Here is a 243,793-nt window from a genome sequence, read left to right as displayed (position 1 = left end):
TTGAGCCTTATATATGTACTACATCTTGCAAGTGAAGAAAATTCCGTCTAAAACAAGTAAAGAAACTTAAACGCAGTTTCAAATCAAACGTAAATAACTCCTGAGAAGGCTTAATTGAAATGTGATTTCTGAAGTTATAAAATACCCAATTATTACTTTTGCTCGCAACGAGTACGTTTGTTTGGTGTTGGAAATTTTCTTTACATTTTTCATATTACGATAATTATTTTTAGAATATTGAATATAACTTACGTTGCTTTTATTTGAGAGAGTTATTAAAAAGATATTTATTTATTATTCTACAATTGAGATTTGATTATTTTATATAATTTTTTCATTTATAAATATCTATATTTAAAAATGACAGTGCAAAAGAATTGTCTCAACGAACCATTTGATTGTTAATAAAACGGTTGATTAGTTAGCATCGACGACTTAAGACGATTGTTGTTAATAGTAAAATAGTCTGTATTTCATAATTAAAATTTTCCTGAATGTACGATTCAAATAAGATTATTATTTAATGTCGATTGTGTTTAGATTAGAATTTAAGTGATTGAAGTGGCGGATTTATCAGCAGGCTTTTTTTTTTTTTTTATAGAATAGGAAGGTGGATGAGCATATGGGCCACCTGATGGTAAGTGGTCACCAACGCTCTTAGACATTGGCATTGTAAGAAATGTCAACCATCGCTTACATATCCAATGCGCCACCAACCTTGGGAACTAAGATTTTATGTCCCTTGTGCCTGTAATTACACTGGCTCACTCACCCTTCAAACCGGAACACAACAATATCAAGTATAGCTGTTTTGCGGTAGAATATCTGATGAGTGGGTGGTACCTACCCAGACGAGCTTGCACAAAGCCCTACCACCAGTGAATAGGCTGGGTAGGCTTCAGCCTAGGGCAGCAAATTTGGCGACTCAAAGAAATTAAAAAGATTTCTTCTTGACGGTTTTCTGATGTTTTACAGATAGAAGTCGGCAAAACATTTTGTCGATGACTTATTATTGTACATTTAAGGGCGCAGCAAAATTCTACATTCTAGAGTAAAACAGCCAGTTCGCCGCCCCCTAACGGTGAGCCCCGCATATCCTCATACTCATGTGGTGGAAATGCGTAAACGCGTTTTTCCAGCGAGGAAATAAACGCCTCCAACCAGTAGTAGTAAAAATATGTCAGTTGTACAGGCAAGCGCGGCAAAAACTTTTCAGCCTATTTTATAAAATTTGTAAATCCGCCACTGAGTAATTGTTTTGTTAGACATTTGTAAGTATCATCGTCCCCAAATGCATGCACAGTTACTACTAATCTGGACTATTTTTTATTTTATTTTATATAAATTTCTACGTAGATAGGATTCACTATTTATTTGAATTTATTCATAAAACGAGTCAGCTTTATTAAATTAATTTTAAACCGATTCACACATCAAAAATGAGAAATGCTTTAAGTATTATAAACAGTTCAGTAAAAAATAACATTTGTATATAATCACGTTTTGTATATAATCAATGTTTTAAATATGTACGCGTTTATTAAACGCATTTCTCGCTAACATATAAATAAAATTAAAACTTCAATTTAATGGAACTGTGATTAAAATGCATGAAATGCTTACCTTTTCCCGGATGCGTTCGGCCTGACCTTCCCAATCGTCATTACCAACTTAGCTGGATGAAAAAACACATTTTTGTACTTTATGTTCATCCGAATAAGGGTTTATAAAACAGCAAAGTTTTGTGTTTCAGTAGGCACCAAAAATGCACATGCGTCGGAACAGCGAGCCTACGCTGTAGAGGCTCTACGCTCAGACGGCGCGCGACCGCCACACTAGACACGCGTAGACCCGCTACGACCTAGCGCGATACAACTTCGGAACTTTTAATACTTTTCTAACTATCGAGTTATTTTATGTGCTGTGTAAAATTATTTGCAAGCGTTTGATGTGATTAGGAGGTAGTTTAGAATGACTTAATGAGTTTAGAGTGACAATGGCTCCTTTAAGAGTATTGAGTGATTTTTCTGACGATTTTCAAAACTTTTCAACTCAACATCCAGAGGAGCGACATCACTTGAGGCATAGAAACCACTCGCGGGACCACGCAAGGAATCATTTCGTTGATGTCATATCTAACTCTATAATGGAGGTGATAAATACGAGGTTCGTTCCAGAGAACAGCGTGCTTCCTGATATGGAGCCGCTTTCCACCCACATGGATGAAAGGCACCCGTTAAGGATGAATATCACGATGAATAGGTCTGATTTTGGCGCGATTGACAATGAATTTATGTATAGACACAGTGGTGCAATGACTGCGGTGTACTGTGTGGCATACCTTCTAGTGTTCATCGTCGGCCTGGTCGGGAACTGCTTCGTTATCGCTGTGGTGTACCGCTCCCCTCGGATGAGAACTGTGACCAATTTTTTCATAGTGAATCTGGCTGTTGCTGATATATTAGTGATCGTTTTCTGCCTACCCGCCACTCTTATGTCCAACATTTTTGTCCGTGAGTACTTTTTATATATTTTAAAGTAATGATAAGGTTCTAATATAACACTTATAAACTTCATTAGCGTTACATTGGAACCTTATCATATCTTGCATAATCAGTTTGATTTATATATACGATAAAATATAGATATTTTTTTAATGGTATATTAGCAGACTACGGTGAAAGGTAAGTACTAAATATTAATAATACTAAGGAATTAAAAAGGAAGGATCATGTATTGTTAGATTAATAGTATATTAAAATAAAATAAAAGTCCCTTTTTAATATGAAAACTTGCATAAGACTAATTAGGGTTTTTTTCTAATATGTTTCTCATTCAACTACGCATTTTTTAAATTTTAAGGATTTATTAAAACCTCTTAAAATTATATTGATATTAAATTACTCTTTAAGGAAACATGATTACGAAGACGAATAAATTAATATCAACACTATAACATATAAAATGTATACTTTCTTAAAAAATCATCATATATAATGTTGATGTTAACGTTATATAAAAAAAAAACGTGAAAAATAAGAAAAGAAGGAAGAAAACAGATTATCGGAAAAGATATCAATAAATCAGCCAGTTTAGGGAGGTTATCAGCTTCACTAGACTACATACGGAAACTGAACATTTAGATTTATCCGGTTTACTTTACCGTTTATTACTATTTACTGTTTGAGTGACAAATTGTTTTTGAATATAATTGATTTAATTATAAAATATAATTGATATTATAAATATAATGGACTAATCAGATTTAACTATTTGTTCTTATATTTATTAGGTTAACATTACTGTTGGTAGGGCTTTGTGCAAGCTCGTTTAGGTACCACCAAAACATCAGATATTCTACCGCAAAACAGCAGTACTTGGTGTTGTTGTGTTCAGGTTTCGAGAGTGAGTGAGCCAGTGTAATTACAGGCACAAGGGACGTAACATCTTAGTTCCCAAGGCTGGAGGCGCATTGGCGATGTAAACGATGGTTAACATTTCTTATAATGCTAATGTCTATGGGCGTCGGTGACCACTTACCATTAAATGGCCTATATGCTTGTTCGCCTACCTATTCAATAAAAAAAGGATTATACTTATGTTATCCCTAATAATATTATTTTAACCAAAAATTGGTGAGCGAAAAAAATTTAATTTAAATGAATTTAATTCTCTAGTGGTTCTTAATCTGAGATATTTTGTTGCAAAACGGTGGTAGATTTATGACAGTCAATAAACAAGTGCATCTTTTGATTTAATAAAAATATATTTTTTGTTAATAAGAATCATTAGGCAATAGACGAAGGTGCGGGTTCAAATTAAACATATATAAGTTCAATAAGTACTTATTAAAAAAAAAACAGATTTACGTTCAAAAAAAGCCGAGCTGGCTCTGTGGTAAACACGTGTGAATCTTAACCCATGATCGTGGGTTCAAACCCGGGCAAGCACCACTGAATTTTCATGTGCTTAATTTGTGATTATAATTCATCTCGTGCTTTACGGTGAAGGAAAACATCGTGAGGAAACCTGCATGTGTCCCAATTTCACTGAAATTCTGCCACATGTGTATTCCACCAAAACGCATTGGAGCAGCGTGGTGGAATAAGCTCCAAACCTTCTCCTCAAAGAGGAGAGGAGGTCTTTAGCCCAGCAGTGGGACATTCACAGGCTGTTACGGATAACTGTAATTGTAAGTTAATATAACTTAGTAGGTGTTATGGCTTTCTTAATAATGATTGGTCAAATACACAATTAGTATTGTCGGTCTTATTAATGTGCTTTAAAATTCAATCTACAGTAATGTGAAGTTGTGCAAAAAATCTGTTTGAACGCGCTAAACCCAAGTATAATGTGAATTGTTTTTTTTTGTGATAGTTCGTTTATTGAGAAAGGCTTTAACATCGCGCTACAAAATTAATGAACGGAGCAGTAACCATAAACGTTAACCAATCTGGCAAATTGTCGGCAAGTAGTGATCATGTGACTTTATATGTTTGTACATATGTTACAAATATACCTTACTATCCGTTATTCGTAGCGGTCTTTTTTTTTTTTCGAGGAGGAAAGGCATTTACGCCTTCCGTCCGGACACGACCGGGACGGGTATGTGGGACTCACGGGGCAGAAGGCCATCGTTCTACCCACTAAAACCTCCTCGTTTCCGTCTCACCGCATGGTGGCGGGATTACAGGAACGCGTTAGCACACTACCGCGACCCCGCCTGCGGCCGTCGCTTTGGGTGAGCGACCCACCGGTTTTTTTTTATTGAGGTTTTCTCCTCTTGGCCCGGCCGGTGAAGACAAGGCCCTCGGTCCCACCACAGGCTGGCGCCTGGATGGGGAAACGAGTTTGAGAAGGCGGTGACCGAAGTTTGTCCACCCAGCATCGACACCGAAACTGGGCGAACCCGCCTCTCCCTCCTCCTTCTACTTCTCCTCCTGTCTCCGGCAGCCCGAAAGAACCCCGGAGACCAACTCCTCTTATCTCTCTCCGGCGGCCCATAAGGACCCCAGAATCCTCCTACTTGCCACGAAGCCGCTCGCTAGTCCACTCTGCGCAACAGAGAAGTACCAGGAGCGGCCCGCGACACTTCCGCCGCGTCAGTCTCAGCCACGATCGACAAGCAATCCGGAAAAAACATCGGATTGCTGGTCGACCCCTTTGCCCAGGGTGCACCACGTGGAGGTGACTGACATGCACCCCATTCGTAGCCGTCTTGAGTAATTTCTGAATCACGAATGTACTTTATTTGGTAGGGCTTTGCGCAAGCCCTTCAACTCACTCATCAGCGCTAAATAGCAATACTTAGTATTGTTATGTTTCGGTTGAAAGGGTGAGTAAACATGGGACGTAACATGAATGGTTAACATTCCTTATGACACCAAAGTCTAGCGGTGGTGGTGACCACTTACCATTAGGTGTCCTATCTGCCCGTCCACTTACCTATATAGTAAAAAAAAATCTACTACCCGCAAGGGAAACGAATCGATACCTGAATATAATGTTTTCATTAGGTAAGTTCCAATTTACGTCAGAGATTGTAATACAGGGGACAATTCTATTCTACTAACAAACTGTCACTTTATTGCAATCGAATCGAAGTGTGATCGTTGCCGTTTATCTGTTTTCCTATTACTTAATTATCGACTATAATGGCATAAAAGTTAAATAATTAAATAAGGTTTATACATGTATATGTAAACAAGTAATGACAATTTATATATATATATATATATATATATATATATATATATATATATATATATATTTGTATATATATTATATAGATTAGGTAGGTGGGCCAGCATATAGGTCACGTGATGGTAAGTGGTGACCAACGCCCATAGACATTGGCATTGTAAGAAATGCTAACCATCGCTTGGGATCTAAGATGTTATGTCCCTTGCGGGTAAACCGAAATACAAAGATACCAAGTACTTCTGTTATGCGTTAGAATATCTGATAAGTGGGTGGTACCTACCCAGACGAGCTTGCACAAAGCCCTACCACCAGTAAAACATGGTTTTGACATAACAGTATATGTTAACAATATTTTGATCCGACTTTATATAGAATAGTCAAAGTTGGATTGGAATTGAATAGCGAAAGTATCGTAATCGTAAAAATAATTATAGATTAGTAGAATTGCCCGTGAAACGCGCCCACGCACGTTATACACGTACTGGGGGGTACGTGTATAACGTGCGTGGGCGCTTGAAAGCGGACTGTAATTTAATACCCAGAGTTGCTATATATATGACTGTTTGGGCTAATCCATCCTTGTTAGCTTTAATTCATATTAATAGAACCTTCTTTATGTATGTTCGTATGTTGTTAACGAACGTGTTATAAGAATATGTCATTAAAATGAATAATTGTACGTGTCAAAATTATCGTCATCAATGTATTGCTTTTTGAAATTGATATTTATTTTTGTAAAATTTTATGATAGATAGAAGTTGTATAGTAAATATGTTTCATTTCGTTGCTTTGGTGATATTTATTCTCGTTAATTTTACCGAACAAATTATGACTTCAAAAATTTGTACCAGTGAAAATAAAATAGGATTCTTAGAGTTATACTGAGTACAACGCAAAAAGTATAAAGAAAATCGTTTCATAAATTAAAGAACGCGCATACTTAAATAAAAGGTGATAAATTGAAAACCTCCTCTATAAATAAATTATCAACAGCCTATGCAACTTTTACAAGTTCGCCCAAGCGTAATTTTTTTTTTCATAAACAAAAGGCCATAATAAATAATACAAAATAAGAATATATACACGAAAAAGGAGAAAACTATAAATGATAATTTAAAAGGATAGTTAAATAATTAGTTTGAATCTCTGAAATCTTTTCATGCGTCTTTTATCTTTACGTTTGTATAAGTCTTGCTTTTTCAGTAAAAAGCAATTCAAAGAACAATGTCCTCATTATATGTAATACTTTATTTCTTTTATATAGGTGTACAAGCTATGAGTTGAGAGCCATTGAGAATTAGGGTTGTCACGTCTTAGTAACCAACTACATCTGGATAGTTTTTTTTACATTGGCATTACACGTAATTTTTTTTAGTATATTTTATTTACCGACGTTGTTCCTATTATCCTCGATCGTTCATGGACGATTTATATTTTCTTATGTTCTCAGTATACTGGTTATATTTTAAACAAAGTTTTAATGAAAAGTGTCCGGGGATTTTTTCGTTGCAAATAATGAAAAATATGAAAATAAGTAGTGTAGTATGTAGAGACGGAGTGGGGGGCATTCGGTGTTCGACTGGCGTGGCGTGCGAACAGCCGTCATTGCTTTGTGTGTGGTGGTGATAGTGGTGATAGTGGTTAGTGTTATCAAGCATTTTACAAGTAGGTAATTTTATACATCTGTATCTATGATAAAAATTCTGTATTTCTGTATTATTCTGTTATTTCTCAAATGCATTGGTGTACGTCTAGTTCTTAGAAAGGAAAATAAAGCGATTCCTTGACGAGCCAGTCATCCATCGATCCAGTGGTCCATGCTCCAGTGTTCCACGCTCCATCTTACTACACCTCATACTCCTCCCCGATAGTCTCGTACAAAACTGGCGACTCCGCTATAACTCATCAAAGCTCAACTGTGCACGAAACTGTACCGGTTGTTAACACGTTACCGCTGTACTCTTCATACCATTGATATTGTTTTATAAATAAATTGTTCTGTTTTTAAATAATATTTTTCGTTTACCTCCATATACTATTTTACAGAAAAAAATGATATATAAAATATTTTTTTTATAACTATAATATAATGAATTTTAAATTAGCTATTTAATAACCATCAAAAAAATTATTACATAAAAGATTTAAGATGACGGAACCAAGGTCATTAAGATTAATATTGAAAAAAGAAAACAACTTAACACCTTTATTCTTAATCTATTCAAGAATATTTTTAGAACAATAATAATTATAATAATAATAATTATAAAATTCAACTGTTTTTTTCTGCGTTAAGCGGTATCACTCAGTCCCCGTGAGTATGTTTGTGTCCTTAATATATATATTCCTTAATATATATATAAAAGGTTATTATAAGTCAAAAATAACCTTTCTTAATAAAGGGGATAAATAACGCCAGTAGTTGTTTTTAAATCGGATTTTTATATTCTAATAATTTTGACGAGCCGGTTGGCGTGATTGGTGGATGCTTGCCTTTCACGCCGAAGGTTGTGGGTTCTATTCCCACCCAGGACAGACATTTGTGTGCATGAACATGTCTGTTTGTCCCGAGTCTGAGTGTAATTATCTATATAAGTATGAATTTACAAAAGAAAAGTAGTATATGTAGTATATCAGTTGTCTGGTTTCCATAGTACAAGCTCTGTACAAGCTTAATTTGGGATCAGATGGCCGTGTGTGAAAAATGTCCCAGGATATAAATAAAAAAATAAATAAATAAAGCGATTCTTTAACACATGAGTATCAAAAAAGCCGGATTTCTATCTACATATTCCATAGGATTTGTAAGAGCCCAACAGTATTAAATGGTTCAGCTAAATTTGTGAACTTAGTGTTCGTTATTCAGTAACATAGTAATTTTCTTTCGATACTCAAAATTGAATTATAAATAATTTAATTTGTCTACTATAATTTATAAAATAAATAAATTAGGTGTATTTATTTTTTTATATAAATTATAGTGTTTGTAATTCAGTAATTTTCATTTGATAGTCAAAATTGTATTATAAATATTATTATATAATATTTACTGGTGGTAGGGCTTTGTGCAAGCTCGTCTGGGTAGGTACCACCCACTCATCAGATATTCTACCGCAAAACAGCAATACTTGATATTGTTGTATTCCGGTTTGAAGGGTGAGTGAGCCAGTGTAATTACAGGCACAAGGAACATAAAATCTTAGTTTCCAAAGTTGGTGGCGCATTGGTTATAAGCGACGGTTGACATTTCTTACAATGCCAATGTCTAAGGGCGTTTGGTGACCACTTACTATCAGGTGGCCCATATGCTCGTCCACCTTCCTATTCTATAAAAAAAAAAATTAATTAGTCTATTATAATTTATATAAAAAATAAATACATCAAAATATAATTGAAATAAATCGGTTGGTAGTTGCATTAAATAATTGATAATATTTGTGTCAACCCTATAAGCGTTTTGGCAGCGTACTTGTTATAATTTATAACAAGGAAAATTATTTGTTACTACAACTTTGCTTGCGATATAGTTTCAGGGACAGAATTCAATAGTAATAAAGTAGAAGCGTGTCACATTTACATACATTACATTACAAGTGAATTTTATCTATAGCCAAACTGATATATAAAAAATATCTCTGTACTTATTTATTATTTGTCTACCCGTTTAAATTTATAACTTGTCTACCCGTTGTTTTCAATAAAAAAAATGATTTAGCTCTCTCAGCTCAAAAAAAATAAATTTAAAAATATTAAAAAAATTGTAGTACAAGACAATAAAATAACAAAATAAACTAATGACAGTTAAATGACAGCGGTGAGCACCTGTCAGTCTTTTTGTCCATAATAAAATTTGCTAACATCATGCTCGTCTTAACGCCTTAAATAGATTTTTTTCAAAGTTTTTACATCGTAAATTTGTCGCATAATATTTGACCTATATACAAGAAAGTCTTACTCGCCAAGGGACCCGAATATCTTTATTAAAAGTTTTGAAATTGCGACGAGAAATTTCCATTAATGATATCGTACTGTATCAAATTAATATCACGAGTTTGAAATAAAATCTAAATATGGAACAAATATATTATTGCCGAGAGGACGTAGTGAGTGGAATACGCGAATATTTTAAACGAAGATCACAAGTTTATTTTAAGGGTTACATAATTTTGACGTATTTCATTTGTACTTTTAATCAAGTTCGTTCGTAGTAGAAGGACATTCTTCGGACTGGAATACCTTTATATGTTAGCTTACGTACAAATATATGTTGTGCTATAATGAGCTCCGAACTTTCTCCTTATTATGAGAGGCTTTTGTCTGGTAGGAACTATTACTTTTCGTATATAGCGGTTGCAAGGTTGGGTAAGGGTCCTCGCTGTTAAATACCAACTGTTATTGCAACTCCAAACAGAATTTTCTATATAATATCTACTTACAGTAGATAGAAATTAAGCCTTCACAGACTCTTCAATATTTTTAATTAATTATCTAAATCGATACTATTTCGACTGAAAATTACTACACTAAAATTAAATCAGTTTAAAGGGTTAGTGAGCTAGTGTTAGTACAGGCACAAGGGACAGAACATTTTAGGTCCCAAGGTGCATTAATTATGTAAGGGATAGTTAATATTTCTTATAGTGCTAATCTCTTACTCTCATATGGTTTATTTTGCCAGTATTTACCTATTTTATATATTATTTTATATATTTCACATTGTACGGATAAGTGTCCTTCGCGGTTATTAAAAATAGGTGACATTTAAAAACAGTTAAAATAATTCAACCTTACGAAATACTCAACGTTAGTTAGACGACTGTAATTACCGGGGCCTCAATCTAACTAAAACCACTTGGAATAGTTTGCTATAGTTTAGTTTAGTCTTGTCGGTCTGGGAACTTCGCGTTTGTTGACAAATTCGATTTCACGAATGTTTAACTAGCGATCGCGACTATTTCCTGAAAACACACCAGTAATTGATAGTAACGAAAATGAAACGATTTCTACGTACGTTTAAAAATGACGTTTAAAATTGACAATTTGTTCTCAGCTACATTTGGGCAGAGGCTTCATTTTTTTTAGGAGGCTTGCTCCTTTCGTCGTTAAATATTAAATAATAAAGCAGTTACAATTCAGTAAGCGGTAACATATATATTGTTATATATTGAAATACTTTGATATTTTATAAGCGGCAAACGTGAAAAGAATACTTGGACCGAGATCTTTTTAAAGTATTACTTAATTTATCAGTCTGGCGCAGTATAATCATAGCAAGTACATACATGCAGTAACTTATCTTCTGTCACGTTTTATAAGAAATATGGGAAGGATACATTGCTTAACATTTACATGAACGCCTTATAATATTTACTTAGTAAATTAATGAAACAATACAATTATTTTCACCAGTGTAATAATTTAGATTTAATAAAGATGTTTATTTCGTGATTATTTTATGATAATTAAGTATATTATAAATCTAATATATATTTAGATTAAGCACACCTCGGGAATAATGCGATTGACTTCAGGCCGTTTCGAATATAAATAAATACATTGTAAACAAGTGGTCACTACCGCCCATAGACATTGGCCCTTTTTAAAATCGACCTGGAAAACTAAGACGATTTGTCCCTTGTACCCGTAAGTACACTGATTTATTCACCCTTCAAGCCCGAGCACAACAGTACTATATATTATTTGCCGGTAGAATATGTAATGGCGCAGACGGGTTATCAAAGCCCTATCGCCAAGTGAATATCTTTGTTACAATGCAGCTTGCACACACTACATAATATTATCTATTGAATGGCGTGTTCTTTTAGTCTTTTCGTTATCATTTTGTCTATCTCAGCAAATCTATTGCAGTTTTGCTATTAAATACTACAAAACTTAAGTTTGATTTTATTTTAGTATACGTTTGCAGTTCGGAAGGAAATATAAGGGTAGTGACCGCTGGATCTGATAATAATCGTTGTCTACGCAATGAAAATCTCTATGAAAGCAGTAAATTATCTCGTGTGCTAATTCTTTTCGACGAATGTTTGGAAAATTCAATTTTATATTATCTTTGCCAAGTCAATGCATTAAGATAAGTATCGTTTTCATTTCTGTTATGCATTAATGTAGAAAAGTAAAAATTAATAATCACAATTATTTAAAGGATTGTAATCGTATTTATATACCTTATGGTAATTACAATGAAAGACAATTTTGTTTTTTTTTTGTTGACACATATTATGTTACCAATTTCACTAGAGGCTGGCTCTGGCTAGAAATGAGTATTTTACGACATTGTATCGGCAAGTCTTTAAAGATCTGCATTATATATTTTTTAATATAAAATATGTAGCAAATGTCAGATGTACCAAGCAGACCATCCGATAATGTCCCATATTTCTTTCTAAGCAAAGGAATAACAAGTAACCTAGACCGAAATTGACGTCTAGATTCTACATATTAAAATGTCCTCATAAGTGCGGTTCACACTTGACTAAAGATGCGAACTAAAACATCCATCGTGTTGCTGGTAAAATGATTTTTACGAGCGATATCGTCTAGCCAACCACATCGTCAATTTGACGGCAACACGCGGATTTATCAAATAAACCTTTAATTAAAATGTTTTGCGTTATTCTGGACACATCTAGAGTTAATCTTTTCTATAAATTAATAGAAAGCAATAAGATTAAATCGTAAATAGCTTGTTAAAATTATTGCGATGTTTTGATAAATTTATTATAAGCTATCTAATTTTATGTGGTGATTATACCACTATATAAAATTAGATACCACCCACTCATCAGATATTCTACCGCAAAACAGCAGTACTTGGTATTGTTGTGTTCCGGTTTGAAGGGCGAGTGAGCCAGTGTTATTACAGGCAAAAAGAATATAAAATCTTAGGTCCCAAGGTTGGTGGCGCATTGGAGATGTAAGCGATGATTAACATTTCTTACAGCGTCATTGTCTAAGAGTGTTGGTGACCACATACCATCAGGTAGCCCATATGATAGTCCGCCTTCCCATTGTATATAAAAAAAAAACCATGATTGTTAATATTCTGGAAAAATCATCATTCTTTTGTTTAATAGAAGTCACAAAACTAAATCTATCTCGCTTCTTCAATTGTGTGGATTTTATTTGCACATATTTGTTCATTGCATACATTATAAACACTTCAGTGATTAGATTATTGCATTAGCTAATTCAACTATCATGTCTTGCATGCTTTACAAATAAAGTACGGGTTTTCCGTTATTAAAGATAAATATTTCTATATAGTTTACAATTCTACCGATGATAATAAATTATATTGGTATGGTTTTTCGGTGGTAGAGTTTAGGGCCCACTCACTATTTATTACACCAGCAGACAGGTTATATTGGTGGTTAATACATAACATCTCAGTCTTCGTTATTGTCAGTGTATTGACAATACAAAATAAATAATAATGAATAGCTTTGTGCCAGTGTTTATGAGCGAAGGTCCAATCATCATAAGAAGTACCGTTTATTTATTTACTTATTTATTTGTAATAGCATACTTACAACATACATATAAACAGTACAGTAACAGCATGTTAATGTCCTACTGCTGGGCTAAGGCCTCCTCTCCCTTTTGAGGAGAAGGTTTGGAGCTTATTCCACCACGCTGCTCCAATGCGGGTTGGTAGAATACACATGTGGCATAATTTCAATGAAATTAGACACATGCAGGTTTCCTCACGATGTTTTCCTTCACCGCCAAGCACTAGATGAATTATAAACACAAATTAGGCACATGAAAATTCAGTGGTGCCTGCCCGGGTTTGAACCCACGATCATTGGTTAAGATTTACGCGTTCTAACCACTAGGCCATCTCGGCTATACATATAAAGCATTGAAAAAAATTATTTATAAAACAATAATAGTATATCTGTTGCATATATGTGCATGTCAATTATAAGTGTACATAGCACTTCCAGATTCAATCTTATCAAATTAAAAGTAACAAAAAATCATCAATAATTTTTAAAAATATTATAATTAAATAATAAAAATTGTCATTGTTATAACAAAAATCAATCGGCGAAATCATAATTAAAAATTATTAAAAGTATTAATTAAAACTAATCATGCATTTTATAATAATTAAATTAAAAAACTGTTTGCTCGCTTGCTAATATATATTCCAAAATAAATTATGTATCGATTTAGTGAAGCAGTAGAATTACAGACATGTATATTATATTATGTTATATCTATTTATATATATAGGACATTGGAAGTGTAAGTATCTTCAGTTAAAGTTTACATATCATGATATCACAATTGGTCGTTTACCTTTTGAAAAACATTAAAAAAAATCGAAAACAAAAAATTTATTTGTTCATCGACTTTTCATCATAATACTAAAGTCATAACTTTAATCTGGTATAAAGTAATTACTAATTAATGCTCGTTTTTAAGTTCATTGCGATGAGATTAGCCAGATATAAAAATTTAATTATAGAATCTGTTAACAATTTTTAGTTATTTCTACTACACGATTAAATTATATTATTAGAATATTTTCTACCGAGGTTTCATTTGATCAATTTCAGTACGGAACCCATTACATGCACAGTGTTACATCAAGTCGTTGACCTTATATTCAGTTGATGTATACTTACACTTGACTGTAAATCTGTTAATGAACGAACTTTACTGATAATGAATTAAAACGACAAAAGTGTCAATAACCTCAGGTGTGTGAGATCTTAGAATGGGAAAAGGAGCTCTATATTATTGTAATAAAAACAAAAATAGAACATTATTGTCTACAGTCTTAAGAATTTATAGAACTGTTAAAGAAATAATTGAGTTAGGACTGTCTAAAACTTATTTATAGAGCGATGTCCTGCGGTTTATTGAAAACATACAGCGTTATCAATTTAAGTTTCCTAAAGATGGTAAAAAAAACTTGCTTCGAATGAAATTGATGATTTATTATTGCTACCAGTTTTTAAGCGGACTTTCTAGGCTTTCCAAGCTTTAGGACACGCCTTAATGTTATGTTTGGGAGAAATTATTTTTACTAATTTTTATTTTGCTTGTAATGTTTCTTTATCAGTTTTAAAGTCAAATTTTGCAATCTGATTTAGAACATCTTCCTCCATCCTACGGCGTCGAAATTTTACATGTTGGTTCAGTTCCGATGACAATACATTCTTGGTAACAATAATGTCCTCAAGGCCGATTTTGGCGACGGTGGCCAATCTCAAGGAAGATTAGCGCAGGACATATTATAGTACACAGGTGTGTGCGCACACATGTGCACTCTCTATTCACTAACACTCATCGTCCGATGGGACGACAATCCGATAAGACCGGAAGAGTTCAGGCGCAGGACCAATGGCTTTACGTGCTTATGGCTTTTTGGTAAGCATGACATTAATCTATACCCAGGACCAATCCTGATGAAGGAACTCCTCAATGGTCAACAGCATAGCTATTAAATTTTGTATACATATAAAAGTTTGTCTTATACCTGTACTTTTAATTTGTTGCTTAGCAAGTATTTACGTAGCAGTAGTTACGTCACTTCTATATCAAGTAACATACATTTATTTATTAAATATGATATATCTTTTATGATATTATATAATTAGTTTTTTATTAGTAGGTGAAGCTTATAAGTAAATTTAATAAAATATTTGACGCGGTAGCTTTGAAAAATGACGGTAAGTATGATGACTACGTAAAAGTCTACATGATTACTTTAGTTTCGGTGAAGGCAGTTTTCTACGATTATCTAGGTATGACAGGTTTGATTTAGGTAAAGTTTTTATACAGTCTACCTTTTATCAGACGAACCAAAAATATTTATCTTAAATATTTATATTTCAAATTTTAAAGTTAAATTTTTATATCACGCTGGATCAGTCTTGCTATAAATAGCTCAAACTATGTAGTATAAGAAATTATAAGGATTATATTGAAATTTCGTTTTGATAAGAACCCAAAATTATTAAGTTATTTCTTCAATGACTTTGTCTTTATAATTTTATACTAAAATATCATTAATATAATAGAATTATATCTTGAAACATATTTTTGTGTATTCAAAAGGTGTTTGAACTTATCATTTTATAAACTTGGAAATCGTATACTTTCATGTGTTATTTTTGTGTTATTGATACTTAATTTTTACATAAAATAATCATTATAGATAATAATAAAACTAATTAAGTGCTTAGGAAATTAAACAGAGAGTGCTTAAATGATTCCGCAATATTTCTTTCTTATTTTTCTTGTTCTATTTGTTTGACTATTGTGACCTGTTTATTTATTTATTTTTGATTCTCAATTTCTCGTTAAATAGGAAATTTGATATTGCGTTTGTTTTACCATATTTTGTATGTACGTACGATATTATACCTTGATGGCTTCTTTCAGAGTTTATTTGAGCGTGGAATATTTTATGGACTTATATAATATTATAAAGTGATTTTAAGTTAATAGAACTGAATAACATACAATTGGATTTAAGTTAGATCAAGATCGAATTTTTGAAACTGAAGTGAGTCTGGGAACATACCAGGCAATCATCATTTAGGCCACTGCTAATGTCATTGTTTGTTGTTGTTTAGTTTGTACAACTTCAATATTTATACGAACTGGCGTTACTATTTAAGATGGAGGTCATTATAAGCCGTTATATATACTATTATTTATTATCTGTGGTATAACTACCATTAAAAACTTTATTCAATGCAGAAGCATTTCTTTGCTTATTGATTGTTAAAAACCTACCACCGGTACAGAAATTAAATTGAACTCAGAACTGAGATGATCCAATGAAATAATTATTATTTTATAATTAAATAACAAGGAGGTAAACGCAAATGAACCTTGATGGAGAATAGCCATCGTTGTAGAGTTATTTTTAGTAATACCAATGTACAGAAATAGGGAGTTCTTTTTTATATTCACAGTTTTGGAACTATAATATCGCTTGCACTATGCTATGAGTTTTGTCACCGTGCCCGAAATCTGAGGGCATTATTATCATAGAGGGCTCATAAATATCATCGGATCGATCTGATTAGCATACAGATAGTTTAGGGTCTGAAGTGATAAAGGCACCTTTTTATTCCAAAATATTGAGGCTAAACATTGAACTCGTTAAAAGTAGAAGCTAATAAAATTTCAAAATTCGAACACCATAATTTCTTCAGCTAGAATGATTGTGAAATATTTGAAAATTGCTATTTCAAAAGTGATGAAATTATTATTTTATTATTATATTTATTTTTATTTTTACTTGTAATCGCAGTGTTACAGAAATGGTTGTACAGTTATTACTCATTACTAAAGTAAGGCCACATAGGATTACAATTTTATAATACGAAGCTTGAGAAAAATTAAAAGTAAAGACTTATTATAGGTATTATTTTTTACAATAAAAAATAAATAAATTCTTTTAAGATTAATTGAATTAAATTTTGAAGAACAAGTTAATAAAATTAATTCAATTGTACAAAAGAAACAATGTGCAATTATTTCCTTCTACTTAAGTATTCTCTGATTAATCAGAACAATTTGTCTTCTTGCTATCCTAACAACAAATTGATTCAGAAAACTGAGAGAGAAAAATAAAACAAAGGGCGACTGCGAATTATCAACGCGGAGCGATCTTGGATACTTAATCCGTTGAATATAATCTCCAATTAGATTGTTAAATTAAGCACAATATCTACTATATAATGGTGCGTTTCCGTTTAAATAATCTGCGTTTACATTTAATTGCAGTTCCTCATAAAGTTAACAGTAAGCATCAATAGCTTAATTTTTTTTTTTTATATGCCCCGGGATGGCAAATGACTCTACTCCACCTGATGGTAAGTGGTAGTAGAGTCCAAACGCGACAACGGCCAGTAAAGACGGGAAAACATTCTGCAATAGCCGCCTTCGCCTTGCCGGCCCGCAAGATGCCTCTTCACGCCTCGTTTGAAGGAACCCGGGTTGTAAGAGGAGGGGAACACGTGAGCCGGTAAGGAATTCCATTTTTTGGAAGTGCGACGAAGAAAGGAGTTGCCAAATTTCTTTGTTCGCGATGGAATTGATGTCACAGTTAGGCGGTGACATCGAGAACCAGCTCGCGTGGACTTAAGAAGGAAGGGGGAAGCAGGAATTAGAGAGAATAATTCCTCAGAGCACTCGCCGTGATACAGTCGATAGAAAGCGCTCAGTGCTGCTATCTCACGACACAATTGTAAAGGTTCAAGGGTGTTTGTGATCTTTACGTCGCAAATAATGCGTACGGCACGTCGCTGCAACCGGTCCAAGGCCTCCAGTAGGTACTTAGCGGAGCCATCCCAAAGGTGCGAGCAATATTCCACGCAAGACCATACCTGTGTTTTGTACAGCAGGCACAGTTGTTGTGGCGTGAAAAAACGCCGCACCTTGTTCAGAACTCCAAGTTTCCGTGAAGCTGTTTTTATAACAGCCTCGATGTAATCCCTTGGACTAAGGTCGCAGCGAACGTCAATCCCCAGTATGGCGATTTTGCTTTGTATCATCAGTGGAGTACCACAGAGGGAGGGAAGAGGGGAAAATGCTGACTTTTTCGCTGTGAGAGCGCATACCTGTGTTTTCTTGGCATTAAACCCAACAAGATTATCAGAGCCCCATTTGACGATGAGCTCTAATGTCCAATCGAGTTCAATGACAAGATCCTTCCGCCTCTCCTCAATTTCCGCCCAAATTAAATAAACAATTCCTTGTTTTTAATACAAGTGATGAATGGATATTGATAAAGGAGATTGTTGGAACGCAAGACAACGTTTTATACTCAAATCGAATCGTTTCCAAGAAATAACACGTGTTATTCCGTTTTTATAGTTTCATTGAATGAAAATTTCTTAGACGATAACGTATTTGTAAGGAAATGGTATTTTTTTAGATACAATGAAAAATAATATATATTATTTTCTTGAGTATTTATTTGTAAATTTGTTCCGGGGCACAGAAGTTAACACAAAGTTCACGGCTAAACTCAAGTCTGTTGAGAATTTTGAATAACTTATATTTGCATGGCACAGAATTTCAATTTCAGTTATTGGTATATAAAGTTTTAAGTTAGTCACTAGGCGAAGCATTCAAAATAATATTATAAAGATAAATAAATAAATAAATAAATATTCTGGGACATTATTCATACACGGCCATCTGATCCCAAACTAAGCAGAGCTTATACTATGGAAACCAGACAACTGATATACTACATATACTAATTTTCTTTTGGAAATACATACTTATATAGATAATTACACCCAGACTCAGAACAAATAGACATGTTCATGCAAACAGATGTCTGACCTGGGTGGGAATCGAACCCACAACCTCCGGCATGAAAGGCAAGTATCTACCAACCACGCCAACCGGCCTGTAATATAAAAAATATTTATTAAAAGTTTCAGCTGAAGGATATTTTCCTATTAAAAATGAAATGAACATTCCAATTAGTTATCCCCATAACACAATCTTCTTATAATTAAAACCTCGTAAATAACTGCTGGGCCTGGATAATATGAACATCTCTCACCTAGCATAAAACAAAATACGCACATGGAAAAATCACATGACCCGAATTTGAAGTCGCAACATTCTTCAATATGCAGGTTCTATCAACTGAGTCATCTCAGTAAAGCTTCTTATATACAGTGGCAATAATCAGAAAAAGCGTCGTAAAGATAACGCGGTCGGTAGCCATCCGACGCATGCAATCACAACGTGGAAGCCCTTTTAACGTTTCGACTGAATATTTAAATAAATTGAAATTGAAAAACTTTGTATACTTTGCGTTTTATTATTTAATTTATAAATGAAAAGGGTGTTTTGTATTTTTTATATTGATATTTAAAGTCGTGGTAAAATGTAAAAAAGGGATCTCTTTTTTACATTTTACCTTATAATGTAAAATGCTACCCATTAGTTACCCATCCCAAATTCACAAGAGTAAAATTAAGGTTTCACCTCATGATATTTGTTAAATTATATATAAATAAATACCATAATACGATACTTATCGAGTCAAGTTATCTTAACGAAAACATCTCACCGGGTCGAGCCTTTTATGCCCTCAAAAGTTAATTCAAATATCTTTAAAATTAAATAAATTAAATTGCGAAATGTATGTTAATTAAGTGCCATTTTAAGTGGCTTACATTTTATTTGTTATGATCGATCGGGATTAGGACACACGTGTCAGTAAATGTATTTTAGGCAAAGACCTCCTCCTCTTCAGGACCTTCTCTTGTAGATTAGGTCTTATTCTACCACGGCACTTCATTCGGGTTGGTGAAAACATATAGCTGTTTCATTCAACACACAATAACAAAAACAATAATATTGTAAGGAAGCATTTCCTTACAATATTATTGTTTTTTGAAACATAAATGTGTTTAGAATCTAATCTCAATGGTGCAGTGAGGTTAAGATCCATCTCTATTCCATCACAGTAAATTGGCCACTGACAAATAACTAAAGTTGTCGGTAATTTTTCCGTGTAAAATTCACTACAAAGTTTTCGTTATACCGACAATTTATCTGAGTGCATGTTGACGTAATAAGCTATAACTAAAGAATACGCAACATAATATAATCATGTTTATAAATAAATTAACATAGGTCATTAACATCATAGTCCTTCTCATTATTAGTGTGGCTTATCACAAAGCTATTGTCTCTTATAAATCGAAATATAAATTCGAATTGACTCAATGTATTCTGTCATTTAATGATTCATTTATTTCTCCATACGAGCTAAACATAATATAATATACAAACTGCATAAATACATAACATCTCTTTGGCTGCAACATAATCGGATAAAAATAATACAAGAGCGATCCTTGGCTATTTGTTATCGACGCGTCATAATCAGAACGGTTTGCAGCGCTTGAGGATATTTAAATCAGCTATTTATCTTAAATGCGAATATATCTAAAACAGCGATCGTCTGCACTTTATGGAGGAGCTAAAAACGTGGAATTGATAATTTTGGAAAGAAAATTAATTTATCGTACGTGCTGGACTAAGAAGTTTTTCTTATCTCTGCGCTGTTCTATCTTCTGTACTATTTTCAAGTGGAAGCTGTTGTTGGTTAACGTTCTAGAATTAATTGATTTATTTAATGTAATACTAAACTGTTAATAGAACTTCTTCGTATGAAGATAAATTTGCGTGATGGTTTCCTAGGAGTAATTTAAGTTCATTGTTGTATCTAAGTGGCTCAGCAAAACACATAGACATTATATCAGTGCCCCACACACGGGACAGATTGTTTGCACGAGATATCACGAGATATATTGTAGTGTATTTAGGTACCGTAACCGTAACAGCCTGTGAATGTCCCACTGCTGGGCTAAAGGCCTCCTCTCCTCTTTTTGAGGAGAAGGTTTGGAGCTTATTCCACCACGCTGCTCCAATGCGGGTTGGTAGAATTCACATGTGGCAGAATTTCAGTGAAATTAGACACACGCAGGTTTCCTCACGATGTTTTCCTTCACCGTAAAGCACGAGATGAATTATAATCACAAATTAAGCACATGAAAATTCAGTGGTGCTTGCCCGGGTTTGAACCCACGATCATCGGTTAAGATTCACGCGTTCTTACCACAGGGCCATCTCGGCTATTCGTATTAGGTAATTATTATTTAATACACGAATCAAATACAAACACAGGATAAGCCACGCTGTTGTATTAAAATAAATCACTGGGTAAGGTTTCGTGCAAGCCCGTCTGGGTAGTTACTACCCAATCATTAGATATTCTGCTGCGAAATATCACTACTTAATGTTGTTGCGTTCCGGTTTGAAGGGTGAGTAATCTATGCTATGGGTGGTTGCCATTTTTTTTTTTTTTTTATAAACATATTTTTTATAATTTTCATTGGTTAAAAAATACACGGGATAAAATCCTTATTTTACCGGTAAGTCGGAACGGGCAGCTAGTAAGATATGAAAAAAAAAAATGAAAAAATAGTTTATTCTTTATCAAGTTGTACATAGCAAATAAAGGTTGGGACCCTCTAGTGAGTATAATATAATACTCGTGACAGAAGGACCCGCTCTTCCATAACATACAATTCTGTCCATGTTCTTAAAAAGAATAAACAATATCTTACTATATACTAAAACTCACAATTAGTAGGTAAACTAACATTATATCAAAATGAATTTTACTTGTGTGTTTGTGTGTGTGTGTGTGCGTGTGCCATTTGATTGTGTAGAAATATAAAAGTTCAACTAGAATCATACTGAGTATATTAAAAATTATTTTTTAAAGTTTACAAAGGTCACTTCTATAAATAAAGGTATAGACTATTATTGCTTTCTAATCTAGTTCGACATTTATACATCGACCCTTTGTATTTACAAGATTTATAAATGGCACTACAAAAATTCTCATTTGTTATATTCTTTGTAAGAGAAAAATTTAATATTAGTCAAATTCACTGTTTTTACTTAAATCATATCTAACATTTTCCCCCTCAAGGGACAGAACTTTGATAATTGACACAGTTCCTAAGACACTAGATTGTGTTAACACCTCTTTTGTGGTTTGTCGATACTTGAGAAATGGAACCAAGACACTTTGATACCCTTTCTATAATATAATTCCTTTGATCGATCACACAATTATTATTCACAAGAAATGTATCAAGTTTTTAGTAGTATTTTTCTAAGTATATAATATGAGTCATATAATTTTTTTTTCTTTTCTAATATTAGGTGTGAACATTTCAAATCTCAATTCACAGTGCCTTGTGTTTGATATAAATATATAAGTACAACCGTACAACCGTACAACCGTAACAGCCTGTGAATGTCCCACTGCTGGGCTAAAGGCCTCCTCTCCTCTTTTTGAGGAGAAGGTTTGGAGCTTATTCCACCACGCTGCTCCAATGCGGGTTGGTAGAATTCACATGTGGCAGAACTTCACTGAAATTAGACACATGCAGGTTTCCTCACGATGTTTTCCTTCACCGTAAAGCACGAGATGAATTATAATCACAAATTAAGCACATGAAAATTCAGTGGTGCTTGCCCGGGTTTGAACCCACGATCATCGCTTAAGATTCACGCGTTCTTACCACAGGGCCATTTCGGCTTTTTTATATATAAGTACTTATATTATATAGTTTGTTATCTCTGTGTAAACATATTTTTATTTAATTAGTGCTTAGGCCTGATGCCTCCCTGATGGGAGGGATAAAAATATAATAAATTAAACAAAAGAGAACCTGTTCACCGTCCATACATAGAACATAATGAATTTCATCAAATAAACATTACAGGCGTAATAGTATAGTAAAAGCCTGTGGATGTCACACTGCTGGGCTAAGGCCTCCTTTTTTGAGGGGAAGGTTTGGAGCTTATTCCACCACGCTGTTCCAATGCGGGTTGGTGGAATACACTTGTGTTAGAATATCGGTGAAATTAGACAGGCAGGTTTCCTCAAGATTTTTACCTTCACTGTCAAGTACGAGATGAATTAAAAACACAAATTAAGCACATGAAAGTAATCAGTGGTGCTTGCCCAGTTTTGAATCCACAATCATCGGTTACTTCATTCAGCATTCTAACAATAGGGCCATCTGGGCTAAACAAACTTGGTCTGGTATCAACAATGTTGTAACATACGCTGTTAAAAATTACAAACAAAATGAATCGTTTGAAGCGCGCTCCATACCTCGAGAGATCCAACCGACACCATATATCTATTCCATTGCAGGCATCATACGACCATGGCAAACATAAGAATGTCAACTTAACGAACACGAATAACAATGCCAAATTTAAAAAAAAACATCTATAATTGATTTTTGGTATTATTGGTAGACCATTGTCGTTTTGGCCAGAAACCCGGCTGTTGAAATTTTTGAAAAAACTGACGTAACCTAGTCGGCAAAACGCACACACGAAGCATACTAATGAATAATAATTAGTACTATTAACCGTAAAGAAGACCTTAAATCACAATTTGTGTCTTATCTAGCCCAAGGTATAATTCGCTATCGATAAAATATATTTCATTACATTATTTCGTGTTTCATAAGTGACCCGTATGGGGTTTCCAGGACGTTATTTTAGGTTACCTTAATAACTTAGTAGCACAAGTTTGATGGGCATTTGATGCGAAAATATTAATAGTTTTTCGCTAACAAGTCGAGGGTGTTGTGACCTAGAAGTGAAAATATTAAGTATCTTTTGTGGTGAATGACCTCACCAATAAGGTTTTGTGTATTTACCAAGAAACCAAGGAACGTATAATATTTGTAATCGTTGTCATATATTGTTGCGTTTTATATCCATTTTATTTATTCATAAAAGTTCACTACCATCATATACTTGGTTCCATACACAAGCATACATAAATGTGGTACAATATTAAGTGCTATTCCAATTACAGATGAACACAACTCACTAAACATAATATTAATTTCACTATTACAATTGATATTTGGAGATCATCTATCAATAAGAAGAAGGAGATGCTTAGCTATTTACTTTTAAAACAATCATTATTTACATAATAAATACGTGTATACATAAATATACAAATAAATCAATTAGTTTAAGTAGTAATATAAATATGATAAACAAGAAAGTCTTTTGTTTATTAAATAAAGTAATATTTTTTCCAGTAAAATATAGCAAAAAAAGAATGAGCCTCGTAGTTACAAAGGATGTAACAATTGAGATTCTTAGAGAAGAAAATATGGTGCCATATTAACATTCTAATTAATAGTGGACATAACCACTTAATGGCCTACCTGGTCTAGCAGCTCATATTTATTACTACAGATTACGAGGTCGCAATGATGGTTCAAATCTTAGGTCGAGCCCATAAAAGTTTACGAAGATTATCTGTCAAGAAATGTTTAGGAGCAGTGAAGTCAGGAGCTGGAGGTATTATGTGCCTGTTTCTCGAGATTAGCAAATGGACTACTTGATGGGACGTGGTCACTAGTGCTCATAGACATTTGTAAGTAATATTAACTTCTCACATCGCGAATGCGCCACCAACCTTGTGAGTTATGTTCCTACACTAAGATGTTATGTTCCTTGTGTCTGTAGTTAAGCTGGCTCCTTGACCGGATAATAAATGAACCGAGCAAATATAAGCGAGTACCACTGCACTGTTCCTTACACAGTCGTTACGACAGCCAGCGGAAACTATTTTTACTGGTGGTAGAGCTTTGTTTAAACTCGTCTGGATAGGTACTACCCACTCATCAGATATTCTACCGCAAAACAGCAGTACTTGGTATTGTTGTTTTCCGGTTTGAAGGGTGAAAGAGCCAGTGGAATTATAGGCACAATGACATAAAATCTTAGGTCCCAAGGTTGGTGGCGCATTGGCAATGTAAGTGATGGTCAACATTTCTTACAGTATGTCTATGTGCGTTAGTGACCACTTACGATCAGGTGGCCCATATGCTCGTCCACCTTCCTATTCTATATAAAAAAAAACTAAGATATAACGTATGATAGGTTATATTATGTAGATCTACATATATGTATTTTAATATACGCCAAGCGAAATTGACATGCAACAGCTAGTATGTTATAATGTCTCATAAATAGGACTACAAATATTATATATTACCTTAAATTATGTGTGCAATATTTAACCCCCCGCCACAGCAAGCACACAATTAATCAATATAATCGAGTAAATGGATCTTATCAGTCGTGGATCCTTTAATAATTACATTACGTAACAAGTCCCAAAGCTACGGGATTATGTAATACGATGTATTATTATATACTTGTCCTGTCATTGTAACTTTGATACGGAAATGTAGACTTAAGAATAATAGAGAGACAATTGATATTAAACTAGATACAATTTATTGAAGATCTTTTACAAGGTATTGAAGATTTAATGCTAATAAAAAACAAATGAAAATTAAAAAAATACATATATTATGTTTGAAGTGTCATTTGGATGATGAGAAGGACCCTGGCAGATTATGACCACTGTTTGTCTGCGCAGGAAATTATAAACAGATTTTTATACTCATTTCACATACTAAATTAATGTTAAATCAGACACGACCGTAAAACGTTTGATGCTTTGAGAATGACAGACAAAAAAGCTCTTCTCTTGAAATAAGGGTTGGATTAAAATTCACGATGCTTTTCCACTGAAATTTGAGTTACATGAAGGGTAAAGTTTCATTCGGCTCATGCAGGCTTCGTCGCAATTTCCTTCCAAGCACGTTTTTTTTTTTTTTATATTCGTCGGGAGGGCAAATGACTCTACTCCACCTGATGGTAAGTGGTAGTAGAGTCCAAACGCGACGACGGCCAGTACAGACGGGAAAAACGTTCTGCACTAGCCGCCATCGCCCTGCCGGCCCGCAAGATGCCTCTTCACGCCTCGTTTGAAGGAACCCGGGTTGTAAGAGGAGGGGAACACGTGAGCTGGTAAGGAATTCCATTTTTTGGAAGTGCGACAAAGAAAGGAGTTGCCAAATTTCTTTGTTCGCGATGGAATTGATGTCACAGTAAGGCGGTGATATCGAGAACCAGCTCGCGTGGACTTAAGAAGGAAGGGGGAAGCAGGAATTAGAGAGAAAAATTCCTCAGAGCACTCGCCGTGATACAGTCGATAGAAAGCGCTCAGTGCTGCTATCTCACGACGCAATTGTAAAGGTTCAAGGGTGTTTGTGACCTTTACGTCGCCAATAATGCGTACGGCACGTCGCTGCAACCGGTCCAAGGCCTCAAGTAGGTACTTAGCAGAGCCATCCCAAAGGTGCGAGCAATATTCCACGCAAGACCGTACCTGTGTTTTGTACAGCAGGCACAGTTGTTGTGGCGTGAAAAAGCGCCGCACCTTGTTCAGAACTCCGAGTTTCCGTGAAGCTGTTTTTATAACAGCCTCGATGTAATCCCTTGGACTAAGGTCGCAGCGAACGTCAATCCCCAGCATGGCGATTTTGCTTTGCATCACCAGCGGAGTACCACAGAGGGAGGGAAGAGGGGAAAATGTTGACTTTTTCGCCGTGAGAGCATACCTGTGTTTTCTTGGCATTAAACTCAACAAGATTATCGTGTATATGTATTATATTAATATTATACGTGTTGTTATAACACTGATATTAAGCGATCTTTGGTTAAAATTACTTGTTCTGTCTGCTGGGCCATCGCGTCTTGACTTAGTGTAATTCTAACTATTAATGAAAATTTAAGTTATGAAATTATTACAGCGACAGTCTGGAATCTACGCTGCCTGTAATTGTTATACTAAATCATCTTAGGAAAGATGAGATAAATAATTAAACCGGATGGCTATACTCGTGCTACACGAGAAATTAGTTTTTAGGGTTTCTATTATCAGAACGAACCCAAAACTATTATAATTTCGTCCTTTCGTTTTGAGGCATTCTACCTTGAACTAAATTATCACGGGAAGAACTACCAAGTTTATCCGTGCGAAGCCGGGACAGATAAATAGTTATTTATAGATCCGTAATCCGTAACAGCCTGTGAATGTCCCACTGCTGGGCTAAAGGCCTCCTCTCCTCTTTTTGAGGAGAAGGTTTGGAGCTTATTCCACCACGCTGCTCCAATGCGGGTTGGTAGAATTCACATGTGGCAGAATTTCAGTGAAATTAGACACACGCAGGTTTCCTCACGATGTTTTCCTTCACCGTAAAGCACGAGATGAATCATAATTTTAATTAAGCACATGAAAATTCAGTGGTGCTTGCCCGGGTTTGAACCCACGATCATCGGTTAAGATTCACGCGTTCTTACCACAGGGCCATCTCGGCTTTATTTATGTAAAAATACATACTATTTATAGATAATAATTAATGTAATAATAACATTTATATTATATATCAACTAAACAAGTACTAACTAGAGTATTATTGTCTTATTTGTTAACCTTTTCTGTACGGATTCCCAAAAGAAAAATTATATTTGACGTACAAATACAAAAGAAAAGTTGATGTCTTTTATTGTTTTTATATGGTACCTTTTTAATTTTGCCCGTATTATAGATATATCTCACCGTTGTAAAGCAAAAATAAATCTTATCTTGTAGAATAAATAATCTTAAATGTATATAACCAGTGTTTGCTTTTAAGGAAACATAAACGAAAATATATTAAATGTATTTTTTTCATCCTTACCACCTGTTTTTGAAGTTTAGGTCAACTTCATATTTACTGGTGATAGGGCTTTGTGCAAGCTCGTCTGGGAAGGTACCACACATTCATCAGATATTCTACCGAAAAACAGCAGTACTTGGTTGGTTGGTTGTTGTGTTCCGGTTTGAAGGGTGAATGAGCCAGTGTAATTACAGACACAAGGAATACAACATCTTAGTTTCCAAGGTTGGTGGCGCATTGGCGATGTAAGCGATGGTTGAAATTTCTTACAACGTCTATGGGCGTTGGTGACCACTTACCATATGGGCCACCCATATGCTGGTCCACCTACCTATACTGTAATAAAAAAGGCAGTAATATAAAGAATAAATCTTAGATCAATATAAATTATTTACTTATTTACATCTACGAAATAAACTAGTTAAGTTTAGTCAAACATCTGTTTTTATCTGTAAGATCAATAACCATTTATATATTTACTTTATTTAGACAACATTTATAATATATTTGAGAACTTTTAATAATACTTTATAATTTAATAAAAAAAAAAAAAACAAACTTATTGTCATCACAAAATGCATTTTGAATAAAGAACAATATTTAGATAACGAATAAAGTACAGTTAGCCTCAAATATTTTGTTTATTGAATAAACTTGGCAAAGTTTTCAGATTTTGTTTCAAAATAACTATTGTAATAAAACCGAAACATTGAATAGAATACAATACAATACAATATAATGGAATCTAAATATGAATGTCTTTTGAAAATATGCTTAATTTATGTTTATACATCATCTGGCGTTCGGTTAAAGAAAACATTGCGAAAAACATTTTTTGAACTTATATGACTTTGTAAATGTCCATAGGCGGTGGTAGTCACTTTCCATCAGGTGAGCCAACTGGCCGTTTGCGTAAAAATGAATGTTTGTATGTCTGTCTTCTATGCGTCCATAAACTATTCCGACAATTGTGACGAAACTATAACGAGTTTTGTGAATTTTATTTGTCATAAAACGTTGTTTTGCATACCAATGTGAAGCTACAACGGTAAGCTAGATATCGTATATATATTTGAGTCTTCCTGTACCAGTATATCTATATAATTGAGTTCACTAGTCTCGAGATTATAAAAGCCAGACTTAAAAAGAGTTCGAATCACAACAACAACACAGTTTCGTATTCCCGTTCAAGTGGACGAGGCTATCTCGAACTCTGAAACAGGATTCATTTAATCTCTTTTGAATCCTTTTGAATAAGCTTTATTGAAAATTCGCTTTTGCCGCCGAGTTCTTTCAGAGAACAATATTGATTTTATTGTTATGTCTAAGTGAAAGGATCGAGTGTGATACTAGTTTTTCTTGTAACTTTACTCGCTTAGTTGCTTTACGAATTTAGACCTTTTAGTAATAAATTATATTAATAATCTTAATTATGTCTACAGTAAATATTTACTTGAGAAAATTAATATAAATGTCCTTCTCAAGGTTGGAATAAATCAAGATATTAAATATCTCTTCAAAAATATATAAAGCCTTTCTTTTAATACCTTCAAGAAGAAATGTTACGCTATTTATACGAATAAACAATGTCTATTGTTTCTTATTATTATTATTTCATAATTATTATCATTATTATTAGAGATTGTTCCTCATTGTTAATGTGATAATTAATTTAGTTTTATTAATTAATTATAATTAATGTAATGCATTTTGTGTATTGTCTACGCTCGTGTTTTTAGATTGTTATTATGTACTTCTGTTGGAAGATCTTTATTAACAAGTAAATAATGTACATAACCATAGTATTGAGATACTAGGTACACGAGACGAATGGGTGAAACATTTTGTCTAACTATAGACGCAAACATTCACTAACACATACATACAGACACAAACACATATACATATTTTATGCGTGTTAGTAACGCCTAGTATACTTGTCAGAACATTGTACGAAAGTTTAAATTTAATCTTTCATGCGACATATTACAAGCATTTTTTCCCGTACCAGCGCTGCAGCACTTGACATGTCATACGAACGTGGGTGCGAATTGTTATTAAGTTTTAATTCGTTTCAAAATTCAATTCAGCCTTCCGTTGTAGACTAAAAGCCTTTGCGGGCATCGCTTTGAATTTTATGTAGTTTTGTTGATTGAAGTTGAATGTCATTCTTTATTATTTAAAAGATCATTGTTATAACAAAATAATGCGTATAACATAATCGTTATGTAGAATTTAATTACTATAATTTATAATTTATTTATAAGGTTGCCTGTCTGTCGGTATTCTACAGGATATGTTTCGTAGTGTGCTCAGGAACTATTTAATTTGGTTCCCCCGTCAACTTTTTTTACCATAGAACTGTGAACCCATTTCATCCTTCATCTCACCTACATCCTCATTTTCCCCACCACCTAAAATATAGGTACCTTCAAGTCTAGAGTGAATAGGCATCTTCTAGGTAAACGCGCTCCACCTTAGACTGTATTATCACTTTCCATCACGTGTGATAACAGCCAAGCGCTTATATATTTAATATATATATACATATATATACAACGTCATGGAAATGACCTCCTCTGCAGAAAGGATAACTCACTACGCTGCTAAATACAGTTTGGTGTAGTAGAGTTTTGTACGACAGACAGGCTTCCTCGCGATATTAGCTTCGCGAATCAAAGCTCATTAGTTAATATCCAGGGGATCTTGTCGTTATAAAGAACCGATCTTGACATGTCATGACTCTTGATCTTCCATCTTATAATACTAATTTATTTATTTGTCTTTCTTTGCTTACTATTTTTTTATATATTTAACGTTATAACTATCTTTAAGGTATTCTGATAAAGGCATTGAGCACGAACAACAATTTAAATGCTTTATATAAAGTCTAGGATAACATTAATTTTCCTTTTCAATATAGCGTTTAAATATTTTCACGTAGTGATTTAGCGTTTGAAAATAAATCAGAATGCTTTACTATATTTTGAGTCTACACGAAGTTGCGTAACACTCACAATGATAAAAAGAAACATAAGATCGTGTTGTTCTCATCTAGAAATGAATTAGCTGGTTGACATTAAGTCGAACTGACAGTTTCGTCGTTATGTCGTACTATTAGCGTTGCTATACGGCCAGCTAATATAGATTCCATGTTTCAAGCGTATAAAAGTTATGGGGTTACCTGACAAAAAATCTCTGTACAACCTTGATTTAAAAAGCTTCTGTCACACTTCTGTATTTCGGAAAGTGATATAAAGCCCTTGGTTTGCGTCTGATCTCACCGGTCACGAGAGTGAAAATGTATTATCTTCTTATATTATTGTCAATCTCCTGTGCCGTTGGCTGGTCTTCTATAATGATACTGGTCAGGAAGACATTATTATTATCTCGTGTCGAAACGTTCATCACCTGCCAACAGGCTAGTCATAAAGTAATTGGTGGGCATGTTTTTAGTATCCGAACTGATATTTAAATCAAATACGCCCGGTGTATATGTCGCGATCAAATTGAATAACACTTATATGAATAGTACCGTATTATACTTTTGCCAAGATAAATACATAACATTTGTTGCAATGACAAATGTGTCGTTCCAACTTGTAAACTAGCTCTAAGCCAAAATATAAACATGATATTCAAAAGCCAAAGAAAAAACAAAACTTAGATAAATAAAGTTATAATGAAATAAAATTTAATATTGAATCACGATAAGCACAGCAAACTTAAAAAAAAGAAAATTATTTTGCTTATCATTAAAAAGTTAAGAATCAATTTTCGTAATATTGCAAAAATATTAATTCCAGAATTTAATAATGAAAATGTAATGCGGTGTTGGTATCTCCAGATTAATCTGCAAGTTCTCAATGCCAAGTATTATTTTTTTCTCGTTTCACTATTTTCTTTGTTGTGGCGATTTCTAGACAGCAATTCGTAAGCAAGATGCTGGCTAGCTTGGACGATTGTTTGTTTTTAGCGTACAATAACTCTGGAAGTTCTTGTTTAAAGGTCATGATCACAGTAAAGCGTTTTATGGTTCTACCCTCAAATCAATGATGGATGATTTGAATTTTGTTTTTACGCGACTGCTTAAAAAGGAGTATTTTCAGAGTTCATGTATGTATGTATTTTTTATAATGTAGGCCGACGGGATAATGGACTACCTAATAGCAAGTGATTGACACGACCCATAGACATTGGCGCCGTAAGATATATTTACAATTCCTTACATCGTCAATGCGGCAAATATCTTGGAAACTACGATACCTAAAATTTCATTGGCTCATTCAGCTGAATGTTCAGGGTCTCATGATGAAGCCTAGATGTGGCCATGGATACTCGCTATCTACACAAAATTCTTTGTATTAGCTCTGTTCTTCATTTTGTTAAGCGATGTTCATATTTTGGCAATATAAGTATGTCGGCGGCAGCGACGGCTGAGCGATAGAGCTGTCTTTGTCTATGTTCGGTGGTACGGGGTCCATCACGATTGAAACAGAAGGTGAGCCAGGATAGCGAAAGAAGTGTTGTGTTGTTATAAACAATATTCATTAAAGAGGCAGAGTAACCACCCTGTTCAAGTACAACAATAATTATGATCGTTCATTGTAAATCCATCGCTTTTTATACAAAAGTTAAATCATTATAATTTCGGTAGTTGTAAAAATCATATCACGAAGTTAAATAACATTAAAACAAAATTTATAATCAAATTAACTTCAATAAATATTAGGTTATTCTAAATTATATACGCGTTGGTCGTGGCGTTGAGTTTAACACGATATTGTATCGAAATAAACTCGATGTAGGTGTAACCAAAGATTTATTAATGCAAATCACAATCCACTATAATTAGGAATAGGTACTAGGTAGGTAAACCGACAGTTTCACCTTGGAGGTGTGGACTGGTCGGTTTCTCAAACGCAAGTGTTTGTTACACAGTCCCCCCACTTTCCAATACGACTCTGTCCACGTGACTTTAACAACAAATGACGTCACCGCGTTTACCCGTTACTACTATAATCAAGTCAGCGACTTTATTAAAATTATTGTTTTTCCACGACAAGTATATAATTTATGTTTTACACTGAAAGTGAAATGAAGGTTGATTAAGAAAACGTGCAGATGACTATAAGCTTCAAATTCCAACGACAGATGCAAGTCTCTTCCTTAACCTTTCAACCACGTACAAAATAATGTAATCTCTTTTCAGTATCCGACTTGATTTACCGATAACAAGCTAATTTTACGCATTCCGCATGCCAGTCTGTTAGTATTAAATAACTTAATAGACAATCTAGCATCCAATCTATTGGGAGAGGAAACGTAAATAATACATATGCCGTAATTTTAATATTACCCACCTCGTTGTTCCAGTGGCAGTGATGTAAGGCCGCAGACCCGAAACTCCTGGGTTCAATTCCCAGGTCGGGCCAATGAAAAGTTATTGGGTTTTTCTGTCAGAAAATTCTCAGTAGCAGCGTGAAGTCTGAAAGTTGGAAGTGTGTACACTCCCGTGCCTCAGAAAGCACGTAAAGCTGTTGGTCCTGCGCCTGAACTCTTTCCGGTCGTGTCGGATTGCCGTCCCATCGGATTATGAGAGTTAGGGAATAAAGAGTGCACCTGTGTTTTCGCACACACTTGTGCACTGTAATATCTCCTGCATAGTTGGCTAATCTCTCTTGAGATTGGCCGCCGTGGCTGAATCGGTCTGGAGGACATTATTATTATTGTTATTATTCATAAGATATAAATGATTATAATATAAAATACATATTCCTCATTTAAGATATTAAGCGCTTTTAGAGTATAAATTTGTGACGGTTAGGATAAAAACTTTTAAGGACATTTGGATCAGTATTGCCTAGATGCCAGTAATTCTAACAAACCACAATCCTTTGGATTCTTATTTTGCTTTGCAGTGAGTAGAAACACAGTACATATAAACATGGAAAATTACGGTTTTGATTGAAAACACAAACAAGCGATGCGAACAAAACCAAAAAAATCAGTGGATAAAAATATAACACAAGAAATTATCACAAATTCACACACGCGTAACAATTCCGAAAGAACTCGATTCATTCAGTGTAATGTAGGGATAACATGAAGGGAAATTTAAATTCTATTCAAGTTGATAAAACGAAATATAGCTCGTGTAGTACAAGTATTAGAGTAGTAAGAAACGCGGCCGTTAAGAGCCACGCCGTCTGCTGAGTTAGGAAGATATAGAAACATTTAGACAGGGCAACGAAATTAATTAAATATTTTGTAATAATTTATTAATACGCGTTTACTAGCTTGACCGGAATTTAATTTTATTATATATATTTATGATATTATTTATTATATAATAGAAACAGCCTGTTAATGTCCCACTGCTGGGCTAAGGCCTCCTCTCCCTTTTGAGGAGAAGGTTTGGAGCTTATTCCAGCTTTATATAGTTATTATTATATTTATTATATATAAAATCAGTATTATTCGATGATGAGGTTTTCAAGATAGAATATTAGTTACCGCATCAACCACTCATTCAAAATATACTATTATACTTATTCTACTACTCTTATCGAGTTAATGTTGTCATTCCACAAGATAATATTAAATCTAAAGCTACGATAGTATCCACTGAATATTGTAAGAGCTGACTGAGAGTCAGTTCGATGACCGGCAATGAAAGACTGCAGAATCATTTTTCGTGCCGATATCGCTAGAGTAAGAAATTATAATACAATCTCGTGTTATAAGTAAAAGCTGAGTAAAGTAGTTAAGCAAAAACTATTAAAATATTTTATTTAAACGCAATAAATATATTTATTGCGAATCTACTCTTCGCATAACTCTTTATCGATAGGCCACTCTGTATTCAGGGGCGCGGTAGACGCCGCGTCGCTTTGACGCAGAGTTTTTTTTTCACCTTTTCAAACCTGCGCTTTTGATTCACAGAGAGTATTTCATAGCGGGAGGTAGTTTTAACAAATATGCCAACCAAGGCCGTCGGTTTAAGGTCGAGTTTACACTTCAGACTTTCAATGAAAATGTGCTATTTTTCATTTTAATAAGTCTAGATGCGGTGACATAACCCAGTAGATAGAAAACGTGGAATATGATGATAGGTTGTAGGTTCTCATCTTGAATGCCTGTTTGTTTAATAATTAGAAAATATTTTGTCCGTTTGACAAACGTTCTACTTGGTGGTAAGTGGTCACCACCGCCTAGGCGCTGTAAGTATTGTGTTTAGCGGTAGAATATGATGTGATGAGTGGGTGGTACCTATTAAAACGTGCTTGCACAAAGATCTTACACCAAGGCACAAAGATCGTAGCATCTTAGGATCTGTAATCAGTAGAAAGTTTGGCTTACATTTCTATCAGCGCCAATGCCTATGGACTACACATAGCTATTAAATTTAAATAAGTACAGAGGCTAGTTATATAAACCTGGCGGCTTAAGAGAACTTTTACTAGTGGTAGAGCTTGATGCAAGCTCGTCTGGGTAGGTACTACCCACTCATCAGATATTTTACCGCAAAACGCAATGACGGCCAGTACAGACGGGAAAAACGTTCTGCACTAGCCGCCTTCGCCTTGCCGGCCCGCAAGATGCCTCTTCACGCCTCGTTTGAAGGAACCCGGGTTGTAAGAGGAGGGGAACACGTGAGCTGGTAAGGAATTCCATTTTTTGGAAGTGCGACAAAGAAAGGAGTTGCCAAATTTCTTTGTTCGCGATGGAATTGATGTCACAGTTAGGCGGTGACATCGAGAACCAGCTCGCGTGGACTTAAGAAGGAAGGGGGAAGCAGGAATTAGAGAGAATAATTCCTCAGAGCACTCGCTGTGATACAGTCGATAGAAAGCGCTCAGTGCTGCTATCTCACGACGCAATTGTAAAGGTTCAAAGGTGTTTGTGACCTTTACGTCGCCAATAATGCGTACTGCACGTCGCTGCAACCGGTCCAAGGCCTCCAGTAGATACTTAGCGGAGCCATCCCAAAGGTGCGAGCAATATTTCACGCAAGACCGTACCTGTGTTTTGTACAGCAGGCACAGTTGTTGTGGCGTGAAAAAAAGTCGCACCTTGTTCAGAACTCCGAGTTTCCGTGAAGCTGTTTTTATAACAGCCTCGATGTAATTCTTTGGACTAAGGTCGCAGCGAACGTCAATCCCTAGCATGGCGATTTTGCTTTGTATCACCAGCGGAGTACCACAGAGGGAGGGAAGAGGGGAAAATGCTGACTTTTTCGCTGTGAGAGCGCATACCTGTGTTTTCTTGTCATTAAACTCAACAAGATTATCAGAGCCCCATTTGGCGATGAGCTCTAATGTCCTATCGAGTTCAATGACAAGATCCTTCCGCCTCTCCTCAATTTCCGCCCGCCCAGCCACTGCGCGTCCGTGGTATCCACCAAGCACTGTACTATCGTCTGCATAGCAATGTATGTTCCCAAGAGAGAGCACATCATTGATATGCAAAAGAAAGAGTGTGGGAGATAGCACACAGGAGGGATCCCTGGGGGACCCCAGCATTCACTACATAGAATTGTGAAGCGCAACCATCAACTAAAACACGAAGGCTACGCTAATAAGGCGGGCGAGCTGACGCTCGCCCGCCTTACTATTCCATATACAACAAAAGACAAATGTTTTTTTTTTTTTTTTTAACAATACGTAAATACGTAGCGTACCATAAAATTAAGCTTTTTACATTACAACGAAACTGTTAACCTATAAATTTAAGCGATAGTAATATAATGTAGAAGGTATTGATGCTGCTAGATACCATTAAACGATTTTGATGAAACTTGACAATATTTTATCTTATATATATTTATCCTGTCAATCAACATCCAGTTTACGAAGACAGATACTGACTTTTAAAAAATAAAATCAATTTGAAGTTAATAGACTCGATCATCGAAAGCTTAATTAAAAACTATTGAATAACACACACATTGCTTTGTGAAATGCATAATGTTCTTTAAACGAAAAAATGCAATCACCTTCATAACCGGCTATTCAATATCGTTGACTTATTGAGAACAAGGACTTCCATTTAGCTTTTATCAAAGGGTTGCTTATTGGATTTGTTTTCTAATAATTTAACAACAAATGTACTCTCTCTCTCGTTTACTACGAGAGAGACAATTGAAAATATTTTAACTTATATTATAATATACTTTTAATTTTTTTTTTATATTTAATTAATTGTGTTTGGGAATGGTGTGTTCTCCTGTAATCGATTTGTATAGTTAGTTTTAAGTTAATGCAAAAAATGTTTTGAATGTGTGTTATGTACAACTGTTGGAGATCCCAAAAAAAAACTTTGAACTGAAACCCAGTAGAGAATTCGTAGTCTTTAACAAAAGATTGTGTAAAGTATTGACTAGTAGTCATCAGGAATTATGTTTAATGTAGGAAAAATCCGCCAGTATATTCACCAAGCCACATTAGTGCAGCGTGTTGGGATAAACTCAAAGTGATGGTCTTACAGGAAAGAAGGCATCTTTCAATAAAACATTATAATGCAGTGTTCCCTAATCTTAATCAAAAATATTGTTAGCTAATTTCCAAGCAAATTTAAAGTTTGATTGTTTTTTTCATTCCCTATTTTTTAATGCAAACACAATAATAATTCAAAATCGTTACCACGAATAAATCCCTGATGGCAAAAACAAAACAATACACCCAATCAAAGTTGTGATCGAACATATGTTGGCAATAGTTTGCTTCCAGCTAACCAACATTGGTGGCCCCAACTGCATAGCTGGGTCGGGTGAATGACCCCGTGCCCTACTTATAGTAATATCGATCGTTGCAGTTGCAAATAAAATCGATTTAACGAGATATAATTTTGATGATTCGAATGTTGTTGACTCGTTGCATGGCGACACATTGATTTAATATTATTAGGTCAAATTATTTGTATTCGAGGCTTTGGTTGATCGATGACCTATATTATTCGATTTTATTAACGTCCCCGAGACAGTATTAGTTAGACGTATTCCATTTTGAAGTATTGACATTCTTAAATTCGTTACAATTTGGCCTGTTAAAATATTTGGTTTTTGGTTTCCTTGGTTGAGTAATACTGTCGTATTCGAGCATAGAGACATACTAAGTGAAAATCTTTTATTTTGGGGCAATAAAAGGAAAATTTAAAGGTTAGATTGGTATGTAAAATTGTACCATTTCTAAACGCACTCTATTTTGTACGTATAATAACTTTATTAAAGTGTATAGCATAATTTTAATACAGAATGGTAAAATTTATACAAGAAATTTACGATATAATAAAATGGAAAAATATTTTTTGACAGCTTGATTATTTTAGGGAGTAAATTCAAAAAACTTAAAGTCAATACTCGTCATGAAGAGAAAACGTTTTCTGTGTAACAAATGTTTTTAGAACCCTTCTCCAGTGGTTTAATCCAAATGGATTTAAAGTAGCTTACTTCATCCGTCTACCAAAAAATAAACTCAGGCAAAAATATATTTGTATTAAATTTATGGATAACACTTTGTTCCTCTTTGGTAAACTCAAGTTTTAGACGATCATAATATTAATAATGATGATCAAAATATTAATGGAATGTTTAAGCAACCCAGTTACTTACACCTTAATTAGAATAGGTTATTACACATCATCATGTTCCAATTTTATTATATGTTTTATGGTAATTTAGTAAATCTTATTTGTTTATTTTATCGTAAAGTTCTAGGAACGGTCTGAATAATTGAACCATAATTTTGACGTTGAAATTTTATTTAAGTTATATTATTTTTAGAAGGAAATAAAATAATATTGCTTTCATTTATTATCTATGGAAATGTGTTGATTTTCTGTTCGAGATATTCTTGTTATTTTTAATTGATATGACTATTTCATTGCGTTGAATAGCAATATTATAATTTTATATTTTATTCAAATCGGAATGGCGGGTTAGAATATTTGTACCTTAACAGAATTTTGTGGTTCTGAAATAGGCAAGCATCACTGAGTTTTCAAGTACTAATTTCAAGTCTTAAAAGGTTTTTTTTTTACGAAATCTGTCATAATATCTATGACTTGGAAACGACATCGGAATAAAGCTTAAAACGTTATTCTAATTTGATGTAACTTATTAATTTATTTTTAGGGATATAATGAGATAACACTTATAGCATAATAATATATAATAATACATACATCAGCTAAGTTTCCATCGTTAATAATTAGGCAATCACTAAAATTTTACAAATACAAAACATATATATAATCACAGACTTACAAACATTATAAAATTAAGTAACATCAATAAAGGCGTGTGTCTAAATTTGTAATGTGTATTTTGTTTTTTGTTTTTTTTTTTTAATTATATGTATTATAAAAATGACTGTACATATTTTAAATTAAATGAATAAGAATCTATTTGTTACAAAGGAAAAATTCAAAGGTGTAGTAAATATTTATTTATTTAATCTAAGGAAGACAAACAGTTACGACATATTATACAAAAAATTTTGTCACATTAAAAAAAAAACAATATATACCAATCAAGCCTCCACAAATAATAATTAAATCAAAAAACATAGCAGAATAATAACAAATAAAAATTAAAATGAAAGATTAATTAAAATTTTACGGAGTATGACCAAATTAATAAATAATTTTGTATATATTTTTTTAACCATATAAAATTAATTACTAAATGAAATCAGGATACATTGACATACTTAATGTTAGCAAGTAAGAATATGTGTACGTATATAGTATATGTATATAGTATATAGTGACGAATTTATAACAAACTAAAAGATTAAATATTAAGATAGATTGGTACATCTATATATAAATTTACGTACTTATGTAATATATATATTTTTTTTATAGAATAGGAAGGCGGACAAGCATATGGGCCACCTGATGGTAAGTGGTCACCAACGCTCTTAGACATAGGCATTGTAAGAAATGTCAACCATCGCTTACATATCCAATGCGCCACCAACCTTGGGAACTAAGATTTTATGTCCCTTGTGCCTGTAAAATATGATATGTAATTATGTAATATAATATGGTATGTTACATTATATTTATCTTTATACCTATTTATGATAAATACATATTTTTTATAATAAGACGAGCCGGTTGGCGTGGTTGGTAGTTACTTGCCCTTTCACGCCGAGGGTTGTGGGTTCGATTCCCACCCAGGACATTTGTGTGCGTGAACATGTCTGTTTGTCCTGAGTGTGTGTTATTATCTATATAAGTATGTATTTATAAAAGAAAAGTAGCATATGTGGTATATCAGTTCTCTGGTTTTCATAGTACAAGTTCTGCTTAGTTTGGGATCAGATGGCCATGTGTGAAAAACGTCCCAGGATATTATTTATTTATTATTAATTTATTTAATAATTGTGGATAAAATGTATGCAACAATCTATATTCTTGTGCTGTCACTGGTGACAGACGGGTAGATTTTACGCTCAATGGATTGGAATGCGCAGCAAGGAAATGCTGCCAGCATTCTTGCTACCATTCTACGCGATCGAGATAATAACGAATATTTTGATTTTGAAAAAATTCATAGTATAATTTATTAAACCTTAGCACAATAAATATAATTTTCAAATTATGTATTTTTGTTTTTTCATAATTATCTCTGGCGGAAGTGCTAAGTTGTATGATATATAGCGTCGAATTCATTTCCGTATAAAAATTTGCATCAAGCTGATCTCAAGATGCTACCCATAACCCGGTCATTCTCGTAGATAAGAATCATCGGTCAGCGGGTTAAGAGGATCTTATATTATCGTTGCTAAGGGGAGATGACGATGAGATGAAGTGTTGGAGGCAGTATTTTATTTCGATCGATAGATCCAACATGAGATATAAGGTCGTGTGGTATTTATTAAAGTTCTATGTACAATCATTGTATATTTTATTTTAGACTAGAAAAACACGAATAGAAGGCAATTATGCATTTAAAATATTTAGATGATTAGGTAGCTGTATAGGTCTACAAAAAGGGATTGTTTTGGTTTTAGTAACTCACAAGTATCCATATGATCGAAATCACAGATAAACGCTCCAATTTAATTTATTTGTACAAATAAAACAATTACAACTTTTGCTTTATATTATTCTAGCAAAGCCGGTGGAAGCTATTCAGATATTTTATGTAATAAATGATTGTATGAAAGTTCCGATATAAATGTATGTAGCAGTATGGACATTGGCCAATAAAAATATCTCCGCCATAACGCTACGTCCTCAGTTTCGTCTTTTTTTGTGTAATGGATGTTTTATGATATTTTTCAATTTTGCTTTTATTGAACAAAAGATCAATGATCTTTAGGCAACAACAATTGAGATTGAATTATTTTACTTGAGTTTTGATTTAATTTAACTTTTAAGTTTTCATTTAAAATTATAAAAAAACATTTATTTAAGTACATTCAATGAGTTAGATTGTAATTTTGATTAATATAAATTTATTTTACTAATAAATATATATGAGTTGTGATCATTAGAAGTAGAAAAAAAATAGTTGAAAGATAATTGCAATAGTTTTTTTTACTAAAAAAATATTAATACAATATAGTCGCGACGGCCCAGTGAATAGAACGCTTGAATCATCGATCGTCAAACCTAGACAAGCACCATTGAATTTTCATTTTCTTATGTGTTTATAATTCATCTCATGCTCGGTGCATGTGTCTAATTTCGCTCAAATTTCATATGTGTACCCTTTAATACACATTGAAATCAGCGTGTAATAAGCTCCAATCTTTCCCCTGAAAGGGAAAGGAGACCTTAGCCAAGCAGCGGAACATTTAAAGATTACTTTATTTTGCTTTTTAATATTCATTTATTTGAATTAATGTAAGCATGATGTGTTTTTAACCATCCATTCCATCAGCATCCCGGAGTTTGAAAGTAGATAGTATTTACTCTTTTGCCTCGGAAAGCACGTAAAGCCGTTGATTCTGCGCCTGAACTCTTTCCGATTGAGAGAATTACGAATGCATCTGTGTTTGCACTCACACTCGTATTTTTAACACGCCTTTTTCAAAACATTACAAGATATTATTATTGAAGCACAGGTCATACAGTCATATCAAAATATTTGTTTTATCACACATTCACTCATATGTCCCGGGCAGTTGGCTAATCTCTCTTGAGATTGGTCAGGAGGACATCACATGTTATTGTTTAACTTTTATGTTATATTAGAAAGATGCACAGATACAGTTTTAAAATATAATAATCTATTATTAAAACATTTTTTCATAACCAATCATTTAAAAAATTTCATGCTAGACTCCGTTTCATGTTTAAAATGTATAGAAATTCATTCTATTGATTTCAGCTTTCACAAAATACCTGTTCGCGTTTCATTCATCAAACGTTTGTTATTCTACTTTCCATATATAAACGGCAGCTGTAGATTTATCTTTTCATCAAATATGGCGTCACTTTGTAAGATTTTTATCATAAAATAAATCAATAAGAATTATTCATGACTCGTAACTTCGAAAATGTAGAATTACAAAATTGTGTGACATAAAAATTAAGCCTAATATAAATAGGGAATCGTATTTTACATTAATTTATATACATTATGTGTACACATATATATAAAAAAAGTAATTAAGGAATTATGTACCGGGAATTTGCTTGTAAGCCTTCTTAAATAAAGTATATTTTGAGTTTTGACCTTTGATATACTTAAGTATTTATTTTCTCTCATTATGATGAATTGTAATAATTAGAAAAATTAAACAAATATTTTGATATGACTGTAATAATATTTTGTTAATTATCTTGTATTATTTTGAAAGAGCCGTGTTAAAAATACGAGTATGAAATCATTTGAAAATGAAATCTTTTTTTAACGTAATTACAATATTTGTAAATCATATCTATAGAAAAATGTCCACGTGTGTGAAATCACAGGACACAGTTAGTGTGTCCTGTGATGTACTACTAATGTACACTAGTAAATTATGTCCGCTCTCATTTTAATCATATATATTATCAGATAATATATATATAACTAGATACCTATATGTACAATTTAATATTGGAGAGTATGAAACTATAGTCTGTACAAAAAGTAAGGGTTAAAAAGGTTTTGATAATGAGTCTAACTCACGTCCAGTGCTTATATACTAAAGAATGACGTAAGTATGTATTACAGCTGATCCCCGTGAATGATTTGGGACCTTGGGATTTTTTGAAAACACACGCGTTAAAATTCGGCCGTTGATGCTCCATATCAGTATTATATTGATTTTAGCTTTGTTGTAAACTTTTTTGAACGGAAATTGTTAGTAGACGTAATTCTAAAGTTTGTAAGTTCAAATCCGGACGTATTACTGAATTTTCATGTACTTAACTTGTATTTATAATTCATCTCGTGTTCGGCTCTGAAGCAAAACATCGTGAGGACACCTTCACGGGTCAGATTAAGATTTACTATAGGTATATTCACCAATCATCATCAAACCTGTCAGTTCTGCATCTGGCCTTTTGCTATGTTGGATTGCTGTTCCATGGGCTTTGAGAGCGCAGCGGTGAGCTGTGTTTGTACACGCACATGAATAATAAGACATTTCATCCGAAGTACGCTACTCCTTGAGATATGACGCCACAGTTAAAATTCCGTCACTTCATTCAGCAATTATATATATAATTTCGCAATAGAAATTCAAGGATATTAAGAACGGGTTTATTATTTTCATTTAATATCTGAAACGATGATACGAGTTATTAACATTATACTGTACCGTGTGTTTTCAAATTATCTATGGTTCACAGGACGCACCTATGTCGCGCGGTTAGGCCCCGGACATTAAGTATAATCTAGGTATAATCAGGGCCTCTAGATAGATCTACACTTAGATGTATTATTACTGCCTGTAAGTCTAAATGAAGCGACCTTGCTATATCTCCAGAAATACAAATAAATATACTGTGTATTCATTTGTGTGTGTGTGTGTACCTATTAAGCTATGCTATAAGAGAGTGAAAATGAGAAGGAGGAAGAGAGAGAGGTGGGGGGTATAAATACTCTATGTATTTAATTATCAAACTTCACTTAGAATTTCTGCTTTCAGATACAGACGAGTACAGCTGGTATAGACAAATTAATTTGATCTTTGATCAACTGACTGTTTGTTGTGTTGTTTTATATCTCCTCAACCACTACACTCGCTCTTCTTCACATAAGACATAAATAATAATTAATCATTCATAAAAAGTCACGATATTTTAAATTATTTTTTAATTTAAATTCCTGATGATCATCAAGGCGTTAGATGAGTGGAGTTACAAGCATGATATTTCATAGGTATCCTTACAATGAACACAAACTTCAATCAGAATATTAAAGTAACAGCCTGTAAATGTCCCACTGCTGGGCTAAGGCCTCTTCTTCCTTTTTGAGGAGAAGGTTTGGAGCTTATTCCACCACGCTGCTTCCAATGCGGGTTAGTGAAATACATATGTGGCAGAATTTTGATGAAATTAGACACATGCAGGTTTCCTCACGATGTTTTCCTTCATCGAAAAGCACGACATGAATTATAAACACAAATTAAGCACATGAAATTTCAGAGGTGCTTGCCCGGCCGTGGGCGATTCACGCGTTCTAACCACTTACCTAGGCATCAAATAAATTATTCCAGTTAAGAAACCGGGTTATGTAAATCAAATATATATAAACTATATATCCGTAAATATCTCAGTCCACACCTTAAATCTGACCTATATCAATTCGTCTAGATAAATGTTATGTCTTCTTAAAACTTAAGTGCCATTTTACTGTCGGTCAAATGGGAAGTGCGTGTTTCTTTTACAGATTTTCTTTCTTATATTGTTTTGTTCAGCTAAGAAATACCTTATTCGTTTTAAGTGTAAAAAATCGGAACTGGACATATTTTTTTACACACAGCGTAATGCCTAACCTCCTAAATTTAATATCATATACGTAATTCTATAGGAAGGTTTTATTATGAGCTGTCTGACCTACGCTTTCTGGCTTCGAGATCTTTCGAGAAATTTTTTGTTAATACGATATCAAGTAAATGGGTAAAATAATATTTCAATCATAAGTAAAACCTAAAGCTACGTATTTAAACTAATCAATGATAATTGTCTGGGCTGGAGCTTGTAATGTTTTTTCAACATTCACGTATTCTATCTACGAAACCATCTCAGTTCTCTAAATACTATAGCATAAATAGTAATTATAACAGAGTGCACTTACAATCCTGGATTACGAAATAATAGATTATTTACATTAAAGTCTTAAATAAATATAAATAAAAATTAAAAACTGTTACTATACAAATCGTGACCGCGTGGAATAGTGGCAATTGGATTACATGCATTTATGTGTGTGTATGTGTGTGTGTGTGTATTTGTGGGTGTTGTGTTGTGTTGTCCCTGTTAATACACCTTTCATGTAAACTAAGGATCCCTGTAATAATTTTCACGGGATTTTTTCTGCTCCCTTCTCTCTTAATACATTTCTCATTACGAGGGATTGTGTGCTAAATTACTTTTTCCCTGAAAATTATAGGAATTAGATTATTTCCACTGTCATTATTATATCGAATGAATAATATTTCTACAGTAAGTAAATATATATTATGAAAATAATAAATACTTACCTTTTTTAATTAATCAGTTATACATAAATATATGTATAATAATGATACTATAATATTTAATGAAACAGGACTTCTCATAACTAGAAAGAAATTACTTCAATAAAATATTTTTAAGTTCAAAGTATGTAGCTTATAAAAAAATCACACGTATATACGGAAAATAGATGACTTTCAATTTCCGTCGGTTAATAATAATAATTAAGCTTAATTAGCCATAATAAAAAAATAAAATGAATACCGTATTTAATACAATTGTCAAAATAATTATTGAAAAATTGATTGATGTTTGAGATATACATTCGATAATAACAATTTCTGAAATATAGCTGAGTTCGCGTCGCTGGCAATAAATTAGAGAGCCCTCACAAAATTATAGTGATTGCTCAATTTCATTCACTGGAGATCTACTCAATCATATGATTCAGAAACGGTCAAACTCGTTACCCAGACGATTTATAAAGACGTCATTATTGAGTATAATATATTGAAACACTTATTAAATTCTCGACTGCATAGAGTCAGTAACTCTTTTGTGGAGCAATGTATACGGTTCTTCAACAGGATCCCAGAAAGCGTTAAAAAGGCTTAGTTGCTAAAATAAAAAAAAATGTACATTATATTAATAAATAGAGAATAATGTTATTAAAATTAATTTAATTTCATATTTAAGACATAAAGCCTTATCGGATTATATTTGTTTTATTGTATCGTAGTTACGTTTTCTGCAGACGTCGTAAAAAATTTTTAATGTCGAACTTACGTTGTTATAATATGATTTTCTTCGTCTCTATACGTGTAATTTGACTTATATTGCATTTTTATGCAAATATTTATTAGGAATTGTGAGTACTTATGGTAGTCATCAAGATATCGATATCTAAAACTTTAACGGGTAAAATTATTGCAAGTTATTTTTTTTATTTTTTTTTATAGAACAGGATGGCCGACGAGCATATGGGCTACCTGATAGTAAGTGGTTACCAACGCCCATTAGCATTGTAAGAAATGTTCACCATCGCTTACATCGTGTACAATAACACGTGTTATTTCATGGAAACGATTCGATTTGAGTATAAAAAGCTGTCTTGCGTTCCAACAATCTCCTTTATCAATATCTTGTTTATTTAAATACTCATTACAAATTTAAATGAAATAAAAAAAAATTGAAATATTCTCTTAATTCCAGATAAAAATAATATATATATATATATATATATATATATATTTATAGAATAGGAAGGCGGACGAGCATATGGGCCACCTGATGATAAGTGGTCACCAACGCCCATAGGCATTGTAAGAAATGTTAACTATCGCTTACATCACCAATGTGCCACCAACCTTGGGAACTAAGATGTTATGTCCCTTGTGCCTATAATTACACTGGCACACTCACCCTTTAAACTGGAACACAACAATACCAAGTACTGCTGTTTTGCGGTAGAATATATGATGAGTGGGTGTTACCTACCCAGACGAGCTTGCACAAAGCCCTACCACCAGTAAAAAAGTAAAGTACATAAAACCATTTTATAAAAGTAAAGTACCGTAACAGCCTGCAATTGTCTTAGCCCTTCAGTGCTAAGGCCTCTTCTCCGTTTTGAGGATAAGGTTTGGAGCTTTCCACCACGCAGAATGTTTTCCTTCACGGCCAATCTCGAGATGCAGTATAAAAACAAAATCAACACATAAAAATAGCGATACTTGCCTGCGTTTAAAAACTTTCGCGGTTAAAAAATATTAATTATTTTATAATAGTAACTAATTCAATTTGTACTTTTCCTAAGATATTTTCACAGTTGTGACATCTCGATTTATTGTTCAATATCAAATCTTGGAACATCGTTCACGATAGAGGTATCTTTACGAAATTCTTACAATGTGAAGTCATTGTTTGACGTTATATAAATAGAGATTGTGTTTGACAGGGCTTGATTCAATGTATTGTGTCCACAAATTGTGGGGAAATCATAAAGTAATATTACACAATCGTTTGTATTTATAAGCTATTGTGTAACAAAAGTGGAACAGTTGTTATTAATGAAAGGAAATAATTTCGTTCAAAATCAAAACAAAATCAAAATAAAGGTACTTCATTCAAGTAGGCGAGCATTCTGAATTGTAGTTTTACAAGATTGTATTAAATTAAAAGACGCCATCAGTTCGGAATGTAAATTCTAGAACATGCGATTTTAATCGGAGGTAGCAGATTTGAAGCTTCATATGCTGGATTTGTTTTTATAATTCATCTTGTGGATCGCATATCCACTGGAGTAGAGTGGTAGGATATATAAACAGTCTTATAGAAGAAAAATCCTAGCTGTGGAATAATAATGATATATATATAAATAGAAAGGTATATATATATATATAAATAGAATAGGAAGGCGGACGAGCATATGGGCCTATAATCTTATAAAAATCCGGTTTGAAAGGTGAGTGAGCCAGTGTAATTACAGGCACAAGGGACATAAAATCTTAGTTTCCAAGGTTGGTGGCGCATTGGCTATGTAAGCGATGGTTGACATTTCTTACAATGCCAATGTCTAAGGGCGTTTGGTGACCACTTACCATCAGGTGGCCCATACGCTCGTCCGCCTTCCTATTATATATAAAAAAAAAACAATGACGCTGCGTAAATACCATCTTCGCAACGTCAAGTCTCAAAAGCGTGTTTGATTTAAAAGTCTGAAACCTAAAAAATATGAAACGTCAGACCGACGTCAATATAAATCTTGGACGTAAAGAATTTGAAACCGAGGCAATAACTCTCGGAGCACTCACATTGAAATCTCGTCGTAAAAACTGTTTTGTAAACAATAAAACGAAATAAGGGGCTCATAACTATAGAAAATACTTTATTAAGATCTTTCTGAATCTGCCCCTTATAATAAGAGATGCAGTATTACCTCGTCATAAATGTATTTTCAATGAAGCTTAGCTGATATTGGATCGGTTATAAATTATATTGTTTTTCTGATAAAAAACGGAGATCAATAGACTGATGAACGTCTGGGCTAGGCTATATTAATAATTGTTAGAAGTTTTAATCAGGATTCATTTATTTTTGTAATATAGATAAATACCAAGATAAGACTTATAAGATACACGACAGGACAAACATCAATGTATTTGCATGTGTTTTATTTGAGTTTGTGTCGTCTCTAATAGTGTCGGATTGCATCCCATCGGATTATGAGAGTGCACCTTTGTTTGCGCTGGTCTAAGTTAATAATGGACGTCATGAAAATACCGTTCAGGATCATCATCACCATAATGACATTCTAATTTTAAGCCCACCAATGAAATTGCTTCAAAGAATTTGTAACAGTTTATGCGAAGGGATTGGTGAATGACGAACGTGTGAAAGATATAGACGAACAAAACTCAAGAGAAAATTACGTACAAATAATTATACGGAACTATTATACAAGTACAATATCTCTCTTCAAATCTAAGCTTGAAGGAAACGTTATTTATTATAAACATAAAAACCCTTTGGATAGTAAACAGGATGTCCATAAAGACACATATTTTATTGGGACGATGTACGTAAAGAAGCATATTGTCTATATATATCCATGTTTCGGGCTATTTCGGGATCTGGAACGATTTAGTGAGATAATATGAAACGTTAGAAAAATAAAAGAAATATATAGCTACTATGTTGTTGGCAATACACTCTTTGGTTAATGAGGTGATTATGGAATGAAAAGGAATAAATAAAGCAGTGTGATCTTGTAGGATACATTTCCATTATTCTATAGTCTATAGAAATATAGTCATAGAAATATGGTATATAGATTTTCAGATCCTTTTATTAATAAGAGCAATATTTATTTAGTATATTCTATTGTGGATAGGAAGAAATTTTTGGAAATATATTTAAAAAGGAATATGGTTGTTATATTTATACAGAAGGTCATATCTCAGTAAACTGCAATTTCCAAGAATTTTTAAATGAGTTCGAGTTTAGAAAAATGTAAAATGATTTTTAACCTTCGAAGGTTTTCATTTTATAATGTTGATAGAAATTCTATGTCGGTATTTTTAACGATATATATTACTTATTTCTATATTCTTTATTGTGGACTCGATATATTCTCTATTATAAGGAAATTCTTAACATGAAAAAAAAAACAAAAACAAAATAACTAAATAAACGATAAAAAAGGTGTGTTGTCCAACGAGCGGACTTATTATGGCTTATTATGAACGAATTTGCAGAATGTATTCTGGGTAGGTGGTGCAGGCATAAACATAAGCATATAGCATAATATTTTATTACGATAAATAAAAAAGGATGTCTTGTAGATACTTCAATTACTTATATTCGTCATCATCATCACATCAGCTATTTATTAATTAAGAAATTTTAATATCAGATTCACAATCACTGATTGTGACCAGCTGTTCTTAATAAGTGTAATTACTTACTTGAAATCTGTGCGTTTTAATTTGCCTTACAATCGTATGCAAATGCAAGTTATTTCCAAGTCATTAGGAGAGAAATCGAGCAGATTGAACCTCAAAAGGAAATTCCTGGAATAATACGAGATCTGGATTCCAATCACAGCACACGACCTTCACAACGCATTAATTGAAGCGAAATAGAAAGCCGAGCGCATTTGATAGAAACCAATTATTTTCTATATATTTAATAACTGGATATAGAATTAAGCCTAATATATGGATAGGTAGTTTTTTTTTTGTAGATCAAGCAGTAATTCACTATTCTCATTTTGCTTGTTCTTTGTAAAAATCCATCTCGGCTTAGTTGATAGAGCACGTGAATATTAACCGGGTTCAAAGTCGGATTAGCACCACTGATTTTTCTCTCATCCAAAATAAACTGTACCTTTTTATAATATGGATTTTTTTATTTTTCATTATATGTTCTATCCAGCATTTCGTATATCACATTAGCAATAGTCGAAAAAAGTTACGTACGGAAATTATATTAGACAATTAAAGACACAATTGTAAAACTTATATCGGCCACGATTACAAACCTATGCGGATATAATTAATCTAATATCCTCCATAAAATGAAGCTGAATCCCTTCAAAGGTTTATTATCATAGGACGGCACGCAACCTTCAAAATACTTAATGGTCCCTTCCATGCGGAAGGGTCTACCCAACATATTTCCTATCAAGGACACTATGTAATTTATCATAAGCCTTCAAGGATTCGCATTTAATTGGTGCATATTGGATGACCTTGGTTATTGCTGGACCATTCTGGTTATTGAAAGTTAATCGAGTGAATATCATATGTTGAAATTTCTTCTAAGCTAGAAGGTCATGCGTCGACAACATACTATGGCTATGATATGTGAATAGTAACAGAAGGTAAAGGAATCAAATCTAAGCAACTTGAATTTTAACGTATTTAAAAGTAGAGGAGACTTTTGATTTTTTTTGTGGGACTTTTACTGACTAGTGCTTTATCTTATTAGTTTGCTTTTCGTGGGATTAGGGATTATTTTATGAAAATACGTAGAATTACTATTTTTCTATTTTCATAAAGAACTTATTATTACAAATCTAAAATTATATCTAATTACTTTATGTTAATTCGTTTAAAAGATTCTCTACTGAGTTCCTTTACAGTTCGTCTTGGTATAATCTGCATACCAAACGAGTGATCATTACGTTTAATAATTCTCATAGATTATTCAAAAGTGTTTTTAAGAGCCTATTTATATAAATAATATTTTTGTTATTTATAATTAAATAGGCAAAGATAAAACAGTAATGTTTGAAGTAATTTTGTTTCTTTTTTTGTGTGAGTGAGCTTTAGAATTATCAATAACAAAAATTGAAAATCATATGTTTTACTTAATTTTGATTATGATTTTGGTCAAAATTCGACAATATCTGTGACAAAGTTTTTATTTCTTTTCCCCAAGTTTAATACAAAAATACAAATAACTTTTAAATTTAATATTAGATTCACTTGAATTATTTGATCATAGAAATGAAAAAAAAGTTTATGTAATTCACTATTTGTGTTTCCAACATGTTACGAACAAAATATATAAATATGATTTGTTACCTCAACACATAATTACTTATTGTACAAATCTATTTTGTCTGTCTGGAGAACTTAATCCATTAGCGCAGAATCGCTCAACAAGTTTCCTAGATAAAATAAATGACGATCTAAATGCAGAATTCCCTTAGTCAGCCATGATACATCTGAACTTTGTAAAGATTCATTGGAGATTACGAAGTCTTCTTAAGACCAAAATAATTAATCCTGTCTAAATGAGGCTCTCGCGGGACTTAGTTACATTAATTTTGACAATCGTTGATAGAAAAAGTTTTCGAGCTTATTATCTTGATAAAATTTTCGTTTTAAAAACGAAAAGTGAAATTTAATTATTTCGAATAATTTTAAATGCAGAATATTTTAATTTAATTTATCTCAACTCACTTAAGTTTAATAAAAAATGTTTAAAAATTTTCATTTTATTAATTTTTTTTTATATCGGAAAATTGTATCATAAATTTAATCTTTTTTCTGTATCTAATGAATATTGAAACATTTACTTTTTGTATTATATATATCATATATATATAACAGTATGTTTTTAAATACCAATTTATTAAATTATTTTCGTTATTTAATAACCAAATACTGTGAGATTAATTTTATTGATTTACAGTTTTTTTAAATATTTAATAGATATAGTTAATGCTTACAATATATATTACAATCATCGTTATTTATTTAAATAACTGGTGGGCACTAAAATATATTTATATTTGGCAATGACATTAATTAAACAACATTCAAAACTTCGACTATTTTCAAGTCTAATAACAAGCTTTACGTTTAGTTTAAGGAAATATTAACATTGTTAAAAAATATAATTTTTTTTTAATTTACATTCTACCTCCTCATGTCAAACATTTGAAGCATAAAGATAATTAATAACATTTTATAGATTCAAGCAATACAGGTACTATTCGATACAAGAAAGTAATTGCGATTAAAAATCAACTTTGAACTCTGGGTTTTAAGTTCATTTTTGTTTACACGAACATCTGTGGTACCAAAACAATGAAATTTATATTTGATCCCGTCTACTGAATTTCTTTCTAGTTATGATTTTGAAACTTTGTGTTACATAGATAGTTCTTTGCATGTTCGAACTAAATTATTTTTTTATGTATATTATATTAAGAAAAAAATGATTATTATTTTGATAACGCAAATATAGTATATCAAGCTATCAAGCAAGAGGGCACGAAACCATTCACTTGAATATTAGTTGTGAAGATTAAACTTGTATTGAAGAGGTGAATACTTAGACTTTATTTGTAATGCTCCAAACGTACGCGTATCACGTTCGTCCTAAAGGCGCCTCTAGTTTGGCGGACCTTTGATTTAGGACACCGTTAACAAGTCAGAAATTCCTTGTCTAAGATTTGTGACATCTGGATTTTCTTTATGGATGACGTTTTTGTCATTTTTAGACGCCTATGAGTTCAGATTTATGAGTGAAATAACCAACTGCCTATAAATACTTCACTGCAAGACAAAATGACTTCTGTTGAAGAGCGGGCTTGGCATTTATTTCACCACGCGGCTTTTATCACAAATTATAAATTATTTATGTACATGTTACGTAATATCTTGCGCTAATTGTGAAACGGTTTGATGATTTATCAATTCTTGCATTGGATGACGTCGACTCCAAGAAAATGACATTGTATTCTCTTTACAAACTTATGATTTAAACTTAAGTATATACAGTAAAAGTTAATTGTTTTTTGTTCATGATCACTGATATTTATTTAATTTTAGAACGCAATGATGGATTCAGTTTTATTTGTCTCAATTTATTTTACAACTGTTCATATTTGAGAGCTGACTTCGCCTTATTCTACACTCGTAATAACTTGAAATTTCTTTATATTAAAATCTTCATTCGTCCTGGGCGTGTCTATCCGTTCAGACTGCTTTATCGGCTTCGACAACCGTCTGCAAAGTTGTACGTATTTTAAACTTTGTCGAGTGTAAATTATTTTATTGCTGGCAATCTGTTACAAGAATTTCGTCTTGTTATTTAACTGATGCTCTGTAAGTGTTTTAATGTTTGATGGAAGATGAGTATTTAAACTAATAAAGTAGTAACAGCCTGTATATGTGCCGACGCTAGTCAAAGGCCCCGCTCCTTGTGGGGAGAAGACTTTATGCTCATTCCACCCGCTCCAATATTATGCGACACATGAAGGTTTCCTCGTGATTTCCTTCATCAGTGTAATATTTCTTACAGTGGCGACAAAGACCACTTACCGTCAGACAAACCCAGTCAGCCTTTATATATATATATATATATTGTTACTTGACTATAATTCCATCTTCCTGTTAATAAATGATGTCTACGTGATAAGCAAGAGTATCCCTTAATGTGACATAACAGAATCTGGTTACTGTCCTGATTATCATAAACGCATAACTTATGATGTCGGATAAGTCAAAATTTGATGGATCGTTGATATCTTGTAGGGTGAGGCGAGTGTATAATAAATATTGACTTTTTTAAGTTTATCTATCTTTCTCAAAATTAAGGTATCTATTTAACTTAAATAGATAGTCCTGCGTCCTATATCTCTCTGGTTATGTCAATAAGAATAGAAATTTCACCAACTCATACGTTAAGCAATCAAATTGATCAGAAATTTAATAAACGGTGTGGATATACAATTCTACAATATAAAATTTATAATAATAATAATATCCCGGGATATTATTCACATACGGCCAGCTGATACCAAATAATGCAGAGCTTGTGCTATGGAAACCAGACAATTGATATACTACATATATTACTTTTCTTTTGTAAATACATACTTATATAGATAATTACAACTTAACTTATATAAAAACTTCTATAAAGAATTGTGTGCTATATTACAAAAGTTATATAAAACGGTAGAAGTTATTCATCGAATGTATACATAACCTCTTTCATATGTTGAATATAAAAGAGGCAAAACAATGTTACCAATATTACGTTCGACTTCTCACATTTAATCGCTGTCACTAAGAACGCACAACAATTTTTCCGTTGACCTTGTACATAGGGAATCCTTGCAGTGACTGACAAGCTTGCATTGTTACGGAACGAGAACATATTGGATTTTTCGGTCCATTTCCTGACGGGAATGAGGTCTGCTTTGTATATTCTTTTATTACATTTTATCTCAAAATTTGTGCGAATTTATTTTATTTATTGTATTCTATTTTTAAACAGTTGATTTGTTTAATAGTGGTGAGTGAATTAATAATGATCTAGTAACACAATCTTGATGGCGTGCTTTGGAGTGAAAAGGACAACTGAGTCTTAAGACTAGATATCTATGACTAATGCTTATCAAACCTTTGTGTTGACCGATCTGGGTACCATTAAAAGTTATTCTACCGTTAAACAGTGACACAAAGTCTTAGTAATATATGTGTGTATCGAATAAGTGATACGAGATGCCCTGTGGAGGGTACGAGATGGCCCTGTGGTAAGAACGCGTGAATCTTAACCGATGATTGTGGGTTCAAACCCGGGCAAGCACCACTGAATTTTCATGTGCTTAATTTGTGATTATAATTCATATCGTGTGCTTGACGGTGAAGAAAAACATCGTGAGGAAACCTGCATGTGTCTAATTTCACAAAAATCTGCCGCATGTGTATTTCACGAACCCGCAAACCGTCTCCTCAAAAAGGGAGAGGAGGCCTTAGCCCAGCAGTGGGACATTCACAGGCTGTTAGCTGAATAAGTGATAAGATTACAAGACATTAGAGTTTCTCAGTTGAACACATCTAGTAAAATACCTTTAGCAATATTCAACATTAATGTTTTCAATTTTATATTTTATATCTGTGAGATTTAGCAAAAAAAAAAAAAAAAACAAAAAAATTAGGAAACCGGGTTATAAAAAAAAGGATTTTCGAAGTAGGTCAACATTTATTTATAGGTTAATATTTTGAATAGAGCAATCCGTCTCATTCGAAGACAGATGCTGGTCATTCAAAGAATATGCTTAACATAGTGACGTAGCGATTATTTATATTAAATTTGTGATATGTGTGTCAGTATATTCTTGTTGAATTTATGAGATATAGACAAGACGTTATTATGACTTCAAGGACACATAAAATTTATTGTATTCTGTCAGTCAAATCACATAAAATATTTACACCGAAAAAAATAATGCAAGAGATCTATAAAAATCTTTTTTTATATAGAATACTTAATAAATATTTAGATTTACAAAAAAATAAATAAAGTTTGGAAGATTATTGTTAACAACGAAACAAACTTAAAACAGTTATCCACTGAAATCATGTTTAATGGAAACATTGATGTCAAAGTAACAATTCCGTAACTTTATGAGCAATTTCGATAACATCAAAGGTACGTTATAACTATTTGAAAGGCTTTGTAACTTTATCAACCTATTATCGCTAAGGTAACGATCATCTAACACCTGATAATAATTTCTGATATGGTACTGAAACAAATATTCCATATTACTATTTTTTTTTTGTTTATTTACAATTAATAAGCAGACTGACCACCTGTTGGCTAATCACTCAGATTTTATCTCCCAATTAAATTCCCTAAAAATTTTCACAAGACAAAAAACTCGATTGGTTTCTTTTGCCGGTTCTTCTCAGTTCTGGATATATTCTTTTCCTAATCAGAGGTCGTTTTTAATTTTACAATCAATAATTATGTAATAGATAAATTTATATTTCATTTCATCATTTACAATATATTTTTATAATATCATAGTAATATTATAAATACGTAAGTTTTCCGTTTCTTTTTCTGGTTTTAAGTAAAAGTTAATATGTTGCTAAAATGCTGATGTAGCCGGAGATCCATTTCATCCATTTCAATCAAGACGCTTTTGAAACGAACGCTGGCGAGACTATAACATATACAATAAAAATGTATCAAAGATTTGTAGGTCTCCAAAATAACAACATAAAAGTCAAAAACATCATATATATATATATATATTATATATAACTCAAGTACTAATCTCATTATGTTTAAAATAACTAATCTCACCTTTAATTATTATTGTATGTCGTTACATTCATATACAGATATATAATTTAATAACCTAGTCATGTATTACGAATGTTTAAAACACAGCAAGTACACCGTAACAATCTGTCTTGTATAAACAGCGCTGCCCTAATTCGTCTGACCCACTTTACTCCACCTGGACCAGGCAGGACTCCTATCTAGATCATAATACAACTTGTTTCCAAAACTATAACTATATTTATGCTTTATCATATTGAATAACAGCGGAGTATATTGTTCAACAGATAAACTGATGTCGTTTAATTAACGGATAATATTGTTATTTGAATTAAATAATTGTTGTATTATAACTCTCAGTACGATTAAGCTGTCTTAGTAGGTAACTTAGTTTTTCTTTGAAGGTTGGTACTTAACAGCAATGACCGAAATAGTATTGATGGTGAGTGGTCACTTTGCTAGTTGTAATTGGTCTTTTATATGTTTATATATCATCGCCAATAACTTGAAAATGGCAATGTTTATATATTGTTTGCTTTATTTTAATTTATAATATGGGTATACTTTTAGTTTGTAAAACAGGATGTTTATTATAATATTAATATTTATCGATGTATGTTAATCGTCTCTTTAGATTTTTTTGTTATATATATTTAATTTTCTAATATGAAGAAAGCCATCCAGCAATTATTTCACTGTTATTAAGACAATAAACCGATAAAGAAAATGAAAAAACAGAGATACATAACCAAGTTCGAAAGCGCAATCTTCGCTTAAGATTCACGCATTGTGTCATGCATATGTCAGCCATCGATTTTTATCATTGACAGTAAATTTCACCAACATTTCAGAAACTGGCGGAAAATACATATATTCAATAATATTTAAAAAAAGTGATACATTATTATTACGTTAGAATTCTACGTTATTTATATAGGACAGAGAAACTTACTTTTCCTTATCATGAGTATTTTCATATTTATTCAGTAATAATAATATTAAAATGTTCTACCGGAAGAATAAGGAAATCAAATATCAAACAAGAATTTCATTAATACCGATAGCTGGGAACGTCTTAAAAAATGTAAAGTACTTTCGGAGGGTTCTTTCATGGCGTCCTTGGATTTTTTCCCATGACTTTAGCAGGTGGATGCTTTATTAAAATTCACCCTAAAAACCCGGATATCCAAGCTTGGGATCATTTATACTGGTAAAGGGACGAGACATACAATTTGAGTTTTTTTGATAAAACTGCAAACACATGACATGATATCGTAAAGAAATCAAAGTCTACACAAGATGGTGATAGTAAAACTGTGCCATTCATCTGTATGTTTATGATACAGCCTTTAACAGTTGAAAGATTTATAAAATAAATATGGACCTATTGGTACAAATTATAATAACAGTTAAATAATGTTAATAATTAAGCTGTACACTGATATATGATAATAATAATAATATCCTGGGACATTATTCACACACGGCCATCTGATCCCAAACTAAGCACAGCTTGTACTATGGAAACCAGACAACTGATATACTACATATACTACTTTTGTAAATACATACTTATATAGATTGCACCCAGGCTAAGGACAAACAGATATGTTCATGCACACAAATGTCTGCCCAGCGTGCTATTAAAAAAAAATTTGGGCTAGTTCGACCCTATTCAAATAAAATATATTTGAAGTATGATTTTTAAAATCAAGTATCTTGTTATAGTATTAACATAATCCTAGTATTATCCTATTTTGAATTAAGCACACTTGGAAAGCTACGTAGCTTAATAATTTAACTGGACAAACTTGTATTCGCATAGTATGTTCTGTATACATTTGTTAGTAAATATTAATTATTTAAAACTACCCTCAGACCGTACGATGTACCCATTTTAATGTTTTACATTCTTAACCAAATATTTGAAGGAAATCTTTTATAAATTGTTAATTGTTTTAGTTAGGGCGAAAGATAATTAAAAAAAAACTATATCTTTATGGATAACAAATGTTAATTATCGTTGCAATTTTAATTCCATTTGGTATGGTAGCTGTTTTATATTTACCTATTTTAGCATAATGACAGTCCCCAGGGTTAATAATAAAATTATCTTCGCGTTCAAAACTAGACAGGCTATACATGTACACATTTTAATTATTCAAAATTTTCACTAAACAATAAATAAATATAATAAAAATTCTATCCCAAAAACAGACAATGGATTTGGAAGGCATTTGCGAAATATTTTCTAATTCATAATTCAAATTCATTTCCATGCACCTTAGCATAATCGTGAGCGGGTCAAGGACTGATAATGTGGGTTATGAAGAAACCGAGTCAAAAACAGAGTTCATTAATGTAAAATCAGTTCCTTCCTAAACGTCTAAATCGATACACTAAGCCGATGCAACTCTTCCTCGACCCGCACCAAGCAATACGAGACTCTAACCCAAGACGCTAAAATTCATTTTTAATTGGACATAGCGCTGTCATTTCCGTCTTTCGTATTGTAATGCGTTTTATACCAGGACAAGGTTAGGCGGGAACGAGATGGAGCTATAAAAATTCGTATCGGTGTGAAAGAGAGCGAGATGTAGGAATGCAAGGCTGAAGGCTCGCAGGTACAGTGACCTGACCTAGTTCGAGGTGCAGGGCATGGTGTAAATATTGATTCAGCGGTACAACCTGTTGCTAAGGTGGAGTCTTTGGGATCTTTTTGGTGCTGCAGGGTTGACTTTACACTTCATTTGATACGAGCTTGGAATAATAAAGTATATTTATAAAACAACATTTGATGAATATTTGACATATATGTAATTGAATTAAAGTAACTGACTTCGGATCGTAATTTTCAAATCTTTAAAATATTGAATCTAAAAGATGAAATACATTGATTGTAAGATGGTAATTATTTTCCTTTTTTTAATTAAGTAGGAAGATACTGTAATCTAATCATGAAATCATGTTTATATTTAAAAAGTTTTAACTTCGTTCAACTCAGCTTACCCTCACGGTCGTAATATTTAATTAGTCGAACTTCTGTATTACAGATACAAATTAATTACAATATTTCTTGCATACAATCTACTATACCATAGCTTTCTTCGTCTTTTCTTTATTTCTTTTTTTAGCAGAGGATGAACAATGGGATATGGGCTTTTGTTTCTCATAAATAATACAAAAATTCACTGAAAATGATAAATTACAATTATATACATTAATATAGTTTGACAAGGTGAAGAGGAAAATAAATAGAAATTTAAAACACAAAAATATTTTTCATTGCTAGACTTTGCATATATTGTAAGCTCATCAAAATTTGGGATTGATTTATATTTAGGTGCAAAAATCATGTATTTATTTATATGTATTTTGTTTCTTTATATACTAATTATTTTTATACTTTTAATCCACGACGTTATTAAAGAGCTTTGAAGGTTGTCTTGTTTTTAGTGAAAGCCTTTCTTGTACCTTTCTGTTCTAAGTTATTTCTGCAATATCTTATTTATCGTCCGTCCCATCTTTGACCATGTCTCCCATTTTTCTTTTCTTTTTTCTGTCAGGACCTTAAGTTACGTATCTTTTTTATTTAAGTAATGATCTGCAAATTTATGTTTAAGTTTTTTAAGCCATTCCTTGAAATAAGTAAATATATCCTTTTTCGTTTGTACGTAGAATCGTATCCATTCTAAGATGTGCAATTATATCTCTAATATTATAATATATTTATTTGTACCGTATGTAATATACTTCATACGTAGAATGAAAATTAAATTTATAAGATTAAAATAAATAGTAAAAAAATACTTATATATATTCCTATTCGCTATCGTCCATTTGGTTTATGCGTAGATTTAATGCGTTAATATTTTTTCAATTGTACGCGACCGTGGTGCCACATAATATACAAAAGATAGACATTTTGTGTGAAATTATATGTATAAGGAACATAGAACATCATCTTAGATTTCATGAATGTGAGGGTATACGGTGTTTTTCACATGTTTTGTATTGTCAATGTTTAACGACTTCAGTAATTATCAGCCCAGGTCTTGTATTGTACTTAAACGAATTGTATTATTAATATTTTTGAATAATTAAATGTTTACATTGTAGCTAACATAGCGGATTAATATATGTGTAAATGATATTATGTTTTTAATTTTCTTTGTTGTTGTTATATTTGTATGTATGTATATTTCTTATTATCAATTGCTGCCTTCACGCATTTCTGCTCAGCCTAAAGGTTGACTGGTAGAGAATGCCTTTAGGCATTAAGTCCGCCCTTTGTCCTACTACACAATGTATGGTGGTCAAAAAAGTATTCAAATAAATAAATAATATATTCGTATTTATTTACAGCTTGGGTTCTCGGTTGGCTGATGTGCAAGACTGTGCCCTACGTGCAAGGACTGTCCGTGGCGGCCTCCGTATATAGTTTAGTCGCAGTATCACTTGACAGGTGAGTCTAGTTACTAAGAAATTTGTTTAAGCTCATTTATTTGTATGACACAAAATAAAGTGAAATAATTTATCGTTATATATAAATACTGCAGCAATACTGCTAGCATTCTACCTAATATTCTGCAATTATTATGATACATAAGTTATTAAATATATCCTAGAAAAGATATAACATGTCCAATATCTAACGCGTTAGAGGTGACTTTAGTAGCAGATTGAAATAATTTAGAATTTAATTGATAAGTAAAGATAATTGTAGAAGTTACGGCGTCATTAAAGTTATAATCTAAATATAACTTGAGATAAACGTGATCGTATAAAGATCACCCTTTACTAAATATAATATATAGCGTCAAGTTTCTGGTTGGCTTACAAATTATATATTATAAAAGGTTAAAAAAAACAACTACTACTGAAAATCATACTGTTGTGATTTTGTAGTCACTGTGTCAAGGATAAAGTTCTTTCCTATCTGGGCCACTGATGGACTACTGGTGGTAGGGCTTTGTGCAAGCTCGTCTGGGTAGGTACCACCCACTCATCAGATATTCTACCGCAAAACAGCAATACTTGATATTGTTGTGTTCCAGTTTGAAGGGTGAGTGAGCCAGTGTAATTACAGGCACAAGGGACATAAAATCTTAGTTCCCAAGTTTGGTGGCGCATTGGCTATAAGCGATGGTTGACATTTCTTACAATGCCAATGTCTAAGGGCGTTTGGTGACCACTTACCATCAGGTGGCCCATATGCTCGTCCACCTTCCTATTCTATAAAAAAAAAAAAAAAAGACCTGAGTAGTTCGGAGGTTTTCCACAACTCTGCTTTATTATGTGTAGGTCATGACTTCTTGATCTTTGAAGCTTAGCATTATAATAACTCATGCACGTGATCTATGTTCTATCCACTAATACGTCAAGTCTCATTTGTATACAACAGTTTTAATAACAAAGTACTACAATACAGTATTTCTGTATTATCGTTGTTAGCACATTCTTTATTGCATCAAACTTGTTAATTGGCCAAAAGGTAACCAGCCGACCAACGTTAAGACCAACCTATAGGGCACCAACCGTAACTTAACATTTTAGTCCCTAACCGCTTGAGCTTGACCTACATATATTATATGAAGGAGCACGGTTATATAATGAATTAACTAATAGCATTAAGGATGCTCATCCGCCTTCCTATTCTATAAAATAAAAAAAAAATACTATCAACGACTAATATTCTAAATTTTAATTTGATTATTGTATTTTTTTTACAAATTTTAATTTCATAATTAGCTAAAGACAATAATATCAATTGCTATCTAATTGCTATAACACAGACGATACGTAATATCACATCTTGGGTTTGTCATACCCACATTATTTTAAGTGAAAAGTTTAATTTGTTGTTCTTTGTTTTTGTGTACCGCCATTGTGTTGTATATACATAAAATTTAAGTATGTTAATCTTGTTTAAATATTTATAGTGAGTTGTATTCTTTTACAAATTGTGAAATAAATTCTTAAACCGTATATTTACAGAAATCCAGTAATTTCTGGCAAGAGACTCCAACGTTCATTCGGGACATTTTAATTGGAGTGGTACTTTATTTATAAGAATAGGCGTCGGTTGAAAAACTTCTAAAATTCGTTATTTTGCTTAAAATGATAACGTGTAAAATAATACTACTATTAAAAATAAGAAGCCGGATTAATTTATAAAGAAAGGATTATTACCAATAACCTAAAACTAATTTAATTTTACAAAATTAAAATTTACCATAAAATTATCCATTCTTGTCTGTGGGTTCAATAGTTTTATTTACTTTTCTTAATACTCGCAGTAATTTTTTCTTCCAATATTCGATACTTATAGTTTTTATGTCACTATACTATACTAAATAGGCTGTTGCTATATCATAATAAATACATATTCGACTATGAACAATTATAACGATTATAAACTCCACGCTTATTGTTAATCATTACATTTTTATAATAATTATAATTCAATATTTTTGGATATTTAAGCTATTAATTTATATTCATTGATGTATAAAGTATGAGCTGTCATCGTGCTCATTCTTACCTGTACGTCGTCAAGGCTGTCCTGTTTCATCCTGCCTTGACCGGTGAGATGGGACCCCATTATACTAAAAACCCCATAATGCGATCGAGCCTCCCCGAAGGTCTTGCGTGCCAGAAATTTATCAATTGTGTTCTGAGAATGTTGAAAAATTGCTACGGTGGATCGTAATTTAAAAAATTAGGGGTAACTAGTAATTTTTTGGAACTTATTATGTTGTTGATAATTATATACGTTCTCATTGTTATTAAAAGTTTGTAGCTTTAATTAAAAGATACTAGTTTTTTTAAATATAATATAAGCGGCGGACGGGCTTATAAATATTGGCTCCGTAACAATTATTAACCGTTCCTTACATCGCTAATGCGCCACCGATCTTGGGAACTAACATGATTTGTCACTTGTGCTTATTGTTAAACTGTTTTATTTTATATAGAATAGGTAGGCGGATGAGCATATGGGCCACTTGATGGTTGGTCTTCAATGGCCATAGAAATTGGCATTGTAAGAAACTTTAACCATCACTTACATCGCCAATGCGCCACCAACCTTGGGAACTAAGTTGTTATGTCTCTTGTGCCTGAAATTGCACTGTCTCACTCACCCTTCAAACCGGAACACAACAATACCAAGTACTGCTGTTTTGCGGTAGAATATCTGATGAGTGGGTGGTACCTACCCAGACGAGCTTGTATAAAGACTAATTAAATAAGTTTGCTTAAATCGCAAGGACTATTGGTTGATCTTAATGAATATGGCGTAATAAAGGATTCATTTATTAAATAGTAAATAAATCGGAGTAGTTTAAGTGTTTCAAATTTATCTTAAAGTATCGTTAAAGTTAAGAGATACAAAGACCTTTTAGAAAGCTTGTGTTTCAATCACGTCGGTGACACCAATTTGATTCTAGCGAGACATAATTAATTTAGCATTAAATATTCACAAAATGCTTATTCACTCTCACATGAGTTGTTAGCGAGTCCTAATAACGACTATTATCATGTAAAAGGTAATTGGTTATATACATTGCAATATAAATGTAAATTTCTTACACTCCGAAATATAATTACTCTTTGAAGAACTATATAGGCATATAGAACCGGAGTCTAGTTTGTTTGAATGCTCTAATCATAAAACTACAGGACCGATAAAAAAAAACTTCAAGTGCAATTGTCCATATACTGAGAATGATTATTAACTATTATATAATATATCACTCAATAAAGCTTAACGCGAACGTATGACACCGCAAAAGCCAGTTAGTATAATACATTTTTATTGAACAAAAATGTATGTTTGACTAGCCGGTTGGCGTGGTTGGTGGATGTTTGCCATTCACGCCGAAGATTGTGGGTTCGGTTCCCACCCAGGACAGATATTTGTGAGCATGAACATGTGTGTTTGTCCTGAGTCTGGGTGTAATTATCTATAAAAGTATGTACTTACAAAAGAAAAGTAGTATATGTAGTATATCAGTTGTCTGGTTTCCATAGTACAGCTCTGTACAAGCTTAATTTGGGATCAGATGGCTGTGTGTGAAGAATGTCCCAGGATATTATTATTATTATTAATGCTATAAATAAAACAGGCACAGCTGGAGACTTAGACCCAACCTAAGACAGAATGTCTTGGCACTTTAAAACTAGAGCTGACGCCAAATAAAGGGATATAGCCAGGAAGAAGAAGAAATTATGTATCAAGGATAACCGATTTTGTACATCAAGAATAATCAGCAAAAACAATCATTGTTATTTTTCGTGTTTAATATATTGCTCTAAGCAATTTATTTTATTAACTCGAATAATATTCCTTTCTAAAACAGTCGGAAATCTATTTCAATTGATAATTAATAGGTATAAAACCTTTCTGTGTACAGTAAGTCAAACTAAATTAAAAATGTAAAAACAATATAAGTTAGTATATATATATAATGTTTATTCCACGTCTCTGATAAGTTCAATACTTAGTTACGAAAAAAATGTGTAAAATTATTTCGCCCATAAAACAAGGGAGTGAAAGTAATGAAAATCTGTCTACGTGACGTGAATTAATTTCGAACTCCGTACTTCAATCTTGCAGAGTGCATTAAGGTTTATGTTAATATCATATTTTTCTAGACTAGACTGCAAGTGTAATAATCTGTTGCAATCGTGTTTTTTTTTAAACTCACTGCTTTATTTAATTATTTACTAGCCATAACCTGCGGAATCATTTCGCTGGGGGGAAGAAGGTAGCATATTTTTTTATATATTTTGGGAACTAAGATGTTATGTCCCTTGTGCCTGTAATTACACTGACTCATTCTCCCTTCAAACTGGAATGCAACAATACTAAGTATTGCTGCTTAGCGGCAGAATATCTGATGAGTGCGTGGTACCCACCCAGACGGGCCTGTACAAAGCCCTATTACCAAGAAGCATTATAACCTCAAACCTGACAATAACTAGTGAAGGAAACTCATCGGGACTTTTCTTTACAAACGCCATTTAAAATAAGATATTTTTATACTATGCCGTGTTAGGTATTAAATGAAGAGCACAATTGAATCGGCACAGTATGAACAGACATGTAATAGACAGCTTTGCATGCTGTGTTATTTACATCAACACGATAATTGTATATAGTTTATCAAATGTACTTTTTTAACTTTAAATAAATATACTAGTCATCCAATAATCTATGTAATCGTATTAATTAATTCTCTTTGACAAACAGTATTATTTAGAATTCAAAGCACACTGTAATCAGTTATTTATCCAAAGTAAATATTCAACTTCAATTCACGCCACGTATGCGATTAAATCGTTTTCTCCAAATTATTTGGCTATTTACTTTTCAATATACCAAAACTATTGTGTGTCTGATATTGCTCAGTCTTAGTTTTTATTGCTAATAGTTTTGCTAATAATGAATTTAGTCTGAAAGTCATGGTTAGGTCATAAAGAATGAGAATTTGTAAATAAATATAATTAAAAATGTTTCCTTCAGTAAGTTTGAGTGTTATGAAAATATGGACTATTGAGTTTGATGTTAGAGGTCAAAATCTACTGACAAATTATCACTTTATCGCAGTCGAATCGAAACGTTATCGTTGCCGTTTACAGTAAGTAACAGCCTGTGAATATCCTACTGCTGGGCTAAGGCCTCCTCTCTCTTTTTGAGGAGAAGGCTTGGAGCTTATTCCACCACGCTGCTCCAATGCGGCTTTATGGAAAACACATGTGGCAGAATTTTTAGCAAGCTTATTTTTAAACTTATGTTATTAAGTCTGTGACAAATACTCGTAAATTATTGTTTGTATTCTCTCTCTCTTCATTATCTCGTCGCGCCGCATTAAATAATGTTAATATGTTATCTGCGACCACAATACCACCACCACACCACTGATCGCATACCATGGACAGCGCAACCGGTCGCCGCTATCCGTGGTATGATTACATTACATTTTGATAGGTTTGCTTCAGTCGCAAGATGCATCGACGTTCGCGCCATGCGGATATTCGCATTCGGACTTCTTTTAGCCAGGCCGTTATAAGCGAGGTGTTTTATTTCTGAGCCGGTAGTTGGTCACTCAATAAGCAAAAGTTATGCTTCTATATTAAATATAGATATTAGCGTTGACTATTAAAAAATAAATGTATACTTTAAAACTTAACATTAAATTTCAATTATGTTACGATTTTCCGAAATTTTAAATTGTGGGTCTGAAAAAGCATTACCTATTTATTCATCTATTCCATTTCATTACATATTATAATAAAATCTAAACATTTATGATAAACAGACATTGTTTATTCTCAGTTATTACTGTGTTAGCACATGTTTACATCAGATATTTTCATATTAACGTCGGTATTTTGATACAAATTCTCGGCGTTGTTTTGATCAAAATTCCTTAGTGAGCGAGTAATTATATGCATAGATGGATTCTTGTTGTATTCACTCGATAACTATATATATTCGTGACGGAATATTTTAAAAATTATTCATGTTAACAACATTTTTTTAAATACTGTTTTACATCATTATACCTTTGTTGTACATCTGTCTGTTTCGCTTTCGCAAGCAATTGAACCAATTTGGATGAAATTTGGTATGAAACAAGCATTACCTAAAGGGCTAGTATTTTATATTTGTTAAAATATACGTTTACTTAAATTACCTTTAATATGATAATCAATAGACGTGTAACCTATTTTATTGTCTATCATTTATATTTTCTTCCTTTCATAGGATTTTTTTGTTTCGAGCAAAACAAAAACCATTCGAATTCCTAGCAACCGTACTTATATAACTTTAAATCGCTTGTAAGTAAAAACAAGATATCCATTTCCAATTTTATCAAAATCGTCTGACCTAAATATATTCCGAATCGCTATCCAATTTACATAAGCAGACACTTTGCTACTATTGCTAATGGTAGCGTTTGTGGGAAGTATTTCTTCCCAGTGTTTCTATTCCATGGCCTTGAGTTACTCGATATTACAGACGTCACATAAAAAGAATACCTAAACCGAAATCGCTCAGCAGAAACCTGCATGTATTACATGAAAATATCCCAAATTTATATCAACCCCTGTTGGAATGATGTGCTAGAATAAGCTTCCGCCTAAAAAGGGTAGAAGGTCTTAGTCCGGCACTGGAACATTTACAGGCTTTTACTTACTTAAAAAAAAAAATATTGTTAAAAATTTATTGTTATTATTTATTGCATATAATATTTTTCACCGTTCATAACAGTGGATCGTAATGGAGAAATGGTGCCTAAAGTTTTAAAAAGTGCCACAACAACGCTGCTCACATGCGCTTTGCGACATGGAATGTCCGAACGATGAGGACAGGCTTCCCGAACACCTACGGAAGCTCCGATTGCGCCCAAAAACTGCGCAAAACTTACAGTATCGACGTGGAGCTTAAAAGGCTCAATATCGATATCGTAGCCTTACAAGAGACCAGAACTGAAGACGAAGGGTCTTTGCGTGAAGCTAACTACACTTTTTACTGGAAGGGCAAGAGTTCCTTGAAAACACGAGAGCATGGTGTAGGTTTCGCGGTTCGAAACCATCTCATCAACGCCATAGAGACACCTGTAGGCGTTTCCGAGCGGATCATGGTCTTGCGTCTAAACACAAAAAGCGGCTTTGTCACGCTAATTTCCGCTTACGCACCGACGCTTAGTTCAAAACCTGAGACCAAGGATCAATTCTACGGCCAGCTCGATGAGACAGTGCGCAGGGTGAATCCAACTGACAGACTGCATATTTTGGGTGACTTTAATGCCCGCGTCGGTCAGGGTACATCAGCCTGGCCTGAATGCCTCGGTGCACACGGCATAGGCAAGCTTAACGACAACGGACAACGACTGTTGGAGTTTTGCTCAAGGCACCAGCTGTGTGTTACCAACACCTTTTTTAAAGGCAAAATGATGCGGAAAGTCTCGTGGATGCACCCTCGATCTAAACACTGGCACCAATTAGACCTTGCTCTAACAAGAAGGAGGGATCTACGGGAAACGCTCCACACGCGGGCGTTTCACAGTGCCGATTGCGACACCGATCACAGCCTCGTCGCTACTAAAGTCCGACTTGTCCCTAGAAGAGTCCATTCTTCCAAGCCACTCGGTCGAAAAAAGATAAATCTTTTCAAGACTCGTGACATGGAAGTAGTGGAGTCATTTGGGGAACTCGTCCGCGAAGAAGTTGCAACTTGGGATAGTACGGCATCAGCGCGAGTCGAATGGGAAAAAGTCAAGTCTCTTCTCACTGACACTGCAGGCAAGATTTTTGGCTATCAAAAGGCAAAATCTTACGACTGGTTTCAAGAAAACGAGAAGCACTTACTTCCCTTGATTGACTCGAAACGCCAAGCCGCTTTAAATTTTCGCCTTAACCCTTGCGATGCGACGCGTAAAGATCTCACGAAGGCAAAAGCCTCACTCCAGCGTAGCACGCGCTTCTTTGTAAATGCGTATTGGACAGAGCTTTGCCAAAGCATCCAAGCGTGCGCAAACGCGGGGGATATTGGCGGGGTGTACGCGGGCATCAAAAGAGCTCTTGGACCTACTCCAAAAAAGACGGCACCTCTCAAGGAAACCGACGGTTCTGTTATAACAGACAGCACCCGCCAGATGGCAAGATGGGTAGAATACTACAAGGGGCTCTACTCGTGCCCAGTGGATATTCAGCCAGAAGCAATGGAGCTTGTCCCGAATCTGGCAACTTGGCACGAGCTAGACGTTGCACCCACAGTAGAGGAACTTTATCTGGCCGTCAAGAAGCTCAAATGTGGAAAGAGCCCCGGAAAAGACGATGTTGTCACCGAAGTCGTCAAGCTTGAGTGCCTCTTGCCCATCCTTCATAACCACCTGGCTAAGTGCTGGGAAGAAAACTACGTCCCTCAGGATATGCGAGATGCTAACATCGTCACTCTTTATAAAGGCAAAGGCGATCGTGGCGACTGCAACTGTTACCGCGGAATATCTCTTCTTAGCATCGTCGGTAAAGCCTTTGCCAGGGCCATTTTAGGCAAACTACAAAGGCTCGCCGACCGCGTATACCCTGAGGCACAATGTGGTTTTAGGTCCCAACGGTCAACTGTCGACATGATATTTTCACTCAGACAGCTACAAGAAAAGTGTAGGGAGCAACATACCCCCCTAGTCATTGCATTTGTAGACCTAAATAAGGCTTTTGACTCCGTGAGCAGAGAGGAGTTGTACTCGGTTCTTGTCAGAATTGGATGCCCCCCAAAACTCCTAAGGATAGTGCAATCGTTCCACGAAGGTATGGAAGTTACCGTCCTGCACAATGGCAATGCATCCACGCCATTCGACGTACGCCGTGGTGTTCGTCAAGGTTGTGCACTGGCCCCCACCTTGTTCGGAATATTCTTCTCAGTGCTTCTGAAGGTTGCTTTTGGAGATGAACAGCAAGGCGTCCACTTACACACGCGAACCGATGGTAGGCTGTACAACATCTCAATGCTCAAGTCCAAACGCTACAGGGAGGACCTATTTGTAGATAGTCTCCTCTTCGCTGACGACGCTGCCTTCGTTGCTCATGACCAAGCTCAACTCCAGAGTCTAATGGACAAATTTGCCAGAGCGTGCGACCTCTTTTCAATGTCCATAAACTGCAAGAAGACCGTTATTTTAGCGCAAGGATGTTTAGAGCAACCAGTCATCTTGCTTAACGGCGCACCTTTACAGGTGGTTAACAAATTTTGCTACCTTGGGTCGCATTTGTCGAGCAATCTCTCGCTTGATGCAGAGATCGACTTCCGCATCGGCAAAGCAGCCTCTACGTTCGGGAGGCTCTGTTCAAGGGCTTGGGATAACAGACACCTTACGGTAAAAACGAAAATGCTTGTTTACCAATCATGTGTCCTAAGCACACTCTTGTATGGAGCAGAAACGTGGACAACGTACGCAAAACAAGAACGCCGACTAAACACATTTCACTTGCGCTGTCTTCGGAGCATTCTGGGCATCACATGGCAGGATCGCGTGACAAACGAGTCTGTTCTAGGCAAGGCACAGCTGCCTAGCATCATGGCCATTCTCAAAAAAAAACGGTTACGGTGGCTGGGACACGTGCATCGAATGGAGCAGACCCGTCTTCCAAGGCAAATACTACTGGGAGAGGTTGTGGATGCAAAGAGGTCTGTTGGGCGGCCTATGCTCCGTTACAAAGATTGCGCTAAGCGTGATATGGTTGCGTTTAACATCCCTAGCAATCGATGGGAGGAACTGGCAGAGGACCGTGCCAAGTGGCGACGCCTTATTCACGAAGGTCAATCAAAGCATGACAATGACTGGTTTAAACTACTAAAAGAAAAACGCACTAGGCGTCATGAGCGGGCTTCAAACCCCCGCCCATCTGGGGGCGCATACACTTGTCGGAAGTGCGGCCGGAGGATCCTCTCTCGCATTGGTCTATTCAGTCATGAACGCAAGTGCCTTCGCGATGCTGCTTAAATCATCTGTCAAAGATGCAGAGGCCTATTTTAATATTTTTCACCGTTCATAACAGTGGATCGTAATGGAGAAATGGTGCCTAAAGTTTTATCGGCTGAATGTGATCTCACAAACAGCTTTGTGACTTTGACAAATAACAAGAACTTGTAATATAATTTAGCATTTTTTTACAAAGCAATTTATTACCATAAATAATAATGAACAAAGATTTTTTTTGTTAATATATGACAAAGAAATTCGAGCAATGATTTTAATCTTTTAGTATTAAAATATAATTCAAATGCAATTTATGTAATATTGTTTCATTGTTAAAAACTTAAATCTACATAGAGTAAGATAAAATGAAGAACCTAAAAATTACCGCTTTCCCTGACTTTCCAGGTAATATGCTTCTAATCCAGACTCCATAAGAAAAAACAAATGGATAATATTTTTGGTTCTGTTTTTTTGGCTTGGGACATGCGTCCCAATGCGTTATTTAGGTTAAATCGTAGATATTCGCCGCATATATGAATCATCTAGGTACTAATTACACGATTCATGTCATGGATAAGTTTAAAAAAGTCGAGTTAAAACAGATTTTTGCGTAATTCTCTCACCCAGACAGACATTTATAAAAAATGTAAGACTTTTTTAAAGAGAATGCCTTTTAATCTCAATACAACTACAATCTCTGATGGTGAAAGACAATTAATATTTTTAATATATAAAATATATTTTAAAGCGCCTGTTACTTTTTTGGCTCTAAATTGCGTAATTCAATTATTGCTCTTTAAAATTATAGGATAAATTTCATATTAGTAATGGTTTTTATTATCAATTACTCCAAACACTTTTCTAACCAAAACTATATAATATTTTAGCTCATAATAAAACTTTTTTTTTGGTATTCATTTGACAACCATATTATATATTATTGTACGATTCATATGAAACTAACAAATTAAAGTTAATTATAAGTTATGATAGAAATAGGCTGAACAGGATGTTAATAGGTTGTAACTTCTTAAAGCCTTATTTACACATCGACTTTTTCATGATAAAGATGGGACTAATACTTTTGTTTTTATATATAATTGCATATAATCATTATTGTATCCAATTGGTACAATCAGTCGTACATAGAGCTATCATTTACTCATTGGTCTATTAAATTCCTTCTGAGAGCATCATAATAGTATATAAAGTATCAGAGAGATTAGGATTTTTGCAATGTCCAATTTCAACATGCCCCAAATTTGAATTATGGATATTCAAGTACAAGATAAATAATTACACGTGAGTCATGAATTTATATGTTTGAGGGCTATTTTTATGACACGTGTACTTGATATCAGAACTTTTTGTTGGTACATCGACCAAAGTATGTGTCTATGAATAGCCCTCTGACATAAAAGAAGTGTTGCAAAATTTTCAATATTTCTATCGTAATTACAACTTGAAATTTGTAATTGGAAGTACATAAAATAAAAGTCAAAGAAAGGAAATATAAAGAAACAATTTTGGCAAGATCTTCAAGCAACTGTTATGTTATGTATTGATTAGGAGAAATAGGTTTCATTGGGTACCACTCAGGTGTCTCTACCACAAAGAATCAATCAAAATCTACCTTACTAAAGAGTCTCTTGATTTAAACTTTATGGACTAACTGGGTAATGTTGCCGATGCTTTTTAAATAAAAAGAAGTGAAAGCTTTTCTTTATATATGTTAGAATATTGCTTGAGAATATTGAGACAAAGAATATATTACATTCAGTTTTAAATCATCATTTTATTTGTAATTTGGTAAATCAAAACTAAATTTGAAACAGCATGTTAATACCTGCGAAAAGAACTGGTAAGGAAATTAGTATTTATTTCAGCATATAATAATCATACTTTGTTTGCTTTCGGATGAAATAATTAGTGAATCAATGTAATTACAGGCACAATAAATGAATAACAAAATCTTTAACAAATATATTTTCAGTGAAAATTGTAAATAAATAACATTACAAAGAAAATAATAATAAAAAGTGTAATAGTAGTTAAACCCAACGGTTTATATATTGATCTACATTTGCAAGAATTTATCGGCGGAGCTTATGTTAATTGATTTATTTATTTGTGCCAAACGTGTTTACTTTGTCGAATTCAAGGTTTCTAAGACTGAATTCATTTGGGTATTGTACTTACCTCCCATTATCCTTGGAGATAGCTTTTATTACATCCTACCTCAAGACCTTGGAACGAGGAGGTCAGTATTATTTGTCTGATTTGGTTACTATTGAAAGTCAATTGTCTGGGAGGGGTAAGCTAATTGAATAATTTCATGTAAATCCACCCAAAAATCCTGATAAAGAGTAAAAACAAATATTTCACATATTGAAAAGTGTTTTATAAAAAAATTATCAAACACTTTTTGTCGCTAAATCTTCAATTATATATAATGTATATAATTATAACTCGAATACAAATCTTATTATATATTAATGTATATATGAATCAGCATTCACCATGAAGTCAGTATTTGCTGACAAGAAAAGATGCTAAAGAGTATTCTGGCGTTAGTTCCTTTTTTTTATAAAGGAATATTATTAGCGGTCATAAATATTTATATGAAATAGTTATATGAAAAATGTACCTAGCTTGCTTTTAGCTCTAAATAAAAAGCCTTCTGGCAGCTAAACGGAGTAGTCTATAATATTTATAATTCAGTTCCATTTTATGACTAAAGAATCTTTAAAGAACTTAGACTAAACATATTACAAGGATAATATTATATAGTAATAATTTTCTCATATAAATCAAAGCGATGTCATTGACATCGCTCAGCTGTGCCCGGAATATGAAATGGGGCAGAATGCAAGCGAGATAAATCTCGTCTAATGTGACTTGTGATGTATTGCCAGAAATATTTAATTCCTATTCCTTGTAACATGTCGTGGTGTTTCTTAATATGTTCTATAGTTCATTTTTTACGTATGTGTGATGTATATGTATATGTGTGATATATATGATCACTGGTGGTAGGGCTTTGTGCAAGCTCGTCTGGGTAGGTACCACCCACTCATCAGATATTCTACCGCAAAACAGCAATACTTGATATTGTTGTGTTCCGGTTTGAAGGGTGAGTGAGCCAGTGTAATTACAGGCACAAGGGACATAAAATCTTAGTTCCCAAGGTTGGTGGCGCATTGGATATGTAAGCGATGGTTGACATTTCTTACAATGCCAATGTCTAAGAGCGTTGGTGACCACTTACCATCAGGTGGCCCATATGCTCGTCCGCCTTCCTTTTCTATAAAAAAAAATAAATTGTGTTGTATTTATGGGTATATAGTTGTAACAAGTACAGAATGAATAGTATAATTTGAAGCTGTCACTGGCTTGGATTGTTTTCTTAGAAATACTTACAGTATTATCAATATGAATAGTTATTAAGTTTTTTAAGTTCGAGTTTTTCAATTAAGGATCAAAATATACGAGCCATTATCTTTATACAAACTTCTTTGTGAAATAAATCGTATTAGACAATATTTTTATATTTAATAAATTGTTATATGAGACGTATGTTTGGTCTTATAATATATAGCATTTTTTTTTATCTAACGTAGTAATTGTTTGAAGTAAAAAACAAATTGTAAGGACCTTGAACGGTTCGGTGGTTAAGAAAATTGAGGAGTGTGTCGAATGGAATTCGAAATTTGTACCAAGCTTATTTTATCAACACGCATTGGAGCGGTAGTGGAATTAGGTCCAAATCTATTGAAAGACAGAAACCCTTAGCCCACTAATGGGACATTTAAAGCCTTAGGTTTTTTTAATATACCATAGAAATAATGACACTATGAACGAGTTGAATTGATGATGGTTAAGGTTGAGAAGGTGCATCGCCCTATTTCAAATGGCAAATCGCAAAATGTCTTCACAGTGCAACACTGTGACATTACGAAATGAGGCTATCCTCCAAATTTCAAATTTTTATATTTTAGGTGATAGCCAGTACCTTAGGGTACTTCTAACTCTTATTTAAGACTCTATATATATAGATAACATTAATTAAGAGAATAATATTAAAAGTCTAAAATTAAAAATAAATCACATTTATTTATCGATCAACAAACATACGTCTTGCACACATTGCACATATAATTTAATGATGATGAACCCCAATTAGGGGCGCATGTTTCACAACGGGCACTATCGGTGCGGCGTGCACGATGGGCGCAGCGTGCACGATGGGCGCAGCGTGCACGATGGGTGCGTGATGCACGATGGGTGTGTGGTGTACGATGGGTGCATGGTGCACGACTGCGGAGTGGGATACCGCGGCTACGGGGTGAGCGACAACCGGATGAGCGATTGGCACAATTGGCGCGATCACGCCAGCGTATGCGACCGCTATGGTTACGAGGAAGATTGTCTATAAAAAAAAAATAATCATTAGTTATACAATATATACTTTATATATACAGTACCTTCTACTTATTAATAAAGTTATAAAACAAACAACAAAGCTTAGCCTATAATATCAGAATATGTATCTAAATTTGCAATCGCTGATTCTCCCACAATAAATTAAGTGTTTGAGTTGAAAAAGTTCAATGTGGATTTCCTTGGCATAATTCCTTATAAGAAAGAAAGTATTTTTGAATAAAAACTTTATTCACTTTGTAAGTACAATTGTTTGTGAAATTAATTGCATAACGATGACAATTTTATATTATCTGTTTTTATTATTATTATTTATTATCATTTCTTTAAAAAATATATTTATAACATAAAATAATTGAGACACATAATATAACATATAAAAAAATCTATTGAAATATCTGCATTAGATATAGCTTGAAATATTTCTAATTAATTACCTTAAAAGCTCGTAACATGCCATTGAACTGATTATTATTTTATATATAAATAAAAAATCACAATTATAATTATAATAGTCGTAATAAAATATCGCCGATCAACTTACCAGTTTAAGCATTTTGTATTGTTATCGAACGCAAGTGTACCGCTGAAGTGAGTCGACTGTGTGTATGGATCGCTTAGGTTTTAGCCCTTTTATAGGTCCTAGGCTGTAGTCTCTAGGCTAAATACCTACTTGTAATAAATCCTTACACCGTTGTTAAGCAACTTGCAACCTGAGTGTGGGACTGAAAACACTTTATACAGACTGATTCTAAAAGATATATTTTAAATGTTTATTACATTTAATAAGCTAATTTTATTTTATATATTTACAGATTGTTTATGTTTATTCTATTTGTATGTAGTATATATTAAACGCATTAATAGATAGTTAATATTTCATTTTGCAACCGACATAACATAATATGTTCCATATTATGTTATGTCCCTTGTGTTACACTGGCTCAAGCAATCTTCCAAGATGGCCTAGTGATTATAACGCATGAATCTTAACCGGTGATCGTGGGTTCAAACCCGGGCAAGCACCACAAAATTTTCATGTGCTTAATTTGTGTTTATAATTCATCTCATGCTTGACGGTGAAGGAATAACATCGTGAGGAAACCTTCATGTGTCTAATCTCATTGAAATTCTGCCACATGTGTATTCTAACCCGTATTTGGAGCAGTGTGGAATAAGCTCGAAAAACCTTCTCCTCAAAAGGGAGAGGAGGCCTTAGCCCAGCAGTGGGACATTAACAGGCTGTCACTACTATATGTAAAAAGTAATAACCAAAGTTAATTCAACCGAGCTTAGCGAATATCTCGGCATTGATTGACAGATGTTTTCAAGTGTAGGGTAATATTCAATAGCAAAATATGTCAAGATGTCATTTAAGATTATTTATATCTATTTTTTAACATTTTTACACTATAAATAATGAATGTACAACTTCTTGGCTTAATGAAACAATATCGAAATCATTTTATAATTAAAAACAATCATTCGATTCGATTGATAAAATGCAATTTAGATTTATTAAGCGGCTGCAAGCCGCCTCAAAAAGAGAAGAGGAGGCCTTTAGCCCAGCAGTGGGACATTCACAGGCTTTACCGTAAACGGCTGATTTAGAATAAATGCTTCACGTGATTTAGTCTTCCTTTGTTAATAGATTAGAGTATTGAAAAAAAACATTAGACACTATGGAACCAAGTGTACTCAAGTTGATCCTCGTGCCTTCTACACTGACTCACTCAACCAAACCGTATATAAAAAAAACATTCGTATTTGTAGTTGGAATAATTGATGAGTACGTACTTCTAAGACGGGCGCATCAAATACACCGCGAGCTTTACGTAACGTAATCAAGCTGTGACTATTCAGCTGTGCAGGCATGCAAAGCTGGGACGGGTCGATAGTGTATACATGAATATCGTATTTTGTGCAAAGGTTCATTCGCCCGGTTAAATGTTCTTATCGTAAATACGTTTTAGTCTGACGATGTATCGGTGCGTCAAATGCGATCGAAAAAAATCGGACGTTATAATGCCTTTGAGAAAAAATCAATGTTGTTATTTATTTAACGTGAATATATTAATAACTATAGTAATAACTCTAGTATTTATTTTATTTTATTATATTTAGGAAACAAACAGTACAACGTGACACATTTATACAAAGAAATACAAAGACAAAACATCGACCAACACAGTTTCCGAAAGTACATAATTCATAATAATGCGAGCAAATGAAAAATAAGAAGATTAAATTACAAGACTGAAGAAGAATTAAATGTTGTTTCAACATTTAACAAAATGAGTGACAATATAAACAGCTACTAAAATAATAAATAAATAAATTTCATAGAATGAAATAAAAAAAATACACAAAACCACAAAATATTTCATTTATTTATATTTTATGTTTATTTCACAAACATGTTTGAATATGATATAGTTGATCTTGGACGATATTAGGGTCACTGTAAAATGCCATCGAGTACTGGCTATTGGCCTATATAAAGATTTCTTAGTAATTAAAAACAAATAAATTATAATAAATAATAATGTAATCACACTATATATATATATATATATATATATATATATATATATATATATATATACATATAGACAAGAGACGATTCGGTCCGAGATCGAATCGCAATGTTTTGAAAGTTGATTGTTTTTATATTTCGTGTTCAATTAAATAAAATTATTGTCGAAGTATTTTTATAATTATGCGCATAAAATTACATATACTTACACTAATTTTGAAAGTAAAATTTTCACGAAGATTTTTATTAGAAGCACCTTACTAGAATCAACATTGCACGATTAACTTAACAACGAACATATTATTAAAATGAATATATTTTATCATGAACTGCCTGTATAAGCTTCTTTAAAAGAATAAGTCAATTCCGAGATCAGATCGTCGCAGAAATAAATTGTAACCGATAGACATTACCGTCGCCTTATTCGAGGCTAAATCCAATCTAAGTCTCATTGTTCATGATACTATAGCTATAGTTCCTTTCAATCTAATTTGTATCAAAATGCAGGCAAACTGCCTCTTCTCTTAAAGATAGTTATTCAAGTATAATCATTTGCTTGGTTTGTCCCAGTTTTTGGGGTTGGTTGTATGTCTGACTGCCTCGTTGGTCTAGTGGCTTGATGTAAGGCCGCAGACCCGGAGGCCCTGGGTTTAATTCCCAAGTCGGGCCATTTAAAAGTTATTGGGTTTTTCTCTCAGAAAATTCTCAGTAGCAGCCCGGAGTCTGGTAATTGGAAGTGTGTACACTCCCGTGCCTCGGAAAGCACGTAAAGCCGTTGGTCCTACGCCTGAAATCTTTCCGATTGTGTCGGATAGCCGTCCCATCGGATTGTGTCAGTTAGGGAATAGAGAGTGCACCTGCGTTTGCGCACACACTTGTGCACTATAATATCTCCTGAGCAGTTGCCTAATCTCTTTTGAGATTGGTCGCCGTGGCCGAAATCAGTCTGAAGGACATTTATTATTAATAGTGTGTTTTACTGAATGAAAAAATATTTAACATAATCTTATTTCTCGAGCATGTCTGGTGGATTAATATTACTGGTGGTCGAATTGGATAAACAAAGATTGGCAAGAACCATTGATCTCCAAAGAACGATATATACCAGCACCACTTGGTTTTCATGTGTATTATACATACAGATCTCTGGAAATGAAAAATCGTAAAGAAATTGCACGCGATAGACCAAAATTCCACATGAGTAACAACCAACTCGCTCTAGAGCAGTAGAAGTGTTAACCTATAACAAATAACAAGTCTCCATAAGAAGAGAGCAGGCCAAGCTGACATGATGAGATGTTACTTAATTATACGTAGGTAGTTGAGGCGTTTCATTTTTTATTTGTAACAGGTAGGCAGACTCGCAAATGGACCACAGAGATATTGACACTAAAGAAACATTAACCATACCTTACATCGCCAATGGTCCACCAACCTTTGGAACTAAGATTTTACGTCCTTTGTGCCTGTTCTTACACTCATTCTTCAAACATGAACACAATAATACCAAGCATTGCTATATGGTAGGATTTATGATGAATACCTTCCCAAATGGGCTTGCACAAATACTCTTAAAAAACGGGTTATATTAAATGATTATATAAGTTTACTCTGTGGAAACGGTTGCTCGTGGTAGTCTGCTAGCATTTGTTTCATGAAAAGTCATGAAAGTCATTTTGCACCAGGTGGTGTCTTATCGCCTGTTCCGTTTCTACATGTAAAAATAAATTAGATACGAAGATCCGACTAAAATTCCTACACAAGGCTGTATAATATTACAGGTTAGCAGTAATTATCTCTTATAAGACTTTAAGCCTTCACCTTGCATAGTTCGTATAATTAAGATCAAGGCGGGAAGTCCGGAAATCAGGAATTGACTGTGACGCAACGTAAATGGTCGTTGTGATTTTATTGTTTTGATATATTTTTCATTAAACGACATTGGTCGATATTTTTTATGTATTTTAGGAAGGTGAAGGGTGAAGGGCTAACTTGTGATAAAAAGTTATCTGTGATCATAGACAAAGGTAATGCGAGATGTGTATACCACCGCTTACAGTGATAATGTGCAGCCTACATATCTATTGGATATATATAAGATGTACCTGTACACAGTACTAATTTTTAACTAAACTTATATAAAGATTGCGATTTCCAATCATATAAACTCAACAACACTTGATTCGAGAATATCGAAAATCCTCATAATGCAGGTGGAAGAGAGAACGAACGAAAATATCTAATGTTTATTAAAATATCCTTAAATACATAAACAACGAACACTCGCTAAAAATGTTTGATTTACCAGAATATGTTACGCAGTAAAATCCATTCCTTACTTCCTATAAAATAGTATAATATTCTTCAAAGAATATTCATCAGATTAAGAAAGATCAACGCTAATGCTGTTGGAATATAATTAATTTACGATGGTTTTATAAAATTATATCTAACTTAGATTATTATCGTATTTTTTAGTAACAATTAAGTAAAAAAAATTAAAACGCTGTATGATTAAAGAAATGATAAGGTTCTAAGTGTCTTATAATTATTTTACCTCAGATTAATAATAGATTTAATAAATAGTTTTGACTAAAACATTAACAGTCTTATTTATAACCGTTAGCGAGTGATTAATCAAATAATGCTGTTTTCTTCTTTCGAATGTCAAATCAATAATGACAGAAAGAGATAAATAATTGTTTAACTAAACATCCGCTAAGGACGTTAATGAAAAAATATATTTCATGGCTAATTAACGGCTAAAAAACTTGTGTTAGATATTGTACGTAATAATATTGCAGACCTTGTGTTAAATCTAGTTATGATTGAAATCACAAAAATGATATAAGACTATGATTCCACTTTGAGTATATTTATTACAACATAGAAATTTAAATTATGTATTATATAAACATTCATACGGATATCAATTTGCTTTGAGATAAGAGTGCGATTAAAAATATGGATATAAACCGTAACAGCCCATGAATGTCCCACTGCTGGGCTAAAGGCCTCCTCTCCTCTTTTTGAGGAGAAGGTTTGGAGCTTATTCCACCACGCTGCTCCAATGCGGGTTGGTAGAATACACATGTGGCAGAATTTCAGTGAAATTAGACACATGCAGGTTTCCTCACGATGTTTTCCTTCACCGTAAAGCACGAGATGAATTATAAACACAAATTAAGCACATGATAATTCAGTGGTGCTTGCCCGGGTTTGAACCCACAATCATCGGTTAAGATTCACGCGTTCTTACCACAGGGCCATCTCGGCTTTTTGGAATGGGGTCTGGTCTCCTCGGTAAGTCGTAAATACGTGTAAAAACGTAAGTACGACATGAGATGAATTCCACTTTGACTAAAACATGGATATAAAAGAAGGATCATATTTGAGGGATGATATGAGATAGTCCCAGTTTGGGCTTCTCTTTTCTTGTGGAGAAGGTTTTGGCTGTTCCGATACTCACGGAATACATTCAAAATATCTGCTTACATAATTAATTTCACACGATTTTTTCATTCATTGTTAAGATTAACATATTCTTATCAATGGATAGTTACAATTGCTGCTCCAAATAGTTACTGAGGATATGTTTGAGGTGGTAGGTCTTTGTGCAAGCCCGTCTGGTAGGTTGGTAGGTTACCTACTCATTAGATATTCTATCTCCAAAAAGCAATACTAAGTAATGTTGCGTTCCGGTTTGAAGGATGAGTGAGCCAGTGGTACTATATGACAAGGGATATAACATCGTCGATCCCAAGGTTGGTGGTGCATTGGAGATGTAAGGAATGGTTGATATTTCTAACATTGCCAATGTCTATGGACGGTGATGACCATTTAACATCAGGTGGCCCATTCGCCCGTCCTACCTATAGCATAAAAATATGCCTCGAGATAGTGACGAACGGCACAGTAAAACCACCGATCCCAACTAAATTATCATAATTAGCAAATTTTCTTAATGTTCGATTTTGATTGATTTTGATTATGTTTATCCATAATTTAGATAATAATTCAGTTACTAGAAATATACATATCGTTCTGTTTATTGTAAACTTGTAAAGTATCAAACTTTAAAAGCAACAGTTAAGTAAACCGCTTTACAGAAGTGGTAAATCTCAAAATTTGATTTGAAAGGATTCCATTATACGGCTTGTACTTGCCTAATTGTTTGAGGTGATCGAACTTTTGCGTCTAACGATCTAAATGCGTTTCAGATGATGACAGGGGACCCTAGGGTATGTTCACACTAAAATATTATTCATGTACTTCACGAATATATTTGCATTTGTTGCAAATTTTGCAATCAGTTTCTCTATATTATATATTTATTATAATTTTTCAAGGCTCCATAAATTACTACTTATTTATTTATTTAGTTAAAGAAAAAAAAAGTACATTCGAAAAAACATGACAAGCAGTGCAACAGTGTTTTAAGAATAATAGCAAAATACATATTATAAAGGAATTAGTTGATTGTAATTATAAACAAAAAGTTATTTAGTATAAACCACTTAGAACGACTTAGGCCTCTGCCTCGAATTTTGCGGGCAGCGGGGCGGCGGCGGCGGCGGCGCGGCAGCGGGGCGGGCAACGCATACCTGTTCTCCAAACCAGCGGGCAGATCGCGCGGCACTATAGCGGTGTAGTGTTGTGTTCATGGTTGTGTTGTCGAGATATTTGTTTTTATTCGCGAACGAAATGTCTGAAAAACGGCGACATCTTTTTGATTCAAATTTATTCCTAACGCTCGATTTATTGTGGGCAAAAGAAGAAGTGGATCCCTACTATAGGGCAAGGAAAATAAATGGCGAGTTTTATCGAAATTATGAAGAACAGAGACAAAATCCCGACAAATTCTACGACTAATAATTGGTTAATTATTCTTCTATTTTTATGGTTCACATCTTTGCTGTTCCATATGGGTGTCCTCTCAAAGATTGCCGAAATAATTAGCTCTTGCACGTCCGAAGACATTTTGATACGTCACAAAAAAAATGTACAACACTGTACCTACAATGCAGACGCGCAACGCGGGCGGTCACCGCTTGACTGGAGTGCACCGCTCGTTGCCCGCCCCCGCGCCGCTCCTGCACCGCTGTATTCGAGGGCCGGTCCATTTGATTATACGCGTAAGATCCTGCCGCTCCCGCGCCGCCGCCGCTGCCGCCCCGCTGCCCGCGAGATTCGAGGCAGAGGCCTTAGAACGAGTCGCGGGAAGCCGTTGGATGCGGGCAGCGCAAGATCGGCCAACGTGGAAAACCTTGGGGGAGGCCTTTGTCCAGCAGTGGACGTCTTTCGGCTGATATGATGATGATGATATGATGAAGCAACGGAAATTATACATACATATTATAACCACATTCAATATTCGGAGAATGTGCTCAGGAATTACACGAACTGATTCCTCTCGCCTCTTCAACGGCCTTTTTACTATCGAACGGCCAGGCAAAAGCGACCAAAGCGCCATAGGTACACAGTGGTAGTGTACACAGTACTGGTGGTAGAGCTTTGTGCAAGCTCGTCTGGGTAGGTACCACCCACTCATCAGATATTCTACCGCAAAACAGCAATACTTGATATTGTTGTGTTCCGGTTTGAAGGGTGAGTGAGCCAGTGTAATTACAGGCACAAGGGACATAAAATCTTAGTTCCCAAGGTTGGTGGCGCATTGGATATGTAAGCGATGGTTGACATTTCTTACAATGCCAATGTCTAAGAGCGTTGGTGACCACTTACCATCAGGTGGCCCATATGCTCGTCCGCCTTCCTATTCTATAAAAAAAAAAAAAAAAAAAGTGGAAATTCTCCGCCTACGTACGAAGCGCTTTAAATCTACATTCATCATTCGCACTGCGAAACTATGGAATGCTTTGCCTGAGTCCGTATTTCCTGACAGGTACAATATTGGTGTCTTCAAATCCAGAGTAAACAGGTTTCTTATAGGCAAGCGTGCTACATCTTAGAGGGTGTCGATGCTTAAGGCCTCTGCCTCGAATCTCGCGGGCAGCGGGGCGGCGGCGGCGGCGGCGCGGGAGCGGCAGGATCTTACGCGTATAATCAAATGGACCGGCCCTCGAATACAGCGGTGCAGGAGCGGCGCGGGGGCGGGCAACGAGCGGTGCACTCCAGTCAAGCGGTGACCGCCCGCGTTGCGCGTCTGCATTGTAGGTACAGTGTTGTACATTTTTTTTGTGACGTATCAAAATGTCTTCGGACGTGCAAGAGCTAATTATTTCGGCAATCTTTGAGAGGACACCCATATGGAACAGCAAAGATGTGAACCATAAAAATAGAAGAATAATTAACCAATTATTAGTCGTAGAATTTGTCGGGATTTTGTCTCTGTTCTTCATAATTTCGATAAAACTCGCCATTTATTTTCCTTGCCCTATAGTAGGGATCCACTTCTTCTTTTGCCCACAATAAATCGAGCGTTAGGAATAAATTTGAATCAAAAAGATGTCGCCGTTTTTCAGACATTTCGTTCGCGAATAAAAACAAATATCTCGACAACACAACCATGAACACAACACTACACCGCTATAGTGCCGCGCGATCTGCCCGCTGGTTTGGAGAACAGGTATGCGTTGCCCGCCCCGCTGCCGCGCCGCCGCCGCCGCCGCCCCGCTGCCCGCAAAATTCGAGGCAGAGGCCTAACATTAGGTAAGTCAACGGTCAAACGCTGGCCTATTAATTGTAAAAAAAAAATCAATATATATTTGTTATTAAAATTTTGTAAATAAATATATTGCTACATTATTTGTCGGATGTGAATCAAGCCTTATTGTATTTAAACGAATCCTTTCCCGAATGCAACTTCACTGTTAACAATCTCCGAATGTTGGTTAGGCACAAATAGTAGCTATATAGTATATATTAAACATGGAAATGTTTAATCATATAAATCTTATAAACAAATAATGTAAACTACAAATATAATTATTACATTTAGACTTACAAAATATAGGCTTATATAAAACTTCTATTTATATTGAACCACATATAGACAATGCTTAAGTATTAAAAATTAATCATAACCATCATTATCATCATGGTTATCATCAACATTTTCATCCTTATCATTTTTTTTTATTGTTTAAGTAGGCGGACGAGCATATGGGCCACCTGATGGTAAGTGGTCAGCAACGCCCATAGTCATTGGCTTTGTAAGAAATGTTTGCCAATGCGCCACCAACCTTGGGAACTAAGATCTTATGTCCCTTGTGTCTGTAATTACATCATCATGATCATTACAATCATTGTCATCACCAAGATCATCATTATTTGCATATTCATCATACCTATTATACCATTTATTTAGTACACAGTATAGTGTGTCCGCTGATATGATGTATTATGGAAATACATTTGTAAATTTAAATAAATAGGAACTTAAGATTTTTTCCTTTATACTTTTTAATAGAATCATTTTTCCGAATTGGTACATACTCGTATGTACGAAATAATGAGAGTTCACATATTTGTTTTACACATATATAAACATGCATATATCACATACATAATATGTATAATATAGCCAATATATAAGTAGATATTCATAATTTAAAAAATACATAAAATACTGTAAGATATTTTAATACGATGAAAATATTTCTCTTATATTAAATGGGAAACCTAATTTGAAGTGCACGTTGTTTTAATGTTGAGAAATTTAATAACATTTTGAACTGGAATTAGTTACTTATTTGCTCTGAAATTTACTCGTTCGGATGAATGAAACGATTCGAAGTGAATTTGTAAATAGAATAATTGCGGAAATGTGAACTAATTTAACTTTTATCCTTTCACAATTTTAAGTGAGTAATTATTTACATAGGATTTAGGGGACGGTAGCAAAGCCATCGATCACGAGGTCTTAATGCGCCACATAAGTACTAAAATTATTTTAGATTTAGAAATAATTCCTACAAAATTCCGGCACTGTTTATGAAACTTTACAATGCCAAAAATCTTGTTTTCAAATCATATACAAAAAGGCCACCATTTTACAAAAATTACTTATATAAAAATAATTTATCAAATCTGACTGGTAGATTCAGTCTAACGCATTCAAACAAATGAACTAACACGCAATTTTTTTATCTCTATTATATAAAACACAGATAAAAATGAAAGATACACAGATAGGTTACTAGTTTCCAGCGGTTTCGCCCGCGTGTAAGGGGAGATGTTGGGTACGTTACGCCCTTTTCTATACACCTGACAATTTGTATGGAAAATGAGCGGCTGTGTAGTTAAGACATGAAAGCGTAGCAAACAAATAAACAGACATACTCACTTTTGGATTTATAATATACTATTAAGGATATATAATATCCTGGGACATTATTCACACAAGGCCATCTGAACCCAAACTAAGCAGAGCTTGTACCATGGAAACCAGACAACTGATATACTACATGTATTACTTTTTTTTTGAAAATACATAAATACTTTTGTATTACATAGATAATTATATCCAGACTTAGGACAACAGACATGTTCATGCACATAAATGTCAGTCCTGGGTGGGAATCGAACCCTCAAACTTCGGCGTGAAAGGCAAGTATCTACCAACCACGCCAACCGGCCCGTCAATATCCTATTTTTGTTTTTATTACGAAGATAGTTATAAAATTATATTTTACATTTATTATTTTTAACTGATTTTGTAGTATTCGTTATAATTAAAGTTTAAAAAAAAACTCATAATAATTAATAAATATATTTATTAGCCATGAACATGATAAAGAGATTTTACTTTATAATGTACCACAGGGCTGTGTACGATCGGCACTGTATGTACACGGTGGTATGTGTGTACTGGAACGCTGTGCACTATTGGGACTGGATGCACATACGGATGGTGGATCACTGGGCTGTGTACAAGTGGTGCTGAGTGCACTGAGAAGTGAACTCCTGGTGATGGTGCTGCCAATGCCAAGGCAATAGTGACGAGAATCTGTAAATAACATATTAATATATAGTAATTAGTAAAAATTAAGTCTGTTAGCAAATAAAGACTCAGTACTTACCCGCTTACCCACTCAGGCTTAGAGCCCAAAATCTTAGGATATATACGTCTTTACAGCTCAATGGGTAACTGACTCACCTATCTTGGCTCTTAATGAAATTGTATGATTTGAATTAAAAAAAACTATCTCACAAGACTTAATGATACACGAGTGCATACGATTGATGACTAAGCAATGAGAAGCCTTCACTTACTTAATTCTTTTAAAAAAAGCATTGAATTTTATTTGGATTAATGAACACCGTATTGGACTTGTTCTATAAAAGTTTAATTAGAAAATACATTTGTCGAAAATTGCATAAAAAAAAATTAATTTTAATAATTGTGTTTTTTTTTTTAAGTTAATTTTTGTTGTTAAATACACAACAGTAAGGTATTTTAAGTAAATTTTATGTGTATAATGTTTTTGTCTGCTTGTTAAATAAGTTTAAGGACAAAGGTTTTAATTTAAAGCAGGTTCGTTTTTATAATTAATTGTCTCATGTTCTTTAAGCGTTAAAATATATTTAATTTAGATAATACTGACTACATAATACATCTTGACCAATTTTTCGCCGACGGTGGCCAAACTCAGTCTAGACATTAGCCCTGGAGATATTATAATACAAGTGTGTGCGAAAACACAGATTTCAATTCGATGGCGGCGATCCGATACAGGGTGAAATCAAGTGAAGGATTATCGACTCTACGTGCTTTCCGAGACACGGGCGTCTATCTCTTCTAACTTTCGTACTCATGGTTGTCATTTTAAGTTCTATAGATAAAAACTTTAATTTCACTGGCAAGACCAGGGATTTGAATCTAAGGCTCAGCATCAGCCTTAGCCCTAGTCACTAGACATATGAGACAGTTAAATTATACTTTCAGAGTAAATGTAATTGTAATAAAGTATCCATTATTAAAAGAAAAATTAATTAAATTCCTTCCTATTTATATTATCTTTTTTAATTATTTAGACAAACTTATGTAATATTATAAATTTTAGTAACGTGAATATAAAGTGAAATCTTTAACTTACTATCAAAAGATGTCGCGACATCTTGAAGGGTGAGCGTCGTTTAAGCGTACTAGCTGTAAACGAGCTATATATACTGCCCTTATTTTTTTAAACATAGAGTTACGAAAACGAGATGTATTTTATGTTAACCACAGACTTACAAATCAAAAGATACGGATTTTATAATAATAATTCGTATATATTTAAATACATGTTCGTATAACTATTATACATTCACTAGATAATTTCGTCTGTCCCAAATTCTTGTTTTCACTGTAACTCTTTTGTCTTAAAATAATAGCTTTTGAATATCCCACTGCTGGGCTTAGGCCTCCTCTTCCTTTGATAAGAAGGCTTGGAGCTAATTTCACAACGCTGCTGCAATGCGAATTGTTGGATACATATGTGGCGGAATTTAAGAGTAATCAGTTACATATAGGTTTCATCGCGTTTTTTTTCTTTACTGTCGAGTACGTGATGAATTATAAACCCAAAGCACATAAGCACATGAAAATTCAGTGGTTGCTTGGGTTTGAACCCGCAATTACCGAACAAGATTCATGCGTTCTAACTATTTGTATTTTCTTATTGTGCAATGAAGTGTGTTATTATTATCATTATTTATTAGCTGATTATTTCTAAAACTTTGTCAGTATGAAAACTATATCGACATGGTCTGAAAACCACGAATGGGATATATGTTAAAAGTCTACTTTTATATATTCACACAGTCATGTAATGATAATTATATGTAAAGAAACGAAAAAGCTGCTTAAAACTTTGTGCTTTATTTAAATATGTTAATTAAATTAAATACCACAACATATCTCCGTATAAAAGAAATGATATGAACGGATAGTTTCATAATTTATTTAAACTATTTATATACAAAATACCGACTTACGAATGTTATATGTACGTAAGCCGAAAATAAAAAACAATATGTGCAGCACACAAGGTTAACTTATCGCTTACAAGTGATTTCTTAGAGACCATTGTATTCGAAAATTGAAATAAAAATTGTTTATGAACCCACTCACTGGCGTCATTAACTATTACAGGTAAATATGGATATCATAACAATTGACAATTATTATTTATGTAAAAGGATAAATAGTTCATTACACAATTTATCAAAGGTTATATTACACAATTTATCAAATGCTTAATACCTCGCACTATTAAGTTTCATAACCGCAAATGATTTTAATTGATTATATATTAAGCGTTCTACCAGAGTACTAATCCTGAAAACAACACACTCCTTTTCTGATCTGTCGTGTTATAAGATAACAATCATTAATTGTTTAATGCTTTGAAGCCGTATATGACCCAACGGTATACGGGCCGAATAGTAAGAAGTGACATGTTTTTTTTTTTTATAGAATAGGAAGGTGGACGAGCATATGGGCCACCTGATGGTAAGTGGTCACCAAACGCCCTTAGACATTGGCATTGTAAGAAATGTCAACCATCGCTTATAGCCAATGCGCCACCAACCTTGTGAACTAAGATTTTATGTCCCTTGTGCCTGTAATTACACTGGCTCACTCACCCTTCAAACCGGAACACAACAATATCAAGTATTGCTGTTTTGCGGTAGAATATCTGATGAGTGGGTGGTACCTACCCAGACGAGCTTGCACAAAGCCCTACCATCAGTGTTTGATTCTGATCGGGCTATTGACTTAATTAATTCGCAGGGGAAATGCAAATAACTAAAAATTCGAATGTTGCAGTGATATCCTGAACTCTTTCCATTACTCACCCCTGATATATTGACAACTGACTTATGTGATATACTATTCATGAAATGTTTAATTTCTGTTGGCAGGGCTTTATGCAAGCGTCTAGGTAGGTACAACCCACTCATCAGATATTCCACCGCAAAACAGTAGTAGTTGGTATTGTTGTGTTCCGATTCGAAGGGTGAGTGAGCCGGTGTAATTACAGACACAAGGGACATAACATCTTAGGTCCCAAGGTTGATGACGTATTTGCGGTGTAAGCGATGGTTAACATTTCTTAAAATGCCAATGCCTATGGGCGTTGGTGATCACTTACCATTAGGTAACACATATACTCGTCCGCCTACCTATACTATAAAAAAATGTATATTAAATTATATATTTACAATGGTCTATGTCATATATCACCTTCTGAAATTTCACGACTGTTTTCTGCGGTGAGTTTCGAGTTTGTTCTAATATAATAATCGCTCTACTGTATGATATTGAACTGTGATGTTTTTTTTTTCTTTTTTTAAGTGTACTTTACCTTAAATGTGAAGCATTAATCATTATTAATATAATATAATAATTCGGCAATAGGATTAATATTTGATCTCCGTATTACTTTATCCTTATAATGTAATTAAATGCTTATATATCTGACTGTGTCTACGCTGAAGCGACCTTATTAGACCTAAGTCCCTTCATCTGCTAGGTGCTATTGTTATTATAGCTCTTAATATGATCTTTCTTTGCACACTTAATAAGAAATTGCCTTGTTGCAAAATATCTAAACGATTTTCAGGGTCGTAAGCAGCATACACCTCTTTCGGTTTATTTTTTCTATTATTGCGTTCCAGTTTTATCTTTATTCGGTTATTTTTTATTCGATGGCTTTGTGGATGTAACGCGTGCATCTTAAATGAAGGTCGTGGTTTTACATCCAAGAGAGCACCACTGTTTCAAATTTAATTGATTTCGTGCTCAATGTTGAAGGAAAATATCGTAAGAAAATCGGAGTTTATTTAAAATAATTCCATCTCATAATATGAATCCGTAACTCGTCGACCCAATCCGCTTTTGAGCAGCGTGGTGAGAGAAACTTCAAAACATCGTCTCCATAAAGATAGAACAAGAATAGGACATAAATGATTATAAATACTTTAATTTATTTCTATTTAGCAAACATATAAATAAGTATATTGTCCAGAGGGTGGATCTACCAGTTATCTGTCCGATAGCTGGTTGGAATCACTACGGGTACGCGACCCCGGACTGCTCTAGCTACTAGTGTCACATTCCTGTATCTTCCGTGATCACAGTATCCTCCCCCCTCTCCTTGATACGTTGTTTTCCAAAATTATCCCAGCGTCACGCCAAAGAAGAAGGAAAACTAATATTAAACCCGGAGCGGTGCCTCCGTTTAGGCGTAAGCCGTAAGTACGTATTGACTCGTCATTCCTGCGGATCCTGCTGGGGAGGAGGAGAGGGTGGCATGGGTACTGGGCAAGCCCGTGTTGCCATAAATTCGCCTGGCCCAGGCGTAGCAGCATCCACGAAGAGGACACTTCGCTCACCTGTCTTGCAGGTGGAAAACAACACGGAGAGTGGCAGTCACCGGTATGCTTAAATCATCTGTCAAAGATGCAGAGGCCTATATATAAATAAGTATAAAGAACCTAGAATTATATACATATGTTAAAAACATCTTCGCAAATTTTAAATTTGGATTATATTGACATTTGTGACATTGAAGCTAGGACATGAGTATTAAGTCAATTCGTTTACGTTTTTATTCGGTAGGCAATAGTTAAACATGTGATCCTACAGGTCGCCCGTCAGATGTGGAAACAACGAAATTGAGGGTTATTAATATAATTTATAATTGAAGAAAACCATATAAATATGGAGTAAAATTAATTTAAATATTTTTCTTATTATACTTATATATATAGATATATGTATACATTATATTGAGTCATATGTTTCGGTCTTACCCTCGAAGCGCGTTAACAGATGTTAGTTATTATGAAAAAAAACTATCAAAGTAAAAAATCATACCTTTCATCCTTATATGTTCGTATATATAACGTAAATTCAAAGTAGTTTATATTTAATTAATTAACTTTAAGAGATTATAGTAACGATCTAAGACAAGATAGAGTTATGGTGTCATACGCTAAAGTCAATGTCAGATAAGGTTACCGACAATGCGGTCATGATCGCGTTTATTTAATTGGCATTTCATTTTATAACTGGCAATATTGATTAAACTAATGCATAGATATGACATGTATGTAAAGTACAGTTTTTTTATTGATAAATGATTTGGTAAGTGCACTTTTAATTGCTACGTTTTATAACATGAAAATGGAAACGGTAAAATTGTTGTGTAATATTTTTGTAAGTGTATACTTGTATTTCTTGTACATGTAAAAGATCATCTAGAGTATGAGACATCAAATACTTGGGAATAATTATAGATTAAACACTTAGTTGGAATAAACACATAGCATCAATTTCCAAAAGAATAAGAAAATTAATATCCATTTTTAAAACGCTCAGGCATATTGCGGATATTCCCCTCTTAATAAGAACGTATAAGCTCTAGCAGAATGTATACTTACGTATTGTATTTGTTCATGGGGTGCCGCTGCCAAAACCTATATGTTAATGGCTGAGCGTGCCCAGCGAGCACTATTTAAAGTAATTATGTATTTACCATTCCGATATTCAACAAAAAAGCTTACGAGAAGGAGGATGTTTTATCTGTGAGAAAACTTTTTGTACATCTATGTATACAAAAATACCATAAATCAGTTGTCCCACTCTTACCCAGAACTAATTTCAATAGAAGAGATCGATTTCCTTACAATACATTTAAAAGTAAATTTGCACAGCAACAATATAACAGTCTTGCACCTAGATTTTATAAAAAAATTCAAGAATAAAGGACATTAATAACTACCAATTAAAAGGCAAAACTAAGACATGGTTAAAACAACTTATTATGAAGACGTTGAGAAACTATTAACTATTTGATAACACACACACACACACACACACACACACACACACACACATTTACACACTCACGCACACACGGCTTGGATTAACTTACAATAATTAGTAATAAGATCCTTTGTAATACTTTTTAAAAATTTTATGGGACGGAACTGACTTCTGACGCACGGGTAACACCAGTTCAGGAGTCAGGGCTAGTTTTTATAATATGTATGTAATGGATAACAATAAAGTATTATTATTATTATTATTATTTATATAGTTAAAATGTAGTTACTAAAATCATGTATATAAGAGTTTCATATGTATATGTGCACTATATTAATACTATATACGGTGTAGTTGGTAAGGCCAGGAACAGTTATTTGGTTTTTATGTTAAGATACAGTCGTGATCTGAACTTTGAAATTTCGCAGTATGAACACTCTCGTGCCTTAGAAAGGACGCCGTTGTTAAAGCCGTTGGTCCTAAGTTATGAAATTGAGAGAATGAAGTACACCAGTGCTGGTGACATACTCTAGAACTATAATGTGCTGTAACCCAAATTGGTCACAATGACATAATTAGCATTATAATTCAAACAACATTCGAAATGCTTAATGTCTTCATTGACAGTTCTTTTTTTCGCCATTACTCTATACTGTTACAAGGCGTTTACGCGTATCTATATATGATCAATACTATTTATATCGTTAATAATGTCAAAGACAAGGTTCGTTTCATTTATGGTAATCAATACTACAGTCATGTACCATACCATACTTGGTTAAATTAAGCCTGATAGTTTGTATATACATTTATGTGTATTAAGTTATTTGCTCTGTTTTTATATCAGGCGCTTAATACAAGTTTACGTATTTAAGCCCCTTTTATATTACGTTGTTTTCAAATAAAGTGACGATACGTTAATTTTAATTGCAATTACAAAATAATTAGGAGTAATTGAATATAGGATTATTGCTCGATAAAAGAATAAGTTAATAAATAATTTTGATTTACAATGAATATTAGCTGCATGTTTTCTATATAATAAGGAAAAATAATAATTTAATTATATATTTACTTAAGAGACATAATTATGTAATTTAATTAGTGGAAAAGAGAAACTATTGTTTTTTTGTCGGTTTTTCTCAGTGAAATTTACATTCCGAACCGATGGTTACTTTAAATTTAAATGAATTTAGAAAAATATTTGATTTATAATTGTTGATTTTTTTTTAGATAAGAATTTAAATTAGACACAATATTGTAAAATATATTATAGCGCAAAGTTTTTTAAAATAATTAAAACCTCCGGGATACTTAATATATAGGTCAGGAATATTTTACATACTCAAGGGAATCTCTAATCAGGCTCGGTTAGTTTGCCCAATAACCTAAATTCTACAGGATTAGATTTCTAGGTCAGATGAAATCTAGACTAACAGAAAAACAGATAAAGACAGAACCACATTTTAAAATGAAAATATTTTTTTATTCATTAATGTATTTACAAATACTACAACACATACACGGTACGGTTACAACAACTATATTTATTACAATATTTTCTTGAATATTGGTAAATGATAGCACAAAATAAAAAAGACATGACGGCATAATCTTACTCACAAAGTCTTCTAATATATCTTCCACTGAAATAGAATTAGTAAGACAAGTAAGCTGTAAATGTAACAATGATTCTTTAACATTATAAAATTAAAGATATACAGAGTAATGAAAATATAAATAATGCTTTATTAACTTGCAGTATATGCAAAAATAATGCTTTTCAATGAGGCCAGTTTTAATCAGATACAGCTAACGTAAGAGTTAGTCACATATTAAATTGTCCTCAATATATGTTCGTTTGTATCTTGTACATGTAGTTGACTCACTCACAAATTTTACCATATTATGATATTTGTCAGTAGAATACGGTGACGTATTTACATAAACCTAGGGAATTTAATTGTAATTGTACCTTCTTTTGTTTGTTAATCTGTCCAAGCCCGAAATGATACAATTAACTTAAACTCCTTTGTTACTTTTTAAACAGTAATGGCGTATGTAGAAGATAAGAAGGATGATACACGCCAACGTGCGATACGGCCAAAGGGGTGTGGTGCAATATTGGCGCTGGATGGATAATCGGTGTGTGATGTATGATCGGTGTGTGGATCTTGAAGAGTGGCGCGTGTGTGTACCACACTCCATAGTGTGCGTAGTGTACAGGAGCGGCACTCGCTGCTGACAAAAGTGTTAAAATAGCCACCTGAAAGAACATATTGGAAATTAATAATATTTTATGTACAATTGATGATGACCTCCTGACCGATTGAGACCATGGCGGTCAATCTCAAGACAGGTTAACCAACTGCGCAGGAGATATTATAAAGCAAAAGTGTATGCTTAATCCGATGGGACGCAATCTGACACGACCGGAAAGTCTAGACGCAGGACTGACGACTTCACATGCTTAGAAGCAGCCACATACTTTTCATCGGCTCGACACGGGGCTTGAACCCAGGACCTCGGAACTACGGTCTTATATCTAGCCACTAGATCAATCAGGTAGTGAAAAATACAATTTGCATATCATTATCGTTGGCTTGTCTTTATCTTATTTATTCATGTCATTAGAATACTAAATGAAACAGGATTTGGGAAATTTGTTCGGTCTGCCTAACGCCAACTTTTGGAATTAATTTTGCTAATGGTTTCCCTTCACTATAGTATTTGCGGTTGATAGTCTAGATAAATGATCTTCAAACCTTCTTAAAAAGAGAGTAGACTTTTCCCAGTGGTACATTAATAGTATAGTAACAACTTTTTTTTTTGAACATTGTTCACACAGGGCCATCTGATCCCAAACCAAGCAAAGCTTGTACGATGGAAACCAGACAACTGATATACTACTTTTCTTTTATAAATACATACTTATAGAGATAATTACACCCAGACTCAGGACAAACAGATATGTTTATGCACACAAATGTCTGTTCTGGGTGGAAATCGAACCCACAACCTTCAGCGTGAAAGGCAAGTATCTACCAACCAGACGGCCCGTCAAACTTTGTCACGTCTTTGACAGAAATATAAAGTAATATTTATCCAAAGAATAGTATTAATATTCCCTTGAATTAAAGACTTGATTAATGTAGGCGAGAGCACTTTGTTTAATTATAAACTAACACGTTGCCGTTTACTTTCTCTGCGAATATAATTATATATTCGTTTGTAAAACTTTACACAGCTTTAAGCAAAACTTAACGCAACTTTCAAACTTACGTTAAGGTTTAAGACAAGTCCCATCAATTTACAATAGATGGCGTGCAAGTATTATTATATTACGTAACTATTTTAAAAACAAGATAAATCGTCGGACATAAGTTACAATTTAATGTAAACATTAACAACCTTACATAAAAACGTCTGTCTGTCATGATTGATTTGAAATTCGAATGAAGAAGACAGCGTACCTTTCACATTACGTGTTTTCCCCACGGGGAACAGCGGGGAAGTTTGTGGGGCTCGCCGGTGTCCAAGGCGCTGAGTGCGCCCCGAACATCGGAATACCTACTAAAAAACCGGTACCCTTTTTGTCTTAACGAGCAGCGCCGCGGGATTGCTTGCGCATGCTACCGTGACGCTCTGACGAAGGCAGCGCACCTTAACTAACCCTTATACAATATTTATAAATGAGCCTTTACTGTGAAATTTGAAACATAAAATATCACTTACCCTTTTAAAGTATAAATTTAAAGATAATCTTTAGAAATATCTGTAACGTCTGTTTTTATATAAATAGATAGATTTACTTACCAAGCGATACATTTTGAATGTGTTAATACGTTAAAACGTTTCGAATGATGAATTCAACGGTTTTTCGTCCAATTTATATTCGCGCTTGAACGTTCGTAAATTTTATCTCTACATCCCAAATGGTAAGGTATGGCTTTTGAATTCACGCGGACTGTGTCACGTCGAGCATTTCGTTTCGAATTTAAGGCTCTTTTCAAACTAGCGTCTTGACAGAGTAATAGTGTACGTATTTGACGTACAAAATAATTGATAAAATTCGATTTGAGAAAACGAAGTAAAAATTTGAAAAAAATTAAGCCATTGTCACTTAGAACGATGTAAGAAATATAACGATACCCCATACATCAAAATCTGTTCAGACATTTAAAAGTCATGGTGGAATAAACTGACATACAGTGAACCCTGAAAATATTACACTTCTTTTTAGGAGGTCGTGTAAAAAGCATATAAAATGCAGAAATAAATCGATCACTCACTAAATTATAATATATAATTACTAACTACTGCCTATGATACTGTATATAATAAAGTTAACGAGAGAGATGAAAATACATATAACTTACTTTTAATATAATATATTTTATGTGGACTTTAAACGCGACCTGAATCCACGACTGCGCCCGCATAGGTTTCAGTGTGACACGAAAACCGTTCAAAATCTGCCGTCATACAATTTAAACGTTTATTATTATTTTCTAATAAATCATTCTCATGTTTAACAGTTTCACAATTGACATTTATAATATTAGTAAGATAGTATGAATAATTAACATAATTTGATAACCAACGTCGGTTTCCAGGATAAAAAGTATTGTATGTGGTAAGGCAGGTTATACTCGAAGTTATATTAAAATATGAAATCAAAATGTACTTTCCTCAAGAAGGCTTTTGTCTGAAATTTAATTCAAAGCCGTTTTTGTAATAATAATATATATTTTAATATTGTTTGTTTCGGGATTCTATGATAAAAAAACTTTGTAGGTTATAATAAATCTACTACGAATTCCATCAACGCCAAGAATTTGCGATTTGCGTCTGTAGCCAGCGTTTTTTATAATAACAGTCGTACAGTGTGAAACGAGCTTTATTTTTCCATGTATCACACCACAATCCAATAAAGGAATGATGTATACTTTTCTTAATTAAAATGCGACGGAAAAATTTATAGAAATGGCGTTTTCACCTAGATTCATTTGATGTTACATTTTATGTATAAATATAATTATTAATCATCTATGTACATGAACATTTTTATATCTAATTTTACATAATTAAAAGTAACAAAAAATGTCCCACAACTGAGCTAAGGCCTTATTTTTGAGAAGTTTTGGAGCTTATACATCATCCAGCATCATCGGGTTGATGGAATACACATGTGGCATAGTTTTAGTGAAATTAGAAACATGCGGTTTTCCTCACGATGTTTTCCGTCATCGTAAAGCACGAGATGATATGTACACAGTTAATAAAAACATCGAATAAGCACAAGTGTAATTAATTATTTATGTCTTAAGAGGTAAAAAGGTTTAACATACTTATTTTGATTTTACAACTAAGCATTGTCATCTTTCTATTTTTTTAAAATGTATCCTGTAAGATAATATATTTTACCTTACATACCAATGCACCACCAACTAGGCCCTTGCCATGCCCTGGTATGGCTTTGCCTTTAGTTAATCGAGCTCACTTAGCCTTAAAATCAGAATACAACAAAATTAAGTATTGCTGTTTGGTCGTAGAATATCTGAGGAATGGATGACACTGTACAGACGGGATTGCACAAGCCTTACCACCAAGTACATCAATTTAAGAATGTAATTGAGCTTAAATAAAAAACGTTTAAAATAATAAATTATTGTATTTTGTATTGCATATGTGTTTGTTCATTTAATCTTGATAAATAATAATTGTTTTATTGAAAGGTTTTTTTCAAATTGCACAAGTTTAGGCCGAGAGTTGCCAGTAATTTAAATTAAAATCAATTATGAATTGAAACATTTCCTTATTAATGTCTCATTAAAAAAACCATAATATTATAAAATATTTGTAGTCTAATTAAACGTATTATTTGTATAATTGTCTGAGTAATGTCTTTACGCCGAACCGACTACAAAGATTCCCATTCAAATTCGACTTCTTTGAAGTGTAATTAAGGAATTAATTATTCAGAATTCCCGGTTAAAAGGTATACTTGTAGATAGGTATATACTGACAATAATATTCATTTAATTGAGGATATTGTTTTGTTGTTATTGTAAGGTAAGCTGTTATTGTGAAGAATGAAAAAAATAAATCGGAGGTATTCAGTTTATTCTAAGGCATCTTTTAAAATATTATCACATTCAATGGAGAGCTACAACTGGGATAGCCTTGATGGCAGAATGATGGACGACGGAGCTGCTGTGAGCGACCGCGGAAGGAGCGGTCTTGACAACAACAGGGGCGACGGAGTGGACGACTGGGGCAGCGTGCACGATTGGGGCAGCATGTACAACTGGAGCGTGGACTATGGGGGTGGCGTGAACAACAGCGGTCTTCACAACGGGAACAGCAGCGACCACTGGGGTGTGGACGGCGTGGACAGCGTGAACGACGGGAGAGCCATGGTTGACGAGCTGGCTGCTCTTAGTAATGGTAGTCTTGGAGCCGACGACTGGCACTGCGGCGTGGACTACTGGAGTGGCGTGGACCACGGGGGCAGCGTGGACCGCAGCGACTACTGGGGTCGCATGAGACAACAGAAGGCCGGGAGCGGGTGCGGCAGCAGCGCAGGCGAGGAAAGCAACGAAAACTACCTGCGAAATAAATAAAGATAATATAGTTAATCTGAATAAAATACATCGTATAATAGCTTTGTGAACTACATTTGTATGAAAACAAGAAATACGATTAGAAATATGACAATACTTTCTTGAATTCAGAAAGAACACAAAACTTTGAAGTATTCGTGAGAGTTGAATTGAATCGTTTTAAACATTTATTTGATATTGAAAACTGCAAAAGACCGATCACTTTCTTCGAATTTTAAGTTCGGAATAATTTTTCATTTTGCTGAAATTAGTTTGACTATAAACATTATATTATATATTTTATAAGCTTAAAAGTAAGCGATTTACAATTTAAGGTCATATTTATTCTACCTTGAACATATTTTCTTGATTTAGGTTACGATAAACCTGTGTTGTTGCGACATTGAAATATTCTTATTTTAAATACATAAAATATTAACATAATTTAACAAATTTAACTGACAATTGTATTAGATATAATAGTCAAATAAATAAAATTTGATTACCACAAATTATAAGCAAATTACACTTTTCCGAAAAAAACAATATATGGCAACACTTTCAAAGCACTATTAAATGTTCTATTAGAAATGTTTGAAAACAGTTTTTGTTTCAATAGCCAAAGTGTTGATCCTACCCCTATAGTCAAAATTTAACTTACGAATCTCTGCATGTTGGTGAAATGGGGTTTTGTTGTTTGGTAGATTGGTGTGTTCAAGTCAAGCTTGCCGAATTATCTAACAACTGTACCGCTGGACGCCGTATTTATACCGCCGAAATTCTACAATACTTGCAGGCCGCGTACTTGAAATTAAATTGCCTGAGGTGATACAGTGCGAGCTTTAATGGATAAGGCTAGTAAGGTTCTTGGTACAGGTTTAATAAGTAGCATAAGAAAGTATATTTTGAAAAAAATAACGACTACTTATATATTCATTTAAAAATATACAATCATCCCAATGGTCTGATTAATAAATATATTATAAGTAGGTATTCCGCGTGGTTTTATCTACGTCAAACGTTACTTCCCCTCTCTTCATTTTCAATAAACAACACAAAATGAAGTCCTGAGATCAGCGTATTCAACTTACTTTTACAAGAAAATCAACTTCAAGCTTGACTTGAGAGTTTAGATTATTGCTAAATTTTAAGCGAGTGAAACTGCAAAATACTCAAAGCTTCGTGTAAGTTTGTCAGTTAGGAAATACAAAAACGTCTCCTCATTTTTATTATAGATCTATTTATATTAGTAAAGATTTTTTGCCGCATCCACATTGTCTTTCTTATTTATGCATTCGTCGCCTTAAAGTGTTACACGCCGGGAGTTACGCATATATAAATGTAAACATAACATGATTTTCGTTCAAGTAGGCTGATGCCAAGTTCACTCTGTCAAGTTGACGTTACGTAACTTTAAGCAAGTCGAAATGCTTACGACTTGTAATATTATCATTGTGTTTATATATCCTGTAATTAAATATATAATATAATAATAATATAATACCCTGGGATATTATTCACACACGGCCATCTGATCCCAAACTAAGCAGAGCTTGTACTATAGAAACCAGACAGCTGATATACTACATATACTACTTTTCTTTTGTAAATACATACGTAATTATCTATGTAGATATTACATCCAGACTCAGGACAAACAGACATGTTCATGCACACAAATGTTTGTCCTGGGTGGGTATCGAACCCACAACCTTGCGCCTAAAAGGCAAGTATCTACCAATCACGCCAACCGGTCCGTCAAATAATTCGTTAATATTATCTGTGGTGCTTATTTATAAGCAAAATCTATTTTTGATTGTATTTGAAAGTAGCAAATGACCACTGTCATACTTATTGTCGTAATTCCTCTAAAATATCTTAATTTTTATTTCTATTCGCTATTTTTATTTTAGTATGCAAGCGAGTTTGTTAGCGTGTTGATTTTTTATCACTTTACTTATTTTCCTAATAATACTCGTATTGGAAAGTTATTTTTTTTAAAAATAACGTTTAAAAGTTAGTTTTTTACTCAATTACGCAAAAACGGTTGAACGGATTTGAATGGAATTTAGAATAGAAATATCTTATACCCTGACCTAACACATAGGTTGCCTGACACCTCCCATTACCTGAAATGATTTTTTATAAATGTATAAATTAATTAAATGAAATAATCGGATAGTTGGTAGCACATTGACAATGATTTGTACTTCTTACATGGGATGTCTATGGGCAATGGTAACCTTACCAATGAGGCGTTGCTCATCAACTTTTTAAAAAAAATAAAAAAAATCAAGCAACCTTGTGTATCCAATAAATACGACTGTACTCTAAGATAAGAAGGCTGAAACGTTCGAGCGTTGATTGAATCACCATACATTTTTTTACTATTGATATCTTGATATCAATAGTTTCACCACGAAAATCATTCAGCCGCTGGATTTACTAATAGAACCTTGGACACGATATTCGAGGACCTACTCAGCTCCTGCTGTGTCGTAACTTTTAATACTTTTAATTTACAGTTTTAAATAATTATACAGCATGTTTTTCGTTTTAATACGGATTTTTTTTATTATTTTTTTCAAATCTGTGGTAGTCAGATTAGTATCATGATCATCAGTCCTTGTTAGTCCACTGCTGGACATCGGCCTCTCTAATGGCACTTCATTCAGCCCAATTTTTGTATAAATCCATTTAAACTTAAGTTATCTTCAACTATTGACAATGCCGCTACAAGGTATATAAACTACTCCATATACCAACTAAGCATCGCGAACTCGAGACTTTAAGATATTATATCATTTTGCCTGTAATAACACTGGTTAATTTACTATTCAATTTAATAAACGTAAAAATGTTAGACTACGCCTTGGGAATCCTGACTAATATTATAAATGCTAAAGTGAGTTTGCTTATTTGATTGCTTGTAACGCTTTCTCGTCTTAGCTACTCAACGGATTTACATAAAATTTTACACATACAAAGTACAGAAAAAGACAAGTACTCTAACACATCGCCCCCCTCTCACGTATACGTAGCCGCAGGTTGCAACTAGTTAATAATAAATAAGATGTTCCATATGTATTATTTAAATTTGTTTGCTGATAATCATAAGGAGGATTGCTGCCACGGGAACAGCTACCGTAACAGCCTGTGAATGTCCCACTGCTGGGCTAAAGGCCTACTCTACCTTTTTTTGAGAAGAAGGTTTGGAGCTTATTCCACCACGCTGCTCCAGTGCGGGTGAGTTGAATACACATGTGGCAGACTTTCAGTGAAATTAGGCACATGCAGGTTTCCTGAGGATGTTTTCCTTCACCGTAAAGCACGAGATCAATTATAATCACAAATTAAGCACACGAACATTCTGTGGTGCTTGCCCGGGTTTGAACCCACGATCATCGGTTAAGATTCGCACATTCATACCACTGGGCCATCTCGGTTATATACAACAGCTAACTGCGCAGAAAATATAATAACGTATAAGATTGTACGAAAGTACAAATGCACAAGAAAAAGCCTCTTACTTTCATAATCTAATGGAACGGCACATCCAAAACGACCGGATAAAGCTTAGGTGCAGAACCAACGACTTTATCCGCTGTCTGAGAATTGATAGTATGAACACTGCCAGTGCCAGAACCATCAAGCTCTTTTTGAAAATGTATTTACAGTAAAAACTAAAAACACTGCTCGAGCCGATCAATCTATCTTTATATCATAGTCTGGTAGAGAGAGAGAGAGAGAGAGAGAGAGAGTAACAGAAGCAATTCAAAATCAAAATTATATATTTTTATTTTCTGTGTATAAAAATAAATATCTGGCTGTTTCTACTTTACTCAAAGATAGTGCCACTATTGAAGATATTATCCTCGTCCTACATCGTAAATCAAATTAAATCAAATAATTATTTGTTAGTAGGCTTATAAGGGCTCTTTTAAATCGTTATGTTACAGTATTGAATTAGTTAAGTGTAAGCTTCCACCAGAATGTAGATTTTACGTAGAAGAATTATGATACAAATGGTATGAAATGAATGAAAATCATCCCCCTTCATAATATGTTAGTTTATTTTGTTTTGTTATTATTTTTTTTTTATATTTCTTGTTTAATTTATTTGTATACGTATAGTTTTGCTTATGCGTTATTTTTATCATTTATATAATCCTGTTGAGTAATATGTCTTATATATTAAGGTTTTTTTGTAATGAGATTTAACATTAATAATAGGCAGAATTAAAAATAACTGTGAAATCTTATTATAGTAATGAATACCGTGCCCTAGGAAGGATTTATTGAATTTGCTAAGTCGTAAATGAAGTGTTACAAGCTTATCCTTACTTCTTCTGTTTTTACAATTAATGTCTCTATTTATTTCAAAATGCTCTTTAATTATTACAAATAGATCGTCCAGATCTTGTGTCGCCAATATGTGTGAATAAATAGTACCCATCCAGATGGGCTTACACGAAGCCTACTAGTGGTTATACTTGTCCATTCGTTACAGTATACTACCGACCATTACAAACAATAGCATATATTTGACGGGCCGGTTGTCGTGGTAGATACTTGCCTTTCACGCCGAAGGTTGTGGGTTCGATACCCAACCAGGACAGACATTTTTGTGCATGAATATGTCCGTTTGTCTTGATCTGGGTGTAATTATCTATATACGTATGTATTTACAAAAGAAAAGTAGATATGTAGTATATCAGTTGTCTGGTTTCCATAGTACAAGCTCTGCTTAGTTTGGGATCAGATGGCCGTGTGTGAATAATGTCCCAGGATATTGTTATATTCATTGTATGGATTTCTATTTAACGGTTTTCATCGTTTCAATAGATAAAATACAATAATATTACTGACTTTGTGCAAGCTCGTCTGGGTAGGTACCACCAACTCATCAGATATTTTATCGCAAAACAGCAGTACTTGGTATTGTTTTGTTCCGGTTTGATGGGTGAGTGATCCAGTATAATTACAGGCACAAGGTACATAATATCTTAGTTGCCAAGGCTGGTGGCGCATTGGCGGTGTAAGCGATGGTTAACATTACATCTTACTATGCGTTCGGTGACCACTTACCATCAGATGACCCATATGTTCGTCCGCCTACCTATTCAATAAAAATATTTATATTATATAAATAAAAACCCTGGTCTCATTAGTTAAATTTATAATTATATTTATATTTATAATTATATTAAAATATACCCGAAGCTATTACGCTAAGACGTCAGCAACATATTTTTACCTCTATACAAGTAGAAGTAGGTTGTATATTGAAATAAGAGGACTTTTGAGTAGCGAGGCGAATTTCAACATGATTGCAAGTTCGCATGTTATCAGAAATTGCGTTTTTTTAAGTTCTTATGTGAAATACCGTTGAAATTTAAACTTTTATATTTACTTTGAAGACAAGCTCGCTCGTTATATTTGCCCCTGAATTTGGTACAGATAAACAATAGTTCCAAAAATTATCTTTTTATCTATATTGAAGTGATTATCATCTTTTTGATCATGTTTCTGGAACGATTTAATTAACTAATTACATTTTTTATTTAAGTTAAACTTTTGAGTTTTATGGGGGTTAATTTTCAAAATTGCATTTAAATTGGATGTTTTGATGGTATCACCACCACCAACATCATCATAATCATTGCCATCAACAACGTTATTCTTACCATTATCCTAATTGACAGAGGTATGGTAGGAATTCCGCCTGATTCGAATACTTTTTGAAATTGATTTGCCAACAAGTTTCCGCCAGCATAAGGGTGGTGAGGTACTGATTTATTATATTAGTTATCGATCCTCTCTTGTTACACCTACCAGATGAGATGGTGTCGCTTTAAAACTAACTCCGTAAAGTAATCTCTTGATATAAGTAATGTTTCAATACGTATGTAGATAGAAACGTTTCAAACGTTTCACTTCTGTCACGTGCTCGGAGTAGTACGAGCTTTTTATGTATGTTATTTTTAATTAGCAAAATCAATTGAATAAAATATCCATTTCAATTTGCGTCACTTTTTTTATCTATATCAATAATCACATTTTTTTTATCTGCTTTAATTTTACATGTAATTAAATATTTTATCAATGATTTAATAGTTTTGTTGAAACATACACTTAAAGGTTTTTTTTTTAAATAATGTAGACTATCTTGTGGATCTACTGGCTAGCTTATACGATTTAAGATTTAGAGGATTCAAATCCCGGTTTGTCCGTGAGGAAATTCTTAGCCGCAGCTCAAATTGGGCAGTATTAATACTCTTGAGCCTCGGAAAGTCTCTCTTCGGTCTTTCTCCAGATTACCATCAGATTAGAGAGTGAGAGAATAGAGAATCATTCGTGTTTGTGCAAACACTTTAGCACTATAATATGAACAAGGAAAATGAACAACACAAAAAAAATTTTGCAATCCAAAAATTTTGTTTGTGATACTGTCTGGAAATAAGAACATGCAAACACATCAAACCACCAAAGTCTTAACTGATAGACAGAAACACCAAATTATAATAATTATAAAGCTAGATGCTAGAATAGCTAATACAGTCGTGGTTGGTTTATTGGTTGTCTTGGACTACTGTGTCTGTGTGTACTGTGTAATGTGGATGTTATAAGAAATTGGAACACATTTGAGACCAAACCTTTGCTTTCAGATGAGTTCTTAATATTTAATTTAGTTGACCCTAGAATAATCCTGTAATAATTCAGACTATAATTTTGTTTCAAAACCAGTGAGTTCGATTAACATCTAGGTAATCGGTTCTTTATAAATTTGATCTCGATACCTCTTTGAGACATTTCATAAATTATTTCTTTATATAATGTTTATAATACAAATTATAATAAATGTTTATCTTATAAATTCTTATTAGAAATTGCTTGAAACATCTAATAAATTACGATGTTATTATTAAGTAACTATTAAAACTTTCATGTCATTCCTTCTTCTAGTAGTTGAACTAATTTATTGATTATATACAGAAAAATAGAAAATAAGTATTTGAAATTGGTGTCGAAATATATATCTATAATATGTTTATTATCTCATCTTATTAGAATATTTCCTTTCCTCGTCTTATTGCCTCTACCGGTAACAGGAGGGCTGGTTAATTTTTCGCCCAGTAGATTGGAATTGCGATTCAAAAAGGGAAATGCTGCTTGCATTCTTGCTACCATTTTACGCGGTCACGATTTGCACAGTAGCTATTTTTAATATTAATTTGTGTATATTTATGGTTTCAACATAAAATTCTTATATTAAAATATTTATTGTAATACATATAAAAAACTAACTTATGACTCCTTCCCCGTTCGTCATTGTTAAACCTACATGCTCGTATTTAATTAATTAATCAAAACGACGCATCAATTGTACTCATAAGAACTATTTCAAATATAGGTTTCACTCTAGACATATGCTGATCCTTAAGTTCTTAAAGAAAATAAGAAAGTATAATAATTAAGGCTAAAATTTATCAATAAATAAAAAATAAGCGCTCTTAACACATATGACTGATGTGAAGCCTTGTTTTGTACAAAGCGTTTCACTGAAAAGAATCTGCTTGGATGTAGAATATAATTATGGCGATATGTGTAACTGTTTTATTTTATATACAGTCATGTAAATGTATATTTTACATAACTTGTAACTCCATATAATACCGCTTGCTCGTGTATCTGAAATGTATACAATTAAAATATCAATAAAATAAATGAGAACGTACCGCATGCCATTAAATAACTCTTAATTAAATAACGATTATTTTCTCACCACGAAATTATCTTATTAAGATGTGTAACGAACAATTTGTTTTTAAGATTTCGATAACGAGTTGAGATCAGAGATAAGCGGCCGGTAATTTAATTCGATTACGATCGAAGTGTATTTTTATTAATATCCTTTCGCTTTCGTCCGTCATCAGGGATATCTATAGAAAAGGTTTTAATAGTGACTACATTATAATTTTTTATCTGTGCGTATTTTGCAATAGTTTAATGTGCAATAGTTATAACTTATTAAAGGCTGTTCCTCGCGGTTTTTATTTTGTATTATTGGTAACAGCCTGTGAATGTCCCACTGCTGGGCTAAAGGCCTCCGCACCTCTTTTTGAGGAGAATGTTTGGAGCTTATTCCACCACGCTGCTCCAATGCGGGTTGGTGGAATACACACGTGGCAGAATTTTAGTGAAATTAGACACATGCAGGTTTCCTCACGATGTTTTCCTTCACCGTCAAGCACGAGATGAATTATAATCACAAATTAACCACATGAAAATTCAGTGGTGCTTGCCCGGGTTTGAACCCACGATCATCGGTTAAGATTCACGCGTTCTTACCACTAGGCCATCTCGGCTTTTTGTATTATAATATGATATAATTAAAAAAACATATTGACGATTAAAAAGTGCTTGGAAGAGTCTACTTAAATAAAGTATATTTTGATTTTGACTTTGACACCTAAAACTAAAGAATATTCGGTATCTAATACATGCTTTTTTCTTAAACAGGAATTAATTAAGTTGATTGAATATTGAAATTTATACAAATGTAAATTTAAGTTGTTATAAATTTTGATACTCAAAAGATTCTGATGAAATAACTAAACGGTCCCCTTGAATGTTGCGAATGATGCTTTGTTGATAAAAGGAGTGAAATAAAATGTTTTATGAGATGAAAATGATCATGGGTTCAAATCCGGGCAAGCACCACAGAATTTTCATGTGCTTAATTTGTGATTATACGCTGTCTCATTATAAATATATTAGCGCCAATCCAGTTTATGGGTTGACTGGTTCATTGACGCAGTCTGTAACCTTGCTTGCCGCTCCCGGTTTGCGTATTGTGTATACAAATATGTACAATACGTATTATTGTACATATTTGTATACACAATACGCGTATATATCAAATTTAAATTATATAAATGTAAATATGTATATCACTTTTACCTACAGGTATATAACGCAGATTATATAACTTACCTTAGGAACAGACGATCGTCTACGTAAAAAAAAGTTATTAACAAAATATCTATCAAAAAAAGGTTTTATTTCGAGGGATCATAGACAAAGATTCTGGGTTTTTAAGAATTCTTAAAGGAATGTTAATTATAACCAATCAAAGGCAACAGAGCACAGCCGAGTCAATTTTGTTCTAATGAAGTTTGTGTAAAAATATCGAGTCTAAAAATATATCTTATTCAAGTAGTCTGATACGAGTCTACCCATTTTACAAGAATAATTTAAAGTTATCAGTTCATAAAGTAGATTTAAAAAGATAAAGTAGATAAAGAAGAGAACGTCGAGACAAAATTGCATACACAGCTACGTTCATTGACATATTTAAAAATCTAATGATACTTGTAGACATTAGATTGTTTCTCTAAACCGATGTGACCTTAAATAAGTAAATATAATAATTATTTTGATTAATGGTGTATATTTAGTTCCGATACTGATTAGCATAAATTTATTAGTTATAATATATTCATTATTGTATAACTGTAACAGAGCCGAATTATAGATTTTTTTGTTTCTTTTATCTGTATCTCCACTGACGTGTTAGCGTTCATTTGGCTGAAAGAGACAGTGTAACCTCAGGCTCGAGAGATATAACATCGTAGTTCCCAAGGTTGGTGGCGCATTGCCGATGTAAGGAGTGGTGCATTTCCTACAGTTATAATGTCTGTAAAGGGTGACTTCTTACCATCAGACAATAAAAAAAATCTATAAAAAAAATCAATAAAAATAATATTTGGCGAAAGATTCCCGTCATTAGAAAAGGTGATTATTTCTGACAGTTGACTTTAATTGACTACAGCCACTTATTATCAGCTGGACGGAAAAGGACAGTGTAATGACTTAAAATTCTTATTCAAAATTAAAGCGAACAAAGTCACGGACACAAAATGGAATCGTATGTGATTATTCTCATTACCGCAGCAGATGTCGGCAATAAATATTATTCATCCACGCAACATCTCACTTATCAAGCATCGCCTTCTTGTCTCACAAGATAATTTAACGTTTCGTAACGTGGTAACGCAGGCGAGTGTAATTATTCTTTTGTTATGAAATGAAATATTCGACAGTCTGTTTGTTGGACATCTGCTGCTTTGACATGAATTGCGAAATCATTATCAGATGTTGGTTCTTGTTGCTTTGAGTTAGATTTTCAAGCTATTATTATAAAGCTTCGAAGGACGTTTTTAGAGACTTTTTGATCTTTTTTATTTGACCTATTTTATTTTTTTAATATAAGAACGAAGACATGTAAATATCAGACATGTATATAGACAATTAAGTGTCAATCGCGCAATGGTGTACGTGCCGAGTATCGATGTAAAAGACGCACGTTTGATCCCGACTCCTCGGGCTACGAGTATTATTGTTTCCACTCCTAACTTAAGGAGTATTAGTAATTCTTTTAAAAATGGCATTGCCATATTTCTTTAAAAAAAGTGCTATATGATAGTAAGTGAATGTTACCGCTCATAAATATTGACATTGTAGGTAAACATTATTGATGCATAAATTAATTATCAATGCGTGGCCATTTATAGGATCTTAAGTTTAATGTTTGGCTCGTTCACCCTTTAAACAAAATACTTAATAATTGATGAATGAATGGTACTTAAACAGATGTGTATGTAAAAATACTATACTCATCAATATTTCTTAATAATAAAAACGAATATCTAAACAATTTAACATTAGATCCAAAAAGCTGAACACTTTTTCAAATTGGAAAGTTAGTTATAATATAAGTTTTAGGTAAGTTTTTCTCCTTATTCTCCCTTCAAATTCTTGAAATACATTCGATGTTTAAACATTTTGTATTTAAAAAATACTACTTGGTATTTTGTAATATTTTAGTAATAATGTTTTATTATATTTATCAGTTTCATTCTAAAATAAGTCTTTCTCGAAACATGCATATTATACAAATTGTTTTAAATATAAAGGAAAAAATAATTAAATGAGTCATTCAGTAACAGAACAGTTTATTCATAAAATAAATCAATGGTATGAAGCGTACAGTGGTAACGAGTTAACAACCGGTACAGTTTCGTGTACAGTTGAGCTTTGATGAGTTATAGCAGAGTCGCCAGTTTTGTAAGAGACAATCGGGGAGGAGTATGAGGTGTAGTAAGATGCAGCATGGACTACCGGGGCATGGACTACTGGCGCGTGGACCACTGGGGTGTGAACTACTGGAGTGTGAACCACTGCGGTGCTGCCATGGTTTACAACTTGGTTGCTATTTGTGACGGTTGTCTTTCCTAACGGCACGTGGTATTCAACTTCATGCGTCGCCAACACAGGCGTGTGTAAGACGTGGGTGCTTCCGTGGTCGATAGATTGGCTGCTTGTTGTGAGGGTCGATTTTCCAAGAGGGACATAGGCGTTGTAACCTAGGTAGCCTGGAGCGGCGAGGGCGACTGCCAAAATGGCGCTGAAGATGATCTGAAAATTTTAAACATTCTTTAAAAATACTATTTAAAGTTTGAATTATCCTAATTTTTTTTTTGTAACTTTATAATGTATAATTTAAAATAAATAAAACTTTTATCACTGCGTAAAACTTCAATAAAAATAACTCACGGTGTGTTGCATTTTTGCTCGTAACGTCTGGTGCTCAACTGATGGGTCGTAGGCCCAACTTGATCTTTTTATATGCAGTTTTAAAATATATGCCCCAATTTATAACCGGTGTGTACTTGAAAATTTATTCTTATAAAAAATCGCCTTCATTTTTATTACATCACATCCGAATCTATCTATACGTTTAAAATTTAGAGGTCGTTTCTGTGGACATCTGAAAATTTTTAATATTTTAAGTTCTTTTGATAGAAATTAATTAATTAGATTCCGAAATAAAAATGTATAAAATAAATTATTTTTGTTATTCATTGGTGATATTTTGATTTTTCTGAAAAATATTAACTTTGTTTTTTTTATAGTGTAGCAATTTTTTTGTGCAATAATTTACATTTGCTTGAATAATTTTCGTCGATGGATATAGTTAAAATTGTAACACTTCTAATGTTATTACATAATGTAGCATTTATTTATATATACGTTGCCAAATTATTTTTTTTATTTTCCATTGACGAATCTATTTCGAAGACAGATTATAAATATTCCAAATCAACAAAATTGTTCATGGACATCTACAAGTTATCTTTAATGTGAAAAACGTGAAATATAAATCATATTATTCACATATATTTTTCATAATTTAAGTGCAACAAACAAAACTGCAAGTAATAACTAGTATTTATTATTGATAAGCTAAAGGATTTTGTTTCACGTATTGCTAACAGGCTAATTTGCATAATCGTTTCGATATTGTAAAGTCAAAACAAACAAAATTATGTAGCGATATAATTCGTATAGACGATTGGTACTTAATTGTCATTTCAACACATACAATTATTGTTTAGAAGTCTGTAATAATAGCTGGTTAGTACATAAGTATTAAGATAATTATCTTGCTTAGATTTGAATTCGATAATTGTGATTTGATAATGATAGGTTTATTATTATTTTGATTTTATTCTAATTTTTAAAATTTAATGTTTCTATTTTGCTTTGTCAAGATCAACAATCTTTCGAATTGTTTTGACAGCGACCGTTCTATCATTTGGTAATAGATCAGGAGATGATGTAAGAAAAACATGATGATGTACTGGTGATAGAGCTTTGTGCAAGCTCGTCTGGGTAGGTACCACCCACTCATCAGATATTCTACAGCAAAACAGCAGTACTTGGTATTGTTATGTTCCGGTTTGTGGGTGAGTGAGCCTGTGTAATTACAGGCACAAGGAACATAACATTTTAGTTCCCAAGGTTGGGAAAGAGGTTCCCATTCTTACAATGCCAATGTCTATGGGTGTTTGTGACTACTTAACATCACGTGGCCCATATACTCGTCCGCCTTCCTATTATTTAAAAAAAAAACTAAGTTATTTGTTAATGTGATAACAATTTTTTTTGTCTTGTTTATATGTTTTATTCTTTTATATAATTTAAGAATTTGAAACACAATAGTGTTATTTACGTAACATTGGTACTGGATGGTTTGGATATGGGAATTAATTTGAAATTTAAAGTTGCATTGGTGGTAAATTAACACAAAATAATTATTAAATATTTATCTACAATTGAATATTTCTTCAATGTATATTAAGAACAATCAGTTACAAAATAAAGTATAAACAAGAGAGTAAAATTACTATTATATTTATCAAGTATCTCTTACAAACGAACAGATTGATTAATCAGTTGTGGGACGTCACTTATGAGTTAAATAAGTGACGTCACACAGATAATATATAATAAGCCTCAATCCTTCTCCCCAAGGAGACCTTAGCCTACAAGTAGGACATTTACAGGCTGGTAAAAATAATAAAAAAGATACATACACTTTAGAGATTAGAACGACTTCAAAACGATTTCATCGTGTTTAACTGAAAAATATAAATATAAATAATTTTAGTTGTAAGTTACGTACATAATTGGAATGATAACATATAATAAAGACTTGATTGATTAAAATTTTAGTTAAAACTTTTTTTTTAATTTTAACCATAGTCAGATTCATTTTTGTTATTTTTTATTATTTCGAATGCACCATACGTGGTTTAAAATAGCAAACATTTATTTACATATATATGCGTGCGTGTCGTTTATCGTAATACATAAATAATTGAATGTAACAATAAATTAAACTTCTACAATCATAAAAGGTTATCCTTCCGGGAAAGTAACGTGGAATCATTTGATTATATATTATGGTGATGGCTATGTACAAGCCGGTCTGGGTAGGTACCACCCACTCACCATATAATCTACCGCCACACTTAGTATTGTAGTATTTCGATTTCAAAGATGAGTGATTCAATGTAATTACAGGCAAATATTACCCCCAAAGTGTGCATTGACATTGTAATGGACAGATAATATTTCTTACATTGCCAATTTCTATAGACCACTTACATGGCGTGGCTGGCTGATGCAGTCTGCTTACTTCTTTAAAATAAAATAAAAGCTGTAGTACACCATAATATCTGTTTTTAAATAAATTACTAAGTAAGTAATATTAATAATAAGTTATATCAATGCATAAAATTGATTATATCGATACATATTTACGAAAGTAACTCGATATATAATTTATATTTTTTCCTTATTTCATAATTGCAAGTTGTAATTAGGTACAAACTGAATTTATCAATCGATTTTTTACTCTTTTTAAATAGCTTAACCTTAAAAACAAGATCGCTTTATAAGTAACCGTTTCATTAATTATTATTTTATACAGTTTAGTAAACATAATTATTGCGATTTAATTTTTCTTAAGCTTAGGTGATTTTTACCGTATAAAGTAATTAAAAGAATGTAAGTCGATGATTTTTGTAGGGAATTCAATATTAAATAAATTGACAGTCAAGTTTATAAGTGTATCCTTTTACACGAACTGAAATATAACTTATATAATAAATGTAAGTTTCTTTGTTTGTTACAATATCACGTAATAACCACTTAATCGATCATTATGAAATTTTGCTTACGCGTTGTCAGTGGAACAGAAAAGGACATAACATATAATGACTCCCCCCTCACACGCGTAGAAGCCGCGTGCGGAAACTAGTACATGTATTGAATTTCTATTGTCAGATACGAAATAAATAAATAAATTGTAAATAAGACGGAGTGTTATTTTGCGTAGTTTTTTTTTTGTACTAATTCTCCAAAGTCCAATTATTTCAGATTCTATCGTTACAAATAAAATTTTAAAACGTTATGAATATAATGAGATTGGGAGCACAATAGTTGCTGAAGCTTGTTAAAGAAGCTTTTTTAGGTAGTATAATCATTCCTAATGATATATCTGAAAAATATTCTTAAGAAGGAGGTGGTTGTCAGTCTATCAAATGCTTTTTCTTAGTATCGTTTTATATTTAATAACTTATTAAACCCACTGCCCTAACGTCAAATTCGTTGGTAAACGCAAGCTAATAAGGAAATGGGCACTACGTTTGGAAGTCCTATTTGAAAATAATATTTGCATTAAATTAAATTTATTCTTATGTAATTTGAGTAGTAAAGTAATGAATATTCGAAAAAAAAATATTTTCTGAGAAAAGTTGTTTTATAAAGAAGCAAGTTTAGAAGCAAAATAATTTATTCATAATAATTATATAGTCAATGGTATGAAGCGTACAGTGGTAACGAGTTAACAACCGGTACAGTTTCATGTACAGTTGAGCTTTGATGAGATATAGCAGAGTCGCCAGTTTTGTAGTAGTAAGATGGAGCATGGAACACTGGGGCATGGACCACTGGAGCATGCACTACTGGAGCGTGGACTACTGGGGCATGGACCACTGGGGTGTGGATCACTGCGGTGCTGCCATGGTTCACAACTTGGTTGCTCTTTGTGACAGTTGTCTTTCCTAAGGGCACGTGGTATTCAACTTCGTGAGTCGCCAACACAGGCGTGTGTAAGACGTGGGTGCTTCCGTGGTCGATAGATTGGCTGCTTGCTGTGATGGTCGACTTGCCAAGAGGTACATAGGCGTTGTATCCTAGGTAGCCTGGTGCGGCGAGGGTCACTGCCAAAATGGCGCTGAAGATGATCTGAAAATGAACGAATATTATAAATATTAAAAGTATCTAAAACTTTTAATAAATTTGAAATTCTATGTTTTAAAATAATTGATTAGTAAACAAATTCATTATTTTCTTTTATTTCGTTGGTAATATTTAATAAAATTTCAAATTAAATATTTTTTATTCAAGTAGTCTCGTATATATAAGAAGTCATAAATCGCGGTGTTACACGATGAAGAATATAAATCTACTACCGTTTTTTAATGTAGGTAGATTCTACAGAGAATAAAAACCAATCTAGAATGTCGGTAATTTGTAAAATAACTTACGATTTGTTGCATTTTAGCTTGTGACGTGTTGTGCTCAACTGATAGTTTGTAGGCTCAGCTTGTTGTTTTTATATGCCGCGTAAAAATATACGCGCAGTAGCAAGTTAGCGTGATCTTGACAATTTCTTCTAGCAAAAATATTACCTTCATTTATATTGCAACACATCCGTAACTATATATAATTATTAAATTTATTGATTTTTCATTATTCAGGTCAAGTTGCTCTAAATATATAGGCAATTCCATGGACGCAATGCTTACTAAAATATACTTAAGTATTTCGTATGTGGCAGATAGTTAAGGAAGAAGTCTTCCTTAACTATCCTTCCTTAACTATATATATATATATATATATATACTATATATACTATATATATATATATATACTTAATAATGTATTTTGGAATATAAATACATAGTAAATTGTATATAAAACAGGTCACTGGTGGTAGAGCTTTGTGCGTTTGTGATCACTTACCATCGGGTGGCCCATATGCTCGTCCGTCTTCCTATTCTATAAAAAAAAAGGTTTAGTCAGTAATTTTCTACTAGCCGATCTCAGTAACCTAGGCAGCGCCGTAAAGAACAGTAATTAGCAGTACAAAGAAAAAATTAATTATTTAAAACAGTTTACTGATATACAAATACATAAATACAAATATATAATATGATATATATTTAAATGTAATACAATACATTGTATACAGGATAATAATTATTACTTAGCTACTCTGTTACTTACATCATTACCATTGCAATGTATTATTTTTACGTTCCAAAAATTAATTCCTACTATTAACCAACAGTGACGAATGCTCGTAAAATTATATTTTAAAAATTAGTAAAATGACATATTTTATAATCTCACCTCAAGATTAAACTGATTTCTAATCATTCATAAGTAGGGGTTCTCAGTACTTACAGTAAAATTTAAATATAAATGATTCATTTCTATCATACTATATCGGAGATATTTTTATCTTTTATCATCATCAAAATCATCATCAATTTATTCTCGTTCACTGCAGGATATAAGTATCTGTAATGGCGCTGCCACTGATATCGACTTTCAGCTCTAAACTGCCAGCCAATTTGCGGATATCGTCAGTCCACCAAACAGGAGAGCGTCCTATGCTATAGACAAGACTATTACATGATACAAGAATATATTTATGATAAAATGGAGTGGAGTTCGTATTATTTGTTTTTCATACAAGACAATTCACTATAGATAGACTTGACCAAAGATGGTCAAGTGATTAGAACGCATGAATCTTAAGCAGTGATCGCAGGTACAAACCTAGGCAAGCAACACTTGTCATGTGCTTAATTTGTGTTTTTAATTCAGCCCGTACTCCGCAGTGGACGTCACGGAAAACATTAAAAACAAGCGTGTGTCTAATTTAACTGAAATTCTGCCCCATGCGTAACCACTTATCGGCATTGGAGCAGCATGGTGGTATAAGCTCCAAGTCTTCACCTCATGACAACATCTGCCAAACGAATGATAAAACGTAAAATTTACTTTATTTAGGCATATGTAATACTTTTCCAAATAAAATACTCAGTCATGTTTTAAGCATTTTATGTTTTTAATTTGTACTTTTATTAGTATTAGGTGAAAAATCTTAATCAGCAGTCTTATACATTGCTACTGGACTAACGAGACTATCAATAGTTATTCAAATAATACTTTACTGATTAAATTGTATTTTAGTAGTTACTTGTGAGCCATATTTTTTTTAGCCAGTGAAGTCTAAAGTTAAAAAAAATTGACAATATTATTAATGATTAATTTTTTTTCTAAAATAAACTGTCAAGAAAGGAAACAATGGGTGAAAAAAGGTTCTATATAATATTATTAATAGCCGATTATTTATAAAATTATAAGCATCATAAACATATTTTAATTTCTTATTGCCTTGATTTCAAGCAGATGTTGTAGTTTTTATCTTATGTTCAAAACGAGATAATCTACCTGTCTAATCGAGACAAAAAAGAACAGGAACTTTGCTTTAAAGATAAAATTCCATTTTCAAACATTCTATACATTTTTTTAAATATTTTAAATTAAAAAGTGGATAGAATAAGTTAATTAATATTTCAAAATTTTTTTGAATAAAATATTATAATGAAGCAAACTAGGTAATCATCTAAGCAGTTTATTTAATATATCAATGTATTAATTAAAAATAGCAATTTCTAGTTTAGCTTAATCGGTTTGGTTAAAAATGAATAGTTGAAGTCACAGGGAGTTTAATTGTAAGTATGCCAAAAGAAACAGCACACCGCATAAAAAGTAGTTATGGAGTGAATAAAAAATCTTAATAATTTATAAGCATAACAATTTATTTAAAAAATAAAATCAATGATATGAAGCGTACAGCGGTAACGAGTTAACAACCGGTACAGTTTCGTGCACAGTTGAGCTTTGATGAGTAATAGCAGAGTCGCCAGTTTTGTACGAGACCAGCGGAGAGGAGTATGAGGTGTAGTAAGATGGAGCATGGAACACTGGGGCATGGACCACTGGAGCATGCACTACTGGAGCGTGGACTACTGGGGCATGGACCATTGGGTTGTGGATCACTGCGGTGCTGCCATGGTTCACAACTTGGTTGCTCTTTGTGACAGTTGTCTTTCCTAAGGGCACGTGGTATTCAACTTCGTGAGTCGCCAACACAGGCGTGTGTAAGACGTGGGTGCTTCCATGGTCGATAGATTGGCTGCTTGCTGTGATGGTCGACTTGCCGAGAGGAAAATAGGCGTTGTATCCTAGATAGCCTGGTGCGGCAAGGGTGACTGCCAAAATGGCGCTGAAGACGATCTAAAAAAAAGAGCAAGTTTTTCATCATTGAATATCTACTGTAAAAATAATATAATTAATATAAGCTAAAAAATATTTCAAAAGTTAACTTACAAATTGTTGCATTTTTGCTTGTAATGTCTGGTACTACTGATGGCTTGTATAGCCAGATCGATCTTTTTATATGCTGTTTAAAAATATAAGCCCCCGTTTGTAACTAGATCGACCTTGAAGATTTCTCGTGATAAGGAATAGCCTTCGCTTATATTTCGTCACATCCGAATCATTATATTAACTTTTGAGGTCAAATCTATGATTTAATTTTGAAAAAGAAAGGTTTAACCTTTATTATATTATACAGTAAATATATTTTCATATGCACATCGAGTTATTTTGATTAATGATCTTATGTAATTGTTACAATTGCTTTTCTTACTTTGCACAAATTGACATAGATTTATTATTTTTTCTTGGAACAATTACAAAAACATTTTATTCTTAATACGTAACTTCAACTATCGCGGTCATTCAACAGTTCATCAATTATTTTATCGACAAACACTCATATTATGTATTTCAAATTAAAGAGCCAGTGTAATTACAGACTTAAGGGAGTAATATACAGTATAATTTATGGTACCTAAGCCTAAGGCTAAGGCCTCCTCTCCCTTCTTTTTTTGAGGCGAAGGTTTGGAGCTTATTCCACCACGCTGCTCCAATGCGGGTTGGTAGAATACACATGTGGCAGAATTTCAACGAAAATACATGCAGGTTTCCTCACGATGTTTTCCTTCACCGTCAAGCAACTGATGAATTATAAACACAAATTAAGCACATGAAAATTCAGTAGTGCTTACCCAGGTTCGAACCCACGATCATCGGTTAAGATTCACGCGTTCTAATTACTAGGCCATCTCGACTTTTTCTTTAAAAATGAACGATATTTTTAAAGATAGTTTAAATTTCAGGTTGAAATTTATTATGTATTTCAGATGAGAGTAAAACAATTTGGAATCATCAAGCTGATTTATTGATAAATCTCAGAGATAGTAAAACTCTTTAATAGCTAAGATAAAGGCTATCCACTTTGGGCTCATTTTTGACAATGTCAATACACGTACTTTTTAATTTGTTTGTAAAGTTTAATTTATATTATAAACTTTTTCAACTACAGACAAAGCTAATACAGTTAATGTAGAATATGTATGTTTGTGAAAATTAGACGACCTTGTTTCACGTGTCTCAGATAGGCCTATTTGCATAATCATTTTAATATTACACTCTAAACAAACGACTTTGGTAGGACACATTTGGCACATACTTGATTAATAAAGTACAGTTTTGCGTCATACATTTAGAAAAAAACTAATTATTATCTGTTATTATAATACGGTTAGTGACAAGAGCTGGGACTATTTTCTAGTGTGTGGGATAATTATTTTTTGATTACACATAGCAATCAATATAAAATACTATAAAAATAGCCAAAAAAACCAAATATACTTATCGGGTAAAACAAATGTCAGTTACATGTCTCAATTTTTGAACTGCTGAGGAGTTATCTGTAAGCGATGATAATACATTTAACTTTGATTTGTATCTCAAAGGACACATATACAAAATACTATAGTAAAATGTATAATTATATTTTGAGGATTTTTTTTATATGTTATTTGTTTAAGCACATTAAAAAAACATAACACGTTTAGTCTTTTTAGAATTTAAAACCAAATAAATTTTTGTAAAAAATATATATAGTGTACTGTTCGATTTTATCCTACTTTTAACATTTTCAGGTTCCACATAATGAATACCAAAAAGGAGATTATAGAATACATACGAATACAATTATCATTCTGTGATTCATATGCATCATATTTTAGTATAATATTTGCGGTAACATCAGTCAGACATTTTAAACCGTGTGGGTTTATTTAAAAATAGCATTTAAATAAAAGTGAACAATAGATTTTATATAATTATGGACATATTTTATTAAGCGACGGGAGTATAGAAATAAGTTTATTACTAGATATTACCAACAGTAGAACGTTTTAACTAAGCGATCATCAAAAGTATAGAATACGAACAAACATGTATTACTTTTGGTGTATAAGATAAAACCACTTATAACATCAAAATATTTTAACTTAGCGATATAAAATATATATATGTTCGAAATATGTTTTTGACGAAAACTTATTCAAATTAATATTAAAAAAATATTTCGAACATTTTTTTTTCTTATCGTATAAACTGTTAATTTGTTTTAAAATTAATTAGTTACTAGCTTTTGTTTGATATAACAAAATATACAAATAAAAAAAATAGAAAAGAAATATTAAAAAAAATAACAAAAACAGAAACAAAAGCTACAGTACAGTACAATAATAGTAACAGCCTGTAAAAGTCTCCCTTTTTTTTTTGAGGAGAAGGTTTGGAGCTTATTCCACCACGCTGCTCCAATGCGGGTTAGTGTAATACATATGTGACAGAATTTCATTGAAATTAGATATATGCATGTTTACTTACAATGTTATCCTTCACAATCAAAATGTATGAAAATTTAGTGGTGTTTGCCCCGGTTTAAGCCCATGATCGTCGATTAAAATTCACGCGTTCTAACCACAGAGCCATGGCGTCTTAAATATATGTTATATAAGTGATATATATTTATACTACTTATAGTACATACATAAATAGTCATAACATATATGCAAAATTATACGATATATATGTATCACTCATATTTAAGACATACAATATTTCGAATTTTAAATTTAATAGCCGAATATTATTGATTGATACACCAAAAGTAAAACGTTTATATATAAAGCTAATGTATTGGTTTTAAAATATATTTTAAAATACATAATTTATGATTTAAATGTCAAAAAAAAATAATTATCTACAACATATGAAAGAAATGAAACAAATAAGGAATAATTTAATAACGGAACAATTTATTTAAAAACAAAATCAATGGTATGAAGCGTACAGTGGTAATGAGTTAACAACCGGTACAGTTTCGTGTACAGTTGAGCTTTGATGAGTTATAGCAGAATCACCAGTTTTGTACGAGACTATCGGGGAGGAGTATGAGGTGTAGTAAGATGGATCATGAAACACTGGGGCATGGACCACTGGAGCGTGGACCACTGGGGAATGGACCACTGGGGCGTGGACCACTGGAGCGTGGACCACTGGGGCATGGACCACTGGCGTGTGGACCACTGCGGTACTTCCATGGTTCACAACTTGGTTGCTCTTTGTGACGGTTGTCTTTCCCAAGGGCACGTGGTATTCGACTTCATGCGTCGCCAACACCGGCGTGTGTAAGACGTGGGTACTTCCGTGGTCGATAGATTGGCTGCTTGTTGTGATGGTCGACTTGCCAAGAGGTACATAGGCGTTGTAACCTAGGTAGCCTGGTGCGGCGAGGGTGACTGCCAAAATGGCGCTGAAGATGATCTGAAAAGATTACTAAAATAAATAATCTAATCTCAAAACAAAAATTCAATCAATCATATCATATCAATCATTCAATCAATCTAATAACAAAAATTTTTGTTGACTAAAAGTTAGCTTTTTAATTTCCAATAAAATTAAGTAGTTTTTTATGTTTATATTTAAATTTAAGAAACATATATTATGCTGTTCTTTTTAGAAAAATATTATAACATCAACATATTTGAAAAAAACTAACGATTTGTTGCATTTTTCTTTGTAACGTCTGGCGCTCAACTGATGGATTGTCGGTTCAGCAAGCTCGTTTTATATGCAATATCAAAATAGCCGCCCCAGCCCCCAATCCACAATTCGTACTTGACAATTATTTCGGTAAGAAATCGCCCTCATTTCGTCATCTCCGAACATAGATTGAAATTGTAAAGGACATATCAAAGTAATGCAATGAACGATAAAATTTTATATTGCTGATTCTTATTAGTTGTCTTCGAAGAATCTATATTTCAAGTAGTAGTTTTATTCAATCTCTAGTATTTCTATAGTATTTTATTTATTTATATATGTATTTTTATTATTAGTATTTCTAGTATATTTATAGAATTTCAGTGAAATTAGGTGCACATACATGCAGGTTTCCTCACGATGTTTTCCTTCGTCAAGCACGAAATGAATAATAAACACAAATTAAGCACATTAAAACGTTTTATGACATCTATTATTATATGTTTATACTTATATATAATATAGCTCTGTATACATTTTGTAGTATATTATATGTGTGTGTATGTATTTTTTGTACTGTTGAATATATAAGTTACTAATTAGCGCCTTCACGGATTTCTGCTTAGCCTAAAGGTTGATTGGCAGAGAATGCTTTCAGACATTAAGTCCGCCTTTTGTTTCAACTACATATTGTTGTGATTAATAAATAAATAAGAGGCAATAAAGATAATACTTATATTCATATTTTCCATTGGCATTAAGCGTTAGGTGTGTTTTGAGAGTGGGCAAGAGGTCTCCGTATAGAACATTAGACTTTTTTTTTACTAGTACATTTACTAGCTGTCCTGTACTGTATATAGTTGAATCATTAAAGTATAAATGAGGTACTTTATTGATTTATTAGAGACGAGATGGACAAGTGGCTAGAACTTGTGAATATTAACAGAAGATTAGGAGTTCAATTCCGGACAAGTACCACTTAAGTTTTCATGTGCTTAATATTTTTTATTACTTATTACTTCGTGCAATGAAAAAGTCGTGAGCGAACTATTAGATATTCTACCGCAAAACAGCAGTACTTGGTATTATTGTGTTCCGGTGTGAAGGGTAAGTGAGCCAGTGTAATTACAGGCACAAGGGACATAAAATCTTAGGTCCCAAGGTTGGTGGCGCATTGGCTCTGTAAGCGATGGTTGACATTTCTTTCAATGTCAATGTCTAAGGGCTGTGATGACCACTTACAATCAAGTGGCCCATGTGCTCATCAGCCTTCCTATTCTATAAAAAAAACATGTCTGTAAAATGGAATGTTCTAAAGTCTCCTCTAACTATGAGAAGGTTCGAAGCTTCCACCGTGCTGATACAATGCGGTTTGGCGGGATATAAATGTGGCAGAATTTCAGTGAAATTTGACATATTGACTTCACCGCCAAGCACGAGATAATTTTTAAGCACATATTAAGCATATGAAAATTCAGTGTTGCGTGTCCGAGTTTGTCCATGTTTTAAGAACTGGCTCATCTTGAATGTTTTGCTACACCAACTAGCATGTAAGAGTTGAAAATCTTCTACATGGTTACCCATCAACCCAATTTGAAGCAGCTTGATGTAATAAGCTCTAAACCTTCTCTTCAAAAAGAGAGGACTGCTTAGTCCAGTAGTGAAAAATTTAAAGGCAGTTTCTTTTTAATTGTACTTTATTGATTTATTTACTATTAATCCTTTTTAGTTTTATTATATGCGATCACGCATTGCTTCTGCGATATGGTTAAGTGCTTGCGGGAATGTTACAATATTAGCACCATTATCCACCGTAGCGCACAAATCTTGAGAGCGTACCGTAGTGCGAGAAACTTTACTGCGTAATGATTTTTGTTGATATTTTGATGATGTTTTAAAAATAGAAGAATGAATCCATGACGGCTATTACTATTAAAATATAACTGTCTCATATATTTCTCTTAAAATGTTTAAGTATTTCGGGCACTTTTCTAATGAAAATAATTAAAGAAATCGTCGAGAAGGAGAAAGCTTAGAGGATCGCAGTATTTAGAACGTAATACCTGATTTAAATTAATTATAATATTATAGATATATGAAAATAATAATAATCAACTGTTTTTTTAAATAAATCACACCTTGTGTCTATAATAATGTAAAAGGATAAGTAAAAAAAATTAAGCAGAATAATTTATTTATATAACAAAATCAATGGTACGAAGCCTTTGCTAATTTCGTCACATCCGATTAAGTATTATTTTAGAGGTCATATCCGTTTATATTTAATTTGAAATAATATTTTTCTGTATTAGATTTATTTTCAGAGATTTTTTTTTCAAATAATCTTTAATTTTTTTTTTCTTGTATTTACTATATTTATTAAAAGAAAGTTATTGCTTTGATCGTGATTAGGTATTGTACATATTTATCTAACAATATTTTATTACTTACATTTTTTTTCATTATTCATACTAATATTACAAGTGCGGAATTTAAATAAAATTTATATAAAAGCAAGCTTGAACCCCCAGGTAGGATACCTAATACCTAACACTCCCCTTTCTCAAAACATGGGAGCGAAGCCGCGGGCAAAAACTAGTTTTTTATATAACATATAAAAGTTTTTCAATTTAAGCGTTCGTTTTATGAAAACATATTTCCAGAATTTAATTAAAAAATATGACCTCTAAAATTTGAATCAATTTTCTTTCGTTCGGATATGATGAAACTCAAACGAAGGTTATTTGTTATCAGAAGAAATTGTTATGTACACACCGGTTAGACTGGGGTGAATGCTTAATACTGTATATAAAAAGATCGAGCTGGACATACAGTTTATCAGTTAAGCACCAAGCTACAAGCATAATGCAACAAGTTGTAAGTATATTTGCAAATTAATTAAAAATTACAAGATATTCTATTATAACTGCTGGTAGTAGTTTTGTGCAGGGCCGTCTAGGTGGGTATCACCCACTCATCAGATAATACTTAGTATTGATGCCTTACGGTTTGTAGGGTGAGTAAGCCAGTGTAACTACAACCACAAGGGATATAACATTTGAGTTTCCAAGGCTGGTGGCGCATTGGCGAGTTAAGTAAAGGTTATTATTTCTTACCTCTCCAATGCTTAAGTAATGGGCGGTGGTGACCATTTACCATCAGGTGACCCATTTGCAAAAAAAAGACTTTGTCAATTTATACTTTATAACAAACAATAGAAATAATAATAATATTTACTTTTGATCGCTGCTAATTAATCGTTATATAATTTTAGTAATATAAATTTTAGAATAATACCTAATACCAATATGGTGAAAAAAAAATTAAGATATAAATTGTTAAATTCTAACTTTGAGTTCTTGTTTAGATCGTCTTCAGCGCCATTTTGGCAGTGACCCTAGCCGCCCCAGGCTATCTAGGATACAACGCCTATGTACCTCTTGGCAAGTCGACCATCACAACAAGCAGCCAATCTATCGACCACGGAAGCACTCACGTGTTACACACGCCTGTGTTGGCGACGCATGAAGTTGAATACCACGTGCCCTTGGGAAAAACAACTGTCACAAAGAGCAACCAAGTTGTGAACCATGGCAGCACCGCAGTGATCCATGCCCCAGTGGTCCACGCTCCAGTGGTCCACGCTCCAGTGGTCCACGCTCCAGTGGTCCACGCTCCATCTTACTACACCTCATACTCCTCCCCGATAGTTTCGTACAAAACTGGCGACTCCGCTATAACTCATCAAAGCTCAACTGTGCACGAAACTGTACCGGTTGTTAACTCGTTACCGCTGTACTCTTCATACCATTGATATTGTTTTATAAATAAATTGTTCTGTTTTTAAATAATATTTTTCAATTACCTCCATATACTATTTTACAGAAAAAAATGATATGTAAAATATTTTTTATATAACTATATTATAATGAATTTTAAATTAGCTATTTAATGAACATCAAAAAAATTGTTACATAAAAGATTTTAGATGACGGAACCAAGGTCATTAAGTTATTATTGTAAAAAAAAGAAAACAACTTAACACTTTTATTCTTAATGTATACAAGAATTTTGACATAAGGCCGTTTGCAATGTTTGGCGCTTGGCGCTGTATGGGTTGGTTAATATTTATTACATGGCCAATATCTATGAGCGTTGGTGACTACTTAACATCAGAGGGCCCATTTGCCATCCAATGTTTTATAATAATATTGGTTTATGGTAACTGTTATTTATTCAAGTAGATATTTTATGATTTAATTTAATGTAAATAAGCTTACGAGTAACTATCAAGAACGTCAGTAGTTAATCTATACTAAAATATATGCAATTTTTTTGACTGCCTCATTGGTCTAGTGGCTTGATATAAGGCCGCAGACCCGGAGGTCCTGGGTTCAATTCCCAGGTCGGGCCAATAAAAAGTTATTGGGATTTGCTGTCAGAAAAATTCTCAGTAGCAGCCCGGAGTCTAGAAGTTGGAAGTGTGTACACTCCCCGTGCTTCGAAAGGCACGTAAAGCCGTTGGTACTGCGCCTGAACTCTTTCCGGTCGTGTCGGATTACCGCCCCATCGGATTATGAGAGTTAGGGAATAGAGAGTGTACCTGTGTTTGCGCACACACTTGTGCACTATAATATCTCCTGCGTAGTTGGCTAATCTTTCTTGAGATTGGCCGCCGTGGCCGAAATCGGTCTGGAGGACATTATTATTATACAAGAATATTTTTAGAACAATAATAATTTAAAATTCAACTGTTTTTTTTCTGCATTAAGCGGTATCACTCAGTCCCCGTGAGTATGTTTGTGTCCTTAAAATATAGCCAATAATAACCTTTCTTAATAAAGGGGATAAATAACGCCAGAAGTTGTTTTTAAATCGGATTTTTATATTCTAATAATTTTGACGAGCCGGTTGGCGTGATTGGATGCTTGCCTTTCACGCCGAAGGTTGTGGGTTCTATTCCCATACAGGACAGACATTTGTGTGCATGAACATGTCTGTTTATCCTGAGTCTGGGTGTAATTATCTATATAAGTATGAATTTACAAAAGAAAAGTAGTATATGTATTATATCAGTTGTCTGGTTTCCATAGCACAAGCTTTGTACAAGCTTACTTTGGGATCACATGGCCGTGTGTGTAAAATGTCCCAGGATATTATTATTATTATTATTATTATTATATCTATCTATTTTATTCTTATTATCTATTTTATTATTATTATTATTATAATCTTACTGCGCTCAAAACAAAAAAATAAAACGCTTTATTGTTACAATAAAGTACTATAGATTATGAGATGAATATGTTTATAAGTATGACGTTACTGAAATAGTAAAACGCTAATGTTCTATTATGGACATTTTATTGTTATGACAAATTCAGAATTTGTCTACGTGTTGGAATAAACATTTCGTAAGAGTTTATGTGTTTTCCTATTGATTTTTATATTGAGGTATCATTCTTTTATATATATTCAGAGCCGAGATGGCCTAATGGTTACAACGCGTGGATCTTAACCGATGATCGTGGATTCAAACCCGAGCAAGCACATCTAATTTTTTGTGGTTAATCTGTTTATAACTTATGTCGTGCTTGACGGTGAAGGAAAAGAGTTCACTGAAATTCTGCCACATGTGTATTCCACCAACCCGCATTGGAGGAGCGTGGTGGAATAAGCTCCAGGAATCCTCCTCAAAAATAGGGAGAAGAGGCCTTAGCCCAGCAGTGAGACATTCACAGGCTGTTACTTATCATTTTATTATTATATATATTATTATTATTAATAACATTTTTATTAGTAAATTAACAAACTGTTATCATATCGTCTATATAAAAATATCGTAACACATCAAAAATAAGATATAATTTTATATTTGTTCGATTTTTGTCTTTTTATTTATTTGTATGTCAATTCAAAACGAATTTAGCAATTGATTTTAAAGTAACCTCCCAGTAAGCTACAGTCTGACTTATAAGTGTTTGTTTGGCGGGTGATTAGTTAAACAGTGCTGTCTTCTTCTTTCAAATGTCAAATCAATAATGACAGAAAGAGCGAAATCAGTGTTAAACTAACAGTCGCTAAGCAACGTTTATAAGTTAGGTCGCAGCTAGTTACTAGCTATTACTTTGTCCTATGTAATCGGTACAGATGTGTTCTCTGTGTAAAAGGTTAGTTTTTAAATAAAGCACATCAAAATTAAGTGCTACTTGCCCGGGTTTGAACTTTGAGTCATCGGTTAGGATTGACGTCTCCTGACTACTGGGCCATCACTGGGCCACTGGCGCCTGGTTTGTATTTTTATAATTGTATTTCAATGTACGTAGTGTACTGAAACACACACAATAAAGAGTATTTGAATTGCATTGATGACCATTAAATTAAGAAGTACTTGCTTGCTACTAACTTATATATTTTCGGAATTATTGAAGAAGGTATTTAGATTTTATTATTTTCTTATTTATTTTTACAGAAAAATATTTAGTGTTATTGTATATATCAAAATTAATGCATGATTAATCATCGTGTTGAATTTTTTCGCGTTGTAGTGTTGGTAAGGGTGCTGGTGTAATTATTATTAACATAGGACCATTAACGTGCAATGAATAACGATAGATGAATAGTAGTACGTATTATAAGTGTACTTTAGAAATTAAGCCCAATTCAATTATAAAAAACGGTAATATCAGCCGTTTTTTATAATTGACTTAAATTTACGGCTGAATATAGTTTTCTTTTTTTCACAATAATAATATTAATGACTGATCTTTTCATGTAGCAAATATTATGTATTTTTTATAAGATGATTAAATACCATATTTAAAATAAATATATTATAGTTTTTTTGAATTTTCAAATTTTTCACTACTGAATTTTCATGTGCTTAATTTGTGTTTATAATTCATCTTGTGCTTGACGGTGAAGGAAAACATCGTGAGGAAACCTGCATGTGTCTAATTTCATTGAATTTCTGCCACATATGTATTCTACCAACCCGCATTGGAGCAGCGTGGTGGAATAAGCTCCAAACGTTCTCCTCAAAAAGGGAGAGGAGGCCTTAGCCCAGCAGTGGGACATTAACAGGCTGTTACTACTACTACTACTATATTATAGTTATATAAAAATGATTTTTTACTGTATTTTTCTTTCTGAATAACAGTTTTAGAGGTAAATGTAATTAATTTAGAGGTAATTGAAAAACAAAATAATTTATTTATAAAACAATATCAGTGGTATGAAGCGTACAGCGGTAATGAGTTAACAACCGGTACAGTTTCGTGCACAGTTGAGCTTTGATGACTTATAGCGGAGTCACCAGTTTTGTACGAGACTATCGGGGAGGAATATGAGGTGTAGTAAGATGGAGCATGGAACAATGGGGCATGGACCACTGGAGCATGGACCACTGGGGCATGGACCACTGGGGTGTGGACCACTGCGGTACTTCCATGGTTTACAACTTGGTTGCTCTTTGTGACAGTTGTCTTTCCCAAGGGCACGTGGTATTCAACTTCGTGCGTCGCCAACACAGGCGTGTGTAAGACGTGGGTGCTTCCGTGGTCGATAGATTGGCTGCTTGCTGTGATGGTCGACTTGCCAAGAGGTACATAGGCGTTGTATCCTAGGTAGCCTGGCGCGGCGAGGGTGACTGCCAAAATGGCGCTGAATATAATCTGGAAACGAAACCACAATGTAGCCATAAACTAACCTTATAGATTGGTGGATATATATAAAGTATTTTTAAATATCATGGTTTTTGGTGATTTTAAACATCTTGACGAATGTTTTCGCTATGGTAATCGAAATATTAAAAAGTTAATGTTTTATAAAAAATAATTATTTTATTTATTTTAAGATGTATATTATTTTTTAAACAAAACTTACGATTTGTTGCATTTTGCTTGTAACGTCTGGTGTTCAACTGCTACTTTGTAAGTCCAGCTTGATCGTTTTATATGCTCCTTTAAAATAATCGCCCCAGTCTATAACCGGTGTGTACATGATAATTTCTTCTGATAACAAATCGCCTTCGTATTTATGACATCACAGCCGAATCTATTTTAATTGATATTTTAGAGGTCATGTCTGTTTATTTATTTTGTTGTTTTGTGTATTATTTTGTACCAATTAATTTAGTTTTTGCTAAAGTTAAAGCTGACGAATGAAACGATTCAGGCTTTTTCGAAGAAAAATATAATTTAATTGTCTTTATTGTAAGATATTATTGTTAATATATAATTATATTTTTAAATTTATTAATATATATTTGAGGCAATAAAAACCATCCAGATGATTTTCTTTTACACATTGTTCTCGGGTCTGGGGCATTTCTTTTCGAGCTGGTGTTATTTTTTTTGACAATCAAATAAAAATAAAATCAAAATAATCAAAATAAAATAAATTTTATTTTATTTTGATATTGAAGTAAACTTGTCTTGTTTTTTCCGAGCATGAAATTATTTTAATAACGCATCAGACTCGCTTCGTAAATCTCCCGATGGTGGACCATATATATGATGATCAACCTATTGTTCTGATTTGTGTTACAAGAGTTTAAACATTCAAGGTCTTATTTATATTGCCCATAGGTGAATAAAGCATAAATTTTGACATTAAAACGATAACAGACTACACATAAAACATTGCTTATTTACCGCTATATTTAAACTTAATTAACGCTATAGCTTAAAAAATATTATTATTTATAAAACCTTATCTCTCTTAAGTAAGACGTTTCGGGCTTATCCCAAAACACTGCTTCCATGCTGATTAGTGGATAATGCAGAATTTTTATACGAGATAAATTACAAGCACAAATTAATAAGTAATATTAAAAAGGTAAATTGCAAATAGAATACGCGGTAATTTTGTAACAGAGCTAGTGCTCCGAAGCACTAAAAACGCAAGTCACAACGTTTTCTTGAAGCGACTTTACACATACCTCAATATTGTATTGTCCAATAATACCGTCGAAACGTGAAAGACAAAATAGTCTTTTAATAGATAAACAGATTTTTTTTCTAGATGGATAGGCAGCTAAATTTACGTCTTAACTTTGGACATAATATTTACTGAATTTATTAATTTTTTAACCTCTTCTTGTAGACGACGAAGCGTGGATGGTAAATTCTACCACATGTATGTATATCCATCATCCCACAATAAAGCATCGTGAAGCTTTAAAATTTCTTAAGAAAAGAGGCCTTTGAAGCAGTGGGACAATTACGGTCTGCTATTATCTGAAATGTTATGTACATGCCTCTTAAAATCATTTCACTTTTATCGTCTGATTAGAATCTATTACTTCATTGTGATTATTGTAACCTTCAATTTAACTTTCTGTAAGCATTTTATTAGTATGTAGAAATATCTAATGAAATTAGACAACCATTGTGAGCCGATATTGTTCTTCGACATCCCGCCGTGCCCAAAAGGGCATACTCCTTCCACGAACCTTAACTGTTATCATAATTGTGTTAAACATTAGAGATTAATTTTCATGATATAGAATTTTGTTTTTGAATTACTCGAGGCGTATAATAGAAGTTTAAATAGATTTATATATAGCGAGAGTCGTAGGTTCGATTTTCACCGCTCGATATAGGCATCCTTGTTTTTTTAATAATATTGTTAGGTAGATTGGCGAAATGCCCGCCTGATAATAAGTGGTTCTTACAGTCCCTATATCTATAATTGAGACTGTAAGAAATAGTAAATTTTCCTTACATCGCTAATGCGCTACCAACCTTGGGAACTAAGATCTTATGTCCCTTATGCTTGTAGTTAGACTGGCTCACTCACCCTTCAAACCACCAAATAATATTCTTAAAGGGTAGGAAAACTGTAAATATTAAAAATAAACTTAACTCTTTGTATCAAATGGTTAAAATTAAAAAAAAACCTAAACGTACAAATACAACACGTACATACAAACACAAAATTGATACCGGTTGACCTCAAAGCGTCTATTTTAAAAAAAATATTGAAACAAAATAATTTGTCAACTTAACCTTCCGGATAAAAAGTACTTATAAGCAAATTAAACGGATGAAATTAATGCTGGTCCAATTACTGTATCATGATGTAACTGGTTTGCCAAAATAAGTATGAAAGTACTAATTATAATTAATTTCAATATGCTAATTTAGATAATCTAGTTTCATATACAACGTATAATATATTATGTGACGAAAAATAAATAAAAATATATTATACCGAATTATCTGTCATTAAATACGGACAAAACGATAAATTGATAACGTTTTTATTGATATATCTTGTTAATATTATAATGACCGAAGATTTTAATGGTCGTCACGGTCTGACGTCAAAATCAGTGGATTAAATGAAATTTATCTTGAAATTTGACTTCATAATGTAATAGCATTATATAATATTTTTGAATTGTTTTTTATACCATAATAGGCCTATCTTATTAGACCCGACAGGCTCCGCTATAGCGCCTAATCCATGCGTCAAAGTACTAAGCCGAGGTGTGTTCACACAGGAGACACATACGTCTTACTGAGCCCTCACGTAGGCTACTCTTATTTTGGCAGAGTTTCAGTATTTGTAATCCAACCAGTAATGTTAGCAGGATCGATAAAGCAATATAATAAATAGTACCTTAAAATGAATAGAAGCCTTTTGAGGATCCAAAAAAATCAAGGAATTGTGTCGTTATCGTATCTTTATATTATTCAAAAAATATATATTTAAAAAACAATAATTACACTAAAGTTTTATATTCAACCAGTGTGACAGTGCCGATCATCAAGCGTATTCCATAACGAACGACATCTACTTTGCTGTCATTTAGGAACCAATCTTTCTCAGGATCAGTTATTCTACATGATGACGTCAGTACGGTTATCACATTTTAATCATACAGACATTTAAAAACTTACATATAACCGCTAGCTATAGAAGTCCTCGATGATTTATCTAATCGTATAATCATAAATATATTAAAAACTATTACAATTATATGTGTATGCCAATTCGAGTTGTGTCCTTGGTTTGGACTGCATTAAGTATATTAATAAGTTAATTGTAAAAATTAAATTCAAATATATATATGATGTTATATAAAAGCAATTATTTACGTACATTAACATGCTATTGGCAAAGTGACCATCGTTAGGCGGTAAATATAGGATATTTCTTGCTTTGTTGCTTTATTAAGTTGTTCATCCTCAGTAGCCCGGAGTCTAGTAGTTGGAAGTGTACACGTTCCCCTACCTCGGTTAAGCTCGTAAAGCCGTGTTGGATTAACCTCGTCTTCCTATCGGATTATAAGAGTGAAGAGAGTGCACCTGTGTTTGCGCACGTATTTATGTCCTGCTCAGCTGGATAATTTTCCGTGAGTTTGCCCACAATGGAAAAATCGGTTAGGACTGCATTATCAAGTGGTTCATACGGCTGTCAATCATGAGCTCCCAAATACAAATTGCCTTCCAGGCTATTTAAGTGGGCCGGGCACGCCCAATTAGCACCTTCTAGCACTTGTAACTCAGCGCAAAACATGATCGTGAAATATCAAAAAGTGATAAGCGATATTAAATAAAATAACTATAACATTTCAAGAATACACGCATCAAAATAGCGTAACGCCGTATCTCGGTTTTCGATTGACGATTAGTATCGATTTAGCGTCACCGTTTTTTACCTTCAAAACGGTATGATTTACAAGCTTGCTATCATATCCCTTAGATCAGCGGTTCCCGATTATTTATGATCACACTTTTTTGGTGGATCCCCATTTTGATAATAAAAAAAGAGATTATATCTTGTACTTTGTAATTGTTTTATGTTTAAATAGAATTAACAAATAATTTCTCTTAATTTCTGACAATGAACACGAAGATCTATTTTTTTTAGTATAGGTAGGCGGACTAGCATATGGGCCACCTGATGGTAAGTGGATACCAACACCCATAGACATTGGCATTGTAAGAAATGTTAACCATCGCTTACATAACCAATGCGCCACCAACCTTGGGAACTAAGATTTTATGTCCCTTGTTCCTGTAATTATACTGGCTCACTCACCCTTCAAACTGAAACACAACAATACCAAGTACTGTTGTTTTGCGGTAGAATATCTGATGAGTGGGTGGCCCTTACCCAGACGAGCTTGCACAAAGCCCTACCACCAGTAAACCTATGAAACTTAAAACACCTAACCCTCCCAATTAGTGTCCAGCTCCAATTCTCATGATAGCACTTGAAATATAAGACATGATACTTCTTTAGAAACAGATCGTTATTTATTCTAACCAAACATAAACTGATATGACTTAATGTTATTTTATTATGCCATAATGGGTGCTTTTGCATAAACGTCGACTTTATTATATATCCTGTGCCTTTAGATAAGGTTGTGGTATAATTGTTTAAATGTGAGATTTAAGTATTTATGAATAAGGTAAGTTTTTTTTACGTAACAATTAACGATAAGGATGAACCAGTGAAAGATTTGGTGTTAAAAATCCGTCAAGCGATTCGTATCGAAATTGAATTCCTTATATGTTATTACATTTTAAACGAAGTATAAAATTACTTTATTTTAAAACGGCTACCTGTTAAATGCATGTTAAAAGGCAAATTAAGTAAAATCGCGTCAAAATAAAAACTTGTAATTTGACAAAAAATTACAGTTATCGTGTAATTTATTACTGGTTTTACTTGCACTTCAAAATGTTACAACATCGAAAAGAATTGCGGTAATAACATTATTCATCGGCTTACTTGATTTTTTTTTAAATACTGCAATAGTTTAACGGTGAAAAAATCTGGATACATATGAAGGTCGCATATTCAATCACATGTTATGATTAAAATAACAGTTAATTCAAAAAAGCTCGAAGCTAAATTAATATTAAGAACTTGTCGCTAGAGTTTCTATCTTTCAATGATTGCGATTTTTAATATATTACAAAATATGAATAACATTTCATTTCATTTTAAAATTATATCAATGATATATGTTAAAATCTGCATTTGATTCATTTATATTTTAACGTCTCGTTGGTTTATTGGCTAATCACGAGGGCCTGGTTAAATAGTTATTGGGTTTTTCTGACAATTAATTCTTAGGAGCAGCACGCGATTTGTGTCGATATTTAAGCTCATGTGTATTTTAAGCTGTTGGTACTGCGCTTGAATTGTTTCTTGCTATCTCTGTTCATCACTCTCATAGACCGATGGGGCTCAATTGTATAGAAATATAGTCTTGTCTTGGTGTTTGTAATGTATGTGTTTCCACCCACCTCTAAAAGTAATACCACATTCAATACAATACTAAATTATCCTTAATATTTAAAAAAATACAAGAAGAATCTGATTAAAATATATGTAGATATCATAGTAGCTCTTGTTGTAAAAAAAAAAATACATTTTTAATAACGTTTTTTTTCTCATAAGTCGTAAACCACTGGATTGTATTAATGTAATTCGACCTAACCTGAGTTTGTCTATCGAATGAATTTATCTATTTATCTTTAAATTATAATTGACAAACTTAAATATCAAGTTAGTAACAATTCAAAAGATGTATAGTTTCTTTATAAAGACGTTAAAATATTTCTCCATTGTCTTGTTAAGTAGATAAAAACAAGCCATAACCTATACGAAAGTACCGCCTCTAGACTTAAAGACACTGATAAATTCTGATTTCTCGTAAACAAGCCTCTCTTACGGAGAAACGAACGCAATTATAATAATTATGCCACCGTAAGATTTTCACTTAAAAAAATCATAATTTATTATTTATAATCTTATCTCCATACATTTAATTCCATTACACGGCGTACCTTAAATCATTTCTGAGACCTTTGACCTCGTTACTGTAACACAAAAGGTGTTATGACTGTGACTTTTAAGCTGTACTGATGAAAGATTGATTAATGTTTATAAATATTATTTAACTTAATGTACCGCGTTTTGTAATTTTGATATTTTTAAAGGTTTTGCCAGAAGTCATATATCAATTTTTATATCATTTATCGTGTGTCGTTAAATTAAAAAAAAGTGTATTTTTCCGGTTCTCCTTGAAAGGGTTTTATATATTGCTCTGATCTTTTTGGAAAATATTGTCGAGATCCGAACATATCAATACTCAATAAAAAGCTGATTCATTTCACGCAAACAAAACTATATAACACACATAAAAATAAGCTATGGTAGGTTTTGTTTGTTTGATTCGTGCGGATGGTTAATTATTGCCTGCCTTATTTTTAACAAATTTAGAAAGATATATAATATTTTTGTCTCGTATGTGTATATCGTCTCCTTTTAACCAGAAACCGCTTTGAATGATTTAACTTTATACAATTGAGATAGGTCCCGAAGTTCCATATTATTTTGTACTGTAAAATTCAGTTTTTTCAAAAATATTCTAATATATTTGACTGTTTACAATATTTTGTAGGCACATACCTGTCCTGCGCAAGCCATTATTATTGTAATATATTAAAGAACCATTTAAAAACAATGATAAAACATAAAAAAATCTCACCTATTATTATTATAAATATATTACCAATGATATACTTAAAACCGAACGGTCCAATTTACCTGAATTGTACTATTTTAACCTCTCAGTTTGAGTGTTTTACTAGATATTTGTATTGAAATGTATAAATGTTTCAATTGTAATTTGTATATATTATAAATAATTAAAGTAATGAGTTAATTAATTTATACTAATTAAACGATATGTCAACAATTATACCCAAGTAAAGAAATAGCTTGAAGAAAAAAATTAATTGCGGTAATTGAGAATTTTTTTTTTATTACTTTATCAGCAGGGGAATCTCTGATTTCTGTTACATCTTCTTACTAATAAAAAACTTAGTTCAAGCAATTTGCTTGGTTGATAAAGATCTATCAACCTTATTACAATTATGTAAGGTTTATTTTATTTATGCATTTATGAATGAGCGAATTACATACATGTACAATTATGCTATTTTTGATGTCAATGCCACCGTCACACAACCCAGACTGCTGTCGAGCGTAACTTATTTTAGGGCGCCAAAATTATGGAATTATTGACACTTCACATAAATCTTGAACGAAATACTCGAATTATATGATTAATTGCAATATGTTTATTGAAATCAAAAGTTCTTACAAATGATATTAAATTGCTTCTTAATGTAATTTGTACAAGTTCTGGGTAAATAGGGTAGAATAAAATGAATTTTGTCGTTCTACGGATCAAATCAATGCTCTTTTCCTATTTGAATGAACATTTTTTTATCACAGTGGCAACTTTGGAATGGTAAAAATGGTTCTCATCAATCATAACTTTGTCTACAACGTTATGATATTAAAAAATATTATAAAAAAAAATCTTGTTCTTGACCGTTTTGAATGATGCACAATTTTTTTAATTTTTTTTATCACAAACAACTAAGCATTGTGTTAAAATGAAGTTTGAAGTTAGCCCTGGTTAACTTCAAACTTCATTTCAACACAATGCTTTTCCGCCGGTAATTCTTTAAGCCCTGGCTTAAAGAATTACCGGTATCACATGTCTTAACTGTACTATCAATATATAAAAGAATTGGCAAAAAATCCGAATTGAAAAAAATAAAGCTCAAGAAACGCCATTCGTATTACGCAAAACGATGATTCATATCACTTATACGCTGAGAAGGGACGGAAAAATGGGGATCTTTATGACTGCGATACTCTAAAACATTTCACAACAGACGCTTACATCTTTTATTATCTCCGAGACAAGATTATCTTTAATGCGACTACCTCATTTGGTTCTCGAAAATTCTTTGTAATGAGACAATAAGACTGTTGATTGTCATATCAAATCTCCTACATCAGTGAATGGGGCGTAATGAGGTTTTGTGTTACCCATAATATTTCGTGATTGGCGTCAATATCATCGTCTATACCACGTGCCGATCATATATATTTATCAAAATGTATTGGCTTTTAATAAAGAAAAAGAATTGTAATTTTTAAATTTAACATTAACAGATTTCTAAAACATTTATATCTTTGATACACAAAATATCTAATTTATACATATTGTTGTGTTTTCCGAAGCATTTTATAATACTTAAAAATAACAATATTTTAATTATATGCATATGCTGCTATGAAACGAGCCCACATGGTATACTGGTAAATCTCAGTGAATAGGATACATGGGGCCTAACTAGATAGCGCAGCAAGCAAGGTTTTTTTTTTGCACGTAATTTGTCTTCGTAATTATTCAAAATAATGCTCCTTTAATAACAAAACAATTCAAAGAAACGTCAGGAATGTTTACATTATATTGGGCTCGGTGTAATGTGCCCGACACTTTACTGGTGGCAGAGCTTTGTGCAAGCTCGTCTGGGTAGGTACCACCGACTCATCAGATATTCTACCGCAAAACAGCAGTATCTGGTATTGTTGTGTTCCGGTTTGAAGGGTGAGTGAGTCAGTGTAATTACAGGCACAAGGGACATAACATCTTAGTTCCCAAGGTTGGTGGCGCATTGGTGATGTAAGCGATGGTTAACATTTCTTACAATGCCAATGTCTATGGGCGTTGGTGACCACTTACCATCAGGTGGACCATATGCTCGTCCGCCTTCCTATTCTATAAAAAAAAAATACTTAAGATATCTGACAACCCTGAGTAAGAAATAGTATTAAGTATTAAAGATTTTTATAGCTTGTTCGTAATTAAAATTTATGAAACGTGTCGCGACACTGATTTAGCATTCGTTAAAGCACATATATCTACATCTTGATAACGATATCATTAAAAACGTCAATAATAATCAATGTACTTTGCATATTTGGAAATTAAAATTTTTAATAATCGTTTACTTCGATAGTTTCTTCCATAATAAGTATGGTTAGCATACAACTCGATTAGCAAACTTGAATTAAAACATACTAAAAGTAGCTTATAATACACTGTTATCGACTTTATTACAATTAGAGTAAGGGTTATTTTAATAGTGTATGAATTAGCGCATTACATACATGTATAATTATGCCATTTTTTTATGTCAATGCCGATGTCGAACAGCTCAGACCGCTGTCAAGCGTGACTGATTTTAGGGCGCCAATTTTTTTTTGTTAATGCAATATGTATCGAATTATTGTCACCGTACAATAATATCGATTAATCTAGAAGAGAACTCATTTTAAAAGCATTGCAATATGCTGTGAACGAGTTTTTATGTTTCACTAACTTGTCGAAATTCCGTTTTGACGGTAAAGATCGCGTGAATTGTCGTTTCGATTGGATCGAAACGTGTTATTGACTGTTAATGACAATAAATGGTCTAGTAAAATGTTGTGTTTATGTTAAGTACGGTTTTAATAAAATAAATATATTTTTGAACACTTTGTACAACTGAGGTGTGAGGACAAGTCACTTTAATTTTATGTGAACATTTTTTTACATTTATATCGTTTTATAAATATAATATATTACGTATTATAAAAAAAAACTTTTATTAAAAATATAACACCTTATCTTATTGCCTATTCTGGTGACAAAAGTTCATTTTTTGCCCCGAGAATCGGAATTGCGATTCAAAAGGGAATTACTTACTAGCATTCTCGTCACGATTCCACGAGGTTACGATTTGTACACTAGCTATTTTTAACTGTTATTTTTATATGTCTCATATTAATATATCCTTTCACTATAATCCTCCGGTTGCATAATCTGATGGGATGGTAACACTCCTTTAGTAACAGTCTGTTTATGTCCCACTGCTGGGCTAAAGTCTCTCTCTTTTGAGGAGAAGCTTTGGAGCTTAATCCACCACGCTGCTCTAATGCTGGTTGGTAGAATACACATGTGACAATTTCAATGAAATTAGACACATGCAGGTTTCTTCACAATATTTTCCTTCACCGTCAAGTACGAGACGAATTATAAACACAAATTAAGCGCATGGAAATTCAGTGACGTTTGCCCGGGTTTGAACCCACGATCATTGGTTAAGATTCACGCGTTCTAACCACTAGGCCATCTCGGCTTAGGTACGACATGAGATGAATTCGACTTTGACCAAATCAACACTCCTTTACTCTGTTATAATTATGTAAAAGAAAGTGAATACAACAATTCTATATGAATTCCTTAGTCTAATAAATAAAGTATTTACTCAAGTAATTTTGAATCGTCATTTAACAAGATTAAATTACATTTTAAATAAAAAACCAGTAAGAAGCTCGATAGTTCCTATTAACCCCAATTAAGTTATATAGGTATCTTAATCAAATACAATTAAATTATAATTTATCTAACATGATAATCAGCGATAATACTCCGCGCTTTTTTATCATCTATATAATATTTATCGTCTAATAGGCACGGCTTCATGGTTTTTATAGTGAGATTTTAATATATGAATTGGTTAAGAGAAAAATATTTGCTGAATTTTATGATAGAAGCGAACTCATTACCCATATAAGGATAAAATAATTCCAGGATAGAATGAAGGAAGATAAACAGCTTCTAGTTTACTCTTCTCGGTGTACATTCCAAACTGAGGGAACTGTTTTGACATTAATTGTTTTGTGCACCAAAATTGCAAATCTTGACATACGTTCTGATACCTTCGTTTAAGAAAAAAAAAACGCCAATAATTATGACCTTAATGCTAATTTATTTCTTGTCTTTAAATATTTCTTTATCTTTTATGCATTTTTGAAGTTAATTTTATCGTAATTTATTAAATTATTTGATTGTTTTTAACGAGCGGGTAGTCAATATATTCCTTTGTTAACGTTCTCTAAATATTTTTCAGTGTTTATGTCTATAAGTGTTTAATATGTGTAATATTGATGTGTTGGTGTGCCTTTTGAATAAATAAATAAAATGAATGAATATACATAAGTGTTCATTTAAATACTGGTTTATCTATACTTGTCATTGTTTTGACATTCGTAAGAAGAATTGCGTTTGCGTTGTTTTAGATTTCGCTTACCATCCTACCGTCGGGTAGCATGCGCAAGCAATCCCGTGACATCTCCCGAGAGACGGTGACGGTACCGCTGGTTTTTTAATGGGTATTCCGGCTTTTTCAGTACCTGCGAGTCCCACATACCTCCCCACCTCATGTGGGGGAATTTAAAATCGTCAAAATCCATAAAGAATTATAAGAAACGTGCCAATAAAAATGTCTACAGTATTTAATTAATTCAATTATTTTTACCAATGAACCGCTGTCGGTTTCATTATGCATCCAAGGCACCATTCATTATACAGTAAATCGAAGCTTCTTTTTTTCATTATAATTATAGCATTTTTGCCATTATACAGGCTTTTGTGTTCGTTATTTAAGATGTCTTAAGTGAAAAGGGCGTACGTCACCTTACATCACCAACAATATAATGTCAATCGGTTAACAAGATTGATAGTTTGATTTTTAGGGTTCCTTAAAATTTATGAAATACGAACACTATAATAATACATCTATCACGGAATCCAGATAAGCAGATGATCGTTGCTATAATTTCAGTTGTAATTTAACTCATTTTTCTCATAGTTCATCTTACTATCACGGAATCCTGATAAGAGAATTGTTGCTTTAATTTCAATTATTTAGCTCATTTTCTATAAGCATTTTTGAAGTATTGACTTGATTAAATAATAAAACAAGCAAATATAACAACAAGTGCACTTGATACGTCAGTTTACAAGAAAATTACTATTTTTTCGCTTAATTAAATACATAGGTGAGTAATATATATAAGGATGTTTTCATGGTATGTAATTTATATAAATACAAATTAAATTTGTATATCCTATATGTAAATCAACGAATGCTAATTACACGCTTCGTTATTATTTTTACTCTTATTGAATGATTTATTCTGGAGTTAGGTAGTTTCGGTATATTTTGTTTAAATAAAACGTTAATTGTTTGACTTATATTGTTATTTATGAAAGAACGCTAATAATAACTAAAAACAAAGAACGTAACCATATAATAAATCTCGTTCTCTTTAATAAATGTATTTTATTTTCAAGACATAATAGCTTATATTTTTTACAAATATTTCTACTAAAGCATAAACAAACAGAAAAACTTAATATCATTTTTAATGGTCCCGACCTAGGACACGAATCCAATAACCCGGGATCTGCAGCCTTATTACCACTAGACTAACGAGGCGATAAAACTAAAATAATTAGATGGCTATCTTATAAGTGACAATTTTATCCTTTCACCACCAACAAGTACCTTAAGTTTGTCGCAAGCAAACGGAAGCCGCAGGCAAATGTTAATTATGTCTAAAATATTAAGTTAATTGATCAAAATAATTGCAAAATATTAAAGTAAAGAGACTTTAAGCACATGTGTGATTTCTAATATATTATATTGTAAATTGAGAGGAAATTATCGTAAATTCTAATCGCACATATTAATCGGATATGTTTAAAGAATACAGGAAACAAACGCCTTGACATGATAAATAATTTCTAAATATTTTGAAAGTTATCAATATAACGATATCTCGTATTTATCGGCAATTCGTAATATATTTTACTTATAAAAATAATGAATTCATCTGAGGGTTATTTAAGACAATGTGTAAATGTTGTAATTGCATTTTTTTTAAATAATAATATATGAACACTCATAATGAAAGACCTGCCATGCCTGAATTTTCAGGTGTTTTTTTTTTTCGCTGGAGAAACACCCATAAGGTGGGGGTATATGTTTGACTCGCCAGCGCTGAAGGCGCCGGAATACCCACTAAAAGCCACTCCAACCAGCGGTTCCCACTCCGTCTTATGAAGACGTCACGGGATTGCTTGCGCATACCGTGCCGCCGCGAAAGTTGGCCCGTCTTTACGCCTCCAAATTCTAGGGGGATCTCGGGGTACAGAGACCTCCTAGCCCCAGCGACACTCTCACGGCGGGAGGAGAAGATTTGCATAGCGCCGACGTCTTCTCCCCGGTCTCCTTCGGCGAAGCGGATCAGCGGAGGCACTCTCCTCACGCTCAAGGGGAGACCTCTGCCCAATCGTTACAGTTATTATAATATTCTAAAATGAATAATTTATTATAATTTCGAAAATAAACGCAGAACAATTTCACCAGCATACATTAAAAATATTATATTTCAATACATAATATGTAATTTGAAAACGTTTATAGCTTCCCCTATAATCTTGTGGCAGATTTGTAGTAACGGTACACTAGTGCGTCCTTGTAACAACATAATATTGTACATTGTATAATGTAGAATCAATTATAATCCTAACAAAAAAATGGTCACCCACGAAACTATTACATTTCAAAATTTTATTGGTAAAAAGCGATATACTGGCCCCAGTGATGATTAAGTCAAATGCCTCTTCACCTTTTCCGAATTATACGTAATTTATTCGTTGACTTCGTGAATTATGACCGCGTTTAACCCAAATTGCTGATCGGGTTTATGAGATCAGCTAACATAAGTGTACGGGATACGACTGGAAACTGTTGAAATTTTGATTTATTCGAAAGTTTAATTATTATTTTATGATATTTATTGTTTTTTTTTTTATATAAAAACAAGATTTTGGATTTCAATGCAATGTGAGCTCCAACGTTTTTGCGTAATCTGTTTTCTTATAAAGAATTCTGGTAACATATTTTTAAGTTATTACTTATTTAGACTTTCTAATTGAATGTAAAGCTTAGGTATAATTGATATTCCAATTACCCAAGACGTTTACCCAAGGGTCGAATTTATGACTTTCACAACGCTAAGCGGCCCATATACCATTGAGCTATCTCGGCTCTGCAGAAGACGAGAAATAATATGGTCCCTGAATAATAATTTCAATATTTGTTATCCTTTCAAGACATATTTTTTATCATAATGTTTACTAAGAAATCTATATATTCTAAGCAAATATATAACGCAAACATTCGCTTTATGTATAAATAATTTACACAACAAGCAACTATTTTTATCATCTATATAATCTTATACAGAATATAAATATGCATTATTTATCAAAAAATTCTAACATTATATTTAAATTAATTCACTGATAAATATAATATTTATTCTTTAAAAGTAATATAAAAATATATAACCTTAACCTTCTTAGTTACGTCGTCGAGTAGCGAAAAAATGAAAACACGACATCGAAATATTCAAGCGATTAGAACATCTGATCTCTTATAAAGCGTTTGTAATACAAGCCATCGGTCATTGAACCTGAAAACAATAAAATGCATAAGGTCAATATTCTGTGGGCCTAACAATACGACAGGTCATTTGTCAAGCCGTCAACTGCCTTTTCTCGAGTTGTTTTTCTGTTTTCGATCATGTATTTCTGAGTGGTGTCGGTTGGCTGTTTTAGAACCTTTTAGCTCGTACTCTTGAATGAAATCAAACATGAAAGGTTTTTTATGTTATTTTTTTTATTTGTTTTAATATTAAATAATATTCCTTTATTTAGTTTAAAATTTATATGAGCTGGTTTTTGTGAGAAATAAACCTTTATTACTATTACACTTAATATATAGTAATTTTCACCGCGTCTTCTGCGATGGCAAACGTGAAACCTGCATGTGCCAAATGAAATTCTGCAACTTGTTGCAGAGGTTCAAGCAGCATTGGAGTAGAGTGGAATAAGTTCAAAGCTCAAGCCGAGTGGAGGCCTTAGCTTAGCCGTGATACATCAACATGCTGTTCATTTTTTTACTTTAAGCAGTGATAACTATCTCAAAGCGAAGTGCTTAATCGCATAAAAACTATATTATAATAATTAATAAGTTTCAGCATTCCTTCCGCTATGTAGCATTTCTCGTGTTACAACTTATAATAAATTGGGAAGCTTACTCAAATGCAATTGCAGTTAATTAATTAACACACATACAAACAATCAATGTAAATACATTACCCTACTTTGTACTCGATTAGATTACATAAATTGTTTACGCGGCACAATTACACGTTAATATTGGCCTAGATTCATTTGAAAATCATTGATTGAATGCTGTTACGAACTTGTATATTAATTGTGACATTTGAAGGTCGATATATATTAAAGCTTGTGGTACAATGATCGATTTTAATGTAGTGTTTATTATAACCGGTTCGAGTGTCAGTCAGTCAGTGACTAAACAAAAAAAACTTCTTTTATAAAGAAACGAGGTGAGCCACGTGTATGCAAGTGTGTGTGACAGAAATTCATATTACTTTTGCAGGTTAATTTCTTCATCATCTCACAACGCCAGTGATACATCTTCGGATTCGTTAAAATTTAATTACTATCTGCATAGAACACATCCAAAATCACGAACTACAGTGCAATAAGCATGTCAAATAATCTAGACGTTGCGGTTTTGGGCTTATATAGTTATATAATATGTACCTTGATATCTCAATCATGTATATACTTATATCATGTGATCAATGGCCAAAACAACGATTTGAAAATAAAAAATAAAAAAAAGTTACTTCAGGTGTAAAAGTTGATCATTTTATTAAATTTTTTACACAAGTATATTTTCACCAGTTCATAAGCAAAATTGTTGCGTATCGTTGGCATTTTAATATTAATTATATTCGTACTCGGTGCACCACGAACTTTTACGCGAAATTTCATATACGCAAAAAGCGTACGTCAAATACTATAGACGTAAGACTTGTTTGTTAATCATTTTATCGAATGTCAATCGATATTGATCAGAACTATAATTCAACGAAGCTTCTAATATTTGCTTATAATGTCAACTACCGTTTATTTAAATGAAGACGTTATATCGTCAGTGGTTAAAACGCGTGAATCTTAAACAAATATAGTGGGGTCAATCCCGGGCAAGCACTACAGAATTTCATTTACGTTACTATCTATATATTGGCTGTGGCATCGTAAAGAAATATGCATGTATATGATGAAAATTTGCAAGATGTGTATCTAGCAACTGGGGGGTTAGAGCAGCATGGTGGAGTAAGCTCTAAAATATTCACGACAAAAAGATTTACACACAGTTAATTTCTGTGAATAGTTTTTCTCTCTTATCTAACACTGCGACACTGCGACCTGCGACACTGTCTGCATGCTAGGTACCTGTGAGAACGTGCACGCAAAATTTAATGATAATCGGTTCAGTATTTAATACACGAAAGCGTAACAAACAAACAAGCAAAACTTTCCCATCTATAATATTAGTAAGCATTTTGAATGCTTGATGATAAGCTTAGTTTATTTTGAGTTTAGACTTTTATTTTTTATAAGTTGTGTGATCATTTTTAAGAGCTATTTATTTATTGTGTGATCATTTTTAAGTGTTCAAATTATACACAAAGTTTTTTTTTTCTCTGTCCTTGTACATTGCTTTATACTGAATGAATTGAAGGTTTGGTATGACACTTGACATGTTTAAGCATTAGTTATTCGATACGATAATGTGTTTAGGATGACATTGAACTATATTCATTTCCTGTTGTTTGTCTACATTTATATCTACACTCAAATCATTTTGGAGACGTTTTTGCGTTTGTAGTAGAGCACCGTCAGCAGATAAATAAATAATATTTTTTTTAAAGTACGTTATTAAATATTTTTTCATAATAATTATAAAAACTTTATATTTATATTTTTAAATTTATACTTATTGAGTATTATTATTGAAGATAACGTCATCAAGAGAAAAGTTTCGAAAACATCTTTAAAACGGGGTCTCTATCCTCGGAGTCTGAGAGCCATCAATCCGCATCTTCATAATTTCCTTGTTTTTTACTGGAGCCAATTACCCTCCCAGACTGTATACGCCGGTTGAGTGAATTTACGTCTTCCGAGCGATATCGTCGGTCGATTTCAGAAAATTTACTACTTTAATCTCGGTTGCAACTGCAGAGGGTGCAATTAATGGGTAATTAAAACTGTACATAAATTTATAGCATTGTTTCCGTCAAGCATTACAGCTTAAGAAGTGATCTTATACAATCATTTAGATAACAACAATATATTTGTTTACATGAGGTTTATAGATAAAAATGAAACGAATGTAAGGAATATGATTTAATGAATATGAATTAACCGCTGATCGTGGGCTCTAACCCGGGCAAGCACCTCTGAATTTTCATGTGCTTAATTTGTGATTATAATTCATCTCGTGCTATACGGTAAAGGAAAACATCGTGAAAAAACTATATGTGTCTAATTTCACTGAAATTCTGCCACATATGTATTTCACCAACTCGCACTTTTTCACGTGGTGAAATAAGCCCCATAACTTCTCCTCAAAATAGGGCGAGGAGACCTTTAGCCCAGCAGTGGAACATTCACAGGCTGTTACGGATTACAGGATTTAATGATGCATAGTGTATTATTATTTGTTTCAGAATTTATTGGTATTTAATGGCTTTTTATATATCATTATCAAATATATATACATAATATTTAATATAAATTTGCTTACAAAAAAATTGACTGTTTATTTATTATACACATAATAGTGAAGAATAATTTAAGACTTTTATTTTAATTTTAAATTATGTGTATTTTTAAAACAAGATTAATTTGAAAGTTTTTTATGGAAATGCCAGTACAAATATATTATAATCATTTATACATATGTAGTTTAGTAATAGGTTTAGCTAACAACAGTAAATATCATTACCGTCTCTAAACTCGACCGATGCTCATAAAAGTCAAATGAACTGGACCTTAATTGAATTTTCTTTTCCAATCAGACTTTCTTCGTATAAACATGGAGTATACGTAATATACCCAAAAACCAGAGCAAACAAAAGTTTCGATCCTAATTCTAACCTTTAGAATTAGAAAGACCATGTTTTTATAAGCAGAATAGTTATAAATTTCAACATTTAAATAACCGTATGTATTTGTTTCAGATTTCTGGCCATTTGGTGGCCTTTGAAATGCCAGATCACGAAACGCCGAGCCAGGATGATGATCGTCTTCATATGGATCTTCGCTATACTCGTCACTACACCTTGGGTGTTTTTCTTCGACTTGGTAGTCGTGTTCGACGACAACCCTCACGTCCAGCTCTGCCTAGACGTCTGGCCTAACCCTATCAGCGAAGTCCTCTACTTTGTCATCGGAAACCTGATATTCTGTTACATTCTACCCATGGTACTGATAACAATGTGCTATATTTTGATCTGGATTAAAGTATGGCGTCGATCAATCCCTACTGATACCCAAGATGCACAAATGGAAAGAATGCAACAGAAGTCCAAAGTCAAAGTTGTAAAAATGTTGGTAGCTGTTGTGATTCTCTTTGTGCTGTCCTGGTTTCCACTTTACCTAATCTTTGCAAGGATTAAATTGGGCGGTCCGGTTCAGAAATGGGAGGAAGAAATGTTCCCAGTGGTAACGCCCCTGGCTCAATGGCTTGGAGCTTCAAATTCTTGCATCAATCCAATCTTATACGCGTTCTTCAATAAGAAATACAGGAAGGGATTCGTTGCGATTATAAAGAGCAGGAAGTGTTGCGGCAGGTTGCGTTACTATGAGACGATCGCATTACAATCGTCAAGTACGTCTACGAGGAAATCGTGGCATTACAATAACAACAACCACGCTTCGATGACACGACGGTCACCACCGGTTGATAAGAACGCAGTATCATTTATATTCAACAACACAGGTGTTTAAGATCTTTATCTAGGATATTTGGTGTTAAAATATGACCTTTGGTCTCCAGTCTCGTATGATTTGCAAGGCAAATAGAGACGTTATTCTGCATATCGACATAACAATTTTGTGCTTGAATTTAAGTTCATCTGTTTGGTGTCGTCCCGTGTCATAATCGATTACTCGACTCACGTGACCATTCAATAATCTAGTGAAGTAAATGATTGTATCATGTTTTAATGTAATCATATGTAATTTTATACGTAATTCAATAAAATGTATATAAGTAAATAACTATGGAGTGAAAACGCACAGAAAACCCGTTGATATAACTATTATTGTATTTACGATTGATTACAGATTCTAAATTAACATATATATGTTTTAAGTAATTCGTTCAAATAGATTACCACAGTTGCATATTGTTTTTCTTTGAAACATATCGTTAATTTAACAGATTTCTTGATATTGAAATAATTACGTGGATTTCTTAGATAACTCAAACTGAAATAGTTAATTGCATGTATTTTCTATGATAGAGTAATTCTTTTGTATCTCCATGCATAATATTAGTATAAGATTTGTAATCTGGTTGAAGTAGAAATTAGGTTTTATATAAACTCTAAGTGAAATTATCGTCATGTATATGATATTTTTATTATATAAATAAGTACAAAATTTAACTAGAACGTGAATTTGGTATTCGTAGAGAAAATAGATTTATTTCCTTGACATAACATTTATACATATATATATATATATATATATATATATATATATATATATATATATATATATATATATATATATATATATATATATATATATATATATATATATATATCCAGCACATAATCTGAAATAATATTATGTACATACCTAACTGTGGGTTTATTACTATATGTTATATTTTCTTGATTATATATAAGGAAGTACAATACCAAAATGTACCCACTCATTCACTGGTTTTAAATATTGCGCTGATATAACAAACTCGTCATATATGAACATATGTTAAATATTTGTTCCTTAAAAAGGATTCTAAATTTAAAAAATATATATTTTCCGTAAATATATAACTAAATTCTTTTAGTAATTCATACATACAAGTATATACCTAATAATAAATTACTTGGGAACATAAGCCCTCTACGCAATAAATAATAATCAATAATATTTATCGACCAGAGTTTTCGCACAAAATTCATTTGTAGCTTATATACTCTAAGATTATATAAGATCCATTGGATGTTACTGTGTTGAAATCACAATAAAAAATAAACAAATTTAGTCTATAGGATAATTTTACTAGAAGTTTGTAAAAATGATATTTTAATACAAAAATAATATCGCATTTTTACAAACAATATCGACGCCTTTATAGGCGAAGAGCCGCTTTGAATGCACAAAATGTTAATAATTATAATGAAATTTCGTAAGATTAGAATAAGGTAATTAAAAAAAATAGCTTTTAACGAGATATCTATTTAAATATTATATTTTCTTGTATGTCATTGTATCCTACCGATGTATTTTAAATAAATAAACTTACTAAGAATAAATGAAATTTGAATAGTACACAATTACAGCACATACAAAATAAATTTATATAAAAAGAAAAAAAAAGAAAGAAAACAAATCTATATAAAAAATAAATGTATTTTTCTACTAGGAATGCGGCGTCGTATGTAAAATGCGTTAAAAAATTAATTTAATTTCCTAAATAAATTGAGCTTTTTCATTTTATGTATCGATTTTTTTCTTATTCAAAATCGTATTTTCGCTTCATTTTATTTTTGAATAAGTCTTATAGGATAGAATGTGGTAGGCATAAAAATGAGCTTTTTATATTTTCATTGTATGTGTAACATTTAGAGAAGGTCAAAGCTTGCAAGACTGATGTGAAAGCATATAGATCCTTCTGAAGGAGTAAAATTTTCGTGATAAATATTTTCAGCTATTTTTATATGCTTCCTAATAAAATTTGTTTCGATAACGGATCGCAATGAAAAGTTAAAACGAAGGTCGATACGTGTAGATAAAAATTTATAGTTTTATACGTTACTGAATGAAATTAATGTTTTAATAATTGTTTTTTTTTTATCAATGAATGTAATTATATATTTATACAATGATTCATAATTACATATTTTCACTTTATGTAAATAATCTCTAGTGTAAGGTAGTTTAATGATTGTTTTTGATGGACGCATTTATGTATCATGCCGCTAATATGATTTGCTGTTTTTGGTGTTAGATATAAGATTATAACAATATATATAATTTTATATGAATACATAAAGGATCAAAGACTATTGTGCTAGAAGCGGAAATGTTGGCAATATAATTCTATAGTACAATACAGCTACCACCACACATGTGCGATGAAGAGATTCTAAAGTTTCTATGGCGTATTTAGTCGCGCAAGTGTGGCAAAAACTATATAAGTGACTTCTCGTTGTGGTCGCTTTCAAGACGCTGCTCCTATATGTAAGATCCTTATTCTAAAACGAAAATTTCATTCTCGACGTAACTCATTGAACACTCTGTCTCATTCTAGTATTATTAATTTAAATTATGTGTGAAAGAGAATAAATATATAACGTAATCATAAAAAGCTGATTATCTTTGTAAAATCCATTATTAAATATGATAATTAGAATGAGATATTTGTAAATAAATATGAATAAGCGGAAATGAAAGAATTATAATACAATTGGAAACATAAATATTAAGGTTTTAAAATTATTACATTTGTCTTGTTTTGTTTATTTATCACTAGGTTACAAGTTACCTGTATGTAAATTAAGAAATGAATGAGTCGGAATTACTGTATGAGAAATAATATCATTCTTACTGGACTCACCCCTACACTGAATTCTGCGTTCCTATTAAATTTTGTTCAAAACAATCAAAATATTATACAATCATTTTCACAGCCAAGAAAGATATAAATATTATTATATAATATCAAATATATTTAAGTACAATTTAGTAATATGCTTTTAGTATTTTAAGAAATTTATTACCGAAATATGTAATATAGTTTGTAAAAATAAAAGTAATTGTTGTTCAAAGCAATGTTAGTTGATTATTAGACGGTATTTATAGAATTTTAGTATGCTTTTTAGTAACAAATATTGTAGTGACGTCTGACTCGATTGTTTGAAATGAAGTTCACATAATATTCAAATTATATTTATTCGATATTGAAGCGTTCATGTTCATATAGATTTTTTAAGTAATAACTAACAAAAAATGATTGATGAACTGTTTTTAGTCATAATTTCTTTTATGTAACAGCCACATGTAATCAATCTGTTCACAAAAAATATCATTTAAATAAAATAAAACTATATAAAACCTTTTTTTGTGTCATATTTAGTACGAAATATATTTTTTTTTAAATTTAATACGATCGAGTCAGACGTGTTGATAAATTACAATATATAAAAACATATTTACTGACTATTTGAAATCAAAAGCAATCAAAACATATTATTGTCTTTAAACTTTTCTACATATCAATCGAATAACGCCCTCTCTTCCCCTCTTTTTGATGGACGTATTGATTTTTAAAAAAACGCATAAAAATAACGAAAAAATCATTTAAACGGTTAAGACAGTCTGAGGTCACGCAACGATTAGATTTTCATTCATTTTAATTTATTAATGGTATCATATTTCTATTGATGGGCCTAGATACTTAAAAATCCAAGTTTTATGTGACGGATTTTTTTTTTATAAATATATTGTTTATATTTTTAACGCAATTTTTAATCTTGTAATATTTATAATTATGTCTCGGCAAAGATTCTTTTATTATAAATAATATTTAATAATAGAATTAATAAAACTCATTTTTATTTTAGTTTCTAGTTTCTATTCTCATTAAATTATAAATACCTATTGTTTAGATGTATCTTAACTTTCACACTGTCGTATATTTTACGAACGATTATTGATATTGTATCTTTATTAGTAGTTTAATAGTACAACACAATCGATTCTCTTAGTAACGTTGATCAATGTAACTTTTTTTTTATAGAATACGAAGGCGGACGAGCATATGGGCCACCTGTTGGTAAGTGGACACCAAACGCCCTTAGACAATGCCATTGTAAGAAATGTCAACCATCGCTTACATAGCCAATGCGCCACCAACCTTGGGAACTAAGATGTTATATCCCTTGTGCCTGTAATTACACTGGCTCACTCACCCTTCAAACCGGAACACAACAATGACAAGTACTGCTGTTTTGCGGTAGAATATCTGATGAGTGGGTGGTAACTACCCAGACGAGCTTGAACAAAGCCCTACCACCAGTAAAATTGTGGCTTTTGAGATGCTCAAAGTCGATTCTAATTAGTTTTTAATTTATCAAATAAAAACAATATTTTTACACAATCGAACGGCATTAGTAGTGTGTTCAAATACCTATGCTTGTGCATTTATTGTAAAAGTTTGTATTGTAACAGCCTGTGAATGTAGCACTGCTGGGCTAAGGACTCCTCTCCCTTTTTGAGAAGAAGGTATGGAGCTTATTCCACCACGCTGATCCAACGCGGGTTGGTGGAATACACATGTGGCAAAATTTCAGTGCATTTAGACATATGCAGGTTTCCTCACGATGTTTTCCTTCACCGTATAGCACTAGATGAATTAAAATCACAAATTAAGCACATGAAAATTCAGTGGTGCTTGCCCGGGTTTGATCCACGCGACCAAGATTCACGCGTCCTTACCACTGAGCCATCTCGGCATAAAGTTTGTTTATCCATTCTAATTTGTCATGTAACTTACAAACAGCTCTTGTTAACCTACAGCTGATATGTTTTATAAGAACTCACTCTCCACTCTCTCTTAACTCTCTGTTAAGCGATTGCGATGATGGTTTTCAAAGAAATCAATATCCGATGACTAAACAAATCGATTGTGCTAAAACTCTCACAAGATAACAAATGAATGATTTACGGTCTCACTTATAAAACATGCTTAGCGGTGTTTAGGTAAACACTGACCTCTTTTTTTGTAATCATCGATTTGATATTCGCAAGAAGGAGATAGTCTTGTTTAACTAATATCCCGCTAAACAATTATTATAAGTAAGGTCATTATTAAGGTCTTTTATTTTAATGATCGATGTAATTTATTTATTTTCTAATTTTATGCAATTTTTATTGTTCTTACATTTTATATTATAATTATCATAAGCATCGTATTAAGACAACGAAAACTTTGTTTTGTGAAATTTTCTAAATATTTTTTTTATATAATTTCCAGATGCTAATTTTAGTAAATGATAATTATTATTTAATAATTATTTAGGTAACTTATTTATCACGTGTCTTAAAATTGGAGCACAAGCTTTTTAACTTTTATATAAAATGACGATTTTAATATTTTATAAAAAAAAAAAAACAAAAAACTTTTTTGTCGTGGTGGAAATTATTTTTTAAATTTAATTCTATTGTAAATTAAGAAACATAAAATTTTATATAATGATTTAATTTTAACCAATACTTTTCAATTGTGGTATATTCGTTTAAATAATAATTGGAAAACTGTAACTAAGAATGTATATTATAACAATAAATAATACTGTGCAGATTCTATCCTACATAATATTGTAATTAAACTTATACGTCAACTAAAAGACCAAAGTCATTGCTATCCTTTTTGTTGCTCCACGTGAGAAAGAGACAGCAATGTTCTTAAACAAACAAAAAGCTTAGTTTATAGATTGTATAAGTTAGAATCGGCACAATTAAATTTCAAATAAATTAAAGTCGGTTAACGTCATATTATTTGTAATGACATTAGAATTATAGACACGTTATATTTATAATATCCAAAACAAAGGTACAAGGTTTCGAAATAACCCTAATTAGCTTCGATAAAAGGGTTACGGCGGTGTGAGACTTGTCGGTGCACTGTTGTATCCCAAGATATGCTAACATATTCCGGCAGGCGATGCACATGTTTATATATATATTTTTTTACAATTAATAGGCCAGCGTTTGATCGTTGACTTGCCTGATGTCAAGCATCGACACGGCCTAAGATGTAGCACGCTAGCTTATAAGAAACCTGTTTACTCTGGATTTGAAGACACCAACATTGTACCTTTGTTGTTTCCTGGTGGTAGGGCTTTGTGCAAGCTCGTCTGGGTAGGTACCACCCACTCATCAGATATTCTACCGCAAAACAGCAATACTTGATATTGTTGTGTTCCGGTTTGAAGGGTGAGTGAGCCAGTGTAATTACAGGCACAAGGGACATAAAATCTTAGTTCCCAAGGTTGGTGGCGCATTGGATATGTAAGCGATGGTTGACATTCCTTACAATGCCAATGTCTAAGAGCGTTGGTGACCACTTACCATCAGGTGGCCCATATGCTCGTCCGCCTTCCTATTCTATAAAAAAAAAAAAAAAACCTATCAGGAAATACGGACTCGGGCAAAGCATTCCATAGTATATATATATAGATATATGCCTTGTATGTTGACGAATACTTAGTTTTGTAATGACGAAGCGCACTAAGAATAGAATTTGACGATAATATTTATTTTTTAAACAAACACACAAATAAGTATAAAATATAATTATACACACACAAATTTATATTTACGTATTGCATAATCGAGAAGATAATTTTTTTCGCTTAATACTCAGTAAATGATCTGACAATTTTTTTAATTTAGAGAACAGTTATTAGATTAATACCTTAATTAAATATGTAAGCATCAAAGTTTATGCATTATTTTGATATTACATACCTACATAAAATATAAACATCATTATCTAAAAATATAAAGGTTTCAAAATTATAGCATGATTATATTAGTACATTAACATTTCATAAAATATTTTGTGATTTGCCAGGATATAACACCGAACTTCATGCCTTGGCTCATTTGCCCATCTTCCTGCTCATATATTAAAAAAAACGTACTTTTCTAGAACATTTGTGCGCTTTTTTTTAAACGTTCTCCTTAGTATAAATTTTCTATAGATGATATAAAAGATAACGTGTCTAGAAATTAAATGCCGATAATTATGTATTTTTTTTTAATTAAATTTTTCGGTTGCACTTACGTTAGTTAGTTTCGATGAATGTTGGAAATATAAAAAAGTAATAAAACGGACGTCTCAAAGTCCATCCTTCCGTATTGACGGTTGTTTATAAAACAGCGTAAGTGCAACGGGATTTTTAATTGTAATATTATAAATACGGCTCATTTATTAGTAAATATAATGTTTTAAAATTATTATAAGATTAGAAAAATTGTAAAATTTTATTTATATTTTAAAGTTGATTAAATTATTATGGAAAGTGTATTAGTTCTGAGGGCGCCGGTGTTTTATAAGTCACAGTGTGAATTCAATACGAAATAGTCGTTTTTCATATTGTAAATGCTTTTAAGAGATCACAATGCAACTATGAAATATATTTGAATAAATTAATTTGATGTAAAAAGCAAGGATTTGGTTTTATTCTGAGTTAATAAGTTACCCTTTTTATGTAAAATGTCTAGTGTGTTAGCAAATATCGGAAGTTGATAATCCTATATTTTCTACTAACGTAATATTATCCATCGATATATAAGTATATCGATGGATAATCGATCGATATATAAGTATATCGATGGATAATATTACGTTAGTAGCCAAATTGCAACTGCCTTTTTGGTCTACTGGCTAGATATAAGGACGCAGATCCCGTGTCTTGGGTTCAAGTCCCAGGTTGGGCCGATAAAATGTAATACGTAGAATTCAATGGTGCTTGCCCAGGTTTAAAGCCACGCTCATCGGTTAAAATTCGGTTCTACTAAGTGTAGTACAGAATTCGTAATTTTGCTTGTTATCTCTATAAATATTATTAATTACTTGCAATTCAATACTTTACTCAATACTTTAAATCGATTGTCATTTTAAGATAAAATAAGACCCTTGAGAAGCATACATTAATTGCTTTACGAGATTTACTAAAAAAAAGCATATAATACTTCAAAAATAAATGGCGCCAATGTGGGATCTATATTAAATAGAAAGACCGAACTAGTGAAATAAGTCAAGCCGCTTTTGACAAGAAATTGGTAAAATTTGACGAACAACGTCCCCTTTTTTTAAGTCTGATTAAAAACTTTAACAATAATAAATTGTACATATTATTTTGGCTAGTGTTTGCCGAATAATTGAAATTCAACCATAATTATTATTGAAAATCTGAGGAAAACATGTGATTGTTTCGAATTTAATTATCTACTCTTATTTCCTATTTTTTATTTTATTATAGTAACTAAATAATAAAAAAAAGGAAATTGGTTGACAAACAGACAGTTTATTTGTCTTGGCCTATTTATGGCTTTCGTGTTTGCAAAAAAAAAAAAAACTCCAAACGTCAAATGATCGTACAATAATTTAATTCTGACAAATGAATCAAATTGACATCGGCAGACAATTGTTACACGAACTGTTACCCGTCTTATCGTTTCAGCACTTAGCCGATTGGAACCTTGATCAATGGAGCGCTTATTGCCTTTGTATTAGACTTGAGAATTATTAATATTTTAGTATAATAAAATTATTAAGATCTAATATCTTATAAATTACTTAATAAAACTGGAAATACAGCAAGTATATAATGTATTATTCCATTATAACAGAATAATTAATATATTATGAATTATTTATTTATATCTGATTTTTATAGAAATGGTGAAGTGCAACAGGGTCGTGACCTTGAACTGCCTTCGTATATTGGGTCACGCTCGGGCCACGGCCGGCTCCGCCGTGGAGCACCTGGCTCCGGATGTGTTGGAGATTTATTGTCGTATACGTAGAATTAATTATGTTAAATGTTTAAATAACAAATAAAACGTTTTACATTTAATTGTCTCTTGTTTTAAGTCAACAATCAAGACTCACATAGGTTCATTTATTTATTTATATTTATTAGTACATTAGTGGTAGGGTGTTTTGCAAGCAAGACTGGATGAGAGACTGCAAGAGAATTACATGTATTATGATGTAGAAATTACAGCATGCGTTTTAGACAAAGTAAATCGAATTATGAAAATGTAACTACAACCGAAACGAAACGTAGACACTTACCGTAGGACTGGTCCACAAATTTAAGCTCGCTCAGCGAGCAATAGAACTCGCAATGCTTGGGGTTTCTTTGGCAGATAAAATCCGTAATAAGGACATTCGCCAGAGAACTAAAGTCACCGACATCAGGTGTAGAATTAGCTCGTTAAAATGGAAGTGGGCTGGTCATGTTTCCAGGCGCATTGATGGCCGATGGAGCCGACACGTGTTAGAGTGGAGACCACGCTTAGGCAAACGTAGTGTAGGACGCCCTGTGACAAGATGGACCGACGATTTAAAAAAGGTACGGGATGGATGCGGACTGCCCAAGATCGGAATGGTTGGCGTTCTATGGGGGAGGCTTTCGTCCAGCAGTGGACGGCAAAAGGCTGGAAAAAAAACTACAGGCACAAGTTACATAGCATCTTCGTTTGCAATGTTTGGCGCATTGGCGCTGTATGGGTTGGTTAATATTTATTACATGGCCAATATCTATGGGCGTTGGTGAATACTTAACATCAGGGGGCCCATTTGCCATCCAATATTGGTAATATTGGTTTATGGTAACTGTTATTCATTCAAGTAGATATTTTATGATTTCATTTAATGTAAATAAGCTTACGAGTAACTATCAAGAACGTCAGTAGTTACTCTATACTAAAATATATGCAATTAAGTTTACATAATATGTTGTATCATCAACAATTAATTAATCAATTATCAATAAGTTATCAAATAACGTTTAGTTTTATATAAATGTTTTCCATATATCTTATTTTATCTATCAGTGAAACTGTATACAAAGTCTTACAACAAATAAGTGCAAATTATTTCACGTAAAGCATATTTGTTTCGTACTAAGTTGTTTCGAGACAGAAATTTAAAAGGTCGTTACAGTTATCTAAACGACATTATTCACATTTCGCCCTAACGATACGCTTGTCCCTGAAATCCTGCACAAATAAAACGCCTACCTCGCTGCAACCTTGCACCACTGACCCAAAATCGGGTTCAAGGCCGCTTGCAGCGCTTGCAACCGCTTCCACGCTACTTTTTAACATTATTTACATTTTATATACATATTTAAAAGCCATATGATAAAATGGTAACAAATTATATTTTTTTACGGAGATCACGGAATATAATATATAATTGTATAAGAAAAGTCTTGTTCTTGTAATGATTTTCATTTAATTCGTTCAGTTTGTTATTTGAAGATATTGGAGTACCCTCATAATTTCTAGAACATCACCACGTATATAATACTAATAAGCTATATGCAGTAAATATTATTAGTATCAGTATTATTTAGCTTGTAGACTATACTAGTATAATTAGACACATAACCCTGAAAGGCTTTGCACAGGCCGTTGTTAATGGGTAGTATTGGACAAATTTTATCCGAGGCTATAGAAGTTCCCATGGGAAAATCCATGTCGACCAATTTCCTCTTAAACGTAATCTCAGTTACAATAACGATAAGCTCAATGTCTTAGTCGATGAGGTCATCGACCTTGCATTTCTACTTAGTTCATGTATTCAAATTCGGGTAAGTCCTTGTTTTTATGTGTTAAAAATAAGTTTATAATTTATCTTGAGCTTGTTGAAGGAAAAGTGATAATGAATAGCAGGAAGTTATTCTTACAAAACTATGAACACACCTTGCTGTTGAGTAGCGTAGTAAAATATTTCAAACCTTCAAAATAATCAAATCTACCTAAATAGGTAAGAGTCCTATGAATAATGGGGGAAATTTACTCGTAAAATATAAAAGTATTATAAAAAGCAGCATATGTTGCACTCTTACATATGCTGCATTTTGGTTGCATATTTTTATATATAATTTCAATGTATATGTACGTGCACAAACCAGCACACAAACCAACATTTGCTTAGAAAGCATTCGGAGCGATAATTTTGTCTCTATTTTCATTAACATAGGCATTTATTAGTATTTTATGTGGATAAAACAAAATATTAACTGATTATTGTCCATTTAATTAAAATTTTATATTAAAAGCCTTAGAGGACGTAATTGTGAAGATAAAAGTGAAGCAAATAAGAAACTTTTTAAAATTTATTTAACGATAAATTTATTAGCCTTATATCAAATGAATAATATATCGATTGTTAACTAAGTCCGTGGCCCGCGCGTGACCCAATATCGGTATTTCAAGGTCTCGCTCCTGTTGCATACCAACATAATTAAAACATAAGAATATTGTTTTTAATTAACCTTTTTTTAAGAGCACTAAATAATTCTGCTTTATTTAAATACAAGTCACTCCATTCGGATTCACATACAATCAGCCTTGCTTCTTATCTGGTCGGCTAGCTATATAGAATATTTTGGAATAGCACATGTGGCTGTAATTCATTCGATGATGATGGCATATAAACTTAAAAGCAAATGAAAAATTAGCGTTTGCCATTTTTACTGAAGAGGAAGCAGTATACGACCCGATGGAACGATGACTACCCCTGTCCATAAACGGCTGCAACACTGGAGCGAATAGTTAAACATAAAGTTTTAAGTAGGGAATCTAGTTGACCGATGACTTTTATTAGTTTCCGATTTAATTTAAGAAACTTCTAGAGATACCGATACAGCTTTTCCACATCGAACAGAAATAGTTCGGATTTTATATAAAGTTATTACAAACGAAACGCAAGACTTCGCTTGGACATCGAAATAGAGTTTCCTTAAGCTATTAGATTAAAATGTATCATGAAATTTACTGGGTACGCTGTTACAATATCCTGGCTTAATTATATGGATTTAAGTTTTCGTACTTTTTTAGAATAGGTAGGTGAATGAGCATTTGGGCCACCTGATAGTAAGTGGTCACCAACGCCCGTAGACATTGGTATTGTAGGAAATGTTAATCATCGCTTACATCGCCAATGTACCACCAACCTTGGGAACTAAAATGCTATGTCCCCTGTTCCTGTGATTATACTGGCTCATTCACCCTTCACCAGAACACAACAATACGAAATTCTGTTGTTTTGCGGTAGAATATCTGATGAGTGGGTAGTACTTACCCCGACGAGCTTACACAAAGCCCTACCACCATTAAATTATATTCCTATTATTTATAGTGGACATAACACTTAATCGAAGATTTTGAGTTAGATGTTCAATTAGTTATAAAAAATATCAATAAAGTTCCCAAACTTATCTTTAATATCTGTGAGTTATTTTTCAGTAAAAATATTAAGAGACTGTTTCTGTAGCTTACTGTACGCTCTGAGTTCTCCACTTTCAGTGCTCAGTTGTTTAACGCCATTTTTTTAAGATCTTAATATCTAAAGTTATCTGAATATCTGTCTGTTTTCATCAAAATAGAAACAGCCTATTTTCCCGGAAAGAAAACAACCTTGAACATAACTTTAACATTCCATGCAAAATTTTCTTAAAATAAATCTATATTCTTTATGATATAAGAATTCGTCTGAAAATTTATTTATCTAATACTAACTTGAAAATATCTACTAAAATCAACCACCAGTCGCTTATAAAATAACATACTATGAATAAAGTTGAAGTAACAACAATAAGGTTATATTAATTGGAAAAACAATGGAACAATATGTTCCTTTTTTTCTGCAAAATACTTGACTTGAATGAAAGTAAGAGATACAGTGTACATTGTTGCATAAAATTGCGATACAATTTAATTACGAATTTTTCGTGTATTGGCAATTTCTGGGACCTGGGACATTATTCACACACGGCCATTTGATCCCAAACTAAGCATAGCTTGTATTATGGAAACCAGACAACTAATATACTACATATCCTACTTTTCTTATGTAAATACATACTTATATAGATAATTACACCCAGACTCAGAACAAACATAAATGTATATGCACACAAATGTCAAAGTGGAAATCGAAACCACAACCTTTAGCGTGAAAGGCAAGTATCTACCAACCAAGCCAACCAATTACGCCAACGCCAAATTAAAATGTAATCTATTACTATCTTCGACACCATTGCATCATGAAAGTTCAGATCACCATGAAAGTTGGTTGGTTGGAGCATGTTTATCTAGTATCCATTTTGTTGTAACTCGCTACTAGACGGCAATACAACACTTCTACATCTATGCCATTTAACTGATCGCCATGACAGTTGGTATATATTTTTTATGGTATTAGGAAGGCAGACTGGCAAGTGGGACGCCTGGTGGTATGTGGTAAATACCGCCTATAGACATTAGAGCTGCAAGAAATATTTACCATAACTTATATCGCAATTGCGCCGCCAACTTTAGGAACTAATATGTAACGTCCCTTGTGCCTGTAGTTACACTGGCTCTCTCACGCTTTAATCCAGAACACAATAGTACTACGTATTCTTCTTCTTCTTCTGCCTAGCGTTTTCCCGGCCTAGTAACGCCAGGGTCCGCTTTCCTGCATCTACACATCCACTTTGCCCGATCTAAAGCGTCCTCCTTAGTGATATCGTGCTCTCTCATATCGTCCCTCACAACATCGAGCCAGCGCTTCTTGGCCCTGCAGCGGGATCTAGGGCCTTCGACAACAAAGTCCAGGCATCGGTTCCCGACATAGTCTGGTGGTCTGCGGCTAATGTGGCCAAACCAACGCAGACGGCTTTCCTGCAACTTATCCGCTACATCGCAAACGCCAAGGCTACCACGGATGTGCTCGTTACGAATGCGATCTATTCGCGTAACGCCACACATCCACCGCAGCATCTTCATCTCCGTGACGTGAAGTTGCTGAACGTGTCTCGCGAGCGCTGGCCACGTCTCGCCGCCGTACTGAGACTGGTCGGATGATGCACTTGTACACAAGGCCCTTTAATTTCACCGGTAGCCTGCGATCACAGATTACCCCGGTGACTTCCCGCCATTTGGCCCAGGCTGCGTTTATTCGAGCTCTGACGTCGTGGTCGATTGTACCAGACTCGTGCAGTACGGACCCGAGGTATTTAAACTATTCCGTCTTGATAACGGATTCTCCGCCTGTCTTTATGGGTTCGAGGTCCGTACTGCCACAGGCCATATACTTACTATTGATTCCGAATTATGATACATGTCTCGGATAATGTCAATATAGTATTACTGCTTGGTAATAGACCTACCCAGATGTGCTTGTACAAAGTCCTACCACCAAGTGAATAAGCAAGGCAACGTCTGCCGGTTAAATGTATACCAGTATTGATATTTATATTTACAGTTCTATAGTATACAATATAAAACTTTTTTTATAATAACTAAGATAAAAAAATGGGCTTAATTCTTTTATACTAAGTTTATTTTACGTTTCTAAGAATCTATTCATTTTAGAGTAAAATGATAAACATAAATGAAGATCAATTGAATTGTTTTACAAAGCGTAAATATTTATTTCGAATTTTCTCATCGTTCCGATCATTCCAACATTTCAACGCAGGTTACGTTCCTCGGCCCATATCCAACGCGACCTACTTCCGTATCTGGTTCAAGGTCGCTGCACTGAAATCCATAACGTTTTAAATTCAATGTACCGCTACCAAACGAAACTGAAGACTAGGGATATCCTGGCTGCTAAAGTTATCTTAATTATATTTATTATTAAATAAATTTTAATGATAAAAATTGTTTTTTGTGTTTACATTTCTGTAATTTGTAAATATATATGTATAATAAAATGTTTCGTTATTTTTATTATTTAATAAGAAAATCAAATTAATAGAAAATATTCAGTCGTTCTTGCCTGGGTTTGAACTCACGTACGTCGTTTAAGACCTACGCGTTCGAAAGTTATAGAAATGTGGGTTTTGGCACAGAAAATGAATATGGAGCCGTACCTAACTGCTATATCACCCAGTGGTTTGCCGTTCATGCCACGGTGCAGCGTACTCGCCGTACCTTCATGAAACCGTGGCGTGAGCAATAGGCCTGAGAGAGGTTCTTGTCATATTTTGAAACATAGATTATATATATTATAATTACTTTATATACAAAAATCGTACCCTTGACTAATGAAGCAGTCAGTCACCAAGACCACTAACTGACTAATCGTATGAAAAATGACATTTTATGACTTTGATCTTTAGCAAGTAATTTTTTACAGCAGTTATGACGTCATTCAGCCTGGTATTTGCTTGACATTAACGTAAAGAAATAAAAAATCGGATCGTTTACCATTTCTACTTTAATAAATTTTCCTTAAAGTTGCTTAATCATATTAAAAGCCCTTTTAGCGCATCACAGCACAGCACCGGAACCAGAAGCTTTGGGGTTGCAACTAATTGGCGCTTGATGGCCAATTTAGTAACTTTGCTTATCAGGAAGTTTATAATTGAATTAGTTCATGTTATTTTGAAATTAATTGAAATCGTCAGTGTAGGGTAGTTAAGGTTTGTTGCGTTTTGTTTTTTTTTGTAATATTATGATTATTCATTGGCGTTTTGATTTGAAAAGTAATCGTTTTTATTTGATAATTTCAAAAATATGCATTTATATTTTGGGATTTTTAACGAATTCAAAATACCTTTGATTCTCGCCAATGTTAATGTTATTGTATTAGTATCGACCACATGAATCCTCCCCCATCATACGTAAGCGAAGCCGTGGGCGGATACTGGTATAATATGATAGGATGGGATAATATTACCCTTAGGCTATCTAGCCCTTTTATCTAATTTGCAACTGTCAAAATTGTCAAAACAATTTTGAAGTGTGCTCTCTAAAAAACTAATATTCATTTCTGCTAGTGTAAGAGGTCGTATGTAAAATGATGCGAACTTACCTTATTTTTAATATCGTATTCATATTTTTCCGTACTACTTTTTCCATGGTAATTAATGTATAACAAGTATTTTGTATTTCTATTTGAAATTGTTAGGAAGACTGTTAAATGTACAACCAGATGGTAACTGTTAACTCTCTCTCTCTCATCGATATTTTACATTGTATGAAATTTTATCTAACCTTTACATCGCTAATGCGTTACCAACCTTAGGGCTAAGATGTTACGTTTTTTTTTATAGAATAGGAAGGCGGACGAGCATAAGCCACCTAATGGTAAGTGGTTACCAACGCTCTTAGACATTGGCATTGTAAGACAACTTTCGCTTACATGGCCAATGCGCCACCACCTTGGGAACCAAGATTCTATGTCTCCTGTGCCTGTAATTACACTGGCTCACTCACCCTTCAAATCAGAACACAACAATATCAAGTAATGCTGTTTTGTGGTAGAATATCTGATGAGTGGGTGGTACCTACCCAGACGAGCTTGCACAAAGCCCTACCACCAGTCCATTGTGCTTATAGTTATACTGCCTAATTCACCCTTCAAATGAAAATACAACTTACTGTTTGTCGGTAGAATATGCGATAAGTGGGTATCTACCCAGATGGTAACCTTACCACATCACACTACATCAAATCCTACCACAGAGTACTACGTAAGTACGACTGCCTTATCAAATAAAGAAACCATACATAGCGCCTCATATGTTTGATAGAACGTTATCAATAGTGATATTCTTTAGTCTTCGATTATTCAAATCAGATAATTATACATTGATTTGAATTGAAGTGATTATTTCGTTAAACATTTAAAAAAACCTGTAGCTCGCAAAGCCACGCTGACAATTTAATTTTAATAAAATACTTTAATTTCGAATTCGATATAATTTTTACATTTATATTAATATAGCAGTATTCAATCGTTTTGCATAGTGGAAAACTCCTTAAAGGATACCATTGAACAGAATTATCGAAAACAAACTTTCTTTGTCACTTTCCATCAACTTAATAAATTAAACTTAATATAACTTAATTTAACTTTGTCCGCCGCGCTCCATGTTATTCTATGTAGTTAAGCCGTTTTGGTATTTTCCGTTAGAGAATCAGTCGTTCGACATGTACGTGTCTAGGGCTACAAACATTATGATACGAGCTCTATTGGATCAGATTGTTGTATCTGTACTCTCAACCTATTTCCACTCTCCGACCGATTTACTGCGGCTCGGCGCGGTGCAAGGAAATTGAAGCCAATTTTTGTTATTAGTAAGTAAAATGAAAATATCGTTAATTCGTACAAGAATGTGTTTTTAATAGATTATCATCGTCAGTAGTGGGGACAACAGTATAGCCCGAGGGGATCAGGATTGAACCGTCGACTTTAACATGCCTAAGCCCGTACTGGCTTAAGACACTTAAATAAATAAACGAAAAAATTAATGAGATAATTTTTTTAGATTATTTTAAGATTCCTCTTTATATTTTCAAAGTAAACTTTTTCAGGCGAGTCCAGATAACGCCCCATTTGTAAAGATTTGTTTTGTCGGGTTGTTATTAAATAATTATCTCGTACAACTTCAACAACATTGTTGACCTAAAACTGTATACTGTAACTGTAAACCCTTTCGGCTGGCGATCCTTTTATTCGCAAAAAACTGCATTTATGCATTCACCGTATTAAGTGGATATGTGGTACTGCTGGACGGATGCCAGACTACCCACTTAAAACCAGCGATATCCTCACCGCCATAATGAGTCTCTTACGCAAGATACCGTGACGAGCCGACGACTGGCTTGCCACAGCAGGTTACTTTTTGCGGGTGTCTCAAAGTACCGAGAACTACTTTTAAACGTAGTTTGACCCCTGTGGCGTCGAGGAAAGGACTGTTAATTTTATAATTAGTTGTATCGTTAATATAGGACTTATTTGTTGGGGCCGTGAATGCGTGAGGTGGGGGCCCCGTGTGTCTTTTTTCAGACGGCCCTGAGGAGGATGGCAGCTGGGATCCACGCGCTGCCGTACGCACCAGCGATGAGTGCGGTAGGCCTCTGAGGAGAGCTCCGCCGAGCCACGAGCGAAGCACAGTATGGGAGAAGCCGCCAATGCTTTATATCAACACGATCCCACAGCCTCTCCGATCCGTGGCGAGGACAGCCATCCCACATAACCCGATTCTCCCCCCATGAGAGCCGGCTACCTTTCTGAAGGTTAACACTGCGAGAAAAAAAAGTGCTTATTTGATGTTTGAAGGGTGCTTTATTGAGAATATTTTTAAAGATAATATCTTATCATTAACCCAATTGGGGATTCGAACCTTGCTTTTGTTATAATAGAACTGTTATATACCTTATGTAATATATATTAAATGGATCCTTGACATATTCATTCATTATACTCATCATTTAATCTAATAACTTCTAATGTGTAAGTGAAGTCAGCTGCTTAACATGTGATTGATATGTCTGGAACTAGATTCCAGATTGTCAATGATATCCTTATACAAAATTTTTGAGTAGACCATTTATGTTAGATCTACTACTTTTTTAATTAATTGTACTGGATGTGTTTAATTAGTTGTATTATTTTTTATTAGTTGTATTAGAGTTGTTCTTAGAAAAGCGAGAAAAATTTATTAAAATATGAACATTTTGTAATACTGGGGACAATTATACTAATACATTGTCACTTTATCGCAATCGAATCGAAACGTGGTCGTTGCGGTTTTTCCGTTATCCAATTTTTTTATTTAATTATCGACTATTGTTATAAGAGTTAAGAATTAAGTTTGGTTTTGACACAACGGTATATGTTAACATCATACCGGTTCAGTTGCGATTCGAATAAATACAGATGATTCAAAGTTGGATCGGAATTGAATCGAAAACGTATCGTAATAGGTTATAAATTAGTAGAATTCGGCACTATAACAACCTCTCCAAAAGGAGATAAAATCAAATCAAATGATAATATTTTTATTCAAATTTTTACTTGACTTTCACAAGCAAATATTCATGTCACCTTTTCACCATGTCTTACAATGTTTTCATGTTACAAACTCGAGATAAATTATCATAAGGATCATATAAATTCTGAATAATTATAATACAAACTGAATCACAGTTCCATCATAGATCTAGCCTTCACGAATAACTAGCCTAGACATTTCAATATACGATTTCCCTGATTCAATAGGAAATGTTAATACCGGTGCGCTGACAAACAAATAAGAGGTACAGTCAGCCTCGAATAAAACGTTTTCAACATCGAATTTAACAGATTTTTATAAACAATGTTGAAATTAAAATACAAGCAACACTGACATTCCTTCCAAAAGATGAACTGTAAGTTTTATCGTATAAAGATACTACCTCATCATGTTTATATTTAAAAAAAAAATAACAGTTTTGATGAACTCATGATGAAATAAAAGTTTCTACAGTTAGTAGGAACTTTTTCGACATTCGGCATAGAAGTCTATTTTACACGTCGCGTAAAGAACAGATCAAATCAGAATAACAGCAAAAATTGTATAAGACATACAATGGCCCGGTAGAGGTGTTTTATTAATTATAGCAATCTCTCACAGATAGCCTGTGATGAAAGATGCTTAAGAGCGGAAATGTGCATTCGAAAAATCATAATAATACTGTAACTGGTGTTAGGGCTTTGTGCAAGCTCGTCTGAGTAGGTACCACTCATCGGATATTCTACCGCAAAACAGCAGTATTTCATATTTTTGTATTCCAGTTTGAAGGGTGAGCCAGTGTAATTACGGTCACATGGGACATAAAATCTTAGTTCCCAAGGTTGGTGGCGCATTGGCGATGTAAGCGATGGTTAACATTTCTTACAATGCCAATGTTTATGGGCGTTGGTGACCACTTACCATTAGGTGGCTCATATGCTCGTCCGCCTATACTATAAAAAAAGAATAAACGAGTGTAAACAAAAATATAACAGTAAGCTACAGAGCTACACTACAGGTAGTAATTAGTACTATATAAAAAGAAGATGTAAACTACATATCCTATAATATGAGGGAACAGATCTCAGGTTGGGTTGAAATATATGAAAAATATGTTAAGATTATTTCAAATGTTACTACCGACTACATAAAACCTACATATCTTATGTATTATCTTTTTATTTTTTATTTTATCATAGCTCAAAATTTTTGCAAGGTATGTTTTTCATTTCTATGCATTCTCGAATCGTTTTGTTGAGATGAAACATTAATAATAATTGTTATTATTTTCGGCACATGTGCGACGCGTGTTGGGCTAGTTTGTATTAAACATATAGTTATTATACTTATAATAATATCCTGGGACATTATTCACACACGGCCACCTGATCCCAAATTAAGCAGAGCTTGTACTATGGAAACCAGACAACTGATATACTACATATACTACATTTCTTTTGTAAATACATAATTGTATAGATTACACCCAGACTCAGGACAAACAGACATGTTCACTAATGTCTATCCAGGGTGGGAATCGAAACCACAGCCTTCGGCGTGCAAGGCAAGTATCTACCAACCACGCCAACCTGCTCGTCTCTATTTTGAGACTAACTCTGTTGATAATAATATTTGACAGTGTTTATATTTTATGCGGCTGCTTGTACATTCAAGGCTATGACCTAGATGCGGCAGGTCGCCTAGGGCTTGCCTTAGATCTCCTCCAGGGAGTAAGCATTGTTTAAACAGTATTCCACTCCATGTTAGGTAATCGACTTAGATTTAATAATTATTTTATATTCTCACAATTACATTGGTTGGTTTTAAGCAAATATTATAGTTTTAATCATTTTCTATAGAAGTTGTTAAAGGCATTATTGTTTGTGTATAATTTGCAGCATATTCTGGAATAATAATATATATGAACAATGCTTATGTATTTAAATAAATTCATGTAAGGCATATAATAAGTGATAAGATGATACATTAGTGAGTAAATAATTAGAAGTTACAAAAAGTGCTTAATGAACAGCTTATATAATGTAATTATTATATATTTATTATAAATCTGGGTATGTATTTAAAGATGGTAACCATAGTTTGGATTTGTTTTTAATTAGTATTCGAAATACTGGTTAAAAATATATTAAGAGTATAATAGAAAATTAAGTCTTGAAAAGTGATAAATATGAAACACAACGCTTTCAAAATCAACATCTTTATTTATCGTGTATAGATTGCATTGCACTTGTAATACTTGAAACTTGATAAGAACTGGCCAAAGAAATTATAACATTACTTTTTCTTTTCTATCATTAATTATTTAGCGGTTATAATAACTTTTAGCACACATACAAATTTTCACATTTTTTTTAACTTTATAAATAAAAAATTTGAACATGTTCTCGAGTCTAGTTGTGAAAACGCCCCACAAAAAACCACCACCCTCCAACGCTGTGTAGCAGAGTTGACAAACTTGTTTGTTCTTTGTTTTAGTGTAATAATTAATCTCTCGTAACGTCAATAACATTTCATGCTTCAGATCGACCTTCATACAGATTAATTTTCCGCAAACTTTTATTTTATACGACAAAAAATACTTTTAGTACTTTCTTTAAGTACGGACACAATCCAGTTACAGAGCTAAGATATTTGAATATAAACTAATCCATTAAACGGTAGTTGTGCTCATGAAGGCCATAATTTATTTGGTGTCTCAGAAGAAAATTTTCAAAAATCCACTTCCGTATTTCCTTTTGACACGAAGGAGGCCGCGGAGCGGGAGCGTGACAACAGTGCTTCCGCGGACCCGTTTTGCCGAAGAAGACCGAGGAGAAGACGTTGGCGACGTATGCGCAAGCGATCTCGTGGCGTCCCCCGAAAAGATGGTGTGGGTACCGCTGGTTTTTTAGTGGGTATTCCGGCGCCTTCAGCGTCGGCGAGCCCCCCTTACCCACTTCATGTGGGGGAAATACGTAAATGCGTTTTTCCAGCGAAAACAAAACAAAGTTCCTTTTGACAACTGTTACCACTTTTTTTTTTTATTTGCGCCGGGATGGCAAATGACTCTACTCCACCTGATGGTAAGTGGTAGTAGAGTCCAAACGCGACGACGGCCAGTACAGTCGGGAAGAATGTTCTGTACTAGCCGTCCCCGCCTTGCCAGCCCGCAAGATGCCTCTTCACGCCTCGTTTGAAGGAAACTGGGTTGTAAGAGGAGGGGAACACGTGAGCTGGTAAGGAATTCAATTTTTTGGTAGTGCGACAAAGAAAGGAGTTGCCAAATTTCTTTGTGCGCGATGGAATTGATGTCATAGTTAGGCGGTGACATCGAGAACCAGCTCGCGTGGACTTAAGAAGGAAAGGGGAAGCAGGAATTAGAGAGAATAATTCCTCAGAGCACTCGCCGTGATACAGTGATATAGTGACCTCTTCCAGGCAACCAACGGCAAAAAAGAATTACTGACGTCCACTACATGGTAATAACAATAAAAAAAATGTTCCAAAAAACCCAACTGTGTATTTAACTGTCGAGGTGAACCTAACGTTAACGTGATTCAGAAACTTGTTTTTCTATATAAAATTTTACAAAAATATATTTAATTTTGTATGCTTAAACAAAATAATGTTGTAATATAATGTAACATAGATGTTGAATAAAGTATTAAGTGTGATTAGTTGCTTGTATTCATATATGTATGTTGTATATAATAAAGTAATATACCTGTGTGTCTTACGTATACTACAAGTATACTCGATAATTTAATTTATATGGCCTCTGTCATGTAAAGTTTCTTTGGTAACGGTATAGAAGTAAATAAACGAACTATTGTTATTTTGTTCTTATTATGTTAGTTCCTTAAATATGCTACTCGTCAACAATCTCACCAACTCGCCCATAGTAAAATAAATAAAGACAACAAAACACGATACTTTAAGCGGATGAAGTTATCTAGTTTATATTATAGTGTAAGTTTATAGTAACAGCCTGTGAATGTCCCACTGCTGGGCTAAGGCCTCCTCTCCCTTTTTGAGGAGAAGGTTAGGAGCTTTGTGTTAGTTTATGTGACTATTATTTTTTTCTAGAGTGTAATACTCGTAATAATCAATGATGAGTAACGTCAAAACGTGTGAATCAATTGTCCACATGATCGAAGTTGCGAGTGAAATTTGTTTAAAGCTGCGGCGATATTGACAGTGCAGCTCTTTGTGAAATACTCTAAAGATGCGATTAAAATACGTTGTCGCGTCGATTTTATTTTCAATGACGTCACTTTGTTGATTGGATTAACATTCAAATTTACCAACATACAATTTTCTTACTATGAATTAAAAATATCTATAAAAAAGGTACGGGATGGATGCGGACTGCCCAAAATGGCCGGCGTTATGTGGAGGCTTTCGTCCAGTGGAAGGCAAAAGGCTGAAAAAATAAATTAAAATATGTGAAAAGATACTGATTCGTTTTGTTCATCAATTAATTTAAGCTCTTTTGGTTCTACAACACAAAATGACAAGACGTTGTCAGACACCAATATCTTAATACTGGTTAGTTGCTTTTATGGCCTTCACTAACCAAGTATAACTTTTAATCCATTAGCTGGCCAATAAATTTAGTTCAAGGACACAATAAATATATAACCCTTAAAGAAAAGAGCCGAGATGGCCTTGAGGTTGGAACACGTGAATCTTAACCGAAAGATTGTCTATTAAAACCCGACCAAGCAAGCAATTTAAAGTCTATCTACAATAACATCGACAATATTCTTCATTTGTGGAATTTAAGTCAAGTCTAATAATAGAATTAGTCGACAGAACACATAGATCTTAATCGAAGATTTTGAGTTCAAATCCGAGTAAGAAGAACAGAATTTTCATGTGGTTACTTTTTGATTATTCATCTCGTGCACTAGTTTAAAGGAAAACGTCGCCTACTTATATCGGATAAATTTCTGTCATAGTTATGCACCCACTAATCCAAATCGCAGCAGCGTTGAGCATTAATCTCCAATCATTGTTTCTCTAAAGGACAAGAGGCCTAAGCGTAGCAATGGAATACAGAATACTTAGGTAATTTTGGAAGAAAATAAATGTATCCTAGTTTCTTGTTATAATTGCATGTTATATACTATATACTAGTCATGGCAATCACCAGTGTTGATTGGTATATAAGTTGATATGTTGCAGCGCCATTTTATAACAGTATATAATTATAAGTAGTATAATTGGCCAAAACAGTGTCAATGTCTTAATCTCAAACAGATAAATCATCAAGATATGTTTATACATATAGACTATCTATTTATGTGTCTTGATTTAAAGGGTGAATGAGCTGGTGTTATAAACTAGATTGTATTATATATGAATATGAATAATATGATAATAATTAACTTCACACTTTTTTCTTGTAATTATTAATTATAATAGACAATTAACATTAACACACACAGTATACATAACTTATTTATTAATGTATTTTTGTGAAAATAATTTATAATAAAAGAACAGATTATTTTTAAGATTTTGAGATGTAATATATAACGAGACTAAGCCCGAGGTTATTTTTTAAAAAGAGTTATGCAAGAACAGCCCAAGACACAATCACCGTTTTAATTTATTTATAGTATTACTAGTAATTGAAATTGATTATTATCAATATATTAATTTAGTGAAATTACACGACAAGTCTATTTGCACAGACAGCTTGAGCTTAACTTGCGTTGTGTCACCCGTATCGATAATAAGCTAAGGCTAAGACTATAAAACAACGATTTAAAATACTGAAATTATTTTTGAGTTTCTTAGTTTGACATTTTACTTTGTTTTTGGTTAAATTTAGCCGACTTATATATAAATATATCTGTTTTGTGTCAACTGTATTGAGTCTTCGTAATGTTTGCTGAAGGAACGTTTATGTGTCACAATCATGGTCTAATAATTTATTAATCAATATAATATAATAATGTGAACATCATGCCCTCATAACTTACTTACTCACCTTACTTGGAAACTATTGGTGTGACATCTGTTTATTTTCCGTTCTTATTCATTATATATGTTCTTATTCGTTATAGTAAAAGGTTCAAGTCAATTTATCTTATGAACCTCTTTGGTAGTGTGTGTGTCTGTGTGTGTACATGTGATAACGAGGGCTTAAGTGGTTTGCGAAAGACAACATTTCTGTTATTTTAATCAAAGAATCAATGAGCAAAATTATTTTTAAAATCACCACCACTAACCTTGGGACCAAAGGTGTTTTATTCTTTCTCACTATAGGCAATAGTTACACTGGATCACGTAACCTTATATACACAACAATACTAATTATTGCTGTTTGGCGGTAGAATATGTGATTAGCGAGATTAGTACATTGCCAGACGGGCTTTTTTTTTCTCGCTGGAAAAACACATTTATGTGTTTCTCCCACATGAGGTGGGGGAGTATGTGGGACTCGCCGGCGCTGAAAGCACCGGAATATCCACTAAAAAACCAGCGGTACCCACTCCATCTTGTCGGGGGACATCACGGGATCGCTTGCGCATACTACCGTGCCGTCTCGACGGTTTGCCCGCTTTTGCGGGCCTTGTAATCCTAGGGGGTTCTCGGGGTACAGAGACCCCCTAGCCCCGGCGACACTCACGGCGGGAGGAGAAGATGCGCATAGCGCCGACGTCTTCTCCCCGGTCTTCCTCGGTGAGGCGGGTCAGCGGAGGCACTCTCCTCGCGCTCCCGCTCCGCGGCTTCCTTCTGCGACATGACATTTTCGCAGAAGGAGACCATCTCCATCCAGCACCTTTCGCTACCAAGCATGGCATTTATCACACTCGGCAGCGAAAGGTCTCCACCGATTAAAGTCACCAAGGAAAGGCGCTGAGGCCCCCAAGCGGCACACTTCATCAGAGATCTCACAGCGAAAAAGTCACCATTTTACCCTCATCCCTCCCTCTGTGGCACACCGCTGATGATACAAAGCAAAATCGCCATGCTGGGGATGGACGTTCGCTGCGACCTTAGTCCAAGGGATTACATCGAGGCTATTAAAAAAACAGCTTCACGAAAACTCGGAGTTCTGAACAGGGTGCGGCGTTTTTTCACGCAACAACAACTGTGCCTGTTATACAAAACACAGGTACGGTCTTGCGTTGAATATTGCTCGCACCTTTGGGATGGCTCCGCTAAGTACCTAATGGAGGCCTTGGACCGGTTGCAGCGACGTGCAGTACGCATTATTGGCGACGTAAAGGTCACAAACACTTGAACCTTTACAATTGCGTCGCGAGATAGCAGCACTGAGCGCTTTCTATCGTTTGTATCACGGCGAGTGCTCTGAGGAATTATTCTCTCTAATTCCTGCTTCCCCCTTCCTTCTTAAGTCCACGCGAGCTGGTTCTCGATGTCACCGCCTAACTGTGACATCAATTCCATCGCGCACAAAGAAATTTGGCAACTCCTTTCTTTGTCGCACTACCAAAAAATTGAATTCCTTACCAGCTCACGTGTTCCCCTCCTCTTACAACCCAGGTTCCTTCAAACGAGGCGTGAAGAGGCATCTTGCGGGCCGGCAAGGCGGGGACGGCTAGTACAGAACATTCTTCCCGACTGTACTGGCCGTCGTCGCGTTTGGACTCTACTACCACTTACCATCAGGTGGAGTAGAGTCATTTGCCATCCCGGGGCATATAAAAAAAAAAAAAAAGAGTGTGGCATGCCGTGTCCGTAGACGCACCATACTTGTGACAGGAGGGCGTTAACTCCCGCCTGACTATTCCATGCAGGTACTTACCGAAGCACCCATGTCCAGTAAGCACCTGAGTCGTTCTGAAGGTCAGTGTGCCGCCTTTTCTCGTTACCCAGCGACTCAAATGGGGACGAATCGCCTCCACTGTCACCAGGCCTGCTGATGGGGAACTCAGATCCTCCTCCCACCTTTGGATTCGCGGCTTGCTGGATGAGAGTCCTGATTCGCGGCACCTCTTCCAACCCTGGAAGGTCGCCACACGACCTCACTTCCGCCCGGAACCGGTACACTTCCGCAAGCACCTCCGCCTGGAGCTCCCAAGGCAGATCGCCCGCGAGAAGTGTTGCCGCCATCCACGACACCTTACGATATCCGCGTATCACCCTCACCGCTATGATTCTCTGCGGCCTTCGCAAGAGAACCTTGTTCCGAGCGGTGAGAGCGTCCACCCAGATGGGCGCACCGAACAGAGCCATGGACCGCACAACACCGGCGTATAATCGCCGGCATGGCGTTTCCGGCCCTCCTTCATTTGGTAGGAGCCGGCTTGAGACAGCAGCAGCGTTGATGAGCTTCGGGCCAAGTTGGACAAAATGCCGCCCAAAGCTCCATCTTCCGTCCAGGGTCAGGCCCAGATACTTCATGTGCACCTTAATCACCGTCCCCTGGACGGTGATACACGCCCCTCGAGGGGGGCCTCGACGTGGACCGTGGAATAAGAGGGCCTCCGTTTTTGAGATGGAGACCCTCAAGCCCAACATTTCTATGCGGTCCATTGTGAGCGACGTACCAATTTCGGCCAAGTGAGCCGCCTCCTGAAAATTCCGCCCTGTCACCGTGATGAGGGTGTCGTCCACATAGCACAACACCTCCAATCTGGGAAGGACGGATGCCCGTAGAAGCCAGTCGAAGCCAACGTTCCACAGAATTGGGCCGAGAACTGACCCCAGTGGAACGCCACAGCCTACCCGACGCCGGACAAGACGCCCATCCAGAGGACTACTCAGTCCTGGAGGTATGCCCCCAACAGCCTCCTGAGATAGGAAGGCACCCGTGGTATCGGAGTGCCTCCCCAATAGTCTCGAAAGGAAGACTATTGAAGGCGTTCGCAACATCTAGCGATACTGCCAGAACTACGTCCCCTCGGGCCACCGCCTCCGTGGTCCGGGTTTTCAGGGCGTCCAAGGCGTCGATAGTTGATCGACCCACCCTGAACCCGTACTGAGCCTCTGACAGACCCGGCCCCACCTCGTCGAGGTGCTGAATAAGACGGGCAGCGAGAATTTTTTCGAAGAATTTGCCCGTCTCGTTCAGCAGCACAATCGGCCTGTATGCCGAGGAAGAATCTGCCAGACGGGCTTGAACAACGCCCTTCCACCAAGTAAGTAAATTTGAAACAACTAAAATATACTTCGCACGCACTTTGTCGTACAGATGAGTCAGTAGCTTAACATATGTTTCTGTAATGCGAAGGTTTGTTGGTCCTTTATGTGATATAATCTCCGCCATTAATCTTATAAACTGACATAACATGTTACGAAGCTGAGGGAAATATTAACGCTCGAGAAGAACGTTATTAGAGTTAGTCAGGAATTTAAAACATTTTATACTTTAAAATATATTTTTAAATTTACGATGATATTATTTTTTATTTTTTTTAAAGTAAATCCTTTTTAGGAAGTGAAATTTAATTTTTAATTTTGGTGCATCGCTAATAAAACGTAGGCAAAAAGTATTGCTGGCTCGCTTATAAGGTTGCAGGCAGGTTCAAAACCCGCGTCGTGCCACTAAAAATAGGTTTTTCGAAAAATTCCCAATAACAGTTCGGAGCTTGGAAGTTCCTTTACACTCTAATATTATGCAAGAACTACTTACTATACATATATCAGATATATGTTTACACATTAACAATTAAATAACAGGAAGTTAGCAGTGCAGAACAGTCTTGAAATAATCTTGAAAGAACCTGATAACTAATATTCACCCGAAACTGAATCTGAAACACGTCCAATATTACATAAATAAAAATTACATAAATTTAACAACTTAATTTATGAGTATGAAAATATTTTCGATAAATCAGCGTGAACCTGCCATGATCACAATCTTAAGAGAGTAAGTACCACAGCTATTTCTGTTTTCTGTCTTAGTTCTATTATTATTAGTCTGTGTTTATGACAACGGGTGTCATATGAAAAATAATAAATGAAAACACAGACGACACATAAAAACGAGACAACAAACATTTAGATTTCAAAATTTTGTTTCGGAAATGACATTTAACTGTTGACAATATTATTAAAGCTTAGTATTTCAAAACGATTCATTTCCGATTAACACCCACATCAAATTGATTTAATGATAAAGTTGTTTAAGTGATTCGATAAAGCTTATAAAAAAAGTTGAATCATAGACAGTACTTAGGTATAAGTTCAAGTCGTTGTCAAGTTTAATCTTGAAAACATGAAGAGAGTACGGGGCATCGAACCGAGGGTTTGAAGTAGCCTTAATTATTTTATTATCGTTTCTGCGTTCCAAAACTAATATCAAGAAATTTAGAGAAAAGTTGATGAATACATTAATACATATTTGCCGAATGATTTAAATAAGTTATGGGATTATTTACACCAAATTACAGAATACAAAAACAACACAACATGTATAACAAGTATTGCAGTTCGGTAATATAAGTAATTAGTAGGAGCTAGCAGTGTTGCTAGGAGGATAAAGATTCCGTTGAGGTGTTTTATTGTTAAATACGTGATTTATACTGCTAATTAATTTATTAACATACTATTCATTATATTGTTAGGAATGTGCTTCCCACGGGGCGTGGTGTAGCGGCGCGACTTGATCACGTGATGATCATCATAGTGGGGACTGGCCCATTCGAGCTCATTGGCCGGCTAGGCTGGCTTTAAGACACTTCTGCTTGGACTCTCGGTTGTAGTGGATATCTCATAAATAATATTTCAGTTGCTCAGTTTTGATTCCTTTGTTCTATTTGTGTGGGTAAATTGTACGTTTTATAATTGTTTTTATTTATCTCTTTTTAAAAAACGTATTTCTATCTTGATTTCTAATAATATATATAACATTAAAAAAATACTGTTAATATTACCCAGTTTCATAAGTACGTCCTTTTTATAAATATGTTGCCCTAGAGGCCCCTACTTATCTAAAGAAGCCTTGATGCATCGCAACGCTATGGCACCTTATGGTAGCTGCACTACTTTTAGCACCACTCAATACTTGCACAAAGCCCTGCCACGAGTAGAACATTTATTTCATCTTTATTGATTTTCTTTTTTATTTTCAAAAATGACGTGTGCGATGTGTGTAACAATCTTTTAAATAAAAATTTGAAAATGTGACATGTTTAAATTCATTCGACTTTATATAAACAGGCTAGGCTCCTAACTTTTCAAACAAACCAAAAGTAATTTTAAAAGACAACATTGAAAGCGAAAACATCAATTTAAAACAGTTCATTGTTTTTCGAACAGACTTCAATCTCTTAAAGTGTACCTATCGAGTTATATTGTGGAGATTTCGTTATCCGTAAAACTACTTTATAAAAATGACCCACGCTAATATCATAACCGATATTTTGCCCTCTCCAACAATAAGGTAAGTCATTATTGGCGCGTGTTTTGTTTTTTTATATATTATTTTCTTTCATTTCCAGGCAGTATCACAACAAAATATAAGATATTTTTTTATCAGTTGTCTTCCCTGTTTTTGTCAATTTACCTTATCCTACCAGTACCTATCCAGAATCCCACATTCTGGATTCTTAGGATGACATGGATGGTCCAAACACCAGTTCGGATAGCCGCCTGCCCATGATGGGGTCTATATTATAAATCGCAATTCGATTTAATTGTATGTGTGTATTTTTTAAGAGTAAGAGTAATAAATGCATGTTTTTTTGTTAAAAACAATTTGAAATTTTTTGTATGATCAGTTTTGCTTGTGGATGCCATATGTAGTTTTTGCTAAACTAAGCCACAGACGAAGTAACAATGTTTGTATAACAACAGAATCTTTCTATAATGTCACGACTCGTTGAAATTTACTTTATGTATATTTTAGATTTAAGAGAATTTTAAAAGAATCGATATTTTGTACAAGCGTGTTCTGCTAATAAGGCTTCACACCGTCTGGGTCACACCCACTGGCAACATTATTTAATCGTCAAACGCCGATACTTTGTAAAACTTTGTTTGATATAGTGTACATGTGAAGCTATTATTTTATCTTGACACGCGGCAGCGTTACAATCTAAAGTTCAAGTTAAGAAAATGGACTGTTGACGTAGCAGTCATTTGTTATTATTCCTAGGAATGGAAATTATTAAGGCTATTCATAAACTCAGCGGGCGACTCCCTTTGCGATGTTTTTAACAAAGTTGCTATACTTGTAATATCATTGCAGTAAATTTACAACAATATTATGTATGTATATATATCCATAATTAATTAATTTGTTAGAAAAAGTGATACACATTTTATATACACAAGAAGTAAAGAAAAACTTACTGGCTTTGTGCAAGCTCGCCTGAGTACCTCTCATTATATATTATACCGCAAAACAGCAGTACTTGGTATTGTTGTGTTCTGGTTTGAAGTTTGCCTGAGCCTGTGTAATACAGGCACAAGGGACATAACATCTTCGTTCCCAAAGATGGTGGCGCATTGGCGACGTAAGCGATGGTTAACATTTCTTACAATGCTAATGCCTATGGGCGGTGGTGGCCATCAGGTGGCCCATATCTTCGTCCACCTGCCTACTTATTCAATAAAAAAAACTTGTAACATTCGGCTTTTAGGTTTTTATAATAAAATTCCTCAAATACATAGTATACGTATTAGCTTTGTCTGTTAATAAAGAATCACATGTAAATAAAACTTTTATATAATAATAACTTAAAATAAATACATATTTTATACTTTTATTGACAATAATCTATTAGTTCGTCTTTGTTATAGATTTGTCTCATTTATTATAACTATATGCATCACCTTCATCACCATCACCTATGGGCGTTGGTGACCACTTACCATCAGGTGGCCCATATGCTCGTCCGTCTATTTATACGATAAAAAAACCTATGAGTAATTCTTTTTTGCCGTTGGTTGCCTGGAAGAGGTCACTATGTAGCAATAAGAACGCCAAAGTTGTATGCTACTCATTATTTGGCTGCGTCCGTGTTTTGTAATTTTTTTTTAAACTTTGTGGTGTACAATAAAAGTATAAATTAATTAATTAATTTAAAAAATAATGATTTAAAAGTACTCGTAAGAGCTTACTTGAATATAGTCTAATTTGATATGATTTGTTTTGGTATTAAGATAAGGTTAGCGTTCCACCACACCTCTCAACTATAACTGTTAACATACCGACTTACGTGATAGAATTACATCCGATATACGCAGGTTTTCATGAGATATTTTCCTTCATTACCGTGCATGATATGAATATGTAAACACAAATTAAGTAAATGAAAACTCAGCGGCTGAACGGATTTAAACCCGTGACGTTCGGTTAAGTAATCTCAGCGGTGTTTTATTTATATAACAGGTTGTTTATGTTTTACATATAACTATTAAGTAATTCGGAATAATAATAGTGTATGATTTTCAGTATAAGATTAGGACCTTGAGAGAACCTGCAAGAATTATTATTATTATTATTAAAAAAAAAGAATTATTAACGATTATTAATTACATACCATTACTTTAGCTTTCTGATAAAGTATTAAAATATCTTTCTATCCTAAATTTGAAAAATACAAAATGAAACAATATTTATTATTCGCAGATATTGCTTCGTCATTTATCTATAAGAAGTAAGATAAAATGTTCGAAAACAAAAGATGATTAACTACACAGTAGATAGAGCTTTGAATGGAGCTTTTATAGTTTCTCTACACTTTCATTCTTGCTGTATAATACGTATATATAATATCCATTATCTATATAATATCATTGACTGCCTCGTTGGTCTAGTGGCTAGATGTAAGGCCCGCAAATCCAGAGGTCCTGGGTTCAATTCCCAGGACGGGCCAATAAAAAGTTATTGGGGTTTTCTGTCAGAAAGTTCTCAGTAGCAGCCAGGTATTTAGAAGTGTGTACACTCCTGTGTTTTGGAAAGCACGTAAAGTCGTTGGTCCTACGCCTGAACTCTTTTCGGTTGTGTCAGATTGCCGTCCGATCGGATTATGAGAGTTAGGGAATAGAGTGTGTACTTGTGTTTGCGCATACATTTGGGCACTATAATATCTCCTTCGCAGTCATGGCTAATCTCTCTTGATAGGCCACCGTGTTCGAAATCGGTCTGGAGGACATTATTGTCCTGAATATCAAAATACACCTTAACCAATAAAATAGGAATTAAAATTTTGAGGAGAAGTTCTGTTTGAGGAGAAGTAAATGCAGTTTTTATATTGAAAGTAAGACAAAAATTTAAATATACAGGCATGTCAGGTGTCGATAAGCTCAATCTCAAGTATAACATATGACATCAGTTCAGTTGCTTTCTTGTTGCGTGAAAGAAAAAACAAACTGACAAACACACGGCATTTATAATACTAGTAGGCATAAGAGATAAAATTCATTAGAAATAAATCATCAAAAACATCCTGTTGACTTAATGTAGTTAATTACATTCCATTAATCATTTTTAATGGTGAATTAACTTAATTTAGAAGTCGATGAACGAGACACTCACGAAAACTCCACTTAAAACGAAATAGTAATTAATTAAATGATAAGTTGTATCATAAACTTCGTTCGCGTTTCATGAAAATACTTCGCGTTATTTTTCTTAATCTATTAATGGAGTGAAATGTAATAAAATGATTAACACTTGCGAATATTTGTTAGTTTTCTTTTAATAATGACATTAAATAATTAATTGAAGATACTTTACGGCCTTAAATAAATACAAATAAAAATTAAAAATAGTTACTTCACAAATCGTGACCGCTTGGAATGGTAGCAAGAATGCTAGCAGCATTTTGCTAACTAAAACGTTGGTCTTAAAGGTTGCTCCTTGGGTAATGCTACTGTGCTATAGCTAATTTATACGGTTGCATGTCAGATGGCCATAAGTTTGAATTGTGGGTAGAGCTTATAAAAAAACAAGGTTTTTCTGTCAAAATGTTTCAGTGTTACTCTCTCTAAAAATAATAATTTACGCGTAAAATGAATTAGAATAAATAAATTAATAAAATTAATTGTTTTAATTAACCTTTATTATTCTGGTTCTATCTCTGGTGAACAGAATGCTAAATATACTGTAATCACTTAAAATAACCGAACGAGCATGTGTTGAATCTCTATTTTATTAGTAATTATATTAAATATTAATAAATTTTGTTAATACTAAATTATTTTTTCGGTAAGTTAAGGAAAATATCCTGATGAAACCTGCATGTATCGGATGAAAAACTGCCACATGTGTATGAATAGCCTGCTGTGGAGTATGGTGGGATATTCAAGAAGCCTAACCTTTGACCAGCAGTAGGTTATTTACAGTAAGATGTTATTTTACTTTTATAGACTAAGAAGTAACATTGTTGTGCCCTTAAAAATTCATGTCAGCGTATATATCTTTCTTTATGTTAATATAAATGTAATTTATCTTGAGGAGAGTTAAGATGAGATTATGAAGCAAGAAATGCCCCCAACCCGCATTATCAAGAACCAGGCATCCCATCTCATTACGGAGAGGTGTTTGCCCTTTGCTTAATATGAGACGGATCTTTACAAAAATATACTAGAAAATGATAAAAACTGCTAAATATCATAATACTTACTTAAAAAAGCTAAGTTTTATTATAAATAAATTGTATATTTACTTAATTATATGAACATCAGTATTAAAACCATAAACACAAAATATTAAAAACATATTAAATATAAAATATATTATAATGATGAATAAAAATATATGTGTATTAAAATAACATAAACTATTCATGTTATTTTAATTCCATTATCGAGGAAATTAAATATTGAAAAGTAGTAATTTTATAGTGTTAGAAACATTGTACTCAAATTTTTACTCGTTACTAATATTACTAAAAGCTTGTAATAAAGAAAATACAAGCGTTTATAAACAAAATTTGGTGTCTCTGCCGTTAACCATTGAGGAAATCTTTCGTGCAAATTTGGTGTCTCTGCTGTTAACCGTTGAGGAAATTTTTCGTGCACCAATCGTGGGTGTAGAATAAGATCATGTATATATAAAAGTGCATTATCATTGGAACTAAACCAACATATAAAATTGTGATTCTCAACAAGTGATTCTAATTCTGCTTGTAAGATTTCACCTAGACAACTAACAAACATTTTAAGTTAAATAAAAAGCTTTTAAAAATTAAATGTCTGTGTTCCAACAGTTTGATTCTGTTTCATCATCATAATTATTACGTATAGCATATTGGACAAAAAATATAATTACCATTTTAAAAATATCTTAAATGGTCGACATTTATTATCATAGTTTATTTCTTTATAGTCACCGGGAAAGACTTTTAGATATTAGGTGTAGACGACCGGGTAGGAAATTGTAAGCTTTTAATGAAATGCATGACAACGAAATATATTAATTGTATCGTTTCTGAAGTACCTTTCACATTAACTGAACACAAGAGTTTAATATTTTATGACAATTTAAAGTGAACAGTAATGCTTGGTAACGTAATAAGTCAAAACGACTTTTCAATTTGTTAAAATTTAGATAAGTTCGAAATTAATTAATTAATAATATAAATTAATTTATAAAAATAAAATAACAAAAATGGATCTAGGTTAAGCCTTTAATATTATTAAAATTAGTAGAAAAATAATTGTGACATTCATTTTAATTTATTTATTATTAATTATTCGGGTTTCAATAACTGACCTTTTACTAAATAGATTGTTTCACAACACAAGATAGGCTTAGGCTTATACTTGAGTAAATTACCTATAAACAACTATCGATTAAGATGTAAAAAATAGTGTATTGAGAACTTGAAGTTAATTAATTAATTTTTAACATGTTAATGTTAAAAATTTCAAAGAAAACTCGAAGTCGAAGTATACGAAGTCGGGATGGGTCGCCATTTAAAGATATTTTGTTATATGTCATTCATTGTGAAACGGTCTCCGAATGGGACATCTTCACAAAAGTTTCAAGATCGCTGTTGGTTCGTTAGTTTCGAGTAAATATTGAAACTGAGTATGGAAGCGCTGGGAGTGATCAGTAACGCAGACTTTAGTGTTTAAGCGCAGCGAGTTTACGAATTTATTAACATAAATGTTTTGAGCAATAATAAACACTTGTTCATGTTTTAATTATAATAATATATAGTAATGAAATATATAGTATACACGGCACATATATTTAAGGAAATAGAGAGCAGTGGAGAAGGGGCGTGACGGCATACGAGAGCTTCGTTCCTTTTTTTCCGTCACGGCATACGAAACGTTCGCCTGGGGGGAATCTAAGGCACGCCAAGATGTTTTACATCAAATCTTAAATAAATCTTAATATAATTATTAGAATTTATTATCGAAAACAGATATTACGATTTGACTAAAATTTATATTTAGATAAGGTTTTACTTTTTAACTTTATCTATGTAGCTGTATCTAGGTATTCCAACGCACTCGACGTTGGCGAGTTCAACATACACACATTCTTGTGTTGGAAACGCGTGAATGTGTTTTTCAATCGAGATACAAATACATACTAATAATAATGTGTTTATAGCAAATTATAAAATATTATAATGTTATTCTATAGAATAAAAACCATTCCTTACCCAATGAGAGTTTTAAAAAAGGCTATAAATTAATGTTGAAAATTCAACAATAGACGTCCTTATCACTGTCACGCTGACTTTGCACGTCGGTGTTAACGACCGCTCTGCCTTCAAATTGATTTCTCATTTTTAGATGCCTCGAGCAATGCTTTGTGGTAAAAATCAAAGGGGAGTAACTACTAGTCGAACTCATTATTTGCTGGGAAAATGAAGTGATTGGCCATTAAACATGGAACAAAACGCACGGGAAGTGGAAATGATCTTTATTTAATTAAAACCAGTAATTTACTGGTTATAACCGGATACATCCGCCACGTTGCTTTATTAAAAAGAATGTTTATTACTATAATACTTGTGTAATATAAGGATATTGAAAATTATCTAAATGACATGTAAACATAACAGTACGACAACAAGTGTCTGCTCAATATACGCGTAATTTGCTCGTTACGAGTATACTGCTCGGCGGCTATAATTTCATTCGTACTCCTGACTCGGGATTCAACTTAGAAGAATAGCTGACCTTATAAGCAAATTATTTATATAATGAAAACCTCTAAGCCAGCTGGCAATAAAAATATCAGTTGAAAGTTGAAATCAATCGACTATTGCTGCTAAAGGAAAGTATAGCTCTTGAGTCACAAATTTGTGAACTTTTCATTTTTTATTAAAATTTTGATAAAATCATAATTATTACTTCATCTATGCGTATATTTCATAAATTCGTCAAATCAATGTATTTAATTTTAAAACGGTCAAATACCTTTTTATCCCTCTGTATATAAGTCAATGCCCGATCCTCGTTATAAAATTTGGTTAATAAGAGCATCCTGTTTGCGTCTGTATCATTCAATGGTTTTATAGGTCGAATCGTTTCAAGCCACGTTCGGTGGCCTTTAATTCGAAATGAAATGAAATTTTTTTTGTCTTACAAGATTTTTATACTTTAACTTCTTTTATTCTAGTAAATTTAACAGGTATGCTGGGTACAGACATGCTGGGTACACCACTGTATCAGTACACTGTTATTACACTGACACAAAATTGTGTTTTTGAGGGTGTTATAAAAACTTCCAATCGATACTGCAACATTTTCGATTAACTCGATATTATTAGCAATCTAAAGATAAAAATAATAAATATCTTTACGGCAAATTGAATAAATAAAATATTCCAGCCATATAATCTGTCTGAGGATGGAGCTGAAAGTGAACAAGTGAGGTGAAACGATGATAATAACTTCGACATCCACCGAGTAGGCGATACGACAGCCACTACAGAAAAGTATATATATACTTTTATATATATACATATCATAATGGCAAAGACCGGAACTTGCATTTTCATTACCACCCATGGCGTCAATGCTGGGATATTATCTCTAACCACACTTCGTGCGTACCAATGTTCCTGCCAATTTAACACTTACTTTAACATGCGGGGGACGAGGCGTTCGAAGCTTTAACCCACGCGAACGTGTAAGGACTCTTCTTCTTCTTCTACTTGTCGAATCATAGCGATTATTCTTTGTACTAAAAATTTTAAGGTTTTTATTGCTTTATAAGTCATATTCAAATAAAATCAATTTAAATCAATTTTTTTGTATTTAAATTAACTTTATCAAGTATTTACGTCGTACGTAATCGTGAAGCGCTACCGCCGATTCGGAATGTAGATTTTTTGGAGAAGAACCGAAAAGAAACTCAGTAGACACTCTTTTTTTTGTAATTACGTATTTATAAGTTTCAAACACTCAGTTCCTACACGAGATCCAGCAGTCATTCAATCCATGCATTTTTGTTATATATATTGAGAAACAGAATTATAAATTATATAATTAGAATTCAAATATAATGTCTGGAAAGACCATTCAGGTCTAAAATATCACTAAAGCTATATAAAAATATCCATTAACATTGTACTTACTAATTAACATACGAACAGAGACGAAAATAAAATTCCTCATAATTTTCACCATCATAAGAAAATGCCTTTGATATAATATCATTATATATTTGTTTGCATCAAGATGTCAATGTATCTTCGTACCATAACCAACGGTTATTGACCTTTAAAGCGTTTTCCTGTCATTATAATTTGAATTTAGAATTTTACTTTAACATTGAAGGTTTAATATAATTTGCATGGGATGCTCACGTGTATTTACGCTTCGTAAATAAGTATTGGGAACTAACTTAGTTCGATTTTTGAAGTTATTTAAAAAATAAATAAATTGAAAATGCGTTCAGATAATAATAATCCATATACATAATGCAGGAATAAATATTTTTTAAATTGTATATTTATGATAGTGTATTTCTCTAGATTTTAACTAAAAATATTTTGTAACCAAATAGCCTATCATGTAGAAAACAGACTAGTCCCCGAGTATGTTATATTTATTTATTATAGACTTTAAGACGAATGTAACAATTATATGCAGAAACATATTTTCAAATTTAGAACGCGACTTGAATTTTTTTTATACAATTAAACGTATAAAATCAATATTTATTTAAAATTCGATTTACAATGAATTCATTTAAACCAGTTCCTGAAACTTTGTGTCGAAGATATACATTTTGGTTCATTGAACTTTCAAATAAACACAACTTTAGATTGGAAACGTGAACATTTCAGAATGCTGAAGTTATTTTCTCTGTGTTTATATAATAGGAAGAATAATGGAAGATAATAGAAATTATATGGGGTTCGAAATAGTACGATATTTTTTTGAATTTTGGCATTTAGCCGGCATTATTCCTTTTCAAATGAGGAGATAACTTAGACTTAGTATACTGTTTTATACTTCCATTCGATGGGAACAATTTCATTTTGTTTCAAATTGTTGACGTTTTACTTATTTAAATTCCATTTACAAATGAAAAACGACTTAAATCGTAACTGATAAACTTACTGTAAATAATTAAATAACTAATATTTATAGTTATATATATATTCTATTCTTATAAAACTTTCTACATCGTAAATTACAATATTTTATTAAGTATTAGTATTTTCTTTCAATACACATTCTTTCTGCATTTTAAAGCCGTTTAATTTAAACGTAACATAAATATGTATCCATTATTATGTATGTCCTGGAATATCTCTTAAATATAATTTCCTCGACCTTTGATTATTACTTGCTTTTTTTTTTTTTATATTCGCCGGGAAGGCAAATGACTCTACTCCACCTGATGGTAAGTGGTAGTAGAGTCCAAACGCGACGACGGCCAGTACAGACGGGGAAAACGTTCTGCACTAGCCGCCTTCGCCTTGCCGGCCCGCAAGATGCCTCTTCACGCCTCGTTTGAAGGAACCCGGGTTGTAAGAGGAGGGGAACACGTGAGCTGGTAAGGAATTCCATTTTTTGGAAGTGCGACAAAGAAAGGAGTTGCCAAATTTCTTTGTTCGCGATGGAATTGATGTCACAGTTAAGCGGTGACATCGAGAACCAGCTCGCGTGGACTTAAGAAGGAAAGGGGAAGCAGGAATTAGAGAGAATAATTCCTCAGAGCACTCGCCGTGATACAGTCGATAGAAAGCGCTCAGTGCTGCTATCTCACGACGCAATTGTAAAGGTTCAAGGGTGTTTGTGACTTTTACGTCGCCAATAATGCGTACGGCACGTCGCTGCAACCGGTCCAAGGCCTCAAGTAGGTACTTAGCGGAGCCATCCCAAAGGTGCGAGCAATATTCCACGCAAGACCGTACCTGTGTTTTGTACAGCAGGCACAGTTGTTTTGGCGTGAAAAAGCGCCGCACCTTGTTCAGAACTCCGAGTTTCCGTGAAGCTGTTTTTATAACAGCCTCGATGTAATCCCTTGGACTAAGGTCGCAGCGAACGTCAATCCCCAGCATGGCGATTTTGCTTTGCATCACCAGCGGAGTACCAGAGAGGGAGGGAAGAGGGGAAAATGTTGACTTTTTCGCCGTGAGAGCGCATACCTGTATTTTCTTGGCATTAAACTCAACAAGATTATCAGAGCCCCATTTAGCGATGAGCTCTAACGTCCTATCGAGTTCAATGATAAGATCCTTCCGCCTCTCCTCAATTTCCGCTCGCCCAGCCACTGCGCGTCCGTGGTATCCACCATGCACTGTACTATCGTCTGCATAGCAATGTATGTTCCCAAGAGAGAGCATATCATTGATATGCAAAAGAAAGAGTGTGGGAGATAGCACAAATCCCTGGGGGACCCCAGCATTCACTACATAGAATTGTGAAGCGCAACCATCAACTAAAACACGAAGGCTACGCTTGTGTAGGAAGCTGGCAATCCAGGTGCATAGCTGAGCAGGCAGACCATATGCCGGCAGCTTGGAGAGAAGACTTCTGTGCCAGACCCTGTCGAAAGCCTTGGAGATATCGAGGCTGACAACCAACGATTCTCCATGCTTGTCGATAGCTTCACCCCAGAGGTGCGTTACGTACGCTAGAAGATCACCTGTGGACCGTTTTGGTTGAAACCCGTACTGACGATCATTAATTAGACAGTGATCTTCTAGGTAATGGATCAGTTGGTTGTTTAAAATCCGTTCCATCACCTTACAATGTACTGAGGTGATAGCTATTGGCCGATAATTTGCCGGGTCAGACCGATCCCCTTTTTTGGGAACCGCTTGCACATTAGCTCTTCTCCAAGCCTCCGGAAGCGTGCCGGAGGCTTGGAGAAGAGCTTGGAGAGAGAAAGTTGGAACAGGCGCGTTAACACAGGAGACAGCTCCGCTGCGCACTTCTTCAGCACTATGGCTGGTATTCCATCGGGACCGCTAGCTTTCCGTACATCAAGTGATTGCAGCTCCGCACGCACATCACGTTGCCTGATTTTAATGTCAGGCATCGTATGGCCACATGCAGGTATTGTAGGTGGCAGTGCACTACAATCATCGATGACGGAATTGTCGGCAAAGAGTTTAGCCAGGAGATCAGCTTGCTCTTGCGGACTGTGAGCTAGCGATCCGTCCGGATTTCTGAGCGGTGGCAGCGAAGGTTGGCAGAAATTGTTTTGCACAGACTTGGTCAGACGCCAGAAGCTACGGGAGCCCCTAGGATGCGAAACAAGGTCATGACCAATCTGTACAATGCGCTGTGCATCCGCTCGCGTGTATGCCTTTCTACAGGACTTGGAATTTTTATTATAGTTTGCTTTCAGTGAGTCAATGTTAGATGCCCCGCTAATACAGCCGTTGATCCACTTGCGATATGCCGCCTGCTTAGATGATACAGCATCGGCACATTCACGAGTGAACCAACGGTTACGCGTACTCCTACTGACGAGATCTGAGCTAGGAATGTAGTATTCCATTCCCAGCATGATCTCGCCAGCAACAGCAGCCGCACTAGCTGTCGGGTCATTCCCACTGAAGCAACGTTCCTTCCAAGGGACCGACGCATAGTAATCGCGCATACCGTCCCAATCCGCCGACTTATAGTGCCAAACGCGACGTTTGCATACCGCTAGTGGCGGCAGCTTGGCCTGTGACACTCTGGTAGAAATAAGGCTGTGATCCGAAGAGCCAAGAGGAGCCTGAACCACAACCTGATATTCCACCGGGTGAGAAGTCAGCAGATGGTCCAGTAGAGAAGGTGCTTGCCCATCAATGTCTGGGATCCTGGTGGGCTGATCAACCAGTTGGGTCAAATCATGTGTGAGAGCAAAAGCATGAGCAGTCCTTCCAGCATGGTCAGTTTTGAGGGATTTCAACCAGGATTCGTGGTGAGCATTAAAATCCCCCAAAAACACCAATTCCGCGTTAAGAAATTGCTCTTGCGCAGCATCTGCCACCCGACTAAGATGGTCAAATAATCAGCTTGTCTCCAAGTCACCATTGTGGGATCTGTAGAGGCACACGTAGACTCGGCTCTGACGAACCAGGTCCACACGTACCACCAACATGGAGAAGGAGGGGTCCTCAAAGCAGCGCAGTCGGTGACAGCAAACATCCGTCCTGACGAATAAGCATAAAGATTGGCAGCGGATGGATATTGAGAGCTGAGGATCGAGCTCAGTGGCGTGCCATTGGAGAGGCCTATGTCCAGCAGTGGACGACGAAGGGTTGATAATGTATGTATGTATGATGTAAAGACTAGCGGCCTTATTTTATGAACGTTGCTTAGCGATTGTTTAGTTAAACATATATTTTGCTCTTTCTTTCATTATATATTTGATAGATGAAAGAAGAAGAGGTCATTGCTTAACTAATCAATAACTGCCGTAACCGTAACAGCCTGTGAATGTCCCACTATTGGGCTAAAGGCCTCCTCTCCTCTTTTTGAGGAGAAGGTTTGGAGCTTATTCCACCACGCTGCTTCAATGCGGGTTGGTAGAATTCACATGTGTCAGAATTTCAGTGAAATTAGACACATGCAGGTTTCCTCACGATGTTTTCCTTCACCGTAAAGCACGAGATGAATTATAATCACAAATTAAGCACATGAAAATTCAGTGGTGCTTGCCCGGGTTTGAACCCACGATCATCGGTTAAAATTCACGCGTTCTTACCACAGGGCCATGTCGGCTGTATAATAAATATAAGTCTCGGCTGTATAATATATGTATGTAAGTATTTTTTTATGAAACATGAATGGGAATTATTGATGTGCGCTAAAGTGGCCATATCATACAAGTATATGATCGTAAATGGCTGGTTTAGTGACGCTAAAAATTAATGGACAATAATGCGACGGTCCGCCCCGTCGTTAATTTATGGCAATTTTTTAGGTTTACGTCGATTTTATGATGCTCGGGTAAAACAAACAGTTGACTCTAGATTTCCTAATGTCAGTATTAAGTATAAATTAATTACAACTTTCTCTAGTAGCGCAGTCCATAGAAACACTGCATCCCACAGCGTATAGCCCGGAATCTGGTTAATTTATGTATATATCTAAATTGCCTAACCTGGACATCCTCTAGAAATCAGAGAACCGCGTCACGGTCGTATGAGCAAGCAATCCCGTGACGATGGCGTGGGTACCGCTGGTTTTCCAGTGCATTCGGTGCCGGTGAGTACAAAGCGAGCATGGGCGACACGCTTCTCACTGCAAGCCGTGAATTGCAACATATCTATTCATTATAAAAGAGAAAACGAAATAAATAAATTTAGTATTTATGGTTCGGACTTAAATAAAGATGAGCCATCATTTTTGGGATTTTAAAAATTCATTTTTAAATAAAAGTAGATATAAAAAATTAACAGCACGAGTTATATCTGTTCTACGCGCTATCAGCTTTTTGAGAATATATCGTAACTAAGGATATATTGATATTGTATGCATACCATTTGGCCGGTTGTCATTTGCGACACTTTATAATAAATAATAAATAAAACTTTGAAAATTCCAAAATAAAATTGTTCTTAAAATATTAAGCCTTCGTAAAACGGATAAACAAAGGGGGCAAATAAATTAAACAAGGAGTGGGTATCCAGAAGTAAATTGTAATTTCAGAAGTGACGTAGTTAAAAGGTTCATTGACTCGTCAACGTTGTACCCACATCAATGGCGTAGGGATACCAGAGTTTAGTTAATTTTTGAAACCGGTAATAATATATGATTATCATATCAATTATTTCTTTTCCTGAGAATTGAGTATTAAGCTTACATAACTAAATATAATATGTTAGCATTCTTGCCACCATTCCTCGCGTTCATTTTGTACATTAACTATTTTTAATTTGTATATGAATAAGGCTGAAATGTAAATATTTCTTATATAAATAAATTATGTAGCTTCAATATACTATGTATGATTTGCTGGTATATACCCTTGTGTTAAATGATCACTACACTTTAATTTTTATTTTCCACAAAGAATACTTTGTGGCGTATATACAAATAATAGTTATAAATAACAAACTTCAATCAGTTTTTAACAATTTTTATTACTTACGGTAATTTTTTCTTTTTTCAAAGCATAAAACCATACAAACATAACGTACTTTTTATAAAATCTTGTAACGTGTGACGAACGAAAGCCATGTCACATAATGTAACTTTATATGTCAACATTTTTACGTGTGTTCACATTGTGTATCTCCTGCCTTGTGCGCATCTTTTAACCGTGGTAACCCATCGTTTTACTGGTGGTAGAGCTTCGTGCAAGCGCGTCTGGGTAGACACCACCCACTCTGTCTATGGGCGTTGGTGACCACTTACCATCAGGCCCATTTGCTTGTCCGCCTTTCTATTCTATAAAAAAAAACTCCTCGTGTGTAATCCTATATGGCTATCGAAATAATCTACTTTTTATTTTTTACATCTAAATAGATTACGTTTATTTTTGGATAATCCATCTAAACTACTAAAATCATGGTCACTACATTCATACGCGACTCATATTGTTAGCGTTGGACAAACACATGGAACAGTGTCCTATAACCGTTATTTATGTTACACAATAACTCAGTCACATCTCCTCAATTGCTCTATTTATTCGCAAATGTTTGCTTTCGTTCGTATTTGGTTATCGACATCGGAGATATCGACTGGAAAATCTTCATAAAATGATTTATTTCTAATTGATCTGTCTTTAAAAGCTATTCAATTTATTATAATTTGTTTTTTGTTGTCATATCGCTATTCATTACGTACATATTTATTTAATTGTATATAATTGTTAAATATATAATATGATTGATGATGAGTAAAAGGAGCTACTCCAAATTTTCATGCTGGTTCTTCTACGTAGAAAATATCATTGGTAATGGTAGCCTAAGCAGGTACGAGCTTACTTGAAAAAAATAGATTTTTGATTTGATGACTATTAAGCATAATAAAAATATTTTATATTGTTATAAAATTATTTATTTTTACACTTATGTTATAGTTAATTTACATTGGAAATAAACAAGGCTTTATTGAATAATTTAAACTACGAAGATGGTAATGTCTCGATGATAAAAAGCATTTCCCAATGGCACAACTGCATAATATAATAATGTATCATCGAGCGACTAAAATGTAGGCAAACAATATTTTACTGTTATACAACTTCCTAAAGCCTCATAAGTATATACATCTATTTAAATTATATTTATTTACATAAATACATTTACCATAACTAATTCAATATATCACAAGTTATTTACATCTTTAAGAACAATATATATTAAGCTAAACATGTATTTACATCGGTAGGTACGTATCCAGATAAAAAAATTAATCATTAAGAAAGTTAATTTGTGTTCTGTGCTATAAAGGTCTTGCAAACATGATCCTTTCACTTCCTTGTCTCCTTATTATTTCAGCAGTGGCTGGGGTCGCAACGAAAACTGCTGTTTGGCCCAGATCCATAAAATTTCCCTTTCTATTATTTTTACCACTCAACCTCCTATCTAGCCTTGTATCAAAAACATCATCAACTTCACTATGATCATAATCAATCATCGGTTCATTTATGACTTCCTTTTTTCTATAGTTTTTCTTACCATTTAGGAAGTATGATGGTTGTGTACTAACATTTGGTGTAGAAACTTGTCTGGATATTCTACCTCCAGATCCAATTCTTTCAAACGATGGGAAATGTCGTTGTAAATTTTCTGAAAAAGATTGTCGCCGATGGTTATATCTTCTGGTATCCAGGGGCTGGTGATTGAATGAAGCCCGTCGAATAAATCTGTTATCTTGATCAGCATGGAAGGATTTTCTATCCTGATTATTATTGGACTTTAAAGAGTCTTCGTAGCTACATCTGTAATTTTACAAAACAATGTAAAAGTTAGCTAGATATTACAACTAAAATACGAGATCATACAATTTTAATTATAATTGTCTATTTTAAGAAAATTCAAATGAAATTTATATTATATTTATATTACCACATAATATGTTTTGACTTTTTCAAACATCATCTATCAAATATTATTTAAACTTTTTTATATATTTCATTATCTGGTATATTTTAATAATTCATAATGTAATATCGTCCATACCCGCTGCTCTCCTCAGACGTATGAGTAGTGGACTGCCCACAAGGACACCGCGCTTCAGCGATTCCGGAGTCCTGGCCACTGGAATTCACTGATGTTATCGATGTGTCTTGACCTTTCCTATGTTTGATGTACGTGTGTTAAATTGTAGTTCTTGTGAGATAATTGTATTTGGGGTATGAACATGATCGATGTTTGGTTGAATTTGATTTGTTGAATTTGTCGAAGTAAATTTCGGTAATAATATTGATTAATGATTTTTATCAGAATTTTTTGTGATATTGTATAATTTTTAATTGAATAGAATAGTAAAGTGATAGGAAACATGTACAATTTAGAGATTACTACAAATGCTAGTATCTTTTGCAAGATTATTTGATTTTTACAGTAAATTTTCTTACCTTTTCTGCATCGATCGTTGATTAAACTTAATACACATTCGCTCATGTTTTTCTTTCCCATTAATATCTGTAAACTGTCCTTTTACACATTTCTGATGCGCCTTCCCAAATTCTTCCACGGCATTTCCATGAGGACACGTTTTCTTCAGCGTACTTTGATTAATAACATCGACGTATGAATCAGCTTCACTAAACGATTGGTTGAGTTCTTGGCACTGATTGTTTCCAGATGGAAACAGACCTCCGTATTTAGTAAGGTGCTCAGTTGAGAAAGCATTAAGACGTTGTTGGGAAAATGGTTTGTGGCGGTTTCTGTTAGGGCAAAGATAGAAAAGAATTCAGTCAACAGAAGCTAAGGGTTATTAAACAAATTTATGAGTGATTTGAAGAAGTGGATAGAAATAAGCGTTCAGAAATAGAAATAAAGGAAACATTAATATTTACACAATAATAAAATCATTAATCAATTTTTATAACATTTTTATTTCAATTAAATGACAAAGTTTAAAAGATTAGTAATAAATTATTGCGTAAAATCTAGTTGAAATAATGATGTGCATGCTTTCTTTTGTGATGGTGATGATGTCTGAAATGTGTAAGAAATAAAATCGCTTACCTTTTGGAGATTTCTATATAGGGTCTTAATTATTTAAACTACCTAAGCATAATTAAAATCAATGAATATTTTTAAAGCTATTTTTATATATAATTAATTTAAAATTCTTGTTTTTATTTAAAATTCATAACTTTCTTCAAATTAACTACTTTTAACAAAAGCCAAATATACTATGTTATTATTATTTTAACACCTAAAATTAGTATTTCCAATTACCTTCTCGTTTTCCTAACACATAATATGCAGATGGCAGTCGTACAGGCTCCAATAAATACAATGCACCCTAAAGCCACCACACTTATTTCCATAGTGCTTAGCATCTGACCGCTTCTCGCTTGGACCATGGCCGTGTCTCCAACTTCCAAAACCTTAAAACCCGCGAGATTGTTGCGTAGAAACACATCCCTTCTTGTTAAAGATCTGTAATATTACACATTAATATTTTAAATATTTTTAATCAAAAGTATTTGAGATAATCGATTGGATAAATAATGTAATTAATACTATGCGACGAGCCGGTTGGCGTGATTGGTAGATACTTGCCTTTCACGCCGAAGGTTGTGGGTTCGATTCCCACCCAGGACAGACTTGTGTACATGAACATATCTGTTTGTCCTGTGTCTGGGTGTAATTATCTATATAAGTATGTATTTACAAAAGAAAAGTAGTATATATAGTATATCAGTTGTCTGGTTTCCATACCACAAGCTTTGTACAAGCTTAATTTGGGATCAGATGGCCGTGTGTGAAAAATGTCCCAGGATGTTATTATTATTATTATTATGCAATATCACTTACTTTTGTAGCACTTCCATATCAATGATCGCATTAGATATTGGATCAACGGCATAAATATACATATTAGTCCTGGAAAAAAAATCAAAGATTAAATCAAAACACTATAATATATCTCTTGCTCGTAATTTATTTTTCTTATTTAATTTCATCTCATATAATATTAAGTAATAGTTTCCAACAACGGCCTCGCTCCAGTGTTAATATTATTAGAAGTTAAATTTCATCAAAATCGATTCAGTGATTAAGTCGTGAAAGCGTAACAGAGTAACTTTCGCATTGATATTATTTTATTATATATACTTAACATAATGTACTTTATATAATAATATTGGTTTATATGTAGTTACTTTACTGTATTCATATTTTATTCTATTTTATAAACTTTAACTTACGCGTAACCATCCATAGCTCCCTTAGAGCTGGTCTCAATTCGTCTCACACGAATATCAAAACCTGTCATATTTGAAAGATGTTTCGTAATGTTATCCATTTCTTTTTCCACCTCTACTGGTTTCCCCCCCAATACCATAACTAATTGCTTGTTCTCATTCAAGACATATACCTATAGGAACAAAATTAATAATGATTTAAAATGTATAATTTGGTAATATAATAATTATTCTTATATTAGTCACTCTTATGTCAGTAATAGTAATAGTTTGTATTCAAAATTAACTTACGAATACATTGACAATAGCAGAACGACCGTCATCGGCCCCACGACGGTCAGTAGCTTTGACATCAAACCCAATAACTCTTCCAGCGTCCCTTAGAAAACTGCCGGCAACTCGGACTCTTCCACTGATCGAGTCGACGCTAAACCGAGCTCCTTCAGAGTTAATCACTTGATAACGAATATCTGCGTTTATACCAACATCTGCATCAGATGCCTGTGATAAAAAAATACTTCAATAAAAAAGTAGTTAGAAGTAAAAATAAATAAATGAAATATTACACTTGCCTGTAACTGTATAACTTCGTAGCCAAATGGTGCAGTAGTGGGGATAGCTGTTACCATTGGTCGCCCGCCGTTTATGAATTTCGGGGCATTGTCATTGACGTCCTTGATCCTTACTACTACTTTGACGTCGTATTTCGACATTCCTTCTAGAACATCGTCTGCGACGGGATAAATCATATGCGGAAGTTCTCTACTTATTTTTTGTCTTTCAGCTCGAACAATTATTTCATACGTGTCTCTGATCTCTCGATCAGGACTTCTTATTAAATATAATGTCCCATTCCGGGGATCAATTACAAATGCTTTCTTGATATCTGTATCATTTTCGTTTAGAACAAAATATTTCATTTTAAAATTTTCATAATGCTCAGTCAAATTGAGAGTGACCAGTTCGACTGGTGTGTGAACGTTTTCTTCTATTTCTAATTCATAATAACGTGAAATAAATACTGGCTTATCAGAAATTTCTACATCATCAGGAATGTCTTTAACAGTTAACATAACTATAGCAGTAGAACTTAAGCTTGGCGATCCCAAATCTGAAGCTACTACTGTCACATTATGTACTTTTTGGCTTTCATAATCTAATCGTGTTGTTGTTGTTATTATACCTTCTTTTGAATCGATAGTAAACATATTAATTTGATTTTTTCTTTGAGGTAAGCTGTATAAAATTAATCCATTTCCATTTCCAACAAAGTCCGAATCGTTTGCATAAACTCTAGTCACTGTTGTACCAATAGGAGCATTTTCTTCTAATGTTGCCTTGTAAACTGGCATCATCATAACTGATTCAAAATTGTGATTTGAAAGTTCATCTGCTTCTGGGTGTTTCCATTCTAATAATTCATCATAAGCAAAAAACTTAGGAGCATTATCATTAACATCTAGTACCTGAATTTCCACACTCACCGACGAAGATAATTTTTTATCCTGACCATTGTCGCGTGCTACAACAGTTAAAGTATATTTGTCTTCTTTTTCTCTATCAAGAATACCATTCACGCTTAAAACACCATTCAACGAAGATATTTCAAATGGAATATCTTTACTTGATGGTTGAAGAAAATATGTTAAATTTGAATTTTGACCAAAATCAGCGTCTGTTGCATCAACCTTTCCTAATACTCTTCGGCTGTACTGAGCTTCTTCTACATTAAAGTTATACCATGCCTTTTTGAACATAGGGAAATGATCGTTAACGTCTTTAACAAACAATCTAACTGTTATATGATCACTTAATTCTCCGCCGTCCAACGCTGAGATGTTTAAACGAAATTCTGATTCTGGTGGAAGAGCTCTCGCTACTACAATATGACCATGCCTTTCATTGATTACAAAATACCTTTTCACTTGCAATTCATTAGCAGGCAACGCGTAAGGAGGTAAAAATACTTCTGACACAAATTCATATCGTATCTGGCCATTCACCCCATTATCCATATCAATAGCATTTAGTTTTAATAAAGTAGTCCCCACTGCAATGTTTTCAGGTACTAAAAATAATGGAGTATTTTCTGTTACAGGAAATTTATTTTTCGGTTTGGCTTCCAGTTTCGATACACTACCAGTAATATTATTAATTATTTCTTTATATATTTTAAATGAACTATGTTCGTCTATTTCTAATAACTCTACTGGCTCTCCAAATGGAATTATAATTTTGTTATATTTAGGTTTATTATCATTTTCATCAAGAACGGTAATAGTTATCTTTGATTCTGACTTTAAGCTGCCCTTGTCTCTAGCAACTATTTTTAATAAATAAACACTTTTTTCTTCTCGATCCAAATTACTTCCGACATATGTTACGATCCCTGTTTCTTCATTAACATTGAATAATTCATGTCCTTCACCGAATAGAGTGTACATAAAGACTGCGTTTTGCCCTATGTCAGAATCTTTAGCTTGTATTCTATTACTCATTTTTACTTCTGTTCCAGTTTTGGCATTCTCTGTGATAAAACCTTCATAAGCAGACATATCAAATACAGGTGGGTTATCATTTTCATCGTCAACGTGTATTATAATCTGATACAATGCGGCACCGGATATTACACCTTTATTGAATTCAGCAATAACTGTCATTCTATAAACATCTCTTTTTTCTCTATCCAAGGACTTTTGTGCGTAAATAGTTCCATCCGGTCCTAAAACAGAAATATTTAAAAATAATAATAACGACTTATACATATTAAAGTCTATTAAATATTTATTGTAAATTTACCAATTGCAATTTCATCTGCGACATCTAATTGATTTGCAATAATGAAATTAATATTTCCACTATTATTTGAAAAAGAACTTGAGTTTACTGGAAAAATATGGCCAATTATAGCTCCAGCTACATTTTCCTTAACATGAAACACAAACGGTGAATGCGCGCCCCTGAAAATGAAAAACATTGTTATTGAGAATCTAAAGGTTTACTTAGTCATCTAAAATATAAAATATTTACTTCAAAAAGACACCTCTCTCATCATTAACATCCACAACATGAACTGTAGCATTTGTTGATATTGTGATGTTGAGCTTTTCTTGTATTGCCACAGCTTCGAAATCAAACAAGGGCCTATCAAACTTAGAGAGCTCATTTATAACTGTGATTACCCCCGATCTCTCTTCTACTGCAAAAGGTACTATAAAAAAACAAATTAAATTATATTTCTGTTAAAGTATATACTAAAATAATATATTATAAGGATTCTATAAAACAAATATTTTAACAAACCTCCTTCTTCGTATCCATGTAACAAATCGTATGTAACGTCGCTCTTTTTCATAGCATCATTAACTTTAATTTGGCCAACACTGGTACCAATACCAACATTAGATCCAACCCAAAATTCATACGGTGATCCAATAAAATCTGGTTTGTCTGCTTTTGAACCTTAAAGGATATATAATATATTAATAACAAAATATATAAAAATATATATTTAATCAAGTAATAGAAGCTGAATTACTAAAAAGCTGTTGTAGTAAAAATAATAGAAGAAAGATAAAATTAAGTAAAAATGAAATCCAGAATATAATTGTAATAGTATTTTGTTTGTTAAAATTTTACCTTTGTGATCCCCGATTACATCGATTGTCACTACTGCCAAAGAGTATCTTCTTTCACTAGGATTAGCCGGACGGTCAGATGCTTCTATAAACAAAGCATGTCTTCCTTCTAATAGTGGTGATTCCACTAGAATAATCATTCCAGTTTCAGCGTCAACTTGAAAAGGCGACGTAATAGTCAAGTTGCTTGTTCTCTGTAAATCGTAAAGAACCATTCCGTTTCTTCCTAAATCTGGATCCACCGCTTTAACTTTACCAATTGCAGTACCAACTAGCGCATCATATTTAACTGTGAATTCGTACAAATTACTTGGTATAAATACAGGATTATTATCGTTGGCATCTAGTAATGTTACTTCGACAGTAACAAACGACATCAACTGATGCGACTCTTCAAAATACTCTATGTTTTCACTACTTGTGCCAGTTTTGTCTGGAAAAACATAGGTTGTTTTGTCTTTTGCCGGTGTTCTAGAGGTAGATGGTGATCGTTGCCATTTTGGTAGTCTTTGCTTGTCTAAAAATGTTCCAACAACACTTGGTTTTTTTTCATTTGCATAAACTTTCATTCTTAATGATGAATGTTGTTCTCGATCCAATTCAGTCTGCAATGAAAGTATCATAAAGCATATATTTAATTAAATGATAATAATTATATACAGGCTGTGTACAACTAATAAAGTATCTGTATTTTACTATACGCTCAATAGAGTAACTTTACTAACTTGATTCCTAACAGTAAGCCAACCAGTTCGTGGGTCTATTGAAAATGCGCCCTTAGGATCATTTAATTGATATGTAAATTCGCCGTTATCCCCTTGATCTTTGTCAGATGCCATAACTTGCAAAACGCTGAAACCTAGTAAAGTAGCAAAAATGTTTATATTATTATAGTGCTATGAAATCTGTTAATTTTAAATAAAATAAATAAGTAATAATAAACATTGAATTTTAATTAAAGATATTTGCATAAAAACACACTAAATATTACCATTTGGCAAATTCTCAACAATACTGATATTGTAGAAATCCACCTCAAAATCTGGAAGATTGTCATTCAAATCCATTATCTCAACTTCGACTCTAGCTTGCGCCACTTTTAGAGGATTGTCCACTTGAGATGCTTGAATTTGTAACACGAAGGTGTTGCCTTAAAAAAAATCATTTACATAATCTTATAAACTGAATACTTAAAACATTATGAAAGTCTTTTATATTTGATTTCAATTTTAATAAACCTTTTTCATCATTCTCTGTCTATAAGTATCTACAATATAATTTGAGTCTTCAGTATCTCTACTGTACTAAAAATTTAATTTTATTTAAGATAGCTTATACGTCAAGAAGTCATTGAATACTTAACATTGATAAAGTTTTTACCAGGTAAAGCGGTCTCAGCATCTAAATCGACCTCTTTTTCCAAGAACAAGCTACCGTTGAGAGCGCTTAGCAAAAACAATCGACGGTCGTTTCCTGATACTAGCTCGTATCGAACAGGCGCCGCGACACCGGCGTCCTGGTCGAACGCACGGATCGGATGAGAGAACACGAGTTCTTTGTGAATCCTTTTGCCCTGATAACATGACGAATGGCGGTAAAAATAATAACAAAAAAGAGAAGAGCTTCATTGGAAATTTCAAATTTGAATTTGACTTGTACAACAATAAGTGTACATTTTAAAATTATTTAATAAATATTATTTTTATAGAACAAGTATAAACAGAAATTAATTTAAATGAAATAAGTCGAAAAATCCAATAAAATTGAGGTTCCTAGAATGTTAGCGTTAGCATGCACATTTTTCTGTAAACATTTTGTACATAATTATGTACATTTTTCCTTAAATTATTTTCCTTACTTACGAGTATGGGATAAAATTCCGGTATTTTAGTTCTGTAGACATCAAAAGTAAATTTTGGAGGAAGATCATCATTATCCTGTACCACAATGTGTACAGTGGTATTGGAGCTGCGAGGCGGTGAACCACGGTCCTGGAAACCATTTAAAGTATATTTTATTATATATTTATATATATTATCTCGACTTCGAAATAAATGCTGTAATTTAAAATAAATAATTTTTTATCAATAAAATACCTAATTTTTTAAATTTTAAAATAAGAAGACCAATGTTAAACTGCAGCCCTGGACCAACAAATAAACCAAAATATTATTCTCATAGAATTACTATAAAAATAATTATGCCATGAGAGTAATTTTTGACGAATGAAAAATGACGTAGACAATTATTTGCTTATAAGCAATTAGGTTGTTTAATATTATTTCTAAAGAGGAAGATATGATTTATTATACAAAGTTATAGACAAATAACCATTTTGAAAAGCAACTTCTTTGTATTACCATTATTATCAAATACAATATGGCTAAGATCACGTAATAAAATACACAATAATAAATACTTACAGATGCAGTTAAAACAAGAACGAACTCTTTATCTCCGGTATCAAAATCTAATGGCTTGTTTAATATAAGTGATGGCTTGTGAGAACTTTCAAGTACAAATCGCCCTTTATCATCGCCAGATGTAATGCTGTATTGGATATCAGAGTTGGGCGTGTTCGGTTTATCACGGTCAAAGGCACGGATACCTCTAAAGATCGTTAAACCTGTGAAAGAGAAGAGATATAGTCATTTATGTTTAATATATGGTTACTGGTGGTAGAGCTTTGTGCAAGCTCGTCTGGGTAGGTACCACCCACTCATCAGATATTCTACCGCAAAACAGCAGTACTTGGTATTGTTGTGTTCCGATTTGAAGGGTGAGTGAGCCAGTGTAATTACAGGCACAAGGGACATAACATCTTAGTTCCCAAGGTTGGTGGCGCATTGGTGATGTAAGCGATGGTTAACATTTCTTACAATGCCAATGTCTAAGGGCGTTTGGTGACCACTTACCATCAGGTGGCCCATATACTCGTCCGCCTTCCTATTCTATAAATATATAAACAATTATACTGATTTTTTTGACTCAAGAAGAAATGAATTAGTATATAATTATTATACATAGGTATATAAATGTTACTATTTAATGAAATTTTGTTTTTGTTCTCTAATCTATTAAGTTATCGTTTCATAAATATGGTAAATTTCGATTATATAATAATAAGACATAATGTACAACGAAACGTCAATGACATCAACCATCATTAATTATGCAGATACTATTTGAACTAATGAATTTAATGTAACTTACCTGGTGGAGTAAGTTCGTCTACCGTGATTCTGTATGGCGTATCCAGAAACATGGGTACGTTGTCATTTATATCTTCTATGTAAACTGTAACCGATAAATATGCAGATATCTGTAAAAAAGATTTTGGGTAAAATTATTTCATAACTACTTATATATCATGTAGTTTATGACTTTGCCTTACAATTTTTTTAATAATATTTCTCATACATTGAATAAATAAATCATCGATACATGATATCATGATATTATAATTGAATTGAATTTTGATAATCGTCTCAATTTCGTAAGAGAACATGAACCAATTTCATGCAAAATGTTATTTCTAGACAATGACATAAAATACTGACTTTAAAAATACTTACAATAGTTATACAGAAACTCATACAACATGCTACTTTTAGGAGCGAAGGTTTTTATGATTTCATCCGTATGACTTCATATTATTATTATTATTTTCGAAAGTATATACATATACGAGTAGTTATATCTGTTTTTGAAAAATTACTAACTAACTCTTAAATCAAGAGAAAAGCTTGTGCGAGCGGTTAGGCGTTTCGCTATGTACGCCTTGCGAACTAAACACTACGTAAAAAGCATAACAATTTAAAAGCTTGTACAAATTAAAAAGAGGAAATAGCCGATATTAAAATATCTTAAGAAAGTTTTCTTCGTCGTACGAGCGCAAAAACTCTTAACAGTTCAATGTTGCCTCCAGTATTGTTATGAATTTGCGGTCAGAAGTTCATACTTGAGATTGAAATTCTTGATAGCGGGACAGAATTATGAGAATTTCTTAAACTGGGTGAAGGTTTTCAATATCCCTTGAGACTTACAATGCCTCGTTTGAAAAATAATTTAACTCCATCCCTTGACGGCGCATTTTATTGTTCTTAGCTTGATAAAAATCCGATGTTTTTTTGAATTATGATAATGACAATATACCAAATAGAAGGATTTGAAGTTTGAAACATTTCAATTATCGTACTGGGAGTGTCCTGCATTTTTATGGTAAGGCTTTTATAAATGATATTAGTAGTAAATTCTCGATGCAATCCATGTATTCAATATTTTAATATATATTTTAAACATTTTAAAATTTATATTTGTATATTTAAATATAATATATATATATATATATATATATATATATATATATATATATATATATATATATATATATTATATATATTATATTATATTATATTATGATATTATTTATATATAATATTATATATATAATATTATTTATTATATTATATATATATTATATATTTAAAATTTCAATATTTTAAAACTTGGCGCTACCTTTAGTGGAATATTTAAATAAACGAATAAGATTTTAAGTAAAATATCTATTAACTTGTCATTTTATTTCGCATTTGAAAATTAAGTATGTAAAACGTATGTTGAATATTACATGCAATGACATACAAAGATTTATTACATAAAGTTTTTAAGACACTATAATTATCGAAAATAAAATTTTCCCTTAAAATATCTACTAATTAGTTAAAGTGTAAAATACAACTATTTCTATAATATATGTTTATTTAACCACAAGTATTCTTAATAATATATTTACATTTTAAATCCGATACAGTTTTGTTCGTACAATAAATCTTGGTGTCAGTTCTTGGTGAAATAAACTGTTCTGTCCCTTCTAAAAATACCTCAGTGATTTATCATTTGAGTTTGTGGTTAAGGGACATTTTCCATTTTCGTAGTTTCTTGAACCGGATATAATGTCTGTTTTATCAGACGTTTATATTTGAATAAGAGTTTTTACTTGTTTTTCATACAATAGTGTCACATCTGTTTATTTGAAAACTGTTTTTCAGTACACTTAAGCTCGTGTCTTTTAAAAAAACCGTTTGCAAAATATGTATTAAAAATTTATTTCATTTTTTTCCATTGAGATTTTTTAGCTATTTATTTTATATCTAAATATTTAATAATAAAATAAAAAAAATATTTATCGTTTGACATTATACCATTATTTACAAAGGAATAACTTTTAATTAAATACGTCAAAAGTTATTTGTGTAAATCTTAGTCGAAGATTGCGATCTTGAAATCCAAAAAAGCTCTTCTAAATTTTAATGTTCTTAATTTGAAAATTTTATTTTTATGTGTCTGAACTATACGATCTTTGGCGGTAAGAAAACCTGCATGTTTCTGACAAATTCGACCGCATGAGTGTCACCTTCAATACACATTGGAGCAGAAATAATCTGAATACCTTCACTTCAAGAGGAGAGGAGGTGTCCATAGGACATTCATGTGTTGTACATTAATTGTTTGTTTTTTTTTATATCTTGGGACATTTTTCACACACGGCCATCTAATCCCAAATTAAGCTTGTACAAAGCTTGCACTATGGAAACCAGACAACTGATATACTACATATACTATTTTTCTTTCGTAAATATATACTTATATAGACAATTACACCTAATATCTGTCCTGGGTGGGAATCGAACCCACAACCTTCGGCGTAAAAGGCAAAGGCAAGCATTTATGAGTTTCGTCGCAAAATCTTTTTCGAATTTTATCATACTTGCATTAAATTAAATTTTGTATATTTAAACGTAGCCAAACTGAACTGCCACTCGATTATAATAGAATTAATTACTTCGACACATTGTTTTCTAAGTCATAGCGGCTGTGTTAAGAGCAATTATGCAAAGAGGCGGAGTATTTACGTAAACATACGGCGAGCGAGTCTTGACAGCTGTAATCTTGCACTGGATGACTCATGCGAATACAGACTATATTTAAAAACAAATCGTTGTTTTATTTTAAGTATATATCAGATATATTTTGACGTATTGTATTATATTGTTATTGAGCTACCAATAGAGTCAAATCAATTTTCACTTTAAGCTACTTTTAATTTGCTTGTGTTTGAAGATGTACATCTACCTCCGCAATAGAGCAGCTTGATGAAATGAGTTCCAAGCCTTCCGTATAAGAAGTGGAGCTCTGTGCCCAATAGTAGTATAGTTAAGGAGTATTACATTTACTTCTACTTTCTAATTAAAAAAAAACCATTAATAGTAAAGGTACGTGACGTCACTCCAAGAGTACGCTCAACGCACACTGTGTGACGAATCCATAATATTTAATTCCCCGCACGCAATCCGCGGGGTTCCTGTCCCAAGGTTCAATGAACTTCATCTAAAAGGCGTTTTTATACTTTTTACGCCTCGAGTTGTAAAAGTAAACGTAAACCTTATTGGGTTCGTAATATTTATAGATATTCATTGTTTCCTGCATGCCATTTTTACGATTATGTATTTTGTAAATAAAGCCGTTTTTTGCATAAATTATATAGCCGTTATATGACTGTTTCCACGTACAAAACACTTTTGGAAAATATGTAACAATCTAATTACAAAAAAGAAAAATACATCCAAAACAAACATATTTCTGTGTAAGAGATGAAACGAGATATTTAGCCGATAAAAATTAAAACCATTCTAAAATTAAATTTCAGATTTGAATATATTAAAAAAGTTGATTATTAAATACAATTCATAATTTCACTAGTTTATGTTATTATTATTTCACTTTTGTATTTAAAAGTAAAATACTTTAGATAAATATAGACAGATACATATGTCAAGTAGTATAATGATATCGGATATATTTTAGAAATATAGTTCAAGGCTAAGAGGAATCAAAGTTTATTCACCGCGATGCCTGATGGAGGTGGAATTTATCTTACATATAGGAATATCTTTTTTTAGAACACGAGATTATAATACGAGTACAAGTACATCTGATGTATGATGAAAAACCCACTAAGCTGCTGTAGCTGTGCAATAAAATGAAAACATCAAAGGTATAACAGTATATGATATTAAATATATTTATTTGCAACCATACTTGTTCCTTCATAAAAAAAGGAAGTAGATTTTCCTATCTTGTAAGTTGTTGCAGTCTAAGGTCTACAAAATATTGGCTTCTAATTTGGTTTTTTTTTTTAAATAATATTTTTATTCGTAGGCCAGTGTGGAAGTTGGTAGTACATTCGCACCGGTTTTACCGGTAGAGCTGTGTGCAAGCTTGAGTGGATAGGTAGGACTCATCAGATATTCTACCGCAAAACAGCAGTACACAACAGTAAACAGGTATTGTTGTTTTCTGGTTTGAAATGTGAGTAAGCCAGTATAATTACAGGCACAAGGGGAGGTAAGAGGTCATATCTTAGTTTCCAAGGTTGGTGGCGCATTAGCAATGTAAGCGATGGTTAAAATTTCTTACAATGATAATGTCTATGGGCGTTGGTGACCACTTACTATCAGGTGGCCCAAAGGCTCGTCCTCGCCTACCTATAATATAAAAAAATTTCGTTTTATAAGATTGAGGAAATTGTGTGTGCATTTGTGCTTGCACCGCCTATTACACTATAATATATAGTACGCTGGTCTCATTAGAGAATAGCCACTGTGACCAAAGTTAATCATACTCATATTTCGTTTATTTGATTTAGTTAAAACTTTCTTATTGTTCCCACTTGCGTGAAGGTTTTCGACATAGTAGTTGGTGTAGTAGTAATGTGTAATAGGCATGGTTACGAGTTTCGATCTTTTTCCATTATGATCATATCGCTCGGAACGAATCACAATAATTTTGAATAATTGTAGTATGACAGATTCATAAATGTACCTGTGCTTACTTAAAACTTCTACAAAGCCCTATTTTAAGGAAATTACAAATTATGAGTAAATAATGTTGCGTACCAGGTCATCGCCAGTATCGAAGTCACAGCCCAGCCTGAACTTGACGACATTCTGAGGAGAATCATTGTCCACTAATGAGTCCACGCTCTGGGCCAGCACTACTGAGACATGGGTCCTGTTCACGTCTCTATAGGTGAACAGGTTGGCATCATCTTCTCTGTCCACTGCCTGTAGTACCAGGTTCTTCCTGAAATTATTTAAAAGGTAATTAATATCAGTAATTAGCTTATGATAAGTTTTCTGGCTTAGGGTACCAGGCTTGCGTTCTTAATTATTGTCATGTCAAAACCTTAAAATGAGTATACTTAATAATACGTAATATATATTATGTTAATATTTCTCTTCTGCCAAAATTCTTAACTGACATCTGTAGTCATTTAGGTGAACTTTGATTTGAAGGTTGTTTTGCGTACATGTGAAAATCAGATGCTTTGAGCGCTGTTTAGTTACGATTGACTCAGCTAGATGGCGGTAGAGGTCAACCATATTAATGTACAGATTTGTTATGGCGTACTATATATTTAGATTTCTTAGAAAAAAATCAATAAGTAAATTACATTAATATTTATAATCTTACTGTAGATACAGATATATTTTTTTCCTTCATAGATTAATGATTCAGTCGTGATTTAAATTTCGTAACAGTTCAAAATGTCAATTATTTAATCGTTTGTTTACGTTCAATGACATTATAATGTTATTATTTATAATTAAAAAAGTTACTTATGTCATTTAATTGGTGGAAAGTTATAAGTACCGAGTTCTTTGCCGGTTCGTTGTAAGGTACACTCCGAAATGACAGTAAGTTTAAATACAGTGTAAGAACCTACTTAAATAAAAATTAATATTTTTGATTGCATTAAATAACTCTATTTTTCTTTTTTTATAGAATAGTTAGGCAGGGGGACGAACATATAGGCCACCTGATGGTAAATGGTCACCAACGCCCGTAGGCATTAGCATTGTAAGAAATGTTAAGCATCGCTTACATAACCAGTGCGCCACCAACCTTGGGAACTAAGATTTTATGTCCCTTGTGCCTGTAATTACACTGGCTCACTCATCCTTCAAACCGGAACACAACAATAACAAGTACTGCTGTTTTGCGGTAGAATATCTGATGAGCTGGTGGTACCTAGCCAGACGAGCTTGGAGAAAGCCCTACCACCAGTAAATTAATTATTTCATTGAAATAACTACAAATAAAAAGCGTATTATAATTTCAATGCCTTTAATTAAATCAATTATATGAACGCGGCCGTTATATACATCAATGTTAAAAAATCTAGGGATGTAAACTCTTGATTTTTGAAGCTGATTCAAGACATTATTTTCTTTTAAATCGACAGCCCTAGTTATAACATTCCCATAAAGCCACTTTCTATAAGGCACCTCGACGTTTTATAATCTCAATCAATAACAGTAAAGTAAAACTGTGACATGAAACGTCCATTCGCAACAGTTTTAGTAATTACATATCTATTTTTATTTATAACGATCTGCTGTACGCGATACATTTGCGTTATAACCCTCTCTCACAGAAGCAACACCTGAGTCTTTATCTTGTATATTTTACTGTATTTAGTAGCAGTGAGCAGAGATATATTATAATAAATAGACATACATATAATAAGTGATAGTTGTGAGTATATGTTTATTCATTTTTTTTTACAATATACATTTTTTAAATTAAAAACGACGATAAATTAGGTCGGATATTATATAATATAAAAATATCCTGGGACATTTTTCATACACGGCCATCTGATCCCAAATTAAGCTTGTGCAGAGCTTGTACTATTGAAACCAGATAACTGATATACTACATATACTACTTTTCTTTTGTACATACTTATATACATCACACCACCCAGCACCTAGACTCAGGACAAACAGACATGTTCATGCACACAAATATCTGTCCTGGTTGGGAATCAAACCCACAACCTTCGGCGTGAAAGGCAAGAATCCACCAACCACACCAACCGGCTCTATTACTAAAACTAATATAATTATATATATAATAAACTAAAAATAATATAAAATATTTTATGTTTCAACACTACATTTTGAGGTAACAACCGATATGTTGCTTATTCCATTCGAGGAAGGAGAAAGAGTATTCTATAAAATTTTCTAATATCTTTACAATGTTATGCACTATAAACAGTTTTTGATTAGTATACTTATCTATTTACTTTATTACAAAGGCTATATTTATAAAGAATATAGTTAAAATATGATTTGATAGTGTTATTCATTGTCAAAGATAGCTTGATTCAAGGTATTTAGTATTGTCGTGTTATGGGTTGAATCATGACTGAGCCAGTGTATTTACAGGCAAAAGGGACGCAACATATATTAGTTCCCATGGTTGTGGGAGCGTTGACGAAATAAGGAATGGTTAATATTTCGTACATCGCCAATGTCAGTGGGCGGTGTAACCACTTACCGACATAATTATAGTCCATTTAATTTCAAGTAATTTATTGATACACTTTAACAATATTATTGTAAGGGTGCAAATAATAAGAAATGTATATATGTAATGTAAAAATATATATAACTACCAATTTGAAAGTGTCGCATTGATTGCTACCGACATTAGACCAATGGAACATAAGTGCTATTTAATTATCTTGTAGAATATGATTAGTAAATAATATATAAATTTGTTTATACTTAAGTATTTTATTTGTCAACAATTTTATAACCTTAACAACATAGCTGTAATATTTGAATTATTTATAAATAAATTAATGTATTAAATGAATTATAATGCAATGAATATATAATAATAAGACTCAATTGGGTCTTCAAAGAGCTTTTTGCAAGTTTGTTGTCAATTGTCGCAATTACTTAATGTTTGAAATGTCAAGTCATGTTCTAGTACCTAAGTAAATGTCAGACGTTTATATTATTGAATGCAGACGGACGTCTTAAACGCCGCGTTTATAATTATAATAAAAGCGTGTCATGTTTTTAATTTTAAGTTAAGAAGTAAAATAACAATAAATGTATGTTTATGGACAATCGTTATTAAAACGGTTTATTATAGTGGTAGTTTTTTTTTTAATTTGGTATATGAACTTTCTCGTAGAATTAAACTTAGTATGTAGTGGAGTTGTATTACTTTATGATAATAAAAATGTAAATATAACACTGCTGGATAAGACCAATTTTAACGATATGGTAGAATAAACGACGCATATGATGGTAGGTCGTCATCACAGAAAATGTAAATTATGTTCACTGCCAATGCACTGGCGAATTCAAACTATAGGAACTTAACGTTACGTGTTATTTTGCTTGTACCCGTAATTACACTATTGCAGTGAATGATATCCACTCAGATAAAATCACACAAAGCCCTACCACTAATTTATATTTTTCTATATATAACCTAGTAGTTTTGTTTATTTTTATAATTTTAATATCATAGATAAATTATGATAGATTAAAATTCAATATTAAAAGATAGATAAATATAACAAATAACCTTAATTAATCATAACGTCGATTCTTTTGTACAGCATTGTAATGACCGGCCTACAAACTTTCCTATATCCTTCTCAAAAAAAAGCCAGTCTTATTTCACATGGCTACAAGCCCTGAAAAATAAATAATTTGTGGTCTATTAATATGGGTGTAAGTGACATCCTCACTATATATTATGAAACAAAATACCCCCGCCGCATGTCTGTCTGTCTGAACGCACGAACCTCAAAACTACCGAACGGTTTTTCAAACGGCTTTCACCATTAAGCGGCGTGAGTCATGGGAAGAATTATGAGTAATTTATAAAGGTTTTATACAACGATAATTGTTGAAGATGTCGGAAAAAATTACGCCGCCTGGGAGCTTTACTGGTGTGCGTCATGTAAAACAATAAAGTTATGTATTACGATATAAATACATTATGTAAGTCCTTATTTACATGTCGATAGCCTGTAGTTAATAATATATAATTCCATAGCGATCAGCGTTTACTGCATGCTTCTTTTAACTGGCGGTTAAAAACACGCCGTACTACGCTGACCCAAAACTATGTAACATACGAATATAACTATCACACTTTTACTCTCACCGTATTGAGCAATAAGTGTGTCATTTTGTCTGTAAGAGGAAAATTAGACGGGTAGAGTGTCTTTTGTTTAGTGTTCTATGAAAAAATAATTTAACAAAATGAACGACCTGACCAACTGAAAGAAAATGTTATATTTTTAAATGTATCCTTCATCTATTCTAGCATCTTTTGTTTCGTAATTATTTAAAATGCCCCAAAAGAAAATGATTACTTCTATAAGAATATATTAAAAAAATAAAATAAATAAAGATTTATTTTTATTTTTATAAGTACGATATCATTTTATATATTGTTATTATTACGTTTTTTTTGCATATATTTTTAGTGTTACTTTTTTTTTTTAATAAATAATTATTAATTAATAGTTAACATCAAGATTTAAAGTGGATACCAAAACATTTGAAGGTCCGGAAGTATTTAAAAATCGAATTGTAGTCAAACCGTTCATTATATATTATAAATGAAAGATCGTGACACTGGATCGGACATTCGTTCCAAATCATAAATAAGATAATTATATTACAGCACGTTGCTACTAATATAAGTTTAATGAGAACACGCGACGCTATTTTGATTTATAACAGCATATACCTATTTGTGATAAAGAAAACAACTTCATCTTATATAGCTCCTTATTAACATTTATTGATAGCAATGTAGAAAAGCACGAGAGGTATGGTGGTATAACTGTTCATTGGTGCTAGTGTTGTAGCTCTAGGTTAAAATCCTGGGTGGAGCCAACACGTTTCTTGGTTTTTGTATTTCAGATTTTTAGTAGCTGTCCGGAGCTTGTGTGCTACCACTGTTGACAGTCACGTATCTCAGAAATCATGTAAAACCGTTGGTTCTGTGCCGTAATTTCATTAGGTCGTATCGGATTGTCATACATGTCAACCTTATTGTTTTTGTACTCGTACTTGTACAAATACAGATGTATTCTTCTCTGTTTCTCCTTCGCAAATTGCTATTCTTAGTTGAGAATGGCTATCGGGACCGCTATAGGTATCTACATGTTTAGTGACTGATAGATCATGTATCAACATTAAACACATATGATAAAATATTGGTAATAGACAAAAGGAAATCATGAAATACAAATGTATGTGAAGACAGCCCGTCACCTAATTCTTGAGGATATTTCTAGCTATGTAATGGAAATCAATCCCTTGAAGACAATTGATTAAACTCAAGCAAGGTTCCAACCCTATAACCAGAAATTCTAGGGAATCAATCACGTTGACACAATTGTGCAACACGAATTAACATGTGAATCAGGGCGCGAACATCGCGCAATATTTGCGTTACTCGTCCGATGCGTAACGTGTTATCGAGATATTATCAAACTATAACCGGTTCGACGTTTCATGTTTATTTCACTTAATAAGTGTGTAAACGGCTCTTTGTTAAATGAATGCTCAGGTGCATTATTAAATGTCAAGCAACCTGACGAGCTAAGTGAACGTCATAATCTTTCTCTAGTATTAGCAGTTATTCAAACTCCAACGTCTACACTGGGCGAAGATGCAGAATCGTTAAGAAACGTTTGTGGGTGAACGTAAAGGATATGAAACATAATGAAAAAACCAATGACTTTTTATATGATTTAATAAGTTACAAATAAAATTATTTTTCTTAATCTCTTTGTTACTATAATTGTTGTTTATGAGATAAAAAAAAACGCCAACTTCGTCAGTTTTTCTAAGATCGGAATAATTTCGAATCGGTGGTAGATTTTTTACATTCAATAAGCTAGTGTAGCTCGTCCTCTCACGTGACTCAAATTTAGCCTGGGTGTAATTATCTATATAAGTATGGATTTACAAAAGAAAAGTAGTGCGTGTAGTATATTAGTTGTCTCGTTTCCATAGTACAAGCTTTGCTTAGTATGAGATCAGTTAGCCGTGTGTGAATGATGTCCTAGGATATTATATTTACAGAAATTCCCACGATGTTTTATTTTGTCTGGATTTTAACCGAAAATATCCGCATGTTCTAGTCACTGGGCCTATGTATTTACAAAAGAAAAGTAGTATATGTAGTATATCAGTTGTCTGGTTTCCATAGCACAAGCTCTGTACAAGCTTAATTTGGGATCAGATAGCCGTGTGTGAAAAATGACCCAGGATATTATATTAAAATTCTATTGAATGTTGTCGATTCTGGTGCGTGTTGTATTTTAGAGTAATTTGTGGATTTTTATATTTACTTCTGTTGGAGTGAGAATTCTCTTTCATTAAAAATTACTAACATCAACATATAACCTATACATCCTAGGAATAACTGTATTATTATTGCTTGTACCTGTATTATATTTTTAATAAAATTATTTTTGTGTAATAAAACAGATTTAAATCCGTACTTTTAACTATCGAGTCACGAACCGATTCTGCCTCGACTCGTGACCACGACAAGTGCAAAGGTCGAAACATCAAAAGTGACAACTTAAAATATACAAAAAAGGTTAGTTCATTTTAATATTAAAAAAATGAGATTTTTCCTAAAGCTCTATAAATGTATTGCTTTAAATAATCGAAATCGTTTCTTACTTTATTGATAAATATAACAAAATCCATAAAAAATAATGTTTTGATAAGAATAAACAGAATTTAATAGACGTCTGTCTAGGGACCTACATCAAAAAACCAGCATGTTTTATTGACTAATACTTATAAATAGGTCTAGGACCTATTAAAAAAAACAGACTATTTTTTTCAGCCGTGTATTTGTAAGAGGTATAATAATTATAAACCTAATATGATATTGATAAAAAAAAAATCGAATTCCCTTGTTATGACTTGTATTTGTCTATTAATTAAGTTAATACTTAGCTAGTATAATTATTTAATTTTCATTTTGTTTTCATGAACATACAAGAATAGAGTTTCAAAATCTCGGAATAAACGAACTTCGTGACAGTGGAATTTTGTCCTCGTTCACATGATCGTGGTGTTCTTTTAGACAACATGAGGTAACGTCTTGATCCTAGATATGAACAAGGTCTGACGAAAGATTTTTGTTTTGAAAAAATAAACATATGTAAAATAAAGTGTTGAGTACTATTTATATTTACATGGGACATCTTGTATGTACTTTTTTATTACCACCGTGTATAATATGTGGGTGCATTTATTGATATTCTACATACGAAGACTTATAAATCCACACCCAGCAGACTAGGTAAGACTTGAAGTGACTAGATGATTAGGTGATAAATTGCAATAGTAATGCAACCTGGTCATAATCAACGACCATTAGATTTTCAAGTAACGATTTTTTACAGTCAACTCAATTTGATAGGATTAATCGTAAGATTTGCTATTTTTTTAACCTCGCAATCGAAAACGAGTTAGCAATAAGATTTATTTCTAATTAGCATAGCTTACAGTGATTACAGTGATACATTTTATAAAATGTTTCTAAATCAAATTTTCCTTAATATAGACATCGGATCAAACTAAACACCATATGTGAAGTTTACGATACCGTGACACAGGAAATCCATATATCGGATTACATCAACTTGCACGCACTAGTCATGATGAAATTGTCAACTTATTTTCCAAATAAATCGTTCTTTTCCTTGATATTCCTTTTGACTAAGATCTAAAATCTTTTCTACAAGAATACATAGACGATTTAGTTTCTTATTCATTCTATAAACCATATATAAGTAAAGTAACAGCTTGTTAATGTCACACTGTTCGACTAAGGCCTCCTATTCATTAAAGGAGAATGTTTGGAGCTCGACGACGATGCTGCTTAAATTCTGGTGACATAATTTCATAGAAATTAGACACATGCAAATTTCCTCACGATGTTTTCCTTCACCAAAGAACACGAGATTAATTATAAACATATATTATGTACAAAAATCAACGATGCTTGCCTGGGTTTGAACCCGCAATAATCAGTTAAGATTAATGCGTTCTCATCACTGGATAACCACAATGAAATATATTGTATAAGAATTATATATCAATTCAAACCATGTATTTTGTTATAATACAACCTCAATGAGTAATTATTGAAGATTTTTCATTGTGTTCATTTTGAAGCATATTTTTATCAGACGAACTTTTAAGGCTTTAAGGAAATATTCCTACCTCGGATGTACTTCAACTTGTAAGACTTCTTCTCCAACGCTGAGGTTTTCTGGTATCCTCACGAACTTTAGATACTCGCCCGCTGGGTAAAAGTTACAACCTGCAACAATATATATTTTTTTAATTTTAGCTTAATACAAGATTTAGAGTCCAATTAAAATTGTACAAACGTAATTATTACATGTTTTTTTAAGTAACATTACAATTAATGTTACCTTACTGGTGGTAGGGCTTTGTGCAAGCTCGTCTGGGTAGGTACCACCCACTCATCAGATATTCTACCGCAAAACAGCAATACTTGATATTGTTGTGTTCCGGTTTGAAGGGTGAGTGAGCCAGTGTAATTACAGGCACAAGGGACATAAAATCTTAGTTCCCAAGGTTGGTGGCGCATTGGCTATAAGCGATGGTTGACATTTCTTACAATGCCAATGTCTAAGGGCGTTTGGTGACCACTTACCATCAGGTGGCCCATATGCTCGTCCACCTTCCTATTCTATAAAAAAAAAACCTAAAAAAAAATGAAGGCACAATAAAAACTAATAGTATACAAAACATTAAAAATATAAATAAATAATGATTATTGATAATAGGTGGCTTGCTTTTAAGTAATGTTAACTATGTATATTTTTTTATATATTTATACTAAAGATACATAATATTATGTATAAGTTAGAATATAATTCTTATATTCGTAATTAACGGAACGAAACAACAAGAAAATAAAACCCGAAACCACGGACAAAAAAGTCTGTAGTAATACAATGAGTTAAAATAAGAGAAACAAAACGTGCAAGTTTTTTTCCGTTCAGAATAATTCTCGCAGATTCCGCGTTCTAAGATATGCTCATATTTAATGCATAATTTAAGCCACCATAGTAGGTGTATGTTTGAATTTTTTGTCAATAGAATATTCTAAATCAAATCTCTGCCTAAGGGCCAAAGGTTCAGACCAAAACCTTTATTAAATATAGAAGTATTATACTTACTTATTGATATGCAATTTAAAAAAAAAAAATTCTCTGGTTTGGAAAGAAAGAACTTAGCAGGTCTAAAAAATCGACGAAAGATAGTGAGAATTTTCTTTTTAAATTATATTTTGAGGGTATTTTGATTTTGACGGTACATTTTAATGAAATTTTGTATTGCAAATGTTTTCATCTCTGATTTAGTGATTATATTTTTTTCTCTTTTGATTTTTTTTGTATCTTTTTTCTAGGATGTATGATAAAGTGTTAAAAATTAAATATCATTAACATATAGTTGGTCTTGTTTTGTGCAGGCTCTTCAATGAAATATTTGAGATACTCACATCTCCATATCTTGCTGTTTTCTGATTTGAAGATTGTGTGACCTGAAATAATTATAGGGACAAGGGACATAATATCTTAGATGTCAAAGTTAGTGACGCATTGACGAAAAGAGTGGTTTATATTACTGTGGGTAAAATTGACCGCATACATTCAATAACATGTTCAATTGTATTCCAAAAAATTATATATATTCGAGATATTAAAAACGCCTTGAATCAAATACTAAATATTCTCATATAAACAAAACGTCCTCTAAGATGTTGTGTTGTATTATATATGGTAGATATATGGGTGTTTAGTATATGTACTGTAGATGTGCCTTTTCAAACAAATAAATTACGATTCAGTGCTTATAAGACTAATTATATAAATAAGCTATATGGAAAAAATAGTCTATGATTTTTATTTAAAGTATCTGTCGCCAAGTCATATCACATTTCCACAGATTCTTACTTCATACAGTTACAATAGTTGCTTGAATCTAATTGTCCTACAAGTTGTTCGAATCAATATAATTCTGCACTTATAAAAAAAATTCTATGATAAATTGCCGCAATCCATGCATGGGAAACGAATTGAAAGTGTACCGTTCATTGATAACATACATTCTGTTGGGAAATCTCTGGTACTATTGGATTGAGAAAGTTTGTCTCAAAGGTGTTTTGCGAGTAGATTTAGCGATCATTTTTATTGTCACAAATTATATATTTATGTTTCAGGCTATTCTTATATATTAACACTATTAGCTTATAATATCCATCAGTCTGTGATCAGCTATCATGGCCAAAGTTAATCGTCAAGGTTCAAGTATTCATAATCAATTCGTCTTAAGTATTCCTAAAAAATAATCTCCAGCCCAATTTCTTAACAAATGGTAGGGACAAAAAATTGTTTCATAATAAATCTCATTGGTGAATTACGGTTCGCGACTCGCTCCACTGATCAACTCTTTTTACTTTCAATCAAATATTTGTCGACGCTGATGGACCGTGAAATTTTTAACCGCAGAGATATCTTGAAGATTCACCGTAAAATGTAATAGCTCCTCAGTTTTCTATTAACATTTGTTATTGTTTTAGAATTAATTATTATGAAAATAATAATAATTGATAGTTATAAATTACACCGACTTATATTTCGAAATTAAATATTATGGATATAATTTAATATCTAATATTCGATTTTTTACTTTTAGTTTATTAGTAGTAGCCGAATATTACTCATAATAATCCATATCTTACTCAAACCACCCATTAAAAAGCTTCCATATCTTTGATATTAGCCAATAATAACTATTTATTCTTCTTAGTAAATACAGATGTTACAGATAGAACCCTTACTACCAAAATTGCGTTTGACTGGTTACATAGTAAAAAGTAGGCTTTGACTACCAATGACATATAGGCTAGTTTAGGGTAGTCGTATTTCTGAGATACATTTCTGACTGCAAAATAATACGACTATTTTATACCTCTTTATATTATATAATTGGAAATTTGAAAATGGAACAAGTAGTTTGAAAATATGAGAAATAAGAATCCTTACGAAAGTTCACAGATTACCTGTAGCACAATAACCACACGATGACAAGAAGCTAAGTTGTTTTGAATTTCGTATTGAGTAATACAAATCTATGGAAAACTTCGAACATCTCGCAAGACCATTAGATACGGCTGTTCGTAATTTGAAAATTGTGAACCCAATAAGGAAATTTAGGCTCTGATGATCACTGATTCGCTAGACAAAAATTATTTAACATTCCGCAGCGAATTGATGCAATGTTTTTTTACTTTTTTTAACTCAATGAATATGCAAGGAAGTTAACGGATCAACACTGCGTCATGGCAATACCTCTCTAATTATTAACAAAAAAAAAAATTGCTTAGGCTTAATAATTACCGTTGGTCGTTCTTTTTGCCTTCTCATTTTTAGCTATCGACTTATAAAATAACTTTGCTAATACTCATTGGTTTTAAATCATGAAAGAATAATAACAATATCCTAGGACATTATTCACACACGGCCATGTGATCCCGAACTAAGCAGAGCTTGTACTATAGAAACCAGACAACTGATATACTACTTTTCTTTTGTAAATACATACTTATATAGATAATTACACCCAGACTTACTACAAACAGATACGTTCAAGCACGATGGTTGATTTAAATATTGTTGTTAAGAACGTAATTGAACGATCATTCAGGTAGGTATTTACAGTACGAATCACTCATCAGATAATTTGAGAAGATATCACATTGACCTTCATGCAAATTTCCTCAAACAACACGCAATATTTATCTGATCTCAACAACAATGACTGTTGTTACATAATAAAGATTCCCCATCGGTAGCTTTCGATTGGAACGATATATCTTTTCCCATAAATTAAGATGCCTAAAACACAGGCTTTTGAATCGTTTATCGTTAATCTTACTTGAATCTGATTGAATGATAGCTTTATAATGTTTTTTAATGATTGGTACAAAAAATAACTTGGTAATAGGACACATTGAAGATTTCTTATCTGTGTTGCTTATGTTTTGTTTTCAACCATATAGTATTTTCTTCGCATGTGTCTTTTTCTGATCGTAATATGATCAGTAGATTATCCCAAGAATAATAATTTACGAAAATGTATATATATATATATAATAACTATAGCAATAAAAATAGCAATAACCATTTTTAAGTAATTACCAATATTCCTATTTACCCTTCAATAAGCGTGCAGCTTGTGTTAGGACTGAAAAAGGGGTCAGGATCAAACCCATTATGCTTAAAATATACAATAAATGTATCTTCAAGTTAGCCTATAATTGTTATATATTTTGTAATACTATTTTTAAATACGGAATAAGAAAATGTATTTCTTAATATATAACCTTGGCTTCCTAAAAAATAAATAAATAATATAATGTCATAAGAAAGCGTCTAAATATTTCACTGCAATTTCACGAGAATATAAGCAAGATAGATAAGTTTCACCGTGTGAAATGTAAAGGTATAATTTAATAGCTCAAGATAGACTTTGATACCATACATAGTAAGAAGGTGAGAAACCGAACGCTGACCACTCATAAATTACATTTTTCGTATTGTTTGAACGAAACTATATGTTTTTGATAAGTGAAACCTTCATAATGGTTTAAATGTGATCTTATACAGTCTGTAATACATTTCTAAATAATTGAATTGGAAAAATATTTTCAAATCAGACCGGATATTTAAATAAACATAAAAATCGTTTAGCTTTATATATCAGTGAAGGGTTCATTTCTTAATGCTTGTAATTGATAGCGTAATCTAAAATACACAATAAATAAGTTAGATTCGAATAAAACCATTATTTAGTATTACACTGTTGAGCTGTTTCTATTTTAACATATAATTCTCCAGTTCGCTTACATTGTCTTAAGATATCACTCAAAGGGCATAAATTTCTTGTGCTATAATAACCCATAATAAAGATCGATCGAGAAAACTTCACATTTTCATATAATTTTATCGCAACGTCAAATACTATCATCGCTTTAACTGCTTAGTAAGGCTTACTATCCACAGTTCATTTGTACATAGCATCTAGTAGCATGAGTTGAGTTTTTTTGGGCTATAAAAAGCTAAGAAAGATAACTGGGCTACCTGAAAGTAAATGTTCACCATCGCCCGTGGATATTGGCGCTGTAAGAAATATTAACCATTCCCCTACATCTTCACCAACCTTGGAAGCTAAGATGTTATGTCCTGTACTTATACTATCTCACTCAGCCTTCATACTGAACATACCAATATTAAGTATTGCTGTTTATCAGTAATTGTAATTGTAAGTATAGCTGTTTAGCAGTAAAATATCTAATGAGTGGACGCTACTGGTCGTGGTACCACGATTAAAGAGATAGACCAATGTTAAAAACAAGTAAATGTTAAATGAAAATTGTGATCTTGTTTATATTTGTTACATTTAGTATCATTAAAATCATCAATGGATTATTACAAATGCTTTGATATTTACTAATATCGAGATGGACTAAAGGTTAGTGCGCCTAGTAAGCGTGCATCTTAACTTATGATTGCTGGTTCTAACCCAGGCCAGCTGCACTGAATTTTGATGTGCTTATTTCGTGTTTATAATTCTCTCATAGTTGACGATGAAAGAAAACATGAAATTAAAATATTATGTCAATAAAACATTAATAGCTAAACCTTATTATATAATACAAGTATATAATGTTATAAATTATATTATGTTTTTATGGGTAGTATGCATGTATGTATGATAGTAATTTTTTAGCATTTATTACCTTTATTTCCTGTGGAACATTAGTCTTATTTTATGAATCAAGTCATAACGGTGTTCACAGTAAATAACTTGGGCATATGACCTCTAGTAAAGCCTGTAAATGTCCCACTGCAGTGCTAAGGCCTCTTTTCCTTTCGAAGAGAAGCTGATACCACCAACTTGCTTCAATGTGGGTGTGTGGATACACATGCAGGTTTCCTCGCGAACTTTTTTTTAACCACCAAGCACGAGATGAATAATAGACACAAATTAAGCACATGACAATACGATACTGCTTGCCTGGAGTGAACCCGAAATCATTGATTAAGATTAACGTGTTCTAGTAACTTAATATTTATTCATATTCTTTAGTATTAATAGAAACTACTACAATTTAATTAAATGTTTTTGTGTTTAAACACAGTTTAAATTAACACATTATTTAAAAAAAAATGTTTCAAATTTGTTTCAAGTTGCTTCTTTGTAAATAAAGATTTTTAGTTTAACAGTAACTCGCAAATAAAATATTCGGAATCTTATCTATAATCTGATCCATCAACTAATTCACGAAAGTTTTCTGTTAAACCTGCCATTAAAGACTTTACATAATTATTACTTTCCTCGGTTCTCAGAAAACCCGTTCTATGATTACCATATTATTGAAGTAGTACCACTCGATACATTTAAGTGGAAATATTAGAATCCCGCATTCTAGGAAGCAATTAAAACTATATAAGACAGACCAGGAAGCTCGGGGTGTGTCAATTATCTCAAAAGGAGAAAGTGAGAAATTTAAATTGAGAAACGACGTAAGCACCCTCTCGTAAGCGATTGGTAATTTAAGATAAAGAATGATTTGTTTACGATGTAAATAAAATAAACACTACGAATGTAATAATAATGAAAATGAAGAATTCTGACTGGTTTCGACAAAATTAAATGGTATCAACGGTTAATAGCCATCAATATTAGATATTATAGTGCACCAGTGTTGTCTACAAACATGTGCACTCTCAACAGTAAACATGTTCGAAGACAGAGTGCTTAGAACCAGCTGGGATTAGAACCGTGGACCTTATGGTTTGGAGCCGAACAAACTACCCACAAGATCAACTATAAATTATAAGATAATAGAAATTGACTGTATATTAGCCACTTCATATTATCCGTAAGAGTAACTAAAGCGGAGATGGCCCAGTGGTAAGAACGCGGGAATCTTAACCGATGATTGTGGATTCAAACCCGGGCAAGCACCACTGAATTTTCATGTGCTTAATTTGTGATTATAATTCATCTCGTGCTTTACGGTGGAAAAAACATCGTGAGGAAGCCTGCATGTGTCTAATTTTATTGAAATTCTGCCACATGTGTATTCCACCAACCTGCATTGGAAGAACGTGATGGAATAAGCTCCATACTTCTTCCTCAAAAAGAGGAGAGGAGGCCTTTAACAGACTGTGGGACATTCACAGGATGTTACAGTAAATAATTAATATAATATTTTTATGTATATTATTTCTCAAATGTATGTAATACTGAATTAAAATAAAAAGGTAAGTGTCTACATTTGTAATAGTCGTTTTAAAATGGCTAACATTCCTGTTGTGAGACCTTCATACCAAAGTGGTAAGAAAGCGGGAAAGTGCAGTGAAAAGCGAACTCGTGGCCAGCGATATGGAACGAACAAACTTAAGCAAGGTCGAGATCACATCTCATTTGCATCTCGAGATAAAATTTATTCGCTGGACTCGTGGATATTTAAATTATGTAAATTATATAATGTAGATTTGTTAATTGCTGCTGTATAGTTTGTTTCAATAAACACTAATTGTATGTTGAAATTTAATAAATTATTTATTTGTATTATTTTTTTGTATTGCACATTTTCGTAAATTTTTGAAAATTAATTCTATTTTTTAATTAAAACTAAAAAAAACATATATTTTTTATCATTATAGTATAAAGATACAAAGTATATTAAATATTAAGGTTCGTGTTTAACTTACTATTATATACGTTGTTTATTTATTGAAATGTTTTAAAATTATATCAAAAAGATTAATACTTAGGTTCGTTGTTAAAAACGCAATGTTGATATTGTATCGGAAATAAATTTCTTTTGAGCTATCGTGCTCCTTTTACTACACAATTCAATTAAGCACTACATCACTTTCCTCAATTGCATTTACATAGTATATAATAAAGTTTAATATAAAACATACCAAAATATAAATAAAATTGGTCTCAAATTTAATGATCATTATCCTTTCTAGCTCATACAATTTCCTGAATAAATGATCCGGTCATTTATCAATCATGACCTTGATTTACATCAAACATTGATTACCTTCTCTTTTACACATATACATAAAAAACATACTATCCCCTTCATTCAACTGAAACGTTTCACTCATAAAATTATATTCTACTATATTATAATTAAAGTAACTAAAAGCTTAATCAATGAGGGCGTTTGAATTTCACCTTTAATTTATATAACCAATTACATATATTATGCTTAAGAGTAAGTCTTATTTAGTTTGCGTTTAAAAAACGAAAGTTGTAACACAGGTTTTGCGTTCAATGTGAAGGCATTACATGCCTATAACGTCTTCACTATATAAAAACAAGCTCACAAGCTTGTCTGTGACTTCGTTACCCCGGAATGATACCTTTTCGGGTCATAGTTTTTAACTTTCTAACTAGACATTTTTTGTGATGGACATGTGTTGTACTGAAATGGTAAAGATACTATTGAATTCTGATTTTGATCGAAATATAATCGTTACAGTCTTCAGTAATGCAATAAACATGTTTTTAACAGATATGACTGAAGACGTCTAGCTAGCTTATAAGGCTGCTGATTTGAAAGTTTTAGGTTCAACGCACGGCTAAAGAAAAGGTATAAAAAAATTATCAACAAATTCTCAGTAGGAGCCTCTCACGTGCTTCGGAAAGCACGTATAGCCTTTCTGCACCTGATCTCTCTCCAGTCGTGTCGCGTTTCCAGATTTTCATATTCATCGGATTATGAGTGTGGATGGCCCCCGTAGCTAAAAGCCAGGAGTACAACATCATCGTCAAATTACACCATTAATCGTAAAATGTTAACTAAGTAGTAAACACGGTTTAAGCCCTTCAAAACTAACAGGTACTATCTCGGATTTGAACCTGCGACCTTCTCACGTACGTGTCATATCCACATGGTGTTATCTTAACGGTATAGTCTACTCAACATCACGCAAAGGCCTCCTCTTCTTTTGAGGAGAAGGCTTGAAACTTATTTCATCACGCTGCATGCTTTAAGACATTGAAGTAAAATTTCAAATCTTTTATTTGATTGTGTGTATGTTAATCCAGTTCAAAGTTTAAAATAAAATATTGTATATAAACTATTTTATATTTTCAAGGCTTAGGTCCGATCAAAAAGATAAAAGCATAAAATTTTGTCGACAGATAAAAATATCTTTATTTTTTTCTGTTTAATAGTATTAATACTATGGGTTATTGAGGCAGACTGAATAATGAATTATAGTTATTAATAATCTAATACACATATCCTGTTGCGTGTCATCCATGTCGCTATGGAGACGAGAGAACTATATCATATTCTTCAAAATCATTTTATAAGTAAAACATGAAAAAATACATTACTACAAGTTACATGTAGAATGTATACAAAAAAGCGCCGAGACGGGCGATCATCTGATATTGTGCTCGTTTTAAATTCGCTCGTAATGCGGATATGACGGAATTACATCCAACACGTGTCTTCTTTCAACGTCCAGCACGAAATGAATTATTAAAACAAATTATACACATGAAAACTGATGGATGCTTGCTTTGAACCCGCGATATTCGGTTCCGGTTCACGTGGGGCATCGCCACTCATTTAACCTCGTAACATACTAATTTCAATGTTAATCATGACTTTAATTAGACATAAATAAATTAGAAATAAATTTAATAAAAATAATAACCAATATTAATTATTTATTGGTACGCGTTATACAAACATATAATAGACGAATTTCCTGATTCCCATCCAAGTGGAACCGCGTTAAGCAACTAGTAATAAAAGACGAATTTAAACCAAAAGATTGAAGATAGTGAAGGGATACACTTCACGTCACTTGCGTAATAAATGTAATTGCATTTGAAAAAATGCTTTTGTTCTGTGCGTCTTACTGTACTCATTTCCGGCGTTCAATCAGAATTAAAATAGTTACAGATATTACATAATTACACTTGTCTAAGTACAGTGAGTAGCAAATTATGATATGTATAATTATTGTAAGTAAGTCACGGACTTGATTTTGCTAATGGATTATACTTTTTTATTATTTCGTAAACTTGTTAAGAAGCGAGTTGGCCAGAAACCGAAGATTGAGAGTTCGAACTCGGGAAAGCATCACTGAATTTCCATGTGCTTAATTTGTATTTATAATTCTTCTCGTGCTCTGCGGTGAAGGAAAACACCCGTTTGTGTATTTTTTCTACACGTGTATCCACCAAATTGCATTATAGCAACGTGGTGGAATAAGCTCCAAACCTTCTCCTTAGCCCAGTAGTGGGATATTTACAAACTGTTACTCTACTTTAATATTTGTTTAGGAAATAGTTCATTAGCTACAATACGTAAATCTTAACCTGAATTTGCTATGAATAAGGTTTGTAAGGTGGAAGAAAGTCTTAAAAGGATATGAGACCCGTACCCTGCAAGCCAGGCATTTACAACTGATACTTATTTTTTTTATTTTTTTGTGATATTTTTAATACAGATTACAAAATTTCAATAAAATGTGAAACTATTAATAAATAAATATATCATGCAAATTAACTAACATTATCTATAGAGCTACCTAATGGATATCATTAGGTTAGTTAGCAATATAAAGACATCAAATTATGGTCATTATATTCATACATAGCAAGACTTTTCTGTTAAGTGGAAGAGAAAATTGAAAAGAAACTAACATTTGGTACAATGCTGTGCTTAGAACTAATAAAATTTGAATAAGGGTCCTATATAAAATGATTCATTAGAAGAATGATTCTTGCAGCTTATGACAAAACAATACAGTTTCTAAGAGTAATAATCAGCAGAGAATGCGGAACACCGTATCCGATCACCAACAATGTTCTCACAAACTTACGCCTTCGATTTTCCTTGTTTTTGCGGCGAGTGAACGACCGGGTAGCGATGCGAGCCCACGGGAATGTTATCCTAGTGAATTAAAAATTCTTCCGTTGACTAGTTAAATAAAGTAACTGTAACACTTTTAAATTTACAATATAAGCTTGAAGAGTTTTATTAAAAGTCAAACCGGCAGTTGCATACTTAATTTGCAGTTTTGTATTATTTGAACTTTTCCTACTAAAAATATTTTTAATTAATAATTAATTGTATTTTTTTATAATATAGCTAGGTGTACGGGCTGATGGATCACCAGATGGTAAGTGGTGACCACCGCATTTATATGCGGTGGTCACCACTTATACACCACTATACATTGGCAATGTGATAAATATTAACCATTTCTTACATCGCCAATGCGCCACCAACCTTGGGGAATAAAATGTTATGTTCCTTATATCTGTAGTTAGACTCACTCACCCTTCAAACCGGAACACAATAATAGGAATTGTTGCTGTTTGCCTGTAGAATATATGATGAATTGCTGTTACTTACCCAGACAAGCTTGCATACCTTACCCAGCTTACCCAGACAGCTCTTTAGTAACGCCAACCAAGAAACGTCCATTTTAATTACAGTTTTTACTCTGCTTAAGAATGTGCTTGTCAGTTTTAGTATTTCAACACTCACACATATAAAGCCACCGTAGCACTTGACAGTCATTACAAATGTAATTTGTATGTGTGTAATTTTCGAAGTGATTGCAGAAAGTGCGTAACTGAGTCGTAATTGCATGGTGTTTGAATCCAGTATTACAGCAGATATTCTATGGTCGCATGTCACAAATGATGAGTGTCGTGTCGTGCAGCAATGGGGTTGTTACGGGGGAATGTGTATTCACTTATCTTATAACGGTGGTTGAATTATTTCTTACTCAATTAAATATCAGTTAATTTTACATACAATGACCGTTAGGTTTACATGTCGTGGAACACTTTAGTACTTTTCAGACGGACGGTGAAATTTCTTACCAGAAATATTTATTTAAATCAAAATGTAATTTTTTCAAGTAGGTTTTTGCTAGCACTTTTTTGAATCGTCAAAGTCAGTAGATACTAGATATATAGTGTAGTAAAGTATTTGCGAGATTTTATTGTAATACTATTTCCGGATGCATTGACTTCGAAGAACGTGAAAACTTAGTCTATTATAAGTATATTTATTTTAAATCAAATAAATTATGTAAAGTTGGTCGGCTTGTACAGACAAATATAATATGTGTATACTTTAGTGTGCCAAAGAATGAAATAATATAAATAGATAAAATAAACATTACAATAGTATGCACAAAAGGCGATATAACCGCTTGAAGTGCGATTTATTCCAGACAACCTTAAGATTGACGTGATGAATTTGAATAAATCGGTGAAGTGTACAAATGTTCATTGATATTAATTAAAATGAATAAAACAATATTTTATTATATTGAGATTACTCTAATAATTAACTTATTTTATAAATATATGTATTTTAAAATCCCGTTAATGTTTAATTAAATTTGTGGAGAACTGTCCGTCCAGCGATTAAATTAAATTCGCTCAAAGAACAGGAATTTGTCAGATCAGACGAGTTAAATACCAGCCGGTGCAGCTAAAAGAGATAAATAACTACTTAAAATGTTTATAAAGATAACATACACTTGAAGCCATATTTAATAGTTATTAAAAATGTATAGTATATAAAGCCTTGTAATGTACTTTGGGTTCCCAGATATTATTTGGATAAAACTGACATACAATAAATACCGCAAAACTGGATAAATTAAATCCATACATTTTATTCAAATATATTCCTTGATACGATTATTTTTAATAAGAAATTAATATTTGTTCATTCGCAGTTCAAATGCTAACTAAATATATTTTCATTCAAATTATTTCAATCTTTAATGAGATATGTATCAAAATACTTCTACTAGACTTGACTTCTACTTCTAGATTGTTTATTGTATAGCTATTGCAATTCTATGTTTAGTATTTAAAAACTCGGAAAAAAACCTACGACAAAGTAAATACCACTATTACACCGTCATTTCCCGGACATACTTCCAACAATACGAAACATATTCAACCAAAGAAATCACATAACGAACTGAATATGAGAAAAATAGTTCTTAATATTGTATAGGCGCTAAGTAAGGCGGGTCCCACGACCGATATCAGAACAACTACAATGAAATTAAACCTTCCGCAAACGATATTAGAGTTTAATTTCGTTTACCATATGAAATTGTAATACAAATAAGTACGTGCAAATTTCATAGACCTTATTACGTATGAAATAGATGCAAAATTGCATAATATAGGTGCAAAAAATTAAGTAATCATACTCCAGCATTCTCGGACTAATTAATTCGGTCGACTTAGAAATCCATGGGAGCTATGGATTTGTTTTATTGAATGGGAATGAAGCAAAGTACTTAAATTGAGGTCATTATTACGTGTATTCTTAACTAGCGATTCACCGCGACCTCGCTTAAAAACTAAACTGTTATTGATGGAACTTTTTATACCGAAATCTAGGTCAGATTGACGCGTGAATCAATGTAGATGGACCACCACGGAAGATTTATAACCAATTTTAATTTCAGGAGATTATAAAAGGCACGACAAGGATTATATAAGATTCGTTTTTAGTTGAACGATATTTGTTAAGCACAAAAAAATAAAAATAATGTAAATTGAATAAAAAATAAAAGCTGGCAATTTTTTGTTTCTTTTTGTATGTCACTAGATTGCGTTGATTAATTTTTTTTAATTCCTAAGTCGCACTGTCTAAGTTTTTATTTGTAAATAGTACCTACGCGTATTGACAATGTTGAAGAATTCCATCAATTAAAGTTTCGTGAACAGTAAAATATTGTTCTTATTTCGTTCATCATCTGGACCCTGTATACTTTCAGGCGTAAACAAAAATATTAAAGTTATATTATTTTGTACGTTTTAAAATACTGTACAAAGCGACTGACAAATATTATTAAATGAATTTTGAATTAGATTAAAATTAAAGAAACTGGACCCACACTAATTTTAAAACATAAAATCCTATTCAAAAAACATTACTTACTACATTACATTACACGCTACACATTACACACTTTCGCTTCACTTTACTTTTTTTGACACTTATATCTTATTAATTCTAAGCCCTTTAATTTCCAAGTAGGACATCGGTTGCTATCTTAAACTTATGTATTTATTATACATTAATTATATCATACATTCGTTATTAAAACGTAAACGAAAGCCTACGAAATATTTTGTGTAAAATCAAATGCAAATGATCTTGACCCGAACGCGTCTTTAAAATTGATTGAAATTTTATGTTCATAAAAATTTCATTCCAATTTCACTTTTGTATATTTCAAACGTTTTCATCGTTAAATGTTATATAATTTTTGTGTTTAGTAACTTTTACGCTTGAAAATCTAATTTAAATAATTAATCGACTAATTTCCAATTTAATTATTTTATTAATACTTACTACATCTTGCTCGACCTGATTTTAGTATTTGTTTAGTTGGACATTCGAGAAAAATCTGTTTTATTCCATAACAGTATCAAATACCTTAAATCATTTTATAAGAAGCAATTTGACTTTATCTAAAGCATTATTTAGCAGTAAATATGTAAACATTTATTCCAATCATCGCATGTATTATATTAACTAAACTTTTGCAAAATAATTATTAACTATATCTTACTTATCTGAGTTTAAAGCCGGAGCCGAAGATCTTTACTTAAGATTCACTTTATTTTCGTCTGCCAATAGCTGACAATGAGTTTAATATGTATTATTATAAAGCTGCAGAGGTTGTGTGGTTGAATGCGGTAATTTTAGAAACTATCAGTCAAATTAAAATTGTCTTAGCGTTAGGTAATTTGTTAATTGAGAAAGATTAAATTAAAAAAAAATGTAAAGTAAAGGCCAAATATTTGCTGTTGTCAAAAGGGCCTTAATTAAGAATGAAACTTGATTGTATTCCATTTGGCATGTGCAGGTTTCCTTATTATTATTCTCCACAACCGCGCACAAGATGAATTATTATTATTGTCAACAAAATGTACTTAGCATAAAAACTCAGTGAATACTACATAAATAAACTTATATAACCCATTTTATTTTATATCTTTTTACCAAATATTGAACGGCTTTGAGGCGATTCGATCATTAGCACGGTATGCTATCATATATGTATAAAGTCTTGTAATAATCCATAACACACCAACTTCTTTTAAGATATTTTTTAACACTCTGATTGAAAACGATATTTGCCCAAAAACAAAAATTCCATCAATTTTTTTTTGCTTTGCATGCCCTGAATATGCGTACCTAGTGCATATTCAGGGCAGTTACTTACACTAACAGTTTGTACAGCGAAACTGGTGATGAACCGTTGGTCGTGGTAACCACCAGCATTAAGTTAATATAATTTTCCAAGAACCAGTTATAATATGTGTACAAAGTTAGTTCAAATTAACCCACTATGTACTCGGCGCTTACGACGCACGTCCCAGACATTACGAGATTGGATCTCTTCGCTCCACATAATGCAGATCTGTGTCGCTAGATGACTCGCTTGTAACAAGGGAGCTTGAGATTATTGTAAGTTTTCTCATCATCTTCAGTACTGTGATTGAACTTTTTAACTAGCTGTGACTCGTGGTTTCACCTGCGATACCTTTGAATTATAAAATATACACGCCTGTTTCATATAGTTTGGTTTTCATTGGCGTTTATGGTTATAGCTTCACTTCTTAGCTACAGCTTTGTGATATATAAATATTTATTTTTTATAAAATATATCTATTCTCACTAAGGGAGAACATAATTACCTAATTATGTTGTATGCAATATAATACAATACCACTAAAATTACAAATTATTATACATTTACCATAACACAAGATCTTACCTGCCTAACTTAAGATGGTGGGGTTAAGATATCTATCTTTAAATATTTCGAGCTAGATAGTTTTCAAATGGGTAATGCGTGTGGCTTTCTTTAGAAGTATCCCTTTAATTGTGATAATTTTTTGTTATAATTTGCCCGAATCTTATGTAAAACTAATGCTGTTTGACTATTCTGTTCACACAAACGCACTCTTTAAGCCGATGCGATCTGACAGAGATCAGCACAGATGCCTTATTTATTTTCGAAGCATGGAAGTGTATCACTGTTTATTTCTTAACTGTGGGCTCCTACTTTATATTTTGTAGACGGAAACACTAAATTGATTGACTGAATTTAGAATTTTTAAGCCAAAACCCCAAATTCTAATCGTAAGACCTGATGCTTATAGGCAAGCTACTGGACTATAGCTGCAATTACAACTTATTAATTATTATTATGATTATATTATTACGCTATCAGAGCTAAAAGACAACAAATCATTTGATTCAACAAAAAAAAACTAAAATATTATGAAGTTCGTTAACAGAATACTGTTGGCGATAGCAAATTTAAATTTGTAAGAAAACAAGACTCTAAATGTTTCGGAACGTAAAAATGCTTTATAATAAAATACAATAACATAATATTAAGGAAAAGAACATTGTATTCACTTTAATTCAATTATCATGTCAGAATTCCGTGACACGTAATAATTAAAATAAAATTTTATCAACAAACAAAGGATAGATGATCTCGAAACGAATCGTTCATTTTTCCACAAATAAGTTCCGCCAGAGAAAGTTGGAAAGTTGATCTTGTGAACCCCTGACCATAATTAACTGTTTTAATAGACTTGTCATATTAAGGACAGTCAGTACTGTAGTTGTTTTATAACGCTATTAAGTAAGTTTTATACTTGATTATCTTTATTATAATTACAAGTGAAACTTTTTGTTGCTTGGTTTAACATTTTTACGCAGAATTACTTACTCGCTAGATTACTCAATCTAGCTAACAAAGTTAGTTGCTTATAATCAAGAAAATGTTACGATAAAGTACGTTTTTACGATTTGTCGGATATTTAGTGAAAAGAATACTGTGAGAAAACCGATGCTTCGACAAAAATATTGCCTTTGCTTATAAAGATATTGAACATCATCAATTTGATATCATATAAAAATGGTATAAAATAGGTGTAGTATTGTTGTTATCTTAAAATTATTAATTTAGATATAATATAAGCAAAATATTATATGTTATACTCACATATCGCCGTCTCAGCCAGTGCGAACAGCACGAAAACGACTCGAGCGCACATTGTCATAGTACATTAGATTTCAACGCGCGCGCATCCAGTTCACACAACACAACACTAAAATCCATTGGGAAGTCTTCATTAAATGGTTCCACTGGTAATCTGCAAAAAGTAAAGTATTTGATTTGTCAGAATACAAACAATTATTCTTAAGATGGTTAATATGATGGAATATCATATGACCCGTAACATTCATAATTAATCACAAATAATCTCACCCTTCATCGTTTTTTGAAAATCTTATTTCTAAATAAAAAAAATGAATCACGGTAGTAAAAGTATACACGGTAATTTTTACTTCTGTTTCACTTATCATACCGAGGAACGCTAGACATGAACGTAGGAAGACTAAACGTGGCAAGACGAGATGTGTCAGATGTAATTGCTTTACATTATTTTTTCCAAAATATATGTAACATTCAATTATTTTCTTTTATCTACTTACCATTAATGTGGTTACATTATATTGTTAATAGCCGTAATTTCTTTACCGGGTGTCACTAGGTGAATACAACTCTATCTATAAAGTGAACCGTTTTAACCATACCATACGTTATATAAAAATTACGAGAATATGTGTATAAAGTTGCATTAAATGCTCATACTCATTGTTTATTTTATCGATTATCTTAATGTTCAGAAATGATGCAAGGAGCAAAGAAAATCACAGACAGTGGAATTTTTTAATTAGTTTTTGAATAAAACAGTTGCTTATAAATGTGAGGATTATAACCATTGAAATTCAAGTTTTTTTAAAAAAAAATTTGGGAGTGTAATGGCTTATATGCTCGTGACGAAGACATCTCATGATATACATACGCGGTGTATCTAGATCGGTTTATCAATAAAAAAATATACCGTTTCATTGAAATGGATAGAGAAGATTTAGAGAAACCGAAACGTAACCTTAAATTGTTCGTTTAACACATTAAATTATGTATTTGTTTTTATTATTTATGTAAACTTACTTATTGCATGTTTTTACATTTTATATACTAAAATCAAAATTATTTTTTGATAAATAAAACTAATTAAATGATAAACGACTAGGTTTTAATGGATTTCATTTGGTCAAAAATTATTATAGAAATCGTTTGCTAAATTAAAAAAAAATATCTACCATTTCAATTTGGACTGTTATATAGTATATATATATTATATTAGTATTCAATATGAAAACGTAGCCACGTAAGCGGATCGAAATAATTAAGCACCCCAATGAACCGTGGCAGATAAACGTGTAACGGGAATCAAACCCGTTACACGCCGCCGCCTCCCTCGGGCAACTGCGTGTAATGATCCTTTGTAGCTCGCAAGTATTATAATTTACTATTGTATACATTTAAACTCTGTGTTAGAATGGTTTTATGTTGTGTTGTTTTCTATCTTGTTTTCCTAGTTTTTTTCGTTTGAATTTACGGTATAAGAAGTGCTCTAAATCTTAATTATATAAAATAATTTATAATATAATATATAATAATATATAAATATAAAATAATTTTATTAATCAATGAGCACAAATGTAAATATGATTACAATCACAAAAGGGAGCCTTACTTTTTAAGTCGGTTAAGTGATATGTTGAAATTGTAATATACATTGTAGCGCTTGTATTTATTAATATAGTAATATTTATATTGTCTCATGTACACAAATTATAGCCGAGATGGCCTAGTGGTAAAAACGCGTGAATCTTAACCGATGAATTCTCAAATCAATAAGATAAAATTTTCAAGATACCACTGGTGCGGAATGTAGACTATGTCGAAAGAAACCGTCCAAAGCAAAAAATTTATACAATCGCAACGTCAATACACTCATACACTGGCTCATACACTCGTAGACTGGCAACTGGTGGAATAACTCTTCAAACCGAAACTGAGCAATACAATTTACTCTTGGAGAGCTGTATATTTGTCAGTAGTATAATGCTAATAACATTTATGATATAGATTTTTTATTATACAAGAACGTAATATTCATGCTTATCACATCAACAGCTTAAATTTAAGGCGGAAGGAACAACGAATCACAGCTATTTAAAGAATGTTATATAATAAAACCTTCTCTAAAATACGATGCAACTTCCGGTGTAGGCTTATATGTGTTAGTTTAGTAGTTTTTTTTCATATAGGCATTACAAAAAAAAACCTCTTATTAATTAGTAAAAATGATTAATTCATTTTATTCTTAAGACCCGTGTCCTATTATTCTTAGTATGTCATATAAAGACACGACCCGGTTGCAATTTACAGTCACGGTGCTTTCTAATATCGAATACATTATCGATAACGGAATGGTTCATTGATCTGAGTTACAACTACTGACTTCTAGCAGATTCGCACGCTATTATATGTTAACATAATATGCGTTCTTGTATACAAGCATGATATCACTCATACATTGCCTCTGTGGCTGCGTTGTTGGTCTAGTGGTTTGATGTAAGGCTGCAAACCCGGAGGTCCTGGGTTCAATTCCCAGTTATGTAATATATCCTGCGCAGTAAGGTAATCTTCCTTAAGAAAGGCTGCCGTGGCTGAAATCGGTCAGGAGGACGTCATCATATTTACGTTTCCTCTTAATTAACTTAAAGCTTACTTTATGAGTCTGCTTGTCTCTCTCTTTGAAAAGTCAAATCCGAAAATTATTTTTGTACTCAATCTTGCTTATAATACAATGTAGAGTTAATTTATTTTTCTCTATTTACTAATTTTATATGATTCACTCGTTACGAAGCATGTTACGATTATAATTATTGAATAATTCGAAGCGGAAAAGATTGTCCAATTTGCAAGTTAGACTCATATTGCGATATTTCTAAATATACTGTTATAAATATGTATATATGTGTTAATAAATACTAGAAAATGCGGTAGCAGGTTACATTTTCATTAATGATATAATAATTAATTATTTATGATTGATTTGATTCTCGGACTATTTATATTGTACGCTTACATATTACATAAAAGAATGTGTAGATAAATTAAAAAAATACTTCAACATTTGCAATTTACTAAACTTGGAGATAATTAGTGTTTTAATTACTAACAATATTTGATATTTTACAGTGTACCTACGGAATAGAAGTAATCAGGAATACACGGAGTGACAATTTGCAATCTATATAGGTGTACAAATAAGTTTCCGCCGTTTGACAAAAGATGGTTCCACCCGTAAATTTCGGTTGAAATGTTCAAATGTAAATCGTTTTATCGTAAGATTGCACATCGAGCAATAATGTGATTTCGTCGTATTAGCGAATTTGTTTAACCATTACATACTTTTCTTCGTGCGAAAATGTCGAAATTTTGAGCCAAATAAGTGTTATTAGCGGGATTTTTTTATTTACTTCTTTAATTTGAAGAAATCTGCAGCAGAAGCACTGGCTGGAAGGCTGCTATACGTGAGAGAAGTTGTCGTGAGTACTTCCAAAATTTTCAGAGACAACTAGGCTAGTTACGGAAGTACCCAGAAAAAAAAGCCATTTTTATGTATACCCTTTGTTTACGCTGAACTAATATCGGGGGATCAAACGGTAAATGAAACCAAGGAAGAGCTTTCCACGGTTAACACTGTAATTTATTCTGTCTGATCGTTTTAACAAAATCACTTTCACGTTATATATATTCAGTAGCAAATCTAGACAGCGCGATTCAGGAAACTGACCGATTTTATTACCGCCATCTATCGCTACCGAGTAGTAGTACACGGTATTATACACCGCTTAAGCTCTAAATTTTATCGATTTATTTAAAAATATAATTATTTTTACACTAGCTTTGGGTGTTGAAAAAATTATTTAAATTGTTTCTGATCGTGTTATTGATGGAAATTGGTAATATTGTGGGCATTCCCTTTCAATTGTCGACTATGTAAATATTCTTTATTTCGTATGTTATGTAAATGTAGATTAATGAGGATATTGCATTTTCGAGGGTCATTAAAATTAATCGAGTTGTTTAATCAGCTATGTTTCTATGCAAAACAAGAGTACAAGCAAAAACTTTGCTTTTAATTAATATATAAATTATTTTTGAATCGATATTATTTCAATGATATATAGAAATATTCTGGTTGTCTAAACAAGATTTTATAACAGTTTTATACAAATAAATTATTTATTCTATTGACTTTAATGGTAGACTCGGGTCAATAGACACTGATAAATTATTAATATGTGTATTTACATATATATAAGAGTTTGATGTATAATACTTAATTGAAAAAACTGTTAGTATAAAATATATACTTCCTTATAGTTATACTAACATTTATTATAAATAGAAAAAATATTGTCGCTACAATACGTTATATTTTCGAAATAATAAAGTGTGATTTGCTACGATCGAAGCTGTTAAAATTTGGTTTGTATTTTCATAAAAGCGAGACTGGCCAGTGATTAAAATACAAAATAATATTAAGTAAATATTTCAATTTTGAATTCGTATTTTCTTCACCATCACTTGGACCACCGACATCGCTCGTCTTTTTTGATTAGTTATAATGTTTTTTGTGAAAAAAAGTTTTTCAAAAAAAAAGACGCCTATATAGATAAATTTAAAAACAAAACCTTATATTAATACAAATCGTTAGAGCTATTTCCGAGATACACAAAATATATGTATGTATATACAATAATTGCTTATTTAATATTATTAGATTTTATTTATCCTGGAGTTTTATTTAAAAATTAACACTATGAAATCTACAATAAACATTATGAAATACCGTTACGTTTTTAAAAAAAGTGATAAACCTAGATTTTTAACTCGAGCGGCATCTTAAATATACAATTTATTTTCCGTCTATATAACTTGTTTTTAGAAGAGTATTTAATATATTATCTAAATGGTTCTCGTGATATAAATCTATATAATACATAATTTTTTTTTAGCGCGAGACCGCTTCAACGTTATCCATATAAGAATTTTGTTTTTTGATATTATTATTAGGCATCTTACACTTATATTCATTTAAGGCTCTGCCGAAAATTACTGTTTAGGGGTTGATGAGAAAATTCTATGTCTTTTTTTAATAGAATTCATATTGAGGAAGAGAGAAATCAGTGTTTAATAAACACACGCTAAGCATTTTGTATAAGTAATACCATAAATATTTATTTGTATTATTTATCGTTTCTAGAATGTATTATTCAAGTATACAGCTAGCTAGATATTTTATATGAAAGTATTTATGCAATTTATAACAATGTATAGCGTTTTTGATAGTAAAAGAAAGTTAATTAGAGTTATTTTTTTATGGCTCTAATTGTCCAATAAAATTATATTGAATATATATTTTAATTTGAATTTTTACAATAGTAAAGTAATTATAATTAATGTCAATCAAGTTTAATAGTAAATTTTAACTTTCATAGTATAATATTGAAATAATAATAATAAGAATAATATCCTGGGTCATTTTTCACACACTGCCATCTGATCCCAAATTAAGCTTGTACAAAGCTTGTGCTATGGACACCAGACAACTGATATACTACATATACTACTTTTTTTTTGTAAATACATACTTATATAGATAATTACACCCAGACTCAGGACAAACAGACATGTTCATGCACACAAATGTCTGTCCTGGGTGGGAATCGAACCCACAACCTTTAACGTGAAAGGCAAGTGTTCTACCAACCACGCCAACCGGCTCTAATGTATGTAATATACTAAATGCTGATATGTATACGTACATACCAGCTACCCGTCCCGGCTTTATTAGGTAGGTTTAGTAGGTAGGTTTTTCACAATCAGACAAACAATAATGTTAATTTATAATTAATTAGTTATTATTACAATAACCACGCAATAACTTTACTTCTTATAATAGATATTAAGACATTAAGACTCCTTCATTTTGAAGAACACTTTCTGACAACAAACACCTATAGACATAACAATTACTTGGCTATGGTGTCCAGAGTAATGAAAGTATTAAAATATCATACAAGATATTTTTTGATATAGCTATATTAATGTTTAATATAAACATCAATTTAAGAAGTCCAAAGCTTTTATAATATATAATTATTAAAAAACAGATGTTTCCAGATAAAACCGAAAAAAAATATGGGAACGTGATTACATGAATATTGAATAAGATATCACTGTAGTTGCTAGACAGCAATGGACACTTATATTGACCCTTAGACTCAACCTTACACTACGCGTGGTTGGAAAATAAATATGCTAATGACCCTCCCTAATAATGATGCTCCCTTACAGTGTATATAGTAATATTTGAATTATTTTTTATATAATCTAGGTAGCTATACGGGTCGATAGATCACCTGATGGTAATGGTCACCACTGCCCATAGACACTGGGCGTAAAAAATACCAACCATATATAACCACTGAGATACCAACCACAGCAGGCTCCATTCAGTAAATATATATTCTACAGTTCCATTCGTACTATTATATCTGCAGAAGAGTACAATTTGCGCAATTAATTAAGAAAAAACATTAAAGGAGTTAAATATTGTTTTAGCGGTGTTCTATTGGGCGACGCTTCGAAACGAAATGGCACTAAAAGTGATAGATAACAAGAACTACGGATGTTAAATTTGTATTTATTAAAGGAAAATATCACCAAAGCATCTATCTATCTCGTATAAAGTACGTGCACAATTTGTATTTTCCAAAAATGTAAGATTAAAACGATAACTATAATGAAATTTAACAGTGTCACGGTTATAATCTTAATAAAAACAAATAACACATTAATTTGAGATATTGCCTGAAAATAATTGTCATTACCAATTTGCAATTTGGACCATTCAGTATGACCTTTATGACATTTAAATAAGTTAAATTAGAACAGTATAAGTAGATAACTTGACTTGATACTTAGTTTATTTATAATATAAGCGCGCGTATATTTTTAATTATTAACCAAAAATATACAAGGGTGAGGATATATATCTAAATACAGGAAAATATTGTTTACATATTATTTACAACAAAAAAAAAACAAATTATTGTATTATAAATAATGAATTATATTAAATATTAATTATCTTATATATATTCGCTTTTTTATTAATAAATAATAATTTTAAAACTCACCAAATATAAAAAAAATCCACACACAGACACTGATCACGGTTCACAAAATTTGACATCAAGTTTCTCGTAAGAAAGCGTCAAATTCGCTAAATACGTACATAGAGCGCGTGACGTGCGCACCTCCGCGGGTCCCGGTGCGACTGCGCGTGCGCCGACAGTGTCCGTTGCATCTGCTTACGTATCAGATATGGTGGTAATTTCTTATTGCGAACTCTTATAGAAGTTATAACTAAAGCAACTTCAATTGTTCGGTTTATTTATCTTTAAAGCTGAAAAATAACTGTATAATATGCGATTCATTTTTGTATTTTTTCTTAATTATGATAAGCTTTATTAACTATGAACATATATTTACCTTGCTTCATTTTGGTAACAAACAAAAATCTTAAACGGTTGACCATTATTACTTTTTTTTTTAAACAAAATGTTTTATTAGAAAGCATTGTTACAATGTTATATTGAATGGTAAGAATCAAAGCTTGATAACGTCTTTAGATAAAAGCTTTTAGATTATTTACATAATGTGTCAAGTAAAAATTAATCAAAATATATTTAATATTACAGAGGTAAATAACCATATTATATACAAATCAAAATTAGTCAGTGGGAATCATCCGACAGCTAGTGCCGCTGCTGTTGCTGGCGAGATCATGCTGGGAATGGAATACTACATTCCTAGCTCAGATCTCGTCAGTAGGAGTACGCGTAACCGTTGGTTCACTCGTGAATGTGCCGATGCTGTATCAGCTAAGCAGGCGGCATATCGCAAGTGGATCAACGGCTGCATTAGCGGGGCATCTAACATTGACTCACTGAAAGCAAACTATAATAAAAATTCCAAGTCCTGTAGAAAGGCATACACGAGAGCGGATGCACAGCGCATTGTACAGATTGGTCATGACCTTGTTTCGCATCCTAGGGGCTCCCGTAGCTTCTGGCGTCTGACCAAGTCTGTGCAAAACAATTTCTGCCAACCTTCGCTGCCACCGCTCAGAAATCCGGACGGATCGCTAGCTCACAGTCCGCAAGAGCAAGCTGATCTCCTGGCTAAACTCTTTACCGACAATTCCGTCATCGATGATTGTAGTGCACTGCCACCTACAATACCTGCATGTGGCCATACGATGCCTGACATTAAAATCAGGCAACGTGATGTGCGTGCGGAGCTGCAATCACTTGATGTACGGAAAGCTAGCGGTCCCGATGGAATACCAGCCATAGTGCTGAAGAAGTGCGCAGCGGAGCTGTCTCCTGTGTTAACGCGCCTGTTCCAACTTTCTCTCTCTTCGGGAAGTGTGCCGGAGGCTTGGAGAAGAGCTAATGTGCAAGCGGTTCCCAAAAAAGGGGATCGGTCTGACCCGGCAAATTATCGGCCAATAGCTATCACCTCAGTACTTTGTAAGGTGATGGAACGGATTTTAAACAACCAACTGATCCATTACCTAGAAGATCACTGTCTAATTAATGATCGTTAGTACGGGTTTCGACCAAAACGGTCCACAGGTGATCTTCTAGCGTACGTAACACACCTCTGGGGTGAAGCTATCGACAAGCATGGAGAATCGTTGGCTGTCAGCCTCGATATCTCCAAGGCTTTCGACAGGGTCTGGCACAGAAGTCTTCTCTCCAAGCTACCGGCATATGGTCTGCCTGCTCAGCTATGCACCTGGATTGCCAGCTTCCTACACAAGCGTAGCCTTCGTGTTTTAGTAGATGGTTGCGCTTCACAATTCTATGTAGTGAATGCTGGGGTCCCCCAGGGATCTGTGCTATCTCCCACACTCTTTCTTTTGCATATCAATGATATGCTCTCCCTTGGGAACATACATTGCTATGCAGATGATAGTACAGTGCATGGTGGATACCACGGACGCGCAGTGGCTGGGCGGGCGGAAACTGAGGAGAGGCGGGAGAATCTTGTCATTGAACTCGATAGGACGTTAGATCTCATCGCCAAATGGGGCTCTGATAATCTTGTTGAGTTTAATGCCAAGAAAACACAGGTATGCGCTCTCACGGCGAAAAAGTCAACATTTTCCCCTCTTCCCTCCCTCTGTGGTACTCCGCTGGTGATGCAAAGCAAAATCGCCATGCTGGGGATTGACGTTCGCTGCGACCTTTGTCCAAGGGATTACATCGAGGCTGTTATAAAAACAGCTTCACGGAAACTCGGAGTTCTGAACAAGGTGCGGCGCTTTTTCACGCCACAACAACTGTGCCTGCTGTACAAAACACAGGTACGGTCTTGCGTGGAATATTGCTCGCATCTTTGGGATGGCTCCGCTAAGTACCTACTTGAGGCCTTGGACCGGTTGCAGCGACGTGCCGTACGCATTATTGGCGACGTAAAGGTCACAAACACCCTTGAACCTTTACAATTGCGTCGTGAGATAGCAGCACTGAGCGCTTTCTATCGACTGTATCACGGCGAGTGCTCTGAGGAATTATTCTCTCTAATTCCTGCTTCCCCCTTCCTTCTTAAGTCCACGCGAGCTGGTTCTCGATGTCACCGCCTAACTGTGACATCAATTCCATCGCGAACAAAGAAATTTGGCAACTCCTTTCTTTGTCGCACTTCCAAAAAATGGAATTCCTTACCAGCTCACGTATTCCCCTCCTCTTACAATCCGGGTTCCTTCAAACGAGGCGTGAAGAGGCATCTTGTGGGCCGGCAAGGCGAAGGTGGCTAGTACAGAACGTTTTTCCCGTCTGTACTGGCCGTCGTCGCGTTTGGACTCTACTACCACTTACCATCAGGTGGAGTAGAGTCATTTGCCCTCCCGGCGATATAAAAAAAAAAAAAAAAAGCTATTGCAGCCCTAGCCAAAAATGAACCCGTCCTCCATAAGTCGCATATGAAAGGGAAAAGGTTTTCTAAAACTTATTTTCTTTTAAATACG

The 243,793-nt window shown here is 33.2% G+C and overlaps 4 protein-coding genes and 1 long non-coding RNA gene across 5 annotated transcripts; 1 reads left to right on the top strand and 4 right to left on the bottom strand.

The window, feature by feature from the left end:
• The first annotated feature begins 1,996 nt into the window (after positions 1 to 1,996).
• On the top strand, positions 1,997 to 148,585 carry LOC126773056 (neuropeptide SIFamide receptor-like). The gene is made up of 3 exons (XM_050493690.1): positions 1,997 to 2,513; positions 60,954 to 61,053; positions 147,753 to 148,585. The coding sequence occupies exons 1-3, from the start codon at positions 1,997 to 1,999 to the stop codon at positions 148,519 to 148,521; spliced, it is 1,386 nt and encodes a 461-aa protein (XP_050349647.1). The 3' UTR covers positions 148,522 to 148,585.
• LOC126773088 (uncharacterized) lies at positions 86,774 to 92,006 on the bottom strand. The gene is made up of 2 exons (XR_007669709.1): positions 91,885 to 92,006; positions 86,774 to 87,024 (listed from the first exon to the last, which is right to left on the bottom strand). It is a non-coding gene; the product is annotated as an uncharacterized LOC126773088 (long non-coding RNA).
• LOC126773084 (larval/pupal cuticle protein H1C-like) lies at positions 98,994 to 100,193 on the bottom strand. The gene is made up of 2 exons (XM_050493732.1): positions 100,102 to 100,193; positions 98,994 to 99,446 (listed from the first exon to the last, which is right to left on the bottom strand). The coding sequence occupies exons 1-2, from the start codon at positions 100,111 to 100,113 to the stop codon at positions 98,994 to 98,996; spliced, it is 465 nt and encodes a 154-aa protein (XP_050349689.1). The 5' UTR covers positions 100,114 to 100,193.
• On the bottom strand, positions 129,098 to 130,753 carry LOC126773085 (uncharacterized). Its single transcript, XM_050493734.1, has 3 exons — positions 130,610 to 130,753; positions 129,783 to 129,880; positions 129,098 to 129,571 (listed from the first exon to the last, which is right to left on the bottom strand). The coding sequence occupies exons 2-3, from the start codon at positions 129,792 to 129,794 to the stop codon at positions 129,125 to 129,127; spliced, it is 459 nt and encodes a 152-aa protein (XP_050349691.1). The 5' UTR covers positions 129,795 to 129,880; positions 130,610 to 130,753; the 3' UTR covers positions 129,098 to 129,124.
• Positions 148,586 to 194,084: 45,499 nt separating the features above from the next.
• On the bottom strand, positions 194,085 to 225,981 carry LOC126772941 (cadherin-89D). Its single transcript, XM_050493551.1, has 21 exons — positions 225,957 to 225,981; positions 216,812 to 216,911; positions 208,622 to 208,808; positions 203,877 to 203,985; positions 203,087 to 203,289; positions 202,526 to 202,654; positions 202,044 to 202,236; positions 201,655 to 201,813; positions 201,389 to 201,522; positions 200,665 to 201,268; positions 200,329 to 200,487; positions 200,056 to 200,236; positions 199,825 to 199,985; positions 197,598 to 199,747; positions 197,317 to 197,526; positions 197,029 to 197,198; positions 196,637 to 196,705; positions 196,055 to 196,258; positions 195,223 to 195,534; positions 194,825 to 194,941; positions 194,085 to 194,583 (listed from the first exon to the last, which is right to left on the bottom strand). Exons 1-21 carry the CDS (start codon positions 225,979 to 225,981, stop codon positions 194,085 to 194,087), a joined length of 6,075 nt encoding a protein of 2,024 aa, XP_050349508.1.
• Between the last annotated feature and the right edge of the window lie 17,812 nt (positions 225,982 to 243,793).

The sequence above is a fragment of the Nymphalis io genome, chromosome 13, assembly GCF_905147045.1.
Source record: "Nymphalis io chromosome 13, ilAglIoxx1.1, whole genome shotgun sequence".
Classification (NCBI taxonomy): domain Eukaryota; kingdom Metazoa; phylum Arthropoda; class Insecta; order Lepidoptera; family Nymphalidae; genus Nymphalis; species Nymphalis io.
Note: the sequence above shows the minus strand (reverse complement) of the source record. Positions and strands in the feature narration are given on the sequence as shown.

Excerpts from the sequence above, each read along its gene's own strand:
- LOC126773056 (XM_050493690.1), top strand. The coding sequence starts at position 1,997 with ATGGCTCCTTTAAGAGTATTGAGTGATTTTTCTGACGATTTTCAAAAC. Across the intron at positions 2,514-60,953 it reads TATGTCCAACATTTTTGTCC|CTTGGGTTCTCGGTTGGCTG; the intron begins GTGAGTACTTTT and ends ATTTATTTACAG. Across the intron at positions 61,054-147,752 it reads GTCGCAGTATCACTTGACAG|ATTTCTGGCCATTTGGTGGC; the intron begins GTGAGTCTAGTT and ends TATTTGTTTCAG.
- LOC126772941 (XM_050493551.1), bottom strand. The coding sequence starts at position 225,981 with ATGGATGACACGCAACAGGATATGT. Across the intron at positions 208,809-216,811 it reads CAAGTTGAAGTACATCCGAG|GAAGAACCTGGTACTACAGG; the intron begins GTAGGAATATTT and ends AAATAATTTCAG. Across the intron at positions 200,237-200,328 it reads ACATGGATACGAAGAAGGAG|TACCTTTTGCAGTAGAAGAG; the intron begins GTTTGTTAAAAT and ends GTTTTTTTATAG.